The following is a 288,358-nucleotide window of genomic DNA, read 5'->3' on the forward strand; positions in this document are numbered from 1 at the left end:
TGTAAGCCTCCCTCTCTCTGCAAAGTCAGAAAAAAGTAGCCTCTCATTTCATCCTAAAACAAAGAGCTTTTAGGAGCAGAAGTGAAGAGGCAGCTAGAAAAACGTACACAGGAAAGAATCCTGAATGTGGGAGCTAGTGCCACCTTTGCCTTTGAACAGCTGTGTGCCTTTAGGCAAATCACACAACCTCTTCTGGCTTCAGTTTTCTTAACTGTAGAATATGGAGTTGAATCAGTTTCCAAGACAGTGGATCTGCAACCAGTCTGCACGTTAGAATCACCTGTAGGCCTTGAAGGAGATGAGTTCCTTTGTAGTAAAGCATAGTGATGTATCCCCAGAGCCTAGGACCTGGCACTTACTTAAGGTTGCCAGACTTGACAGATAACCCAGGACGTCCAGTTAAATTTGGATTTCAGATAAACAGTGAAAAAATTTTAGTGTAAATAGGTCCGAAATATTCATCTGACAACCCTACACATAATGGTCAAAGTTTGTTTGTGGAATGAATATCATTGGGCCTCTACCCGTGGAAATTTCAGATAAGGAATGCCATGTGGTAGGGGCATGTGTTTCAATAGCATTTTCAGTCACATCACATGGAAATCTAACTCTTTTCCCAAGCTTTACTAGCCTTGATTGAAGGAGTTTTTCACCCTCTGACAAGAATTATTATATCAATTGGGATGTTTTAGGTCCTAAGTAAAGTATACCTTAATTAAAATAGCTCAAACCATAAGGAAATTTATGGGTTTACTTAACAAGAGGTCTGTAGCTAAGATGATGTCATCCAGGACCCAGGTGTTCCCATCATCTTTCTGCTGGGACATCCTCAGTGTGTTGGCTTTCACTTTCAGGTTTGTCCTGTTATGTTTTCAACATAGCTGTTGTATCTCCATATATCATGTCTTCATGTAAATATATTCAGAGAAAAGAAGGAAGGGCAGTTTTGTGTTGTACATATCTTTTCAACATGAGAAAAGAAATCTTTCCTAAGGATTTCTACCCTAGAAGACTTCATCTTAATAATCATTGGCCAGAATTGGCTTACATGCCTATGGCCAAGCCCAAAGGAAGGCTGCAATGCAACTGTCAGATGTTTTCGCTCCTCCTCGTGGGAGGCAGCTTCTGTAACAATGAAGGAGGTGGCTGAAAATTAAATGTCATGAAGGCACTTGGGTGTCATCCCTAACTATTACACCTAGGATAATCTTTTCCTTGCAGATGACACCAACACATGAATGGGTTCTTGGCTGATAGACGAGTCTGAAGGAGTGGGAAATACATCACTCTTTAGGAAGTGGTTTCTTTGAAGGCCTTGATGCATTAAACTCTCACCCGAAACAAAAAGACATCTACATTGGTCCCAATGTGGTTCATTAGCTGTGCTATCATTTAGCCAGAGTGATTAGAGCTTTTAAAATACACAATGACATCTCTTCCTGCACAGAAAAAAATAAATTTAAAGAGTTTTTTTTTTGTTTTTTTTTTTTTAGACTGAGTCTTGCTTTTGTCACTCAGGTTGGAGTGCAATGATGTGATCTCTACTCACTGCAACCTCCACCTCCCAGGTTCAGTTCTCCTGCCTCAGCCTCCCGAGTAGCTGGGATTACGGGCATGTGCCACCATGCCTGGCTAATTTTTATATTTTTAGTAAAGACACGGTTTCACCATATTGGCCAGGCTGGTCTCAAATTCCAGACCTCAGGTGATCTGCCCACCTCAGCCTCTCAAAGTGCTATGATTACAAGCATGAGCCACCACGTCTGGCCTAAATAATGCTTTTTTTTTTGTTCTGTTATTCACCTCAGTTTTTCATATCAAAAATATGGCAGAAAATCTCACTGCATGTACACAAATTTTAGAACTGGCACAATCCTCCTTTCTTAGGGGGCTTCTTCTCAGTTGAAATTCATCCAAGTGTACTTTCATTCTTAAGTACACTATTAGAGGAAGGTAATATAGAAGATAATTTTTTTTGATACCAACGACTGCTCAAGATTCTGAAAGTGCTCTGCATGCTTGTTTTAACCTGCAGTCGCTTTGATCAGGGGAAGCAGAACAAGGTGTTGCAGTGCGAGGAATACTTAACTAGCCTCAAGGCCTGCAAAAGCGCTCTGGCCCAGATTTTCACACAACGTTATGTGCTTTTGTTCATCATGTAAGTGGGGTGGGCCGCGGAGGTGGATTCTTCCACATGCTTGTAAAACACAAATATTCAAGTGTATTTTCCCGAAGCTTATATAAAATTCCAAGTGGTATACAAAATACATTTAAAATGCCACATATGGAGAAAAGAGAAAATAAAACTAGTATTTAATAAAAAGCTTTGGTACGCCAGAAGTGATGCTAAATGTCTGACATCTTTGGATTTATGTAATCTTGAAAACAACGTTTTGAGTTATTTTATAGGCTATTGATTCACCCAAGGTCATATAATCTAATGAACATCAGAGACAGAATGAGAGTCATTGCCAAAGAATACGTCTGCAAAGGAAGATATGTGGCATTTTTACAAATACACACTTGATAAGGAAGGTTTTTCTTTGGCTGTATCTTTGCCTGTCTATTAAAACAATTTCTGCTTAGGGTTGAATTTCAGAGCAGGCTTTACACCCAAAACAGCACTCACGGTCATTGGTGAGATACCCAATCAGATTATTTTCTTGAATGATCTGCACATTTTCTTTTGCCCACTGACAAGGATAGGTACATTCTCTGGAGTTCACTCCATTACACATTCCAAGCATAGCAAATCAATCATTAATTACTCTCAGGAAGAGTGGTCAAAGTTCTCTTCCTTCTTTGAGTGATAGGATAGAACAGTAAAAAACAAAACCTTGGGTACTCAGTAGTTAAGCCATATCTGATCCAATGGCCCAATTTTTTTTCCTCAAAGTTTAGTTTAGATTCAGAGGGTACATGTGCAGATTTGTTTCCAAGATACATTGTGTGATGCTGAGGCTTCACATATGAATCGCCTGGGGTAGTGAGCGTAGTACCCAACAGGTAGTTTTCTGTCCCTTGGTTCCCACCCTCCTGCTCTTGTATTCTCCAGTGTCTATTGTTCTCATCTTTATGTCCACATGCACCCAATGTTTGGCTCCCACTTACAAGTCAGAGCATGTGGTGTTTGCTTTCCTGTTTCTCGTTTGCTTAGGATACTGGCCTCCAGCTGTATCCATCCAGCATCCTAATTGTTACAGATCCTCTGTTTCTACACTGCTCCCTCTTTTTCTGAGGGTAAAGGAGGGGGAAGAACATGGATTTTTGTGCTGAAGGAACAAGTAGTTTTGAACCTTCTTAAGGTAGTAAATTTGAGTTGTAGCACAAAATAGCATAGTTTTATTTATTTATTTTTGAGACAGTCTCACTCTGTTGCCCAGGCTGGAGTGCAGTGTTGTGATATTGGCTCAGTGCAAACTCCACCTCCTGGGTTCAAGGGATTCTCATGCCTCAGCCTTCCAAGTACCTAGGATTACAGGCATGCACCACCACATCCAGATAATTTTTGTATTTGTAGTACAGACAGGATTTCACCATGCTGGCTAGGCTGATCTCAAATTCCTGACCTCAAGTGATCCACCCTCCTCGGCCTCTCAAAGTGCTGGGATTACAGACATGAGCCACCACCGTTCCTGGCCCAAAATAGCACAGTTTCTAAATCTTGAGCTGTGTGTTAGCTCCTCAAAAAGGCTCTGATACATGCATAGGTGTGTGTAGTGGTCATCTGAGGAGTGGGTGGGACTTTGGGGGAAGCCTTGAGAATACTCTAAAGAAAATCATGCAATAGATTCTCATTATTGCTGGAAAAAGATGGAAGGAAGAATCTAAAGGTATATTAGTCCAGTAAAAAGAAAACAATACTGCCCAAAGATTGTCTTACAGAAATTCTTCTGGTTCCTGGTAACGTAGACATAGTAAATGTTTAATTTGCTGCTCAATGTAGAAAATGTATTTATTCAATCCTTTACTGAATACCTTTTATGTATCAGATACTGATATAGGAATGAAATAGAATTGTAAATTGACATATAGGATAGAAAGTGTCACAACAAAAAAGTTAGATACCAAACTTCAAGAAAAAAAGGTGGGAACAAATTATAAAGCATTCATTCTTCAGTGTGACTCATGAATGCCAGGTCAACTTTATACTGTCTCACCCACTTATTTATTATATAAGCTATCAGTGAGGCCCAAGGCCCTCGAAAATTCTGCTCACTTAAAAAAGTGTCTGCAAAAAAGAGTGAGAAAAGTAGTTTTGAATAGAACTAATAATTACAGGGAGTATGAAAAAGTGTGACGTTGGTCTTTTCAAATAGTTTAAGTCGAAGATTGCAGCCTAGAACATAAATTTCAATGGTTACCCGAAAGAGACAGCTTCAGATTTTAGGATTTAAAAAAATTTAGATCACTCTCAGAACTCTAATATTAACTTTCACTTCTGAAATCTAACCTGAGCCAAAGGAAAAGTTCTGTTGATAATTCTCTAGCTCGGAGAACAATTATGTGCCACTCCCGGTGTTTGTCTTGACCCTTTTCTTGTCTATATCTGATTTGCTTCCAAACTCGAGATGGGGGGACGGGGCATTATTTATGCTTATTCCAAAACCCTAGCATTGCTTAGAGTTGCAGACCAGGTAACCCTAGAACAGGCCCTGCCCATACTTGGCATTAGTGGCAGGCTGACTCAGACAAGAGAAATCCTTCATGGGTTTCTTACTATTAATTCTTTTTGGAGGAAATGTTCTCTGAACTGGGAAAGAGTTCATTGAAAGTGTGTGAGAACTAGCTTGTACCCTGGTTCATTAAGGGGTCACACTGGATTACACAGCTGAAAGGAGGGGTTCCCTAATGGTTCATGAAACCAGGAAGAAAGCCAATCCAAAAAATGCTAAACGTATGAATTAAAACTGAACAGTAGATTGTCCCAGTATTCAGAAAATGGCTGAAAAGATTTTCAGTTTTCATTCCAGGATTGGGCTCCTTGAAGACATACTGAGTCTTGAACAGTAAAGGTCTTATATATAATTTTTTAAATGAAATTTTAGCTAAAACAACTGGTAGACAGGTTTCCTTGACATCTTTATAGAATCTGTTGAACCTGTTCAACAAAAATATACTGAAAGACCCCATGTAAAAGGACTTCGAAAGGTCATTTAGCCCAGTGTGCCTCAGCTGCTGCATCACACCCCATGAATCCATTCAAATATCTCATTGTCCTTTCAAAGGTTCCCATTGATCTTTCATTTTTCTACTAGTCTAACCTCATCACTAATTTATTACATGGGTGTAAGAATCATTCTCCTTGCTCCTACAATGTTCTGCAAATCTACAACCCTCACAAAGTGAAAACCACAGTGCTGGGTTTGCTGTTAAAATCAAGACTTTGGCTTATCATAGGTAATTTAGTCTCTCTCTCTCTGGCTGAAAGCAGGACATCTAATACCTTTTGAAGTCTCTAGAAAAGAGGTATTGCCATCTTCACAGATTCTTCATGAACAGTCTTCTTTGGGTTTTAAACCTTGCGTCTGTTTTCTCCATATTTTCTTAACCAAAGTGTATCCCACTTCGTCTGGGCACCGAGTCTCCTGGGTTAAGATTTTGATTTGTGTTTCTCTTTTACTTTCCAGTGCATTTCTCTGATTGGCCCTCATTCATATTCCATAGCATCCAGTGCCCATATAATGCAAAGAGTTCCATGTTTCCTGGTGCATTCATATTTGTGCATATGGTGTGTATCAAAACAGTTTTTAATTTCATGTAGCTGTGCAGTCACTGCTGGTGTCTACTGCTTCTAGAAACCTTGCCAGTACCATCTGTAGACACTTTAATTATGCTTTCTGACCAGAGGGCAACTGGCAGGAATTAAATACATTATGATTGTATTCAATGAAATTTCAGGGTTCCAAGGCTTTAGCTCAGAAACAATACCAGCTGGCCATCAGTAGAAGACAGAGGTTAACAAGACCCCCACTTCAATGGCAGTGATCTGTCTCAGAGTCAGCAAATACTGTTGACACTAAAGAGTAGCAGAACTCAGATCCTACACAAATATAACCCATTGGCTGGTCAAGATAATAGGACTGGGTATGTAAATGACAGTAACAGAAAACTTCTCTGGGTACTGGATGTACCTTTCTGGGATCAGGAGGAATTACTGTGACTGGCTTTGGGATTGCAGCAAATGAGTCAGGCTGACTTACTGCAGCTTTAAGGACTTTCCATGAGAAAAAAATACTCACTAAATTGAAGGAAATGTGCTTGCTTAGCTGACCCTCCATGTAGCAGGTGACCTAGATGTGAGGGTGGGCAGGATATCTATGGAGCCATGTAGACCAATGTCGTTTCAGCTGATCTGCAAATTATCCGCTCCTTCCCTCAATAGTCCACCCTAAAGTGGCATGATTCACATATGACCATAGATTAACAGTTACATTCCTTCTACAATTTATTTAACTTTCTGATCATTTGGTTATATATACCTACTTGCCTCCCTATATAGCCCTCCATATTAAGGGTGGTTTTTGGGGAAAGGATGTACATGCACCATATACACTCATTGTGGTAGGAACACTTGGGTATTTTGCATTTGTTGAAAGGGACCTGCTGCTTTTCTTGTGAGGAGAATGTCAAGTGAGTGGAACGTGGAGTTATGTATAAGAGGAAGGAAAGGAAAATAGACATAGAATGAGTCCTTCATTATATGAGCCTGGTGAGGGCATTTGTGTTATTTAGAAAGAAAATTTGAGTCCAAATTCCAGAGATTAGCTTGCAGAGATAAAGGATTGGGCTCCTTGTCCTTTGTTTTAAAATCAACTTTATTGAGGTATTATTTGTGTACAATAAACTGCATTCATTGAAAATGTACAACTTGGTGTGTATACTTGTTAAACCACTGCCACAATCAAGAGAATATTTCTATCTTCCAAAACTACTTCCTTGACTCCTTTCTTTCTGTCCCTCCCTTTACCCTTGGCCCCAGACAACTCTGATCTGCTTTATTGTCACAGCTTTTTTGCATTGTCTAGGATTGTGTATAAATGGGATCATATTCTTATTTCTGAATTCTTACATTCAACATAATGATTTTGGCATTAATTCATTTCTTTGTGTGTAAATTGGTAGTTTTAGAAATTGTTGAATAATATCCCATTGTAAGGATGCACCCCTTTTTGTTTATCCAGCACCTGTTGGTGGACATATATATTATTTCCAATTTTGCTTCTAGTACAGAAAGTTGCAATAGTTTCCAATTTTTGATTATTTTGCATAAAGCTTCTATAAATATTTGTATACAGGTCTTTGGACATATGTTTTCATTTCTTTTGTGTAAATACTTGGGAGTGGAATGTCTGTGTCATATATTTAACTTTTCAAGAAATTGCAAAACAGCTTTTTCAAAGTGATGGTACCATAATACATGCCCACAGGCGAAGTATGAGAGCTCCAGTTGCTTGACATCGTCACTTACATTTGGTATTGTTCATCTTTTTAATTATAGTCATTCTAATGGATGGATAGGGGCATATCGTAGTTTTATTTCAATTTCCCTGATGAATAATGTGCTTTACATCTCTTTATGCCACTTATATACCTTCATTAGTGAAATGTCTGTTCAAACTGTTCATTCCTTATTGAATTCTTTGCTTTCCTATTATGAAGGTGTAAGGGGTCTTTATATAGTCTTGGAGACAGGTCCTTTGTTGATGACATACTTTGAAACTTTTTCTACTACTCTGTGGGTTGTTTTTTCATATGCTTAACAATGTCTTTTTCAAAGAGCAAAAGTTTTTAATTTTGGTAAGCCTGTTGTACTTTAGAGTTCATTGTTTTTTGTCCTAGCTAAGAAGTCTTTAGAAAACCCAAGGCCATAAAATTTCTCCATTATTTTCTTCTAGGAATTTTACTGCATTAGGCTTTAACTTAGGCCTATGATAATTTTGAGTTAATTTCTGTATGCAGTTTGAGGTAAGAATTGAGATGATTTTTAAGTATGGATATCTAATTGTTTCAGGACCATTGAATCTCCTTGCCACATTTATTAAATGTCAATTGGCCATATAAATGTAGATCTATTTCTGGACTCTATTACGTTTCATTGTTTCAGATAGCAACCTTTATGTCAATACAACACTGCCTTGATTACTGTAGATGGGTACAAGTTCTCCATTTTGTTCTTTTTCGAAATGTTTTGGCTATTCTAGATCCATCTAATTTCTAAATAAATTTTAGAATCAGCTTGTCAAATTTCAGTGTTTCACTGAATGCCTGTTGAAATATTGGCTGGGATTGCTCTGAATCCATAGATCAATTTGGGTAGAACTGACATCTCGACAATTGATTCTTCCAATGAACTATGACTTAGAATCTTCCGATACATTTATACATGTGTTATTTCTCCATTTATGAGATTCTTCCATCATTTCTCTCAGCAGTGTTTTGTAGTTTTCTGTGAGGAGTGCTCACACACCTTAAATATATTCCTAAGTAGTTTTTACTTTTTTACTCTTGCGGATCACATCTTTAAAATTTAGTTTTCCAGTTGTTTACTGCTAATATACAAAAATACAATCTTTTCCGGTATTAACATTCTGCAACCTTGCTAATTTCATATTGATTTTAGTAGTTATTGCACAGATTCCTTGGAATTTCCTATATAAATACTCATCCCATCTGTAAATAGAGTCCAATAGAGTCCAATTTTTTTTCTTCCTTTCTTCATTTGCTTTTTTTTTTCTTTTTTCGAGACAGAGTCTCACTCTGTCACCCAGGCTGGAATGCAGTGGAGCAATTTTGGCTCACTGCAACCTCCACCTGCTGGGTTCAAGCGATTCTCTTGCCTTAGGCTCCGGAGTTGCTGGAACTACAGGCATGTGCCACCAGGCCTGGCTAATTTTTGTATTTTTGGTAAAGATGGGTTTTTGCCATCTTGGCCAGGCTGGTCTCAAACTCTTGACCTCAAGTGATCTGCCTGCATCAGTCTCCCAAAGTGTTGGGATTACAGGCGTGAGCCACTGTGACTGGCCCTTCATTTGCTTTTGATGTGATTTTTGTTTCACTTGTTTTTTTCTTTACTCTTATTCAGTTGCAGGCAGTTTTCACTGTTGCTCACAGGGAATATCCCAGCACTATATTGAAACCTTGTTTTGGAAACGACAGTGAGAAGAGGACACAAACACAGCAGATGCACAGGAGCACATGATTTCCTAAGAAATTTAGCAGAGATCCCAAACTGCTTATCATTGAGGGGCAGGAAAACAACTGATTGAATAAAGAAAATGAAGATGCTGTGAAAGGTATACAGTTAGCTAGAAGCACGGCTAGACTTCAGCCTTGCTCTGCTCTTGCTGTTGCTCATGCGTCTGTCACATTGAAATCCTCTGGAGCTGGTCAGAAGGAAGGAGAAAATGCATTAGAGATGTGAAGGAATTGGATTCACTGTGGCTGGAAAACACTTACAGACTTTCAAACTCTTCGTGATTTCCAAGTTAGTAGGCCAATGTCAGCCATTGGCAAACATGACAGTTGGATCCCTCTTCTCCCTCCCCTGCACGTGCATTGCTGGCCGGAGAAGCAGTCTTAATCTCCGAGTCTCAATTTCTGGGACATTCTCTCTTCTCTAACAGTATTAGTCTCACTTCCCAGAGTCCGTTTCCTTCTTCCCCCCAACAAAAGTTCTCAATTAAATTCTACCCTGTACCTATCCCTTGACCTTAGTTATGTTTTAACAAGACAAGTCTGAAGATATTTTAAGTTCCAAACAAGTGAAAGCATAAATATAAGAACACATATAAAGGAAAGGAAATAGCATTTATTGAGCAGGTACTGCATGACATCCAGAGTTGTTATTTAATCAAAATAAGATACAAAATCAGATTTATATCCTCATCATAAATAAAAGGACTGGGTTAAAGAGGTTAAGCATCTTGTTAAAGACTCTGTAAAAATGAATTTGAGAAAGAACTGGAATCTCAGTCTGAGTTTTAAGTAAAGGCCCTTTTGATTGTGCCCTTCTGATTCTTCAGTATTACTGAGCACCTTCATGATATCTGCTGACTTACCACTGACTCTATGATATGAGATTGCACACTTGTTTGCAGGAGTGTATTTGCCAGTTTATTCCCCACTCCCAGCATAGGGCTTGGCAAATAGCAGGTACTCAATGTTTGCTTGTCTAATTGATTTAAATATTCACAAAACCATGTTTCTATTTGTGCTATTTATTTACTAATTAAACAAATAGTTTTTTTAAATGGCTCAGCACATATGTTTCGAGTAGGAGTCAGATAAATAAGCAATTCACTGTACATAATGATACCAACTATGCTAGAGGAGTGAATAAAGTGTTAAAGAAGCACAAAGAAGAGTTACCTAATCTGGCATTGGAGGGTCAGCAAAGCCTCCCGGAAGAAGGGATATTTTGACATTAAATGTGAAGAATGATGCAGTGTCAAAGACACTCCAAACAGAGGGGCAGTTGTGCAAGACTGGCAGTGAGAGAGGTTGACACATCTAAGGAAATGTAAATAGCTCAGTATGGCTGGACACAGAATGTGAACCATAGAACGATGAGGGATGAGGGCAGAGAATGAAATAGTCATCGACTATGAGAAGACTGTTATGTTCTGTTAAGGCTTTATCCTGAGGGAGCCACCAGAGGTATAAAATCAGCAGATGGCAGGGTCAGATGTTTAATTCAGAAAGAACTTGGTGGTTTTCTTGTGGAAAGTGATTGAAGGGGGGATCATGGCTGATTTGAGGTGAAAAACAAGGGTGGTCTGCTGTAAGGTAAAGAGTATGGGACTGGGGCAAGTGGGTGGATTTAAGAGAAAATAAAAGTAAACTTAATAGATTTTGGACACTGATTTAATTTTGAGAGTAATGGAGAAAGAGTTGATAAGGATGATTCTTAGGTTTTGGGTTTGAGAAAATGGTGGGCAGTAGTGTCATTTAATGAGCTCTCTTGAGCCCAGGTGAAGGATTTATCCATAGAAGAATATCTCCAATGACTGTCTTCCAAGACAATTTACTAAAGCATTAAATTCATATTTATTACACTAAATTATTAGGTCCCCCACCCAACTAACTTGTCATATCTCTTTATAATACCGTCCTTTTCTGTGTCAGTAAGGCTGCAAACCTTATGTTCATTATTGGTTCCTCGTCTTCTCAATGCCTCCCACCCCTCCACTTTCTTTTTTCTTTCTTTTTTTTCTTTTTCTTTCTTTTTTTTTTTTTTGAGATGGAGCCTCGCTCTGTTGCCCAGGCTGGAGTGCAGTGGTGCGATCTTGGCTCACTGTAAGCTCTGCCTCCCAGGTTCGTGCCATGCCATTCTCCTGCCTCAGCCTCCCAAGTAGCTGGGACTACAGGCGCCCACCACCATGCCTAGCTAATTATTTTTTTTGTATTTTTAGTAGAGACAGGGTTTCACTTTGTTAGCCAGGATCTTGATCTCCTGATCTTGTGATCTGCCAACCTGGGCCTCCCAAAGTGCTGGGATTACAGGTGTGAGCCACCGTGCCTGGCTTACCCCTCAACTTTCAATTAGTCATCAAGGCCTGTTAATCATTGCTTATCAGTCAATGTCTCCTGAGTCAGCCTGTCTTCTATCCCCACCAGTCTGAGCCCTTATCCCTTCATGCCCACACTATTGCCCAGCCAGCAGTTTTCTAGCTCGTCTCCTTACCTCCAGTTGTTTCCCAATGTACTCCATCTGGCATCCACAAGGAATGATTTTCTTTAAACAGTGTTTTCATCACCTCTCTCCCTCAGATGTGTTCAGTGCAGTCTTCTCTAGCCAGATGAGTTACTCTCAGCTTCCCAGCATGCTTTATGCATTTGCACCTAGGAAACCTTTGCATGGAATGTGGCTTTCTCCTAACACTCTCCTCTGCCTTCCTAAGCAGTCTTCATTCTTTTGGGCTCAGTCCCAGCCTCCATGAGCCTCCTGTGACCATCCATAACAATCTCTCCAGTCCCTGAAATCCTTTGGCACATAAAAGCAATTTTGTACACTTTCTCGTGTTGTTCTCTATGTGAGTCTTGTCTTCCTATCTGAGCAGAAGGCTCCTGAAAGCTGATATAATAGGCCACTTCCCCAGTCTGTGGTGCACATGCAGAAGGGATCTGATTCTGATCAGTTCACTTGCTGTTATTTCTTGCTGCCAGTTGCCTTTGTAATTGAACACAGGTTATGCCAGTTGGATGGGTAATTGTCCACTGCATCTGGGATATTCTTGCTGGTCCAGGTCCCTGCCCAGTTAATAGCAGTGAGCTATGTTTGGTGCCAAGACCACAACTCTGGCTCACATTCCCACACTCAGCCACTGTTCCTCACGTACACTGCTGGCTCTCAGTGGCTAGATCTGGAGAGTCTTCTATTTTGGCCAGTCATGGTGCAAAATCAGTTTTCCTATTGGAACATCAATCCAGGAGGCCCTTGTCATTAGCCCAGGTGCCTTCTGTCGTTCTGGCTAGCTTCCCTTTAGGAGTCCTCTTTGTAAACTAGTATATTTTTTCTTCTTCAGAAACCACATTTCCATACCAAGGTTTATTTCAAGTTCTATATCTTTCTGGCAACTGCAGTCTTTCTTATTATTTTCCCCTCCCCCAGCAAGGAATATCTATCTACCCTACATGAACATAGTGAATAGGGTGAGCATAGGTATTGGAGGAGGGTCAGTGAGTGATGTAAGTGACCTTAACCAGAACAAAAGTGATTCACCTCAAGGTAATCTATGGTCACACCTTATGCAAAGGAGAGAGGCTTGTTTCATTTTTAGATGCCTGTGCCAAACATCATTTTCTGTCTGCCTCTTCTTCAACCCCAAATCCATTTTCCACTCTACTAAAGAGGCTGCCATATACAAACAGCATCCCCAGGGAACGTTTGTCCAGTACTTTCCATGAGTTTGGGTAAAAGGTGGGGCATCTTCAGGAGACTGCAGGCTGGGAAGTAAAATGAGAGTGGCCAAGTATTTATTCCTCTAGTGCCTGCTTGCCTCATAGCAGTTGTGGAAGTGGCTCAATCATCTATGGCGGCCGGGCATGGTGGCTCCCGCCTGTAATCCCAGCACTTTGGGAGGCTGAGGCGGGGGGATCACCTGAGGTCAACAGTTTGAGACCAGCCTGGCCAATATGGTGAAACCTTGTCTGTACTAAAAATACAAAAATTAGCTGGGTGTGGTGGTGGGTGCCGGTATCGCCAGCTACTCAGTAGGCTGAGGCACAAGAATCGCTTGACCCCAGGAGGGAGAGGTTGCAGTGAGCCAAGATCACACCATTGCACCCCAGCCTGGGCAACAGAGCAAAAACTCTGTCACAACAACAAAATTATCTATGGCAAAAGGACTGGCCAGGTACCCCTCTTCCATCACTTCAATTCTCCTGGCTTCAATAACACCATTGCCTCCCTGTGACCTTCAGGATCAGGAGTAGTAACAGGTTCCCACTGTTGCTAGTCCCTGAGCACTTTAACATCTTGTGACAGGTCGCTTAGCTCTGTTTCTTCACTACATTCCCTTTGGCTAAACTCTTTTCAACATGCTGTCTGTCTGAGTCATGGACCTCATTCCTATAATGCCCTCTCAAAAGCACCTACATTTATCTTTACTGTTACTGAGGGATGGATCTGGGTCTCTCTATTCCATGACACAAAGCATGTGGCTGACTACTATAAAATCATTTAATACCGTAAAGAAAGATTAATAAGCTAGACTCAGTTCTTCTGTGTGAATCCAGGGTTCCTGTTGAAGCCAGCCATGCTTCCAGATGTGAACTCTGTTAGCACTGGTGTTCTGATATTGCACTGTGGGTTTGGCTCTTCGCCCTGCAGGGCCCTCCACTAATAATGAAGGACTGAGACTATATTATCTTATCCTCTGACAGTAGTGGCACATTGACTAGATTCAACAGCCTATCTAAAACCCAACAAAATGTCTCTTCCATCTTCCAACTCAAAAATTATAAGACATTGGGACTGATACTACTAATGAATCTAGCTAATTTGCAACTGTCCAAGAGAATGGCTCTAAAAAAATTATTTCAAGAGGGCTGATGCTTAAACATTGCTACCTTCAAGGTAACTTGCAAATGATCTGTTTGCGGTCCTTCTTTCTGTTTAACACAGGCAATGTCCATTTTCAGAACTAGAAGTATCACTAGTCATCTACAATCAAAGACAAACTCCAAGCAAATGCCTTAGCAGAGATTGCTGCTCTGCTGCTTGTTGGAGGCCTCAGCGATTCTTGTTTCAATTATCTTGTCTCCATACATCATGTTCCTGTAAGAAATTTCCAACATATTTCCAAGTTATTTTAGCTGGGTATTTTCTCTGCCAATCTCTGAATCGGTGTTCCTATATTAAGAAGCAAAGTTTCTATTTTTTGCTACTTAATTATTCTTCCCAATGGAAAAGAGGAGGGAAAGGATCTCAGGATTCTTTCTCGCAGAATGTAGTGTACCTGTCTCTTGGGATGGGTTTTTTCAGCCAAATGTAAAGTTGAAGGATCCAGAAGGGCCAACACATGCAAATTTGAAGCAAGGGTTTCCAAAGCAGAAGTCCAGCACCAGCCCTGTCACACATGCGTAAAACGAATTATCCAATGGGAGCGGCACATAAATCACTCAGTAGAGAGTGCCAAAAAATTTCATTGCATTCTTTCCAGAATCTGAAACCCAAACATGCAAGAGTTCCAAACTCTTACCTAAAAATTCTGAATGGAAAATGAACTGTGAATAGCTATGGAGAAGGCATAAGCAATTCATCCACCTGATGGGACCACCTGCTAATCAGCATTCACACAGTATTTTGTGTCCAGCTATGAATCAAAATTCTTGAGCTAAGTTTAGGGCTTAAAAAGCCAAAGACCCCTGTCATCATCACCACTGCTATTTACCAGTGACTGAGCCAGAACTAGTGTGAGTTGCTATGTTTCTTTAAGGATGTTGATCTACGTGGGTTGTGTCTGATTTGAGGGAGGAGCATGGGCTGGTTCCAGGTGTGAAGGTTAATGGGTAGTACAGTAAATCACAGTCATAGAAACTAACGGCCTTTGGAGGTGAGGGCTTTGGTTTCTTAACCCACTGTATGCCCATGGAAGAGAGAACTCTGTGTGTTAGAGATGTTTAAGGAAAAGTACTTCCACATATTTGTTAGTAAGTGTGCTCTTGCACAAGACACAGTATCTTGTATAAACTTTTCTAAAAACCATTTATGGAATAGACAGGAAATAAACATTTCTTATAGAAAAATGTCTGCTCTCCCAGATGTAGGAAGTAAGTTGGGTCAAATATGAGGAGCTCCAAAAAAAAAAAAAAAAAAAAATAGAAAAAGAGAAACGGATTTCCCTCAGTGTTCAGCTATAAAGTCAGTGCTCTGAAATAGATTAGGGGTGCACAAAGCCTTGTACTGAAGCACAAGATGTGACTAAATGTATTTATGTTTTAGTTTGCCAGGGCTGCTATAACAAAGCACCATAATCTAGGTGGCTTAAAATAGCAGAAATTTATTATCTCATGGTTCTGGAGACCAACAGCATAAAATTAAGATGACCTCAGTGAGAAAGTGACATTAGCATGATGGCAGAGTGAGAGAGACCAGTCTTCATCCCCCCACAAAAACGAACAAATAGGCAGTGATCCGTGAACAAAATTAGCCTTGGGGAGGGCTCAAGAGCCCAATTAAGAATCTACAACAACACAGTGGAGCAAAAATGGAGAATAAGTACACAAAGGATTGTGGGGGAGATCCTGAGGTGTCTAGAGATGGCTAGGATCAAAGAAAAAGAGAGAGGCTATCAGGATCAACTATATGCGAGGTGCCACTGTGGTACCCAATGGCTGCTTTTGCAGAGGACACTGGCATCTTTCTTTACTGAGTTTACTAAAGCAACTCCTGTTGTTGATCCCCTCTCCTGATAAAGGAGATGATATTGCACCTTCCCCCACCCTCGACAAGCACCCAGTTGAGCTGCCCTGGGACTGGGGCCACCACCTTTCCAAACCTGGCATGTACTTCAGACCCTGGACCTAAGTCACTCTTGTGTATGTCAGTAATCCAGACCCCAGCTCCACAGCTGTTCTGTAAGTACCTGCATTCCAGTCCCTGGGTCTGCAACCATACTGCATGTGTCCACACCTCAAACACTGACAATCCTACTGCTGAATATTACCCCTTCCCTGGGTTTTGGAGCCTTGGTTTCTCTGTGTGAACCCACACTAAGGACACCAGCTCCATTGCTGCTCCATGAGTGCCTATACCTTTGATACCTGAGTCACCTTAACAGTGAGCCAGCCCCAGATCTTGGAGGTGATGCAGCATCTCGTGTGTCTGCACTCCAGACCTGGCTCTCTGGCTGCACCATACACACCTGTGCCTCAGAAACTGCAGCTACCACTGTAATGAGCTAGTCCACACCCTGGGCCATGGAGCTATGGTCTCTCTGGGCATACCTGAACTCCAGACACTGGCTCTGCTCCCACAGTGAGTTAGCCCATATGCTGAACTCTGGAGATGCTATAGGTCTATATACACATATGTTTCAGACTCTAGCTCTGTGGCTGCTCCAAAAGCACTCACATCTCTCACACCATTATCAATGAGACACCAGTGCCATTGCTGCCCTGGACCTTAGAGCTGTGGTCCCTCACATGTGCCAATCATCTAGTTTCTGGCTCTGTGACCATTCCATGAGTGTCACACATTAGACATCAGTGCCACTGCAAGCACCCATAAGTTGGACTCAGAACCAAGAGGGGATTTCCTTGGCCACAATTTCCATGGTGGAATAAAAAATCAGGAGGAAATCAGTAGACTTCACCACAACATTCCAACAGCCCTCACTGCTACTGAAGCCTACAGCACTGGCTGCAGAAGACCACTTCACTCTTTGCTAATGCCAACCTCAGCTGACAGACCTGGATGGAGGTTATGCTGCTGCACCCTCACTGGAGCCAGAACCACTGCACCCCACGCAGTCAGTGTCCTAGAATGTAGCCATAGCGTAGGGCCTTTTCCCACCAAAACCAGTCTATAAAGTCTGAAAGAGATGATTACTCCATCAAATGCACAGACCTCAACACAAGGCAATAAGAAAAATGAAAAAACAAACATACCACCAAAGGAATGCTATAGTTTTCCAATAATTAATCTTTCCAAAATAGAGATCTACGAATTGCCTGACAAAGAAAAATCAAAATACTGTTGGTGGGACTGTAAACTAGTTCAACCATTGTGGAAGTCAGTGTGGCGATTCCTCAGGGATCTAGAACTAGAAATACCATTTGACCCAGCCATCCCATTACTGGGTATATACCCAAAGGATTATAAATCATGCTGCTATAAAGACACATGCACATGTATGTTTATAGCGGCACTATTCACAATAGCAAAGACTTGGAACCAACTTAAATGTCCAACAACGATAGACTGGATTAAGAAAATGTGGCACATATATACCATGGAATACTATGCAGCCATAAAAAATGATGAGTTCATGTCCTTTGTAGTGACATGGATGAAACTGGAAACCATCATTCTCAGCAAACTATCACAAGGACAAAGAACCAAACACCACATGTTCTCACTCACAGGTGGGAATTGAACAATGAGAACACATGGACACAGGAAGGGGGAACATCACACACTGGAGACTGTTGTGGGGTGGGGGGAGGGGGGAGGGATAGCATTAGGAGATATACCTAATGCTAAATGACGAGTTAATGGGGGCAGCACACCAACATGGCACATGTATACATACGTAACAAACCTGCACGTTGTGTGCATGTACCATAAAACTTAAAGTATAATAATAAAAAAGAGAAAGTGGAGGCACAGGGAGGAGAATGCCATATGAAGACAGAGACATATAGACACAGGCAAGACAGCACAGGAAGATGAGATTGAGATTGGAGTTGTGCAACCACAAGCCAGGGAAGCCTGGCGCCTTTAGAAGCTCAAAGGCAAGGATCTTCCTCTTGAAGTCTTGGAGGGAGTGTTGCCCTGCCAACATCTTGATTTTGTATTTCCAGCCTCCAGAAGTGTGAGAAAATATATTTCTGTTGTCTTAAAAAAGAAAAATCAAAATAATTATTTTAAGGAAGCTCAGTGAACTACAGGAGAACAGAGATAACTCAATGAAATCAGAAAATCAATACAAATAAAACTAGAAGTTTAACAGAGGGGTAGGAATAATTCAAAAGAACCAAACAACCTGGAGCTAAATAATACAATGAATAAAATGAAAAAGCACAATAGAGACTATTAACAGAACTGATCAAGCAGAAAAACAAATTGGTAAACTCAAACGCTGGATATTTGAAAATATTTGATCAGAGGAGAAAATAAAAAGAAGTGAAAAGCCTACAAGATTTATGGGATATCTTCAAAAGAGCTAACATGTACATTGTAGAATTCAAGGAGAATAGAGACAAAATTTATTTAAAGAATTAATGTCTGAAAACTTCCCCAATCTCAGATATAAACACCCAGGCACAGGAATCTCAGATCTCTAGCTAGATTCAACCAAAAGAAGACATATCATAAGCAAACTGTCAAAAGATAATTTTTTAAAGCAGCAAGATAAAAAAGGATCCTCACATACAGGGGAACTCCTCAAGCCTATCAGTGAATTTCTCAGCAGAAACTTTGCAGGCCAAGAGAGAATGGAATAATATTCATTTAAAGTGCAGAAAGAAAAAAAAATGTAAACCCAGAATACTTTACCTGACAAAGCTGTTCTTCAGAAATTAAGGAGAGTTGAAGACTTTCCCAGAAAAGGAAAATGGAGGGAGTTTACCACCACTAGACCTGCTTTACAAAAAAAATGAAAGAATTCTTCAAACTGAAAGGATGCTAATTAGTAACATGAAAACATATAAATTACAAAACTCACTGGTAAAAGTGAGTACATAATTCAGAATACTCTAAAACTATAATTATAGTATGTAAAATCACTTATTTCTAATAAAAAGTTAAAATTATTAAAATATAATTTTTAAGGGATATACAATATAAAAAGATATACGTTTTGACATCAAAACCAACATGGAGTAAACATGTAGTTTTTGTATGCAATTAAAATTATCAGCTTAAACTGTTACAAAATGTTTCATAATAACCACAAAGCAAAAATCTATAGTAGATGCACAGAAGATAAAGAGAAAGGAATCAAAGCATACCACTACCGAAAATCATGAAATCATAAAGACAATAAGAGGAAGAAAGGAACAAAGAATCTACAAAACAACCAGAAGATAATTTTAAACTTACTTGAGACAGGGTCTTGCCTTGTTACCAAGACTAGAGTTCAGCGATGCGATCACAGCTCACTTGCAGCCTTGACTTCCCAGACTCCAGTGATCCTCCCACCTCAGCCTCCCAAATAGCTGGGACCACAGGCATTGCACCATCATGCCCAGCTAGTTGCTGTATTTTTAGTGGAGATGGGATTTTATCACGTTACCCAGGCTGGTCTTGAACTCCTGAGCTCAAGGAATCCACCCGCCTCAGCATTTCAAAGTGCTGTGATTATAGATGTGAGCCACTGTGCCTGGCCCAACCAGAAGATAATTAATAAAATGGCAGTAGTAGGTATTTACCTATCAATAATTCCTCTGAATGTAGGTGGATTACATTATCTAATGTAAATAAATAGAGGGGTTGAAAAGATTTTTAATAGTCCAATTAAATGCTACCTATAAGAGATTTGCCTCACCTGAAAGGATACAAATAGACTGGAACTAAAGGGATGGAAAAAGATTCATGCAAACAGAAACCAAAAGAGGGCACAGGGTACGAAGCAACTCTTAGTAATGAGATGTTAAATCAAAAACTGTGAAAAGAGGCAAAGCAGGTTGATATATAATGACAAAAAAGTCAATTCATCAAGAGGATATAATAATTGTTGCTGGATGTGGTGGCTCACACCTGTAGTCCCAGCACTGTGGGAGGCCAAGGCGGGTGGATCACCTGAGGTCAGGAGTTCAGGATCAGCCTGGCCAACATGGTGAAACTCCATCTCTACTAAAAATACAAAAATTGGCCAGGTGTGGTGGTGCACACCTATAATCTCAGCTGCTCAGGAGGCTGAGGCAGGAGAAGCACTTGAACCCGGGAGACGAAAGTTGCAGTGAGCTGAGATTGCACCACTGCACTCCACATTGGGTGACAGAACAAGACTCCATCTCAAAAAAAAAAAAATTGTAAATATGTAGGCACCCAACATCATAGCACTTAAATATATAAAGCAAAATTCATAGCTCTAAAAGAAGAGATACATAGCAGTACAATAATAAGAGACTTCAACCCTCCATTCTCAACAATTGTACAGATCATCCAGACAGAAAACCAATAAGGAAAGATTGAATTTGTCTATACTTTAGACCAAATGAACATAACAGACATATTATAGAACAGTCCATCCAACAGCAGCAGAATACACATTCTTGTCAAGTATATAGGGAACATTCTCCAGGATAGGTCATATATTAGTCCATAAAACAAGTCTTAATAAATTCAGGAAGATTGAAATCATATGAAGTATCTTTTTGACTACAATGGTATGCAACTTAGAAATGGATAACACAAACATAATGGGGAAATTTATGAATATGTGGAAATTAAACATCATCCTATACAAATGAATAAAAAACAGAAGGGAAATAATCTTGAGACAAAATGGAAACAAAACATACCAAAACACGTAAGGTGCAGCAAAATCACTTCTAAGAGAAGTTTATAGCAATAAACATCTAGATTTTAAAAAATATTTTAAACAGCCTAATATTACATCTCAAAGAAGTAGAAAACAAACTAAGAAGCAAAGTTAGTAGAAGGAAGAAAATAGGAAAGATCGAAGTAGAAATATGAAAAATAGAGATGAGGTAAAACAATATAAAACATCAATAAAACTAAGAGTTGGTTTTGTGAAAAAGATAAATAAAATTGACAAACCCATAGCTTGGCGATCTAAAAGTCAAATAATAAATGAATGATGAGACATTACAACTGATAGTGCAACTACAAAGGATTAGTAGGGACTACAATGAAAAATTATACGAAAAAGACCTGAATGGCCAGCAGGTATGTGAATGTGAAAAAATGCAGTATCATTAATCATCAAGGAAGTACAATTAAAAGCACAATAAGATAACACCTCAAACCTGTTAGAATGGCTATTATCAAAAAGACAAGATCATAAGTGTTGGCAAGGATGTGGAGATAAGGGAACCCTTGTACATTGGTGGTGAGAATGTAAATTAGTATAGCCATTAGGGAGGACAGTATGAATGTTCCTCAAAGAATTAAAAATAAAACTACCATGTCATTTCAGCAATTCCACTTCTGGGTATATATCCAAAGAAAATGAAATCAGTAGGTTGAAGAGGTATCTGTACTCCCATGTTCATTGCAGCATTATTCACAATAGCCAAGATATTGAATCAAACTAAGTGTCCATCAATGGCTGAATGGATAAAGAGAATGTGGTATACATATACAGTTGAATACTGTTTCAACTTAGAGGGAAATTCTACCACTTGTAACAACATAGATGAACCTGGAGGACATCATGCTAAGTGAAATAAGCCAGGCACAGAAAGATAAATGCCACATTACCTCACTTACATGTGCAATCTAAAAAAATTGATCTCATAGAAAGAATAGAAGGTTCATTACCAGGGCCTGGAATGCAGAGGGGAAGGGAGAGATATCGGCAAAAGGGCAGAAGTTTCAATTAGAGTAAGTTCTGGAGACCTTTTATACAGCATGGTGACTGTAGTTAATAATGTACTCTACACTAGAAAATAGCTGAGAGTAGATCTTAAATATTCTCACCAAAAGAAAAGTATGTGAGTTGACGGATGTGTTAATTAGCTTGATTTAATCATTTAGCAGTATATGCATAGATCAGAACGTCATATTGTATACCATAAATACATAAAAATTACACTTTAATAAAACAGGAAAAAAATGACAGCAGAGCCTTACTCCCTCTGAAGTCTGCAGGGGAATCCTTCCTTGGCTTTTCCTAGCTTCCTAGAGTTCGGTGTTGACTGCAATCTCGGGCATTCCTTGCTTACAGCTGCATCACTCCAATCTCTACCTTCATTGTTACTTGTCATTCTTCTGGTGTGTCTGTCTTCACATGGCCACCTTCTTACAAGGACACCCATCACATTGGATTAGAGGCCCATCCTACTTCCACATGACTTGATGTTTAAAGCTGCAACAACCCTATTTCGAAATAAGGTCATATTCTATGGTAATGGTAGTTAGAATTGCAACATATCATTTTTAGTGAGGGGCATAATTCAACACATACTAATTTACATATTGAAATATGGCAGGGATAAGATTTTAAAATCACAAGCTTTTTTTCTATTTTCTTTTCTTCCTGTCTCTTTTCCCTCTCTTTCTTCCCTCCTCTCTTCTCTTGCTTGGTTAGCCATGAAATATTTGTGAGGCATATAGGACATAATTAGGAGAAGGTGAGAGAAACTAAGTTGATATATATAAGAAATAGCACTGTGATGCCCAGAAATAAAATTTAAAATAAGAAAGGTGGTATGCCTACCTGAAGAAAAACAGACTGAAGATGAAAAGTAAAATATTGAAGAGGGAGAAAGAAATTTTTTAAATTTAATGTGGGAAAGACAGTTAAGATGATTTTCAAAAATTTGCTACATTGCAAAGAGTAGCTACCCTTTACCAGTTGAGATCTTGAGTTCACGTCTGTGTTATACTTCATGGCTTTGTCATATCTGTATTTTGTTCACGTGTGACTGTTTTGAGGTGGATTCTTTGGAGGGAGGAAATATGACCAATTTTGATAAGGCTACATAAAGAATGTATTGATCTGACAGGCATTATTCAGCAACAGAGACATAGTAACAGAAGAAAAGCAAATATTGGCAATGTTCATTCAAGCATAGCCCAAAGGAAAAAGAAACTTGATCTGTGGATTTTAATTGATGGCTTCCCTAGCAAGATGCTCCCTGTAATAGACAACTGTGTCTCATGCTTTCTTAGCTGAGAACTACTCCTTAATGCTACTCAAGCCCATCTATTCTGCTCCTTTGCTCACTAAGCAAACTTCTCACTTTATTCCTTCAGTGGGGTGTGCTAATTGTGTTGACAAAGATACTCTCATCGGGGTTTTTCTGTAAAAGGTAAGGCATAGTTCTAAGTGTTTTAGGCTTTGCAGGCCATGTTGTCTCTGTTGCAACGATTCAACTCTGCCACTCTCGTGGGGAAATCCACCATAGACATTAGGTAAACCAATGGGCAGGGCTGTGCTCCAGTAAAACTTAATTTACACAAACAGGGGTCAGGAAGAGCTGGCTCATAAGCTGTAGTTTGCAGACATTGTCTTAGACCATTTTTTTTTCATTTTTAGTACAAATTTGAATTTCTGTTTCATATAAATCTCTCTTAGCTTGGTTAATGTGCACTGCCTTCAAGAAGCAGTCTCACTTTCAATGTGCTGAAAAATTCAACTCTCTGACTATGTGAGACTGAAGATCAGATCTGAGATCGTGGCTAATTCACAAGTATCTTATTTCTTCACAAAGTATCATGGTGGTAACCAGCTGGTTTATCCACAAACAGGAGTAGCATCTCATAAAATTTCATATCAGGGGTTTTCTGGTTTCGTTTTTCCCATGCTGAGTGGGTCATCAAAGGCCATTGAGACTAATGGTTTTACCTAGGGCTAAGTGAGCCTTAGAAATGTTAACTGACATTTGGGTTGGTTCCAAGTCTTTGCTATTGTGAATAGCGCCGCAGTAAACATACGTGTGCCTGTGTCTTTATAGCAGCATGATTTATAATCCTCTGGGTATATACCCAGTAATGGGATGGTGGGATCAAATGGTATTTCTAGTTCTAGATCCTTGAGGAATGGCCACACTGTCTTCCACAATACCCACAGCCCAAATGTCCATCAATGATACACTGGATTAAGAAAATGTGGCACATATACACCATGGAATACTATGCAGCCTTAAAAAAGATGAGTTCATGTCCTTTGTAGGGACATGGATGAAGCTGGAAACGATCATTCTCAGCAAACTATCAACACCACATGTTCTCACTCATAGGTGGGAATTGAACAATGACAACACTTGGACACAGGAAGGGGAATATCACACACTGTGGCCTGTTGTGGGGTGGGGGGAGGTGGGAGGGATAGCATTAGGAGATATACCTAATGTAAATGATGAGTTAATAGGTGCAGCATGCCAACATGGCATATGTATACATATGTAACAAACCTGCACATTGTGCACATGTACCATAGAACTTAAAGTATAATAAGAAAAAATGTTAACTGACTTGTTAAAACTAGAAGCTAGGATGTGGCCCCAGGTTTCCCAGCCCTAGTCCACCGGCTGTCCTATTGCTTCAAGTGGTCTATAATCCACTTCTGTGGTTTGCTGATTAGGACTTTGCTGCTAAAAATAATCACCAAAGCTTGAGATTTGAGAGTTAAGTCATAATGTGGCAGTTACATAGTGTTGATGACAATGAGCTAGAAGATGGCTTGGCCCAAAGGAGCTGAGAGCACCCAGAGTCTCTTAAGTCCCTTAATATAGTTTGTATAATGTCTTTTAAGAATCTGTAGTGCCATATGCATTTATTACCCATGTATTTGTCTAAACCTGTCTTGAACCTGTTTATGTTTTGGCTTTTACAACTAGGTTGGGCAATAAATTCCATATGCTTATTACCTTCTGGAGAAGAAGCCCTTCTTGTTAATTTAGGGCTTATTTTTATTAAAACTAATGATGACATAACTGGAGATGCCCAAGGCTGATTGCCCCAGAAAGCTCCTGAAGAAAAGTCTTTGGAGACCTTACATAGCACATGACTGTAAAGCAGTACAACTAAACAGTGATTTCCCAACATTTTCAGCCACCAACCTTGTTAAAAGAACTTGCATGAGTTCTTAGATAAAATTACTAACAGATACACTTGTCTACTTGTATTCATTGCAGAATTTAACATATCATTCACTATTTTAAAAATTTGTCTTCCTTCACTAGAATATAAGCAAGATGAAGGCAAGAACTTTGTTTATTCCTATCCACTAACATAGTCCCTGAGGCAAAGTAGGCACCTAATAAATATTGTTGAATAAGTAAAATAATATGTGAAGGTTTGAAGCCAAGCTGGAGTCTGAGGCTTTCTCTTGTCTGCCATCTAGCACTGTTGTTGAGGATACTTGTGGAGCTCTTTCTGGTCTGTGAAGTGAATTTTGATTGGTCTAGAGCTTTGGTATAAAGCTTACACACACATTGTTATTGGGGTCCTCTCAACAAACCTGTGAAGTGTGTAGAGCACGTAATACTTCCAATTCGCAGATGAGAAATCAAAGACTCAGAGAAGATAATGGACTTGCTCACAATTGTGCTGGTAGAAAATGATAGGGTGGCAGAGTGGAGATTCTACTCCAAATGCACTGCACCAGTGGTTTTCAACTATTTTGACTGCACCTTGGAAGAAGTGCATTTTAAATTATGACCCAGAATATACACATGTATGCACACACACACACATAGGCACAGACAAAGCAAACATTTTACAAAAGAACACCCTTACTAATGTAATATATTCTGATGTGTTTATTCAATATTTAAAAAATTGTAACTGCAACCACATGTTGAAAAACACATTCTCTACCATATATATTTTCCTGCATCATTTCCCCTCTCATAATCTTTTCTCTCCGTTTCACAAATAATCATTGCCTTTTTCCCTTCTAGGGCTTCTTAGTCTCCTCTTGCAGTCACCCAGTCTGGGGAGCGGGAGAGTTCCTCCATGCTGGAGTCAGAGAACATGAAACAGCCAGATCACTGTGAGAGGAAATTGAAAGCTTTTATGAGGGCAAAGAGAGGAGAGAAAAATCCAATCTGAAAGCTTGGACCTTTTGGGCAGGAAACAGTTAAGAGCCCACTAGATGCATTGAACTGCCAAGACCACCACAATGTTCGTACAAAGATTAGACAGAGAACAGATGTGGAGTAACCAGAATCCTTCATAGTAAGATAGCAACGACATAAATTAACCTTGTCAAGGGCCTGACAAAGGGACCACGCGCTTTTTGAAGTCTTAAGAGTGAAGCCATTTTTTTATGGACTCTCCAAGGTTATATACCTTTAGCTAACAGAAAAAGTTTAATTAGAGCCAGTTGTTTACAGGGAAGGGAAGTGAGCCCAGTGGGGCTATCAGGGTGACTGCATAGAAAATAAACAAATGAGCCTGCAAAACAGCTGAGGTTTCCTTGAGTTCTCTTCGGCCGATAAGATTCCCGTCACCCCCTGAGATTACTTTTGTCTATTTTCCTGAAACTGGAGAAACAAAGAGGTGAAAACATTCCAGACTCCTGATCCTTTTAGTTTGGCAAGAGTTTGGTTATGATCTCTTTCAAAGCCGCCCTTTCTGGTTGTGAGACCACTAGGGTGACAACATGCCCAGCTGCAGGAGGATGAGCTTCAGTGACCACTAGGCCATGTGGCACTACTGCAGGAACCACCGCCTGGGATGTGGGCTAGCCTCGTTCGTGGATATGTAACCCAAGGCTTTGAGGAGGGCTTGATGCTTTAGTTTCCAAAAGATCAATTGTCTTTTCAGAGGGTCCCAGCTGGGGTGAGATGTGAGCCAGAGAAGGCTTTGTCAGGACTGTGTCCCAGAAGAAAATACAGGACTTAGTGTACCAGTGATAGGGACCTATGAATCCAAGGCCTCCTAGAAAGTCCTAATTGAATTGGAAAATGGGGCAAGGGCTAAACACCTAGTGGCTAGGAGAGACGATGTTAGAATCTGGACCAAATTCCTCTGAACAGCTCTGCAATGCCTGGTCACCTGGGAGAAGGAACAAGGAAATCTAGCAAGGTGCGTGGGGGATGAAGGAGGAATAAGAGGCCTCTCTGAAGTGGCAGGGCTGCCATGAGTCCCTGACTGAATGCAGTGGTTTTTGGTGGCTGGAACTGATCAGGGCAGCCCTTGGTACTGGAAGCACGTTTACCTTGCTTCTGGGCAGCTCTCTCCCATGACCTTTCTCAAACAGGCTTTGGTAGGCCTTCATGGAGAAATAGAGTAGCCCAGAGCAGCCTAGGGCTCACCATAGTACAGATTTGAGAAAGAGAACAGCAGCAGCTGTCTCCTCTCTCAGGTAGGTGAGCAAATTAGAAAGCCCTAAGAAGCCTGGGCAACATAGTGAGACCCTGTCTCTCCAAAAAAAAAAAAAAAATTAAAACATTTAGGCAGGGATGGTGGCACACACCTGTAGTCTCAGCTACCTGAGAGGCTAATGTGGGAGAATCACTTGAACCCGGGAGTACGTGGCTGCAGTAAGCCATGATGGTGCCATCTAGACTCCAACCTGGGCATCCCAGCCAGAGCCTATCTCAAAAAAAAAAAAAAAAAAAAAAAGGCCAGCCTAAGAATGATTGTTTCCCTCCCGGTTCCCAGGGTCAGCTTCCATGTGGGTAGTGGAGCCTGTGTGCTGGTTGTAGACTATATGAATCACTGAAACAAGTCCCGATCCTAAGACATTCCCTTCAAACTACCAGAAATGCCACCTGGAATTTGAGTTAAACAGTGCTATTAAAAGAAAAGATTAGTCCCCAGGGAGATCTGAGAGAATTTGCATCATTCACAGCTTACTAAGGACTATTTCACTTTGCTCATTTTCCTTTAATATCAAGTCGAGGTCCCTGTAGTTGAGAATAGAAGCTTTTTTGGGGAGAAAGGGCACAGTTTTAGAATAAGCAATTTCTGGGAAAGGTAGTCTAGGGTAAAGTGGGCTTGGGGTTGTTGAGTATTAGAGGCCCAAAGGGTTGTAGGTGAAACTTTGTTGGGAGAAGGGGGTGTGACAAGAAGCAGATGGTAAGAAAAATGAGATCTAAGTAAATCCAAAGACAGAGGCATGCTTTGCTGTCTCAGAAATTGTGCCTAAGGCTTACCTTGTGCTGCTGTTCCACGTGTTCCTAAATCCCTGTGCTGGTGGGGTGGAGGGGGGAGGGGGCGCTTGAGTTTCCTTCTGTGTGGGATGCTCATGCCCAAGGTAGGAAAAGAGCCCTTTCTGTTTCCTGACCTCCAGCTCAAGTGTAGATGAGACCTTCACCAGCAGCCATAAGCAGTCTTCACAGCTATCTCTTCTGGGCAGATGCCACATCGGATTGCTATTTGCATCACTCCTACCCAGCTTGGGGACATGGTGCCTCACTCATCAAAGGCATACCATGTTTGCCAGAAGACCAACCCACCCAGTAGATGGAGTATGTACATTTCACGCCTGTGTGTAGTTCAGGAACTTTATTCATGCTGCTCTGTTGTTGTGCAATGTACTCCCTTTCCATACCTTCAGTAGGTGAGCTCCTATTCATCCTTCAAAACTCAGCTCAAATGCCATGTCCTCTTTCTAGGCTTTCCTTACTGTCTTCATGAGATTTCTCCTTGGATAAACACCTAGCAATACATGTGTCAGATGTATTATTGTTGATATTTCTCTTAATCTTACCCACTTGACCTTGATTTTCTGGAAGTCATTTGTATCTTATTTCTATGACATAGTATAACACTTGGCACCTAACATGTTCTATAGTAAACTTTTGGCAAATTGATTGGACTTTATTAAAAATTACTTCCAAGGGACCTTGCTGAAGTTCCTAGGGGTTTTTCAGCCTGTGTGTGGCCAGATGAACCCTCAGCAACACAGGGACAAACAATGCCTGGGTTGGAATATCACTGGGTCTCTCTACTCATTTCAGTTTTCCATGAAGAGCTACCTTCTCATCAAGTCAAATTCCCTTAATTCTCCTTCTAAACATCTTCTGAATTTAGCATCTGAAAAGGTAGGTTCCTAATTTGGCATATGCAAAGCTAACATTCATTTCTGGGCTTGCTTAGTATTGAGAGTCTATACAATGATTGCAAATAGAATCCATAAAGTAGTACCCCACCTGATGTCCGTGACGCAGCTGTGCAGTGGAAAGCAGATGTGCAGGGTTTGCCTTTCTGGTGGCACAGAGATCGACAGAGGATTGAGAGCATGGGGTGTTTTGATTTTATGTCTCATTTTCTGCTTTTGTACTGATCCAGACTCCTGTTTCTGACTCTCTCAAAGGGGTTACTTGTTTCCAAGAGTTGAGGCAGTTGGTGGGACAATCTCCGCAAAAGAGAAAAACTCATAGGCGGGGTCAGAATATTGGTCATGGTTTATTTTGACATAGTACAAGAGCAAAGTATTGAGTGCAAAGTCCTTTGCAATGGCATTTACTATTAGTTTAGGGGGAATTGATCAGTATTTCTCTTTCGTAGGACTTGAAGCCTCTCTTTCTTTCCTTCTTCTTCTATTAACATTTTCAAATACACATAAACTAGTGAGAATACTATAATAAAACCTCCATGTTTCTATCACCCAGATTCAATAATTACCCCTTTTGTTCAGCTCCTTGTGTGGCCATCAGACCACAAACCTGATGATTTCTTAGATCTGTTCCAGTTCTAATACTATAGTTTTTCTTCATGTCCTTTGTTCCTGCATTAATTGTTTCTCCAACCTAAAAAGTATAAAACTGCAGTGGCAAATCTAAATGGTGGACTGTGTGTAAGGGTGCTTTAGTCCCGCCTCCACCTGTTTTTAATCAGTGCCCCATTCTACCCAAATAAATATACAATCTAAAGGTAATAGTAATGTGCTCGCTAAATGTAGCTTCAAGACTAAGTGCAATTCTTGATGTTGCCACCAACAGTAGACAGTGTTAATGTCCAGCTTCTGGAAATCAGATATCACCATCACTACAGCTTTAAGAACTGATCTTTGCCAGGCATGGTGGCTCATGCCTATAATCCCAGTACTTTGGGAGGCCAAGGTGGGTGAACCACTTGAGGTCAAGAGTGTGAGACCAGGCTGGCCAACATAGTGAAACCCCCATCTCTACTAAAATACACAAATAAGCTGGATGTGGTGGTGCACACCTGTAGTCCCAGCTACTTGGGAGTCTGAGGCAGGAGAATCGCTTGAACCTGGGAGGTCGAGGTTGCAGTGAGCTGAGATTGTGCCACTGCACTCCAGCCTGGGCAAGAGTGAGACTCTGTCTCAAAGAAAAAAAGAACTGATCTCTCTCCTTCATCTTTCCTTTTCATGAAATGTCTCTTCAATTGCCTTGGTGCATAATGGGGGCTATTGAATTTTTTGACGTTTTCTCTTTCCTTCTTCCTATTCCCTCTTTTCTTTTAGCAGATATTATTGGACATTTATACAACTTTAAAAATTAGACTACAGAATTAAAGTTCTCTAATACATTAGAGTATGCAAGAAATAACTTTGACTTTAGCTTTTGATCTTCTGATCATCTGTATAGTAAAGATGCTTCTGCCTGAGCAACTCAGCATTTTTATATCCTCTTGGTAGCTCATAGCTTTTGTAAATAATGTCAGTGTTCCTTAGAGAACTGAGCTACAAGGAAGGTGGGTGGGAGATATATGCCATTTAAGAATTTTCCCATTTGTAACTCCTGACTAGTCCCTGGAAAAGCTCTATGTTAAGATATCACTGTGTGTGGCTTTTATGTATATAAAATATGTCACAGTTATTCATTAACTCCTTGATTGAAAATTTGAGTCATAAAAAAAATTGCTTGACTAGCATTTCAACTATCAAATTAAAAATTCAGGTCAGTGAAAAAAGACAGAATACAGGTATCTATGTCTATATGTGTATATGTCCAAATTTGATATTACAGAATGAACTGATGAATATATGAGGTAGAGAAAGTCTCTTCATTAACTGAATAAAATGTTTCTCATCTCAGCGTTACTAGCTTGGGTTTGGGGTTTCACTTTTAATATGTTAATGAGCAAATTAAAGTGTGTTTACATTTCTATAGCATGTTCTTCTTTGTGTCAGCTATATACTTATGGAACTTTGGGAAAGTGATGTAACATCTCTGGAAACTTGTTCTCAAGTGTTTAAAAAAAAAGAACTGAAATATTTCTATCATTCCTTTCACCTTGACATGCTATATTTCAAAACCAGGATATTAGTCTGAGTCATTTTGTCATGTGCTCGGACAGTTGTTAACAAGAACATACCACATTCAAATCAATTAAGTTGCCTAGAAGCTAGAAGTATAAACACAACCATAAATAAGAAATATGTGGCTGGGCACAGTGGGTCATGCCTGGTAATCTCAGCACTTTGGGAGGCCAAGGCTGGTGGATCATGAGGTCAGGATTTACAGACCAGCCTGGCCAACATGGTGAAACCCCATCTCTAATAAAAATAGAAAAATTAGCCGGGCGTGGTGGAAGGCACCTGTAATCCCATCTACTCAAGAGGCTGAGGCAGGAGAATCGCTTGAACCCGGGAGGTGGAGGTTGCAGTGAGCTGGGACCGCATCACTGCACTCCAGCCTGGGCAACAGAGTGAGACTCCATCTCAAAATAAATAAATAAAAACAAAGAAATATGCTTGTTTATCTTTCCTACTGTGGTGTTAGTTTAACCTCCAGGTATTCATGTGTATGCACCACACATAGATTTTTGGATGTATGTACACAATGAGAATTTGGTCTGCTGTACATAATAAAGCAAAAGTATTTGGTATTCATCTATAAAAAAAATTGAAAGACTTTTTTTCTCCTTCTCAAATTAGTGTTACTCCAGGGAGGTGTATGACATGCCAATTAATATGTGCATATACTTTCTCAATAGTTCTGCCTTTTTTCCCCTCAGAGCTGTGAGGCAAAATGTCAAGTCCTCTGTAGCCAGCCACTTTCCATAATTTTCCTGTTTATTCCAATGAGTGTTCTCATGGCAGGTGCATACCAATGTACCATATGGCAGTCTTCCATATCAGTCCTGTCACCAAGACCTCCTGGAAATGAGGAACTGTATTCTCAGGACACAAATAGGACCCTAGTCAGACAGAAACTCTTGCTCATTTCCAAATTTATGACTTCCCAACATTAAAGCATTTCATCAAAAAATTAACAGAGGGAAGAACTGGGGAATATTATTGAGCCCCACCTTAGGAACACAGGATGTCATTCATTATTTCTTTGAGCCCCACCTTAGGAACACAGGATGTCATTCATTATTTCTTTCTTAATATTTATTTTTTTGAGACAAAGTTTCACTCTTGTTGCCCAGGCTGGAGTGCAATGGTGTGATCTCGGCTCACTGCAACCTCTGTCTCCCGGGTTCAAGTGATTCTCCTGCCTCGGCCTCCCGAGTAGCTGGGATTACAGGTGCCCAGAACTAGGCCCAGCTAATTTTTTGTGTTTTTAGTAGAGGCTGGTCTCGAACTCCTGATCTCAGGTGATCCACCCGCCTTGGCCTCCCAAAGTGCTGAGATTACAGGCATGAGCCACTGTGCCTGGCCAATTTCTTTCTTAATATTTATTAAGTATTAACTATGTCTTTACTTTGTACCAGGAACCGTTCTAGGTGAATGGGATATAAAAGTTAAAAAAAAATTACAAAAAAGAAAATAAGGCAAATAAAGTAAAACAAAATTATCAAGATAGTTTTGATAGAGTTGGGTAAAGAACTGAAATTAAGTGATATGAGAAGCTGAATGGCTATTTTAGAGAGTTTGGTTGGGAATGGCCTCTTGGAGGAAGTCATATTGAAGTTAAGGATCGAATGTCAAGAAGGAATTGGACATGCAAAGATCAGGAAGTAGAGAATTGAAGCTCAGCGCACAGAAAGTGCAAAGGTCCTAAGATAAGAAGGTGCCTGATGTGTTGCAGGAACAGAAGCCAGGTCAGTGTGCCTGGAAGGAGTAGAAGGGCATATGCAAGTCAGAAGCCAGATCATGGAGAGCTTCATATATATTTTTTGAGACAAGGTCTCGCTCTGTAGCCCAGACTGGAGTGCAGTGGCATAATTGCAGCTTACTGCAGCCTCAACCTTTCAGGCTCAAGCAATCCTCCCACCTCAGCTTCCCAAGTAGCTGGGACTACAGGCATGCACCACCATGCCCAGCTATTGTTTGCTTTTTGTAGAGATGGGGTCTCACTGTGTTGCCCAGGTTGGTCGTGAACTCCTCGGCTCAAGTGATCCTACCACTTTGGCCTCCCAAAGAGCTGGGGTTACAAGTATGAGCCACTGCACCAGGCCATAGAGGGCTTTATAAAATCAGGGTGAAACATGTGGATTTTGTTCTCACAGTAATAAAACAACAATTGTAAGTTATGATCTGAATTGTTTAAATTAAAAGTCAGCTATAGTATGGGAAATGGATCATGGAGGTGAAGAGTGTATGTACTAGCACACATTAGCTTACAGCAATAAGCGGACCAGGTGAAAGAACAGGGTAAGTTTCAGAAGCAAATTTAATAGGAGTTGCTGATAGGCAAAATGTGGTTGCTAGGGGAAAGAGAGGAATCAAGATAACTTCTAGATTTGGGGCTTGGGCACTTGTTGAACAAAAGTAATTTTAAAAAAGCCATAACCAAGAAAATCACAAGCCAATTTGTTGTGGGGTAGGAATTAAGGGTTTGGTTTTAGGATCATCTTATGATTGAGCTGCTCTTTAGACACCCACGCAGAGATAGGAAGAAAGTTTCTGGATATATAAACCTGAAGTCCAGAGATATTGATCTGGAATCATTGACTTATAGATTCATTTCAAGCCATGGGTCAAATGATGTCACCTGGGGTGAGAGCATACAGAAAGAAAAAGTTTCAGGATGGAATCCTGGGACATTGTCACATTTAGAGATCCACCAGTGGAGAAGGACACAGCAAAGACCCAGAAACTTAGGAAGAAGCTTGGGAGCCTGTGATTTCACCAAAGACAAGAGAAGAAAGAGTATCTTTTAAAGAAAGAGGTCACTGGAACCTCAGAACCTCTTGATGCCACTGGAGATGCCAAATTCCTCCTGAGCCTCATTCTCATGTCATGACTTGTTTTTCCATTAGCCAAGTCTTTCACTTGCACCTCAAATTGGAGGTGGGTTTTTATCCCTCTCTTGCTTGTAATGTAGGCCTGCACCTACTAATTTCTATTTCTCCATTCTGGCAATGACAGTTCATTTTCTCCAGGCTTAGGCAAGGCCTCTCTGATTCTGTGTCTGGCCCCTCCCACCCATCTTACAGGTGTGCCTTCCCTGCAGCAAACACTCCCACCCAGGCAGTTTTTGCTGCAGGGCAGGATCTGACAGTAAAGAGGGAGCTCAAAGGAAGTCCCAAGAGGAGAAAAGAGAAGACAGGCAAAGGAAGGGCAAGCAGACTCAGGGATAACACTCTGCTTTGAGGCTACCTACATCTTTCCCAGAGATCTGTTTGTGTCTTCCTTTTAAACTTTTATTTTAAGTTCAGGGATACAAGTGTAGGTTTGTTATATAGGTAAATTTGTATCATTACAGATCATTTTGTCACCCAGGTATTAAGCCTAGTACTCATTAGTTATTTTTCCAAATCTTCTACCTCCTCCCACCCTCTAAAGGCCCTATATGTGGTGTTCTCGTCTACGTGTTCTCATCATTTAGCTCCCACTTATAAGTGAGAACATGACATATTTGGTTTTCTGCTCCTGCGTTAGCTTGCTAAGGATGATGGCCTTTAGCTCTATCCGTTTCCCTGCAAAGAACATGATCTCATTCTTTTTTATGGCTGCATAGTATTCTACGGTGTATATGTACCACATTTTCTTTATCCAGTCAATCATTGATGGGCATTTGGGTTGATTCTGTCTTTGCTATTATGAATGGTGCTGCAGTGAACATGTGTGTGCATGTATCTTTATAAAAGAATGATTTACATTCCTTTGGGTATATACCCAGTAATGGGATTGCTGGGTCAAATGATATTTCTGCCTTTAGGTCTTTGAGGAGTCACCCTACTGTCTTCCACAACAGTTGAACTAATTTACACTCCCACCAACAGTGTATCAGCATTCCTTTTTCTCTACGACCGCACAAGCATCTGTTATTTTTTGACTTTTTAGTAATAGCCATTCTGACTGGTGTGAGATGCTATCTCATTGTGGTTTTGATTTTCATTTCTCTAATGATCAGTGACGCTGAGCTTTTTTTCATGATTATTGGCTGCATGTATGTCTTCTTTTGAGAAGTGTCTATTCATGTCTTAGGTCCCTTTTTCTTGTAAATTTGTTTCTTATAGGTGCTGGATATTAGACTTTTTTCAGATGCATAGTTGGCAAAAATTTTTTCCCATTCTGTAGGTTGTCTGTTCACTCTGTTGATAGTTTCCTTTGCTGTGCAGAAGCTCTTTAGTTTAATTAGATCCAATTTGTTAAATTTTGCTTCTGTTGCAGTTGCTTTTGGTGTCTACATCATAAAATCTTTACCTGTTCCATAATGGTATTTCCTAGGTTATCTTCCAGGGTTTTTATAGTTTTTGGTTTTACATTTAATTTTTTAATCCATTTTGAGTTGATTTTCGTATATGGTGTAAGAAAGGGGTCCAGTTTCAGTCTTCTGCATATGGCTTGCCCGTTATCCCAGCACAATTGATTGAGTAGGGAATCCTTTCCTCATTGCTTTTATAAGGAATGTTATATATGATCAGAAGTTGTTAAGTGTGCAGCCCTATTTATGGTTTCTCTATTCTCTTCCACTGGTCTATTTGTCTGTTTCTGTACCAGTACCATGCTGTTTTGGCTACTGTAGCCCTGTAATATAGTTTGAAGTCAGGTAGACTGATGCCTCCAGCTTTGTTCTTTTTGCTTGGGATTGCCTTGGCTATCTGGGATCTTTTTTGGTTCCATATGAATTTTAAAATAGTTTTTTCTTTTTCTGCAAAGAATGTCAATGGTAGTTTAATAGGAATAGCATTGAATTGATAAATTGCTTTGGGTAGTATGACCATTTTTAAGGATATTGATTCTTTCTATCCATGAGCATGGAATGTCTTTCCATTTGTTTGTGTTACTGGAGATCTATTTGAAGGTTGGAATCCCCAAATAAAAATCTCCACTACTTCATAAAGACATGCATTGAAATAACTCTAGTAATGCTGAACAGAAACGTAACATTTCTTTGGGAAAAATAAAAGTATTCAAAGAAAACTTATTCTGTAATCTGTAAGTAAGCAAGGGACCAGGAACACATCTTACAATCCATCTCCATTAGTTATCTTTTGCTGCCTAGCAAATTACTGAACTTAGTAGCTTAATACAATAAGCATTTATTACCTCACAGTTTCTGTGGGTCAGAAAGTTAGGAGCAGATTAGCTAGATGATTTTCTATTAGAGTTTGTCATCAGGTTGCCAAACAGGCATCAGCCAAGATTGTAGTCATCTGAAGGCTTAATTGGGGCTGGAGGGTTTGCTTCCAAGATGGTTGACTCTGATAGCTATTGGCAGGAAGCCTACATTCCTTGCCCTGTGGGTTTCTCCACACAGTTATTTGAGAATTCTCATAGCACTGGTTTTCCCCAAAGTGGTTAATCCAAGAAAAAGACCAGAAAGAATGTCACTATGCCTTTTATGATCTAGTCTTGGAAGTCTAACAACATTAATTTTACCACATTGTATTTGTTAGAAGTCACTAAGTTCAGCCACACTCCAAGTGAGGGAAACTAGCCTCTACCTTTTGAAGAAAGCCATATCAAAGCATCTGTGGACATTTTCTAAAACAACCACACTGGCTCTAATTAGAAGTTGAAGAAATGGTGAGTTGTAGTGTCAGTCCAGTGAAAAAGAATTGGAACAGACCAGATATTTGGAATGGAGTGTCAAGGTTGGAAATTAAAAGTTCACACATTTTTGAGCAAATACTGAGAACAAGTGTTCATACCAATCTCTGGAGAGACATGAGACTATGAAATGAGACTGTAAAGGCTAATTTTGCGGTGGGGAAGACCAATCTTTCTCCTTAGGTGTGGCAGCAACAGGAGAGACAAACCTGCAAAAGGCCATTCCTGAAAGGAAAAAGAACACTGTGCTTCCTACCAGATACTGATCCACAAGAAAGAAGTCTCTGCCCTACAGAACAAACATGCAGTGTCAGGCAATATGGGGAAACGGTGGACTGACAAGCCTAAGATGTGGTCAATTGTAATAAAAGTTTGCCAGAAGCAGCTCAGAATTTGAACTCTGTAGCAAATATGCCGTTCTAATCCTTCCCTTCCCCCTTCTTTATGATTTAATACTTGGCAAGAGAAAGGTCACTTGACAATATTTATTAGCTCATTAACTGTAAGTGTCCTTGCTGCCATGGGGGATATTTTTTATAACAATTCTATTCTGTTCTGCAAGCTACACTGCAGGTGTCTCTCCATTGTGTAAATGAAATGGTGAGCACTAGCTTTCTACTGACATCCCAAATCCCTAACTAAGTATTACTTTTTTTTCCAGCTGATGAAAAGGAACATGATCAGACTGAGTCAGGCTTGGCTAACTTACATCAGGCCAACCATGCAAATATTAGTGTTGCCTGAACATGGGCACTATTTCTAAGATGATGAGCTTGGGCTATCTCATTTCCCCTTCTCAGACCCCTATCCCCAAGGAAAGGGAAAAAGAAGAGAATAAACATGGATTTTATGCCAGATACTATATTATCACCCTTATAAATATAATTGAATTAAAGTCTACCAACAGTTCTATTAAACAAGAAATGTTGGCCACTATTAAAACAGATGAGGAAACTGAGTCTCTGAAAAGTTAATATGCTACATCACAAAGCTGATGGGTGGAGAATCTGGGATTCAAACCTAAATCCATGCTTTTTCTTTTTTCTTTTTTTTTTTCTCTTGAGATAGTCTCGCTTTGTCACTCAAGCTGGAGTGCAATAGTGCGATCTGGGCTTACTGCAGTCTCAGCCTCCTGGACTGAAGCAATCCTCCCATCTCAGCCTCCTGAGTAACTGAGACTACAGATGTGTCCCACCACACCCGGCTAATTTTTGTATTTTTTGTAGAGATGGTGTTTTGCCATGTTGCCCAGGTTAGTCTCAAAGTCCTGGGCTTACATGCTTTTTCAAACACAATATTATGTTAAAAAAAATAGTAAAGAGGCCGGGCACGGTGTCTTATGCCTGTAATCCCAGCACCTTGGGAGGTGGAGGCAGGTGGGTCACCTGAAGTCAGGAGTTCGAGACCAGTGTGGCCAACATGGTGAAACCCTGTCTCTACTAAAAATATATAAAAAATAAATTAGCCAGACACAGTGGCACAGGCCTGTAGTCCCAGCTACTCAGGAGACTGAGGCTGGAGTATTGCTTGAACCTGGGAGGCGGAGGTTGCAGTGAGCCGAGTTTGTGCCACTGCACTCCAGCCTGGGCGACAGTGCAGTGATATGGCTTTCTTCAAAAGGTAGAGGCTAGTTTCCCTCACTTGGAGTGTGGCTGAACTTAGTGACTCCGTCTCAAAAAAAAAAAAAGTATTCTCAAACATCACACAATTTTTTGTTTGCTTTCTGAAAAAAATGAGAGCTTGGTTTTACATGATTCAGTAGTAGCCAGAGAATAAAATGTTGCTGGACCTCCGATGAGAAAAAATTTACTTAAGATGAGGGATGTTGATTTTTTAAAAATTAACAAAATATTTTAATTGTTTTCAAATATACATTGGATCATAATTTAGTTCTGATCTGTTTTCTTTTATTGGGAGGGGGGTAGTCTATATGCCTACCAGCTCTAATTGGTAGCGATATAATGCCCATTGACCAAAAAATACTTGATAATATTATTCATTTATTTATCCCCTGCATTCACACTCTACCCCTGGTTTAACTCCTAATCATTTAACTCAAGTGTCAACTTCCCTGAGAAGGTTAGTTTCCCTCTCATAGTATGATGTATATACAGTCTTTTTGTTTTGTACGAATCACCCTACACTTTATAATGAGATAATTATTAGGCACCTATAGTCTGTAACAATATTTCACATCCTGTCTAATGTTGGGGGCCACTGCTTTGGTGATATTTGAATCTAGGACTCATGGCACGATGACAAAAGTAGAACACTAGGGGATGAATTTATCAAAGATCAAGTCAGTCTCTCTCTTCCCCCTCCTTGCATCTCTCCTCCTCCTCCTTCCCCTCTCTCTCTTAAACTTTCTCAGATGGGGGAATCAGTAAAACATCCCATTGCGTTGCTATGGGATGAAGGACTTCTGAAGTTCATTCATGTATGTCTGATTTGGAATGGACATTGACTTTATATGACATCGATCCATAACTAGGGCCCTGGTAAACTTTTGAAGAAAATGCTGTCCGTCGGAAGAGAGATTTGCCAACATTTGGAAACCATCCCATAGGACATGGAACTGAGAGTTCATTTCTTGTAAGTTGAGCAGAAAGTGTTTGGTAGAAGAGTATGATTAACCATGACAGGCCAATTGGTTAAACTTTTCATCATTTTTAAACTTTAAAATTAATGCCTATTTAGAATGGATCTAGCTATTCCAGAAGGTAAGAATATAGCATATTTAAATAGAATCATCACAGAATGTTAAAGTCTTTCCAGGACCTTGAAATAACTTCATTTTATATAATTAACTGATTCCCCTACTTATCCTATTCCTTTTGATTGGAATGTTGTGGAATCACTTTAAAAAAAAAGCATTAAAGATTATTTATCTAACTTTACTGATAGGAGCTCAAAAAGGACGGTTTTGCTTTGCATTACTCCATCTTTATGATCAAAGAGGATGTAATGAGCCCAGCTGAACAGACAGGAAAATAGCTTGTTATTCAGAACCAGCCCTGAGGTTGTGGGGATGGTAGAAAAGCAGAGAGGAAATGGGGTGCTAATGATATTAGGGACAGTGGTTCTTCAGGGGAAAGCATTTATTTTACACGTTTCAGGAGAATTATGGAGATAATTAATATTGGCAGCCGTGTTCATTTTGTGCAGGGAGGACTTTAAACAGCAGCTGACTAGATGCCAGCAGATGTGAGAGTAATAGGCCTTTGGATTTAAAATGCTGCTACAGTCACACAAGGGAGAATGAAGAGTTCTTCTTGTTCAGCGGATGTTCAGTACCAGCAGCTATAGCTTTATAAATTACCAGCTGTTATTTTTTCCTTCAGAGTTCCTCAGATTGCCTTTTAGAATTTTTCTTCGTTTCTGAAGCAACGTGTCCCACAGCCAGAAAGACCATATGTCCTGGAAGTTTGAGAGCAGTTCTGATTTAAAATAATCTATCCTGTCATGTACCCCCCGCAGGTTAGACTGTGTGACCAATTTGGGGTTCAGAAAGCATGGTCACCACAGACTCAGCCATTCCAGATGAACGCTTGCATTCCATCAACTCTCAGACAGTTTGATCATCGAGTGCTTGCTGCAGCACCCCCTCCGGCTTGGACCCCGTGCACGTTGTTACCAAGCAAAAGAAACAAGCAGAAAAAGAAGGGCATTGCTCTCCTACAATATTATAGGAATACTATTCTGTATAATTTTTAAAATGTAGACAAATAGTTTTTTAAACTACACAATGCATATTGTAGAAAAGTTAGAAAATATAACAAAGCAAATAAAATAAAAACACCCTGACCCTACCAGTTACAGATAATTACTATTTAATATTTCAATGTACATATATGATAGTCCTTTTTAAAATAAATGTGATCCTAATGTCTGTATACAGGTTTGTCACCACATTTTGCATTTAGCAATGAACTAGGAACATCTTTCTACATCTTTAAGTATTATTAACATCAGCATTTTAATTGCTGCCTAGTACTCTGTAGTAAGAATATACAGTGAGTTACTTTAAGTCCTTGAATGTTATTTCGACCCCTTATTATTTACAATGCTGGGGGGAGGCACAGTTTTCTTTACCTAAAGTATGTGGGTGGTGATATGTGACTTTGTCCTGCAGAAATCTGCAGATCTTCCTGAAAGGTGCCAGGAATCATGGCGTGCTATAATGGAGGTTAGTCTAGTCCTTATATGTGCACATGCATCAAGGACATGCTAGTACATCTCACTTTAATCTTTCCTATCATTTTCTGTTCGCTTCTCTTGTGTGTTTCAAGGGTTCTCTGATGTCCAGACCAACTTTCTTGATCATCACATTGCCATTATTTTTTGGCTGGCTGTGGCATGCATTGTTCTGAGGTCAGGCTATGGCTGAGACTGTCTGGATTACATTTTCGGGTGGTGCATCACACACCATGTCAGCTCCCTGGCTCCCACTAACAAGACTTTAAAGAGATTTTTAAAAAGGCTCAGAAAGTTTCTTGGATATCAAACAGCCCTTATAAAAATAACATTTTTATGACTTAAAATGTAAATGAATCAGAAACATACGGATTAAATTTCCTTTGAAATGCCCAAGGGTTTAAAAACCGAGAGAAGAGCACTTGCAAAATGAGTTAAACTAAGTTTTGCCAAAAATAAAACACTTGAAAAATTGTTTGGGATGTTTTACAGATCCCTAGGTGCTCATGGGTCCTCTATTCTCTATTTGAAAAGTACTTCAATTTTTAAAATTTAGGTCACTTAATAAAATGCAGTTAGAACTAGTTCAATGGGCATTTGGCTCTGTAGTTAAGGAAATGGTATTAAAAAGTCAAATTTAGATGAAGTGTACTTGAAATATGCCTACTACTTCAGTATCTTGCAATTTCCTCCTCTAGCTGCGATCATACCCTTCCCATGTGAAAGGTGCACCATGAGAGCTTTTACTACGTTGGGAAAAGATTGATAGTATCTGTCAAACAAGTACAAATTAACACCGCTCTCCCACTTTTCCTTCTAAGGCAGTTGCTCCAGTATTTCCCTACTCTTCTATCTTAGGTCAGTATCCATAGAAATGGAGCCTAGGACAGGTATCCTTGCATAAGTGATTTATTAAGGAAGTACTCTCAGGAGAAATCTGGAAGGAGAAGAAACAGATAAGGCAAGAGCAGAAGCTGAGCAAGATGTGGTTTCAGTTGAAGTCCAGCCTCAGCCTGATCCCACAGGGAACTATGAAGCAGGACAGCACCACAGAGTTGTCCCTCCTTGAGGCATATCCCAGGATGTATAAGTCAGTCATTAGCTGTCAGCTGTCCCTGGATAAAAAGACATAATTTCCCTGGCATTTGGAAGACGGATGCAATAGACATATAAAGGGGATCTGGGCAGAGCATGAACAGTGTCCACTACATCCCTGTTTCTCAAAGCCTTGAAGACATCTTTAATTCCTCCCTACCTCCATGCTTCCCCTCTATTCAATGAGACTTCAAATTCTTTTTTTTTTTTTTTTTTTTTTTTTTTTTGCAATTAACCTGCATTGATCTTCTTCGTGTATTTCCCACTGCAGTCATGTTAGCCTGGACTTTCACCTCTGATAGTTGGATTTTCCTACCCAGTTCCCAAAAGAATTCCCAGTTTAGAATATCCCCTACATAGCTTCATTATTGTCTCTAAACATCATTTTCAGATGCCTAAGGATCAATTGTAATTCTTAAATATCTAAGAGAACATTTCTCAATTTTTTTTTTAAGATAAAGCATGCCTTTAAGGCTGGGCGTGGTGGCTCACACCTGTAATCCCAGCACTTTGGGAGGCCAAAGCAGGGGGATCACCTGAGGTCAGGTGTTCAAGACTAGCCTGGCCAACATGGTGAAACCCCATCTCTACAAAAATATAAAAATTAGCTGGGCATGGTGGTGAGCACCTGTAATCCCAGCTACTCTGGAGGCTGAGGGGGGAGAATTGCTTGAACTCTGGAGGCAGAGTTTGCAGTGGGCTAAGGTTGTGCCGTTGCACTTCAGCTTGGGTGACAGCATGAGACTCTGTCTCAAAAAAACAAAAAAAATAAATAAATAAACTAAAAAACCCTTTGAATCATAGTGTTCTCTTTGGAGTTCCATTAAAGATTAACATATTAAATTTGAAAATGATACTGTTTTGCTGTATCTGATATTACACTTAAGTAGATTATAATATGGAAAAATAATGCTTAAGAAAAAAACAATTTGAAAAGCATCAAATTTACCAGTTAATTAAACTAAAATTTTGTTAAAGCACTTAGACTACTACCTGATAGGAGTAAGTGCTTAATAAATACTGGTAATACTATCACTGTTGTTGCAACAGTCTTATAACTGATCTCTATGGTTATACTTTTGTCATCCTTTAATGGTTTCACACACACAAACCAGCGTGATCATGTTTAAACCCAAATATTACTGCTTTGCTTGTATCGCTTCCCAATTCATTTACAATAAAATCCAATCTTTACCTTAACCTATGAGACACCGAACAACCTTGTCCTACTCATGTCTCCAACCTCAGCTCCAGCCACTGCCCAACACAAGCTTCTAGCATATGGACTTTCTTATGTTCCTTGTACATCAATCTCTTCCCTGCCTCAGGGCCTTTGTATCTCTTTCCTCCACTTAGAAAAGTCGTCTCTTTTCACCCCTCCTTGCACGACTGGCTCCATATTTAGGTCTCAGCTTAAATGTTTATTTCTCAGAAAGCCTTTTCTGATGGCCTCATTTATTCATTCAACAAGTATTTACTAAGCACTGACAACAGTCTCCCTTAACTGCTGTTTTGCTTTCCATGATTTCAGTTATCTGCAGTCAACTGTGTTCTAAAAATATCAAATGAAAAATTCCAGAAATAATTGGTAAGTCTTAAATTGCACACCATTCTGAGTGGCGTAATGAAACCTTGCACTGTTCTGTTTCATCCTGCCTGGGACGTGAGTTATCCCTTTGTCTAGCATATCCATGCTATGTATGCTACTTACTGTTAGTCACTTAGTAGCTTTCTTGGTTATCAGATCAACAACAAAACAGTATACAGCTGTTCCTCGACTTATCATGGGGTTACATTCTGATAAACCTATCGTAAGTTGAAAATATCATAAGTCAAAATTATATTTAGTAGACCTGCTAATATCATAACTTAGTCTAGCTTACCTTAAATGGCTCAGAACACTTATGTTAGCCTACAGTTGGGCAAAATCATCTCATAGAAAGCTTATTTTATGCTAAAGTATAGAATACCTCACATAATTTATTGGATCCTGTAACTGCAAGTAAAAAATAATGATCATCTCAATAGATGTAGAAAAAGCTTTCAATAAAATCCAACATCCCTTCATGATAAAAAAAAAAAGACCCTCAATTGACTAGGCATTAAAGGAACATACCTCAAAATAATGAGTCATCTATATCAGACCCACAGCCAATATCATACTGAATGGGCAAAAGCTGGAGGAATTCCCCTTGAGAACTGGAAAAATACAAGGATGCCCACTCTCACCACTCCCGTTTAACATAGTACTGGAAGTCCCAGCCAGAGTAATCAGGCAAGAGAAAGAAATACAAGGCATTCAGGTAGGAAAAGAAGTAGTCAAACTATTTCTCTTCACTGACAATATGATCATATATCTAGAAAACCCTAAAGACTTCTAGAACTATTATAATAAATTAGGTTTCAGGACACAAAATCAATGCATAAAAATCAATAGCATTTCTATACACCAATAACATCCAGGCAGAGAGTCAAATCAAGAACACAATCCCATTTACAATAGCCACAAAGAAAATGAAATACCTAGTAATACAGCTAACCAGAGTTGAAAGATCTCTACAAGGAGAACTACAAAACACTGCCAAAAGGAATCATAGATAACACAAATAACTGGAAAAACATTCTATGCTCATGAGTAGGAAGAATCAATATCTTTAGAATGCCTATATTGCCCAAGGCAATCTACAGATTGAATGCTATTCCTATCAGACTACCAATATCGTTTTTCACAGAATTGGAAAATTTTCTAAGATTCATATGAAACCAAAATGCCTGAATAGCTAAGGCAATCCTAAGCAAAAAGAACAAAACCAGAGGCATCACACTGTTCAACTTCAAACAATACTACAAGTCTACAGTAACCAAATCAGCATGGTACTGGCACAAAAACAGACACATAGACCAATGGAATGGAATAGAAAACTCAGCAATGAAGCTACACACACACAACCATCTGATCTTCAATAAAGGTGACAATAACAAACAATGGGGAAAGAACTCCCAATTCAACAAATGATGCTAGGATAACTGGCTAGCCACATGCAGAATAATAAAACTGAATATTTCCCTTTCACCATATGCAAAAATTAACTCAAGATGGACTAAAGATTTAAATTTAAGACCTCAAACTATAAAAATGCTAGAAAAATACCTAGGAAATACCCTTCTTGACATCAGCCTTGGCAAATAATTTTTGGCTAAGCCCCCAAAAGCAACTGCAACAAAAACAAAAATGGACAAGTGGGATCTAATTAAAGAGCTTTCGCACAGCAAAAGAAACTATGAAGAGTAAACAGATGCTTGCAGAATAGAAGAAAATATTCACAAACAATGCATCTGACAAAGGTCTGATATCTAGAATCTATAAAGAACTTAAGCAAAAACCAAATAACCCCAGGAAAAAATGGTCAAAGAACATGAAAAGACACTCTCAAAAGAAGTGTCAAACAAGAATGAAAAAATGGTACATCATTATCAGAAATGCAAATCAAACCACAATGAGATACCATCTCATACCACTTAGAATAGATATTATTTAATTATTTTTATTTCATAGCTTTTGAGGTACAAGTGGTTTTTGGTTACATGAATGAATTATATAGTGGTGAATTCTGAGATTTTGGTGCACCTGTCACCAGAGTAGTATACATTGTACCCAATATGTAGTTTTTTAATCTCACACCTCCCTTCCCACCCTCCTTCCCACTCTCCCACTTCTGAGTCTCCAAAGTCCATTACAACACTCTGTATGCCTTTTGGTACTCATAGCTTAGCTTATAAATGAGAACATATGGTGTTTTGTTTTCCATTCCTGAGTTACTTCACTTAGCATAATAGCCTGGAGCTCCATCCAAGTTGTTGCAAAATACATTTCATTCTTTTTTTATGGTTGAGTAGTATTCCATGGTGGGTATATTCTACATTTTATGTACTCATTGGTTGATGGGCACTTGGGTTGACTCCATACCTTTGCAACTATGAATCGAGCTGCAATAACATGTGTGCATGTGTCTTTTTCATATAATGACTTATTTTCCTTTGGATAGGTAGCCAGTAATGGGATTGCTGGATCAAATGATAAATATGCTTTGAGTTCTTTAATGAATCTGATAGTACCTATCAGGTACTATGCTCACTACCTGGGTGACAGGATCTGTACCCCAGACCTCAGCATCATGTAACAAACCTGCACATGTACTCCATGTAGCCAAAAGTTGAAATTCAAAAAATGAATGGTTGTATAGGTCCTTAAAGTACAGTTTCTATTGAATGCATACGCTTTTACCATTGTAAAGTTGAAAAATCTTAATTTGAACCATTATAATTGGGGACTGTCTGTATATAGGGTTTGGTATCATGTGTAATTTAGGCATCCATTGTAGGTCTTGGAACATATCCTCTGTGGATAAGGGGGGAGGGAACTACTGTACTGTGTGCCAGGCATTATTTCAGTCCCAGAAAAAATGAGTAGAAACCATTACAATAAAAACACAGCAGTCCCTATTCTCATAGAGCTTACATATGAGAGAGCAAAAATCAAAAGTTAGCTGATCATATGTGTGTGTATGAGAAAAGTGAGAAGGAGAGGAAGAGTGCTGAAATAACGATTGTTAATTTTAATAGAGTGGTCAGAAAAGGCTTCTTAAATTTACCTGAAATAGAGCTAAAAGTCCTATGTAGCTATATATTCTGCATTTTGTTCTTTTGTAATTTTAATTTTATTTTAAGTTCTGGAATACATGTGCAGGATGTGAAGGTTTGTTACATAGGTAAACGTGTGCCATGGTGGTGCTCTGCATCTATCAATCCATCACCTAAGTATTAAGCCCTGCAAGCATTAGCTATTTACCCCATTGTTCTTCCTCCCCACAACCACCCAACAGGCCCCAGTGTGTGTTGTTCCCCTCCCTGTGTCATGTGTTCTCATTGTTCTGCTTCTACTTATAAGTGAGAACATGCAGTGTTTGGTTTTCTGTTCCTGTGTTAGTTTGCTGAGGTTAATGGCTTTCAGCTCCATCCATGTCTCTGCAAAGGACATGACCTCTTTCCTTTTTATAGCTGCATACTATTCCACGGTGTATATGCACCACATTTTCTTTACCCAGTCTATCACTGATGGGCATTTGGGTTGATTTCATGTCTTTGCTATTGTTAACAGTACTGCAGTGAACATATGCATGCATGTATCTTTATAATAGAAAGATTTGTATTCCTTTGGATATATACCCAGTAATGGAATTGCTGGGTCAAATGGTATTTCTCATTCTAGGTCTTTGAAAAATTGTCTTCCACAATGAACTAATCTACATTTCCGCCAATAGTGTAAAAGCATTCCTATTTCTCCACAGCCTCTCCAGCATCTGTTGTTTCTGGACTTTTTAATCACCATTCTGATTGGCATGAGATGGTATCTCATTGTGGTTTTAATTTTCATTTCTCTAATGATCAGTGATGTTGAGCTTTTTTTCATGTTTGTTGGCCACATAAATGTCTTCTTTTGAGAAGTGTCTGTTCATGTTCTTTGCCCAATTTTAATGGGGTTGTTTGTTTTCTTCTTAAGTTCCTTGTAGAGATTCTGGATATTAGACCTGTGTCAGGTGGCTAGATTGCAAAAATCTTCCATTCTGTAGGTTGTCTGTGCACTCTCATAGTTTCTTTTGCTGTGCAGAAGTTCTGTAGTTTAATTAGATTCCATTTGTCAATTTTTGCTTTTGTTGCAATTGCTTTTGGTGTTTTAGTCATGATATCTTTGCCCATGCCTATGTCCTGAATGGTATTGCCTAGGTTTTCTTCTAGGGTTTTCATAGTTTTGGGTTTTACATTTAAGTCTTTCTCTTAATTTTTGTACAAGGTGTAAGGAAGGGGTCCAGTTTCAATTTTCTGCATATGGCTAGCCAGTTCTCCCAGCACCATTTATTAAATAGGAAATCATTTCCCACTGCCTGTTTTTGTCAGGTTTGTCGAAGATCAGATGGTTGTAGGTGTATGGTCTTATTTTTGAGTTCTCTATTCTATTCCATTGATCTATGTGTCTGTTTTTGTACCTGTACCATGCTGTTTTGGTTACTGTAGCCTTGTAGTATAGTTTGAGGCTAGGTAGCTTATGATTGTCTTGGCTAAATGGGCTCCTCTTTGGTTCCATATAAAATTTGAAGTAGTTTTTCTAATTCTGTGAAGAATATCAATGGTAGTTTGATGGGAATAGCATTGAATCTACAAATTACCTTGGGCAGTATGGCCATTTTCACAATATTAATTCTTCCTATCCATGAGGATGGAATGTTTTTCCATTTGTTTGTGTTCTCTCTGATTTCCTTGAGCAGTAGTTTGTAGTTCTCCTTGAAGAGGTCCTCCACATCTTCTGTTAGCTGTATTCCTAGATATTTTATTCTCTTTGCAGCAATTGTGAATGGGAATTCATTCATGATTTGGCTCTCTGCTTGTCTATTGTTGGTGTATAGGAATGCTTGCAATTTTTGCACATTGATTTTGTATCCTGAGACATTGCTGAAGTTGCTTATCAGCTTAAGAAGCTTTCAGGCTGTGACAGTGGGATTGTCTAGATATAGGATTATGTCATCTGCAAACGGAGAGAGTTTGACTTCCTCTCTTCCTATACAAATACACTTTATTTTTCTCTTGCCTGATTGCCCTGACCAGAACTTTCAATACTGTGTTGAATAGAAGTACTGAGAGAGGCCATCCTTATCTTGTACTGGTTTCCAAGGGGAATGCTTCTAGCTTTTGCCCATTCAGTATGACATTGGCTGTTGGTTTGTCATAAATGGCTGTTATTTTGTGGTATGCTCCATCAATACCTAGTTTATTGAGAGTTTTTAACATGAAGGAAAGTTGGAAATTTTATTGAAGGCTTTTTCTACATTTAAAAAGACAGACAATCTGGTGGTTTTTTGTCTTTCTGTTTATGTGATGAATTATGTTTGATTTGCATATGTTGAACCAGCCTTGCATCCCAGGGATGAAGCTGACTTGATTGTAGTGGATAAGCTTTTTGATGTGCTGCTAGATTCAGTTTTCCCGTATTTTATTGAAGATTTTTGCACTGATGGCCTGAAGTTTTCTTTTCTTTCTTGTATCTCTGCCAGGTTTTGGTATTAGGATGATTCTGTCCTCATAAAATGAGTTAGGGAGATATCCCTCCTTTTCAATTGTTTGGAATAGTTTCAGAAGAAATGGTACCAGCTCCTTTGTGTACCTCTGGTAGAATTCAGCTATAAATCCATCTGGTCCTGGGCTTTTTTTTTTTTTTTTTTTTTTTGGTTGTTGTTGTTAGGCTATTTACTACTGCCTCAGTTTCAGAACTTGCTATTGGTCTATTCAGGGATTCAAGTTCTTCCTGATTCAGTCTTGGGAGTATGTATGTGTCCAGGAATTCATCCATTTCTTCTAGATTTTCGAGGTTATTTGCATAGAGGTGCTTACAATATTCTCTGATGGTTGGTTGTATTTCTGTGGAGTCAGTGGTTAGGTGCCCTTTATCATTTTTTATTGTGTCTATTTAATTCTTCTCTCTTTTCTTCTTTATTAGTCTAGCTAGTTGTCTATTTTATTTTTTCAAAAAACCAGCTTCTGGATTCACTGATTTTTTTGAAGGGTTTTTTGTGTTGCTCTCTCTCCTTCAGTTCTGCTCTGATCTTATTTCTTGTCTTCTGCTAGCTTTGGGGTTTGCCTTGCTCTTGGTTCTCTAGTTCTTTTAGTTGTGATGTTAGGGTACTGATTTGAGATCTTTGTAGCTTTCTGATGTGGGTATTTAGTGCTATAAACTTCCCTCTTAACACTGCTTTAGCTGCATGCCAGAGATTCTGGTACATTGTCTTTTTGTTCCCATTGGTTTCAAATAACTTCTTGATTTCTGCCTTAATTTCATTATTTACCCGGAGTCATTCAGGAGCACATTGTTCAATTTCCACATAGTTGTGTGGTTTTGAATTTTGTAATCCTGAGTTCTAATTTGATTGTACTGTGATCTGAGAGACTGTTGACTTCAGTTCTTTTTCATTTGCTGAAGAGTGTTTTATTTCCAATTATGTGATCAATTTTAGAGTAAGTGTCATGTGGCGCTAAGAATAATATATATTCTCTAGTTTTTGGTTGGAGAGTTCTGTAGATATTAGGTCCACTTGATCCAGAGCTGAGTTCAAGTTCTGAATATCCTTGTTAATTTTGTCTTGATGATCTAATATGTTCTTTTGTATTTTCCCCCCTTAAAGCTATTTATTAAAATTAATAATTGTTTGAAATTTTTTCCTGATTTTTTGGGAGTGTGTTTTCCAATAGACACAATTCTCTCTTCATTGAATTTATAGTCTATCTTGTTTACTCACTATTATATTCCCAGCATGTAACATTGTACCTGATGCATAAAAATTACTCAATATGTAAAGTTGTTTATTATTAATGAACCAAAAATTAGAAATTAGAAAGTAACTCTTGAATGCAATCTATTATACTAGAGTAAAATGAAATGTTATATGTGAAAGTACTTTTTGTCATGACAAAAGCTTAAAAGGACAAAGTTAAATTGTAATGAAATGCTGCCTCAAATAATTTTGAGTAAGATATATGGCATAAATAAAAGGCGAACATCTGGGGGACCATCTTAGCAGTATGGTACATTCCATTATATTGCAACAGAGAGCAGAAGTGGAGCTGTATTCTACCTCCAAACTCCGATCTCTATATCCCCTTTGACATTCCTCAAAACATAAAAGGAGTACCCACCAAATCTTTATATCTATCTCTCCTTCCCTATGAATGCCTAAGATGCTGAGAAGATATGCACAATGATTCATTAAGACCATTTGATGTGGATGGATGGGAATAAAACGAATTGAATTCCTTGTTAATTATTGAATAATAGGTCAATTGGTAAATTAGAAGATTTTCCACTTTTGCGGACAATTACCTCTATGTCTGGCATTAAACATCCCGTTGTCCTGGGCCTTATACTTCTGACAGCCTCACTGTACTCTCTAGCTGAGCTCTTCTCCACAGGGCAGAGTGGTGGGGCCAAAGAGATCTTTGTTCACTCAGAGAACTTACCATGCCTTTCATGGTCTGGGCCCTGGATCCTCAGAATTCTTTGCCCAAAACAGCCCTGGCTTCACTTCTGGGCATGTGCAGGCTCTTCACAAAGCTCTACTTCCAAAGAGCAGATCCCAAAGCTGATATGCCTATTCCAAAACCCAAGGAAGGGTGGCCTAAGATTGGCTCCTTGTGAGATGAATACAGAGCTCAATGGCTAGGGTGTCCACATACATGTTTGTGAGGTCCCTTGTAGTACAAGATAGAACACAGGAAGGAAACAGAAGGGACAGCTGCCAGCTGAAGTCTGGGGTGTGGGCAAAAGGGGATCAGCTCTCTCAACGCTGCCATATTCTGGCTGAGGATTTGAGAGAATCTATAGGAATTTCTGCAGGGAATTCTGTTTGAATCTGGCCTTCTAACCTGGAATGGGTGATATAAGCAGAGTTGGGAGGTCTGCGCAAGTTGTAAACAGGAATTGGTTGGCTTGGCTTCAGGGTTTCACTGCTCATAGTGTGTGTCTCCTTCTATACCCTTGAGTAGATCCCATAAATGTCAGGGCCAGGCCTGTCCACTTCCCAGTGTCAGACCAAACACCTAATTCTTTTTCAAATTTTCCATTGAATGAAGAGAAATTGTGAAGACTGACAATAACTCAATCCAGTAGAAACATATCTTAGAAAAAATAAAACTATGAGGCACATTCAAGGCTCGAAAACCCATGAGGTTTCCCTATGAGGTTGCCCTATCTTTGTAATATCAGTCTGTAGCTGGAGAGAACCACCACTCCCAAGGGTCCTGGGAGTGTCACACCCAGTGCTTGTGAGTGGGGTGTGCCCCATGAAGATATCATTTCTCACAAAAATCTGTAACCCCTCTGAGGTTAATGTTGTAGGCCCTTTTCCTAGACTGTTATTATTTCCAGGGAGAGACTTGAGAATTATACTAATAGTAGGATGCTAGTGGGTATTTTCTAAGTAAGGCCAAGAGGGCAATCAGGAAGCTGCAGGTCAAGAAGTCAAGGGATGTACAGTGTCTTGTCGATTATTCTAGTGAATGTATTTAGAGAGAATAGTTACGAATTTACTTAGATTGAGGAAAAATGATTAAGCAAGTTAAATTCCAGGTGAAGTGGGAAATTTCAGTTTGGTCTGTGCTCTGCTAGAGACTTGAGATGTGTGCAATGTCATCATTTTATTTCATGTTTCATTGATAGCTAACAATATTAGACATCTCATAATGTTTATTCACCATATGTACTTCCCCTTTTGCAAACTATCTGTCCATGTGTTTGTCTACTGATACATTGGGGCACTAGGGTATTTCTTAGTGTTTTGTAATTTTTGTTCATCTTTTATAATACACAGGTTTTACATTTTATCAATTTACAATATAGATTTTAGGGGATTGTGATTTATGTTGTACAAAATCTGCATATTACTTAGGACAAAAATAATCCTTAGCCAGATTTTGTCTTTTACTCAAGTGTATGCTATGTAATGTTTAATCCTTTTTAAAAATTAAACCTTTTTATTTTGCAATCATTGCAGACACATAATCAGTAAGAAACAATAGAGAGATCCTGGGCACCATTTATGCAGTTTTCCTCAATAACATTTTGCAAAACTGTGGAACCATAGTCCAACCAGAGTATTGACATTGATAGAACATACAGAATGTTTCAATCACCATAAGGATCCCTCAGGTTGCCTTTTTATATCCCCAACTCCTATCTCTGACCCATAACCCCTCACCCCTAACAACCACTAATCTGTTCATTTCTATACTTTTGTCAGTTCAAGAATGTTATACAAATGGAATTACATAGTACGTAATCTTTTGGGATTGGCTTTTTCTGATGCAGCATAATTCTCCAAAGATTCATTCAGGTTGTTCTGTATATTAGTAGTGTTTTCCTTGAGATTTTCTAGGTAGACAATCAGCTTTTTCAAATAAAATTTAATTTCTTCCTTTTTTTACCTGTCTTTTATTTCCCTTTATTGCCTAATTGCACTTCATAGAACTTTGAGCACTATGTTGAATAAGCGTCATTAGGGATGATACCCTCACCTTATTCTCAAGCTCAGGAAGAAAACATTCAATCATTCAGCATTAAGAATTATGTTAGCTGAAAGTTTCTTGTAGGTGTCCTTTAATTCCTATTTTTCAGAGCATTTTTACATAAATGAGTGTTGAATTTTGTCAAATCCTTTTTCTGCATTAATTTTATGACATTTCTTCATTAGCTATTAATATTTGCACTACATTGATTGATTTTTAAATATTGAGCCAGTCTTCCATTCTTGGATTAAGTCTTACTGGGTCGTGGTATAAAATTCTCATGTATTACTGAATTCTATGTCATATTGTGAAACATTTTTTGTGTCTATGTTCAGGAGATATTGGTCTGTGGTTTTTTGTTATGCTGTTATTCATTACCCAAGTATTTTTATCATTTTTATTTTGAAATTTAATATGCAGCGGTCTATAATTTTATCAATTTGCAGTATACATTTCAGTATCAGGGTATTTACTAGCTCCTTAAAATGAATTAGAAAATACCCCCTTCTATTTTCTCAAAGAGACTGTATAGAATTGCTGTCAAATCTTTATGAATGTGGTGGAATTCTGAAGGAAACAATTTGGCTCTGGAGACTTTCTTTTTAGGAATTTTTAAATAATGAGTTTAATTTTTTTTTTTAGTACTTATAAGGCTATTCCAATAATCTATTTTATATTGGGTAAGCTGTTTTATATTGGGTAAGCTGTAGTAGTTTGTGTTTTCTAGGGAAATGATCTATTTTGTCTAAATTGTCAGATTCATGTCTGTACAGTTCATAGTATCTACTTATTCTTTTGATGTTTGCAGTATTGATAGCGATATCCCATTTCATCTCTGGTATAGGTAAGTCCTTTTTTTTTTTTTGACGGTCTTGCTTGAGGTTTGTCAATTAATTGATCTTTTCTAATAACCAGCTCTTTGTTTTATTCTTTAAAGTGTTTATATGTTTTCAATTTCATTGAGTTCTACTCTTTGTTATTGCATCTTTCTGCTGGCATTGGGTCTATTTTTCCTTCTTTTTTTAGGTTTTTGAGGTGGAAGCTTAGGTTACTGGTTGAAGACTTTTCTTTACTAGAGCATGCATTTAGTGCTATATATTTTCCCATCAGTTCTGCTTTATGTGTCTCACAAATTTTATGTTGTTTTCATTTTCATTCAGTTCAGTGCATTTTTAAAATTTCTTTTGAGATTTCCTCTATGACCATGGGTTATAAAACTATTGTTGTTCAGTTTTCAAGTGTTTGGTGATTTTCCCATTATCATTATTATTTATTTCTAGTTTGGTTCTTTTGTGGTTGGAGAAAGTACTTGTAGTATTTCAGTTCTTTTAAATTTGTTGAGGCTTGTTTTATGGCTCAGGGTCTATCTTTATATGTGTGTTCTGTGAGCACTTGGAGAACATGTATTCTGCTGTTGGAATGTTCTATAATTATCAACTAGATCCTATTGTCTCATGTTGTTGAGTTCTTTCATATTCTTACTGGTTTTCTGTCCAGTTCTATCAATTGTTGAGTGAGGGGTGATAAAGGCCCCAACTATAATGAATGGATTTATCTGTTTCTCCTTTTAGATCTATCAGTTTCACTTCATACATTTTCCAGCTTTGTTGTTTGCTTCATGCACATTTATGATTGCTATGTTCTTTTGGTAAATCGACTATTTCATTATATAATGTCTCTCTCTGATAATTTCCTTAGTTCTGAAGCTGACTTTAATGTTATTAATATGGCCATTCCTGCTCTTTTGGATGGTTTACATAATATACTATTTTATTCCTTTTAATTTCAACCTGACTATGGCATTGTCTTCAAAGTGAGTTTATGATAAACAGCATATAGTGTGTCATGTTTTTAAATTCACTCCGTCAATCTTTATATTTTAACTGGTTTTTCTAGTAACCACATTAGACACATAATTTATCATAGTCTATTGGTATGTCATATTAGTGGTTATCTCATGCTCCTTTACTCCCCTCATTTATAACATCACTGTCTTAAATCTTTCCTCTACATACACATCAGATAATGTTATGATTTTTGCTTCAATCGTAAGTCATAATTTAGAAAATTCAAGAGGAGAAATTAAACTTAGTGTACTGACCTACATTTTGCTTACCATATTCATTGTTTCTAACTGAAATTTCAAGATTCCTTATCAATTTCCTTCGTGTCTGGAGAATGTTAGCCATTCTTTTAGGGAGATAAGCTGACAACAAATTCTTAATTTAAAAAAAGTCTGTGCGTGTCCTGATTTCCCCTTTATTCCTGAAAGATATTTTCACTGAGTAGAGCATTTTGTATTGACAGTTGATTTATTTCAGCACTTGAAAAATATCTGTTACTTCCTCATGGTCCCCACAGTTTCTGATGAGAAATCTTCTGTCGTTCAAATTGCTTTTACCATATAGAAAGTGTGTCATTTTTTTTCTTGCTGCTTTCCAGATTTTTCTTTTTCTTCCTTAATCAGAAGTTTAATTACTATGTTTCTTGGTGTGAGTGTCTTTGGTTTATCCTGTTTAAGGTTTGCCCAGCTTCTCAAATTGTAGGTTTAAATCTTTGCAAAATGTGAGAAGATTTTAAGCCATTATTTAAGTACTTTTTCATTCTTTTCTCTTTCCTGGAATCCAATGACATAAATATTTGCTCTTTAGCACAGGGTCTTGTTCATTTTTTCTAGTCTATTCTAATTTCCTGTAAACTACTTCTTTCCTCAGTCTTTTCCATTCTGTTGTTGAGTCCATCCACGGAGCTTTGCATTTCAGTTATGGTATCTTTTAGTTCTATAATTTCTCTTTGATTATTATTTATATATTTTATTTCTTAGCTTTATAGCATTTTTTCATTTGTCTCAAGCATGTTTATAATCACTTGCAGTAGTACTTTTATTATAGCTGCTTTAAAATCTTTGTCAGATGATTCTAACAACTTTGTTGTCTCAGTGTTAGCATCTATTAATTGTCTTTTTTTCATTTAGTTTGAGATCTTGTCCATTGATAACAAATAACTTTTGACTGTATCTTTGACAGTTTGTAATATGAGACTCTGGTTATTATATAAAGCTTCAGCCTGGAGTGATGACTCATACCTGTAATCCCAGCCCTCCGGGAGGTCAAGGTGGGAGGCTCACTTGAGCCCAGGAGTTCCAGACCAGCCTGGGCAACACAGGAAGACCCCATCTCTAGAAAAAATGTTAATGTTAGCTATGTGTGGTGGTGCACATCTGTGGTCTCAGCTACATAAGAGGCTGAGGTGGGAGGATTGCTTGAGCCCAGGAGGTTGAGGCTGCAGTGAGACCTGATGAGGCCGCTGTACTCCAGCTTGGGTGACAGAATAAGACCCTGTCTCCAAAAATATGTATAAAGAAAGAAAGAAATAAGCTTTTACTTCAGCTGGCTTTTTTTTTTGACATTGCTCAGCAGGGAAAAGTGAGGCCCTACTTTATTACTGCCAGAGAGAGGTAGAAGTTTAGGTTGCCCTTTGGCCTTCCTGTAGAGGGGTCTACTCATTACTTCTGGGCAGGGTACAAGTCCTGGTCCTCACATGGTCTCCACTAACACCGTGGTGGGGGTGGCCTCACTACTGAGGAGTAATGCCAAACATTCTGACTCTGCATGGAGCTTCTTTGACACCAGAGAGTAAAGAAGGGAAGGAATACCTCATTAATGCCAGGTAGGTGTTGAAATCTAGGCTTTCCATGTGGTCTCTCTGAAAATAGCAGGTACGGACTCTTTACTTCTGGAGGGGAATCAACATTACAGCTCCTTATTTAGCCTTCTGTGACACTATCCCAGCAGGGGTATTGGAGTAGCTTGTCGCAACCTCTTGAGGTGAAAGTCTGGACTTTCCACTTAGTTTTTACTGATGTGGATTGGGTGATGGCTCACTTTACTTTTTTTGGTAGTGTTTGGCTGGGGTAGGTTGTCTGAAGGTTTTCTGTCTTGCTGGGCTGCCGTACTGTAGTTCTTTGGCTAGAGAGAGCAGACTTTTATTGGGGCTGGTTTCTGGTCTATGTATATTGACATTTTGGGGTTGTTACCTTCTTCAGCTCTAGAGTGGGAAAGCACAGAAAGCAGAAAAGCACTGCAGTGTGGTCCAGAACCTGTCCCTCCCATTGAAAGCTGCAGCTTCTAATCTTTTGACCATGAAGACTCTTGTTTATTGTCCTTTCTGCTTTGGTATCTGTGCATTTCTGTTGAATTTGTGAGCAGTTCTCTAACACCACTGGCAGTGGAATACTTTTCCATTGTGCTTTCTGATTATGAGATATGAGATATTATGGGATATGAGACAAAAAAAAATCACAAATGTAACTCACCACCATATTATTCCTTACGTTGTGAAGTCTGTAGCTTACTTGCCTTCTCTTCATCTTTCAGAGACTCCTTCTGTTTGTTCTGTATGTAACGTCCAAGCTTGTTGTAATTAGAGGGAGGAATGGGAAGAAGCGCATCTAATTCAGACTCCCTGAAGTGAAAGTCCTTAAAGCTTCTTTTATTGCTCTCATTTGGTTTGTAGGTATTTTATTTTCATTTTATAGGTGCCACATGGTTCATGTTATGTTCATTCTTAAGTTTATAAATACTCATGTATATAGTTACTATTTTTAAGTCTAATGTACGTAGGATCTAAAACACTTAAATTCTCCATCGTTTCTCAATTTCTCTTAACCTGCAGGGAGAGTCCCAAGAAGCATATATATGTATGAAAAACATTCCAGATAGCATCACATTTTATTACTAATTGCAGTTTTTGATTCCACAACCCTGTATAACTTAGCATTCTGGTGAATTGGACCCGAACATCTGTGAATCTTAAAAATAGTGGTTGACTCATTATGACTTCCTTATGCATAGGATTAAGAACAGAGATCCTGGAATCAGACAGCCTGGCTTCCACACTCTAGCTGGGTGACCATGACATTGAAGAAGTTCCTGAATGTTCCAGTGTCAGTTTATTCACCTACAAAATGAAAATAATATGAGTATTAACTGAAGAGAAATCTGCTGTCATACAAATAGTTTTTGTTTTCCCTGTAGGTAAGGGGAATCTAAGATCATTTTATTCCGGTTGCTTTCTGTATTTTTTCTTTGTCTTTAGTTTTCAGAAGTTTAATTACATTGTGTCTTGATTTGGATTTCTTTGGTTAAACCTGTGTAGGGTTCACCTAGCTTCTTAAACTTACAGGGTTAAGTCTACAGTAAGGCTAAGTATATTAATATGTATGTAGCATTTACAACAGTGTCCACCTCATAAGAACCATTATGTGTTAACGATTAGTATTACCACTGCCTTCCCTCAAGGCAGCACAGAAAGAAGAAAAGTGCTGCATTGTGGTACAAAACCTCCTCCCATTGAAAGCTACCTCTTCTAATCTTTTGACCATGAGGACTCCTGTTTATTGTTCTTTCTGCTTTGGTATCTGTGCATTTCTCTTGAATATGTGAGCAGTTCCCTAACACCATAGGCACTGGAATACTTTTCCATTGTGCTTTCTAACTGGTTATTATTATACTAATAAAGATCATACCTTCGTATCTTTGTAATTGTAGTATGTAATTGTAGTAAGGTGCACTGCTTTCTTAGGCATTCTAGGAGCTTTTGTGTGTGTGTGTGTGTGTGTTTGCATTTCCAGGTAGTCAATTATTTTCTAGGTAAATTATAATTCCAGTCACTATATCTTTTACTTCAGTTACACTGCTCAGGACTTGAAAAATGTGATTTTCTTTGCTCTCTTTGTTTTCATTTTTCTTTTTCTGAGACACACATAAGTGTCTTGCTCTGTCACCCAGGCTGGAATGCAGTGGTGTGAACATAGCTCACTACAGCCTTGACATCCTGGGCTCAAATGATCATCCCACCTCAGCCTCTTACCTTGCACAGCTAGTGCTTATTGTTGTTGTAGAGACAGGGTCTCACTATTTTCCCTAAGCTGTTCTTCAACTCCTGGGCTCATGTGATCCTCCCACCTCGGCCTCCCAAAGCACTGGGATTATAGGCATGAGCCACCATGCCCAGCCTGTTTTGATTTCTTATACAGGTAAAACATTCATCCTCTAATTTCCATGTCAACAACTTCTCTGTCACAATGTCTTTTCTCCCTACGCTCTGCATTCAGGCATCTCATTAATTATTTATTTTTTACTGCCTTCAACCTTTTTATTGATAATTTTATTGCTGTGTAAACATCTCAATATTTTTAGACACTGATGCTCCTTTATTATAGAGTTGGGATGAGCAGAGAAGATAAACCAAATATTTTCTTATCTTCTTCTGGTCTATCTGCATAGGTAAAGAAAAGTCTAGGGCATTTCTTTGATTTTTTGGGGGCTACAATCAACACAATTTCTATTTATATTTTTTCTTTTATTGTATTTTTTAATATGTATTTTTATGGTCTTTTAAAGGAAATTTAAAGATGGTGGATCAGGTATAACTGGTGTGCTACCATTTTAACATAGATATCTATCAAGGGACATCACCCTATAACTGTTACTCATGTGTGAACTTGAGTATGTACTTCTTTGAACTCAAGTTTCATCATATTTAAAATAGGAGAGGAAGAGAGTGTTAAAATTATGTTTTCCAGTTGCAAAAATTATGTTTTCCAGTTGCAAACATAATCTTTATGTTTGTACTCATAGGAATGTTTAAATTGTGAGGTAGAGATAATGAAATTTAACAAATGAAGATGATTAAAAAATACATATATTTAGCCCAGATTCAGGCAATTGATTATCAAAAACTCCACTCAAAAATAAATGCCTGTGTAAGGTATAACAATTCTGATACCACTGCACATCTATCTTGGAATTGAACAATTAAGTAAATATGTGGTGAATGGAAACATCTAGGCTTCTCATTACTGGGGTGAGAGTTTACAGGTAAGCAAGGGGAAGAGGCCAGATTAGAACTAAAAGCATTCTAATAGATTAGAATTGAAAACACCTTTATAAACTCACGTTCAGCATAACATACAGTTACATATACAAATATTTATAAAGATGTTTATATACACATAGATTTCCTTGCTCTCTCAACTGAAAGGGTCTGGAAGCAACAACACCCCAGGAATAACAAGCACATCTAGCACCCAGATTTGGGTTTTAATACCTTTCTCGAATAAATGGAGTTAGGGCTCCTTGGAAAATGGGCTGATTCTAAGACTGGGGCAGAATATATCTGTGATGATCCTGGAACATCCTTTAGTACCAAAAAAATAAGGCAGTGCTCAAATAAAATACAACAATTCCACAAGCATGAGGGCATATCAAACAGACATGAGAATCAACTGAAAGAGCCCCCAATGGCCAAAGCCACAGCAATTTGAGCAACAAAATAAGCAAAGTGGTATTAGATTATAACCCAAAGTATAAAATAAATATCCATGAGTCCATACGGATATAAATAGTTGAGTGAATTAGTAAATTGGTGAGAGTAGACAAATCTTCCATGCAGAAGAATCCAAATAATTTATGTAGATGTTCTGTCCTCAAATGAATAGATCATAACCTCCCCACCCCTTAAGTATGAACTGTGGTTGGCGATTTCTTTTGAATAAGTACAATATAGAATGGAGGAAAAAACAGTACCTTTACAGAGAAATCTGGCAAACACTACCTCAGCCAGATGATCAAGTTCAATATTCAGCAATAAGTCATGTTGTTAGTGTGTGCTCTTGATATGACATGATGAGAATTGCACTTCACTTCTGTGATATTCCTCCTGAAAACACACAACCACAGTCTAGTTAGAACATTAGAAAAAAAAAATCAGACAAATCCCAAGGGAGGAAAATTCTACAAAATACCCGTTCAGTACTTCTCAAAACTTTCAAGATAATCAAAAACAAGGGAAGTTTGAGAAACTGTCACAGCCAAGAGGAACCTAAGGAGATATTATGATTAAATGCAACGTCGTATTGTAGTTGGGCTCCTGGAATAGAAAAAGGATATTTTGTTTTAAAAAAAACTAAATAAATAGGCATTAAGTATAAACTTTAGTTAATAATTTATCAGCATTAATTTATTAATTATAACTAATACACCATACTAATGTAAGATGCCAATAATAGAGAAAATTGGCTGTAGGATATGTGGGAACTCTATCAACTGCAATTTTTTCCTGTAAATTTCAAACTGCTCTAAACTAAAAATACCTGTGGAATAAATGAGTGAATGGAAGGAAAAACAGTGTAGGAAAAAAGGATAGAGATTTTTAAAATTTATGTACTGAACAGAGCTTTGCAGAAAATCTATTGGATTAGTTTTTAAATATAGACTAGAATAATTCTTTTCTCTTGCAAAAATAGATGCAAATAGAAGACAAAAAGTTTGAACACTGTGTAACACAGCCAGCACGTAGCCAATAGCATTTAATTTCAGTAAATAGCTTATAATCACAATAATCAGGCCAGGGACACTGAGCCAGCTATTAGAACTATTTTTTTCCAATAAAATAATTGCCTTAATTCAGACTGAGAAAATATTTGTGGGAGGAGGGTTAGAATAGTAAATACATCCACCAAAATTATTAATTAGCTTTACACAGCTATGGCCAAAGACACAGAAATAACTGGCTCTTATTAGAGAAATAAACCAAAAGAGGATAGGAACGGTATTGCACAATTGTGTTGCTTTGAAACTGTGAGAGTTTCTCAGACTTTCTTTGTTTTTGATGATCTTGAAAGTTTTGAGAAGTACTGGAAGCCATATTTTGAAATCCCATTTGATACAGAATCATCTTAAAATGATGCGTTTGTCATGTAATTGTTTTTCATAATGTAGATAAATGATACATCAATGTCTTATTTTATAAATATTTCCCAGTAATCTAATGATCATATGCTATTTTTATGCTTCCTTTAATTTTCAAGGAATTTTTAATGCTTGATGATTTTTAGTCAATTCAGTTTACTTTTCCTCCATTACCATAAAATGTTATCAAATTAAATACACACATGCACAGAAGAAGAAGAAAACTACTTATAATCCCATGTTAACTGTTTAAAACGTATTTCCCGTTAGGTTTAAGTGCTGGGATTACAGACATGAGCCACTGTGCCTGGCTTATTTTTTAATTTTGAACTATAATTAATTGTGACTATATGTATATTTAATTTGTATTCTGCTTTTTATCAGTTTACTACAGTATTTTTTATATATTTTAAATTTTTAATAATGTGTTGTTATATCTTGATTTACTAGTTTGTTGGATATTTAGAGTTTTTCCCAGGGATATTTTATTCACTCATGTATGTCCCAATTCCAGAAGAAAAATCGAAACCCAGTGATTTTGTGTCTGAGTGTGTTGTGGCTATAGCATTCTTACATTTGAAACTCAGGAAGGAAACAACTGGGGTCTAAGCAGCCAAATATGGAGGTCTAAAATATAAAGGTTTTTTTTTTTTTTTTAAACTGCCACATTCATTCCCTTTAGCATCCCAAAGTTTGAGCTCACAGTCTGGTTGGCCATATAATAAAATGGGATCTCAGACGTCAGAGAACGCTGCATCTCAGACATCAGAGAACAAGCACCTATGAAAGTAGGCTTCTGACTTCACCTTCTCTTGCAGGGTATCATTCCCCTCAGGAGAACAGTTGTCAGAGCCACACTAAGTCATGTGCTTCATGAGTTTCCAGAGGTAGATCCATGGCAACCTCTGGTAGAACCAGAACAAACACAGCAAGGCACTTCTGGTAAGCATCATCAGTTAGTTTTCCAGCAAGCCAATGAAAAGGCCTTTCAAAGTTGCCATTGCTTCTGGCAGAAATGTCATAGTACTAGTGATATTTGTTTCACTGGAAGACAATAAATTTTGCCTTGGTTTTCCTGTCTTTACTATCCATTACTGAAGCAGCTACATTGTCTACGACAAATACCCAGGTTTCATCATCTTGTGCCAGGAAAATTTAGGAGCAGAGGTTTAATAGGCAAGAGAAAGGAAAATAGCTCTCTAGTGACAGAGAGGGGAGTTCTGAGGGTAAAAGGCAGCCTGCTGGTGGCGGATGCACCAGATTTTATAGTCTGGCTTGGGGAGGCAGTGTTTGATTTACTTAGGGCTCAGAAATTGGTTTAATCAGGTATGAAATTTACATAGGGCACTGGGGAAGGCTGGCTGCCTCACCCTAATCTTATTATGCAAATGAACTTTCCCCTTGGCCAGCGCCATCTTGTCTGCTCCTTACTGTACAGGTAGCTGGCAGAGAATGCAAGATGGAGCTGCCATTTTGAACACGGTTGGCACAACTGCCAGCATCTATTTTACAGGCTGCTCTTTGTTGGAAAGAAAAATGATTTGGGGCTGCTCTTCATTAAAAGGAAAACCTTACTAAGCACTTCTGTACCCTCACTATCTGCCTGTTATAAATAAAGTTTTTGGTGCCACAAAAGAAATAGCACTCGAATAGAAAATTTTCTTTTTTTTCTTCTCAGCAAGGCAGTTTACTTCTATAGAAGGGTGCACCCTCACAGATGGAGCAGTGGTGAATGCACACCTGGACAAGGGAGTTTCGAAAAGGGGGTCTTATTCCTGATGCACGTGGCCCCTACTGCTGTGTAGTTCCCCTATTGGCTAAGGTTAGACAGCACAGGCTAAACTAATTCCGGCTAACTAATTTGAAGATAGTGACGGGGTGAGTGGTTTGGTGGGGAAAATGGTTATGGCAGAGAAGGAAATTGGAATGAGTCAGGATGGAGCAGGTAATCAGAAAAGGTTGCTTTATGAGGAAGTTAAGTTTAAAAGTAGAAGGCAAAGAATTGAACCTACTGACATATTGATTCTTTGAAGAGAAATTTAGAACTCATATCTAACATGCCTAACTCCGGTGTCACTGCATTGCCACACAATGTGATGGGATGTTTCCATATACTGCCATCTGACCTCAGTGCCAATTAGATACATACTTATAAGTCTTGATGTTATATCAGACATGATAATGGTACACTGGACTTGGATACAACAGCCATTTATCAGGCCACCAAGTGTATGTTTGGTACATTGAATTTAAAAGGTCTAGTGTTGGTAGGAAACACAGGTGATGGACCTCAATAACTAAAGTGACTATATGCTTCTCAAATTCACCATTAACATTTCCCAAATATAGTTTTACCAGTACTGCCATCTCCAGCCACCACATGTTTAAGTAAAACTTAGGAATGTCCTTGGGCAGCCATCATAAAGGCTCTTCCAGAAGTATCTGTTCCTCACCTGACTGAGCCGAAATACATTTGTTTGTTTTTAATCTGAGTTCATGGTGAAAATGGGAACACTTAAAATATCAAATATTGCAGCATGAAAACGCCTTCAGATATTTTCATGATATATCTTAAAAATGATGAACTATTATTTGAATTAAAAACTCTCCAATTCATCAGGATTGTATGCATTAATTCATATAATATTTATTAGGAACCTACTAGGTGCCAGGCACTGTTCTACATGCTATAAGGAAAGCAGATAAAATTCCTGCATTCATGGAGCATATCTTTTTCACAGCCCAGAATTAAGGAGCCACTGCCTCCTGAGGTGGTTGGTAATGCCAGGAAAATGACCAGTCCTGGAAAAAATCTTGACCAGACACTGGAAACTCCTTATATTCTACTCTAGGTTCACCTCTGTTGACATAGAGTGAGCAGACAGAAAGATGCCAGAAGAGGAAATCAAAGTCTTCTAAAATGAGAGAGAGAAACTATGAAGCAAGTACTGATTTTCTGATCAATGAGCAGGTTCCCAATTTTATGTATCTGGGGACTGGGGAAATTTGTTGGTTAAAGGAAAGGAGGGTGGGAGGGAAACCAGCAAGATTGAGTTGGATACACTCTACAAAAAACCCTACCATGTAAGACAGAGAAAAACAATGGTTAATATGCACTAAAATCTGGATGTAAATCAGAGTTCAAAAGCCACACATTGCCCAACTACAAGCAAAACTCTGAATACTGGGTTTTATGACTGGTTTTGAACTAGGAAGCTGCTCAGGCTTTTAAAATTTTGTGGGATAGTTTTTGGTGGTGGGAGGAAGCAGAAGCCAATACTTCAGAAACTACAGAGGACCACAGGGAGTGAGAAAGGTTCGTGGCAAGCTAAGGGCCAATACTGTCGAATTAGATTTTTTTAATCCAACAAGAGCAGTCATTAAATTTAGAGGATCAGTCCTACGTTTCACACTGCATTTAAAGGATGAAAAAGCAGGGCCACAGCTTTGGAATTAGTCTCTAACTTGTCTGGATGGGAAAAGGAAAGTCATTTGGGAGCCTGCCAAACATTGTATGGAAAATACAAAAGTGAGCCCAGGAAGAAAATAGTTTAATTTTCCCCAAGGAAAACAGACAAAAGGAAGAAGAAAAGAACTAGAGTATATGATAGAGACAGATCATACTGATTTGCATCCCTTAAACACGGTCTCTCATCACATCCTTGAAGACATTATTTGGCTAATTTACCACTGTTGTGTCAAAAGAAGGCAAAGTAAAGGACAGGCTGTGAAAAGGGGCTCAGAAGAAGTTAGAAAAACGTGGACCTTTATATATTTTCCTGTCATAAAATACTAGTTTGTTTGGGGTGAAGCAAAATGGAGTTGAACTTGGTTAAAGGAAAGGAAGCGAAATGAAGAGTGCCTTGTTGTTCAGGTGCACGGTGCCTGTGGATTTCAGCCAAGCCACAAATGTTGCATTACCAGCATAATGCTCCTCTACCAGAAACTTGATGCAGCATCGTGGGATTGTGCTCACTGCACATGGTTTGGCCCCTTTTAACACATCAAGTGCTGTTTTTGTCATATGACAAATAATTTTTGTCTCCTTAGATGAGAGTGACTCTATCAATTTCTCTTAAAACTTGAAGTGAAAAACCGTAAGGCATGAATAAATAATTTCTTCTGAATTAATATCGAGTATCATCTTGATCTAAATATGCATCTTCGAAGTGGGAAGGAGAATTTTGGAAAGGTTTATGTCTGTGAAACATTGAGTGAAACAAAAATCTCTGATTTCCCCCATAAATGGCTACTCTTTAATGAGACTCTCAAACTGAGACAGGAATGGTTGCCTGGTTCGTCAGCATCATGAGGTTTCAAATATCAGCTAGGCATGAAGAGTGATACAGTCATTAGACATGAACTGAAAGAAAGGATTTTTTCTGCATCCTTAAGGCTGTACTGTGATGTAAACATACACACACACACACACACACACACACACACACACACACACACTCTCCAATGACATCAGTCGAAACTTCCTGTGAGCAACTGGGAAAGGGACTTGGCTCAGAATTCCAAGAAACCCAACCTGAGATTTTAAACCACACTTCTTTCCAGTGCTTTCCAATTGATTCAATTTCAACGAAATTATCATTGTCCCTGGTTCCAATAGCAAACTGAAGGGAGAAGTAAATTAGGAAGGAAAAGCATTTTGTTGGAAAAAAAGATGTGACTCTGTGGAAACATTTCAGAGGGGCCCCAAACAGATGAAATCCAAAGGTGCTATTCCCATGATCTGTCAGGTTACCTGGAAACAGATGTTCCATGGAACTATGGCAGTGGCTGAAGGTGAGTAGGGATGGAAAGATGAGGACAAAGACCCACAAACACCTCCTCTTTCCCTCAGCCTCATTTGTGTTCCTGATACCAAAGTTAAACTGCTATTTGGCAAACGGAGAAGAAGAGGAGAGAGGAAGTCACAGTATATTTACATTTCTTGTCCAGTTTCCAGTTCCATGTCAGTACAGCTGAACCTTGGATGGCCTAGCAACTCCCTACGGAGGTCTGCTTGGCAGAATGAAGGAGCTTGTGTTAAAGGACAGCCTTCTGTGGCTCTCAGTCCACAAGCTGTCCATCCCCTCTGACCTCCATCAGTATTACAGTGATGATAGCAACAAAAAGACTACTTCACATCAAAAATACAAGAATTTTATGCAGGGAAGATACTAGACAGTGCCTCCTTGGCCAAAGTCCAGTCTGGCTAGAGAAATTTGTCTGCAAAAAGAAAATAAAAGCTGCCCTGTGCCTCAAACAGTGGTTGGTCTAAGTCCACACACACACAGCAGCTTCTCCATGACTGACAAATGGCACAATTAGTGGATTATTGGTGTAGTAATGTGAAAATGTCCATTTGAGATAACATGGCTTAACCAGGCATGGTGACACATGTCTGTAGCCCCAGTAACTCAGGAGGCTAGGGTAGGAGGATCCTTTGAGCCTAGGAGTTTGAGGCGATAGTGTGCTTTGATCATGCCTATGAATAGCCACTGCACTCCAGTCTGAGCAACATAGCACAACCCTGTCTTTAAAAAGAATAGATAACATAGCTTATCAGTTACCACCACTGGCATAACCAGAATACTTGACTATAATAAATTTTGAATTGCATTATAATGTGAAATCAGTTAATTGCCAAAAGTAATGTGCTCTTTGACATGAGGTTCTGAATTGCAGGGTGCTGAAAAAAAATTGCCTGTGGTATAGTCAACTATTTTTGAAAGTAGCCAAGAAAAGAATTCAGGTCTCCTGCTGGCTGTTCCAGGCTCAATGATTTACCTTTGGTAGACACAGTGCTTGTTTTGGATTTCACACAAGTTGGCATGAAATCCAGAAAACTTTGAACAGATGGTCCCCAAGGCCATCTCTGTCCTCAAGTAAGAATTCAATGCAATGTCTTTTGCTAACAAGAGATGTATGTCAGGGGAGAAAATCTCTCAAAATTTTAGAGAAATGTCTTTGGATATACCCAGGCCTGCCACTGCATCACAAACAGCATCATTTGAAGGCTTTGTTTCTTACTAGGGTATCCCTGAAAGTCTTATCTAGGACCATATCTAAGAAAACCTCTCAATTCCTGGAGAGTTCTGAGGCTTTCAAAGAATATCCACAGTAGTGTGGAAGCTCTGCTTTCTAGCGGAACTCCTGTGGAACTTCCTGGAGTTGTGAGCCTTATTTTAATTACTTTTAGTTGACACATAATGTACATATTTATGTGATAGTGATATTTTGATACATGTATAAAATGTGTAATGATCAAATCAAGGTAATTGCATATCCATCACATGAAACATTTATTCTTTCTTTGTGTTGGGAGCATTCAAAATCCTATCTTGTAACTATTTGAAAATACACAAAACTATTGTTAACTATAGTCATCCCACAGTGCTGTAGAACACTAGAACTTATTCCTCCTATCTAGCTGTAATTTTATATCTACTAACCAACCTTTTCTATCTTCCCCTCCCCTTCCAAGCTTCTGACAACCATAATTATATTTCGATAAGCTCAACATTTTTTAGCTTCCACATGTGAGTGAGAATGTGAAATATTTATCTTTCTGTGCTTATTTCACTTAACATAATGTCCTCCAGGCTCATCCATGTGTACATGTACCACATTTTTTTTTGTCCACCCACCTGTTGATGGACATGTAGCTTGATTCAATATAATTTCCATTGTGAATAGTGTTGCAATGAAACAAGGAGGTTGAGACATACCTTAGATATATTGATTTACTTACCTTTGGATAAATAACCAGCAGTGGGATTGCTGGATCATATGGTAGTTCTGTTTTTGGTTCTTTGAGGAACTTCCATACTGTTTCTCATAATGGCTGTACTGATACATTTCCAACAACAACATATAAGAGCTTCCTTTCTCTGAATTCTCATGAGCATTTTTTTTTTGTCTTTTTGATCATAGCCATTCTAACTGGAGTGAGATGATACCTCATTGTGTGGTTTTGATTTGCATTTCCCTTATGATTAGTGATGTTGTGCATTTTTTTTCATTTACTTCTTGACCATTTGTATGTCTTATTTGGGAAATGTCTACTCAGCTCTTTTGCCCATTTTAAAATCATATTATTTGATTTTGTTGCTGTTGAGTTCCTTTTATAATCTGAATATTAGTTCCTGGCTGGATAATGTTTGCAAATATTTTCTCCCATTCTACAGGTTGTCTCTTCACTTTGTTAACTGTTTGCTATGCAGAAACCTTGGTTTGACATCATTCCATTTGTCTATTTTTGCTTTTGTTGCCTGTGTTTCTGAAGTCTTAGCCATAAAATCAATGCCTAGCCTACTGTCTAATTTTCAGTGATACATTTAAGTCTTTAATCATTTTGAGTTTATTTTTGTAAATGGTGAGAGATAGGAGTCTAGTATTCTTCTGCATATGGGTATCCAGTTTTCCCAGCACCATTTATTGAAGATAGTTTCCTTTCTCCAATGTAAGTTCTTGATATCTTTGTCAAAATTCAGTTGGCTCTAAGTATAGGGATTTATTTCTGAGTTCTGTATTCCATTTGTCTATTTGTCCTTTTTTATATCAGTCCCATGCTGTTTTGGTTACTATAGCTTCATAGTATATTTTGAACTCAGATGGTGTGATACTTCCAGCTTTGTTCTTTTTGCTCAGGATTGCTGTGGCTCATCAGGGTCTTTTGTGGTTCCATACAAATTTTAGGATTGTGTTTTCTGTTTCTGTAAATGATGGCATTGATATTTTGATAGGAATGCACTGAATCCATAGATTCCTTTGGGAAATGTGGTTATTTTAACAATATTCTTATAATCCATAAGCGTGGAATGTCTTCCTATTTGTGCATGTGTGACCTCTTTAATTTCTCAGTGTTTTTGAGTTTTCCTTGTAGAGATTTCTTACCTCCTTGTTTTTTTGTCTCTTCAGCTATTATAAACAGGATTGCTCTATTAATTTCTTTTTCAGCTATTATGTTATAGGAATATAGAAACAGTACTGATTTTTTTTTTTTTTGAGATGGAGTCTTGCTCTGTCTCCCAGGCTAGAGTGCAGTGGTGTGGTCTCGGCTCACTGCAACCTCTGCTGCCCGGGTTCAAGCAATTCTTGTGCCTCAGCCTCCCCAGTAGCTGGGACTACAGGCATGCACCACCATGCCTGGCGATTTTTTTTTTTATTTTTAGTAGAGATGGGGTTTTGCCCCATTGGCCAGGCTGTATGTTGATTTTGGATCCTGTAACTTTATTGAATTATCAGTTCTAAGAGTTTTTTTGGGGAGTCTTTAGGTGTTTCGACATACAAGATCATGTCATCTATAAAGAAGGACAATTTGACTTCCTCTTTTCCAATTTGAATGCCCTTTCTTTTTCTTGTCTAATTGCTCTGGCTAAGAATTCCTATAATACAATGAGTAGGAATGGTGAAAGTAGGCATCCTTGTCTTGTTCTGGTTGTTAGAGAAAAAGCCTTCAGCTTTTTCCCATTCAGTATTAGGTTAGCTGTGGGTTTGTCACATATGGCCTTTTTTATGTTGAGGTTTGTTCCATCTATGGCAAATTTGTGGATTGTTTTTCTTATATAGGGATGTTGAATTTTACCAAATGCCTTTTCTGTGTCTATTTAGATGGTTATATAGTTTTCTTCGTTCTATTGATATGATGTATCACTTTTACAGATACAGGTATTTTGAACTACCTTTCCAGCTCTGGGATAAATCCTGCTTGATCACGCTGTATTATCTTTGTGATGCGGTTGGATTTGGCTTGCTAGTATTTTGTTCAGGGTTTTTGCACCTATGTTTATCAGAGATATTAGCCTGTAGTTATTGTTGTTTTTGTTGTCCTCATCTAGTTTTTTTCTTTTCTTTCTTAAGTTCTGGGATACATGTACAGAATGTGCAGGTTTGTTACATAGGTATACACATGACAGGGTGGTTTGCTGCACCCATCAACCCGTCATCTACATTAGGTATTTCTCCTAATGCTATCCCTCCCCAAGACCCCCACCCCCTGACAGGAACCAGTGTGTGATGTTCCCCTCCCTGTGTCCATGTGTTCTCCTTGTTCAACTCCCACTTATGAGTGAGAACATGTGGTATTTGGTTTTCTGTTCCTTTGTTAGTTTGCTGAGAATGATGGTTTCCAGCTTCATCCATGTCCCTGCAAAAGAACATGATCTTTTCCTTTTTTATGTCTGCATAGTATTCCATGGTGTATATGTGCCACATTTTCTTTATCCAGTCTATCATTGATGGGCATTTGGGTTGGTTCCAAGTCTTTGCTATTGTGAATAGTGTTGCAATAAACGTGTGTGCATGTGTCTTTATAGAATGATTTATAATCCTTTGGGCATATACCCAGTAATGGGATTGCTGGGTCAAATGGTATATCTGGTTCTAGATCCTTGAGGAATTGACACACTGTATTTTACAATGGCCAAATGAATTTACACTCCTACCAACAGTGTAAAAGTGTTCCTATTTCTCTACATACTCTCCAGCATCTGTTTCCCAGCTTTTTAATAATCACCATTCTAACTGGCGTGAGATGGTATCTCACTGTGGTTTTGATTTGCATTTCTCCATTGACCAGTGGTGATGACCTTTTTTTCATATTTCTGTTGGCTGCATAAATGTCTTCTTTTGAGAAGTGTCTGTTCATATCCTTTGCCCACTTTTTGATGGGGTTGTTTGTTTTCTTGTAAATTCTTGTAAATTTACAGATCTTGTAAATTCTTGTAATTTCTTGTAAATTTGTTTAAGTTCTTGGTAGATTCTGGATATTAGCCCTTTGTCAGATGGATAGATTGAAAACATCTTCTCACATTCTGTAGGTTGCCTGTTCACTCTGGTGATAGTTTATTTTGCTGTGCAGACGCTCTTTAGTTTAATTAGATCCCATTTGTCTATTTTGGCTTTTGTTGCCATTGTTTTTGGTGTTTTAGTCATGCAGTCTTTGCCCATGCCTATGTCCTGAATGGTATTGCCTAGGTTTTCTTCTAGGGTTTTTATGGTTTTAGGTCTTACATTTAAGTCTTTAATCCATCTTGAGTTAATTTTTGAATAAGGTATAAGGAAGGGGTCCAGTTTCAGTTTTCTGCTATATTTCAGCAGTAAAGCCATCAGGTCATGTAATTTTCTTTGTTGGGAAATTTTTATTACTCATTCAATCTTGTTGCTTCTTGTTGGGCTGCTCTAGTGTTAGGTGTATATATATTTACAACTGCAGTATCCTCTTGCTGAATTTATCTTTTTATCATTATATAATGATGACATTCTTTGTGTGAGTGTGTGTGTGTGTGTGTGTGTGTGTGTTTTTGAGATGGAGTCTCGCTCTGTTGCCCAGGCTGGAGTGCAGTGGCGCGATCTCAGCCCACTGCAAGCTCCGCCTCCTGGGTTCACGCCATTCTTCCACCTCATCCTCCTAAGTAGCTGGGACTACAGATGCCTGCCACCACACCCGGCTAATGTTTTTTATTTTTTGTATTTTTAGTAGAGATGGAGTTTCACCATGTTAACCAGGATGGTCTTGATCTCCTGACCTCATGATCCAGCTGTCTTGGCCTCCCAAAGTGCTGGGATTACAGGCATGAGCCACTGCGCCTGGCCTGTGTTTTTAAACTTAAAGTATATTTTGTCTGATGTAAGTATAGCTACACCTACATGTTTTTGGTTTTCATTTGCATGTAATATTCTATTCCTTCACTTTCAGTCTATAGGTGTCTTTATAGGTGAAATGAGTTTCTTGTAGACAACATATAGATGGCTGTTTCTTATCCATTTATCCAATGTATATCTTTTCATTGAGAAATGTATACCATTTGTAGCCAAAATTGTTATTGACAGGCAAGGACTTACTCCTATCATTTTGTTAATAGTTTTCTGGTTCTTTTAAAAATTTATTCCTTTGTCTTATAGTTTATCCTTGTGGTTTTTCAATAGTGAAAACTTTTGATTCTTTTTTGTAATTTATGTATCTGCTCTACAAGTGAGTTTTATACTTTGGTTTATTTTCATAATGGTAGATATGGTCTCTTCACTTCTACATATAGGACTATTTTAAAATTTTCTTGTAGGGTTGGTCTAGTGGTGATAAATTCCTTCAATTTTGCTTGTCTGGGACAGACATTGTCTTCTTTTTTCCTGAAAGATTGCTTTGCTAAATATGGTATTGTTGCTTGGCAGTTATTTTTCTCTTTGCAATTAAAATGTATTGTCCCATTTGTTTCTGCTGAGAAAACCTTCGTGAGTCTGATGGGGATTCCATTATATGTGACTTGATGCTTTTCTCTTGGTGTTTTTTAGAATTCTGTTTTACGTTTGACTGTAACACATCTCAAAGAGGATCTTTTTGAATTGACCCTACTTATGGATCTTTGAGCTTCCTTTATCTGGATGTCTATATTGCTTCCAAGACTTGGGACATTTTCACCTATAATTTCATTATGTTTTCTATGTCATCTCTCATATCTTCTTCTGGAACTCCTAAAATGCAACTTTTTTTTTTCACTTAATGGTTTCCCATACATCACATAGACTTTCTCCATACCTTTTTATTTGTCTGACTGGGTTATTTCCAGAGATTTTTCTTCAAGTTCAAAAATTCTTTTATCTACTTGATCTAGTCTATTGTTGAAGGTTTCAATTATATTTGTATTAATTGATTCAATTTCTCATTCAGATCATAAAATGTTTTCCTAATTTTATTAAGCTGTCCATCTATGTTCTCTTGCTTCCTGCTGGATTTCCTTAAAATCCTTATTTTGAATCTTCTTCAGGTATTTCCTAACTTTTTTTCATTTGGGTCAACTACTAAAGAATTATTGTGTTTCTTTGAAGGTGTCATGTTTTCTTGCTTTATGCATTTGATAAAACAGTTATGTCTTCCAATTGTATAGAGGAGCTTTTGTAGGAAATTACTTTTTCCTTTTGATGTATCTGTAAGTGTCAGTTGGGTAGGGTGCTTCGGTTTTGTTTCTTGCTGGGCACAGTGATGTAGTCTCTGTATTTCTTGGGCTGTAATGAATGTGAGTGTTGTCTGTGAGTCTCTCAGTGGCCTAGGCTATTGTTGTTTGTGAAGGCTGTGGCATGGCTTTCCTTGGAATAAGAATGCAGAAAAGGCTGGTTTTGTGGCTTCTGGGGGGAATATGTAGGTGTACAGCCCCTCTGCTACAGGATGGGGTAGGGTTGCCAGAAGTGGCAGTGATAGGCCATGGATCAGCGAGTCCATGGGCCCCTGGGAAGTGTGTGCAGGTGCCAGTAGTGGTGGCAGCAGGTCTTGCTTGGTGAGCCTTATAATAGGCCAATGAGAAATGCATAGACATAATTTGTTTTTAAAGGGCTCAGAAATATGGGAAATAAAATGAGGGAAAAAAAGCTATAGAGAAGTTTGAAAATAAAATATTCAAATGGCAGTGCAATAGAAACATGTAGAGTAAAAGTTACATAGCTTAAAGTTTGAATGAGACCTGGGGTAGAGAATGTAAGGCTACATACATACAGAAGAATGGGGATAGCATCACCTAGTGGTTGTGACTACAGTTTCTGAAGTTAGAGAGACCTGGATTTGAATCCCCGTTCTCTTACTCATCAGAGATGTAGCTTTATGAATGTTACTTAAGGCTTGATGGCCTAATTTCTTCATTTATTAAACAGAATAGTAAACTAACCTCATAGAATCTCATGAAGCTTTTCAATGAAATTGTGTATGTATGTAACTTGGTATGAAGACTGGCACGAAGTAAATGTTCAATAAAATGTTGGTGAAAATTAGCTTGAAATAAAGCATTCATTCTGAAGAAGAATAAACAGAAGGGCCCATTTATTTGGTGGACAATAGTAGGAAGCTTAGGTATAAGAAATAGCATAGAAAATGCCAAAGGCTTTGGTGAACCATATTATCTGAAAAAAAAAAATCAGCACACATTGATTTTTTCAGTGGGAAAGATTATCACTGAACAAAAGTAGAAAGTATATTTATAAATAAGAATACTCTTTTGCTGAAAGCTATATAAAATTTAACTTCGATCCTTTGAGTTACAGCCAACTCTATGTTGCTTAAAGTTTTATAAATTGGCTCTTTTTCTTCCTTGTTGCACAGATTTTGGCCATTTAACTACTTATTAAGATTTTCACCAAAAGTACTTACATGAAGATGAGGTTAAAAGTCAAATAATTTTGACTTGCCAGGTGATTAAATGCTACCAGGTAAAGAATAAATAATCACACCCTCTGCTCAATTAAAAAACATACTCTGATAAAGGACAATTTTTATTGTAGTTCCTAATGATCTCGTTAGATACTATGCCTTCAACTTGGTTCTGCCCCAGGTGCATATGCCCAATTTCATGAAATGAAACTTTTGGAGATTATCAAGTATAAACATTGTGTTAGGGTACAAGGGGTTTAAGAACCAGAGTTTCATTATGTTACAGATAGTTAGACATGAGCAGGGGCTCCCCACCAGGAATGTCAGGTGACCATCAAATGATGGTCAGGCAGTTGTTGTACTGTCTCTCTAAAATAATTGGTCCCAGCCAGTGCCCAGAGAAAGGCAGTCTCCCAATAGATAGAAACACCTGAAATGTGACCAGCAGCTTCCTGCTAAGATCTCAGGAGGTGGTGAGGGGGCTCACACATGCACATTAAGAGGCAAAATGGTGGAGTTTAATTGGTATATGACTCCTAGAGACATCTGACTGGTAAGGGAAGGACCAGTGAAGGAAGAACGCCTCAAGTGAGCATGTGTACAACTCCAGTAAACACACTGTGCATGATCCCCTCCCAAATAGTAGTAGGCCACTGCAAATGCGAACACCTCACCCTAAGGGAGAAGGGAAAAGTCCTTCCAGACATTGGCTTAGGCAAAGACTTCATGACCAAGAACTCAAAAGCAAATGCAACAATAATAGATGAGACCTAACTAAAAAGCTACTGCAGTGCAAAAGAAATAACCGACAACCCACACAGCAGGAGAAAATATTCACAAACTAAGCATCTGACAAAGTACTAGAATCTACAAAGAACTCAAATTAGCAAGGAAAAAACAATCTCATCAAAAAGTAGGCAAAGGACATAAATAGACAGTTCTCAAAAGAAGATATGCAAACAGCTAACAAACTTATGAAAAAATGCTCAACATCACTAATTATCAGTGACATGCAAATTAAAACCACAATTTTAATTTGGCACATTACCCCCACAAGAATGGCCATAATTTAAAAAAACAAAAAATGTTTGGTGGGAATGTAAACTGGTACAACCACTATGGAAAATGGTATGAAGATTCCTTAAAGAACTAAAAGTAGCACTACCATTCAATTCAGCAATGCCACTAAGTGGGTATCTACCCAAAGGAAAAAAAAATCATCATATGGAAAAGACCACTTGCTCACTCATGTTTATAGCAGCACAATTTGCAATTGCAAAAATATGACACCAGCCTGAATGCTCATCGACTAAAGAGTGGATAAAGAAAATGTGGTATATACACACCATGGAATACTACTCAGCCATAAAAAGGACAAAATAATATTTGCAGCAACCTGGATAGAGTTGCACTGTTATTCTAAGTAAAGTAACTTGGGAATGTAAAACCAAACATCGTATGTTCTCACTTATAAGTGGGAGCTAAACTATGACGATGCAAAGGCATTAGAATAATATAATGAATTTTGGGGATTCAGATGGATAAAGGACTATACAGTGGGTACAGTGTATATACTGCTCGGTGACAAGTGCATCTAAACCTCAAACTTATCCCTGTAACCAAAAACTATTGAAATTAAATAAAATCTAAAGAAAAGAATCATAATTTAAAATTAAATGAAAGTAGACTGTGGACAAATATCAATACCAAGATGATAGAGATATTAGAATTGCCTGACAAAGATTTTAAAGAAGCCATAATAAAAATGCTTCAATGAGACATTATGAACATGCTTGAAACACATGGAAAAATAGAAAACCTCAGCTAAAAAAAGCTTCAACAAAGATGCAGATAATATAAAGAACTAAAGGGAAATTTTAGAACTAAAAAATATAGCCAATGAAATATAAAGATGTGCGAATGGGCTCAACAGCCTAACAATGGAGGAGACAGAAAAGAATCAGTATACTAAAATACACAACAATAGAAATTATCCAATTGAACAACATCAAGAAAATAAACTAGAAAAAATGAACAGAGACTCAAAGGCCTTTAGGATTATAATGTCTGATATTTGTATCACCAGAGTTCTAGAAGGAGATAAGAAAGAGGGCAAGATTGAAAAAGTACTCAGATTTAATGGCTAAAAGTTTATCACATTTTGGTAAGAGGCAAAAAACTCTGAGATTCAGTCTGACAAGGAAATATCAAAGAGGAAAAAATAAAACACCTAAGAAATCCACTTCAAGAAAAATCAAAATTAATCTTCAAAAAATCAAAATTAATCTTCACAAAGATGGAGAAAACATTTTGACAGAGCCTAAAAATAAATATCTTATCCATAAGGGAAAAACAATGTGAATGTCAGCAGATTTCTCATCAGCATGGAGGCCAAAAGGATAAAGCACACTATTTTTCAAGTGCTGAAATAAAGTAATTGTCAACTCAGAACCATATACTTAGTGGATATATCCCTCCAGAATGCAGGGGAAATGAAGACATTTTTAGATGATGGAAAATAAGAGAATTTGTTGCCAGTAGATCTACTCTAAATGAATGCCTTCAGAAAGCTATCTAATCAGAAAGAAAACTTAAACAAGAAGGAAGGTTATTACAAGCAAAAATATGAGTAAATAGACTCTCTTGAGTTTTCTAAGTTGATTATTGAAGCAGGAACTATAAAACTGTCTGTGGTTCTAAATGTGGAGGAATTAGTTAGAACTGTTACATTACAAATGAAGGAGGGTAAAGGGATACAGAGGGAGGTAATGTTTCTATACTCTCTTGTACTTATAAAATAATAACTGTTAGACCACAATACATTATGTATATGTAAAGGAACTGCTAAAAAAAACTATACAAAGGAATCTACTCAATGCGACTAAATATACAATTCTAAAAAAATTGTGTAACCCCAAAGAAGTCAGGAAAGAGGAGACATACAATACACCAAAAAACAAAATGGCAGACTTATGTCCTGATATATCAATAATTTGACTAAATGGTGTAAAGTGTTCCAGTTAAAAGATGACAATTGCCAAAGTCGATTTTAAAACATCTCCAACTGTGTGTGCTTTATAGGAAACTAATTTCAAAAAACATAGGCGAGATTAAAGTAAAAAGATGGAAAATATATGTCATGCAACCAATCAAAAGAAAGCATGAATTGCCATATTATTATTGATAAAGTAAACTTCAGAGCCACAAGAACTTCCAGAAACAGAGAGGGACATTATATAATAATAAAGAGCCAGTCCACCGTAAAGATGTAGCAATTACAAATAAGTTATAAGCAACAGAGCTATAAAATGTGAAGCAAAAAGTGGTAAAACTGGAATGAGAAATAGAGATATCTACATATATATTTGGAGACTTAAAACACTGCTGTCTCAATACTGGATAGAACTAGACGGAAAATCATCAAGAATATGGAAGAACTCAACGTTATTATTCAACAGAATCTCATCAGCATTTATAGAACACTCTATCCAAAAACAAAATAAATGTACTTTTCAAGTGTCCCTAGAATATGTACTAAAATAGATACCCTGAGCCATAAAAAAGCTCAAAAATTTATAGTTGAAGTTATGTAAAATGTGTTCTTCAATCACAAGGAAATGTAACTACTAGAAATCAATGACAGAAAAAGGAAAATCTCCAAATGCTTAAAAACAAAACAGACATTTATATAATCCATGAATCAAAGACTAAGTCTCCAAAAAAGTTAAAAGCTGTATTAAATTTAATACAAATGAAAATATAACTAAGACTTGTGTAACATACCTGAAGCAGAGAGGGAAATGATAGCACTAAATATACATATTAGAAAATATAAAAACCCAAAGCAAGTATAAGGAATAAAATAATTACTAGCAGAATTCAATGACATTGGAAACAGAAAAAAAATAGTCAATAAAACAAAGCTGTTCCTTGAATAGGTCAATAAGTCTGACAAAATTTTATCAAAGACATAACATACTAGTATCAGTAATAAAATAGGAGCTATCACTAGAGACCCTGGGGGCATCAAGAACATCATAAGGGAATACAATGAACAATTCTATGCACATAAATTTAAGAGTTTAGATGAAATGTACTACTACTTTTAACAACACACACTACCACAACTCACCCAACATATATAATAGATCATTTGAACAGCTATTAAGGAAGTTAAATTCTGTATTTAAAAATGACCCTCTCCTAAGTTAAGAAATCATTAAATCACGATGGTTTCAACGAGAATGCATATAGATGTAAGGCTGGTTTAATATTTAAAAATAAATCAATGTAACTGTTTGAAATGCTTGTTCCCCAGTGCCATAAAGAAATAGCACTTGAACATAAATCTATTTAGTAAGGCCATTTTTACCTCTTGCAGAAAGGGTATATTCTCCAGCAGTTTTGCCTGGAGAGTACACCGAACAAAGGAGACAGGGTCATTTATAACTTGACGCATCCATCCTACTGCTGTGTCCAGTTTCCATTGGATGGAATGGTACCTCACATTCTGTATTTGTCCCGATTGGCTAGCAACTTAGAACTATCTAAAAGAGGTAAAGGTAGAGGAGAACAAAGGACGGAGGAAGTAACTTGTGGAATGCTGAGAGAGATAAAAACACTTTTAAATAAGGAAGAGGAACAGGCTATGACCTAATGCTTGCTTGGACCAGTATAAGCATGCTAGGGCAAATATTTAGGATAAATTGTAGGGAGCTAAGGACATAAAGTACATTGATTTCTTTATTACAGCTAGCAGATATTTAGGAATGTTAGCACAGGTCTTTGAATAAATTTTGCTTTTAAGAGAAGTTATTTATTCCTAATTAGACAGGGAGGAAAGTCTTTGAAGAGGAACCTCTATTTTACTTTTTACAGTAACCTACCATATAACAGGCTAAAAAAAATCATGATAATGTCAGTGAAGTCAGAAAAATATTTGACAAAATTCATCACCCATTCATAATAAAAACTCACAGAAAAGAAATGAGGTAAAATTTCCAACTTAATAAAGAGGATCTACAATAACCCTATAGCTAATACTAAATGTTAAAAGACTGAAAACTTCCCTCTAGAACTGAGAACAAGGCAAAGATGTGCATTCTTACTACTCTTGTTCAACATAGTACTGGTAGGTCTACCCTGTGCAATAAGGCAAGAAAGAAAAATGAAAGGGCACATTTTTCAGGAAGGATAAAACTATTCCTGTTTGCAATGACATAATTGACCATGTAGAAAATTCCAAGGCATCTACCAGAAACAAAACAAAACCCTCCTGGAACTGAGTGAGTTCAACAGAGTCCCAGGGTATAAGATAAACATTCAAAAATCAATTGTATCTATATAGTGGCAGTGGAAAAGTAGACAAAAATTAACGTATTATTTACAGTTATTTAAGAAATTAAAATAATCTCTAAAACATGTACAGGACTTGAATGGGAAAAATTATACAACAGTGATGAAACAAATTCAAGGTCAATATAACAGAGACGTACTCTGTTCATGGATTAGAAGACTCAGCATAGTAAAGATCTCAATTCTTCAATTAGCATGCATCCTTAATTCTTATAAATAACCCAAAAAGATTTATCCTTAATTCTTATAAATAACCCAAAAAGATTTTTTTGCAGTTACAGATAAGAAAGCTGGAATAATAAAATGAATGTGTCTATGTGATTTCAAAGACTTACATAGCTATAGTAATCAACTATATTATCAATATATTCATATAGCCCAATAAAACAGATGACCAATCAATACAATTATACAAATATGCCCAACTGATTTTCATAGGTAAAAAAGCAATTCGATGGAAGAAAGCTAGCCTTTTCAACAAATGGTGCTGGAGGAATTATACATTTATACTCCACACCCACCTTTCAAAACTCTCAAACTAAATCTCACACCTTATAAAAAATTAACACTAAAACTTTTAGGGAAATACAGAAGGAATAATTAAGATCTAGGTCAAAACAGAGTTCTTAGATTTACAACAAAAAGCACAATTTATAACAAAAACATAAATTGGACTTCATCAAAAATCAAGAATTTGCTTTATGAAAGACCCTCTTTTGAAAAATTAAAAGACAAAGTACAGAGTGGGACAGAATATTTGCAAATGATATATCTGACAAATAGCTAGTATCCAGAATATATAAAGAACTCTCAAAACTCAATAGTAAAAAATAATCTTATTTAAAAATGGGCAAAAGACATGACATATTTCACTAAAAATGATATACTGATGGCAAGTAAGCACATAAGATGTTGATATCACCAGCAAATGCAAACTAAAACCACCATGAGATATCACTATATATACCTATCAGAATGGCTAAATTAAAGATATTGACAACAAATGCTGGTGAGGATGCAGAGAACATGTTAACTCATGTGCTGTTGGGAATATAAAATTATATAGCCACTCTGGAAAACTGTTTGGCAGTTTCTTAAATAATTGAACATACAACTACCGTAAGACCCAACAATATGGGGCATTTGTTTATCCGAGATAGATGAACACTTATATTTACACAAAAACCGGCATGAGAATGTATATTAATTTTATTCATAAGAGCCAGAACTAGAAACAACCCAGATGTCGATAGGTGAATTGTTAAAATAACTTAGGTAAATTCATACCATGGCACAGTACTCAGTGTTAAAAAGGAACAATGATTTAATTCTCACTACAACTTGGGTAAGTTTCCAGAGAACTAAACTGAGTGAAAAAAGCTAATCCCCAAAGCTCATATGATGTATGACTCCACTAGTATCACATTTGCAAAATGACATATTTATAAAAATGGGAACAGATTAGTGGTTGCCAAGAAGTAAAAGGGAAGTGAGTGTGCCTACAAAAGGGTAACATGAAGGATCCTTGTGGTAATGGAAATGTTCTGTATCTTCACAGAATTAATGAAAACATCTACAACTATCTGATCTTTGACAAACCTGACAAAAACAAGAAATGGGGGAAGGATTTCCTATTTAATAAATGGTGCTGGGAAAACTGGCTAGCCATATGGAGAAAGCTGAAACTGGATCCTTTCCTTACACCTTATACAAAAATTAATTCAAGATGGATTAAAGACTTACATGTTAGACCTAAAACCACAAAAACCCTAGAAGAAAACCTAGGCGATACCATTCATTACATAGGCGTGGGCAAGGACTTCATGTCTAAAACACCAAAAGCAATGGCAACAAAAGCTAAAATTGACAAATGGGATCTAATTAAAGAGCTTCTGCACAGCAAAAGAAACTACCATCAGAGTGAACAGGCAACCTACAAAATGGGAGAAAATTTTCACAACCTACTCATCTGACAAAGGGCTAATATCCAGAATCTACAATGAACTCAAACAAATTTACAAGAAACAAACAAACAACCCCATCAAAAAGTGGGCAAAAGACATGAACAGACACTTCTCAAAAGAAGACATTTATGCAGCCAAAAAACACATGAAAAAATGCTCACCATCACTGGCCATCAGAGAAATGCAAATCAAAACCACAATGAGATACCATCTCACACCAGTTAGAATGGCAATCATTAAAAAGTCAGGAAACAACAGGTGCTGGAGAGGATGTGGAGAAATAGGAACACTTTTACACTGTTGGTGGGACTGTAAACTAGTTCAACCATTGTGGAAGTCAGTGTGGCGATTCCTCAGGGATCTAGAACTAGAAATACCATTTGACCCAGCCATCCCATTACTGGGTATATACCCAAAGGACTATAAATCAGGCTGCCATAAAGACACATGCACACATATGTTTACTGCGGCACTATTCACAATAGCAAAGACTTGGAACCAACTCAAATGTCCAACAATGATAGACTGGATTAAGAAAATGTGGCACATATATACCATGGAATACTATGCAGCCATAAAAAATGATGAGTTCATGTCCTTTGTAGGGACATGGATGAAATTGGAAATCATCATTCACAGTAAACTATCGCAAGGACAAAAAACCAAACACCACATGTTCTCACTCATAGGTGGGAATTGAACTATGAGAACACATGGACACAGGAAGGGGAACATCACACTCTGGGGACTGTTGTGGGGTGGGGGAAGGGGGGAGGGATAGCATTGGGAGATATACCTAATGCTAAATGACGAGTTAATGGGTGCAGCACACCAGCATGGCACATGTATATATATGTAACTAACCTGCACATTGTGCACATGTACCCTAAAACTTAAAGTATAATAATAATAAAATAAAAATTAAAAACAAAACAAAACAAAAAAAAACCAACAGGGTAACAAGAAGGATCCTTGTGGTAATAGAAATGTTCTGTATCTTCACAGAATTAATGAAAATATCCTACTCGTGATATTGCACTACAGTTTTGCTAGATGCTACCATTGGGGGAAACTGTAAAGGATACACAGAATCTCTTTGTATTGTTTCTTACCACTGCGTGCAAATATACAATTATATCAGAATAAAGGTATAATTTAAAAAAGAGAACAAAACTGGAGGACTCATGGGATACCTTTCCAACATTTTCTATAAAGCAACAGTAATGAATAGCATCGAACATATGTAACTTTTTGTGGTTAAAAAACCCATAATAAAGTTTACCATCTTAACTATTTTTAAATGTACAGCTTAATAATGCTTAGTATCTTTATTGTTTTAAAAGAGATCTCCAAATTTTTTTCATCTTGCAAATCTGAAACTGTATACCCATTAAACAGCAACCTTCCTTTCTCCCTTAGTCTTGTCCCTGTCACCACCATTATACTTTCCACTGCTTTTTTATGGCTGCATAGTATTCCATGGTGTATATGTGCCACGTTTTCTTAATCCAGTCTATCATTGTTGTACATTTGGGTTGGTTCCAAGTCTTTGCTATTGTGAATAGTGCCGCAATAAACATATGTATGCATGTGTCTTTATAGCAGCATGTTTTATAATCCTTTGGGTATATACCCAGTAATGGGATTGCTGGGTCAAATGGTATTTCTAGTTCTAGATCCCTGAGGAATTGCCACACTGACTTCCACAATGGTTGAACTAGTTTACAGTCCCACCAACAATGTAAAAGCATTCCTATTTCTCCACATCCTCTCCAGCACCTATTGCTTCCTGACTTTTTAATGACTGCCATTCTAACTGGTGTGAGATGGTATCTCATTGTGGTTTTGATTTGCATTTCTCTGATGGCCAGTGATGATGAGCATTTTTTCATGTGTCTTTTGGCTGCATAAATGTCTTCTTTTGAGAAGTGTCTGTTCATATCCTTCACCCACTTTTTGATGGGGTTGTTTTTTTCTTGTAAATTTGTTTGAGTTCATTGTAGATTCTGGATATTAGCTCTTTGTCAGATGAGTAGATTGCAAAAATTTTCTCCCATTCTTTAGGCTGCCTGTTCACTCTGATGGTAGTTTCTTTTGCTGTGCAGAAGCTCTTTAGTTTAATTAGATCCCATTTGTCAATTTTAGCTTTTGTTGCCATCGCTTTTGGTGTTTTAGACATGAAGTCCTTGCCCACGCCTATGTAATGAATGGTATCGCCTAGGTTTTCTTCTAGGGTTTTTATGGTTTTAGGTCTAACATGTAAGTCTTTAATCCATCTTGAATTAATTTTTGTATAAGGTGTAAGGAAAGGATCCAGTTTCAGCTTTCTCCATATGGCTAGCCAGTTTTCCCAGCACCATTTATTAAATAGGAAATCCTTTCCCCATTTCTTGTTTTGTCAGGTTTGTCAAAGATCAGATAGTTGTAGATATGCGGCATTATTTCTGTGAACATCTTAATGATAGTTATTTTAAGTTCTTTGTTAGACAGCTCCTAGATCTACATTTCTTAATGTTGATTTCTGGAGATTTACTGTTTTGTTTTGTTTTACGCATTTGGACCATGTTTCCCAGTTTCTTATTATACCTTGTGAGAAGTATGTATGGTTGAAGTTTGGCCATTTGAAAAAACCACCACCTCTCTTAGTCTTTGTGTACTGGCTTTATGCAGGGGAAGGCCTTCACCAATCATCTCAGATCTTTTTTGGTATCTTCCTCCTGGCATCTCCCTGTGAAACTGCAGCTCTAATATGCTGCTTGCCTCTGTTTTCAGTAGCTTCAAAACTGGGGTGCTGTTCTCTTTAGTGCTCTGAAGCAGGGGAGTTAGAAAGCTGGGCAGCCAGTTAATTAGGGTGTTTAGCTGTTAACTAAATTTTCATGGGTTTAACTTCCACCAATCTAGCAAAGGGTTAGCTTAAAGTAGTTCACTTGCGTTCAATTGATGCAGAATAGAGTCTTGCAGTACTTAGGGCTGTTACAGAAATTAAGTGTAATTTACTTACTAAGGGCTTTGAAGGCCCTTGGCCTTATGTAACCTTAATTTCTTAGTTATAGTTAGTATTAATGGAGACATAGGTAGGAGGAGGGTAGAAGAAATAATAAGTAGTGGGAAGAATAGTATGGGTTTTGTTTTTGAATTGTCATTTTCATATTACCAGATGTGGGGAATAGCGTCACCGAGATGGAATAAATTAGGCATATGTAAAAGTACAGGTTGAGTAGGGTTATGATAGCTATAATGGTTGGGGTAATAATGCTATTGTTTTTTGTAAATTCTTGGATGATGATTCATTTAGGCAGGAACCCTGTTAATGGAGGTAAACCTCCTAGGGATAGAATTAGTGGAATTACAGGTGTCAACCATGTTAATTTGTTTCAGTCGTGAGACAGTGACAGGGTTGTGCTTATACTCAGGTTGAGTGCTAGAAATGTGGTTAAGATAAGGTAAATAATCACGTTTAGGGTGATGGGCAGTTGGAGCTTCTCTGGGCAGCTCAGGGGACAAAGAGGGAAATGACTCAGGACAGGATACATTCTACTCTGAGGCACACTTACACACAAACACACACACACACACTCACTCATTCTCACAGTGGGACTGTGTAGACAGCCAGTTCACCAAACGTGCATATCTTTGGGATGTAGGTAGAAACCAGAGTACCTAGAGAAAACCGACATAGAGATCATGCAGACCCTATACATATAATGGCCCTAGCCAGGTTTCTTCCTCATCAACCTTATAAGGAAATGACCTTGAATGAAAGGACGTTATCTAAGGATCTTGATACAGTTTGGCTTTGTGTCATCATGCAGATCTCACCTCGAACTGTAACTGAAAAAAGTTGGTAAATAATTATCTTGTTTTTATTGATCTTTCTTCACTTGATCTTAGCTAAAAGGCTGAGACGTGATTTTTATTGGTTTTTCTTCAATGTACATATAGCTCATATTTATTTCAGTGTTAAATATTAGAAGTGTTTGGTCTTTATTCAGAAGTTTGGTGATGTTTTTGTGACCAGAAATATGCTGTAGGAACTTAACTCTTGCTGATATCAATTAGCCTAGGGTAAAATGGGTTTTCTTTTATTTCATTTTGCTTAAAATCGGTTTCTAAAAAACTATCAACAATGTTAAGGATTTACTATACACAATAATACTGATATTGAAACCAATTATTAAAGCAAGTTAAAAGTTAAAAAAATCAGGTTTAGAATGGTAATGTTTGGGTTATAGATTAGTACTGCTATTATTCAACCTATGTGAGTGATTGAAGAGTAGTCTAAGATTTTATGCAGTTGTTTGGTTAAGCCCTTCTTAACCGCTTACTATAATGGATAGGATTGTGATAGACAGGAGGATGTTCGTGTTTGTTGATGGGAAAATTAGAAACATAATCGAGATGGGGCTAGTTTTTGTCATGTGAGGAGAAGTATGCCAGAAATTAGAGAGGTTCCTTGGGTTAACTGTGGGACTCAGAAGTGAAAGGGGGCTATTCCTAGTTTTATTACTAGGGCCACTATTATTATTAATAGTGTTTATTGTTCATCGTCCAGAGGACAGGTTATTGGAAAGGATACCTATCATGAGAATTATAGATGTGGTGCTTGTGTAAGGAAATATTTGGTGGCTGCTTCTGTAGAGCGGGGATTTTTTTTTTAAATTAAGATTGGGGTAAGGGCTAGCATGTTTATTTCTAGGCCTGTTCAGACGAGAAATCAGTGTGAGCCTAGCATTGCGATAAGAGTTCCTGTGAAAATAGGGAATTAACAAGTTGAGCTAAGGGATTAATTGCCATGGGAAGGGTGTAACCAACATTTTTGGGGTATGGGCCCGACAGCTTATTTAGCTGACCTTACTCTAGTACATAGTGTAATAGGTAGCACAGACAATTTTCATTCTCAGGGGTAGGTTCAACTCTTATAGTTCTAGAAATAAGAGGATTTTAACCTCTATTGTAGTTCTAGAAATAAGAGGATTTTAACCTCTATTGTTTACTCTATCAAAGTAATTATTTTGTCAGACATATTTCCTATGTTTGGGGTGGCATGCTGGAAATTAGGACCGGCATTGAGATATATCATATGCAGAATGCTAGTTTAAGTGGTAGGAAAATTTTTTATAGAAGATACAGGAGCTGGTCATAACGGAATCAAGGGTATGCTGTTCAAATTCATAAAAATAGGGTGGTTAAAAGAAGGGTGTAGGAAATGAAATTTGTGGCATAGAGTTCTCGTGAATATATAGTGTGTAGTGCTCCTAGGAAGATAGTAGTAGTTAGGACATTTATTATGATAACGGTCATGTATTCTGCTATAAAGAAGAGGGCAAATGAGCCTGTGGCATATTCAATGTTGAAACCTGAGACTAACTCTGACTCCTCCTCTGTTAGATCAAAAAGTGCTCGGTTAGTTTCGCTAGTATGGAGATAAATCGTATTATGGTTAGAGGCCATGATAGTAAGACCAGTCAGAGGAATTCTTGCATTGTGATAAGTACATATAAGTTAAAGGAGCCACTTATCAGTAGAACTGATAGGATAATGGCTAGGGTGACCTTGTATGAAATTGTCTGGGCCACAGCTCACAATGTGTCGATTAGTGAATATTTTGAATTAGATGTTCATCCTGATCACAGAGTAGACAGCCAGGCTTGATGTGGCTAGTATAAATAGGAGGCCTATATTGAAATTAATTAGAGGGTCTGGTATAGGGAGGGAAGTTCATAAGAGGAGAGCAATAGAAAGGGCTAGGATTGGAGCAGTAATATAGAGGGTAATAGTAGATATTGAGGGCCTTAAGGGTTCTTTGGTGAAAAGTTTTATTGCGTCAACGACTGGTTGAAGCAGCCCATAGGGACCTACAATGTTAGGGCCTTTGCATAGTTGTATATAGCCTAAGATTTTTTGTCCAATGAATATAAGGAATGCTATAGCAATAAGAGTGGGGATAATGAGTAGGAAAAGGTTAATTATAGGCATATTGTTAAGAAGAGGAGATGAACCTCTGATTATAAAGTTTTATGCAATTTCCGGGCTCTGCCATCTTAAGCCCTGTTCTTGGGTAAGGTGTGTGATGATTTGTTGGATTGAGATAGGATCATCTATGGAGTGAGGGTGCTTTATTAAGTGAGCCCTATTTCTCTTGTTTCATACTAGGAGAAATGTTAAATAGATAGGAACTGACCTGGATTATTCTGGTCTGAATTCAGATCATGTAGGACTTTAATCGTTGAACAAACAAACTCTTAATAGCAGCTCCAGCATTAGGATGTCCTGATTCAACATCGAGGTAGTCAACCCTATTGTCGCTATGGACTCTAGAATAGGATTGCACTGTTATCCCTAGCATAACTTATTCCATTGATCAAATTATTGGGTCAATGTGTATTCACTTAGAGTAGTGCGGTCTTAGTTTAGGTTGTTCAGAGGTTGGATTATGCCCTGAGGTCACCTCAACCAAAATTTTTAATGCAGGGGGAGTAGGCTAGGGCCTGTAGGCTTGAGTTTTACTTGTATTAATGAACTAAAGTTCCATAGGGTCTTCTCATCTTATTTGTTTATATCTGCCTTTTCATGGATACGTCAATTTCACTGATTAAAAGTAAGAGACAGCTGAACCCTCATGTGGCCATTCATATAAGTCCCTATTTAGGGAACAAGTGATTATGCTACCTTTGCACAGTCAGGATACTGCGGCCATTGAACATATGTCACTGGACAGGCAGTGCCTCTAATACTGATAATGCTAGAGGTGATGTTTTTGGTAAATAGGCGGGATAAGATTTGCCAAGTTCCTTTTACTTTTTGTAATTTTTCCTTAGAGCATACCTGTGTTGGTTAACAGTATAAACAATAGGGTGCTTATTATATTGTTTATTAATGTTATGCTGCTAACTCTAAGTGGATTATTCCAGTCTGATGTAAGCTTATACAATGGAGAATATCTTCATATTATTTATGTTAACATTATTGCTTCTATTAAGTAATAGATTAGACCAATGTGATGTTAGGGGTTCAGTAGGGTGATTAGAATTTAAGATAGTTAGATGTTGAGCTTAAACACTTTCTTAATTGGTGGCTGCTTTTGGGCCAACGATGGTGGTAATATTTTTTACTCTCTGTAGGAAGGTTGTTTCCTAATGTCTAAAGAGCTGTCCCTGTTTTTAGACTCAGTTAAACATACAGGAAGATTAAGTAATTCTGTGGGTAAATTTAAAGTTGAACTAAAATTCCATCTTGGACAACCAGCTATCACTACTACTCATCAATCTTCTTACTATTTTGCCACATAGGTGAGTCTGCTCTTTCAGCTGTTCTTGGGTGGGTCATCTGGTTTTGGGACACTTGGCTGTAGTTCTCTGTGTAAAGTTATTTCTAGTTAATACATTATGCAGAAGGTATAAGGGTTTTGCTTTGCTTTTTAATGCTTGATATAGTTCTTTCATCTTTCCCTTACGGTACTATGTCTATCGTGCCAGGGTAAAAATTTCTATTGCCTATACTTTTGTCTAAGGTAAATGGTTTGATTAAGATAGTTTGATAAAATTTTTAGCGAGGTTTGGGGCTAGAGTTGGCTTAAAGTGATCAGGTCATGATGGAATCCTCCAGGTGTAAGCCAGATGCCTTGGGTTAAGCTACATTTTGGTTTGTCCAAGCCTACTTTCCAGTACACTTATCATGTTATGACTTATCTCCTTTATACATGCATAGAAAATTATTAGTAATAGTGATTTCTAGAGAGATATTTGAGGAGGGTGACGGGTGGTGTGTGCATGCTTCATAGCCTTATTCAACCAAGCACTCTGCTCTTGGTTTATTGCTAAATCTTCCAGAGTCCTTAGATTTCATAAAGGTTGTCGTGAGATTTTCTGGACATAGAAAATGTATCCCATTTCTTGCCATCTCATGGGCTACACCTTGACCTAACATTTTTATGTGTGTACTTGTGCTTACTCAATAAACTTTTTAGGGTTTGCTGAAGATGGTGCTATATAGGCTGGGGGCAAGAGGCGGTGAGGTGTATCAGGGTTCATTGATTATAGAACAGGCTCCTCTAGAGGGATATAAAGCACTGCCAAGTCCTTTGAGTTTTAAGCTGTTGCTCAGGCAAATGGTTTTGTTAATGTAACTCTAGTGGGGTATCTAATCCCAGTTTGGGTCTTAGCTATTGTGTCTTCAGGGTATTAAAGCTACTTTTGTAGTACATTTTATTTCAGCTGGAGTTTTTTACAACTTAGATGGGCTTTAACTTTATTGAGGGCAGACCTTAAACACTCTTTACGCTGAGTTCCATTAGCTCGGGTTAATCGTGCGGTGGCTGGCACGAAATTGACCAACCCTAACTATTAGTATAGCTTAGTTAAACTTTCATTTATTATTAATAAAGATTTATCACTGCTGTTCCTGTGGGGGTGTAGTTGGGCAAAGTGTTTTGAGCTGTATTCATGCTTGATACCTGCTCTGAGGGCATTTTCGCTGGGGCAGGGATGCTTGCATGTGTAATCTTACTAAGAGCTAATAAAAAGGCCAGGGCCAAACCTATCTGTTTATGGGGTTGTGCAGACCCATCTAGATATTTTCAGTGTCTTGCTTTGAATAATTAAGCTACATTAGCTACATAAATACTTAAGTATAAAGTTGAAGTATAAGACAGAAAGAAATACATATAAATAGTCGTTTACAGTTTTGAAAATTCAGGGTCTTTAAAGTTGAATTGGCAGAGCTTTGGCTGAGAGGATTACTTAGAGTATAATTTATTTAGGATATGATATATGGGGCAGTGCTTTCAGAGGGATATGCTCAAGGTATTATATTAGTATTAGGGTGGAAATTGAGTTATACAAAATGCAGTATTTAGTGGGAGGGTCTTATGATTTTTAGAAAAATTACATCAATTGAGGGGTAGCTGTTGTATTCATGGTTAAAATGTGATTTCTGGGCTCCGACTGGGTTGCATTTTAGTCTTGTTTTTGAGGTTTGGCAAGGGTACATTTAGTTAGGTTGATGGTAAATTCGGAGATGGGGGTGGGGGTTGCGGATCTAATCGGAAATAGTTCTTGAAAGTGAGCATACGTGCAGGTCTACTGATTGTTATGTCCTTCAAGCATGAATTAATTAACACTGTATGGTTACTGTGTCAGCCCAGAATATTCAGTAAAAGCTCAGCTTCTACAATTGATTTGGCAGGAATCAAATCCGAGTTCGTCTACAGTGGATTCAGCAGGGACTAGGCCTTCCGCGATGGTGAGTGATGGCATCCCCTACAGTTAAAAATACCAAATGCGTGACAGTGCTCCTGTGACTGGTTAATAGGGTGGTAGTCATTAGTCCATCTAGATGTCTTATTTAAGGGGAAAGAGTGGGCGATCTTAATTTTATTGACCTGACGTAAGAACTGGATGCCAGGTATAGTTTCAGTATAGTCACCCCCAAGCGAGATGGAGTCTTGCTCTGTTGCCCAGGCTGGAGTGCAATGGTGCGATCTCAGCTCACTGCAACCTCCAGCGATTCTCCTGTCATGGCCTACTAAGTAGTTGGGATGACAGGTGTGTGCCACTACACTCAGCTGATTTTTGTATTTTTAGTAAAGACAGGGTTTCACCATGTTGGTCAGGCTGGTCTCAAACTCCTGACATCAGATGACCCACCTGCCTCCCAAACTGCTGGGATTACAGAGACAATTCTTTTAAAAAGAAAGAAAATGAAATAAAATTACTTCAGTGGAACAAAAATGAGGCAATTCATTACTGGTAAACAAGCAATAATGAAAATACCAAAGGTAGTTATTCAGGCAGAAATAACAAATGCAGATAAGGATGTTAAGTGAAACTCTCATAAGCTGCAGGCGGCAATGTGAACTAGTGCAGTGTTTAAGACTGTTTGGCATTACTTACAAAACTTATGACCCAGAAATTCCACATCTCTTCACCTACAACTATACCTTAGTAAATGGGATTTTGCAATGGAGTATTCCATGTGTATCTGCAGTCTTTATAGAATAGGAGAAACTTAAGATTAAGCATGATGTAGAATCTCTGTTCAGATGATGAACCTGATAGACATTAACTTGTGATGGAACCTAGCCTCCTGATATAAAGAAAAAACTGCAGACCCAGACGAGTAGTACACCATCAAGGTCATATCTGGATCTGCAGTTTTCTCTTTATACTGTCTTATATTTACCCCCATCTGCACCATCACAGCCCTGGGCTTTCCCAGTAGCCTAATGCCTGCAAATCTAAGGCTGTAGAAACCCTTCAATAGTCTCATTATTTTATTTTGGTTAAAACAAAATCTGTTCACTGATTTTTAAAAATCACCATACAAACAGCTCCTTTCTATGCATAGCTTTTCTACTCAAAACTTTGTCTTTTATTTCAAAAGCATTTAGTCAGCAGCTATTATGTTTCTAACACTTTCCTGGTAGAGGAGCTTGCACAGAGGCTATGACTTCAAGTCAAGAGAGTGACAAAAACATAAAGATGAATGAGAAAACATGGTAATGCTTAGTGAATTAAAAGTACTTCCATCTTACTGGATTTGAGACAGCAAAGGGACAGAGTAAGAGATGAAGCTGGAAAGGTAAGGCAACCCCAGTTGTGATGGATCTTGCAGATATGATTGAATTTTCAATTTTGTGCTAAATAACTTGTCATGACTTTTTACAACTTTACTCACGGGCTTAAAGATTGAAGACTCCAATTACTCTTTCACCTACCTAAATTTTTCTGAAAGGCAAAAGCTCTCCAGAAGTTTAAGGATTGTCTCTCCATAAATATATTCACAGGAGGAATATAAAACTGTATTTTGGAAAACAATGTGTATTTTTTTCTATTTAATCTGTACTTGACATAGTGTAGTGTGAAAGGATCCAGTTTCCTCCCACTGGTCCTGGTTTCCATACCATAAACACTGACCTACTTAATACCAAGACCTCTCTCCACAGACTTCATTATCTACTTCCTTTGCAGGTTTATGTTGGCATGTTTTAAAAACTCTATCTAGGGATGCTTTAGCAAAAGGACGGATCAAATTTATCTGAAAAGTGAAAAAGCACTTCATTTTCTTCCTCTCCCATCTGTCTCCTTCACTCCTTTACCTGTTCTTCAGTGTTACGATCTCTATTACACTGATCTTTTCCCATTCTTCCGATGTGTCTATGACCTTTTTGTTTCCATTTCTTCTGCTATCTAGGTAAGACTCATGGATCTTCACTTCAAACGCTCTCTTGGTGTATCCTTTTGTTTTTTTTACCCGCTTTGATTTCTACCTTGAAAGACCCAAATGAACATCTTCAAGTCCAAGGACAGACAGAAAAGAGATGGAGTATATAGAAAACATTAGATAGGGGCCAGACTGAAGTAAGAAGTCCACTATGCTCCTCTACCCGTAAGCTAGGCAAGGAATGAGGGGAGCCTAAACTATGGTAGTAGAAATACAACATAGGGATTGGATTCTGGGGACATTAAGAGGTGGAATCACATGATTCTGCAGCTAGATAGGGGCCAGCCATTTGCTTAGATAGGTAATAGAGAAAGCGTAGACTTTGGAGGGCTCAAATTCTTAGCTACTATGCTCTTGACCAAATGGAGCTTTTCATGAGCTCAGGGGAGAATTCTGAGATGCACGTGTGACTTGGGAGTCATTCACATGTAAGTAGTAATTGGAGCCATGGGATTTAATTAACTTACAAAGGAAAAATGTGTTGAAAAAAGAAAAAAAAAAGGAGAGAATCAAGGACCAGGGCAGAAGGATCCATGAAGGAAAATGTGTCAAGAAGCCCATGGAAAAGAGAAAATAAGAAACCTGATGAATGAGCAGAATCGAATGCTATCAAGAGTTCAAAAAAGATAAGCCTAGAAAACATCCTTTGGATTTAATAACAAATAGTTAATCATTGGCACAGTAAGAATAATCGTACAGATGGGTGGAAACTAGATTTTCAGTAGTTTGAAAAGTAAATATAATGTGATAAAATGGAGAAAGCTTAGATTGCTGTTTAATCAATTTTATAAAGGAAGAGGCCAAGGCATAGGTGAGACACTATTTTAAAGGTGGCAACAATTTGAGCAGGTTTAAATGTTTTCTTGTGTTTTAATTAGAAACAGGATCTCACTCTATCATACAGGCTGGTGTGCAGTGATGTGATCATAGCTCCCTGCAGTCTTGGACTCCAGAAGTCCTTCCATTTCAGCCTCCCAAGTAGCTTGGACTATAGGCATGTGCCACCATGCCCAGCTAGAGGTGGAGTCTTGCTATGTTGCCCAGGCTGGCCTAGAACATCTGGACTCAAGTGATTCACCTTGGCCTTTTAAAGTGCTGCAATTACAGGTGTGAGCCACTGCACAAAGCAATATTTAAATATTAATGGGAAAGAACTTCAAGGATAGATATAGAAGATGGGTGAGGATGGGAGATTAAAATGAAAAAATATTTTTCTGTTGCTTTATTTGAAAGGTAAAGATTAGGGATGAAACAGATGTAGGCCGGTAGGGTCTGGATGAAAGCAAGGAGAAGCTGGAATTTCTGCCCAATGGCAATTATTTAAAGGAGGTGAAAGTCAAGGTCAACAGCTAAAAGAATAGAACAGAGGAGAAGGAAATGAAAATAAGGACCCGGCTGACACTGGCAACCACAGATGTGTAATTTCAGATTCTCAATCTCTCCTTCACAACAGAATCACTTAGGAACTTTGAAAGAATACACGTTCCCAGTTTCTCCCCTGAAAGATGCTGATTTAATTGTTCTGGGAAGAAATATATCTATCTCTATATATAGATCTATAGATATCTATATATGTCTATATATAGATATACATTTTTTTTTCCCCAAAGCTCCTCAGTTAGTTCTAATGTACAGCCAGAGTTCAGAAAGTACATTCTGGTGACTTTGGCTTTGTGAATTTGCACCAGCAGGGTTCAATAGTCCAGATATGTAAGTCAGAGATGGCAGGTGGTTGAATTGACCCAGAGTTGGAAATGGCTGTGCAGATTTACAGGAAAAACATTGAAGGGATGGTCCCTTGGGTCTAGGCTGAAACAAGAAAATAGATTGGTGCAAAATAGAATAGCCAAGCAGTGGCCAACAGGTGGAGAAGGAATAAGGAAGGATTGATCTGGACATAATGGAGAACTGAGTATCTAAATCCACTCCTTCATACTTTGGGAGGCTGATGTGGGTGATCACTTCAGGTCAGGAGTTTGAGACCAACATGGTGAAAGCCTGTCTCTACGAAAAATAAAATATGAAAAATTAGCTGGGTGTGGCGGCACGTGCCTGTAGTCCCAGTGAATCAGGAGGCTGAGGCCAGAGAGGCAGTGAGCGGAGATTTTGCCACTACACTCCAGCCTAGACGACAGAGTGAGATGCTATTACTGCTATTTTTTGAGACAAATAAATCCACTCCTTCAGTAATATACTCTGAAACAGTTTTTTAAACATTTCAGCACAAACCTAGAAAAGATGGTATAGAGGGTATAGAGAACAAGTGTAATTCAGTGCTTACAGTCTGGGGAAGCGGAAAGCATAGATACTGACTAGGGCCTTTGCATCTGACCATCAAATTATGTCAGGGGAAGATTCTTCATGTATCAGTCTAAGTTTATTAGAGGACAAGTCTAGTGACTAAGAATATTTAGCAACTAAGTGTTTAAAATCTTCAATTTTAGTGGTTATTAGGAAGTCACATGATTTGGTGACTAAGAATATTTAGCAACTAAGTGTTTAAAATCTTCAACTTTAGTGATTATTAGGAAGTCACATGATTTGGGGATAATCCCTGCTCTGGAAGTAGAGATAGGAGTAATAGTTTTCTCTCAAGACATGATGAATGAAATTTAGGGACTCTGGCTATATTAAGTTATTCAAATGATCACAAGTTATCAGCATATAATATAAGGCTTTAAATAGTAGAGGCCCCAGAATGAGACAAATGATAGCAAGAGCAAAATAGGGCTCAAGACCAAACCTATTCTGTATGAATCTGGAAAAAATTGTGAAATACTAACAGATGATGTGTCAATAAGAGAGGGAAGAGATCCTGGGCTGATACAAAATGAAGTCTTGATAATTGCCTGGCAGAAGAGAAGAAAAAATGAGTCCTAAGAATTCTTCCACTATTTCATAAGGAATCTTAGAAGCAAGATAAACATTAGCCATTGGGATTCCTTTTCCATTGTTTTTATTTATTAAAGATAGCCTTGTTTTGTCTTCCTCTGAGACTGTTTGAATTGTAACTCTGATGCCCTCTGAACTTTGTTCTTTGATAAAAGTTGGGTAGAAAGAACACGCCACACACCACTATGAATCTGAGATAACTTCCTGACCTGTGCCTAAAAAGACAACTGTTTAAATTTAAACTTACCAGGAGGCAACATATTTCTATAAAGTTTTTTTTTTTTTTTTTTTTTTTTTTTGGGAAACAACTTTACCATTCCCATTAGGCTGACAAAGCCAGAAGAAAACATTTCCCAAGGTTGGTTTCCATCAAAACACTTTCACCAATATGGTTTCTGGAAAAAGCAATGTTTCTGTATGTTCTTCCTCAAAGGATGGTGCCTTTTAAATACCCTACATTGCACATGTGACACATTAGGAAAAGCATGATATTTTCTACCCTAGACATTCCTCTCTGATTTTTTTCTTCCTCCTTGCAAATGAGTGATTATAAATGGAAGCATTTATGATTTACAGTTTTTCTAAACACTTCTATAGGTGATAGTTTAAAGTGATTGAGATCTGTATTTCTTTCCTTTCTCTTCATAAATTTATGGCACCACTCTCTTCCAACTGGCTGGCTTATGTTGCATTCATGCTATTCAGCTGTCTCTTCCTCATAATTGAAATGCATAAAAGCTAAAATATGGCTCAAGGGATTTCAGTTGGACCTCATATACTTGAGGGGAATTTTTCAGCATAGAATTCAAAGCCTCTCATGTTCTCAGGGATCTGATGCAACAGAAAAACAGAACCAGGAAAAATAATGCCTCTTACTTCTAATGCTACACAACAAGGGGAGCTGACCCCTTGAGTTCCATTTGGGAGGAGGACAGATGTTGGCATCTAGGCAAATGTACCCCACTCTACCTTGACCCAGGAAGTGAAAGAATGATGATGTCATCTGTAATAATTGGAATCCAGGGAGTGTAATCTACATAATTAGCTCTCCATAGGGAAGTGAACAGAACCCTCCCTTCTATACTTTAGTGTTCTCAAACACACTGAGAAAAGGTAGAGTGGAATGTTCAAATATTAACCAAAGAAGCAAACACTAAAGTCAGAAGATGTATGTTAAATTTCTATATAGCCCCCAGAGTGATTTTTCAGTATAATCACCTCTGAACTCAATACAATTAGTGTAGTAATTGGCAAGTTTTTTGACTTTGCCAGAGAAAAATGTATTTAATAAGAAACTTAATTATCCCAGTCAAAATTTGCTACATTAATACCTGTATCATTCTTGGACGTTTAACTTCACAGGATTTAACTAAGTTATTGAATCACATGCAAATCAGGACATGAACCATGCAATTGTTCTTGTATGTATTGTCCATGGAGCTAACCTACCTTTTCTCTTGGAGCAGCTGTTTTTGATGGCAAGAAAACAAATGATATTTTATGGTATTTAAAATTGGGGATGAATATAAATCATTCTACCATGAAGACACATGCACACGAACATTCATTGCAGCACTATTCATAATAGCAAAGAGATGAAATCAACCTAAATGCCCATCAGTGACAAATTGGATCAAGAAAATGTGGTACATATACACCATGGAATAGTATGCAGCCATAAAGAATAAGATCATGTCTTTTGTGGGAATGTGGATAAAGCTGGAGGCTATTGTTCTTAGCAAACTAATGCAAGAACAGAAAACCAAATACTGCATTTTCTCACTTATAAGTGGGAGCTACACGATAGGAACACAAAGAAGAAGAAACACACTGGGGTCCACGTGAGGGGAGAGGAAGAGGAGCAGAAAAGATGGGTACTGGGCTTAATACCTGGGTGATGAAATGCTATGTACAACAAACCCCTGTGACACATGTTGACCTGTGTAACAAACCTTCACATGTATCCCCAAACCTAAAATAAAAAGTAAAAGTGAGGATGACTATGTACCCATTAAAGCAGCTAAAATGAAAAATAGTGATAGTACCGAATGTTGGCAAGGATGCAGAGAAAGAGGATCCCGTATACACCCCTGGTGAGAATGTAGAACTGTGCAACTACTCTAGAAAATATTTGGCAGTTTCTTAAAAAATTAAACATACACCAACCATATGATCCAGCAATCACACGCCTGGGTATTTATCTCAAGGAAATTTATCTCAACTTATCTCTACACCCACACCTATTTACAAATGTTTGCAATAGCCAAAAACTGGGGGCTGGGGGGAACCCAGATGTCCTTCAATGGATGAATGGTTACACAAACTGGTATACCCATACCACGGAATACTATTCAGCAATAAAAAGGAAAAACTACAGCTTGAATAGACCTCAAGGCAATTGTGAGTGAAAAAAAGCACTCTCAAAAGGTTATATGATTCTATTTACATAATATTCTCAAAATGACAAGATTATAGAGATTGAAGTACAGATTAGAGATGGGTAGAGGGAGATACATGTGACTATAAAAGGTAACACGAGAGATATGTCATGATGGACTAGTTCTCTATCTTGTAGTGGTGGCTATGAATCTAGACATGACAAAAGTGCATAAAACTATAGACAGGTGTGCCCACACACACAAGTGAGTACAGGTAAAAACGGTAAGATCTGAACACAGTACGAGAATTGTGTCACTGTCAGTTTTCTGGTTTTGCTATAATCTTGTAACATAACTTAGGTTACCATTGGGGGAAATTGGGTGAAAGGTACATAAGGAAGCCCAGAAGATTTCATTATAACCTGACCACTTTGAGCCAGCTTTAGCTCCAGACTTTGCTAAAGAATGTCTAGTATTTTTGCAATTTCCTGTGAATCTATAATCCTTATTTTAAGACATGAAAATGGGGCTGTCCTTTGAAAATTTTAAAAAAATAGGCCAACTTTATTTTTTGGAAATAACAAAGCCAAATTGACAATATGGAAATGTATATGGCTATAAAAGTGAAAGTTATTCACAAACTTGTACCTTTGTATGAACAGCCTATTTTCATGTTTCTGAAAATTCAATAACCTGACTCAATGTGTTTATTGACATTTTCTTCTACCTGTGAAATGCCTATCTTTCCTACTAAAAAAAAAGTTCCGGAAAACCTAGCAATGACATCTATTGCTGTACAATGTCAAGATGCTATCTTAGTGTTTGCTTCTCACCCTTGCCATATCTCCTTTCTGAAGACATGCAGCAGTTGATAGTAGCCACTGGGGGTTCAGACTTCTACATGGCACATACTAAACCTTGATTTCATACCCAGTCCAACAGTAGAAGCCCAGACTTACAGACTAGTAGAACACTAATCTTCTTTCTTGTAAAAGTTCACCAAAGCAGACAGATGTATGTGTGTTCATGTTCATTATCCAGCTTGGAACACAAACATATCCTAGTTAATGAGAAATTCAGGGCTAACGGATTTTTCTAACCTCTGGAAGAGATACAGTCTTCCTTACTAGATCTATGACCCTGCAATCTGGGCAAGAGAATCCCCTTCCTTTGGAATCCCTACTCTGGTCCCCATCCCCATTCCCATGTTCTTCACCATGGGACAAGGATCTCAAGTTTCTTACAAAAGGCTAAAAAATGTCCTGGGTTTCTTCCCAGTAGTCAGATTATCACAGGGTGCAACTTTTGACCAATGATAAACATAAGATAGCTCTTAAAAAAGGCACAAAAAGAAGATATTATCTTCCTAAGGCTATGGACAATGGAGTGAATTTTAAAAGGAGTATTGTGAGTTACAGACGATAAAGGAGGAGAGAAATAAACCAGGATCCGTATTTCCAAATTCTAGAAGTTGGTTTTAAATCCTTCCGGGACCTTCCGGGACAATATTGCTGAATCTAATCAAACCACCAATAGCTAGGCTTCTGCATTGCAATACGATGATGACAAGGAACAGGACTCCAAACATAACACCATGCACCATGAACCAGAAAAATGCTGATCATCATTGGTTCCAGCTTTTAATGGAACCAATTACTCAAATCCCCTCAGAGAGGAAGAAGAAGAGCTTGGGTCTGCCCAGGGACTACTGAGGAGATTCCCAAGTGCTTAACTTCAGGCATTATTTGGGTTAGGAGCTTCAATATTCACATTTCTTCTTTATTTCTAAACAGTGTTCAGACGGTGAGACATACATATAACTGAGATGACTGGAGAGATGAATGCCCCCTGTTCTCATACTTAGAGAGTCTAATTTAGTTTGTACTAACATTTCCAAGATCCCTAATATCTTTTTTGCCTTCCTTCATATTCTTGCTTTGAAAGGTGAATTTATGATGTCATCATTTAGGACTCAAGAGCGCTATGCTAACAGGCTAGCATAGATTAAAAGAATTGTCCTGAGATCATTGCGTTGGATACATAGCTGCATCAACTGTCAATAAATATGATCATTCTCTAAGAGAAGTAATAACAATTAAACCCATCAACTTTCACTGAGGTTGAGAAAACAAAAGATGTTCCAGTTTACAGTGGCCCCATGCCAGGAGACTGCTGAGACTGGAGAATAATCAGACTGCAGGCCGAAGAATGCTATCTTTCAAGAAGAATGTGCTAATGAAAACTTTCAGGAACAGTGATTTCCTCAAGGTTTCTACCAGCACGTTAATCAGTCAGGACCTCAAAGTTTTACTGATCAGGTAAATATTTTCTGGCAGGTGCAAGGAAGAACAACACACAAAATCTCCTCTGAGAAAATTTACTGGGAATAAGATCTGATGTTATATGCTGCCTATGAACTTTTTCCAATAACCATAAATCAGCCTGCTATTGATGAAAGATTGAAATATCACCTAGACCTGTGAGGATATAAGTATAGCTTATGGAGGAAGCAGGAGCAAAAAGGAAGAAAAATACTGCCTGGAGAATGAACTTGGAGTTTTCTGGCCTGCTCAAGATTAAATAAATGTTCCTTGCCTTTGGCAAAACAGTTAATTTTAAGTCTCATCTTCAGGAATTAGTATCAATCTCCTCTTAACTCACTTCTTTTTGAGGGGTCAGGTAAAAGATTGTGACTCTGAATAACATATTTACCTAGCGAAGACTTCTAAAAGCTCAGCTGCATAACAAAGTATGGTGGAGTCAGATTCACAGGTAGCAATAAAAGTAAAAAGCCACTTTGTCAAAACCTAATATATCTGAAGTGAAACTGAGTTATGAAGTCCAAAATTTCATTTTTATATTTTTCTGTATTCAGAGAGGTAAATACCCCCATTGCTGAGACAAAGTGTTCCATCCTATGTTAATAGTTGTTCAACATCTTTGAGGCAGCCAGAGAACTGCCATAATCCCAGAACAACCTGAGTGTTCTTGCTGCTGTCACCAGACATGAGGCACCTTTCTGACACTCAGTTCCATATTGGTAAGTGAAAATAATCACACCTATCCCATTGGGTTGTTAGGAGAATTAAGACAAACACAAGGTCTTGCAAGTAATAGGTGTTCTATGGTTGGCAGCACTGAAGGAACACACTTGAAAAATGATCAGGGTTGAATATGTATTCTCAGAAATTATTCTGGAATCATCTCAGGCTACAAATTCAATTTGTTGGCTTTTCTCTGAGAAGCATTCCCCCCAACTCACTTTCTTCTTAACAATGGACTGTCTAAGCCAGGAGCACGGGTTTGCTTTTTAGAAGCACTGTTTCTCTCCATGCAGTGGCTACTTCAGAAGCATCAGAAAACATGGTAAGTAGAAGCTAAAATTGAAGTCACTGGAGGTTTTTGGATGCGAAGGCCTGGCAGTATTCACTTATTTTTAAACTGCACACACATGTGTCTATCTACTCTGGTCAGTGTTCTTGTTATCTGCCACTTCCAAGCATGATTCTTTTCTTCTCCTCCTCATTCTTACCACCATGGAAACTAATGTGACCCTGAAACGTTTTTGTGCCCTTTCTCTTCTGGTTCGATGTCACACAGTCTGTGTGGAGAATTGGAGGTTACTTCATCTTTCATTCTGTACGTTTTGCCCTCCAAATCTGATAACTGCTTCCTTCCTTAAAATGATAAAATTCCAGAGCCTCTCCTCCCACTAAACTACATTCTCCTTTCACTTCTTAACAGTGAACTACCTCATAATTATTATTCTCCACATGAAACTTTCCCATTAGACTTCCTGTTCTTTTTTGTTCTTGTGGATAAGAGGATAAAATGTGAGCTAGAAGATAATATTCACTTTTATCTGAGTGAATAAGGTACCATACAAGTTCTAATTAAGTCTTCAGGATCAGGCTGGAGGGAAGATAGAGGGTGGGGGTATTTAGTAGAAGGCTGCAGGGCTTCTGTCTTGTTTAGAGTATTTATATAAACACAGAGGATACATCAAATTTGCTGATGAACCAAAATGTAGAAAGATAAATAAAAATTGAAAGAAGAGTCAAATCATTTCAGCATATTAGAATAATGAACTAAAGCCAAGAGAACAGAACTTAATATGAAATATAGGCTTTTTCCTGTTAAGAAGTAGTTGGTTATAATAATGAGAAAGTAAAAAAATCAAACTATTAGGAAGGGGATATGTCAAAAAGACCTGGAGCTAACTGGAAGAGCTTCCAATGGCCAAAGCTGGACAAATTTGAGCAACAATATAAATGCTGGATTATAACCTAATGTATAAAATATATGAGTTCATACTGCTATAAATAAATGGTTGAATTAATTAATAACTAGAGAGAAGGGAAATCTCCTGTGTTGAAGAATTCCAAATCATTTACGTAGATACTCCACCCTCAAAAAGTGTATCATAACTCCTCAGTCAAGCTATGCACAGTGACTTTCTTCCAAAGAGTATACAGTATAAGAATCTTAGTATGTATCCTGACATGATGAGCTGAGAATGGCACTGTCATAGTCCATTCTCTATTGCTATAACAGGTTACCACAGAGTGAGTAAATTATTAAAAGTAGAAATTTATTTGGCTCAGGGTTCTGGAGACTAGGAAAACCAGGAGTGTGGAACCAGCACCTTGTGAGAGTTATCCCATGGGGAAAGGCAGAAGGTGGAAGAGAGCATGAGAAACAGGCACAAGAGGCCCTACTTGCTATATAATAACCTACTCTCACCATCCACTCCCATGATAATGATATTAATTCATAAGGGCAGAATTCTCATGAACCAATTACCTTTTATTAGGCCCCACCTCCCATCACTGTTGCATTGAGGAGTAAGTTCCCAACATGAACGTTTGTGGGACACATTCAAACCATAGCAGGTACTTTACTTCTGTGTTCTTCTTCCCTAAAATCCATACCCCAATATAATCATGAGAAAAACATCAGACAAATCCCAATAGAGGGATATTCTACAAAATACTTTATCAATACTTCTCCAAACATTCAAGATTATCAAAAACAAAGTCAGAGAAACTGTCATAGCCAGAGGAGTCTGAGACATTACAACTAAATATAACATGGTATCCTGTTTGGGATTCTGGAACACAACAAGGACATCTAAGTAGGGTGTGAACTTTAGTTAATAACATGCACTATTGATTCACTCATTGCAATAAATGTAGTATGCTAACGTAAAAACTCTTTACTACCAGCACAACTTTTGTAATATAAGCCTTTTATTTTAGAATAGCTTATATTTATGTAAAAGGTGAAGAATGAGGTAGATTTTATTTTGAAGCATCTAAAAAATATTGGGGAATGTTAAGGTAAATTTTAATAGCTGACAAAGTAGCAAAGTTGTGTCCAAACTACAAGAAACAAAAGTTGCATCCTATTGTGTTTCCGGTAAAATGAAACCTGAAGTATTACATTTGATTCTGAGAGTTAAAGAATTATACTTTAAAAATGTAATATACCTAGACAACCTCATTAAGGTAGGTAAAGATTGGAAGGTTATTTCACATGAAGAATGTTGTCTTAGCTTAGGTTCTCCCTTGAAAGCAGAGCAGCACTTAAAACAAGGGCTTATGAGTCAGTAGTTTTTGTTTTTGTTTGTTTGTTTGTTTGTTTGAAGTGATTCCATGTAACAGGAGCGGAGGACTTAGGAGAATGAAATAGGAAAGGAGAAAAAGTTGATACGAGATGTTTTCTTGCTGTGGGCACCTAGAGTTCATTTCTATTGACCCTTAAGAAGAGCCATATAGAATGTACCCATCATTTTCTCTTGAAGCACAGAAGTGGGGGTATTTATACCTGCACTTGTATCTCCCATGGGCTAGGTGTTGCCTCATGAACTTAGAAGTCTCTCGTCTTTCCCAAGCTGTGCATATAAACTCATGCCTGGTTTTATGAAAGCACCAAGGCAGGGAAGACTTGCTATGCAGTGGAGATGAGGTGAGTTGTTACCAAATTACTACTGTGTGCAGCTGGTTACAGCAGCAATAGATGGAATAAAAGATAGGCCAAAAGGGTGTGAGGCAAAGAAAAGAAGGGAATCTTTTCACAAGGAGAAGAGATATTGGGTGTCTCCAGTAGGAGAGGGAGAAATATCTTTTGTCACTGTAAGGGAATGGACCAGGACCTTTGATGGAAGTGACAGAGACACAGCTTTTATCTCAGTCAGTCCTGTTCAGATTAGCAGTGGGAGATAGGCAAAGAAGAGGTAAACGAGTAGAAAAATGGGGATACTCACCTACTCATCTGACAAAGGGCTAATATCCAGAATCTACAATGAACTCCAACAAATTTACAAGAAAAAAACAACCCCATCAAAAAGTGGGCGAAGGACACTCAAAAGAAGACATTTATGCAGCCAAAAAACACATGAAAAAATGCTCACCATCACTGGCCATCAGAGAAATGCAAATCAAAACCACAATGAGATACCATCTCACACCAGTTAGAATGGCAATCATTAAAAACTCAGGAAACAACAGGTGCTGGAGAGGATGTGGAGAAATAGGAACACTTTTACACTGTTGGTGGGACTGTAAACTAGTTCAACCATTGTGGAAGTCAGTGTGGCGATTCCTCAGGGATCTAGAACTAGAAATACCATTTGACCCAGCCATCCCATTTGACCCAGCCATCCCATTACTGGGTATATATATACCCAAAGGACTATAAATCAGGCTGCTATAAAGACACATGCACACGTATGTTTATTGCGGCATTATTCACAATAGCAAAGACTTGGAACCAACCCAAATGTCCAACAATGATAGACTGGATTAAGAAAATGTGGCACATATACACCATGGAATACTATGCAGCCATAAAAAATGATGAGTTCATGTCCTTTGTAGGGACATGGATGAAATTGGAAATTATCATTCTCAGTAAACTACAGCAAGAACAAAAAACCAAACACCGCATATTCTCACTCATAGGTGGGAATTGAACAATGAGATCACATGGATACAGGAAGGGGAATATCACACTCTGGGACTGTTGTGGGGTGGGGGGAGGGATAGCATCGGGAGATATAACTAATGCTAGATGACGAGTTAGTGGGTGCAGCGCACCAGCATGGCACATGTATACATATGTAACTAACCTGCATAATGTGCACATGTACCCTAAAACTTAAAGTATAATTTAAAAAAATTAAAAAATAAAAAAATAAAAAAAGAGAAAAAAAAGGATACATAGAATATGCTAGATATGATGCAAAATCCAAATGCAACACTTATTCCAATAAATGTGAATGTTTAAACTTATTAGTTAAAAGACTGGCATTAAAATTTTTAAAATGAAACAAGGTATATGAAGAAAATATAATACAACAAAAGCAATATCAAAAGCTGGACTTTGTAAGAATATGAGACAAAAATGAACTCAAACAAACAGAAAACATTTAATTTTGTTTGCATTAGGTTTACCTGTTTGTAACTGAAAAGCTTTAAATAGCAGTAGCATAAAACTCATAAAAGTATATCTCTCTCATTCCCATAAAATGAGAAAAAAAGTCAGGAAATGGGCTGGGATGGCAACTACAACCTTTATCAACTCAAATCAGGTTGAGACCTGGGAAGCCTCAGGGAAAAAAAAAAAGACATATTCCCCATGGCCATTTCAGATGTAGCCATAGAAATCAAATGATTACAGTAAAACATTCTAGAAGTCAAAGGCAAAAACTAAACAGAAAACTATCAAAGGGCAGAATCAGGATCTAATCTAGAAATTTTCTGTACTCCACAGTAGAGGAGGCTTTCCCCATGTGTGTCCACTGTATTTTAAATCTGCTATTAACCAGTGGATGCTGTGTCTCTTTTATTCTTCCCTTTTCAGAATGGGAGCTTTTACTGAGGCTACCCTGGCAAGGCTTTATTGTTGTATAGTGGGTATGTGCATATGACACATATAGCTACCTGTTCTTAAGCCATGAAAACATAAGGTCATATTCAGACCTGAAGGAAAGGGTTATGCATGAACCAAGGATCTCAGATTTTGAGCTTAAAATAGTCAATGGATGGGGCTTTGGGTTGTCTCCCTTGGCAGGAAGTTCTCTTCTATGTATGAAAAGGACAAAAGAAAAGGGGTGGAGCAAGATGGCAGAATAGAAGGCTACAACAATTGTCCCCTGTTGCAAGGACACCAATGTAACAACAATCCACACCAAAAAAGCACCTTTGTAAGCAGCAAAAATCAGGTGAGCACTTATGGTACCCGGCTTTAACTTCATATCACTGAAAGAAACACTGAAGAGGTAGGAAAAGCAGTCTTGAATCACTGATGCCACCTCTCCTGCAATCCTTAGCCGCAGTGGAGAGTGTTTCTGTGCCCTGGGGAAGAGGAAGGGCAGCAATTGTGAGATACTGAACCCAGTGCTCCCTTGTTATAGTAGAAAGCAAAACCAGACCAAATTCAGCTAATACTCACCCATAGAGGGAGCATTTAAACCAGTCCCACCCAAAGAGGAATTGCTAAGGATAGGGTCAGATCCTGAATTCCCACAAGCCTTGCTATGATAAGCTAAAGTGCTCTGGGGCTCTAAATAAACTTGAAAGGCATTCTAGGCCACAAGGACTGCAACACCTAGATGAGTCCTAGTGTAGACTGGAGGAGCATGTGACATACTGAGACACCAGCAGGGGCAGCTAAGGGAGTGCTAGTATCACCTGTCCCCTTACCCCAGGCTGCACAGAGTACAGCTCCAAAAGAGATCCCTTCCTTCCACTTGAGAAGAAGAGATGGAAGAGTGAGAAGGACTTTGTCTTACATCTTGGATACCAGCTCAGCCACAGCAGGATAGGACACCGGTCAGAGTCATGAGGTCCCCATTCCAGGCCCTAGCTCTCAGAAGACATTTCTAAACACATCCTAGACCAGAAGGGAGCCCGCTGCCTTGAATGGAAGGACCCAATCCTGGCAGCATTCATCACTTGCTAACTAACTAAAGAGCCTTGAGTCCTGAATAACTAGCAGTGATGGCCAGGTTCTACAATGAGGGCCTTGGGTGACACTCTGAGACTTGCTGGCTTCAGATGAGGCTCAGCACATTCCCAGCTGTGGTGGCTATGGGGCAAGTCTCCTGCTTAAGCAAAGCAGAGGTAAAAGTAAAGTGTACTTTGTCTCACACCTTAGGTACCAGCACAGCCACAGGAGGGTAGAGCACCAAGCAGACCCTTGAGGTCCCCAATTCTGAGACTTGGCTCTTGGATGGCATTTCTGGACTTTCCCTGAGCCAGAAGGGAACCCGCTCCCCCTGAAGGCTGTGTCCCAGACCAGGCAGCATTTACCACAAGCTGACTGAACAGCCCTTGGGGCTTAAGGGAACATCAGAAGTAGTCTGGCAGTATTCTGTGTGTGTGTGTGTGTGAGGTGGAGGTGTCAATGGGGGAGGCTCCTCTGCCTTCAGAAAGGGGAGGGAAGAGTAGGAAGGACTGTCTTGTGGTTTAAGTGCCAGCTTCTCTGCAGTACAACAGAACACCAAGTAGACTTCTGAGGTTTTTGCCTCTAGTCCCTGGCTCCTAGACAGCACTTCTGCACCTTTCCAGGGCCTGGGGGAACTTGCTGCCCTGAAATGAAGGACACAAACCTGGCTGGCTTTGCCACCTGCTGATTGTAGAAGCCCAGAGCTTTCAGTGAATGTATGTGGTAGCCAGGAAGTGGTTATATCAGGCCTTGGGCAAGATCCGGTGGTGGTCACAGGGGTGCTTGTGCCACTTTACGCACAGTTCCAGGTGGCTCAGAAAAGAGAGCAAGGGAAGAGAACAAGAATCTCTGCCTGAAAATTCAGAGAAGTCTTCTGGATATTGTCCAAAACCATCAAGATGGTACCTCTATGAGTCTGCAAGAACTACAGTGTTACCAGGCTCAAGGTCCCCCCACTAAAGCAGATGCAGCTTAGATTATAACACCTAAGTGCTTTAGAATATACGGAAAGCCTTCCCAAGAAGTATGGGTACAAACAAGCTCAGACTGAGAAGACTACAATAAATATCTAATTCTTCAATGCTCAGACACGGATGAACATCTACAAGTATCAAGACAATTCAGCAAAACATAAACTAAATAAGGCATTAGGGGCCCAAGCTGGATAAAGAGAGATATGTGACCCTTCAAACAGAGAATTCAGAAAAGCTGTTTTGAGAAAACTCAAAGAAATGCGGGATAAGAGAGAGGGAATTCAGAATTCTATCAGATAAATTTAACAGAGATTGAAATCATCAAAAATCAAGCAGAAATTCTGGAGTTGAAGAAAGCAACTGGCATACTGAAGAGTTTTTTAACAGGAGAATTAAGCAGGAGAAAGAATTAGTGAGCTTGAAGACAGGTTATTTGAAAATAGAAGAGACCAAAGAAAACTGAGTAAACAGTGAAGTACACCTACGAGGGATCTAGGGATCTAGAATACAGCCTCAGAGGGGCAGAGTTATTGGCCTTAAAGAGGAGGTAGAGATGGGGTAGAAAGCACATTCAAAGGGATAATAATAGAGAACTTTCCAAACCTAGAAAATGATACTAATATCCAAGTACAAAAAGGTTATAGGACACCAAACAGATTTAACCCAAAGAAAGTTACCTCAAGTTTTATTATTTTATTTAATAATAAAACTCCCAAAGGCCAAAGATAAAGAAAAGATCCTAAAAGCAGCAAGAGAAAAGATACAAGTAACATACAATGGAGCTCCAATACATCTGGCAGCAGACCTCTCAGTAGAAACCTTACAGGCCAGGAGAGAGTGGTATGACATATTTAAAGTGCTGAAGGAAAAAAAAACCTTTACCCTAGAATAGTATATCCAGCAAAGTTATCCTTCAAACATGAAGCAGATATAAAGACTTTCCCAGACAAACAAAAGCTGAGGGATTTCATCAATACCAGACCTGCCCTACAAGAAATGCTAAAGGGAGTATGTCATTCAGAAAGTAAAGAACATTAATGAGCAATAAGAAATCATCTGAAGGTACAAAACTCACTGGTAATGTTAATTACAGAAAAACCGGAGTATTATAAAACTATAACTGTGGTGTGTAAACTACTCTTTAAGTAGAAATACCAAACAATGAACCAATAAAAAGTAACTACTACAACTTTTGAAAACAAAGAAAGTACAATAAAATATAGTAAAAAAAATTAAGGTGCAGAGTCTTTATTAGTCTTCTTTTTGTTTATGCAAACAATGTTGTTATCAGCTTTAAATAATGGGTTATAAGATAGTATTTGCAAGCCTCACAGTAACCTCAACCCAAGAAACAATGGATACACAAAAAATAAAAAGCAAGAAACTAAATCATATAACCAAAGAAAATCACCTTCACTAAATGCAGGCAGGAAGGAAAGAAGACGACAGAACAACCAGAAAACAAATAGCAAAATGGGAAGAGTAGGTGCTTACTTATCAATAACAACATTGAATCTCTTCAATCAAATTCTTCAATTGAAATTCTTCAATCAAAAGATAGAGTGGCTGACTGGGTGAAAAATCAAGGCCCATTAATCCTTTGCCTACCAGAAACACACTTGACCTATAAAGACAAAAATAGACTGAAAATAAAGAGATGGAAAAAGATATTCCATGCCAATGAAAACCAATAAAGAGCAGGAGTAGCTATACCTATATCAGACAAAATAGATTTCTAAAAAACTACAAGAAGGGGCAAAGAAGGTCACTATATAATCATAAAGGGGTCCCTTCAGCAAGAGAATATAACACTTTTAAAAATATATGCACCCAATACTGGAACACCCAGATATATAAAGATAATATTATTAGAGCTAAAGGGATAGGTCCCAATATAATCATAGTTGAGAGTTCAACACCCCACTTTCAGCACTGGACAGATTTAACAGAGAAAAAACCAATAAAGAAACATCAGACTTAATCTGCACAATAGAATAAATGGATCTAATACATATTTATAGAATATTTCATCCAAGAGCTACAGAATACACATTCTTTTTCTCACCACATGGATCATTCTCAAGGATAGGCCATATGTTAGATCACAAAACAAGTCTTAAAACATTCAAAAACTGAAATAATATCAAGCATCTCTGACCACAATGGAATAAAACTAAAAATAACGAGGAATTTTTGAAACTACAAAGAAATTAAACAATATGCTCTCAAATGACCAGTGGGTCAATGAAAAAATTACGAAAATTGAAAAATTTCTTGAAACAGACGATAATGGAAACACAACATACCAAAACCTATGGGATACAGCAAAAGCAGTACTAAGAGGAAAGTTTAAATCTGTAAGTGGCTATATATCAAAACAGGGAAAAACTTCAAATAAACAATCTAGTGATGTATCTTAAAGGACTAGAAAAGAGCAAACCAAACCCCAAATTAGTAGAAAAACAAATAATAAAATCCCAGCAGAAATAAATGAAACATAAAGTTGGGGTTTTGAAAAGTTAAAGTAGACAAATCTTTAGCCAGACTAAGAAAAAAAAAAAAATCCAAATAAAATCAGAGACAATTGGTACCACAGAAATTCAAAGGATCATCAGTGGCTACTGTAAGCAACTATATGCCAATAAATTGGAAAATCTAGAAGAAATGGACAAATTCCTAGACACATACAACCTACCATGATTGAAACAAGAAGACAAACAAAACCTGAACAGACCAATAACAAGGAATGAGACTGAAGCTGTAATAAAAAGTCTCCCAGTAAAGAAAAGCCTGGGACCCAATTGATTCACTGCTGATTTCTAGCAAATGTTTAAAGAAGAATTAATCCTACTCAAGCTATTCCAAAAAAAAGAGAAGGAGAGAATACTTCCAAACTCATTCTATGAGGCCACTATTACTCTGATACCAAAACCAGACAAAGCCACACCAAAAAAAGATAACTACAGGCCAGTATCTCAGGTGAATATTGATGCAAAAATCCTCAACAAAATATTAGCAAACCCAGCCAGGTGCAGCGGCTCATGCCTGTAATCCCAGCACTTTAGGAGGCTGAGGCAGGTGGACTGCCTGAGCTCAGGAGTTCAAGACCAGCCTGGGCAACATGGTGAAACCCTGTCTCTAATAAAATAAAAAAACTTAGCCAGGTGTAGCAGCATATCCCTGTAGTCCCAGCTACTCGGGAGACCAAGGCAGGAGAATTGTTACAACCTGGGAGGCGGAGGTTCCAGTGAGCCGAGATTGCACCACTGCACTCCAGCCTGGGTGACAGAGCAAGACTCCATCTCAAAAATAAATAAATAAATAAAAAATAGCAAACTGAATTCAACAATACATTGAAAATATCATTCATTGGCCAGGCACAGTGGCTCATGCCTGCAATCCCAGCACTTCAGGAGGCCGAGGTGGGTGGATCACCTGAGGTCAGGAGTTTGAGACCAGCCTAACATGGAGAAACTCCCTCTCTACTAAAAATACAAAGTTAGCTGGGCATGGTGGTGCATGCCCGCAATCCCAGCTACTTGGGAGGCTGAGGCAGTAGAATCACTTGAACCTGGGAGGCAGAGGTTGCGGTGAGCCAAGATCACACCATTGCACTCCAGCCTGGGCAACAAGAGTGAAACTTTGTCTCAAAAAAAAAAAAAAAAAAAAAACCATTTATCATGATCAAGTGGGATTTATCCCTGGGATGCAAGGATGGTTCAATGTATGCAAATCAATGTGATACGTCTTATCAATAGAATTAAGGACAAAACCCATACGATCATTTCAATTCATGCTGAAAAAGCATTTGATCAAATTTAACATCAGATCATGATAACCCTCAAAAAACTGGGTAAAGAACACATATCAACATAATAAAAGCTATATATGACAGACCTACAGCTAGTATTGTACTGAATAAGGATAAACTGAAAGCCTTTCCTCTGAGATGTGGAACACAACAAGGATGCCCACTGTTATTCAACATAGTATAAGAAATCCTACCTAGAGCAATCAGATAAGAGAAAGATATAAGGGGCATCCAGATAGGAAAGGAAGAAGTCAAGTTATCCTTGTTTGCAGATTATATGATCTTATATTTGGAAAAATCTAAAGACTCCATGAAAAACTATTAGAACTATTAGAAACAAATTTAGTAAAGTTGCAGGATACAAAAATCACCATACAAAAATCCATAGCATTTCTATATGCCAACAGTGAGTAATCCGAAAAAGAAATGAAAAGCCACACATAAAATTCAATACCTAGAAATTAACCAAGGAAGTGAGAGATCTTTATAATAAAAACTGTAAAACACTGATAAAAGAAATTGAAGGACACACAAAAAATGGAGATATTCCATATTCATGGATTAAAAGAATATTGTTAAAATGTCCATACTACCCATAGCAATCTATAGATTCAATGTAATCCCTATCAAAATACCAAGGACATTCTTCACAGAAATAGAAAAAAAAAATCCTACAATTTACACAGAACCACAGAAGTCCCAGAATAGCCAAAGCTATCCTAAGCAAAAAGAACAAAACTAGAGGAATCACATAACCTGACTTCAAATTATAGCTGACTACAGAGCTATAGTAACCAAAGCAGCATGGTACTGGCATAAAAACAGATACATAGACCAATGGAACAGAATAGAGAACCCAGAAAAAAATCCACACACGTACAGTGAACTCATTTTTGGCAAAGGAGCCAAGAGCATACACTGAAGAAAGCACAGTCTCTTCAATAAGTGGTACTGGGAAAACTGGATATCTATGTGTGGAAGAATGAAACTAGACCCCTATCTCTCACCATATACAAAAATGAAATCAAAATTTATTAAAGACTCACATCTAACACCTCAACGTACAAAACTACTACAAGTAAACATTGGGGAAAATCTCCAGGACATTGCTCTGAGCAAAGATTTCTTGAGTAATACCCCACAAACACAGGCAAACAGAGCAAAAATGGACAAATGGGATCACATCAAGTTAAAAACCTTCTGCACAGCAAAGGAAGCAATAAAGTTAACAGAAAACCCACAGAATGGGAGAAAATATTTGCAAACTCTGACAAGGGATCAATAACCAGCATATAGGAGGAGCTCAAACAACTCTATAGGAAAAATGTCTAATAATCCTATTTTAAAATGGGCAAAAGATCTGAATACCTTCCTTAAAAGAATATTTACAAATGGCAGTCAGACATATGAAAAGGTGCTCAATACCGTTGATCAGAGAAATGCAAATCAAAACTACAGTGAGATATCATCTGATCCCAGTTAAAATGCCTTACATCCAAAACTTGGGCAATAACAAATGCTGGCAAGGATGTGAAGCAAAGGGAACCCTTGTACACTGTTCGTGGGAATGTAAATCTGTAAAACTACTATAGAGAACAGTTTGGAGGTTGCTCAAAATACTAAAAATAGAGCTACCATATGCTCCAGCAATCTTACTGCTGGACATATACACAAAAGGAAATCAGTATATCAAAGAGATATCTGCACTCCCATGTTTGTTGCAGCTCTGTTCACAATAGCCAAGATTTGGAAGCAATCTAAGTGTCCATGAACAGATAAATGAATAAAGAAAATGTGGTACTTATACACAACGGAGGACTATTCAGCCATTAAAAAGAAGAATGAGGTTCAGTCATTTGCAACAACACGATGGAACTGGAGGTCATTAGGTTGAGTGAAATAAGTCAGGCACAGAAAGACAAATATTGCATGTTCTCACTTATTAGTGGGACCTGAAAATCAAAACAACTGAACCCATGGAGACAGACAGTAGAAGGATGGTTACCAAATGATAGGAAGGGTAGTGGTGGGGTTGGGGAGAGATGGGGATGGTTAATAGGTACAAAAAATAGAATGAATGAATAAGACTTAGTATTTGATAGCACAACAGGGTGACTATAGTCAATTAATTATACATTTTAAACTAACTAGGGCAGCCAGCCGCCCCGTCCGGGAGGGAGGTGGGGGGGTCAGCCCCCCGCCCGGCCAGCCGCCCCGTCCGGGAGGTGAGGGGCACCTCTGCCCGGCCACCACCCCGTCTGGGAGGTGTACCCAACAGCTCATTGAGAATGGGCCATGATGACAATGGCAGTTTTGTGGAATAGAAAAGGGGGAAAGGTGGGGAAAAGATTGAGAAATCAGATGGTTGCTGTGTCTGTGTAGAAAGAAGTAGACGTGGGAGACTTTTCATTTTGTTCTGTACTAAGAAAAATTCTTCTGCCTTGGGATCCTGTTGATCTATGACCTTACCCCCAACCCTGTGCTCTCTGAAACATGTGCTGTGTCCACTCAGGGTTAAATGGATTAAGGGCGGTGCAAGATGTGCTTTGTTAAACAGATGCTGGAAGGCAGCATGCTCGTTAAGAGTCATCACCACTCCCTAATCTCAAGTACCCAGGGACACAAACACTGCGGAAGGCCGCAGGGTCCTCTGCCTAGGAAAACCAGAGACCTTTGTTCACTTGTTTATCTGCTGACCTTCCCTCCACTATTGTCCTATGACCCTGCCAAATCCCCCTCTGCGAGAAACACCCAAGAATGATCAATAAAAAAAAAACAAAAAACAAACAAAAAAAACTAACTAGTAGAACTGTATTGTTTGTAACACAAAGGATAAATGCTTGAGGGGATGAATACCCTATTTTCTATGATGTGATTTTTACACATTGCATGCATGCCTGTATCAAAACATCTGAGGTACTCCATAAATATATATACCTCCTAAGTACCCACAAAAATTACAAATAAAAAATTATTTTAAAAACCAAAAAGAAGAACAAAATAGGTTATTTAAAAACAACAAGGATGGGCTCTATCAGAGTTTATTTTTTCACTAAGCCCATTTCCTCTTCTTCCTGGACCTACAGATAAACTTTCACTTTATTTTATTTATTGATTTATTTTTTGAAGTTCTAGTTAATGAAATGTGAATGGAAGTGATATGCACCAGTTCCTGGCCTGGACCATAAAATCCTGGGATACAATATCCTCCATCCTTTTTCACCTTCGGCAAACTTGATGGACATTATGAGCATTCTAAGTTTAGAGGCCAATGGTTGAAGATGGTGGAGCCATGAGATGGAAGGAGCCGGGATCCCCAAATCACAGCATGGAAATGAGCTAGCTTTTTGTCTAGGGCTATATTTTAGGCTTTATCTGAGCTAGAAATAACCTTTTGTTTGAGCTATAATACATTTTTTTTAAGTTTTATTACAGCATCTAGCAAAAACAGCAGCCAAAAACTATTGCAACAAAAGCAAATTGTAAATTCCATGTGGGAAATTATTTATATTTTCATCTTTTCTCAGCACGGAGAATTCCCTTTTATCATTTATATAAACATCTATATCTAATAAATGATTCCTGATATTTACAATTTAAAGTAGTATTGCTTGCTTTTGTGAAGAATCAAATCCATGCTCATTGTACTTTCATTCCCATATATTTCTCTAAAGTCTTCCCCACCTTTATTATTCTCCCAGAGCTGTAACTGGACTCTTAAGTAGTTACGTTTAATTCATCTCCATGTCAATCCTGATATACGCTAGTTTTTGCCTTATATTTTTCTTTCCCCCAAAACTGCCATACCACTATGTAGGGAAGAGTGTTTATTATTCTTCCTCCAATGTCCATTGTCCACTTGAACCACTGTAACAGAACCCCTTTTAGATAAATATGTGGCCAACCCAAATAAATAAATACCGTACTACCTAGGATGCCTTGTATCTACATACAGAGTTTTGGCTAGGCTTTTACCAAATGGATATAAACAGAAATTTGTGCAACTTCCAGATGTATCCTCTTTCTCAGTTGCTAGAATGTGCATGTGATTGCTGGAGTTCCAGCAGCCATCTTGGACCTTAAAGTGACCTTGAGCAATAGAAGCTCTGCATGGGAGAAATACAAGATAAAAAGAGGCTGAATTATACCAGAAGCAGAAGATCTTATATTCCTTTTACATGTGAGAGAAATCGATTTCTTCCTAATACAGCTCTTCTTGTTTCGTTTTTTTTCTCATAAAACTCAAACGTAATTCTAATTTTATCTCTAAGTATCCTAAATAAATGTAACTTCTAGATTTTAGTTGGATATCTACAGTTCTAAATTATTATTCAAGAACCATACATTTGATGGAAAGTTTTTTTCCCAATTGGAGAGAACCCATTGTGTATTTCTTGCAATCCAATAAGGTTATATGTAGCCACAAAAGATACAGATTTTATCTGAGGATCAATTCAGAAAGACTCATCTTCTCTCCCAGAGCTGTAACTGGGATCTTAAGTAGTTAAGTTTAATTCGTGAGCTGGTTCTTAGATGTTGATGTTAACTCTCAAACTCTAGCTGCATACAAATACACATGCGTGTGCACACACATACACAGAGAGAGAGTAAACAAATTTGTTTCTCCAACTGGATGAAGAACATTCTGAGCATATAAACAAAGAAAACGTGTGCCTCACCCAAGCTCTCTGGTTCTACCATTTAACTCTAAATTCCATCAGTACCCTTCTGCAGACAGTTACTCAAGATACTTCTGTCTGTATCATTTACTATTTTCACATATTTTTTACTCAGTATAGTCCAAGCTTCAAAGATGATAATAAAAAGAGCACTGAAATCAGACTGACCTGAATTTACCAACCGCATGGTGATTGCGTGTTACTTCATCACTTAGTTTCATTCATTTTTCATCACTTAGTTTATTTCATCTACAAAATACATTTTTTACCTCACAGAGTTGTTGAAAGAACTGAATGAGATAATTTAGTGCATGCAAAAACATGCATTAAAGTGTTTTACAGAATATTTGTGCTAAATAATTGTTGACAGATTTCCTTTTTAACTGAACTTCTTTCCCTGTTTTACCCACTGTTTTCCTCTTGAAAGAAACCTTGAAATATTCTAATCCTCTTGAAATATTCTAATAAAATATTCAAAATGGAGAAAAATTAAACAGGATCATCTTAATACTTGAAGGGGCTACAAAGTGAGGTTTATCTACAAGGATGCTCTAAATAAATTTTTTTACACTATTGATTGTTGATCTCAAATGTAAGTATCACTGCTCATGGATAAAATAATCCATAGGAAACATCAGCTCAGGAATAACTGCAGCCTTTGAATGAACTATTCCAATGTCTAAGAAGTCACTTTAGAAAGACTTCTGGCTTCTATTAAATCTCTATCCAGTACTAACATTGGCTTGCATTTAATACAGGAGGTAATGAGAGGTCATTTGAGTTGTTCTTTGAAGCAGCCAACAACTTTTATGACTGTACTCAGAGTAGAGCCAAGGACTTAATTCTCATTTGTAAACTGAAGACATGCGATTAGGTAACTTCCAGTTGTAAAAATTGTATGATTAGCTAATTATTCATTAGAGAGGTTCTAGCTCGTTAAATTTATCTCACATGAATCAATTTATGTCAGTTCAAGCCTGGCAAAACCAAACCATTAAAAAACAAGTTGTTTTGGATTTTATCTTGGCCTTGCACAGAGTGCACTACAAAAAAATACAAACAAAAATTGTTAAGGATATTTTATCCTGAGGATAATTTAAGATTTTATAGAACAATCAAAACTTTTTCTATATGGACTATGGTTAAAAGAAGTGGAGGTGGGTTGCGGGAGGAGGAAGAAAAAGAGAGGGCTCAGAATTTCTCCCAGCATTACTTAACACCATCTTTTTCTGCAGGCAATGATGAATGTAACACTTTTTTCCCTCTCATGATAGCCCTTTCTGTCAGACAAGGACAAACCTCTTATCTTGGGGTTGAATTTTTCTCAGTAATGAGTATTTCCATCTCACATGTTCCATGACGAACAGAAGGGAGGAAAAGCAGATATGGAATCTCTCTTCCACCATTCTAACATCATTTTCAGCATTTCTTTAGGACAAGCTGGATGTGGCTATGCCCTGAATACCTTCCCAATCTTCAGCACCAACTAAAACAATTACTTCCCACTCTGGGCTTCCGAAAGAAATTGTAGGAAAAACAGTGAAAATATTTCTTAGGCAGCCATTACCTTTAAGGAACAAATTAGAGGTATTTCCATTTCTTCTGATTGGTAGTGCTATTTTTTATAGCATTCCAGGCAAATGTTAGCACCTGGGATCACTGCAGCCATGCTACATTTAACAGCCACCAGCATTTAGTCTAATATTTACAAACTCTTAGGAAGTAAGTGGGAAGATGACCCTGGTGGAAAATTTGCATAGTCCTTTCCTGTGGGGAAAGGCCCTCACAGTTTTACCTAAATGCAGGCAGACTATCCCATCACAATCAAGTTATGGGCATAGAAGGTAACACAAAATGTGTGTTTCTCTCACCACGACTGTTCTCTTGTTAACTAATACACTTTGTAATGACACAGAAAACAGCCTTTTGAAAGAAAATAAAACAAGGGAAGTCCAAATATTTCTCAAATATTTTGGTTATGCAATTGAATGCCAAGACCTAACATTAAAATCCTTTTCTTTTTTTTTTTGAGATGGAGTCTCACTCTGTTGCCCAGGCTGGAGAGCAGTGGTGCAATCTTGGCTCACTGCAACCTCCGCCTCCCGGGTTCACACCATTCTCCTGCCTCAGCCTCCCGAGTAGCTGGGACTACAGGCGCCCACCACCACGCCCGGCTAAGTTTTTTGTATTTTTTTAATACAGACGGGGGTTTCACCATGTTAGCCAGGATGGTCTCGATCTCCTGACCTTGTGATCCACCTGCCTCGGCCTCCCAAAGTGCTGGGATCACAGGCGTGAGCCACCGTGCCTGGCCTAAAATCCCTTTTGGTACTTAAAGCTACTACTTTGTGGAAAATTTTATGACAAATTTGTTTCTTGGGATTTGCAGTTAATCAATAGCTTTTATTTCATCTTGAAGCAAAAGAAGACTCTGAACAGAACTCTACTGTGCAATTCAAACAACTTTTTGTTAGGATTAAAATATATGATGATACTGAGGGATGCTTGCATGTATACATCAATTATTTTTCAAGCTTGAGGTATGGTTGAAAGTTTAATATTGTATATATTTAACACATACAACTTGATGATTTGATACCTATATGCATCATGAAATATCCAGTACAATGAAGCCAATTAACATTTCTATCACCTCATAGTTACCTGTGAGGTAAGAACACTTCTGCTCTAACCTCTTAACAAATTTCAAGTATATTATACAATGTTGTTAACTATAGTCACATTGTTTTACATTAGGTCTCTAGAATTTATCTTGCAAAACTGAAATTCTGTAGCTCTTCACAAACATCCCCTCATATCCCCTACTCCCTGAACCCTTAGTAACTACCATTCTAGTCTTTGACATTTTTAGATTTGACATTTTATTTTATTATTATTATTATTATTTTTGAGAGGGAGTTTTTGCTCTGTTGCCCAGCCTGGGGTACACTGGCATGATCTCGGCTCACTGCAACCTCTGCTTCCTGGGTTCAAGCAATTCTCCTGCCTCAGACTCCCGAGTAGCTGGGATTACAGGCACTCACCACCACACCTGGCTAATTTTTGTATTTTTAGTAGAGATGAGGTTTCACCATGTTGGCCAGACAGGTCTCGAACTCTTGACCTCAACCTCCCAAAGTGCTAAAATTACAGGCATGAGCCACTGTGCCCAGCCAGATTTGACATTTTTTGATTCCACCTATAAAGAACATGCACTTCCTTCAGCCAACAAGTATTTATCAAGTAACAATTATGTGCTAAAACTGTTCGTAGCATTGATTACACTGTGGTGAAAACAAAAATCCATCAGATAAAATCTCTGCCTGTGTAGAGTTCACAGTCTAGTGGGAGAGGCAGACATTACATATTTAAAATTTTAAATAAATATATAATTATTAAAACTAGGTTACTCTGAGACAGGATAAATGTAGAGCGCTACTTTGAATTGCTTTAGGGAGGGAGGTCACATAAGTTCTCTCTGAGAAAGAAACATTTAAATTAAAATCTCAAGGTTGAGTAAGATTTAACCAAGAGGAATGTTTCGGGGGAAGAATTCCAGGCAGAGAAAACTTCAGCACCATCCAGTAGTGCTGAAAGATTCAAGTTTCACCAACATCAGGCCTCAGGTGAGATAATTCTTATACTATGTTTCTAAAAATTGGAAATTTCCTGGATGACATCATGGAGTTGGATCTTCATTATGTATGGAAATTCACAGTGATGAAACACTCCAGTGATTCTCTTGACTGGATAAAATTTGGCATTTATAATGGCTAAAAATAAACTTTAGCTTGTAAGACTTGTTCACCTAATTTCACAGAAACGAAAGTAGTAGCTTCTACTTAAGATTATATTTTCAGATATAAAGTCTTGCTAATAGGGTCAGAAACCCCTAAGAAATATGCACAAATATTTATAGATGATTTCAGATACAAAGAAAATCATGCAGATTGTTATGTTTCTTTCCAGGAGGATCACCTTGTCATTCAAAATCTTTTTTTGAAAAATGCTGACAGTCTATAACATCATATAATTATGTCATTTCTTATTCTGAAAAGGCTGGTAGTTCTGCCATGTTCACAAGTTCCACAGTGTTCAGAAATACTACAATACTTACAAGAGAGTGCATATATAGACTAAAGTCTGCTTTTTAGTTAAGTTTTTTTTGTTTTGTTTTGTAGACAGGGTCTTGCTCTGTCATGCAGCAGGAGTGCAGCGGCACAAGCGTTAATCACTGCAGCCTTGAACTGCTGGTTTCAGGAGATCCTCCCACCTCAGTCTCCCGAGTAGCTGGGACTAAAGGTATGTGCCACTGCAACTGGCTAATTTTTAAATGTTTTTGTAGAGACAGGTCTCACTTTGTTGCCCAGGTTGGCCTTGAACTCCTGACCTCAAACAATCCTCCTGCCTTATCTTCTCAAAGTGCTGGGAGTACAGGCATGACCCAACACTCCCAGCTTAAAGTCTATTAAATTACATCTCAAATCTCTGCCAAAGATATTGAGATTTCTAGGCTGTATTGTATACAACAGAGCTGCCTGTCTCTCAATTCATTCAAAAAATTAGGTATATATGATTTTTATTAACTTCCTTATTGCTCTCTTAGCCATTTTCCAAAGGGTATTTCATAAAACATCAGATTTAAGGGCTTACTAGATGTGATGTTAAAAAAAAGATTTTTTAACTTAGTGTGTGGAAATGCCAAATCGAACAAATTAAAAAAGTATTATTGCATAATTATTCAGATCCTTTCATACGCTAAACGCTGATTGATAAAATCAAGAGAGGTACTGCACTTGATTTCCAAGATACCTTTATCTATAGGACCTTATTTTAACGATATCTGGGAATCAGCATTCTGTGAAGTACGCTTTGGAAATGCTGCCTTAATGAAAAATTTTAAGTTGAATGAGTGAAGCAGGTATCTAGGAATCACCTTACCTGAGAACTTTTACAAAGTGTTAGTAAACAAGGTTTTGCAAATTTCATTATTCAAAATGTCACACTTAGTAAAGAAAAAGAATTGCTACCAATAAAAAGTAATAGTGAATATTAGTAACTATTAAGACTTGCTTTAGCTGAGATCATGTAGAGTTAAATGAGGATATGGGGACCTTACAACACATTAATATGATTTGTGCTGCAACTGCTTTGCAATTATAATAAAATTTCAGACTTTGTTAGAAGCTATTACGTTAGGCCAATTTGTTTTCTGCCACTATATTCCATGTCACAGGTCTAAAGAACGCATCAGCAGATAGAGCACAACCATGTTTATCAGTCTTGAATAAACGTGTTTCTTCCAATGTTAGTAGACAAGAACATGCTCAAAGCTTAATATTTATTTTAAACCTACCTGACATTGATTTGTTAACTATGCTTTCCAGAGGCTTCCAAAAAAATCACTGAAGAAAGAAGGTTTTTTTTCCAGTTAGAATGTCAAAGTTTCTCACAGATCATTGTTCTCATAAAAACAACTAGAAAAACTGGACAATTTGGAGGGTTGTGAATGCAAACTAATCAAAATAACTAAATTCCAGAAAGGGAAAAGGCTTTCTTAGGTCAGGTATCAGCAGGTATTGTTCAATGTCCACTGCCTCTCAGAATGCTTGACAGCTTCTGTTTTTATTAGTCAGAGAAAGCTTTATGAGGAGGTGAACTGAGCTTGGATGATAGCATTGGATTAGGTAGGTGGAGAGAAGGCAGGAATTTCAAGTATATGGGGTTCCTGACATGGAGAGTCTCACTCTCTGTTAATGAGACACTGTATGAGTGTGTATATATATATATATATATACACACACACACATATACGTGTGTGTGTATATATATATACACACACATGTATGAGGAGACACTGTGTGTGTGTGTATATATATGCGTACATACACACACACACACACACACATATATATATATATAGAGAGAGAGAGAGAGAGAGAGAGAAGGAAAGTAGACCAGCTGTCTGAATGAAAGCATCATATAAAGGAGCAATGGCATCACAGGAGAGGTGGGTTGACATTATTCTGTGAGAGGTCTTAAATACCAAGCTAAAGTTGTTTACTTTTATTTTCAAGGTCTAATTAAATTATTGAAAATTTTAAGGAGAGAATCCACAGACCCTTTGTAGGAAGCAGATTGCTCCTTCAGGCCCCAGGAGACAGCTGAAAAACTGTGAGTGCCCAAAGTGTGAAAGTATGAAAGAGGGATTGTCTGCCCCAGAACACATACCCTCAATGGGGAACCAACCTGAAGGTTGAGATCACGGGAGAAGGATTTAACCTTACCTGGAGCTGAGACAAATTTAGAGGGCCAAGTGAAATACCCGGGTAGAAGAAGCAGTGGGAAGAGTTCTGTGAGCTCTCCCAGTCCCCAGGGAAGCCATTTCTGACTTTGTCTCACAGAGGTCCTTGGGGAGGGCTGCCAGAGGAACTGGGGAAGGACCACAGGGAGAAGGAAACTTCCAGCTAAACTCTACCAATTTTGACTGAACGTGAAGTTTCCTGGACTCAATTCAGGTGAGGGGGTGAATTAGAAGTACAGACACAGCACGGAATCCCACAGGCTGGGAGGCACAAAACCTGACAGCCCTGCTTGCATTCTTAGCTGGGAGGCTGGTAGCCTGAGGCAAGTTCTCAGCCCTGCTCACCCACTGCCTGGAAATAAACTGGGTGCTGTTGCTGGGTTGGGGGCACAGTGAGAGTGAGACCAGCCTTTTGGGCTGCATGGGAGCTGGGTGAGGCCTGTAACAGCTGGCTTTCCCCCACTTCCCTGGCAACCTGGCAACCTGCATGACTCAGCAGAGGCAGCCATAATCTCCCTGAGAACGTAACTCCATTGGCGTGAGAACCACAACCCAAATCCACAGCAGCCACAGTAAGCCCGGCCCAAGGAGAATCTGAGCTCAGACACACCTAACCCTGTCCCCACCTGATGGTCTTTCTCTACCCTCATGGGTAGCCACAGACAAAGGACATATCCTTTGGGAGCTCTAGGGCCCCACCCACCACCTGATCCTCCCTATACTACCACAGCTGATGCTCTCTTGAGAGTGCCACCTACTGGCAGGAGGCCAACCAACACAAAACTAGTGCAATAAACAAAATTACAACTAAGGACCCTTACAGAGCCCATTTCACTCCCCTGCCACCTCCACCAGAGCAGGTGCTGCTATCCATGGGTGAGAGACCTGAAGATGGTTCACATCACGGGACCCTGGGCAGACAACCCTCAGTACCAACTTGGAGCCTGGTAGCTCTGCTGGGTGGCTAGATCCACAAGAGAAATAACAGTCACTGCAGTTTGGCTCTCAGGAAGCCACACCCCTAGGGGAACAGGGAGAGCCCTACATCAAGGGAGCATCCCATAGGACAAAAGAATCTGAACAGTACTGAGCCACAGATCTTTCCTCTGATATAGTCTACCCAAGTGAGAAGGAACCAGAAAAACAATTCTGGTAATATGACAAAACAAGATTCTTTAACACCACCAGAAGATCACACTAGCTCACCAGCAATGGATCCAAACCAAGAAATTCCTGAATTGCCAGAAAAATAATTCAGGAGATCCATTATTAAGCTAATCAAGAAGACACCACAAAAATGTTGTCTAATTTAATGAAATAAAAAAAAAAAGATACAAGATATGAGAGAAAAATCTTCAGTGACATAGCTTAAATAAGAAACCATGATTTCTGGAAAAGAAGGACACAGAGAAATGCAAAATACATCGAATGATTTAGGGAGGATTTTCTCTTTATCTTGTGGAATAGTGTCAATAGAATTGGTATCAATTCCTCTTTGAATGTTTGATAGAATTCAGCTGTGACTCCATCTGGTCCTGGCCTTTTTTTATTGGCAATTTTTTACCATGTCAATCTTGCTGCTTGTTATTGGTGTGTTCAGAGTTTCTAATTCTTCCTGGTTTAATCTAGGAGGGTTATGTATTTCCAGGAATTTATTCATCTCCTCTAGGTTTTCTAGTTTATGTGCATAAAGATGTTCATAGTGGCCTTGAACGATCTTTTGAATTTCTGTAGTATCGGCTGTAATTTCTCATGCTTTGTTTCTAATTGAGCTTATTTGGATCTCTCTTCTTTTCTTGGTTAATGTTGCTAATGGCCTATCAATTTTATATATCTTTTCAAGGAACCGGCTTTTTGTTTCATTTACCTTTTGTATTTTTTGGTTCCTCAGTTTCATTTAGTTCTGCTCTGACCTTTGTTATTTCTTTTCTTCTGCTAGGTTTGGGTTTGGTTTGTTCTTGTTTCTCTAGTTACTTGAGGTGTGACTTTAGATTGTCTATTTGGGCTCTTTCAGACTTTTTGATGTAGGCATTTAAGGCTATGAACTTTCCTCTTAGCACCACCTTGGCTTTATCCCAGAGGGTTTGGTGGATTGTGTCACTATTATCATTCAGTTCAAAGAATTTTTAAATTTCCATCTTGATTTTACTGTTTACCAAACAATCATTTGGGAGCAGGTTATTTAATTTCCATGTACTTGCATTGTTTTGAGGGTTCCCTTTGGAGTTGATTTCCAATTTAATTCCACTGTGGTCTGAGAGAGTAGTTGATATAATGTCAGTTTTCTTCAATGTACTGAGACTTGTTTTATGGCCTATCATATGGTCTGCCTTGGAGAATGTTCCATGTGCTGATGAGTAGAATGTATATTCTGTAGTTGTTGGGTAGAATCTTCTGTAAATACCTATTAAGTCCATTTTTTCTAGGGTATAGTTTCAATCCATTGTTTCTTTGTTCAGTAAGGTGCGATACCACCTTACTGAATTAATGGCCATAATTAAAAAATAAAAAAAAAATAGATGTTGGCATGGATGCAGTGAAAAGGAAATACTTTTACACTGCTGGTGGGAATGTAAACTAGCACAACCACTATGGAGAATTCCTTAAAGAACTAGAACTACCATTTTATCTAGCAATCCCACTACTGGGTATCTACCCAGAGGAAAAGAGGTCATTATACAAAAAACAAAAACAAAAAAATACTGGTACACGCATGTTTATAGCATCACAATTCACAATTCACAATTGCAAAATCATGGAACCAGCCCAAATGCCCATCAATCAAAGAGTAAAGAAATTGTAGTGTGTATGTGTGTGTGTGTGTGTGTACGTATATATATATGTGTATATATATGTGTGTGTGTATATATATGTATATATGTGTGTATATATGTATATACATATATACATATACATATATATATATACATATATATACACACACCTATACACACACACACACACACACCATGGAGTACTACTCAGCCATAGAAAGGAATGAAATAATGACATTCACAGCAACCCGAATGAAATTGGAGATTGTTAATTCTAAGTGAAGTAACTCAGGAATAGAAAACCAAACACTGTACATTCTCATAAGTGGGAGCTAAGTTATAAGGATGCAGAGGTATAAGAATGATACGATGGACTTTGGGGAATCAGGAGAAAGGGTGGGAAGGAGGTAAATAAAAGACTACACATTGGGAACAGTGTACACTGCTCGGGTGATGGGTATATCAAAATCTCAGAAATCACCACTAAAGAACTTATTCATGTAATCAAACACCACCTGTTCCCCCAAAAACCTATTGAACTTTAAAAAAAAGAAAAAAATATTGAAAGTTTTAAAACAATGAATGAATATGATGAATCTTTACTTGAGGGAGATTAATCTGACAATAAGCAGAATGAATTAGAAAAGACAGAGTGAAGACGAGGAGAAAGCTAAAAATGTTGAAGTATAACGTGTCTTGGTATCAGGATGTAATTCCTGAATTCAAAGTGGGTAAAGGAGGTTGGGGGAGGGAGGGAAGGAGACGGATCAATTGGCCACACAGTACATGTTCCATTTTAAGTCACTAGAACTTTGTATTATAGAGTCTAAATCTCCAGGTGTGGTCTATGCAACTTAAACTTTTCTAAAATCTCAACCAAAAAGCTCTCATGTTCAGCAACAGTAAACTCAATTGCATGCCCATACAGTGAACAGATGTCCAGGCTTTTAACAAATACAATGGAAAATCAAAACCTATGGAAATATTTAAAAATGAAAAATGCCTTGACACATCTAATGTTCCAATCTCTATGTTTTGCATTCCAATTTTATTCCAGAGTGTATTCCATAAGGAACAAATTTAATACCCATATATTTGCAACTCAGATTCTGCTTGATGCAAAGCTTACAGCAATTATTAAATGGTTAAAAATCAGAAATTTCACTGTTATTTTATGGAGACGTTCTAATTTTGATTTTATTTGACTTCTAAGGAAAAAAAGTGTGTTGAACTCTGACACGCATGTTATTTATGGAAAATTTAATTTCATAAAGAAGCAAAATAATCTTGCTCTATGGAAATGGTTCAGTGAATACTTCATTTGACCTCTGATATCCTCCTGGTCACCCCCAAACGCTATTCCAGTTATTTTTATCTCCTAAATGGTGAGACTTGACACTGAAGTTATGAAGCCTGTGATTCAAACAGGAGCCACAGAACACATAACCTCAGTCAGGTAATGACGTTACTGCAATTTTTAATATACTTGCTGGCATTTTCCTTCCATTATATGTTTTTTTCTTCTTCTTTTGCAGCCTCTCCTTTCAATTTTGAGAGAACCTGCATTGTATTGTCTCTCTTTCAAGCTTACCAGCGAGAGCAGGATTTATTTTGAAGTTTCAGGGAAAGTACTTAATGGATGTTACAACGTATTTGCTGACAATACAAGGTACAGTGCTTAAAAGTGATTAACACCTGCTTTTATCAGGCTTCCAGAACTCCCAAGTTCACTTCTTTAATTCCAAGTAGCTAAACAGCAAAATTGCTCTGAAATGGTGAAAAATTGTTCAAATAATTTCCTTAGAATAATCCTTCCACTCGTAATAGAATTTTCTCCAAGATGCATACTTTTAGCCTTCTCAAGACTTATGTAGCTTCAAGACGTTTCTACTACGTGATAATTTCCAAACTATTAGAAGCTCCTTAGACTTTAAATCAATCCTTAATAATTAATAAAAATGTATTGAGAACTCATTATGTGCCTCTCTCTGTGCTGGCTGCCGTTAGAACACAAAAATACAGATGACATCTCTCTTTTATTAAGGGGATGAAGGCACACTTCGGGAGACTGACAAGACTCCTGCCTAAAATCATTAGAGGAAAGTTTCAGATGACTTGTAATGTTGTAAAGAAGAATCATGGTGATAGCTACCATTTATTAAGTGTGTGTTATGTGCCAACCCCCTACTTAAGCACTTTAATGTATTATATATGGTTCCAATTACAGGGGCTGCAGGCATTCAAAGGGGGAGAGATCTGTATGAATAGAAATGGCTTGAAAAGATGAAGGAGTTAAGCTGCAGGTCTAGAAAGGCACAGGAGATGCGGAAAGCAGCCTACATAAGGAGGGCATCACAATCACAGGTGTGGTTTGTGGAACTGTGAGGACAGCCTCCTGAATAGAGACAGGGACTTAAGAGTGATAAGAACTAGTATCAAGAGTGATTGCAAAATGTTTCCAAATTTTCATCCCTCTCTATTTCCATGATCTATGCATCGTGACTTGCATTCATCTCATCAAAAAGTTTAATGTACTTTCTACATCTTGAATACATACTGATCTTTTGACGTGCTTTGGCCAATATAAAATAGCAACAGTGACAGTGTTCCAGTTCCAAGCCTAGGACTCTAGATGCCTGTGCATTTCTTCCCTCCCTTTCTTTTGTTCTCTCTTGGACCCCTGCCTTCTTCTGTGAGAATAAGACTGGGCTAGTCCCCTGAAGCATGAGACATCATGTGGAACAGAGCTGAATCAGCCAAGCCTAAGTCATCCTAGACCAACCAGCCCCCAGCTGACCTTCCAGCTGGCTGTAGTGAGACAGAACAGGGACCCCTCTAAGGGCCCTGCAGAGCCCCCTGAGCCTGAAAATAAAGGAAAATCTTGAGTTCCTTCATGAGAAATTCCAGGCACTCAGCTAGCCCCGAGAACAACTTGATAAGCAAGAAAGTAATAGTAGCTTAAAACAATAGCCAAGAAGGAAGGAAGCTAGAATCATGGGATATTTTGTTCTCTGTAGAAACTAAAGATAACATCTTAACACATGTCCCTGAGTTGTGTTTTAGAAACCCAGCCCCCCACCAAATAGATCTGTGGGCACAGAGGCCTCAGATAAGGGGAAACTGAGGACTGAATTCTGCCTGCCATTCTTTTTGTTCCTGAGGTGCTTGGAGGAGGTCATGTCCATGAGCCAAAGCTAACACTCTTTTCTGCTGATCCCAAATTTTCAGACAAAGCTTTGCCCTCTTAACTAATCACAAATCAGAAAATTTTTGAATCCACCTATAACCTGTAGGCTCCCACTTGGAGATGTCCTGCTTTTTTAGTTCAAACTAATATATAGCTTCCATGTTTTTACTTATGACTTTGCCTATAACCTCAGCCTCCCCACCTTTAAAAACCCTTCTCTATCAGCCATCTGGAAGTTCAGGTCATGAGCGTTAGCTGCCTGATTTTCCTTGCTTGGTGCTCTGCAATAAATGTCTCCCTTTCTTTTGCCATAATCGCAATGTCAGTGTTTGGCTTTGCTGCACTGGGCGAGTGGTTCCTAGTCTGGTTCAACAACAGCAGGCTCATGAGTGAGGTCAGCCACAGAAGCACCAATAGCTGTCTGATACAAATGACAAGCAACAGAGTGGTGAAAATAAGGCCTGTTTACAAAGGGCTTAATAAAAAAAAATTACTCTCTGAGATATGCTTTATACTTGCCTTGCAGAACATCAAATTCATTTATCTTCTTTTGCCTCATTTGTTTGTTCCTTCTTAGTTTCCTTTGCTGGCTCCTCCTGTTAAAGTTAGACTGCCCAGAGCTAGTCCTTAGGCCTTCTCTCCAGCTATATCTGCTAGCTTATTAACCTCATCCAGCCATGTAGGTTTCAATTTCATTTATGTGCTGGTAACCCCTAGTTTTACATCCTCAGCCTAGGTCTCTCTCCCAACGTCCTGTCAACTGTCAACCTGGCATTTCCACTCATAAGTCTAATAAGCATTTGAACTCAGTGCATCCAAACTTGAGTTCCTGATCTTTCAGCTCGGTCCCTGGTCCACATTAGCCTTCCCCACATCAGTTTATCAGGAACTTGTTACTTCTATCCTTGCCTGTCTACAGCCTATTCACTATTCAGTAGACTGATTCTTTTAAGAAACAAGTCAGATTATGTCATTTTTCAGTTCAAAACCCTGCAATGGCTCCCCATTTTACTCAAAGTGAAAACCAGTGTGCTTACTGTGGGCCTTATAATGTCTAGTCCCTGTGACCATCTGTATTACCCTGTTCTCACACTGCTATAAAGATACTACCTGAGACTGGGTAATTTATAAAAGAAAGACGTTTAATTGACTCACAGTTCCACACGACTGGGGAGGCCTCAGGAAACTTACAATCATGCCAGAAAGCAAAGATGAAGCAAGGACCATCTCCACGTGGTGGCAGCAGGGAGAAGTGCAAACAGGGGAAATGCCAGATGATTATGAAACCATCAGATCTTGTGAGAATTCACTCGCTATTATGAGAACAGCAAGGGGGGAACTGCCTCCATGATCCAATCACCTCCCACTGGGTCCCTCCCTCGACATGTGGGGATTATGGACATTACAATTCAAGATGAGATTTGGGTGAGGACACAGCCAAACCATTTCACCATCCTGACCTTCTGCTTCACTGCTCCAGCTGTTTGTCCTCCTTGTTTTTCTCAAGCATGCCCAATATGATCCTACCCTGGAGCCTTTGCTCAAGCTGTCCTTTCCACCTGGAATTTTCTGAAACATGTACGTCTATCTTAGGACTTTGATTAACTCTCCTTCACCTGACCACTTTTCCTTGGGATCAGGATTTCTATGAGACAAATCTTCCCATTTGCATTCAAGTCATGGCTCAGATGAGGCCTGTGTTGGGCCATTTTTGTGTTGCTATCAAGAAATACTTGATGCTGGGTATTTTATTAAGAAAAGAGGTTTAATTGCCTCATGGTGTTATAGGCTGTGCAAGCATGGCTTCAGCATCTGCTTCTGGTGAGGACCTCAGGATGCTTACAATCATGGTGGAAGGGGAAGGGGGAGCAAGCACATCACCTGGTGAGATCAGGAACAAGAGAGAGAGAGCAGAAGTGAGGGAGTGAGAGGAGGGGCCAGCTCTCACATGAACTCACTCATCACCAAAGGGATGGCGCTATGCTATTCATGAGGAATCCGCTTTTATGATCCAATCACTTCCCACCAGGCCCAATCTTCAACATTGGGGATTACGCATCAACGTAAGATTTGGAGGGGACAAACATCCAAACTGTGTCAAAGAGACAGCTAGAATGATGACTCCACAAGAGCAGAGAACAGTCAGTTATGGTCACTGAGGTTTCCCATGCCCTAGAGCAGGACCTGACCACACTGGCCCTCAACAAATATCAGTTTGTTGAAGAAATGAGTGAAGATGCCATAAATCTCTGTTTTGGAAAAGGAAAAAAAAAAAAAACCCATCACGGGCATAATAGGGTCCACATAAATAATGGCAGCATGGCTTAGTGTAGCCTCTGAATTCAGACTGCCTGAGTTCAAATCCTGGCTTATCTACTTGGTGGTGAGATACTTTGGATAATGTGTTTGATATCTCTGTGCTTTGTTTCCTCTTCTGTAAGGATAATACTAGTACCTATTTCATAGGCCATAAAGAGAGCTCAAAGAGTAAATTGATCTAAAGTAATTAAAGTAATGCTCAGAAAATTCTAAATACTAAATACATATTGCATTTTATTATTCTTAGTACCTATCTCATAGATTCCGTATAAAGATTGGTTAAAATAAAATTCTTAACATAATAAATACTCAATTGATATTAGCTGATGATCTAGTTTCTGCATTTCCAGGATGCTTGCTTCTCCACATCAGGAAGTGGTTTTAAAAAAATTCTACTTTCAGTGTACAATATATATATTTTAAATTAAAACAGGGTCTTGTTATGTCGCCCAGGCTTGGTCTCAAACTCTTGAGCTCAAGTGATCCATTTCAGCCTCCTCAGTGCTGAACAATTTTTTTTTAAATAGTCTTTCCTGTATGAAAACCCAAAATATACCCCATCTTCATACTATTTATCTCTTTAAAGTATTTTTCCCCAGGAAACTTCCTGGTTAATGGTTAAGGTCAGTTTTTTTCTTTCCCTAATTATTTTATAAATATCAGTTTTCTCCTAAGAAGCCATCATTTGTTTCTTTAATGAAGGAGTTGTGTGTGTTTAGTTGTAAGAGTTAAGAGGGGGGCAGATCACGAGGTCAGGAGATGGAGACCATCCTGGCTAACACGGTGAAACCCAGTCTCTACTAAAAAATACAAAAAAATTAGCTGGGCGTGGTGGCGGGCACCTGTAGTCCCAGCTACTCGGGTGGCTGAGGCAGGAGAATGGCGTGAACCCTGGAGGCGGAGCTTGCAGTGAGCTGAGATCGCGCCACTGCACTCCAGCCTGGGCGACAGAGCGAGACTCCGTCTCAAAAACAAACAAACAAACAAACAAAAAACAAAACAAAACAACAAAAACAGTTAACACTAACCAAGAGACTGCACTTAGTAAGTTCTTTAAAAGGGATCGTTAATGTTCTTTCCTTATTACTATCATAATTATTACTATTAGTTTTTTGAGTCCCGGCAATCAGCTTGAATTGATAAAGGCTAAGGAATTGTGATTTTCTTAGTGAATTTTGCTTATCCTGGTTAGTAAGCACAGTGCCTGAGAATACAAACTTGCTCTCAGGTTTTCTGCTAAGAGAAGGGATGACCCTATTATGCTGCTAACACTCATTATTTTAGACATGGTGCTGAGAGAGAGCAGAGAAGGTATTTGGGGGGCACTGCTTTCCTATAGGTCATTGGATCATCTGATTATTGTTCTCTGCTTTATGGATCCATATGGACTCTCTTTGCAGGTATGAACAATTGCTAAATTCAATAAAAATAAAATTAAAAACCCCACTAGGAACTAGAAATATAATAATAGAATATCTTATTCTGCTGGTCCTGGGAAGTGTCCTACTAACTTGTCTATTATTTCATCCCCACCTCCCCCGCAACCCTCCCTGGGTAGGCTGTGTGTTCTTTCTTCCCAGAACAACCAAGTCTATCATATTTCAATTCCTGGAAACAATTCATCATGCCAGCATAACAGTTACTACCAATTCATGATATCTAAGACACTCATTTTCTCAATTCTGACATCAAAGTGCACAACCTTCTTAGAAGACTTATATCACCATACACTGAACTGAAACATACACATAATGATCCCAATTTTTAAGTTAAGGTAAAAGAAAGCCATTGTGTGGATGGGAGCATTGATGTTTTGAGTATATCGCAGAAATGGATGAGAATTCAAAGAATTGCATGGCTGAAGGAAATCTGAGAGTTTTCCTTCTGTTATTGCCATCACCTTTATTAATATCTATATTGAAATCACTTTAACCAGATGGTAGTGTGTATATGTACATACACGTATGTGTATTTGGCTCAATATGCCAAGAACAGAAGTCAAGCTTCTTTATATATTTGACAATGAATTTGGAGATTCTTAAGTCCTCCAAAGGTTAGTATATGAATGTAGACTTTAGCCACTTTTCTTTTCCAATGAATGAAAACTCAATTCTATTAAACAAGCACCTCACCTGTTGAGTGGTGAAAAGAGTATTGAGTGAATCAGAAGACATAGACCTTTCCACTTAGCAGGTGTGTGACCCTAGGCAAGTCACAGTATCTCTCTGGCATTCATGTTTGGATAATCTCTAAGAATCCTTCTCAATTTAATATTCCTTGACACTGTGATTTTTCTATAGCACTGACTTTCTAGTTTATGAACTTCCTCCAACAATCACCACGGACAACCTACTTATCCCTGCAAGAAATGATTTTGGGGAAAATTTTGCTAAATAAAATTTTAGTATGTTGATATTAGTTTGTATACTGTAGTTATATGGAGCTGTCAAGTTTAAGTTTGGCCAGAATTATTATAGTGCTGATACCCACACTTTTCCTTGCATTCAGCCTCTAGTAAAAAACTAAAATATGGCAAAATGATTGACATCAATGTGTTTTTCCTAAAAAAGTCATGACCTGGAGTCCCTACACATTAGACTTGACATAATCTACCTCCAATTGCCTTCTCTATCATTCTTTCTGTATGGTGATCATAAATGTTCAGAATGATGACCTCAAGTTACCGCAAGATCTTTGGGCATAAAAAAAAAACTATGCTAAAAATATACTCTACCTAATAAGAAGGAAAGTCATTCAATTTTTTTTTTTTTTTTTTTTTTTTTTTGAGACAAGGTCTCACTCTGTTGCCTAGGCTAGAGTGCAGTGGTCCCACTGTAGCTCACTGTAGCCTTGACGTCCCAGGCTCAAGCAATCCTCCTACTTCAGCCTCCTGAGTAGCAGGGGCTACATGCACATACCATGCCTGACTAATTTTTTATTACTTGCAGTAGAGACAGGGCCTTGCTATGTTGTTTGGCTGGTCTCAAGCTCCCAGCCTCAAGCAGTCCTCCCACCATGGCATCCCAAAGCACTGGTATCACAGGCATAAGCCACCACACTAGCCCTAGGCTCAATAGTTATCTAGAGACCTGTCATTCAGATTTTTTGAAAGCCATTGCTACCGTGTCTGCAACTACTTCCAGGCTATGGTCTGCAACCATAGCCAGAGAATGAGTGACTGGAGGCTACAATGTAGTCATAGAAAAACCCATCTCCACAATCTAGCTTGGCTGCAAAAACAAGAGTAGCAGCACTCAGAAGGTTTCCATCTCACTTCTGTCAGGTCTCATACAATGAGATTCCTCCAACTCTCATACCATGCATCCAACTGGAAGAATCTAATTGGAGGGCAGTGGTGCCATGAACTACGATGGCATCACTGCACTCCAACCTGGGCAACAAAGCAAGATCCTGCCTCAAAAAAATATTTTTATATTGATCCTAGAAATTCCCATTCTCTGTTTGGAACGTGGGAAAGGTATGTTTTCCTTCTGATAGGCCAGTTAGGAGATCTTATTGGCGGTACTCCTAGATACTCAGCCTAAAGCTCATTCTGGTAACCCTTCCAACAATGCTGTGAGCATTCAAATCTCTGTATTAAATCTCTTTCTGCTTAAAATAGCTGGAGTGATTCCTGCTTCCAGCAGCAAATATTTGCTGACTGTAGAGCAGTGTTCAGACTGCAGAAGTTCAGAGAAGAAAATAAAAAATGAGAACAAGAATTATAAAGAAGAATCTTAGGGACTAAGCATGACAGACCTGCCCCTTGGTGACTGGGAAAGCACACATTTGATAATTATTTGAAAGGTTTGGGTAAGATTTGACTACCAATTCATACTTGCACTTTATATATGTCATAATAATTTGGGTTTTTAAACCAGTCTGCAGATGATAAGACCATAGAAAATCCCCAAATCCACTGCTTTTGGAAATTTCATTTCACTAACTTCAGTTTTAAGGGATTCCTAATTTCCTAGGCTCCAATGTGTGAAATGATCCCCAAAAGAGCCGTTTCTGTTGCTTTAGCCCCAGACCTTCAGAGTAAATCACAAATGATAAAAAATGTATTCCAGATATTTTAAGGATAACACATAAGCCAGCCAAAGCCAGAAAATATAGGCTTAAGGATAAAAATCCTCCTGAGTCCACCCTCTTGTGCCAAAGTTTTATAGGGATTGTAGTTTGGTTTTGTGGTTTAAGGTCTCAAATCATGAAAGGTCAAATTAGGAAGTGGTGCTGGGGGATTCTAGGAATGCTGCTCAAATTGACAGAAACCTCAGTCATGTTAGGAAGTACCCGTGTGCTGCTTTCATCTTATTTTCTTGGACTGCTATAGAATTTTCTTGCTCCCTGAGGTTAACCACTCCAAAGAAACCTGGTCTTTTACTGGGCCTAGTTCTCTTCATTATACAAAGCAATTGTTCTTGGCCTCTTCTCTCTAAGGTATAAAGTGATAAGCATTTCTTTTTTCTACTTATTCCTCCAAGTGACTAGTCAGCTCTGGCCTAATCTCTTTAGTATAGGTCTCCTTTTGACATAAGGCCACAGAGGACACGGTCTTGGTTATCTGCATGTGAGAGCAGGGCTTAGGAGGTAATTCTAAGCCTAAACCATTGGCCAGTTACACATCAGCAACCACAGAGCACTCTAAATTAGCTAAGATCAGGACAGGGCTAAATATCTGATCTGTCCATTTGCTTGGGACATGACAACTGGCTGAGGTACAGAAAGTAATTTCCTCCAGGAACCACCAAAGAACCAAAAGGTTTTCCTGCTCTGTTTTTTTCTAGAAAACACAAGTTTCTGTCCTTTGCCCCTAGTTGGCCTTGCGCTTACTCTCAATCTATTCCTCAATTATCAGAACCATTAGGCAATAATAAATGAAGCATGAAGGTAAAGAAGGCAGAAAGTCAGAAAATCACAGTTGTTAACCCCATGAAATTGTTAATATGAAGCCTGGTATTCCAGGCTCATCACTCCAGGGGCTTCCAGCTCCAAGTGCACAGGAATGTAAGAAGCAGATGGTGGTGAGGCCATCCCAATTCTTCAGAAATTAATTTTAAGGTAGATTTTATAGACCATGACAGGATCACATTAAAGGAAGTCAGAGACACTCCATAGCATGGGGACTCACAGTCGAAACTGTGGATCTTTGAGGTCTTCTCTGGAAAGTGTTTTGAATCTTGCTAAACCAACAGGTACTCTCCCTGTCTGCTCAAAGCCTCTTTTTCTCAACTTCTCACTTCTTCCTACCTTGATGAAATCTGTGTGTTATAGTAAGTAAGTGGTCAGATCATGAATCTTGTCTCTGTGGTGAAAAGAGGTCCAGCCTTGGGCTAGCCTCAAGCATAGGTAGCTTTGATGGCAGCAGAGAGCGAAATGAGAAGGCTCAAATCTCTGACAAATCACCCCCACCCATGGCTCCACTCAATATTCTCACAAAAACTTATTCCTTCAACCCTAAACTTTTTTCCCTATTAAATACAAATGACCTTTATCTTAGTTCATTTGCACTGCTATAACAGAATACCACAGACTGGGCAAGTTAAAAACTTTAGAAGTCTATTTCACACAGTTGTAGAAGCTGGGAAGTCCAAGTTCAAGGTGCTGGCCGGTTCAGTGTCTGGTGAGAGCTGCTCTCTGCTTCAAGATGGCCTTGTTGTCGCATCCTCCTGAGAGGACAAACACAGTGTCCTCACTCGGCAGAAGGGCGGAAGATGAAAAAGGGCCCAGCACTGTGTGAAGCCTCTTTTATAAGGGCCTTAATGCCATTCACAAAGGAGGAGCCCTCAAGACCCAATGACCTCCTAAAGGCCCTACCTCTTAATACTATTGTATTGGAGATTAAGCTTCAACATGAATTTTGGAGGGACACAAACTTTCAAACCATAGCAGCGTTCTGCCAGTAAATGCTTTATGTAATATCATTTCTATCCCAGGATGAACCCAAAATATAATTTTAGTTTTTTTATTGAGGCTTAAAAGAGACAGCATGAAGGCACCAGGTGCTTATAGATTGAGAAACCCAAGGGATACTTGGAGGGTAAGTGAGCAGACTAGAGAAACTGGGGCTTATTAAAAAAAAAAATTAACTTTCTAAGTCTGTGGAACCTACATTGGCTCCAGGGCATTATATTTTAGTGCTTGCTTGTTTTGTTTTTCTGATGACCTATAAAAGGATTCTTTCAGTGTTAAAGAATAACCCACTCTAATCCCTCTAGAAATGGGAAAAGCATTCTCTCTGTATTCTCCTTGCTGGAGACCAATCTTCAGCAAATGGAATTTCCCACATTTCCTAAGATGAAGAGAGTCTATAAAGGAAGCAAAGATGCAGCAAAAATATCTTCACAACTACTCACAAGAAAACATTAGAAAATGGAAGAGAGGAAAAACAAAAGGCATCCTAAAGATAACCTACAGAGTGAAGCTCTGTAGGTTTACAAGGAAAAATACTTACGGTAGCAAACTTGCTTCTGGATTAAATAATTTTTTGTAGAGTTTTCCTATGACATTTGTTGTAATAAGATTATTACAAATGACAAATAATATTTGTTTGTTGCTTAGTGATTTACAAGCCTTTTCTCATGACAAAGATAAATCTATTGGAAGAAACAGATTTCTAAATCTATTTGCAGAGAGAAGACTGATCATATTGGAAATACTAAAGGTAATACCGATTTTTATAGAAGACGTGGGAATTCTTTGAGGTGAAATGTAAGTACCAGGAAATCTCAGAGATCACCACTACAGGGAGAAACATTTCATGTTTGTTAAATTAAGAAATGGCATTTGATAGGGAGTTCTCCCTCCTTAACTACAAGCTGCTGACTTAACTCAAATCTGTACTAATTGAGGGTTTTGTTTGGCTCAAAAATAGGCTCTTAAAAAAAAAAAAGAAGGCACAAATGTCCATATCTTACACGCCATTCCTAATTATAAAATATAAATGGCAGTACTGAGTCAGCTCAATTTCCCATTCCAGATATCACATATGGTATTAAGTTCAATAAAGTCAAAATGTAATGAAGGTACTAGAAACATAAAGCTTGTATTGGTCAAATATGCTTTATCATAGGTTTTTATAATATGAAATGAAGTTAATTGCATACTTATCTCACATAACCAGAATGTGAACATTTCTGAACCTAGAGGACTCCTGGGATTTGGGGACATAGAAAATTATGATATTGGCAAAAAACATTATTTTAAGACTGTACAGCTCCTTTTTCATGAGGTTGTTACACTTACTAAACATGACCCTGCTAGAACTATGGACTAGGAACTCAAAGGCAGTCCTTTGCTCTTTGGAGAAAATTATGAAAGGCACTTTCCCTGAAAGAGGATTTGATCACCTACATCCCACACCAGGTATCCTGACCCTATCTACCTGGAATCAGCAATTCTCTGCTCTTGTGTTATAAAATGGACTGTTAAGACATGAGAATGGGATATCAGAATTAACAGGAGGATGACTTGTTCTCAGGACCCCTAATCTGTTATATAGTTTAAAACAAAGATGGGGAAGATTTTCATTAAGCAACAGTTATTCACTTATCTACCTATATCTCATGTCTCTCCAGAAATTATTAGGTTGCTGTCAAGAACACAAAGGAAGAGAGTGATAAGACAGAACTGCCTGGCATGCTACTTTTAATTTTTTTTTTTTTAATTTGGAAAAACCCAAATTAAAAAAGTCAAAGTTTTAGAGTGGTCACCATATTCCTCTTTTTTTTTTTTTTTAGAAGAAATCCATCACTTTGATTAATGTTTACATCTATCAAATACCTTTTGGTTGAGGCCTATCTTCACTAACTAGTAATGCTGAATTTCCATTCATGACATGGCTCTATAGCTCATTTCCCTCCCTCTGTATCACTTGTCAAGGATCTGAGTTTGAGATTCTGAGAGTAGAAAAGAGTGTTTGAAAACATCTGGCTTAGTCTCTTCATTTTACATAATGAGCAACCCTAGGCTTGGGCATTTAAATAACTGGTCCAAGGTTACTCAGCCATCTAGTGGCAAAGACAAAACCAGAGTCCACACGTAGTCCTTCTCCCATGTCTCCTGTTTTTAAAATTCATCATGTATCGTCTCTTTAAATCCTTAACTTTCCCATATATCCAGCATTTTCCTTCTGGAGACTGGTCAACGTGAGTAGACACTAACATAAGTCATGGACCCCACTAGATTCAACCCAGTCTTTGTGGGGGAATCCAGACATAATCTTACCATTGTTGGGAACCTCACTCAATTTTTTTGTCATCTTCGACTAACAGACACCTGTCCTCTGCTTTAATATTATAATGTCAGAGGATGCTTGAATTTCCAAGATAGGTCACTCCTTTACTGAGCAGAGCTTTTTATATGGAGAAGTCTGTTTTGAGCAAAATATGCCCACCTACAACTTCCACCCATCAGGCAAGGTTTCCCAATAAAAAGAAAGTGGCTCACTTCCCTACCCCAGTACAAGAGAAGAGCAAACCATCTCCCTTGGGTCTCAGTACTTGAATCTTTGAAATTTAATAAGACATTTCCAGCCCAGAGGGCATTCTGAGAGAAATCTCAAACCTAAGGCAAGTCTTCTGTTCCTGTGAGATTGACGGTTGCCATGGGGATGGGGGGAGGGATGCTGTCCTCAGGCACTACATGATTTCATCCCAGCAGAGCTCCTGCTGGGACCTAAGTGCCTGCTAAGATTTTATAGAGGTCGATCAGCTGGGCCTAGCACAGGAAGTGCTGGGTCCCTCTGCCCCAGAGCGAGGGAACATGATTTATTTAGTGTGTATGGAATGACTCTAAAATCCTTGCCTTGCTTCCCTCATAGAAAAACATAGAAATTCCAATTTTATTAGAACTCCAGGCTCCTGTTTTCAGTAATAATTCTGGGGTGGATTTCAATGATTTATAATTAAAAAACAGCAACCCAATAAACCCTCCACCAATCAAGTAGCCATTGGTCCACTAGATGCATCTAAATGCAGGTCAGATTCCAAATGTTAAGCTCTTGACTCTTCTGTGGCTGTACCCATGGGAAAGCAGCCCAGACTGGCTTCAGCAGGATCCTCAGCATGACTCTCTAGGGCTGGGAATTTCAGCTGAGAATTCTGTTAGTCCAGTAGGCTATTTCACAAACTAATGAGAAAGTCTGCTCTTGGAAAGAAACACCACCCGGAAGACAACAGAGCCATGTTGTTTAGAAGGGGGAGACTGCCAGCTGAAACAGGCAGCCAGGAGACACCTAATATAAAATCCAGGGCTGGATTTTGTATCCAAGTGGGTCGAGGGAGAGCATTTCTTGATACTAAAAGTCCTATCCCTAGAGACTCTGAAGAACCCTAGGGAAGTCTCAGCCCCATTCATCACCATTATTTTGTCAGGAAGTAGAAAATTGGACCTATGTTAAGTCCTTAAATAGATTTAGCAGTATCTTCACCAGTTCACAGACAGAACATCAGCTGGCATTATCAAAGTCAGTATCTTGCCTAGGTATTCTTGACTATATGGATGTGATCAAGAAGTAGACCATTTCTAAGACACTTCCCCAATATAATCTTAAATTAAAAAGCATCATTATATTCCATGGTGGCAGTTCTTGGTAGCTTTAATTCTTCCCTGGAAATTTCAGTGTCCAGTAGAAAGCCACTTTCTTTAAATAATAAGGAGGTTTGTTGTGCAGGTGAGAAATTTCCTGAAAAACAGTGTGCTACCAGCCAACTTCTCAACATTAGACTATTGTCATGGGTCCATGATGTGCATATAATGGGTTAGGTTTTTAAAAATTATTTAAGATGTACAAAAAGATATAAAGAATATGGTGAACGCCCATGATACACTACATAGCACAGGAAATTTAAAAATGACCTATAAACTTGAAGCCTCTCTATACCATCCCCAATCTCATTCCCCTAGGCTCCCGGAAGTAATCAATCCCTATGCTAAATCACATGCTTTTTATTCTCAAGCATTTCTTTCTAAAATTAATACACAACATTGACTTGAATGATTGCATATTTTGTATAAAAGATATTTTACACATATTTTTCTATAGTTTGATTTTACTCAACATTATATTTGAAAGATTCATCCACATTAATAAATAAAGCTCCAGTCCATTCATTTGCATTGCTAATTAGTTTTTTCTGTATTTTCCTGTTGATAAATATGTAGGTAGCTTTAATTTTGGTTAAAGAATATATTCTTTCAGCTTTGTTTTTGTCAGATTATTCTTGAAAGCAGTTAAACTAATATACACTCAGATGGGCAATTATTAGGGTTCCTATTGTTTTACATTCTTGTTAACACCTGCTATTGTCAACCACTTACAATTTTTCCCAGTCTAAGGCTATCTCATTATGATGTTAATATATATCTGATTTTGAGTGTTTTAAGCATACTATTATGTCTTTTATACTAATTTGTTTCCCATTTTTCTCTTCCATTTCTTACATTAAATATTGGCCCCCTTCTCATACACACATAACCAGTACTTTCCACTGCTATGTGTATTCTGGAAGGCAGGAACACAGAGGCGTTCTCAATTCTTAAAACAGAGTCTGACCCAAATAAGGTGCGTACTACATATTTTCTGAATAAATGAAATTGTATTTTGTTGTCTCTGAATTCACTACAGGTTTTGATGACAGAAATTATCAACTAGCCTCTCTGCCTATAGCAACTTCCTCCTGCATATATCCTTCCAGTACACCATTGCTAGTTACTTTTGTCACTTCCATGTTTAAAAATCTCCCATGGCGGCCGGGCGCGGTGGCTCACGCCTGTAATCCCAGCACTTTGGGAGGCCGAGGCGGGCGGATCACGAGGTCAGGAGATCGAGACCATCCTGGCTAACACAGTGAAACCCCGTCTCTACTAAAAAATACAAAAAATTAGCCGGGCGTGGTGGCGGGCGCCTGTAGTCCCAGCTATGCGGGAGGCTGAGGCAGGAGAATGGCGTGAACCCGGGAGGCGGAGCTTGCAGTGAGCCGAGATCGCGCCACTGCACTCCAGCCTGGGTGACAGAGCGAGACTCCGTCTCAAAAAAAAAAAAAAAAAAAAAAAAAAAATCTCCCATGGCTCCCTATGGCTGAGCAGGACAGGTTAAACTTCTCATGCAGACAGTTAGGCCCTTCCTCGAATGGATCCCTTTTGTTTATTCCACGTGTGTTTCACTGTGGCTCTAATATGAGCCCTCTGCTCTGTGCAAGTTGGTTTTCTTACTCTTCCCCTCATGAGATAGCTTACTGACTATGAAGGCTATTCTTAGAATCTCTGTAATTTTGTACATGTAGAAAATACTGCACATTTTTTTATTAGCCTGTAAGAACATTGATGGGCAGAGTCCTCATCTTTTCAACCTGGAACACAGTAAGAATAATTGTTGGTTTTTGGATGAATGGATTGTGGGTTTTTTTGTTTCCTCAGGTAAATTTTTGCAAACAACATCAGCCAAAAACTCATCTCTAGTACAAAACTGATGAAGTGAGTATAAAAACAAACCTAGGGATTCACAATCACAGTTCTCATAATAAAAACATGCTATAAGTAGGTACCAGGCACTGTGCTGTATAAGAAGGATACAAAATTTTTTCATGAGTTTTCTGAAAGGGCTTAGAATATAAAAGAGAAGATAAACATTTTCATAGCTATATCTCCCTCTCTCTCTTCATCTATATCTATATCATGTTCTCTAGGCACAGTTGTAGAAAAACTTACCCTGTCTGGGGTGTTTAGACACAAACTAATGACCAGAAAATGTGATCTTCAGAATGGTGTTTGCAAGTCATTCCTGTGACTTAAAAAGTTCAGCTACTTTCTTTTCATTTTTTTTTCTTAGACAGGGTCTCACGCTGTTGCAATAACAGCTCACTGCAGCCTCAACCTCCCTGGGCTCAGGTGATCCTCCCACCTCCGCCTACCAAGTAGACTACAGGTGTACACCACCATGCCCAGCTTCTTATTTTTCCTTTTTTTGTAGAGACCAAGTCTTGCCATGATGCCCAGGTGGGTCTCAAACTCTTGGGATCAAGTGATCTGCCCTCTTCTGCCTCCCAAAGTGCTGAGATTACAGATGTGAGCCACCGCACCCAGCTAAGTCAGCTACTTTCTTTCAGCAAATGATAGGCTCAGAGAGATTAAACTCAGAAAGGACTAAATGCAAATAGCTGAGATCTTGCCTTCACTTCCTTCTTACAGTGAATAAATATGCATCCAGAATGAAGTGAGGCAATAAAGGTCCTTTATATAGGATGATTCGTAAAGGACAGAAAGCCAAACAGAGATCTAGAGTCCAACCTGTTTTTCCTTTTCCTATATTTTCTATTGGTACATGCTGAACAGACTTTTTTTTTTTTTTGAGATGTAGTCTCCCTCTATCACCCAGGCTGGAGTGCAGTGGCGCAATCTCGGCTCACTGCAACCTCCGCCTCCTAGGTTCAAGCGATTCTCCTGCCTCAGCCTCCCAAGTAGCTGGGACTACAGGCAAATGCCACCATACCCGGCTAATTTTTTGTATTTTTAGTAGAGATGGGGTTTCACCATGTTAGCCAGGATGGTCTTGATCTGCTGACGTGGTGATCCACCTGCCTCGGCCTCCCAAAGTGCTGGGATTATAGGCATAAGCCATTGCGCCTGGCCACATCTTTCTTATACTAAAAGCAGAAGCTCTGTGCTGAAGAAAAGAACAATGAAGTCTGCAGAAGCCTGATGTTCTAGTTCTGTGCTACCCACTATGCACAAAGGAGTTGCACCATGTGGTCTCCAGCATGTATCTAGTTCTAAAATTCTACGTCCCAATGATTCTAAAGTCAGAAGTGTCCTCACTGCATGTTATAGTTATTGACAAATCCAATATCTATAAGAGTTTCTGTGAATATATTTCAAGTTTTGAAAACACAAGTCTAAGTTTTTTCTCAAAATGTAGATAGTAGTTAAAAATATGAAATCACTTAATAAACACCCTAAATACTTGGTAGAATTTCAAAGTATCTAACAATTTCAAAGGGAAGCACTTGGGTTTTCCTGGAACCTGTACTTTAAAACCAAGATCTTTCAGTAGATAGTTGCTTGCAAGGGGAAATCCAAGGGAAAAGAAATGTTCACCCACTTAAAAAAAAATCTCTCGGCTGGGTGCGGTGGCTTACACCTGAAATCCTCGCACTTTGGGAGGCCGAGGTGGGTGGATCACCTGAGGTCAGGAGTTCACGACCAGCCTGGCCAATGTGGTGAAACCCCGTCTCTACTAAAAATACAAAAATTAGCTGGGTGTGGTGGTGGGCACCTGTAATCCTAGCTACTGGGGAGGCTGAGGCAGGAGGATCGCTTGAAACTGGGAAGTGGAGGTTGCAGTGAGTTGAAATACTGCCATTGCAGTCCAGCCTGGGCGACAAGAGTAAAACTGTCTCAAAAACAAACAAACAAACAAAAAATCTCTCCACACAAATAGCCAAACTCATGCAGAAATGCTTGACATCAATAATCATCAGAAATGCAAATGAAAACCACAATAAGATACTAACTCACACCAGTCAGAATCACTATTATTAACATAAAAAGTCAGAAAACAATAGATGCTGGTGATGTTGCAGAGAAAAGGGAACACTCATACACTGCTGCTGGGAATGTAAATTAGTTCAGCAACTGTGAAAAGCAGTTTGGGGATTTCTCAAAGAACTTAAAACAGAACTACCATTTTACCCAGCAGTCCCATTATTGGATATATATCCAGAAGAAAATAAATTGTTCTACCAAAAAGACACATGCACTTATATGTTCATCACAGCACTATTCACAATAGCAAAGACATGGAATCAACCCAAGTATCCATCAACAGTGGATTGGATAAAGCAAATATGGTATATATACATCATGGAATACCATGTACCCATTAAAAAGAATGAAATCATGTCCCTTGCAGCAACATGTATACACCTGAAGGCCATTATTCTAAACGAACTGATGCAGGAACAGAAAACCAAATACGGCATGTCCTCACCTATAAGTGGGAGCTAAACATTGGGTACATACACATGGACAAAAAGATGGTAACAACAGACACTGGGGACTACTAGAGGGAAAAGGATGGGCGTGGGGCAAGCGTTGAAAAACTAACTGTTGAGTACTATACTGACTACCTGGGTGACAAGATCAGTCATACTCTAGACCTCAGCATCATGTGATATACCCATGTAACAAAGTTGCACATGTACCCCCTGAATCTAAAATAAAAGTTGAAATTATAAAAATAAAATAAAATGTCAGATGTCTTTCCAGTTAGCTTACATTCTGTTGGAAATTCTGAACACTACTAAATGAACTGGTTATAAGGAAAATATGTTCAATGTTCTTGACAAATGTTCTGTGGAAAAGGAAATATTGTCAGTCATTATGAAAAATATTATTAACTTATTTTGAAAGGTCTGAGACTCTGAGGGAAGGAAAAAGAGGTTTGATTCATTTTTATTTATAATGGGTACAAAGAGAAAGACCAGTTGTTTTCCGGAAAGCACAGATAAGGTATAACATATGCGTGGAGATCTTAAGTGGCTTAAACACACAAATAATTACTCTCCTAAATAAGCACAAGTCTTGTATGAAAGCCCCCCAAAAGCCTCATCTGAAATCGAAGCACCTTTTGTCTCTCTGCTCTGTCACTGTAGGCTTCAGCTATGGAATGTACATTCCAGACCTCCAAAAGGAGAGGAGAAAAGGAAAAAAAAAAACCCACCTCTAAACCGAGTTAGCTCTTTTTAAAGAGCCTCCTTAGCTGTTTCACACAATAATTTTGCTTTCATCACATTGGCCAGAATTTAGTAGTATAGTCACACCTAGCTGCAAAGGAGGCTGTGAAATGTAGTGTTTTAGCTAGGCATATGTTCTGGAATAAAATTAGGGTTCTGTTATTAAGGAAAAGGCGGATACTTGATATTGAGTAGACAACTAGCAGCTTCTTCTTGAATAACCATAAGGGGAAATTGAAATTGAACATTAGAAAGGATGAAATGGTGTATGAAGTTGGACAATAACTTTTCTTACATCCCAAGTTTGTGCAGTATACATGCTACTGCTGGTGGGTCATTGAGGCTATAGACTTATGTACAATACCATGTTGAGTAGCAAAATAATAATAAAAAGTCATTATCCCCTCTTGATCTCAATTATTTCTACATAAAAAATGAGGAAATCTATTATATATCAGTAGTTTTTAGACTTTTTCTTAGCAGCAGAATTCTTTCTTCAGACAAAATTTATGCAGATTCTCAGAGAAGACTGAAAAAGGGAGAACTTACTCCCATTGACTGGGAGCTTCATACCATGGTCTTTGTTCTCCAATATGGCCTCTGAGATATCCCAGGGCTCTAAGGAAGAAAATGTGAAATCTACTGGTCTTTATGCTTTTTAGACTTCAACAATTTAGGGTTTCATGACTCAGACCAAAAACAAAGGCTTTTGAAGTCTTTCATTCATAAGGCTTTTTCTTCCAATACCTACTAAACAATGGATTTGGGGAAGAAAACCTCTCTGAGAAGCCTTCTAATATCTGACCTTGTTTGGATAAAATAAAACATAAAATTTGACCCTCTGTAAGGTTTCTCTGGAATTCCTTACAAGCACAGATGTCTACATCTTACCTATCTTGCCATTTATTAAAATTAGATAAGTAGCTCAATTCAATGTGTGCTATTAAGGTTCTCAATGTTTCCCTCCATGAAGTGTTATTTCTGAAGACCACAAAAGCATTGTTTAGATAATCTACATCTGATCAAACCTAAACTTCTATACATTTCTTAGTTAATGCTTGGAGTCTATCCAAAGGTGAATATTGGAGGGAGAAGTTTGACTTTCTTCCACGCAGTCAATTTAATATGGTCAGGCAGAGGGGGAAGATATTGTCCTACAGGAATTTTAACCAAAGTGCTGGAGTTTAAATTTCATGTGTGGCTTTTCCTTTATGAGGATTAGCTGCTGTGCAGGTCTGAAAAAAATGCTGGGGAGAAGTAAAATTATAGATAGAGATGGTGTAAAACCAAGGGTGGCTTTCGAGTCACACTTATATAGGAATATAGAACTCTTTACACTTTCCAAGTTTTCCCCATCCTACTGGGACTCTTAAACTGAAATAATAATCTCTTTCCCCTTTTAAATAATTCTTGTCCTACTTTTAAGACTACTAGGGGAATAAAATAAAACACATGCAAAACTTAACATCAGCATTACTAAAACATATGTAACAGCATGCAGAAACTCCACAGATCTTGTAAAAATCTACTTAAGACCACAGAGAAAATCACCAAAAGCACAGGCCAAAATGTACTTGAATGGAGAGTGTGTGTTTGGAGGGCAGGAAACTCACAATTTACTCTTGGCTTTGTCATTACCCAAATCTGGGCCTTCTGTACAGTCATTTTTAATCTATCTGAATGTTTCTCTCACCCTTCTTATAATTGAGGGATAGTCCTCTCTTGTCTTTCAGAAATATTGGTAATATTTTGGTCATTAACCTAATATTCTTGGGTCAAATGAAAGAAAGTGGCTCAGTAACTCAAGGGGTACTACAGCTGTGACAAACACTAATGAAATACAAGATGATATGGTTCTTGTAGAGTCATGGGACTGGCATTAGATCTAAGGTCATTTACAGAATACGTAAGTTCATGATTATCTACCATTCTCCATGAATCCATAGCTCTTTGGCCAAGTTCTCAATTAGTTACTCTAGATTATTTAATCCTCATGTTCCCCTGACTTCCAGGCTTTATGTCCTTCATTGTTAACCAGAGGTTTAAAAACATCAACTTTTACATACAGTGAATTTTCTTGCATCCTAAATCTAGTGCTCCAAGTGGGGAGAGATGAGGTGCTACAAATCAATGGACTTTCAGGTTTTTCTCTTCACTGCTGAGGTCACTGGGGCCCTTTCCTTCTCAATTCTAATAGTTCCAAACAGCCCAGTGGTCTCTAGTCCCTTGACCTTGAAATTTGGGCTTGGGTCCACAGTATTCAGAACTGGGACGCAGCCCAAGTATAGCTCTTGTCTGGCTGCAGCCCAAACGTTTGGTGAAACTCCTAGAAACAAAATATCTATAAACAAACAGAATTAACTAATGCAGGACTTTTATGCCATTTGAATTTAAATAAAAGCAATTACATTTTAAAAGTCACATAGAAGTATATAAGGAAGTTTTTATTGGCTAAAAGATACGCTTTAGCAACATGATGTGGTGGTTTTTAGGAACAGGGTGGATTAGTTTTTTTGTTGTTGTTGTTAGGTGTTTTTTTGTTTGTTTGTTTGTTTTTTAGTAGTTGGGACTGGCTTATGTTCAGTGGACACCTGGACAGTAGGCAAACTTGAAATGAAAGCTAGATTGCCCACCAATGTCACACTGCAGAGCATTGCTATAGAAGCCACTGGAAAAAGTATTAGAAATATATTTACAGTACACATGCAGCTCAGATCATTGCTGTGATGGAGGCTGCATGTTTCATGACCTATCTAATGGTTTTTGCTTTACAGAGAATCCCAGGACAATTCACAAGTTAAAGACTAGTAGCATGGGAAAGAATTCTCTCTTTGCAATAAAAGAGATCTCTTTCAGTTATAGCTCAAGTAACACAGGCAAATTACATATTTAAACTACAGGTACTAACAATATTTTAGTAAACATTATGAGCCAAAGAATTCTAGTCATATGAGTTTTAGAGCTCTTTAGGTATTTTCCTATTTGTAATGTCCATCTGCTAACTCATTCATTTCTTCATTAATTTATTTAGCAAAGAGTAGTTGAACATTTTTTATGTACTAGCAAAATGCTACATATGATGGTTGCACAAGCATGTATAAGATACAATCAAATCTTATGTGGTAGTTTTAAAATAAGCCCATAAATTATTTTATACTCCTCTCTTCAAAAAGTAGAGCTTAAAGCCCTGCCCCTTCAGTGAGGGCTGGATTTAGTGACTCATGTCTAACAATAGAATATTGCAGAAGTGACAGTATGTGGTTTCTAAGACTAGGCATGGTAGTGTGTGCTTGTAGTGCCAGCTACTCAGGAGGCTGAGGCAGGAGGATTGCTTAAGCTCAAGAGTTTGAGGTTACAATGCGCTATGATTGTGCCACTGCACTCCAGCCTGGGTGACAAAGTGGGACCCTGTCAATCATTCAAATCAATTAATCAATGGAAATAAAAGGCATTGTGCATTGTTCCTCCTTTCTCTTTTCTATTACACACACTGGGGAAGTTACCTGCCATGTTGCAATGGCACTCAGGCAGCCTTATGGAGGTATCTTAATGGTGAGGAACTGAGATTTCCAGTGAACATCCATGTGAGTGACCACCTCGGAACTGGCTCCTCCAGATTCTCAGATAAGGCTTCAGATAATACAGCCCCAGCCAATATCCTGACTGCAGCAACATGGGAAATCCTGAGCTAGAATCTTCAAGCTAAGCTACTCTAGAGTCCTAATCTTCAGAATTGTGTGAGATCATAAATGTTTATTACTTTAAGATACTAGGTTTCGGGGGTAATTTGTCATGCATTATTCAGAGGTTTCGTAAGTATCTCACAAAATGATGCTTATCTCCTCAACATCTATTCTGCCTTCCTTCATTGTTTAGAGAGTCATATATAAAGACAGTATGCCTCAAAGTAATAATTTATTCTTCTTGCTACAAGAATAAAGAGATTATTCACCAAGCGTCAGGACTTGGCTGGTACGATGTTCTGGCAGGAACTAGAAGAACATGTTTTGGACTGGAGCTTGAGGGTAGTAGACCAGAAAGGATGAAATATAAGGCTGGATAGAGGAGAGTTTACTGATATGGGATCCTCTTTCTTGAATCGTGATTTAACATTTTGGCAAGAATGCCTGGAGTCCATCCTCATGTGTTGTGAGAATGGCTCTTTGAAGCCTGGAAACAATGAAGGCCTACAGAAAATGAGGTGGAAACTTGGCAGAGTATTAGAGAAGGAGTCATATAGTTCTGAGAGGTGAATGTAGCAGAATGGATTGTTTAAGATCTCTCTTTATTCAGAAAATCAGCCATGTTATATTTCCAATTCTTTTCATTAAAGTAATAAGAAATTTGCCAGTGAGAGTAGCGTCATCATCACTGAGAAGCACAGGAGCGGCTCTCCTGTGTATCCAGGCTTAATGACAGGAGGTACTGCAGTGGATCTGGAATCCCTAATGGGGGTAGGAATATACGATTCTGGAATTTCAGAGACCATGTGGCAGTACTTAACTACTTAGGCGAGATAGATATTCTTACATGATGGAGAGCAACAGGGGTCTTGGCTCACAGAGGTCTATGGCAAAGGCCATAGATCATAATTTTCTTTGGGGTAAGATAAATGAACAACCAATGAAAGTATTGCTTGATTTATAAAACAGAAAATATCAACAATAAGTGAGAAGCTTGATCTTAGGCACTACAATTGTAAGTCACAATCTTTTCCCCAGTTGCCATATGTGCAGTAGTTCTCAGATGTAGAGCCTATTTACTACATGGAAATCTAGGTCTCTTTGAGGAAAGTCCCTGCAATGCAAGTATATTCCCTAAAAGAATCTACACCCATTTCCCAAAGAAACTCTATGATAAGGAAAGGAGGCTATCTTTTTCGAGAGCTGCTAGATAATAGGTCTGAGTTAAAACTGATTTCAGGGAACACAAAATGCCGTAATGACCCCTCTGATACAGTGTCATGAAAAGATGACAGTGGAGTGGTTTGAAGTCCATCTCACAGTAATAGTGGGTCCACCAACCCACCCTGTGGTTTCTCCTCAGTTCCTTGAGGCATAATCAGGATGGATACAATTACAAACATTTCCTAAACTTTGGAAAAGACCCATTATAAAAGGATAGTAAAGACCAAGTGTAAGATACTAAAATTCCCTCACAACCCCACCAAGATAGCAAATCAGGAACAATACTGCATGCTAGATAAAATGGCAAAGACTAGCATCACCCTCAAAGACTTAAGGAAAGCAGAAGTGGTAGTCTTCATCACGTCCCTACTTAATTCACCAATCTGGTGAAAATTAGATGGTGAAAGTCATGGAAGATGATGTTGGACTACATTAACTTAACCAACTGGTAGCCACAAGCATAGTCAATGTGCTGGAAGTAGAAGATTTACTAGGAAGATCAAAACATCCTCTGGAATTTGGCATACAGCTCTTGATATCGTACATGCCTTCTTTCAATGCCCATCAAGAAGGAGCATCAAAAGCTGTCTTCATTCACTTAGAATGAACTGCAAACCTTATATATCGACTTGTCCTAGGCTTTTGTTAGCTTTCCTTTCTCAGCAAGGTACCTTGAGAATCTTGACATTTTGCAGAACATCATGGTGATCTCCTCATGAAAGTAATGACATCATGTAAGCTAAATGGTAATAATGTCATGATAGTAATGACATCATATAAACTAAATCTAGTAAATAGGAAGTGATAAGTACTCTGGATGGCCTAGTAAGATACATGCATGACAAAGGATCAGAAATATTGTCTGTACAATTCAAGCACCTTCCAAATTATCAGGAGGAAACCAACAGTCTGGGGCATTTTGGGATATTCCCTCCAAGGTAAATGACAAGTTATTGCACCCTGTACCTCTTACTACTAAGAAAGTACTTGGCAAACCTCTTTACATTTTGGAGAGAGCATATGCCATGCTGGGGAATATTGCTTAAGTCATTTAGTGGGTAATATGAAAGAGTGCCAATTTTGAGTGGTGACCAGAACAAGGGAGACCTCTGCAACATGTTCTAGCTCTGAAGCAATCGGTCCTGCCACTAGGGGCATATGACTTGGCATATCTAATGTTGCCAGAAGTTACCACAGTAGATTAAACTTTAGAATTTCTCCCAAGCATTAATAGTTGAGTCGCAATACAGTCTCCTGGGGTTCAGGAACAAGGCCATGCCATCTGAGGCACAGAATTATTCACTGTTTACGTAAACAGCTCCTGGGAGAGTTGTATCAGCAAAGATGGCAGAATAGAAAGCCCCAGACCTCCTTCTGCTGTAGACAGTGACTTAACAGCAATATACAATTCAAAAAGCTTTTATGAGGAATTCAGAAACCAGTTAAGACATCACAGTACCATAGACAAGCACAAAACTATAAACAGTTGCACTGAAACAAGAAAAACAATTGCATTTCACCCACTAAAGTTCTTTCCTCAAGCCAGCACAGCTTGGTGCAATTGAGAGGAAATGCCCAACTCGCAGCTTCTCCCTTGCGAGAGAAAGAGAAGTGTGGAAAATACGTCTAACATTCTAGTTTGGGCACAGACTGACAAAAGATAGATTTATAGCTTGCCTTACTTGAAGCTCTGTTGGGGAACTGGCAGAACTTTGACATCTAGGAGCACTTTGAACAAATAACAACTCAGTGGCTTGTTGTAGCACCAGAGAACCTGCAGTATGACCAAATTCAAGACAGGTCATTTGATATGACTGAGCCAGAGGAACAAAAAGAAAAATGAAGAAAGCCTAAGGAACTTATGGTACATTACCAAGTGGAACAATATTTACATATGAGAATCCAAAAAGGAGAAGAGAGAGAAAAAGTGATACAGAGTTTATTTTGAAGAAATCATTGATTTCTCCCTGATATAGTTTGGATCTGTGTCCCCACCAAATCTCATGTTGAGGAATAATCCCCAGTGTTGGAAGTGGGGCCTGGTGGGATGTGATTGGATCATGATGTTGGATTTCTCATGAATGGTTTAGCACCATCCCCTCCGGTACTGTCCTTGTGACAGTGTGAGTTCTTGTGAGATCTGGTCATTTAAAAGTGTGTGGCACCTTCCTGTTCACTCTCTTGCTCTTGCTCCAGCCATGTGACATGCCTGCTCCTCCTTGGCCTGCTGCCATGATTGTAAGTTTCTTGAGGCCTTTCCAGAGGACAAGCAGATGCCAGCATCATACTTTCTGTATAGCCTGAGGAACCATGAACCAATTAAACCTCATTTCTTCATGAATTACCCAATCTCAGGTATTTCTTTACGGCAATGCAAGAATGGACCAATATACTCCCCAGACCAATTGGACTAAATGGGCATTCAAATGTGAAAAACTCAAAGCACTCTAAGATGAATTTAAAGCAACCCACACAGGAACATATTGTAATCTAATTGTCAAAAGTCAAAGGCAAGGAGAGAATTTTGAAACCACCAAGAAACAAATAACTCATCACATACTAGGGAGCTTAAATAATATTACCAGTGGGTTTCTCAGCAGAAACATTACCAGACAGAAGGGAGTGGGATGATTTATTTGAAGAGCTTAAAAAAAAAAAAAAAAAACCAAACCTGCTAACCAAGGATATTGTCTATCTTTCTATGTCTATCTATGCTATATCCGGCAAAACTTACCTTTAAAAATGAAGAAAAAACCAAGACCTTTCCAGGTAAACAAAACTAAGGGAGTTTCTCACTGGAAAGACCTGTCTTAAAATAAATGCTAAAGGAACGCTTCAGGTTTAAATGAAATAACTCTAGACAGCAACATAAAAATATAAAAGTCTTTGATATGGGTAAATATACAGACAAATAGAATCCTGTAATTCTGTAATGGTGGTATGTAAACAGTTTTAATTCTGGTATAGAATTTAAAATGTAAAAGCATAAATATAATTATAAAATATATTAATAATGCAAAATACAAAAACATGTACTTTGTGACATCAATAAGTTAAAGTGGTGTAGGGGATATAAGGAGCAGAGTTTTTGTATTTAACTGAAGTTGTTATCCATTTAAAATAAATTGTTGCAATTAAGAGTTTTAAAAAATCTCAATGATGAACAAAAAGAAAACACCTATAGAAGATATACAAAAGAAAATGAGAAATAAAGCATGCCACTACAAAACAATAAAACACAAAGGAAGGAAGCAAGGGAGGAAAAGAGACAAAATTAAGACATATAGAGAAAACAATTAACCAAATGGCAGTAAGTCCTTCCCTATCAGTAATTACTTTACATGTAAATGGATTAAACTCAATAAACAGACACAGAGTAGCTACATGGATTAAACAAAGGATCAAAGTAGTTGCCTGTAGGTAAGTCACTTCAAATCTAAAGACACACATAGGCTGAAGATGAAAGGATGGAATAAGATAATCTATGTAAATGGTGACCAAAAAAAGCAGAGGTGGCCATACTTATATCAGATAAAATCAATATAGAAACATGACTTAGACATCACTATAGACGAACTGAACCCAACAGACAGACACACAACTTTCCACTCAAGAACAGCAAAATACACATTCTCCTCAAGCACACATGAAATATTCATCAGGATAGATCACATGTTAGGCCACAAAACAATTCTTAACAGGGGGGAGGAGCCAAGATGGCCGAATAGGAACAGCTCCGGTCTACAGCTCCCAGCGTGAGCAACGCAGAAGACGGGTGATTTCTGCATTTCCATCTGAGGTACCCGGTTCATCTCAATAGGGAGTGCCAGACAGTGGGCGCAGGCCAGTGGGTGCGCGCACCGTGCGCGAGCCGAAGCAGGGCGAGGCATTGCCTCACCTGGGAAGCGCAAGGGGTCAGGGACTTCCCTTTCCGAGTCAAAGAAAGGGGTGACGGACGCACCTGGAAAATCGGGTCACTCCCACCCGAATATTGCGCTTTTCAGACCGGCTTAAAAAACGGCGCACCACGAGACTATATCCCACACCTGACTCGGAGGGTCCTACGCCCACAGAATCTCGCTGATTGCTAGCACAGCAGTCTGAGATCAAACTGCAAGGCGGCAGCGAGGCTGGGGGAGGGGCGCCCACCATTGCCCAGGCTTGCTTAGGTAAACAAAGCAGCCGGGAAGCTCGAACTGGGTGGAGCCCACCACAGCTCAAGGAGGCTTGCCTGCCTCTGTAGGCTCCACCTCTGGGGGCAGGGCACAGACAAACAAAAAGACAGCAGTAACCTCTGCAGACTTAAATGTCCCTGTCTGACAGCTTTGAAGAGAGCAGTGGTTCTCCCAGCACGCAGCTGGAGATCTGAGAACGGGCAGACTGCCTCCTCAAGTGGGTCCCTGACCCCTGACCCCCGAGCAGCCTAACTGGGAGGCACCCCCCAGCAGGGGCACACTGACACCTCACACCGCAGGGTATTCCAACAGACCTGCAGCTGAGGGTCCTGTCTGTTAGAAGGAAAACTAACAAACAGAAAGGACATCCACACCGAAAACCCATCTGTACATCACCATCATCAAAGACCAAAAGTAGATAAAACCACAAAGATGGGGAAAAAACAGAACAGAAAAACTGGAAACTCTAAAACGCAGAGCACTTCTCCTCCTCCAAAGGAATGCAGTTCCTCACCAGCAACGGAACAAAGCTGGATGGAGAATGATTTTGACGAGCTGAGAGAAGAAGGCTTCAGACGATCAAATTACTCTGAGCTACGGGAGGACATTCAAACCAAAGGCAAAGAAGTTGAAAACTTTGAAAAAAATTTAGACGAATGTATAACTAGAATAACCAATACAGAGAAGTGCTTAAAGGAGCTGATGGAGCTGAAAACCAAGGCTCGAGAACTACGTGAAGAATGCAGAAGCCTCAGGAGCCGATGCGATCAACTGGAAGAAAGGGTATCAGCAATGGAAGATGAAATGAATGAAATGAAGCGAGAAGGGAAGTCTAGAGAAAAAAGAATAAAAAGAAATGAGCAAAGCCTCCAAGAAATATGGGACTATGTGAAAAGACCAAATCTACGTCTGATTGGTGTACCTGAAAGTGATGTGGAGAATGGAACCAAGTTGGAAAACACTCTGCAGGATACTATCCAGGAGAACCTCCCCAATCTAGCAAGGCAGGCCAACATTCAGATTCAGGAAATACAGAGAACGCCACAAAGATACTCCTCGAGAAGAGCAACTCCAAGACACATAATTGTCAGATTCACCAAAGTTGAAATGAAGGAAAAAATGTTAAGGGCAGCCAGAGAGAAAGGTCGGGTTACCCTCAAAGGGAAGCCCATCAGACTAACAGCGGATTTCTCGGCAGAAACCCTACAAGCCAGAAGAGAGTGGGGGCCAATATTCAACATTCTTAAAGAAAAGAATTTTCAACCCAGAATTTCATATCCAGCCAAACTAAGCTTCATAAGTGAAGGAGGAATAAAATACTTTACAGACAAGCAAATGCTGAGAGATTTTGTCACCACCAGGCCTGCCCTAAAAGAGCTCCTGAAGGAAGCACTAAACATGGAAAGGAACAACCGGTACCAGCCGCTGCAAAATCATGCCAAAATGTAAAGACCATCAAGACTAGGAAGAAACTGCATCAACTAATGAGCAAAATCACCAGCTAACATCATAATGACAGGATCAAATTCACACATAACAATATTGACTTTAAATGTAAATGGACTAAATTCTCCAATTAAAAGACACAGACTGGCAAGTTGGATAAAGAGTCAAGACCCATCAGTGTGCTGTATTCAGGAAACCCATCTCACGTGCAGAGACAAACATAGGCTCAAAATAAAAGGATGGAGGAAGATCTGCCAAGCAAATGGAAAACAAAAAAAGGCAGGGGTTGCAATCCTAGTCTCTGATAAAACAGACTTTAAACCAACAAAGATCGAAAGAGACAAAGAAGGCCATTACATAATGGTAAAGGGATCAATTCAACAAGAGGAGCTAACTATCCTAAATATATATGCACCCAATACAGGAGCACCCAGATTCATAAAGCAAGTCCTGAGTGACCTACAAAGAGACTTAGACTCCCACACATTAATAATGGGAGACTTTAACACCCTACTGTCAACATTAGACAGATCAACGAGACAGAAAGTCAACAAGGATACCCAGGAATTGAACTCAGCTCTGCACCAAGTGGACCTAATAGACATCTACAGAACTCTCCACCCCAAATCAACAGAATATACATTTTTTTCAGCACCACACCACACCTAGTCCAAAATTGACCACATACTGGGAAGTAAAGCTCTCCTCAGCAAATGTAAAAGAACAGAAATTATAACAAACTATCTCTCAGACCACAGTGCAATCAAACTAGAACTCAGGATTAAAAATCTCACTCAAAGCCGCTCAACTACATGGAAACTGAACAACCTGCTCCTGAATGACTACTGGGTACATAACGAAATGAAGGCAGAAATAAAGATGTTCTTTGAAACCAACGAGAACAAAGACACAACATACCAGAATCTCTGGGATGCATTCAAAGCAGTGTGTAGAGGGAAATTTATAGCACTAAATGCCCACAAGAGAAAGCAGGAAAGATCCAAAATTGACACCCTAACATCACAATTAAAAGAACTAGAAAAGCAAGAGCAAACACATTCAAAAGCTAGCAGAAGGCAAGAAATAACTAAAATCAGAGCAGAACTGAAGGAAATAGAGACACAAAAAACCCTTCAAAAAATCAATGAATCCAGGAGCTGGTTTTTTGAAAGGATCAACAAAATTGATAGACCGCTAGCAAGACTAATAAAGAAAAAAAGAGAGAAGAATCAAATAGACACAATAAAAAATGATAAAGGGGATATCACCACCGATCCCACAGAAATAGAAACTACCATCAGAGAATACTACAAACACCTCTATGCAAATAAACTAGAAAATCTAGAAGAAATGGATACATTCCTCGACACATACACTCTCCCAAGACTAAACCAGGAAGAAGTTGAATCTCTGAATAGACCAATAACAGGAGCTGAAATTGTGGCAATAATCAATAGTTTACCAACCAAAAAGAGTCCAGGACCAGATGGATTCACAGCCGAATTCTACCAGAGGTACAAGGAGGAACTGGTACCATTGCTTCTGAAACTATTCCAATCAATAGAAAAAGAGGGAATCCTCCCTAACTCATTTTATGAGGCCAGCATCATCCTGATACCAAAGCCGGGCAGAGACACAACCAAAAAAGAGAATTTTAGACCAATATCCTTGATGAACATTGATGCAAAAATCCTCAATAAAATACTGGCAAACCGAATCCAGCAGCACATCAAAAAGCTTATCCACCACGATCAAGTGGGCTTCATCCCTGGGATGCAAGGCTGGTTCAATATACGCAAATCAATAAATGTAATCCAGCATATAAACAGAGCCAAAGACAAAAACCACATGATTATCTCAATAGATGCAGAAAAAGCCTTTGACAAAATTCAACAACCCTTCATGCTAAAAACTCTCAATAAATTAGGTATTGATGGGACGTATTTCAAAATAATAAGAGCTATCTATGACAAACCCACAGCCAATATCATACTGAATGGGCAAAAACTGGAAGCATTCCCTTTGAAAACTGGCACAAGACAGGGATGCCCTCTCTCACCGCTCCTATTCAACATAGTGTTGGAAGTTCTGGCCAGGGCAATCAGGCAGGAGAAGGAAATAAAGGGTATTCAATTAGGAAAAGAGGAAGTCAAATTGTCCCTGTTTGCAGATGACATGATTGTTTATCTAGAAAACCCCATTGTCTCAGCCCAAAATCTCCTTAAGCTGATAAGCAACTTCAGCAAAGTCTCAGGATACAAAATCAATGTACAAAAATCACAAGCATTCTTATACACCAACAACAGACAAACAGAGAGCCAAATCATGAGTGAACTCCCATTCACAATTGCTTCAAAGAGAATAAAATACCTACGAATCCAACTTACAAGGGATGTGAAGGACCTCTTCAAGGAGAATTACAAACCACTGCTCGAGGAAATAAAAGAGGATACAAACAAATGGAAGAACATTCCATGCTCATGGGTAGGAAGAATCAATATCGTGAAAATGGCCATACTGCCCAAGGTCATTTACAGATTCAATGCCATCCCCATCAAGCTACCAATGACTCTTCACAGAATTGGAAAAAACTACTTTAAAGTTCATATGGAACCAAAAAAGAGCCCGCATTGCCAAGTCAATCCTAAGCCAAAAGAACAAAGCTGGAGGCATCACACTACCTGACTTCAAACTATACTACAAGGCTACAGTAACAAAAACAGCATGGTACTGGTACCAAAACAGAGATATAGATCAATGGAACAGAACAGAGCCCTCAGAAATAACGCCGCATACCTACAACTATCTGATCTTTGACAAACCTGAGAAAAACAAGCAATGGGGAAAGGATTCCCTATTTAATAAATGGTGCTGGGAAAACTGGCTAGCCATACGTAGAAAGCTGAAACTGGATCCCTTCCTTACACCTTATACAAAAATCAATTCAAGATGGATTAAAGATTTAAACGTTAGACCTAAAACCATAAAAACCCTAGAAGAAAACCTAGGCATTACCATTCAGGACATAGGCATGGGCAAGGACTTCATGTCCAAAACACCAAAAGCAATGGCAACAAAAGACAAAATTGACAAATGGGATCTAATTAAACTGAAGAGCTTCTGCACAGCAAAAGAAACTACCATCAGAGTGAACAGGCAACCTACAACAGGGGAGAAAATTTTCGCAACCTACTCATCTGACAAAGGGCTAATATCCAGAATCTACAATGAACTCAAACAAATTTACAAGAAAAAAACAAACAACCCCATCAAAAAGTGGGCGAAGGATATGAACAGACACTTCTCAAAAGAAGACATTTATGCAGCCAAAAAACACATGAAAAAATGCTCATCATCACTGGCCATCAGAGAAATGCAAATCAAAACCACTGAGATATCATCTCACACCAGTTAGAATGGAGATCATTAAAAAGTCAGGAAACAACAGGTGCTGGAGAGGATGTGGAGAAATAGGAACACTTTTACACTGTTGGTGGGACTGTAAACTAGTTCAACCATTGTGGAAGTCAGTGTGGCAATTCCTCAGGGATCTAGAACTAGAAATACCATTTGACCCAGCCATCCCATTACTGGGTATATACCCAAAGGACTATAAATCATGCTGTTATAAAGACACATGCACACGTATGTTTCTTGCGGCATTATTCACAATAGCAAAGACTTGGAACCAACCCAAATGTCCAACAATGATAGACTGGATTAAGAAAATGTGGCACATATACACCATGGAATACTATGCAGCCATAAAAAATGATGAGTTCATGTCCTTTGTAGGGACATGGATGAAATTGGAAACCATCATTCTCAGTAAACTATCGCAAGAACAAAAAACCAAACACCGCATATTCTCACTCATAGGTGGGAATTGAACAATGAGATCACATGGACACAGGAAGGGGAATATCACACTCTGGGGACTGTTGTGGGGTGGGGGGAGGGGGGAGCGATAGCACTGGGAGATATACCTAATGCTAAATGACGAGTTAGTGGGTGCAGCGCACCAGCATGGCACATGTATACATATGTAACTAACCTGCACAATGTGCACATGTACCCTAAAACTTAAAGTATAATAAAAAAAAAAAAACAATTCTTAACAAATTTAAAATGACTTGAGTCATACCAATATCTTTTCTGAATAAAATGGAATAAAACTGGAAATCAATTAAACAAATCAAACTGGAAAATTCACTTACATGTGGAAATTAAGCAACATACTCTTGAGCAACCGATGGGTAAAAGAAGAAATCACAAAGGAAATTGGAAAATATCTCAAGAAAAGTGAAAACACAACAAACCAAAACTTTATGGGATATAGCAAATGTCCTAGAAACATACAACCTACCAGGACTGAATCATGAGTAAATTTTAAGATGTCAACATACCTACATCTAGCAAGGAGAATAAATCAGTAATCAAAAATCTCCCAACAAAGAAAAGATCAGGACCAGCTGGCTTCGCTGGAAAATTCTATCACAAATTTAAAGAAAAATTAATCCCAATCCTTCTCAAACTTTTCCAAAAATTAAGAGGAAGGAACACTTCCAAATTCACTATATGGTACCAGTATTACCCTGATATTAAAATCAGACAAAGATACTTTGAGACAGGAAACAACAGACCAACATCCCTGATGAATATTGATGCAAAAATCCTCAACAAAATATTGGCAAACTGAATTTGCCAATTCAGTGCATAAAGGTGCATAAAGGGATTATGCACCCTGACTAGATTGGATTTATTCTTAGAATGCAAGGATGGCTCAGTAAATGAAAAAAAATCAATGCAATGCACAACATTAACCAAATACATTAAATAAAAAGCAAAACCACATGATTAACTCAATTGATGTAGAAAAAGTATTTGACAAAATACAATACCCTTTCCTAATAAAAACACCCAACAAAGTGTGAATAAAAATTACCTTAACATAATCAAGGCTATATATACAAAAAGTCCAAAGCTAATATACTCAACATTGAAAAACTGAATGTTTTCATCTAATAAGAGGAATAAAGAAAAGATGCCCCCTCTTGCCACTTGTATTCAACAATACTACAAGTCTCAGCCACAGCAATTAAGCAGAAAGAGAAATAAAAGGCACAAATTTGAAAGGAAAGATAAATTATCTCTATTCTACAGATGACATGATCTTATGTGGACAACCCTAAAAATTCCACCAAAAACAAGCCTGTTGGACTTAATAAACAAATTCCACAAATTTGCAAAAAAAAATCAAGACACAATAATTATTTGCATTTCTATGTGCTAACCATGAATAATCCAAAAAGGAAAGTAAGAAAACAATCCCATTTCCTATAGCACTGAAAAGAATAAAATACTTAGGAATATGCTTAGCCAAGGAGGTAAAAGACTTGTATACTGAAAACTATAAAACATAGCTAAAAGAAATGTTTAAAGATGCAAATAAGTTGAAAGGTATCACACATTCATGGATTGGAAGACAATATTGTTAATATATCCATACCACCCAAAGTAACTTGTAGATTAAATGCAATCCTTATCAAAATATCATTAGTTTTTCTTTCAAAAATAGAAAACATTCTAAAATTTATATGGAATCTCAAAGGACCCCAAGTGGCCAAAACAAAATTGAGAAAAAGCAAAGCTAGAGAACTCACACTTTCTGATTTCAAAACATATTACAAAGCTACAGTAATCAAAAGAGTATGATACTGACACAAAGACATACAAATAGACTAATGGAACAGAATAGACAGCCCAGAAATAGTCTCTAATGTATATGGCTACATGATCTTCAACAAAGTCACCATGGCTACATAGTAAGGAAAGAGTAGTCTCTTCAACAAATGGTATTTGGAAAATTTTACATTCATAGGCAAAGAATAAAATTAGACTCTTACCTTACACCATATATAAAAATTAACTCAAAATGGGTTAAAGATCTAAATAGAAAACTTGAAATTATAGGTTTTTATAGGAGAAAACTCCAGGGAAAATCTTATAATATTAGATTTGGCAGTAATTTCTTGGATATGATCACAAAAGCACAGGCAACAAATGCAATAATAGACAAATGGGACAACATCAAACTTAAACACTTCTGTGCAGCAAAGAAAACACTCAACAGAGTGAAAAAGATAACCTATTTAATTGGAAGAAATTGGAAGAAATAGTTGCAAACCACGTAGGGAGTAATATCCAACATGCATAAAGAATTCCTACAACTCAAAAACATCAACAAATAATCTGATTTAAAAATGGGCAAAGGATTTGAATAGACAGTTCTCTAAAGAAGATATACAAATGACCAAAAAACATGTAAAGATGCTCAATATCACTAGTCATAAAAGAAATGAAAATCTCAGTAACACATCACAGCCATTAGGATGGCCATTGTAAAAAACACACACACCGAGGAAAGAACTAGTGTCACTGAGGACATGGAGAAGCTGGAACACTTAGGCATTATTGGTGGAAATAGTAAAATGGTGTAGCTGCTAGAGAAGACAGCAAAGAAATTTGTCAACACGTTAAAAAAGAGAATTACCATATGATCCAGCAATCCCACTTCTGGGTATATATCCAAGAAAACTGAAAGAAGGATTTTGAAGAGGTAGTTGCACTTCCATGTTCATTGCAGCATTATTCTCAATAGCCTGGAGGTTAAAGCAGCCCAAATGTCCATTAATAGATTAGTAGATGAAAAAAATGTGATGCCAGGGGCTTCAATGGCTGACTAGTCATCTGTTACTTGCCTCCTCCACAAAGAAGAAACAAAACAGCAAGTAGATAATCATACTTTAATAGATCACCTAAGAGAGGATGCTGGAATTCAATAGAGAAGTGACAGAAAATACCCAAAGCAAGGAAGGAGAAAAAAGTGAGGCAGCCTGCTCCATCAGGATTGGCTTGGAGCCAGGAGAGGCTTCCCCATGAGGGAAAAGGGTAGGTGAATAACCCCCAGTGGTACACATTCCCATCATGGACTCCTTTAATCCTAGCCATGGAGGAGAGCCCCTCAACCCTCACAGGACCTTAGACTAACATAAGGATCTGCCTGGAGACTACATAACAGATTGCTCCAGAGAGGGAGCTCACTCTGGGTCCCACATATCCTCCAAGTCCTAAGCAGCTACAGCAGGGCACCATTTTGAGAGCCCATCCCTCACCAAACTGGATTCTGCCCTGGGGCCCAACATTGATATATCTGGAACCCCATTGACATCCCCTGCCCACAGTTGTATACCACTGCTGACTGCTGCTGCCAGGGCCAAAGCCTAACTATTGGCAGTAATCCTTTCACCTCCAGTAGCAGCACCACAATACATTTAAATGTGTCCTAAGGAAAGGGTACCCCATTTATAAGGCCAACACCTGGGGCCAAAGTGTTTGCTTCCCAGACTTCCATTTATGGCTACTGCCACTTAAAATAAGCCCACCTTCCCCAGCAGTGGGGATGCTGCATAGCCATTTCCACTTGCACTTGAGCATTCTGCCAGGGGCCTGGGATCACCCCATCCATGCCTACTACAGCCAGCACCTGCACACATTAGCGAGGCGCCTGAGGACAGTCCCACCTGGACCAACTCCACTCCCACTAGTGCCTGAACAAGTGCTCCCCCTTGTGTCCAACCAAGCATCTCCAACCCCATCTGGGGGCCTGGAGATTACCCTGACTCATCCACCAATACTGGCATCTGAGCATTCCTTCTGGAAGCCTGAGGATAAGCCCATCCAACCTGCTGCTACAACCACAGCTGACACCCACCTGCAGGCCTGGGGACTGGCCCACCAAGCCTGTCACAGTCACTACTGACACCAGTGCAGACTACTTGGAAGCCAGGGGATTGTCCTGACACTGCTAATACCATTGTCCATGCCACACTGCACAGGAGCCCAAAGACCCACTCGCTCACCCAGCCCACTAATGCCACTGCTGGCACCCAAGCCAGCCAGCCAGAGGCCCAAGAATTGGTCTGCCTGAACCCACTGACACTGGTGCTAGTGTATACCACCCTGGGTTACAGGAACAAGCATAGTCAGCCTACCACTGACACCACTGGGGCCCACCTGATATCTCCATTCCAAGCATAACTTACCACAACCTCTACTGACATAGCACCCTAAGCCACTGAGGAAATCACCGATGCTACTGATATTGTTTATAGCTAATGAAATGATATGCACACATCACCACATGCATCCAGAATCAAAGGCAAAGTACCCTCCCAGCCAACACCATGGATACATTTTCAGGAAAAAGTCCTCCCCTACAAAAGCAAATTGAAAAAATTGAAAGAAGTGACTGTCACATCAGAAGCACAGATATCAATGTAAGGACAAAGGAGATATAAAAAAGAAAATATGACACCACCAAAGGAACACAATAATTCTCCACCAATAGAATCCATTAAGAAATTTATGAAATCCTGGGAAAAGAATTCAAAATAATGATATTAAAGAAGGTGACATACAAGAGAAGAAAAATGTAAAGAAATCAGAAAAACAATTCAGGATATGAATGAGAAATTTACCAAAGAGATAGGTATCATTAAAAACAACCAAACAGAAACTCTGGAACTAAAGAATTCATTCAATCAATGACAAATATACTTGAGAGTTTCAACAACAGACTAAGTCAAGCAGAAGAAAGAATTCAAAACCTGAAGACAGGTCTTTCGAAATCATCCAGTCAAATAAAAAATTTTATAAAAGAATAAACAAAGCCTACATGACATATGGAACATATAACATGACCAAATATTCAAATCTTCTGTGTCCCAAAAGGCAAAGAGAAAACAAAAGGGATAGAAAACGTATTTAATGAAATAATAGCTGAAAAATTCCCAAGTCTACCAAGGATTTAGATAGCCAGATATAGGAAGCTCAGAGATTTCCAAACAGACAAATGCAAAAGGTTTTCTCCATGGCACATTATAGTCAAGTTGTCAAAAGTCAAAGACAGAATTCTCAAAACAGCAAGAGAAAAGTTTTCAGTCACTTATAAGAAAACCCCCATAAGATTAACAGTGGATTTCTCAGCAGAAACTTTACAGGCCAGGAGAGAATGGAGTGGTTTATTCAAAGTGCTCAAAGAAAAAAAGTATATACCCACCAAAGTTATCATTCACCAATAAAGGAGAAATAAAGTCTTTTCTAGATAAACAAAAGCTAAGGAAATTAATCATCACTAGACCAGCCCTACAAAAATTGATTAAGGGAAGCAAAAATAACGTTATCTGCCATCATGAAAACACATGAAAGTATAAAACCCACTCATAGAGCTAACATACAAATGAGGAAGAGAAAGAACTCAAATGTTACCCCTACAGAAAACCACCAAAGCACAATGATAAACAGCGAGAAAGAAAGGAACAAAGAAAATACAAGCCAACAAGAAATTAGTAAATAAAATGACATGAATAACCAAGCCTCCAAAATCAATAACAACTTTGAGTGTAAATAGATTAAACTTTTATCTTAAAAGATACAGACTGGCTGAATAGATTTTAAAAAATGACCCAATTAGGTGTGCCAACAAGATACTCATCTCACCTTTAAAGATGTATAGGCTGAAAGTAAAGGTATGGAAAATGATATTCAGATATTCCATGCAATCAGAAACCAAAAACAAGCAGGAATAGCTGTACTTATGTCAATTAAAACAGACTTTAAGTCAAAAACAGTAAAAAGAGGCAAAGAAGGTTGCTATGTAATAAAGGGATCAATTCAGCAAGAGGACATAACAATTCTAAACATATATGCACTCAGTACTGGAGGAACCAGATATATAAAGCAAATTTCACTAGATCTAAAGGGAAATATAATCTCCAATACAATAGTAATTGGGGACTTCAATACTCCACTCTCAGCATTAGAAAGATAATATAGACGGCAAATTAACAAAAAAGCCTAGGATTTAAATTGCATTGTAGACCAAATAAAGCTAACAGATATTTATAGAACATTTTGTATAATAGCTATAGAATACAAATTCTTCTGACCAGCAAATGGGACATTCTCCAGGATAGACCATATGCTGGGACACAAAACAAGTCTCAAAAAATTTTAAAAAAATGCAAAATCAAACCAAATCGAAAGTTAATAGAAGAAAAGAATAAAGATCAGAGCAGAACTACACAAAATAGAGACTAAAAAAAATACAAGGAGTCAATGAAACAAAGAGCTGGCTTTTTGGGAAAAAAGCAAAAATTGATAAAACACTAGCTACACCAACCAAGAAAAAGAAAATCCAAATAAAATCAGAAATAAAAACAAAGACATATAAGTGATACCACAGAAATATAAAAGATGGGAGTATATTATGAACAACTATTCACTAACAAACTCGAAAACCCAGAAGAAATAGACAAATTTATGGATATATACACCTACCAAGATTGAATCGAGAAGAAACAGTAAACCTGAACAGACTAATGATGAAACTGACTCAGTAATAAAGTCTCTGCCAACAAGGAAAAGTCAGGACCAGATGGCTTCACTGCAGAATTCTACCAAATTTACAAAAAACTGATACCAATTCTCTTCAAACTATTTCAAAAAATTGAAGCACAGAAAATTCTCTCTAATTAATTCTATGAGGCCAGCATTACCTTGATATTAAAACAAGACAAGGATGCAACAATAATAAAACTGAAATCGATATGTTTGATGAACATACATGTAAAAATCCTCAACAAAATACTAGCAAAACAAATCCAACAGCACATCAAACAGGTAATACACCATGATTACGTGGGATTTTTGCCAGAGATATAAGGATAGTTCAACATATACATATCAATAAAGGTAAAACATCACATCAACATAATGAAGGACAAGAACCATATCATCTCAATGGATACAGAAAAAGCGTTTGATAAAATTTAACATTCTTTAATGATGAAAACTCTCAACAAATGAGGCATAGAAGGAACATATCTCAATATAATAAAGGCCATATATGATAAACTCACAGCTAACATCATACTAAATGGGGAAAAGCAGAAAAGATTTTCTTCTAAGGACTGGAACAAGACAAGGATGTCCACTTTCACCATTCCTAGTCAATATAGTACTGGTAATCCCAGGCAGAGTAATCAGGCTAAATAAATAAATAAAACACTTAAATAGCATCCACCTTGGAAAAGAAAATGTCAAATTGTCCATCTTTGCAGATGGCATGATCCCATATCTAGAAAACCTAAGGACCTCACCAAAAAACTTAGAATTGATAAAAAAAAAAAAAAGTTTAGTAAAGTTGCAGGACACAAAATCAACATACAAAAATCAGTAGTATTTATAACACCAATAATGAACTATCTGAGAAAGAAATCAAGAAGGTAATTCCATTTACAATAGCTACCAAAATAAAATATCTACGAATAAATTTAACTAAGAAGGTGAAAGACCGCTGCAAGAAAAACTACAAAGCACTGAAGAAAGACATTGAAGAGGACACAAATGGAAATGACCATACTACCTAAAGCAATCTACATATTCAATGCACGCCCTATCAAAATACCCATGTCATTTTTCACAGAAATAGGAAAAACAATCCTAAAATTCACATGGAAACAAAAAAAGCGCCTGAATAGTCAAAGCTATCTTCAGCACAAAGAACAAAGTTGGAGGCATTATACTACCTGACATCAAAATATACTACAAAATTATAGTAACCACAACAGCATGTAATTGGTATAAAAACAGACACACCAACTAATGGAACAGAATAGAGAACTCCAAAATAAATCCACGTATTTACAGTCAACTAATTTTTTTTTTTTTACAAAGACAACAAGAACATACTAGGAAAAGAACTCTGTTTTCAGCAAATGGTGCTGGGAAAACTGGATATCCACATGCAGAACAATGAAATTGGATTTCTATCTCTCACCATATACAAAAATCAACTCAAGATGGATTGAAGACTTAAATGTAAGACCCAAAACTATAAAACCACTAGAAGAAAACATAGGGGAAATGCCTCAGGACATTGGTCTAAGCAAATATTTTACGGATTAGACCTTAAAGGCCCAGAAAACAAAAAAACAGAAATAGATAAATGAGACTATATTAAACTAAAATACTTCTGCACAACATAGGAAACAATCAAAACTAAAGAGCCAGCCTGTTAAATGGCAGAAAATATTTGCAAAGTATGCATTCAGCAGGGGTCTAATATCCAGAATATACAAGGAACTCAAACAACTCAACAACAACAAAAACAAATAATTCCATTTAAAAGTAGGCTAAAGTCATGAATAAACATTTCTCAAAAGAAGACATACAAATGGCCAATAGCTGTATTAAAAAATACTCAATATCACTAAACCTCGGGGAAATACAAATAAAAACCACAATGAGATATCATCTCACCCCAAGTGGAATGGCCATTATTTTTTTTACTTATGATAGATCAACTTATAATTTTTCAACTTTACCATGGTGTGAAAGGAACATACATTCAGTAAAAATCGTACATAGAAATTTGAATTTTGATCTTTTTTTAGAGCTAGCATATGCAGTATGATACTTTCTCTTGATGTTGGGCAGTGGTAGCAGTGAGCCACAGCTCCCAGGCAGCCAGCCACTCACGAGGGTAAACAATACTTGATATCTTCTTGACTAACACTATGCCTGCTAAACCATTAAGTGTCCATGCACCAGTGCCTTCTACCAGCTATTCTTGAGCCTCATCAGAAGAGACAGAAATTAATAACCCTGTTGCTGTAGCCTCCCCATCATCCAGCAATTGATTGTAGTCCAATTCTTCAAATATTCTTCAGGCCCAGTGTGCTTTCAGCTGTGTACATTAATGGTGAGTACCCATACAACCACTCTGTTTTCCACGTTAAGTACAGTATTCAATAAATTACATGAGATATTCAACACTCCATTAGAAAATAGGCTTTGTGTTAGATGATTTTGCCCAACTGTAGACTAATGTATGTGTTCCGAGCATGTTTAAGATAGGCTGGGCTATACTATGATATTCTGTAAGCTATTGAAAGCATTTTCAACTTATGATATATTCAAGTTACGATGGGTTTGAAACAAAGTGGAATGGCTAGCACAACTACCCAAAGTCTCAAAATATCTGATTTACCAATGTAATATTGCCTCAGACTCAAAGGATCCATACTGTGGTGACATAGGAAGTATAGATTGTGGGGTTCACTGATTCTACCATAAACAGCAGCACCCAAAGCTGCTGGTCTGACTGATAGAATGTTGAGACGGCTTTTTATAGCCATCCAACTTGGGTATGACAGCATGCATAGTTAGGGTGTTATCCTTCGAAATAGAGAATACACTTTGAATCGATAAGCGTTATATGGCCTATGTTGATTACAGATAGAAAATGAGATCATGAAACAAAGGGTTAGGTAAGAAGTGGCTATTCTTACCATTGTTTTCAGTGGCCCACTTGGGAAATTTGTGCTTTCTATCTTTACATCAGGCTCTGATGGATTGTAAGTACTATTGCTGGAAAGGAAGTTTTATACCAGGGGGACAGAATATGGGTTTCACTAAACCCAAAGCTACTGGTACTACCTAGTCCCTTGGGACTAGACCAAGGGGCAAAGAAATAACTACACTGACTGAAGTATCTGACTATCATGAGAAGATATTGTTGCTGCTATATAATGAGGGCAAGAGGAAAAAATCAGAGGATTTAATAGGAATGTGTCTTGGTGCTCAATGCCCAGTAATAGCGATGGATGGGTAGTTGCAGTAACTAAGTTTGACAAAGGTTGAAATGAAAAAATGGGGGAGCATTTTCGTAGATGAGAGTACAAGTTACCTCCCTGGCGAAAGCCTACAGCAGCTGAGAGTGAGAGGAATCTAGAAGGCATGACAGAGGAAGATGATCAATATAAATAAAGATCTTGAAACCAGCTGCAGCAGTAGGCTACAGATGATCACTTTAACCATTTTTCTGAGTCTTTCAAAAAATTTTTTGTCTGGACATGACTTTGAAGAATTTCTAATCGGACAAATTTAACTCAACTTCGGACAGGAGTGAATGTGGGTAGTACCAGAGGTGAATTGTAGCTGATGCCTTTGCTGACCACGTATATCCTCTCTGCTTTCACTGTTCCCATATACACCTGCAGGTTCATACATCAAACAAAGCTTCTCATCTACACATCACTCTGACTGAGAGCAATTTCCGGCCACTGGAACATGTTAAGCTCAAATAGGACAGGCAGGGAGGAGCAGGGCACAGAAGCTCTATGAACATCTTCAACAGTGAAAAACAGGAATTAGTAAATACATATCTAAGCTTTCTTACCTTTGGGTAGAGCAGTTATTAGTGGGCCTGGCAACTAATGACTTACAGTGACAGGCTGATTATTAACACCTTCTATTGGCTTCATTCTGCTTGCTCTGAATTGCCTCCCAAATAAACGAAGCACTCAATTCCAATAAGTGGTTTGCTTCAGTATTTTGGGTCTCAGTTAAGATCTCCAAGGTTAAGAGAGATTCTCTTTCCCCATGTAGTAATTACATGCAACTTCCAGGCACTTCGACTGACCTTAAATGATTTGCTACATTCTTCTATATATAAGTCCGCATATTGCTTCTGCTTTAAATATATCTCAATAGTATGTCAAGAATATTCAATCAGCTAAAATTAGAAAATTTTCTAATCAGAAAACCAAAATCTAAAGAACAGAGGAAATGGCTTGAAGCTAAGAATTTTTGATCTTTCATTCTCATCTCCCAACAATTTCCCATAAAGCCCTAAAAAGGCCAGTTAACTTTTTAGTGTCTATGCTTTCTAATGTGTTAAATGAGACTCATAACCCTATGATGTAAGGGCAGTCAAGCAGATGAATTATTTAATGTTAGATGATCCATAATCTGCCACACACTATTATTTTGAAGATACCCATGCATTATTCATTGCCGAATGCACTTATGTTATTAGAGTACACAATCTCTCACAAATTTCAGATATTACACACACTTTTTAATAGGTGGCAAAAACGATACATCCTGTGCGATATTTTTAGCTAAAATGAGTTAATCCTAGGTGGCCTAGAGTGAAATGTTTTAAGACTATATAAAAATAACAAACCTAACCTTCTTGGTGATGATAAGCATTATTACTGTATTTATTTGTAGTTCAGTAGACTCTTGGCATTCAGGGATTTAATAACACAGTTTGTATTCTTTGGAGGCAACCTCAAGGGTTCACGCCACAGAGTGATGAGTAGTTTTGTGGTGGCATGGATTTTAATTGTACAAACGAATGGCCTGATATGTGGAGGCCTGTCCCAATACCACTACTCATGAACAGTGAGCTGGCTTCTTCTCATCCTGTAAGTGGCTCACCTTAGCTCTGTTCTTCTTTCTCTTTCATGAGCAGTAACTGTTCTTAAGTGATAAAAACTTCATATATTTTTGAAAAATGGCTCTTATGGGAGAAATAAACCATTGCTAGTGCTGGTGATGAAAATGAAGAAGTCTAAGAAGCATTTATTCTTAGCCAGAAAGAGATTTTTAATAAAAAGTAGGATGTTGAACTTGGCAGACTTAAATCCATGATATGACAGAGTCCACCAAGTGGGTACATGAACACAAGAAAAATCATTTTATGAAATTTTTAACAAGAGTTCTCACCAAATCAAAAGTTGATTTTTGCATTTTTCTCTTTTAAAATAAGCGCTCATCTGAAGGCCAGAAAGGGAGCTTTAAGGTTTTTATTTTACTTTGTAACCTTTTTTTTTTTTTTTTAGGACAGGTTGTATGCTATAGTAATGTTCTTTTGCATTTTTTAAAATAAATTTTAATAGTGTTTTAGTTAATTCTTTTGTATTTTGTAAGAGAAAAATCACAATCTTCAAATCAAAATGTTATCTTCTTTTTTAAAACATCGAATCATTAAATTCCTTATTTTGTTGTCTTGTACCAGCCCTTCAGAAATAATGATTAAAAATAGAGATACCTGACATGCTTCTACTGTTCTTAACTTTTACTGGAATATGTCTAGGGTTTCCCAAAGTATATTTTATTGAACAGTTGTACTCCTTGAAGAAAAAGATCTATGACAAAACTTTAGAAATCTGCCACACTCTGTTTCCATGTCAGAGAATCAAAGAGCATATTCACCTATTGATTGTACCAAGCAGCCCTGTAATTTAATATTTTATGGTTTAATTTTGTTTAATCCTGGGTTAAACTGCCTTGTCCAGAAATTAAAGAAAGAACAGTCCCCACTGTCTTATGAAGCCAAATAACTTGGATGGTACATTACAGGAGAAAAAAAAAATATGTATCAGTTTTTAATCTCATCCTCAAGCAAGTTGGCAGTTATTCATTTTGCGAACAACGATGTGAAGGAAAACCCCTGCCACAATGTCCCCAGTGGCAACCGCAGAATGGACACCAAGGCCTCCAATGAGTGAAAATAAGTCACACATGAAAGCTTCCCAAAGTGAACAAATATTGTGCTAGAGATGGTGGACTACTAAGTTTTGCTGACTAACCAGACAAACCATCCCTATGCTTTCTTTTATAGGCTTCTGGGTCAGTTTAACCTAAGAATTATAAGGCAAACTGTGAAAAGCTTTGATCCATTGGCAACTACTTTTTCGGTTTGAATTATGATTTTTTTTTTAATTTCTCTGCTATGTGATGGCAATTCTGATCTAGGATCCTTTCCTTCATATTGTCTTAATCATCAAAGTAACCTCACGGTCCATAAAAATTGGCTACATAATAGATCAACTCTATGAAGTTAGAATTATAAAAAGCTTTATAATAATAAAACTTTTTGCTTTTATAACTTGGGTATTCACATAAAAGTTAAACTGTTTAAAACTTCCACGTTGCTGTTGGCTTTGGTCAGTTGCATCAATGTTCTTCAGTGAGATTTGCCTGAAGTTTCCTTTTGTGTGATACTTGGTCAAGTATTAATGGCACACTTCTATTTTTTTCCCAGCATTTTAAGACACTATATATATTCTGTTATCTAACCTCCAAAGACTGAAAGAGGTCATCTGTAAGTCTAAACAGCAGTAACTTTGAATAATATTTTTCAAAATTTTCCCATCCTATCATGTTTATTGATATATTTAAGTTTTGTATGTTCTCTTTAGCCAACATTGATAGTGTTAATTTTCCTTAAAACCTATTTCTTTCCAGATTTACAAAATCCAATAAATATCTTTTCTAAGGGGATGTTTTTTACATAAGTTATTGGGGTACAGGTGGTATTTGGTCATGTAAGTTCTTTAGTGGTTATTTGTGAGATTTTGGTGCACCCATCACCTGAGCAGTATACACTGCACCATATTTGTAGTCTTTTATTCCTCACCCCCCTTCCATCCTTCCCCCCAAGTCCCCAAAGTCCACTGTATCATTTTTATGCCTTTGAGTCCTCATAGCTTAGCTCTCACATAAAAGTGAGAACATATGATGCTTGGTTTTCCATTCCTGAATTACTTCACTTAGAATAGTAGTCTCACCCAATCTCATCCAGGTCACTGCAAATGCTGTTAATTCCTTTTTATGGCTGTGTAGTATTCCAACATATATACACATATATGTATATACGTGTGTGTATATATGTATATGTATGTGTATATATATATGTACACACACACACACACACATATATACACACACACACCCACAGTTTATCTATTCATTGATTGATGGGCATTTGGGTTGGTTCCATGATTTTGCAATTGTGAATTGTGCCGCTATAAACATGCATGTGCAAGTATCTTTTTTGAATAATGACTTCTTTTCCTCTGGGTAGATACCCAGTAGTCGAATTACTGGATCAAGTGGTAGTTCTTTTAGTTCTGTAAGGAATCTCTACCCTGTTTTTCATAGTGGCTGTACTAGTTTACATTCCCACCAGAAGTGTAGAAGTGTTCCCTGTTCATTGCATCCACGGCAACATCTACTGTTTTTTGATTTTTTGATTATGGCCATTCTTGCAGGAGTAAGGTGATATCGCATTGTGGTTTTGATTTGCATTTCCCTGATCATTAGTGATGTTGAGCATTTTTTTCATGTTTGTGGCCATCTGTATATTTTCTTTTGAGAACTGTCTATTCATGTCCTTAGCCCACTTTTTGATGGGCTTACTTATTTTTCTTTACTGATTTGAGTTTGTTGTAAATTCTGGATATTAGTTCTTTGTCAGATATATAGATTGTGAAGATTCTCTCCCACTCTGTGGGTTGTCTGTTTACTCCACTGACTGTTCCTTTTGCTGTGCAAACGCTCTTTAGTTTAATTAGCTCTCAGAAATACCTTATTATTCATGGCTATAGCATAAGCTGTCCTATTCTACATTCTTTCTAACCTTGCCCTCAAATTGGGAAGGAAAAGGTGAAAATGGGAAGGAACTTCAGTGACAGGTGTAAAAAGGGAAGGTAGACTGAAAGAGACCCCGTGTGAGAGAATGGGATATAAAAAGCTGCTTTATTAAACTTTCCATTCTATAGATTTTTTTCCCTAAAAAAGAAGTTATCACATAAGAAAGAAAGGTGAAGGCAGATAAAGAATGGGCTTTCAGATGTTTAGGCAGGCCACTATTAATCAAGTTTTTTCAGCTATAAAAAGGAATGGTTAGTATCAACTGTATCCAGCTTTTGGAGGGAAGATTAGGTAAGATACTCTATAGAGCTCTAGAAAGTAATCCTGCAGAAATATAAACTATTACTGTTACTTTATAGATTTCCAGCATTCCACTATTGACTCTTTGGCATCTAGGACAATGTTCATTATTAAAATTATGGGCCAGGTGCAATGGCTCACAACTGTAAATCCCAGAACTTTAGGAGGCCGAGGTAGGTGTATTGCTTGAGCTCAGGAGTTCAAGATCAGCTTGGGCAGCATGATGAAACACCTAAAATACAAAAATTAGCCAGGCATAGTGACATATACCTGTAGTCTCAGCTACTTGGAAGGCTGAGATGGGAGAATCGCTTGAGCCCAGGAGGTTGAGAATGCAGTGAGCTATGACTGTGCCACTCGCTCCAGCCTGAGCGACAGAGAGAGAGACCCTGTCTCATATTTTAAAAAGCTCTTTATATCGTATTGGGAAAAATGACCAAAAACCATACAAGTTATTTATGGCAAGTTCTGGCTGACCACAGGACTGTCCAGGAAAAAAAAAAAGTGTTATAAGATCAATTGGTATATTCCTTATTAATGACAAGGAGTTGTAATCACCAATATGGTCTTCTGCACTATTTCTTGAAGAAAACTTCAGCAAATCATTATAACTTTGTAACTACTATGGCCCTTCTTAAAAGAATCGGTACTAAGACAGAAAAAAAGAAATCATTAAAAAGATGTGAGACTTTGACAAGAAACTTGTTCAGAAGAAAGATCTTGGCCTGTATCCACTTACCTATACCTTCTGTTCATTTACCTCTGTGTATGCTTCTAATTAATATCCTATCCTTGACCTTGGTAATTCGTGGTTGGTTCTATGGTAATGGTTGCTGGAGAAGTAATCTGATTTTTTGCCTCATCTATTTTTAACATCCTTTTCCTAATGTCTTATCTATATACACTACACCAGTGGCAACTTCCTCCTGGTAAAGAGAATATATACTTCCTGAAAGGCATCATTTTGGGTTCTACAAATGTCTCTAATGTCCCTTCTGCTAATATAATCACTCCTGCAGGTGGCAAATAGTATTTTAGTCATTAAGGGCATGAATGAGAACTGTAAACGAAAAAAAATGTATGTATAATTGAAGCCCAAGGTATTAAATCCATGGAAATATTCTATTGCCTTTTAAAACATCTATAGAAGTGTACTTCTCTAGAGGCAATAACTGAATGAAATGCCCATTCTTGATGCTATTCAGAGACATCAATTTGCATAGTCAGAGGTGTAAGGAGGAGAAGGTACCAAGTAGCCCTGGTAGAACTTTGTAGAAGTTCATGAAAGTAAAATATTTAAATAAGCAGAGACAACAGGCACACAATGGCCGTACTAAAGAGGTGCAGTCTGATTTTCTCATGACCTCCTTCCCCATATGAGAACCCAATTTCTTAAAAAAACATGATTGAGACAGTTCAGCAAAGACCAAGAAAATCAGATGAAAAACTATAAGTGACTTATACCGTGAGCCACACAGTTACATGTCACTTGGGAAACTAACATTTGTAGAATTTACAATCACTTTCAACACTGGATCCTTACACTGTGTTGAAGGTATTATTTTGATTAACTTCCCATTTTGCAAATAGAATTAAGAAAATAAGACTCAGATGTTAAATGACTGGCCCTTTACTTACAGTTAATGATGGAGTTCAGGACATGCCACTCCAATATATGGCACTTTGCCATTTGAGACAACAGCAGAAAAACGAAGGCCACTCTCATCTTTCCTTGGTCCTTCTCTTCCAAAGCAGGTTCTTTCCAGAGGCACCTACTCTATACCTGGATGATAGGCATATGCGTATCTCTGAAGATATAGGGACACAGAGAAGAATCTGGACAAACAGGCCTTGCTAAGTTTCCCCAAGTTTATTACCATTAGATCATGCACCTTTATCTAATCATGCTTCTTTTCCAAGGCCACTTCTTCATCAGACTTAGCATAAAAATACACAGGTTTATCCATTTCTTCACTTCATGACTTCACTTCCTTATGAAGGCTTCTGTGTCACATACAACTTATATTAAATTTGTATGCTTTTCTCTTGTTAATCTGTCTTTCTTTACAGAGGTCTCAGCCATGAACCACACGATGGATAAGAAAAGATTTCTTCTCCCCTACAGTTTCTTCTCCGCTGCGCTACTAAACACAAAGCTAGGACTATCTACAAATACCATGCTTTTCCATTACCTTCAAGCGGTTACCTATGTTGGGGGAAGGATACTCCATGCATGTGAAATGACAGATAATTAAACCAACACATAAAGGGAACACTGGATGAGTCTCCTCACTCTGCTGACAGCACAGCTGGTGCAGGCAGCATAGTTGACTGTTAGTAGCTGGCTCTCATGCAACTCTGAGACTAGCTTGAAGAATTCCTATAGACCTCATCTAGTGGTATACCCATACAAAAACACCATTACGTGTGTAGAACACATATTCATTCAATCTGCAAGCCACGCTTGGATTCCCATTCCACTTGTTTCCAATATCTGCACCCTGGTGCAGATAAAGATTCCTCAGGCTCCTTTGGTCTTGGCTTTTCCTGACTTTGAAAGGTACACAGGACCTTGCAACTCTCTGTCTCTCACAGTCACTGCAGGTATTTTTTAAATCTTTATTACAATGATTGAAAGGTAGAAAATTCACAGGCATCCCTCTGTGTTTGGAGAACCTTACTGAATGCTCTCTGAACTTGGCATCTGGACTTTTAAAGACTCTCACCATTTATCATAACCATCATTGTTCTTCCCTGGATTTTCCTGAGAGGTGTAGCAACTGGCTTTTGAAAGATTAGGATAATCAAAAAGGATGAAGAAGCTTTTCAGGTGACCCTATTCAGCTTGTTCCAAATTACTTTTGGGGAGAAGACATGAGATTCTTCTCTCCCCCATAATAAGTGTCAGCTATTCTATCATTGTTTATAAACCATGATCTAAGCTTTCCCAAGTGCCTCATGCCAGGTTCCTTTGCTTTTCTCCATTAGCATATGGTTACATGGTGTTTATGCTCCAAGAAAAAGCCCTCGGACAACTCTACTGTCAAACGTGTGTTTTTTCCTAAGTGGGAGGTCAATAGCATCTCCATATCCCCACCCGGAAGAGAAATGAGATGTTGCATGTGACACCCACTAATCATCTACTTTTCAAGGTTTGATTTGGTAATTTTCTCTGAGGATGAAGCAGCTGACAAAAATGCTTTCAAGATGGAAAGGGGGCTTGTAAACCTGCCTGACTTATGATTTTCTGCCTGAAAGCAATAAACATCTGTTTGCTTGATAAGGTAACCAGGTTCGCATTTGAGGGAAACAAAGCTATTTAGTTGGCTTCCAATACTGATTTCTCTTGAGAACATTACCCCAAGGGCTCTGGGCAGTGAAATGCTGAATATCACCTCATCGTCTCTAGATTCCCCTATACAATCTGTCAATAGCCTAAATTCCATGCCATGAGACATTTTTTCATACTATAAAATGCTGGCAAATGCTGTTGAGCATAGAAAAAAGGAAATAGTTGTTTACTCTGACTGAGATATTAGACAAGGGCAAAACTTAGAAATTTTTTTCATATGTCAATGGATCCCACTTTTAAATAGCCAGAAGTCCAAAGAAATGACTAGATCTCTTTTGAGGTCTAGAAAGAGGTGAAACTTTTGTTTTTATTGTTTGTGTGTTATGTCTGAGTCTCGTTACCACACTTGGAAAACTTATACTCTCGGCTCTTGATTAAGTGTATTCTATAATCTGTCATCTTAAAACTAAAACAATTGTTCTTCATTTCTTTCAACAAATTGTTTGAGCAAATTTATGTGCTAGACACTCATTTAGGTACTTTAAAAATGTCAGAAAACCAAAACCAAGCATCCTTGTTCTGCTGAAAACTTATACTCCAGGTAATAAGTATCAAGCATAATAAATAAGAAGATTGCATACTGCAAAAAAAAAATTAAAAAATTGAGCAGAGTCATGGAAATCAGGGAAGCCAGAGAGAGGTACTGGATGAAGGACAGTTGCAATTTTAAATAGGGTAATAAGGATAAGACTCACTGAGAAAGTGACATGTGAACAAAAGCTTGAAAGAAATGTAAGAGCTATCCACACAGATACTCAAAGAACAGCATTCTAGGGACAAGGGAAGCCCAGTGCAAAGGCAAGAAGGCAAGAGCGTGCCTGGAAACTCCAAGGAGCATCATGGAAGCCAATATGCCTGGAGAGAGATGATCAAGCAGGAAATTAGCAGGATACAAGGCCAGAGAAGTAAAGTTGGGAAGGGTAAGAAGAGGGGTGGGCTATGTAGACACCTTTAACTGATATAAAAACTTTGGCTTATTCTTTGAGTGAAATGAAAGCTTTTACAGGATATTAAACAATGGAGCCATAAGAACCACCTCACATTTTAAAAGGGTCACTCTATCTGCTTTTTCAAAATAGACTGCATTAGGTAACAAGTATGGAATCAAGAAATTGTTTCAGAGACTACTGCAACAAATCCAAGCAAGGAGCTCAGTGAAGAGCAGTAGTAGTAGTAGTAGTAGTAGTAGTAGTAGTAGTAGTAGTAGTAGTTAGTAGTAGTACTAGTAGTAGAGGTGGTAAGAAGTGTGACATTCTGGATATATTTTGAAAAGTCAATAGGAATGCATGTTAGCTTGGACATGAGGTATGAAAAAAAGAGGTAAGTCAAGGATGACTTCAAGATTTTTGGCCTTAGCAACAGGATGGATGGAGTTTCATCAACTGAGACGGGGAAAACTCCAAGTGAAATAAATTTAGGAAAGAATATCAGAAGTCCAGTCTTGAACATGTTATGTTTCAAATGTCCATTAGATATTCCAGTGGAGATGTTGCATAGGATGCTAGATTTATGAGTTTGGAAAGATCTGAGATGGAGGTATAAGTCTGGCATATGTATGCTATTTAAAGCTATGCTGCTATAGGATGTCATCAAAAAAGTAAATGTACATAGAAAAGAGAACCAAAGATTGAGTCCTGGAGCTTGCCAAAGAGGTTAGAGATAAGAGGAAGAACCGGTGAGGAAGGCAGAGGAGTTGTTAGTGAGCTGGAAGAAAAACAAGAGAATGTGGTGTTCTAAAGACCAAGGTACAGAAGCCGTATCAAGGGGGAGGGAGTTATAAAAGTACCAAATGCTAATGAAAAGGTGAAGACTGGAAACGCCCAATGGATTTAGCAACATGAATCACATTGATGACCTTGATGAGGGCTGATTAAGGTGGAGTGGGTCTAACAATGAGAAAAACACAATTGGAGACCAAGTAAAAAAAAACTTGAGTAATTTGTTTGAAAATAAGTACAAAAACTGGAGTGGAAGTTGGTGATGAGGGGATGGATTCAAACTAAGTTTTTTGTTTTTAAAATTTAAAAAAATGATATTTGCATGTTATGCTAATGGAAACAATTCAGGATGGAGGAAAAAATGATGCAAAACTGGAGCGCATTCATGAAGAAATACTCTTGGGTGAGCAAGAGCAGATGGGATCTGTTGTAATGGATGGAATGGCACTGGATGTGAGTACAAATATTTCATCTATGGCTATGGGCAGGAAGGCAGAGTATGTAGGAAATGTGGGAAAGTGCGTAGATGTAACGGTGTTAGTCTGGCAGAATCTCTTTGGAAACCTCTTTCAATAAGGAAGGACGCAAGATCATCAGGTGAAAATGATGAGGATAGCGGAGGAATTTTTGAAGGTTTGAAAAAAAAAGAGTGGCTAATTGTTTACACCTTTGATACTCAAAGGATGGTCATTGAACCAGCAGCATTGGCGACACCTGGGAGGCTGTCAGAAAAGCAGAATCTCAGGCCTCAGAACTCCTGCATCAAAAGGTCCATTTAAACGGGATCCCCAAGTGTTTCATATGCACCTTAAAGTTCGAGAAGACCTGACCTTTGCAGGATATCACAGTAAAAAAAGCATAAGGAACATGAGCTTTTCAGCCAAATAAATTGAACTCTAACTTATGTGATTTTCAGAAAATTACTTAACCTCTGTGTAAGTTTCCTTATCTGTAAACTGGGGAAAACTATTAATATTAGCACAGTAGAAATAAAAGTGGCAGTAGTAGTTGTTGTAATGGCAACCACAACAGGTAACATTCACTGAGGGCTCTATCAGTCAGGGGCTTGGCAGGAGGCTGGAATTCACTCGGGTGATTTCAGTAAGTGGCTCTTAACTCTGGCTTCATTACTAACAAAGCTCTTAGACAACACCAGCGGCCAGAACCCACCCCAGCCAGTTACAATAATCTCTGGGAATGCCAGCCCAGGCACCGGTAGTTTTCAAAAGCTCCCTTGGTGGTCACGTGCAGCAAAGGTTGAGAACCACTGATGTAAGTTAATAGTCTTTAGTGAAGGGCCTACTTACAGAGATTTGGGCAGCATTAAGGAACCAAAAAATGGCATGTTGAAGCACCCAGGTACCAGCAAGAGAGGCAAGGCATTAACTTACATGGGGTTGGAAGAACAAAGGAAGAAAACAGTGTCTCTGCTGCAGTAGAGGAAGGACCACAGGTAGAGGTCGGTAGAGGTCAGCAATGGAAGCGCTGGGTTGCTGCCAGTGAGGGAGGCAAAACTCGGAGGGGGCAGGAAGGAAGTTCCCTACCCTTTCTTCTCCCGCCTACTGGTTCCCTGACACTTCCTCCCATTGGCTGGCCCCTAACTGAAGCTGGCTCGCAAGGGAATTTGGGTGATGTAGTCCTATGTAGAAGTCCTATTTTCTGGGAAGACCGCAGGCCAGAGAAGATGGGAGAATGACTGGCGGGGGAGGGAGTCTTGCTAAGGGGTCAAGTGGAGAATAAGTACAGGCACTTACTACGTGCCGGGCCCTCTTCCAGTTGCTTTGCATGGATTAACATTTTAGTAGATGGCTTCATTATTTTTCATTAAAACTCAGCACTTTTTTTATTGAATAAGGAATTGTTCCAGGTCAATTCATTATTCGAGACAGTTAAATATTTGTAAGTTTTCAGATGCACCATTCCCAGAAGAGTGCATTAACTTGTTTCTCCGTGGTCAGGCTGAGAGCCCAGGGCTCAGCATTTGCATTCTCTAGGCCAGCAGGGCACACCTACTAGGTTCTTGACAATGAGTTGGTTGCAGGAGAGTAATTTGGGTGATTAAACAACTTGCCTTGGTCCTAACGACCCAGCTTTCCAATTTGTCTTAGGAAATACATGATACAGTGGGCCCGTAAACTGTGGATCCTGCAAGAATTCTGTGACCCATTACGTGCGTGAACTAGATGAAGACGTCTACAGGATCAATGATAGTTATAAAAATTCTTTTGTTATCTGTTGTGAGATATATTTTATATAATGAACATCAATTCTTGGAAAATGCACAGCAAATACATGGTTCAAAGGCAGGAGACTTTGGGAGGCCGAGGTGGGCAGATCACCTGAGGTCAGGAGTTTGAGACCAGCCTGGCCAGCATGGCAAAACCCAGTCTCTACTACAGATACAAAAAAATTGGCTGGGTGTGGTGGCAGACGCCTGTAATCCCAGCTACTCAGGAGGCTGAGGCAGGGAGAATTGCTCGAACCCGGGATACGGAGGTTGCAGTGAGCTGAGATCGTGTCACTACACTCCAGCCTGGACAACAAAGCAAGAATCCATCTCCAAAAAAAAAAAAAAAAAAAAAAAAAAAAAAGACAGGAGAGGATAACTGGCTGGAAGGGGCAGATGAAGAGCCCCCACCCAGTAATGATGGAACACATAAGGTAATCTGGGTCACAGTTTAAAGCTATTTAAAAGTTGGTCGGGTGCAGTGGCTCACGCCTGTAATCCCAGCACTTTGGGAGGCCGAGGTAGGTGGATCGCCTGAGGTCAAGAGTTTGAGACCAGCCTGGCCAACATGGTGAAACCCCGTATTTATTAAAATACAAAAATTTGCTGGGCGTGGTGGCCTGCACCTGTAATCCCAGCTACTCAGGCAGCTGAGGCAGGAGAATTGCTTGAACCCAGGAGGCAGAGGTTGCAGTGAGCCAAGATTGTGCCATTGCATTGCAGCCTGGGCGAAAGAGCGAGACTTCCTCAAAAAAAAAAAAAAAGAAAAGAAAAAAAAAAGAAAAACTATTTAAAAGTTAACCAATGACATTTAAAAAGAATTTCTACTCAGAAGGGGGAGTTATACTCATTCGGACCCAGAGAAGAGCTGAAAGCAAAGCTTTGATGAATTCTCAGTTGACTGCGGGAACACAGCTGCTGAGTAAACACTCAACACTAGAGCAGGCAGTGTGGCAGACAGAGCTCATCTCTGGCCCCAACTGCTTTCCTGTGCAGTGATCCTGTTCTGCTTATGGATCAAAAAGATGTAGTTCAGGAAAGCAAGGTCTGGGACTGAGAACTTGAGATGGAGGCAGAGCTGAGCCATTGATTAGAAGAAGCACAAGTACATTTTATAAAGGGCATTTCTCAAGGTCCTGCTACCCGGCATTTTGCTTCATCTGACTCCATTCATCATAGTCTTGCCAATGGTTATGTCAATCTATTGCCTTTAAAATTCATGTGATTTTGGAGAACATATTTTGAAGAGACCATATTTCCTTAAAACAACTTATCAGTATGATCGTTTGTCTAACACAGGATTCCCAGATACCTAATTAGAGTTTCATTCTAACAAGACCACACTGAGCTAATCCTCTTAACAGTGTTAGCTGGCATATCATTTAGTTAGAAGTTCCTAGAAAAAAAGAAAAGTCTTCTGCTCATAGGCATTCCTTCCCAATAATGGGATTCAAGCACTTGTGGCAAGTCTATGAGAGAGAAAAATTGTTTTTAAATCCCACTATACTCAAAACTGCTTAGTCTCCTTTTATATCCAGATACCCTAGGAAAGAGGTAACGAAGACTGTGTGTCAGCACTGGTGATATTTATTTAACATGTGCTATAATCCCAGCTGACACTTTCTAATGAGTTTATTGCCACCATAGAGTTAAAGCTCCCCCACTCAATAAGCATAAACTCCAGTGTCAAAAATGAAACATAGGCAGTCCTGATGCTTAAATGGCCTGTATCGATTCTCCGGCAGTCTAACTGCTGTAGTCTGGTGCCAGTCCTCTAATTTGTGCCCTGAAATGTATAGCATCACTTGATTTAGATGTCAGATTAAGGCAGCACACCAGTTTGAAAATTCAGCTAAAATATTCTAGAGAATTGGTTTGGATATCTTCACCTCACATTATAAAAATCATTGCTCTCACATAAACACGGGACTATTAATATCATTCTCATTGACTTTTTTTGAGTGTGTTTTATCAAAGGAAATGTCCTCACAGTCAAAGCTTGCTGTGTTTTGTGCTTTATCTGTACAGCAAATTCCATTTAGAGAAATTTAATGCCAAAGCTGAAAGTTCTGCATTCCTAGGGAATGACTATTTAGGGCATTGTCTTTGAATATGAAGTAAACACACACTCAGAATGTTTGTACGAAGCTCCTTCAGTGGTCACAATATGCTCCCTATTCTTTTTTTTTTTTTTCCTTACGAGACAGAGTTTCGCTCTTGTTGCCCAGGCTGGAGTGTAGTGGTGCCATCTTGGCTCATTGCAACCTCCGCCTTCTGGGTTCAAGTGATTCTTCTGCCTCAGCCTCCCCAGTAGCTGGGATTACAGGCACCCACCACCATGCCCAGCTGATTTTTAGTATTTTTTAGTGGAGAAGGGGTTTCACTATGTTGGCCAGGCTGGTCACAAACTCCTGACCTCAGGTGATCCACCTGCCTTGGCCTCCCAAAATGCTGGGATTACAGGCATGAGCCACCGGGTCTAGCCTATGCTCCCTATTGTTAAGCATCAAAAGACTTAGACACTTAAAAGATGCTGCAAAGCACCACTGTGTTCATGGTTATATTCTCTGCTTCAGAGAAATCATCTAGCATTTCCAAAGTCAAAGAGAATGGTTGAAGAACTAGCAGTGTAAAAATTCGCCAAATTTCTACTTAATGCTGGCAAAACACAGGAAAAGCTAATTATCTCTCTCAAACTTAAAGTAAAAAATTGGTATACCTGGAATTATAATATACATTTTGGACACTTTAAAGAGCTAGAAGGCTGAGCATGGTGGCTCATGCTTGTAATCCCAGCACTTTGGGAGGCCAAGGCAGGTGGATCACCTGAGGTCAGGAGTTCAAGACCAACCTGGACAACATGGTGAAACCCTGTCTCTACTAAAAATAAAAAAAAATTAGCTGGGCATGCTGGTGCATACCTGTAGTCCCAGCTACTCGGTAGGCTGAGGCAGGAGAATTGCTTGAACCTGGGAGGTGGAGGTTGCAGTGAGCCAAGACCGTGCCACTACACTCCAGCCTGGGTAACAGAGCAAGACTGTCTCAATAATAATAATAACAATAATAATAACAATAATAATAAAAAATAAAAGAGCTAGAAGGGACTTTGAAGATCAGCCACTCTTTACAACAAAGGAGACAAAAATTCAAAAAAGGTGAAATGACTTATTGAAATTATAGAGCTTGCTAAGAGGTAGAAGGAAAACTAGAATTCAAGCCCCATTCTCCAAAGCCCCATTCCCCAAAACCTTAACTCTGGTAGATCAACATTTCACTAGAATGTCATGAGTTTACTTTAATCTTGTTATTTCTAGAGAAACTGACTTGACCTCCTTTCTGTTGAAGTTTGATATTGTTATAAGACAGTCTGGACATTGTGAAAAATTTGTTAGCAAATAGTTCCGATTTTCTGTCCTTAGAGAGTATATTGTCCCAAGTTTCTCAGTCTATGGATTTCCTTATTTTTGAAGCATGTGGTATTTCAGCTCTAAAATATTTGATCATACACAGTGTTATATAAATGCATAGGGTTAGTTTTACTCCACACTCTAGTGGTGATGAGCAGGTGTGTAATCAGAAAACCTGAGGCTGCTACAACTAACTATCCTGGCGATCAACAGTAGAGGCTTTTCAAAATAGAGAAATGACACCTGTATGTTTATCACAGTATAATTCACAATTGTAAAGGTATGAAAACAACCAAGTGCCCAACAGCCAATGAGTAAAGAAAATGTGGTATATATACATCATGGAATACCACTTAGCCATCAGAAAGAATGAAATAATGTCTTTTGCAGCAATAATGTCTTTTGCAATCCATTAAGCCACTCTGTATGCCTTTGCCTAACCATAGCTTATCTCCCACTTATAAGTGAGAACATATGGTATTGGGTTTTTCATTCCTGAGTTACCTCACCCATTATTGTAAGTGAGTACTTGGGAGACTCAAGAAGGGAGAGGGTAGGAGGGGAATGAGGGATAAAATCTGTGTATTGAGTACAATATGCACTACTCAGGCGACAGGTGCAGTAAAATCTCAGACTTCACCACTATACAATTTATCCATGCAACCAAAAACCACTTGTACCCCAAAAGCTATTGAGAACAAAATTTTACATTAAAAATATAGAACAGTGAGTATTAGAGAGGGACTTTCTTCGGTTAAAGTAATGGCCAATCAATACTAATTATATAATAGGTGCCAAAATGAGTTCTCCACCATGAAATGGGTGGTTTTCAAGATTTGTGGATAAGCTGAAATATTTTAGAGATACTCCATTCTTGCATGAAAAGGAGTCTAGCAGATTTTTCAAATTTACCCTTAATAATGGCACCTGAGGCTCCAGTCCTAAGTGTGTCTGTGTCCAGCTGGTAGTTCAGAGGGCTGTGTCCACAACATGCCAACTATAAGCTTGAAAACATCTTCCTTCAGAATTTTCTCATAGGCCTCATATAAAGCATTCATTCAGAGTGGTCAATTCTTCAGCAGTCTAATGCTGTAATCTGGTGCCAGTCCTCTAATCTGTGCCCTGAAGAGTGGTTAGGGAACAAAGAAAAGATTGTATATAGAATAACGAAAGACCCTGGTTTGCTCAAGACTTGGGTGTTTCTTGGACTTGGGATTTTAGTGCCAAAACTGGGACAGTTCTAGGCAAAGGGAGACAGTCACCCTATTTATTACACAGTTCTATGAATTACGTACTTGCTTACTAATAAATGATAGTCTATTATGTCAGAATTTCATCTGACACTTGTTTTAACTTTACAGATTACCTGATCACAAGTTTGTTATGGAAAAACCTAGAGTGCTCATCTATTTCTAACTCTTGGTACAACCAGTATCTAGTTTTTAAAAACCTGATGGTTTTTGTGGCCAGATTGATTTACATGCATATACAACACATGGAGATGAATGGGAAACACACATCCATGTGTTCCCAATGGATGGGAATTTCTTGTCACAGTGATCTGGATATTTTTATACCTATATCATTGTACGCATATACATCTACACACTCAAACACAAACAAAAAACAAATGCAAAAACACCTTGTCACAAATAAAGAATATAGGTAGATGATACACAAACACTAATCAAGTTTTCTTATGCTTTTGTGGTTACTGCTATGAAAACCTTAACTCTTAATAAAAATTTGCAAAGAGAGGAAAACCTCAAGGATTCCTTCCAAGCAAAGTTTTGAAAGTTGTTCAAAATGTGACTGTAATCACAACTTCATTTCCTTTAACACAGAGGATTGCCCTCTTATATGTAATGAAATAAGAAGATAGCAATTTGCTTTGGCTCTTTTCTTAAACAGTGATTATTTGCTTGCTTCATGTAACTTCCATAGACATTAATGAGAAAGGCAAACAAGCACTAAAAGTGTGTGTTTTCCAAAAAAAGGATGCTTCTTAGCATATTTCATAGGCTGAACCTTGGAGAATTCATCACTTTATGACCTGGACAACTTGTGTCCTAATGCAACAGCATCACTTACTGGCAACCTCACCAAGTGTCCATATTCTAATACAACATGACCTGAGATGATCATTTTGGATCAAGTCAAACTATCTCTAGTTGTCTAGATGGTCCTTTTGATGGCCTGGATCTTTTATTATTTTACTAATACTGTTTTGAGCATAGAATACTTAGGCCCAATGAAGTTGTGGGGATTGTGCTTCAACTCAATGCTGTTAAAATTATTACAGAGAAGATATCCTAAAGGCTTAACATACATTGAAAGGCAAACAGCTGTAGCCACTCGACTTGCAAATTAAAATCCTAACTGTGAATTTCAACAAATTAGATGAATTTAGCTAATTGTCTCTACAGTTTGTTACTGATGAGTCACAAGCTTTGACAAATTTCTGGCATTTCAGACTCAAAGGGACCTTATTCACAGGTACCTGCTGAGGACAGACTATACTTTGAAACTCTTTTGCTAAGCAGGTCATGACAAGTCCTGGATGACCTTCCATCTCCACCACAGAGCTTTTCATCCAGGTGCACTCTGAAAAGCAAAGTGAGCACTTGCATCACGAATCCAATCTTTTTTTAAGGATTGTGCAATGCATCCTGTATCACCATCCCCAGCCTCACCGCAAGAGTGTAATCTGAATTATGCATATGATCATCTTGTTTCTTCAACTCATTTAGGCTTTTGAGAATAAAGGAAGAGAGGATTCTGTGAGAGTTTCAGATTTGGCCTTCTAGAGCATGTTATATTAGACAAAACAGGTGGGATAGGAGATAAAATCAAGAATTATCAGTTAGTGATTGAGTTGGAAAATGTATTTCAAGAGAGGGAAACTTGGGGCTATTAGAGGTTTCTTACCCATAGAACAGGTGTTTAGCTACACTTTGGGGATGGGTTTTCAATGGCAAATCTGGGAAATGACCCTGGCATCTGTAGTACAATTGGTGGAGATGTGAAGTGACATGCACAGCCATAGATGGGAGGCGTGGCTCCACTGCGTACCCTGCATTTCCCCTACCTCTCTGGTCCCCAGCTACAAGATGGAGCTAAGACTATCTGTTGCTGCTTGTTCATGACACAATACCTTTTCTTCCACATACACTGCTCGGAATTTATTTTTTCCTTATCAGCTTCCTGGGATGTTCATTTTAACCAGAATTCACTGGGTTATAAATAGGGGGTGAAAGGGGAGTGGGAAGTATCACTCTTGGGACTTGTTGGAGCTCTTTATCCAAGATATGACCTTGTTTAGACCCTGGATTTAGTAAGAAAAAAAAATCAGCCACCCAGCACACATTTCAAAAGATAACCTTGCCCTTTATATTTGCAATTCACTAACACATAGCAGGCAGGAAAATGAACCCTCAATCAACCAAATAACTACTTTTCATTAACTGGGTCACTCTTTAAACCTGGAGAGCTTAGCTAAATTGAGACCTAAATATAAATCTATCAGGTGGAAATTCTGAGATCTAATTCAATCATACTCAAATATCTTTTTCAATGAGCAGACTGAAGAGTTCAGGAATTACTTTAACTTCAAGAATGCATCCCTTTTGAGCTTTGCAAAGAATGATTTTTCAGTGGTGATATCTAAAATATTAACAACATACCAGTTACAATGGGCTCAACCACACATCAGCAAGGCTACGGGTTTTCAACACCCAGTGCACTGAATAGCATGTTGGCCTTCAAATCAGCCCTGATGCTCTGTGGTGGTTTCACAAGTCCTAGGATGCAGAAAACTTGACTCAGTTTCTATTCCATGATCTGACGTGTTCTAACATGTTTGCCTGTCCCACACAGGAACTAGAGAACACGGAGTCCCATCTTTATCCAAGAGGCCAGGTGGGGCTAACTCCTGCATTTCATGTCCCTTGGGCTGGGCTGTATCTGAAACTGCTGTGAATGGTCTGTCTTCTTTTAGACAGCCTGAGATAGAAGGGATTCACTGCCTTTATTCAAAGGTCACTTGGTCTATTTTACAGACTCCCCAAAGATAGATATTATGAGACACATATTGCTTCTCCAAGGTTTGAAGAGTCATGAAACACATGATGTTAGGCCCCAACCACTTTGGCACCCATTACAAGCTCCAAATATAAAACCTTCTTTCTCAGTGACTGGCTTTCTCAGCTGGTGGTGAGGTACAGAGGACCGGGTACCCACTCCAAAAATAAAAACACATTAACCACATCCACCATGCGACTAATACTTTTCTCAGAAGCAGCCACAGCCCATGGAAAGTAAGTAACGAACCCATCCAACGCTCTGTGCTTTATTCTTAAAAATTCCACTTGTTGGCATAACTTGGTACACTGCTCTGTCTCTGGGTTTTCATTTTCTTTGCATACATTAGAAATGAAAGCAGAAGTGTCCCCCAGACACCCATCACATTAAAAAAATGCAATGCATGAAAATTTGACAGGTTAGGGAATTGTTCATTTAAAAGTGTTTGTTTACTTTTCAAGAAAGTCTCTACATCAAGATTGTTTTATGTATCCAGCTCTAGTGTGTTTTGAAAAGTTCCACTTTAAAAAATCAATTTCTATAAAGTATTTAAGGAAGAGGTCTACTATTTACATTGTGATACAACAGGAATGAAATTTCTCTGAACTTAATGGCTCAACAGAGCAATAGCACAACCAGAATAAAGCAGAAGTAAAGTATTTCATTTCTCGATGCTATGATCTTAAGTTAAATATGACTTGTTAGTCCCAGGGGAGAACATTGATAAACATTGAGGAATTAATGGATTGGCAGGCAATGCAAAAAAAAAAAAAAAAAAAAAAAAAAAAAGGCAATGGCATGGTGACCAAATAGAGAAAAAAAGAGAAAAATCTCTTTTTAGGTGTCTTTGGTAAGTTTGGTCTGGAATCCTGAATACAAGCCTGGGCACATTGATGCCAGAATAATATGGATCAACTCAAAGGAGTTGGAAGAACAGTAACATAAATGATTAGAAAGTAGGAGAGTGATTTATGGGCAAAGACCCACAGAACTAAATACTGTCCACATAGGTTACTTAAGCAGGAGGCCAGGCTTGGAAGTGACAGCTCTGTAATTGAAGAGCACAGGAGGGAGAAGAATCTTTTAGAGGGGTAGAAAAAAAGGTTAAGTAGGGGCAATGGAATGGAATAAAATGCCTTTGTTTATGTACTTAAAAGATCCTCAGAGGCAACCTTCTGAATTCCAAATTAGCTGAGTCATCACGGCGGTTCCTCAAACTTAAAAAAATGGAAATGCCTAGCCATAAACCCTTGAAATGATTGTGTTTGCAGCTCAGAGAGGCAAAAGTAGGGGATAAAAATTCTGGTTAGATGTTGGGAAAATCTTTCCACTTCCAGATGGTGAGAAACATTAGATCATGAAGGAGGTCCCTGAGGGAATTGACAGAAATCACTGTAAAGCTCTTAAAAATCAGGCTCTCCAAAGCAATAGAAAATGCAGCAGGGAGAGAATGCCTCCTTTAACAAAGAGATGACAACAGACAAAATAATATCCATCGTCTCTCACCTTCTCCAAACCACTAGTCCTCACTGTTACTGTTAGTGGCATCCACATTTTCACAGATACCAGGTTCTATGATCTCCTTCTGATGGGTCAGGCATATCATTGCCTGCTCCAGTTCTGGAGCCCCATTTTCTGCCAGTTTCTCCTGCTCATTATTACCTCGTTCAGGTCATTAATTCCCTCACAGACATGGTTTGTAGGAATCCTGAATTATATCTTTATGCCCAGTGTCTCACCTTCCTACTCATTCTTCCTATCAATTCAGATTTATTCTCTTAAAGCACACTTAGATTATTTCATCTTGTTTGTTTTTTTTAAACCATTTTTTAATAGAAGCATTCCAGCTAGTCAATCATAAAGGTATGATAGAATATCACCACTTTGGAATTCCTAATGAAATGATTGGTCTGGTCATTGATGATCAGCCTAAAATCATTAAAGAGCTTAATGGGAGCTTGATAATAAAAGATTCAGGCTGACAACACCCGAACCCATCGATCAATTTTAGCATCACAAAAAAAGAGACAGATAGTACATCCGCTCAACAAAAGTACACGACTCCCCTTATGAAGAATTCTTGCCAATAAATCAAAACTGAATCTAATTAAATATCTGGATATAACAACTAGTTTATGGAAAATACAGGGGACTGAGAACTATATTAAACACAAGTCTGGTGATACAATCAGCAAAATCCACAATATGAGACATTTTAAGGAATCAATGACCCAGTTTCTTCAACAAATAAAAGGTAAGATTTTTAAAAACAAAATACAAGGTGAATTTACAGATTCAATGAGACTTAAGAGATTAATCAACCAAACGCAATAGGTAGAACTTGTTTAAATTCTGATTCAAATAACCCATAAACTATAGTTATAGGCCAATTCATGACATTTGAAGTCTGTCTGGATAATTGTATGAAGGGATTATGGTAAATTATTGGGGCAGATGTGGGATTCAGTCATGGTGTTTTTAAGAGTTCTTTTTGTAGATTCACACTGAGGTATAAAAGGAAAATTGAAGTATTATGTGTGAGACCTGCTTCAAAATAATCCAGAGGGAAGGAGAAGGTGGATGTGGGTTTAGATGAAGGAAAACTGGCATGAATGACAGTTACTAAAGCTCAGTGATGGGCTCATGGATTTTATTATACTGTCCTTTCTAGTTAATATATGTTTGAAATATTCCACAATAAAAAGTTTTTAAAAAGTCAATTGGCTAAGAAATACACCAATTTTGTTTCACCAAGATTATGAAGGGAACTCACTTGAGCCAAATAAAATGCTTGGCTTGAGCAGTGACCTGTTTAAGCCCAATAACTGGTTTGGTTTGGTTTCATTTGGCTCCTTCCAGGTGGTCAAAGAGGTTTAAATTTGCTGTCTTTCTAGGCCTTCCCTTCACTTTCTATTAATTCTGTGATTTTGTTTTTTTCTTGATCACCCACGGTAATAAATTATTCACTATTAGATGGCAGTAATGATTGGGAATTTGGTTTTATGGTTTGGCCATTTGGTGATTTCTGTTGGATCAATGATGTAGATCTCTTCTCTGTTAGATGAGGAACAACATAAGGCCAGGTGTGGTGGCTCATGCCTGTAATCCCAGGACTTTGGAAGGCCAAAGTGGGAGGCTTGCCTGAGCCCAGAAGTTCGAGACCAGCCTGGGCAACAAAGGGAGACCCCCATCGAAAAAGAAAAAAAAAGAAAAGAGAAACTACATAAAAATCCAACCTGTTGGTCCTCTGCCTGTTTGCCTATTTATGAGCTCAAATGAATTAAGAATTGTGTGCCAAGCTCAGTGGCTTCTGCTTGTAATCCCAGCACTTTGAGAGGCCAAGGTAGGAGGATCACTTGAGCCCAGGAGTTTGAGACCAGCCTGGGCAACATAGCAAGACCTTATCTCTACAAAAAGAAAACAAACAACAAAAACAAACACAAAACTTAGCTTGGCATGGTAGTGTCCTACCAGCTACTTAAGAGGCTGAGGTGAGAGGATTGCTTGAACCAGGGAGGTCAAGGCTGCAATGAGTTGTGATTGCACCACTGTATTCCAACCTGGGTGACAGAGCAAGACCCTGTCCCTAAAAAACTAAAAGAATTTTGTGCCCACCATGGAAGAGAGCAACTCTTTGCGATCTGGACAGTGAATTTTTGTTTTTAGGTTTGGTTACAACTGTAAGCTCTATGTAGGTATGTCTATAATTCAGAAAGACATCTAACTCCTATTATTGAGAATTAAATATTTTTCTACTTCTAAAATATTTAATAAGTTAGATTATGATGTACCTTAAATTTAAGGAACTATTCTTATTGATCTGTAGAGACAATGTTTTCCAAACTTCACAGAAAATAAGAAAGCTAAACTTTGAAAATTGTTCAAAGTGGTAGCCTTTTAAGAAAAAAAATTCTTCTCATAAAAACCAACTGAAAAAGATTGTGTATAAGAATACAAGTTTACACAATTAAGGTTAAACAATCCTTGGTTTAATAATTTGGGTTTAAGAAAGCAAACAAATGCAGCTGTGTATCCATTCCCAAATTTTTATCAGCATAGAATACAAGAGTACATTTTATTTTTATGAGATTAGGATTTAATGTCTCATGAAGAAACTAGTCTATCAGACCTTTATAAATATTTAATAGATTATTTATCAAGAAAAAATTACAGTTATTCCTAAATACCTAAGACTATGAAAATGTTAATTTGTTTTCATTTAATTTGAAACATTATTGTGAAAATCTTTTTATATCATCACTAATCATTTTAGTGTATCAGGTTGAATACAATATCTAAGTTCTCTAGATGACTTAAAACCTTGAACTAATATTAAGTAAGTAACAAATAACATTCAGATAATTAAGTATGTCTATTCTTTGAAACATAGATTATTAAGCATACTTTAAAGTATATATACATTTGCCTCTATGTTTACATGCTGTGTCACTATATCTTGTGGGTTATATTGATAAACATGTTTGGTTTTTCTACTGCAAAAAAGCATAGAAGGTGAGTGAGCAGCTGCAGAAAGTTGTATGTATTCATGAGATTTGCTGCTCCACTAAAATGCTTATATATGACAGATAGGTCTCACTTATCTATTAGGTTGGTGCAAAAGTAATTGTGGCTTTTAATGGCAATTACTTTTGCACCAACATAGTACCTCCCACTTTCCTATGTAAAAGAGAAGTTAGTTACTGCTATAATTTGCTTTTTTTTTTTTTTCTCCCGAGACAGGGTCTCACTCTGTTGCCCAGGCTGGAGTGCACTGGCACGATCTCAGCTCACTGCAACCTCCACCTCTCAGGCTCAAGCGATCCTCCCACCTCAGCCTCCCAAGTAGCTGGGATTACAGGAGTGTGCCACCATGCCTGGCAAATTTTTGTATTTTTTTGTAGAGACAGGGTTTCACTATGTTGCTCAGGCTTGTCTTGAACACCTGAGCTCGAGTGATCCACCCATCTCGACCGCCCAAAGTACTGGGATTACAGGTGTGAGCCACCACACCCCACCCTTATAGTTTGCATATTTGACCCTCCAAACCTCATGTTTAAATTTGATCCCCAATGTTGGAGGTGGAGCCTAGTGGGAGGTGTTTGGGTTTTGAGGGGAGATTCCTCATGAATAGATCAACACCCTCAAGGTGAAAGGGATAAGTGAGTTCTTACTATTGGTTCCTGCTAGAGCTGGTTATTGAAAAGAGTATGGTGTCTTCCCCCATCTTTCTTGCCTCCTCTCTCTTCATGTGATCTCTGCACACTCCAGCTCCCCTTCACCTTTTGCTATGAATGGAAGCAGCCTGAGGACCTCACCAGAAGAAGCAAAGCAGATGCTGGCATCATGCTTCTTGTACAGCCTGCAGAACTGTGAGCCAAATAAATAAAACCATTTTCTTTATAAATTTCCCAGCCTCAGGTATTCCTTTATAGCAACACAAATGGACTGACAGTGACTTTGATAAAGTTATCACTAATATGAATTTTGAGGCTATACTGAGAACAATAGTGACAGAGAAATATAAATATGGTGACCAAGTACAAAATGGAATGCATTTTTATTAAAATAAAAAGAGAATCTTGTCTTAAAGATCTGGCTGTTCCAGAATGTGAAACCTAGAGGATAGAAAAATACAAACGATGAACGGCTGCAGAAAGGTGTAGAAGGTTTGCAGAAAGGAGGGATCATTTTATTTCCCTTGCTTTATAATACTTGAGTCTGGAAAGAAAGCAATAATATGTGTTAAAATTTTATCAAAGGTGGCTTGATTTTGATGGGTTTATCCATAAGAAAAACATTTCTGTGTGTTCTTCACTGCTAAATATATTTGCAAAAAACCTAGAATTTGATTTTTTAATCTGTTAAAACTATAAATTATTTTATAACTCTCTAACAAAACATTATTCTTTATTTTCTGTGTAATCTGCCCAGAGAGTATAGATTCCCTATCCTGCCAGATAAAGTCTCCTTTGAATATATTTTGATAAAAATTACTATTAGGTGAACTTCATCTAAGTTTTCTACTTTTGTCTAGCTTTCATATTTGCATATCTTTGAAGTCACCCAGTGTAACCAAACCAAATACTCATTAAATAGAAAATAAAAAATAAAATGAGAAAAATGATGATTTTGGAAATACACAGAAAAAAAAACAGAAGTAAGATAAAGTCACTTTTTCTCTCCCCCATTTAAGTATGTAGCTATGACTAGTAGCTTTGGGAAGGGTGTATTTTGAATAAAAATATTACATATGAGGAGAACCTATTTGCATTTTGAAAGTTTAAAATCAGTAATAGACCACATTACTTACTATTTATCCTTCATTTCTTAGTAAAAATGTGTTTTAAAACATATTTTTAAATGTTTATTCATGCTGTAATACTTTATGGAACGTCAACAGAAGGCCTTTTGCAGTGTTCTGAGGGGCCAAAATATAATTACTCCCAAGTACTATTAACATCATCTACATTATACAGCATAACAACATAGATCATCAAATTCTGCATAAAAGTCTGTTGTTGTACTGAGTTCCCTGATGCATGATAAAGGCAAATGTTTTATTAGAAACAGAAAAATAAATTAAAACAAACCCAGGATTTTCATGGTGATTAATTCAAAATTATACCAAATTCCTAAAACAACTATCTTCAGATTAATTACACAGAATAACATACGCCAATGTCATCGCCACTACTAGAAACATTTGTTTTGATAAATACAAGCTTTTTTTACAATAAATTAATACCACTTACTATGCCAGGTCCCCAAAATGATATGATAAAGAACAAATCAGGTTTCTTTGAGAGCTGGCAAGATCTTGAATATTCCTTTCAACTACTCATTTTGTAGAAAAGAAAAATGAGGCACAGAAAAATTAGGTGACTAAGGCTACATGGCTAGTCTTTTGCTTTTGCTTTTGTTTTGGTTTTTGAGACAGGGTCTTACTCTGTCACCCAGGCTGGAGTGCAGTGGCTCAGTCACAGCTCACTACAGCCTTGACCTCCTGGGCTCAAGCAATCGTCCCACCTTTGACTCCCAAGTAGGTGGTACTACAGGGACATGCCACCATGCCAAGATAATTTTTTTTGGAGGGGGGTAGAGATGGGGTTTCACCATGTTGCCTAGGCTGATCTCAAACTCCTGGGGTCAAGTGATCCACCCGCCTTGGCCTCTCAAAGTGCTGGATTACAGGCATGAGCCACCACGCCAGGCCTACATGGCTAGTTTTTAATAAATTCCAGTGCACTGCTCATTTTATCTAGTCAAATATAAGAGTGGGAGATATGCAAGTTTTTGGAGACTTTTTTCTTTTTTGAGAAATAAAAAATACATGACAAATATTATAGCAATCATCTCTACTATCATAGTAGAGAATTAACATAGTTCAGAATTAACAACTGTTAACATTTTTGTCATATTTGCTCCTAGTCTATTTTTCTTTAATGCATTCAACCTTACTAACATGACTAAAAGTCCCTTTAAATATCACTGCAAGTGCTATTTGGGATATTTGGGATGTAAACTTCTAGTTCAGCACTGTCCACCAGAAATATAATGGGAGGCACATATGTAATTTTAAATGTCTAGTAGCTACATTTAAAATAAGACAGGAACAGAAAATTAAACACCGCATGTTCTCACTCATATGTGGAAGCTAAAAAAAAAGTTGATCTGATAGAAGTAAAAAGTAGAACAGAGGATGCTAGAGGCTAGGAAGAGTAGGGAGAAAGGGAAGGATAGGAAGAGATTTGTTAAAGACAAAATTACAGCTAGATGGGAGGAATAAGTTCTCGTATTCTATACCACTGTATAACTATAGTTAATAATAATATATAGTTTTTGACAGCTGAAAGGGAGATATTGAATATTCCAAGCACAATGAAATGATAATGTTTGAGAGGATGGATATGCTAATTACCTTGATCTGATCACTATACATCATATGTATCAAAATGCTACTAGGTATCCCATCAATATACATATTGATGTATCAATTACATATTGACAATGTTTATGTAAACATTAAAATAGGAATATAAGTAATAACGTAAACAATTGGTTCATGAATTGTGACAAATGCATCATACTAATGTAAGATGTTAATAGCAGGGGAAACTGAATATGGATATATGGGAACTCCCTGTACTGTCTGCAATTTTTCTGTAAACCTAGAACTATTCTAAAATCAAAAGTTTAACCAAAACTGGAATGATACAGAGAAGATTAGCATGGCTCCTATGCAAAGATGACACACAAATTTGTGAAGCATTACATATTTTTTAAAAAAGAAAAACATTATTCTAAGTGAAATGGGCCGGTCACAGACGATTGCCTGTTGTATAATTTATATAAAATGCCAAGCTATAAGTACATCCTTAGGAACAGAAAGTAGAATGGCGATTGCCTGACTGGTAATGGGAACAAGGCTTCTTTTGTGGTGATGTAATGTCCTAAATTTATTGTAGCGATGATTACACAACCCTATGAACATATAAAAACAGCAACATTAAATGGTACAATGTAAATGGGAGAATTGTCTGGCATATTAATTCTTATTTCAATAAAGGTGTTTTAAAACAAATATAACAAGTTAATTGCATTTTTTAAAGTAAAAAGAAACAAATGGAATTAATTTTAGTAATTATTTTATATAACCCAATATATCCAAAATATTATTTCTGCAGACAGTTAACATTTAAAAAGTGTTAATGAGCTATTTTTACCTTTTGTTAGTAACTTACTCTCATAGCACATCTCAATTCAGATTGGCTGTATTCCAACCACTCAATAGCCACATGTGGCTAGTGGTAGGGATTGGACCAGCCCCTCTCATTCATTTTTTAAAATGGTTTCAGTATATATGCATTCACTATACATAGTATCGTTTCTGTATTGTGAGTTTAAAGTTCCATGCATGATGCACTGCTGGAATCATTCTCTACTTTCTTAACATGTTATATTTAAGATCTATTTGTGATAATGTGTGTGCATCAAATTATTTAAACTGCCATAGTAGCCTATTGTATGAATATAAATTATTTTATTTATTCGTTCTCCCATACACATATGTTTAGGTTGTTTTCAGTCTTTTGGTTTTATAAATAAATATGCAATGAACATTCTTGTACCTGTCTACAACCTCCTAATTTTGCTGAGTAGGAGAGGGATGCTGAGAGAAATTAAATAGCTGCTCCAATGTTACAAAGTGATATGATTATATAATTGCTGACCTTAAGGAACTTATTAAATAGATGAGTGATTTTGATTTGGAAGACAGCATAATCAAAATCACTTTAGTAACTTTTCCAAGTTATACAGCTCTGCCTCCTTACCTACTGCAAACTGTAAACCTCTATACCAGTTGAGACCTACTAGAAGGTGATGGGGTGAAAATTTTGAGATTTGTCTGAGCCTCAGAGTTTAACAGTTAAGAAATCTCCCCACCTTCTGTGTTCAGGGAAATGGCTCATCACAAAGGGCCACATTGCCCTCACATATTGCAAGAATGCCTTCTCTTGTGAATCCCATAAGACTTCCAGTCCATCCTTTCTCGTGACTTTGTTTTCAAAACTCCAGGCTTTCTCCCTCTTCTTTGAGATGTTCCCCATTCATGAATGTTCTGCCTGAATAAAATCATACCCTTAACTTTACAGGGCATTTGTCTTTCACAGCTTTGGTGACATGACTTGGTTAGGATCACATCTTGCTTTCAGATCTCTGTTTGTTCCACCCAGGCAAGGAGGCTTGCTGGAGCCCTTTGTGCTCTGTTCCTGATGGGCGCTCTGAGGACCAGGGGTGGTTCTGACTCTTCATGCTGGACTCCCAACTCCTGTGCTCTGGGGACCCATTCCCATTGGCAGCATCGTGGGCCCTTGACTTTGATTGCATGTAAGAACTCACTTGATTTCCAATTGTGGCTTCTTTTCTTTTCTTTTTCTTTTTCTTTTTTTTTTTTTTTTTTGAGATGAAGTTTCACTTTTGTCACCCACGCTAGAGTGCAGTGGCAAGGTCTCAGCTCATTGAAACCTCCGCCACTCGAGTTCAAGTGATTCGCCTGCCTCAGCCTCCCAAGTACCTAGGATTACAGGCATGTGCCACCATGCCCAGCTAATTTTTGTACTTTTAGTAGAGATGAGGTTTCACCATGTTGGTCACGCTGGTCTCGAACTCCTGACCTCAGGCGATCTGCCCACCTCGAGCTCCCAAAGTGCTGGGATTACAGGCATGAGGCACCATGCCCGGCTGGATTGTGGCTTCTTTTGATTTTGTGGTCTGACCATTTGGTGATCCCTGTAAATAGATTAATGATTTTATAGAAGTCTTGTCTCTCTTGGGTGAGAGCTGACGGACAATCTAGTGTGTTAATCTCTTATGTTTGCCTACCTGTCCATATTGAGCTCAAATAAATTGAGGATTCATACCTGCTGTGAAAAGAACAGCTCTTTGATATGAACCAATGAGTTTTGTAATTATGTATTTATACTTGACCCATGGCTAAAATTTCAGAATTGAAACTGTAAGCTCTCTCTATGCCTGCAGGCTTATGTATTTATAATTCAGAGAGGCCTTTACCTCTCATGTGTGAATGTGTAACATTTCTCTACCACAGGATGATATTAGTCATTAGATTATAAAATCTCTTAATGGTGCTCTATTCTTGTTATTTCAGAGATAAGTAAATACTTATATAAATTGAATATTCCTAATATTTCCAGAAATTAAGAAAATTGAATCTAGCTGGGCGCGGTGGCTCACGCCTGTAATCCCAGGTCTTAGGGAGGCCGAGGTGAGAGGATAGCTTGAGCCCAGGAGTTGGAGACCTGCCTGGGCAATATAGTGTGACCCCGTTCTCCACAAAAAGGAAAAAAATTAAAAAATAAAAAATAAGTGAAAACTGAATCTCAAATACTTTCAATGTCTTGATTTAAAAATTATTTTTACAGAAACTAACTTGGATATGATTTAGGAATTCAAGTTCACATAATTTAGATAAAGCTTTGGCAAACAAGACTAGTTTAATATTTTTGGTTTTAATAAAAACAGCTATGTCTTCTCTGATTTATCAGGGTTAAGCGTAATATATACATAGATTTTTATTTCTACTTGGGAATGTTCTGTGTAAATGTATACAAGTTTACTGATTTATTAAGCTTGTATTACTAATGTTTAAGATTAATGTTTAAAATTATGGAAAGTATAAATTTGTGTTTAACCAAATAAATTATTATAATGACAAACTTTATTTCAATAGTAATTATGTTTTATAGTATGTCAGCTTGAAGATAATTTCCAAGATCTTTAGGCAACTTAAAACCTCAGATTTACACTAAAGTTAGTTAATTGATAGATATTTATTGAATACCTAAATCATTTCCTAGTAAGACAGAGTACTGAAACAAAGCAAAGTCTTAAGTTTATCTGTATTTTGCCTCTTATTTTCTGTTACTTGGAGATTATATACTTGGGTCTGTTAATGAACATGCTGATTTTTACCACTTTGTAAAGTTGTACTATAAGGAATGTGTGGCTGCAGAAAGTTGCGAGTTGTATATTCATGAGCTCAGCTTGTCTGCTGAAAAGAATGGTTTTGTCCTAAGGTGAAATGACTGACTGTTGTTGTGCAAGACAAAACCTGAATAGATGTACAAAGTTCTCCAAAAAAACAAAGGGGAAATTTATTTACCATGGTCAAAGTTAGTTAAGGTTTGATGGGTTTATTTACAGGATTTTTAAAAAGAGCTTGTGTTTACCTTGTCTGCTTTAGTAAAAGTTTGTAAAGGGTTTTTTTCTGTTGGCTTTTTTTTTTTTTAACCTTCTAAGTAATCATCAGATTACAGAACAAAGAATAATATTCTTCTTGAACAAAAAGGAGAACTGACGATGTTGAACTTTAATCCTTTACTGGTGTTCTGGGAAACGGCTAACCACCAAGAATCACCCTGCCTGGTATATTCCACAATAACAATGCCCTCCACACTTCTCCAAACCTCTAAGTCTCCCTACCTATCCTTCTTCATGGCCCTCTTGTTTACCTGCCTTTCTAAACCCCAGGTGTTCTTGCTCTTCATTAATGAATGGTTTGACTGAATAAAATAATCTCTTTAATTACCAAGTGCATTTTGTCTTTCACAGGGACACAACCCTTAGATTAAGTAACCTTGACAAGTTAATAAATGTAGCAAGCAATGCCTGTACAAAAAGAAAAAAAAACAAAGATGACAAAGTGGTTTATTTTGTGATGACTTTTAGGGAAACAAGCTTTAAATAAAATATGAAGGAAAAGAGGGAAGTTTCAGCTTACTGGAAGTCCCTAAGAAAACCAAAACTATCTTCCATAAGTACTGTCCCCAGGGGTGACCAGAAACTGCCAGAAAGAAAGAAATTATTACTAAATTTCCAACATCAAATCAGACATTGCTGAAAACAGCAGAAATACGAGCCTTTAAGTGCAAGTCCTGCTACAGTATGAGCTGGAATTTCTTACAGAAAAAAGGTTTTTGGGAGGCCGAGGCGGGCAGATCACGAGGTCAGGAGATCGAGACCAGCCTGGCTAACATGGTGAAACTCCATCTCTACCAAAAATACAAAAAATTAGCTGGGCATGGTGGCAGGCACCTGTAGTCCCAGCTACTCGGGAGGCTGAGGCAGGAGAACGGTGTGAACCCGGGAGGCAGAGCTTGCAGTGAGATGGCGCCACTGCATTCCAGCCTGGGCAACACAGTGAGACTCTGTCTCACAAAAAAAAAAAAAAAAAAAAGTTTTATTAAACTCCAAATCCTGACAACGATGGAGGGCTCATAGTAGAATGTTTATGGCATGACTTGTAGAGGGGGGATATCTTGAGTAATGATCCCAGAGCAGCTTCCCACCCCCAAGAGACAAAGGTGCATCCAGAGAGTAGGAAGGAAGAATCAGGGGCCAGGAGTAACTGCTTGGTACCTTAGAATGAATCTGTTGTTCAGGATGGATTATGTAAACACTGTCAGAAACCTCAGGTCTTAGAATAGAAGACCTGGCCTATCAGAGGATAGTCTAGGAGACTGCAGGCCTCTTAGAAGTGCTCCAAGTCCAACCAAAGCTGAAATGGATACTTGAAAGGCAGAGCATCAATGTGAGCACCTCAGTGTAGCCTGGAAAAGGCCAGCAAGAATTCGTCAGCCCTCAAGGAAGAGCACAGAAGAGGCTAACTGGCTTTGCTTGTTGGGCTAACATGATGTCAAGTGTTGTCTGGGGTCTGAGCTTGGGTCTCAGATAACCACAGCAGATGTAGCAGGGCCAGAAATGGATGTGCACGATCAAGTTTTACAAGCCACATCTTAGCAACGGTCAAAGAGGACATGATGTAACAGGAAGGCCAGATAGCCCTCACCTTATCCCAGGACAATAAGTCACAATATTTCAGCCACCTGGAAACTTATTTAATTTCCATGGAGAAGGATAGCAAAGTAGAGAAACTCCTAGATTGATCTGGTGGCACACAAAGATACAAAGTTCTTAATTGGAAGTGAGTGAATATCTTTGAATTGGTATAAGTTTTTGGCTATCTTGTGGAAACAGATACTATAAGGTTGTAAAGCTACATTAAGTTTAGTTTTGCAAAAACACATTTCTGCACATGTACATTTGTGAATGTGAAATGTTATACCCACTGTAAATTATAGGTAGAGTGAAATTAACAAGGAATTAAGAAGAAGAGATCAGATGATTGAAATGATTCTTAAGGTTTTCTGGATCGTGACCTTAAATAAAGATCAAGGAAAGAGGAATTGGATTTTAAGAAACTAGCATGGTGCAAAATTCATAGAATTCTTCTCTAGGAGATAATGCAAAAAAGGAAAAGATGATGGGTCTGTTGAACCATATTCTCATAGAGAAAGTTTATCTCTGACTCCAGAACCAATAGGCGAAACTTTGAAAACGGTATGTCTTTCTGAATAGATAACCTACCTAAAAGGGTTGGCCTAAGAGTAGGATTGGCATTTTTCAGATAGTCTAGATCAACAATCTGGACATATAGTTCTACAGATATGAGTGTATTGGGGTGAATATGTGACAGAAGGCTTGAAATGTAGTGTGGTTCTTGAAAATTTGGATGTCTGATTTCTGGGTCCATGCAGATAACAGATCACAGTTCTCTAGCCAAATATTCCTCCCTCTAAACTTAACTAGAAGTGCAACACGAATTATAGACTGCCTCCTGGATCCTTAGTTAACATAAATCAATTTACTGAAATGAAACATCTTTGGATTTTTGTGTAAGATGATAACCATGTTTGTGTATTTCAGATCTCTGATAACACACACATACACACACACACACACGAAATATCCTGTATGTAGTGACAGCTTCTTCTTTTACTTCAAGTACCTTCATATTCTGTGAATATTGACCTATTTTATTTGCCTTCAGAAAAGTCCTTCACACTGAAGTGTAAGTTTGAAATGCTTATCTCTTAGGAGGGAGCACCCTTCACAAGATCAAAATCTGAAGCAAATGAAAGAAATGCTAATAATGAAATAGCAGGCTACATCCAAGTGAATGAGAGAAATATATGGGGATTACCACCTTTCCTAGACCCCCTGAAATCATACTATCTTACTGGTGATCTCATAAATGCATATGTTGATGGGACCAGCAAACATTTTTTAGTTAGGGATCAAAGTTAAGCTAGTTGAGAATACAGAGCAATATATTTGTTGGAAGCTTGGAAATACATACCATTGGGGTTTATATTTCAGCATCATCTGGATTCATGAGAGTTTCCTAAACAGAAACAGGACTTTAAGAAAACAGTTCTTTATGCAAAAAGCAAGACAAATTTGAAGAAACAGTAGTTGCTGGCAGAGTGGGTCCACGGGGATAGTGTGGATATTAGGAAGGGAAGATAATGTAATTATGACACATTCTTTATGGTGCATCCATAAAAATCTGCTGACCTCAAGCAATCCGCCCACTTCAGCCTCCCAAAGTGCTGGGATTACAAGCATGAGCCACTGTGCCCAGCCTGCTGATAAACTTTCTATGTAACATATCTCTGTTGGCCTGAGTCAAGTTCCTTAAAGCAGGCATGGCAATCTCTTCCTAACATAAAACTCCATCTCTATGTTTCTGGCCTAATGATGGCCTAGTTCAGCTGCAAGTATGTAAAATTCTTTGAGAATCTTGATGTGAAGAACTTAGATTTTCCTGAGAAGGAAAAAGGTTCCACCACTTCAGCAAACACCCCAGTGTCATAAGGCAGTACAACAACAGCCGAGCTTCTCTCCTACAGGACAAAAACAAGCCAACAAAGCCCATTCCACAGTCTCTTGGTGGGAGTTCTCGTGGCTTAGAGAGACAAGTCCCATCCTATCATCAGAACGTAATGCTAGTGCCTGTATCACTTGTGCTCTGAACTTTCTGCCGTTCTATCTCTCCTTTCCTTTTTTGAATTATTTCAGGGCCTAATTTCATGAAAATACATTCAACCTGAGCAGCGTCTGACAAAGATATATAGGCTCTTCATGCAGGCTAATAATTTAACACCCCAAGCAGACTAATACAGTGCTACCCTTTCCAGCATGCATACTTGGGTCATTTGTTCACATTGATTTGGAGAAGAAATTGAGAGCTGCCTGGGGGAAGGACAGAGAAGGGTCTGGCAGCAGGCAGCTGGGCTTACTCTCTTCCTTGCCCTGAACAATCAGTTCTGGCCACAGAATGTACATACCCTCAGCCAAGCAAAAACCCCAGCTGCCCTCTGGGCTTATCCTCCTTAGTGAGGAGCTAAATGAAATGAACATGTTACAATTCTCAAATATAACCTGGTGGGGCAGTGTTTTCGGGCATTTCTTAAAGAGATTTTTGAAGTATTTTCCATAGTAACTTTAGTGTTCATCATATGAGATATGGCACTTCCTAGCCATGCTACTTTTTAACCTCTCTCTGCCTCAGTTTCCTCATCTGTAAAATGAGAATAATAATCATATCTACATCATTAAGTTGTGAGATTTAAAGTAGTTAATAAAGTTTATTCACTTCTAACAATGCTGCTACAGACTGGACTACATATAAGCATTGGCTTTTATTAGTAGAGTAAGAAGAGGAATTTGAGCAGTTACAATTTTCTCAGTCTCCTTTCCTTTTCAGAAAGGTTTGGTCACACTTGTAACGTTTGGCGCTCCACAAAGATTAGCATCCTAGACATCTTCTGGGCTGATCCATTCCTTAGTCAGGGTCTGAGTGTATAACAGATACCAAAACTGGAGTGTAATGTAAGAAGCAAATATTTAAGTTGGACAGGAGGTGTAGTGTGTTCTCAGAGGCATGGAACTCTAAAATGGGTATACAAAGTCAGAAACCCTTTGTATGGGTACAGGAAGAATTGAGACCAAATCATTGATGGTGGTAGGGCAAGTGAGATGGGAGTGGGGTTGAGGGGCTATGTTATTTATTTATTTATTTATTTTATTTTTTATTTTTTATTTTTTTTCAGATGGAGTCCTGCTCTATCACCCAGGCTGGAGTGCAGTGGTGTGATCTTGGCTCACTGCAACCTCTGCCTCCTGGGTTCAAGTGATTCTCCTGCCCAGCCTCCCAAGTAGCTGGGATTACAGGTGCGTGCCCCCACACATGGCTAATTTTTGTATTTTTAGTAGTGATGGGGTTTCACCATGTCGGCCCGGCTGGTCTTGAACTCCTGATCTCAAGTGATCCTCCCACCTCGACCTCCCAAAGTGCTGAGATTAAAGGTGTGAGCCACTGTGCCTGGCCAAGGGGCTATTAAGAGAAAATATACCCAAACCTGTATATTCAAATACTGACTTATCATACACATCTCTTGAGAGGCTGTATACACTTTTTCCAGTAATGCTGCTGTATTTGAAAACATTTCAGGCAATGTGAAAATTTACAGAACAGCCACATTAGAAGGTATACCTGAATAGAAATCAGTGTTTTATTTTTGATCGCCAATCTCTGTCAGGCAGTGGGGCCACACACTGTATTCACCAGACTTGGTTCTGGATGTCGTCTGACCATTTCTAAAATGCCAAAGGACAAATCATGCACTTTTACCACTAAGGCTACCCAAAGCTAAATTCTGGCAATGTCAGCAACGTTTAAATAAGGACATTTCATTTATATTCTAGATTGTGATATTGAATTTCTAGAATGTCTGTTAAGAAAATAAACCACGTTACTTTGCAGTTGTTTTCTCCGTCTTGTGTATTATTAAATCAGTGTATGCTCTAGGTAAATTAAACTCAATGGCTCATGATCCTGCCTAGAAAAATGAACAAAATACAATTAACCATGTACTTACTTTGCAACAGCAGTGTAAGGTGTAATGAGACTATTTGTAAAGTAATTCTGAGCCTTATTACGTGAATGCAAATCATCAGTATTAAAATCAACAAATAACACAGCTGTCTGTGATGGAGACAGTCATGGTAAGGGTTTTAAGCAACCTCTTAAAGACAGTGTTTGAGGAGCTATTTCTATTCCCTCCCTTGTAGGAGCTAATTTATCCTTTGTAGTGACAGGAATGAAAATGCTTTACTTTAGGAATGCTGACTGCATTATGGCTAAGCCATTTGTGACTACTAAACAACTTGTATCCCAGTAGGACTGATAGAACTCAGAATTGCATTCATCACTGTGTTTCCACCACAGAGACTCTGCTCAATGGAGTCACGCATTTATCATTACAGTTTCCACCTCGAATGAGGTACTTAGCTGGGATTTGCCTTCAAATTCCAACTGATATGAGCCTGTGGATACCAACAAGCAAGACACATATTGAGATGGCAGGCCCTGGAAAAATTACCAGGAAAGTTCATAGCTTCTCATTCCTGATGTGTAGCCTAACTTTGGAAAGTGTCAAGAGCACACAAGACAGCTGTGCAAGCATCTGGTCGACCTCTGGAATGGCTAAACACCAGCCAGGAAGTGGGAGAGACTGCATGAAGCTGAAGCTTGGCAAATTTTAGACACTGGACATGAGAAATGCCATCAGACAATTTCACCAGAAATATCATCTCAGCTCTTTTATTTTATTTAGCAAAGCAAAAGTTTTCAGTACCCATATCCTTAAACATGAAGTCTCATATTTTGTAAGATTAATAGTCTCAAGAAGACCACCCCTTACTCCTCCTTTACCAGAAAGTTAGGAGGACCCTAATATAGAAAGGAGAATGTTTGCTTTACTCACTCCACAACTTTTACTGGTCACTCACTGTGTGCGAGACACCGTGATAGCACTAAAGAGACAGAAGTGAAAAAGACATGGATACAGCCCTTGAAGGGCTTACTGTTTCAAAAGAAATGACAACTTACACCCTCACATGTAAGGAGGGCTATCAGATCAAGAAGAGCATCCTTCAGGTTTGGAAATGGTAACCAACAACCTGCAAGAGTTAGAGATGTCTTCGCAAAAACATTTACTTTGGGGACAGCCTTAAATGTTGACTAGAAATTCACTCTAAAGTAGTAGGGAAAGAACAGCCTAAAAGAGCATCCTCTGGGGCTGAAAACACAGAACTGTTTGGTGTACCAGGAGGTGTTATAGTTTGAATTGTGTTTGCCTGAAAGTCATATGTTGAGGCTCTAGCCCCAGTGCCATGGAATGTGACCTTAGTTAGAAATAGGGTCACTGGGGCTGGGCGCAGTGGCTCACGCCTGTAATCCCAGCACTTTGGGAGGCCGAGGGGGGAGGATCACTTGAGATCAGGAGTTCAAGACCAGCCTGGCCAACATAATCAAACCCCATTTCTATTGAAAATACAAAAATTATCCAGGGGTGGTGGCAGGTGCCTGTAATCCCAACTACTCAGAGGCTGAAGCAGGAGAATCACTTGAACCCAGGAGGCAGAGGTTGCAGTGAGCCAAGATCACCCCACTGCACTCCAGCCTGGGCAACAGAGAGAGACTCTGTCTCAAAAAAAAAAAAGAAAAAAAAAAGAAATAGGGTCATTGACGGTGTAATTAAGATGACGGGATGAAGTCATACTGGAATAAGGTGAGCCCCTAATCCAGTATGACTGGTGTCCTTATAAAACAGGGAAATTTCGACAAAGACAAGCATGGAAGGAGAATACCATGTGAAGATGAGTGCAGAGATTGGGGGTAGGGTGCAGCAGGAACCAAGGAACACCAAAGATTGCCAGCAAAGCACTAGAAGTTGAAGGAGAGACCTGGAACAGATTCCTCCCTGATGGCCCTCAGGAGGAACCAGCCCTGCTGTCATGTTGATCTCAGGCTTCCTCCTCCAGAACTGTGAGGCAATACATTTCTGCTGTTTAAGCCGCCCAGTCTGTGGGCCTTTGTTACCGCAGCCCTCAGAAGCTGGTACAGGGAGAATAGCAAGAAGCTCTGTTTGACTGAATTGGAAGTCATGTAGTTCTGAAGTGGAGACAAAGCCCATAAGGGAATGGAGCTAGAAAGGAGATGAGGCCTTATCCAGGGTCCCTTCATGTCAAAATCAAAAAGGACATCTCAAATTTGTCAACAGAAGTGAACAATGGTGGTTTTTTTTTTTAAATAGATATGGCTGAACATTTTTATTTAGACTCAAAATGGGAAAAGCGAACCAATAAAACTTTTGAATTTTCGCATATAAGTAGACACTAAGACATAAGAAGAGCATCTGTCCAGATAAAACTCAAGACAGCACCAATCTACTTTATGTTAATGTGGTTTCTGGAAATACTGACATACTGATGAAGGGGTTCTGGGAAGTTAACATAAAGACAATTCCATGCAGGTTTTAAAAACTGTTGACTCGGATTTCCCATGTTTGTAGAGTTCTAGAATGTAACACATTATACAGTGCCATGTTATTCTGGCTGTGACTTGTATTTTTAATCACAGTGTATTTGGTTTGGTGTCCAGACATCTTTGTGCATACATGGTTCTTGACTAAGTGTTGCAACTTCCATAGTTGGACTTCCCTTCAGAAACAGGCTGCTGAGTGCCCAAGCAGAAGGCTCAAAAATAAGAGGGATGAGTAGGCTGTCCAATCTCCTCCTACACTGCAGTCTTCACCCACAGACCACCAGGGAAAGCATGCTCAGTTTTACACTATAAAAAAAAAAATTATACTACAGGAATAGCTCCTCATCAGCAGAAAGATAGCTTAAATAACCTAATAATTCCTATCTCTAATGCTGTGATTCTTTAGAACTGTTCAAGGGAAGAAATTCCCATTGGGCTGAAAAGATGGAAGGCATGGAGAAAAAAACTAATAAAACATCTTTTCAAATAAAACAAAAACAAAACAAAACAAAAAAAATGGTGGTTTTTAATGAAGGGATTAAACTCTGGAGAAGCCGAGAAGCTGGGGCATGCATGAGTGGCAGCAACTAGTAAAAAGTTCTTGGCCCAGAGTCCTTGGGCCCAGGCACAAGATTGGAAGGCTGTGAGACTCTTGGAATTTTAGGTAAAATTTTGTTTGATCATGAATCATTATAGGGTACTAGTGAGTACAAAAATTTTGAAGTCAATGGTATCAGTTCCAAAGCCCCATTCTAACATCTATTAGCACAAGGCCATGGATAATAATTTCTCTTCCCGTAACCTCTGTTTTCTCACTGAAAATGGGATGGCCTTACTCTATATGCTGGTTATGAGAATATATTGGTATGTTGTGCATAAAGTATTTAGGATAATGCCATAAAATATGTGTTCTTTTTAAAATACCTACTATTATTTCATTATTCATGTTTTCCATGTACAGGTAATAGCTCAAAATTGAATTCAACACAACTTCACTGAGAATTTTCACATTTAGTTTTTAATCCCTGCAAAGCCCAATGATCAGTGTGACAAAGTTAAGCCTTCAGGTTCTACATCCAAATTAACATTTGCTTGAATAGAGTAAAATCAATGATTTTTAAAATTAGGAACACATTGCCAATCTCAATGAATGGACCCTTATAAAATTCAGGATTAATAATCATTCTGTCTTCAGCAGGGATAAGTGACCAAGACAATTAAGTTCTGGCTAATAGGGCCAAGTTCTTTGATTCTTGGAACTAAAGTGACTGACATAAACTAACAATCATATACATGTTAAATAAATACCCTAGTATGTGTGTATATGTGTGTGGATATTGCATATACAATATGGCTCTGAGTTGTCCAGCATTATCAATACACCTGATTAACCATTCAGATACAAGTCACTTGATAAATCTATTTCAAAAGACTGGCCTATTGAGCCTAAAATTCAGATTTGTGCTAACACATTGCAATGGATTTTTGTTCTAATACATTGTCTACAAATTTTCCACAATCATAAAGTAATAAAGCTTTTAACATCAAATTGAAGAGGGGTGTTTGAATTGATGGATGGGATCATGGTATGCAATATTTTAATTCCATATTACAATTCAGATTACATCATACACATCTGGACATCTGTTAGAGTAAAATCTCTCTCTCTTTAATACAAAGTCCTTTGATAATCTTAGTTCTGGAAGAGGGGAAAGCTACTATTTCTTTTATTGAATACTGGCCCCAGGATCATGGTCTGAAGCCAGGACTGAAGTTAAATGTAAGTTTGTTTGATATAGAACATTTTCTGTCTACAACATCACATTATCTTTTCAACTATGTATCAATAACACAAATATATAAACAATGAGAAAGGAAATTCCTATTTCCTGAGTACCTACTATGTGCTTGACACTTTGGCATAGATTACCTCATTTGGTAATCATTTATTACCTTCATTTTATAAAGTAGGATTTGGGGATTCAAAGAGGTCCATTTCCCAAGTGCACTGATCTAATATGTGATAGAATTAAGATTCCAATAGAAGTTTTCTGACTCCAAATTCACTGTTTTTTTATACTACAACAATAGGAGATTGCTCCTTTAACACCATCCCCCAAAATATCCAGATTAGCTTTCTCTCTCCAGATACAATTTTATAAATGTGCATTACTGTCATAGATTGGAATATCAAACCAAGGACTTGAGTGCATGTAGTCTGAGAGGCAATTCCAGGCAGGATCTTTAGGGGAGTGGGGAAGCAAAACAAAGAAGAAAAAGAAACCAATACAGGGGCTCAGAGAAACTGTCTTTCTCAGTTACTCAGGGATAATGAATATGCTAACAGTGGACTCTGCTAGATAATGTCACTTACCCCAAATGAGTGTGTTTTACATGTGGAATGGATGAATACATTAACTTCAATAGGGTGTTTGTCTATTAACACATTTTACTCCTCCCAATGAGGAGCTAAGTTCTTTTTGCTGCTTCATACTGACTTCCTTTCAGTTATCAGCTGTCAGCTCACCTGCTCTCCCCAACTTGTGAAATGGCCAACATGGTCTTCAAAGTGCATTCTTCCCACCTTCTTATGGTATCACTCTCTGTTCCCTCATTTTAACTTAATCTTAAGGTCTGTAAAGACCCCATCTCCAGATAAGGTCATATACTGAGATAGTGAGGGTTTGGATGTCAACATATGAATTTGAGGGTTGAGGCTGGACATACAAGACAGCCCACAACAGCACATATACAAAAAACTAAATCAGAGCCATCGAACTGATCATTTATGTTAGGTTTAGGAGTAATCTGGGTTTCCGGCATTTCAAATGATTGTCACATTTAAAAGAATTTGGCATTTTAAAATTCTAAAAGATTAGCTTTATGAGGAAACATAAAACATGTAGTTGAGTCATTCAGTTTAGACTTGGAATTTTAAGTTGAAATGTATGAGATTTTGACTAAGTTTATAAATAATGTTAGGCTATTTTAAAGAACTTGAGATTATATTATATTTCTAAAGTATAATTTAATACATTAACTTGCAATGTCAAAGGATCTGGGAAAGTTTTTCTTGTTGAACAGATATTTAAAATATATAGTAATAGAATCTATTATATTAAATTTATAAATGAAGTTTAAATTATTTTAAGGCAGTTTAGCTATGTTTGTAAATGGGACAGAATATTCAGAAGAGTGTCAAAATATTAATTAGTTCTCTTGGAAATGACTGTTAAGTATCAGTAGACTTATAACTGTGATAATGTTATTTTTAGGTTAAACTTAAAAGCTTAAGGGAAAACTAGGGTTTTAATTTGTTGCTTTAATGAATTGAACATTAGTTTTAAAAAGCAGCAACTAAAAGCATTCCCTGTGCATCAGCCATCCTTCAAAAACACAAAAATATCATCTAAATATTAAGAGCATCATGTCAGAAAGGGTTGCCTTTTTAACTTAAACTAATATTTTTATCTTACTGCAAAAGCAGTACAAATATTATAGAAGCATTTGAAAATATTTTTAAATGTTTGAAAACATTAATAAGAAAAAGATAGTAAATGGCTGGACACGGTGGCTCATGCTTGTAATCCCAGCACTTTGGGAGGTTGAGGTGGGTAGATTACTTGTGCCCAGGAGTTCCACACCAGCCTGAGCTATATGGCAAAACCCCATCTCTACCAAAAATACAAACATTAGCTGGGTGTGGTAGCAGGTGCCTGTAATCCCAGCTACTCGAGAGGTTGAGGCAGGAGTATCACTTGAACCCAGGAGGCGGAGGTTGCAGTGAGCCTAGATTGTGCCACTGGACTCTAGCTTGGGCGATAGAGTGAGACCCTGTCTCAAAAAAAGAAAAGAAGAGAAGAGAAGAGAAGAAAAATTATGTAATCCAATACATAATTATGACAGTAAATATTCTTATAGCAAATGTTTGCATATGTCAGGGTTTATCAAAGTGAGATTCCCAGATCAGTTGAGCAGCAGCACCTGAAAACTGGTTAGAAATGCAAATTCTCCGGCCCTTGCTCCCTGCAGATATATTGGATAACAATTCTGGGAGCGGAGCCCAGAAATCTGATTATAGCAGTCCCTGCAGGTGATTCTGTTGTATGCTAAAGTTTGAGAACTGATATCATACATCATAAGAGTTTCCACAGGATAATTACCTAGGAGTAATACTGCTTGATCAAATTGTTTTTTTCTAAACTATAGACTTTGTTAAGATTTCACCAGTTTTTCCATACATTGACCTTCCATCTTCCAGGATCCAATCCAGGATCCTATATTCCATTAGTCCTTATGTCTCCTTTGTCGCCTAAAGTCTGTGACAACTTAGGCTTTCCTTGTGTTACAAGACCTTGATGTTTTTGAAAAGAACTTATCAGGTATTTAGCCGAACATCCCTCATTTGGGGTTTATCTGATGTTTTGTCATTATTAGGCTAGGATTATTAGTATTTGAGGGAAGAGAGTTGTGGTAATCTTCTCATTGCATCATATAAGAGAGCACCTGATGTCATCATGACTTATTACTGGTAATCTTCATCTTTACCTCTTGGTTAAAGTGGTGTCTGCCAGATTTTTCCACAGCTACAATTTTTCTATTTCCATACTTTATTCTTTGGAACCAAGTCACTAAGTCCACCGCATACATTGCTTGGAATTCTCATGTAAGAGATTTCCTCTTCTCCATTAAATGATTGGTTACTTGCTTGACTGGTCATTAGTATGGATCCATAACATTTATTGATTCTTTGACTTACAATCCAATACAGTCTTTATTTATTTGTTTCTCATGTTTTCTGCCTTTGGCCAACTCTTTCTGTTTGGGGTCCTACATTCTTTGTTTCTCTTTTCTAACTTTCTGGCACTGTGGGGTGCTTCAGGCTTCTTACTTTGTGTTTTTCCTGCTCAGCCCCAAAATCAACTATTTCTTCAAGGAGCCTTGGTTTCTTTCATTGGTGAATGGTATTGACTAACCAAGATCTGGGCACTAGTTGTGCTCATTGCCACTAGACTTGTATTAATTCTAGGCCTTCTCAGCGGGCAGAGCTAGGAATCATGTATACTTTTAAGAATTTCAGTATATATTTCCAAATTGCTCTCTCTTTTTTTCAGTTTACATTGTTATACCACTATTGTATGAGAGAACAATTTTCCTATGTTTGTCTAAAAGGGTCATTATGATTTATTTAAATTTACCAAATTGATACTTTTTAAAATGGTGTACATCCCTGAAGTTTTTATTACTGTGCCAATTAGATATTTTTCAGTTACATACTAGGCATTTTACTTTCTCCTTTTATAAATTTTCTATTTGCAACATTTGCTCATTCATTTTTCTACTACTGGTCATTTTGTAGCTACAGTAAACTACTTAATTTTATGCTATTTAGATATTAAGATGACAGAAAACTAATACTAATGGCCGTGTCCAGTAAGCCTCTTGACTTAATTATATTTAGGGAATAGAAGAACAGGCATTCAGTTATCTTTTTTTACCTTAAGCTCACCTGAAAAGACAATTGTTAAGACAAACTCCAGAGTGGAATGAAATATTTGGAAAATCTCATATTGACCTCCCATTGCACTGACAGCAATCACTAACATCCTATGAGTCTGTATGAGGTATGGAGTGATTTTAAGTTTTTCTCCCTTCTTGTAGGAAAAGTCATGATTTAGTTGTGCCTATATCCTGATTTATAGGAAATAGTAAGTTGTATGAACTCCTTTCTCTGAATCTATATGAGCACATAATTTTGCTATACTTGCAAAGGAAAGTTAAAATTTAGTATGTAGCTTAAAAGTGTGCCCATAATATTATAACAAGGAGAGTTCATTTATACTATCATTTATTTTATTATTTAGTATAAGATACTCAGATGCAGTCATATGATTCAGCATGGGCTTGAAAAAGAGCACAATGGGGCCTGCAGCGGTGGCTCATGCCTATAATCCCAGATCTTTGGAAGGCTGAGGCGGGTGGATCACTGAGGTCAGGAGTTCAAGACCAGCCTGGCCAACATGGTGAAACCCCATCTCTACTAAAAATACAAATATTAGCTGGGTATGGTGGTACATGCCTGTAATCCCAGCTACTCAGGAGGCTGAGACAGGAGAATCATTTGAACCTGGGAGGCAGAGGTTGCAGTGAGTTGAGATCATGCCACTGCACTCCAGCCTGGGTGACAAAGTGAAACTCCATCTCAAAAAAATAAAAATAAAAAATAAAAAATGCCCTTTGGGCATATAAACTACAAGCCTAGTTTCAGTGGCTAGAATTGTATTATAAAGTTGTCAAGCCCTGTAAAATCTGGCAACATCTTTCTGCTCTCATTTACTTCATCCACCATCCTTTGTTTAAATCGCACTGAGCTGACTGCCATCCTTGACCATGCCAGGCGTGCTTTTGCCTCAGGGACTTTGCACACACTGTTCCCTCTGCCTAGACCATTCTTTCTCCACATGTTTACATGGCTTCTCCCTCTGCTCTTACAAGTTTGCTCCAATGTTACCTTCTCAGTGAGAACTTCCTGACCATATGTTAAAAGTTGTAATCCCTCACTCCCAGATTGCTTTCTTAGTTAAGGTAATGCTAGCAGCTGTAAAGTTAAAACCTTAACTCTCAATGGCATACCACAATAAAAGCTTTATTCCTCATTCAAGTAAAATCCAAATGGTAGGTGGATGTGAAAGAACTGGAGATTCTACTCCACACAGTCCTTCAGAAACTTAGCCTGATGGAGGCTCTGCTATCATCACAAGGAAATCAATAGATAAGGAAAGAAAGAAAGTGGGAGTCAAGGCAGGATATTTTTACATGCCAGGAGAGAACTCATTCAGAATTACTCTGCCCACATTTCACTGGCTGGAAGTCAGTCACAAGATTACATGTAGCTATAGGAGAGACTAGGAAATGTGGTCTGACTGTATGTCCAGGAGGAAAAGGAAAAAGGTTTGATTAACAACTAGTCAATCTCTTCCATACACATAGTAGGCATCATTAAAGACTTATTGAAAGACTGAATAAATAATGTATCAAGACTGTGATCCATTCAAATCAAGTTAAGAGGTGTTTTGAGGAATTCAATGAGTGATAAGCATGATTTTGGATGGTGTCAAGGGATTTGTATTTAGGTGGGGAGGTGACATTTGCTTTCTTGAAAAATTAGCATACAAATAAATATAGAAGGAATATTATCTGTGGCTTATACTACATGTCATTGAGATTCAGCTGCGACCTCCATTTTGCCTGCCCATTTCTGCATCAGGGGCCCAGGTTGATAGATCGGTCACTATTGGGAGCATTTTTGGTAACTGTGACTAAAACACAGAACTCTGGAGGGTCTTATCAAAGAACTGCGCTGCTTGAAAATGACATATGTCAACTTCCACTTAAACTCATCCACTAAAACTAGCCACATGGCCCAGCCCCAAATGGGAAAAATTTGAATATTTGGCAAGCAACACCTAAGACAGTCATAAAGGACAGTGGAGAATTAAGTTAGACAGGAGGTACTAGTCTTACCTTTACTCTGCACAAACATGGCACTTGGGCAGAAATTAATTCAAACTGCAAAATCTTCAAAGCCTCTAAAACTTATCTGTTCACTCAGATCACTTTAAAGTTCTCCATTGTTTATCCAACTCTACAAATTTTCACTTGGATATTTGAGTTGATCTAATTTATCAATTTCTTATTAAACAAAGTTTTGAAGACCCATCAAGCTAGATGCTAGGGATACAGTGGTGGACAAAGCAGTGATATTCCCTGGCCTCACAAAGTAGTAAGCTAGGTTAAGGGTCAGCAAACTTTTTTTTCTACAAAGGGACAAGTAGCAAATATTTTAACCTTTGCAGGTATACAGGCTGTCATCATTACATTGTAATTACATTGTAATTATGTTGTAGCATGAAAGCAGCCATCGTCAATACAAAACTCTATGAGTGTGACCGTGATCTAACAAACTATCAAAAACAGCAGGCCAGATGTGGTCCAGAGGCTGTAGTTTACTGGCCCTGATCTATTAGAAGAATCAAATATATATATTTTCTTAGAAAGAATAATTTTTACTCCGTAATTTCTTGCTTTCATGCTCCATCAGAAAGTTTGGAGAGAAGTCGGAGGCTTTAGTTCAAATCAGCAATGTCAACAACTCTGTGTCCTCGAAGTGTCCCATCCCTGAGCCTCAGTTTCTTTATCTGTATATAACATAAAGTTAGGAGCAGGGGAAGCTCTAAGATCTTTTCCCTCTCTAACGTTCTATTTTCCTATTTGTGCACTTGAATGACTGGATATGCAGGAGACTGGGGCAGGGTGGATTCACAGTAAAGAAAAGAAGAATCATCAGAGAGGTGTGACCTTCATTGCCTACCTGCGTGTGATAGCCATATGTCTTCTTTCAGGCGGGGAAGCATCTTACTTCCTTTTTTTTTTTTTTATTTTGAGATGAAGTTTTGCTCTGCCATCCAGGCTGGAGTCTAATGACACCATCTTGGCTCACTGCAATATCCGCCTCCCAGGTTCAAGCAATGCTCCTGCCTCAGCCTCCTGCATAGCTGGGATTACAGGTGCATGCCAAGATGCCCAGCTTATTTTTGTATTTTTAGTAGAGATGGGGTTTCAACCATGTTGGCCAGGCTGGTCTTGAACTGCTGACCTCAGGTGATCCACCCACCTCAGCCTCCCGAAGTGCTGGGATTACAGGCGTGAGCCACCGTGCCTGGCCACATCTTACTTTCTATTTTATTTTTATTTTTTATTTTATTATTATTATACTTTAAGTTTTAGGGTACATGTGCACAACGTGCAGGTTAGTTACATCTGTATACATGTGCCATGTTGGTGTGCTGCACCCATTAACTCGTCATTTAGCATTAGGTATATCTCCTAATACTATCCCTCCCCCCTCCCCCCATCCCACAACAGTCCCCAGTGTATGATGTTCCCCTTCCTGTGTCCATATGTTCTCATTGTTCAATTCCCACCTATGAGTGAGAACGTGCGGTGTTTGGTTTTTTGTCCTTGCGATAGTTTGCTGACACCTGCTAAAGCTCTGAGCAGGATGCTGGGCACACTGTAGATGCTATTCTGCCAACTGTTCCCTCTTGATCCTCATTTCTTCTCCTTTGTCTTCCTTTATCTTCCTTCATTCTCTCTACTTGCAGTGAAGACACCATTGCAAATTAAATTCTCTTGTAAAAGGTACTAACTGTTTTCATAAAAAGTAAAAAGCTGGCAAAGAATATGGTTTCAGTCTTTTCATTTCTGATGCAAGCAGAGGTGGAAAATTTATTTAGAAAAGAAAGTGCCAAAGATAAATTTCATGGATAATAAAAGTTCTTAACAGAGGCAGGTGGATTGCCAGACATAGCTCTCCCCCTGACCTGCCCTCATTTCACCACTCAGTGCAGAGTGAGGCATTTATCCAGTGTGTGAAAAGTGTCTTTTAAAAAAATATGTGAGTTGAGTTTAGAAAACAAGCTTGTATGGAGAGAAAAGGAACTTGAGCCTTATTCCCTTATTTTTTTTTTAAAGCTGGAACTAGTTCTTTTTAAAATATAGTGAGACTATTAGACATGGCACATAATGAACAATCAATATGATTTGTTTCTCTAAATTTATTTGTGTTTTTTGTTTCTTTTTTCCTCATAAGGTGTATTCTAACTTCTTCCCTAATACAAACTACACACACACACACACACACACACACACACACACACACACACACACTACATTTTCAAATGGCTTTTTGGAATATTTGAAAAGGACCAAATATGTGATTATGGAAGACATGATACAGCCCCTTCCACCTCCCAATAATTGTTAAGTACTATATTACAGTGAAGTCTTTTGAAGTCTAATCTTATAAAATTTACATTTTGAATCTGAGATCAAGAGGTTTGGAAAATTACAAACTGAACTCTGCAGTTTTCCAAGGTTCAAATTCATTTCTAAGTAATGCTATGAGTCAGCAATTTAAGGCTGTCGTGTTAGATTGCTAGAATGTATATATATATGAAAATCCCATAACAAGATCATCTGGAATACCTTCCCTCTTAGGCAGAGATTTTTCTTTTCTCTTGTTCTACCTACTTATCTCAGCTTTTTTCCACCTTATTTTCATTAAGGTGTCCTGAGCACTGAGTACTGGAGGTTAGATTTATCAAAGAGCTGGCATTTTTGGAAGGAGGTACAATGGAAGATGAGCTGGACAAGAGCAGGAACATAATGGAATATCACAAAATCTAGCTGAATACGGAGACAGGAGAAGAACAGAAGGAACTCAGTGACTGAAAATGATAGGGAGAGGGCATTAGGCAGCATTGGATGAGGTCCAAGTCCTGTGGAGGTGAGGACAGTTTAGAAAGTTAAGAGGAAGGGCGGATGTTGTGTTAGGAAGTGAGCATCAATTAACAAATTAAAAGATGATACAGTTTCTAGTGATAATCAGTGCGGTTATGAGTGCGGATGGCAAGGCATGAGTGAAAGAGAAGGTCACCGGAGATGAAGAGATTGAAAAACTATGAGAACAGGATGTTTTGTTTTCAGATTCTCAGCTGATGCTATGGAGAGCAAAACTGTGAGCCTGTGGAGCAGGTATGGAATTCTGCAATGGACAGGGAAGGTGTGTTTGCACAGTGCGAGCAATGAGGTTGGGGCATGACTCCTGTGCCAGGAGCCAATGTTTCTGAACATTGCCTTGGGTACACCTTCACTTGATGAAAATAAGAATAGATAGCGCTTACTGACAAATTGCCGTATGCCAGACACTCTTGCTTAGAACTTTTAAAAAATTTTCTCATTTACATTTCCCAACAACATAATAAAGTAGGTGCTATTATTTTCCCCAGTTTTACAGATTGAGAAAGAAGGGTGAAAAAAGAAAAATTAATTTGGTCAAGTAGACACAATTAAAGTTGTGGTGGCCATTTTGAACCCAGGCAATCCATTCTAGAGTCTATTTTCTTAACTGCTACACTGTATTGTCACTCAATTTGGAATCCCACAAAGGTGAGGCTGATGACCCGAGTGGGAAGAACTTTGCCTGAAATATGGTAAGAAACTGCAACACCCTAACAATTTAAAACGAGTTTTTCAGATGTCAGAGGAAGGCCCTTAAACATGAGACACAGAGACCAAAATTGCCTTATGTCAAATGACTAGAAAGAAGGGAAGACTTAATTTTCATAACTCCAGGGGGGCACCTCTATCAGTCCTCTGAGAACATATGGGAGAAAGCACCATTCTGACCAAGGAGACTGCTTAAGTGGCAGTGTGTTTGCAGACTTGGCAATTCTGAGAATACTCACCATGCGGTATCCGCAGACCATAAAGAGAGGGATAGATAAGGTGAGCAGGATTCCCCAAGCTGCAATGTGCTGTAGCCTAAACTCGTTCATCCTATTAAAGCAGATCATATTTGCTGCCCTGGGTTATTTCTAAATGACTAGAAAATCTACTGAGAATCCTAACTCTAAAGTATAAAACTTTGGAAAGACCAAATAAGAACTCTGAAGCTATAGTACTTTATCCCGTATCGATAGACTCACTTGGGAAAATCACTGTTTTGCTTTCAAGTCAAAAAATAAAAGTAAATTTCAGTTAGTAGCCATGATTCCTCATGGGTTTTTTTTTTAATTCAGATGAAGCAAAGTACATATCTGAGAAACAGCTTGATATAAGGCTAAAGAAAGGAGACCCAGACACTCTCACACTGTTTTCTTTACCAAATCAAGTGTCAGCTCCCAACTGAGAGGCAGTGAGATGAGTTATGACCAGATGAATGAAGCCATGAGAGGACAGTGGGTACAGGGGGCACTGCCATAGCCAAAAGATGCCCAAACGTCAGAAAAAAAATGCAGTATCTATAAAGAGACTGGTATCAGAAGGTCTACAAAAGGGTCAGACTAGCAGGAGCCAGGTCAAAATTTGGAGGTGAGTACAGATATAGGGTGCAGGTTCTGGAAACGGGGATCTGTTATCTGGGAGCAGAGAGTTTGGCACAGAAATCTTCAGTGCAAGATGCTCTTGCTTGGAGAGCTCAGAGCATATTCCCAGAATCAGTGGCTTCTAACTACCATGCTTTTTATATTTCTACCCCATATAACATTTGACCCTCCTATATTTCCCCCAGAATGTCTGCATCCACTATAGACATACTAAAAATTATAGTTGAGAAAAAGCAAGAAAAAACAACAATAATGAAGCTTCTCAGAAATATTATTAACCTTTGATATGTTCCTCCAGATTTTGTCATATGTGTATTTATATTTTCAAGAATGGATCATATTATACATAATGGTCGATAAATTGCTTTTCTCCCTTGGCATTATATTGTACCAAACTATCCAGGAGAATATAATTCTTATGTTACATCAACTATTCCAAAGCATAGAAATTGATGGACATCATCCCAACTATAGGCCAGTCTTGCTAGCAAACACTATGATACAAAATACCAAAGTATTCACAAGTTAAATCTAATAATATACTGTGACCAATTAGGATTTACTGAGGAATATAAGAAGGTTTCAACATTGGGAAATCCATCCATGTAATTCAATAGACCAAAAACTAAGGGAGAAAAAACATGATTATCTTAATGATAGATATCACCCATTTCTGATTCTTTTTAAAATTAAAATCCTTTGTCACTTGGAACGGAAAGAAAATCCCATAGCCTGGATGGATAACTAACAGAAACATGATACCTAATTGTAAACTATTAGCCATTTATAGTAAAGGGTTTTTTTTAAGCTTAAAAAAGTGGTATAGTTATCCTATATCACAGCTACACTTCAACACTTTCTTATTTTCCCTAAGGTTCTAACTAATGTAAAACACACAATGAGAAATAAGTGGAACAGATATTCAAAAGAAAGAGATAAGATAGTCACTATTGTCTATCTAGGGCATACAAGAGAAGAATCACTCACAATGTCTAAGAAAAAGATTGGAAAAGATGAAATATTTCGGCCAGGAGTGGTGGCTCCCACCTGTAATCCCAATAGTTTGGGAGGCTGAGGCTGGTGGAACACTGGAGCCCAGGAGTTCTAGACCAGCCTGGGCAACATGGTGAAATCTCTTCTCTATAAAAAATGCAAAAAATTAGCTGGATGTGGTGGTGTGCACCTGTAGTCCCAGCTACTTGGGAGGCTGAGGTGGGAGGATCACCCGAGCCCAGAAGGTCATGGCTGCAGTGAGCCATGATCCCTCCACTGTATTCCAACCTGGGCAACAGAAAGAGACTCTGTTTGTTTTGTCTCAAAACCAAACAAACAAAAATAATAAATAAAAGATTTCAATAAGGCAGCTATGTGCAAGATGAACTTAAAAAATAAGTTACTTTCCAAAACACTGTCAATAATTTGAAAATAAAATGGAGAAGGAAAAGATCACACTTACAACAGCAACCACCACTCTGTGCTACCTAGGAATAAATGTGATAATAAATGTATGTTTGTGAAGAAAATTATAACATATTTTTGGATATATAAGAAGACCTAACTAATTTAAAAGATACAGCATGTTCTTGTATAGAAAAGCTCATTATAAAGATCCTTCTCCCTTTCAAATTAAACAGTAAAGTTAATGATTAATGGGGTTAATTTTTTTTATTATACTTTAAGTTCTAGGGTACATGCGCACAATGTGCAGGTTTGTTACATATGTATACATGCACCATGTTGGTGTGCTAAAATATGAATAAATATACTTTTATCTTTTCCCATATCTTTGTAACCTATTCATCTGGGGACAAATTAAGATTTTAAAGCAGAAGCTCAAAGAGAAAGAGCCAATATTCAGATTTCTACTTCAAAAATAGAATTTTTGATTCCACAGCAAAGAAATTGTCTTGGAAGCCAAGGTTTGGTGAGTGGGGAAGAGAGTTTCTAAGTTTCATAATCTCTCTTTTGTATTTCAAGTGCTAAATCTGACTAACCTAGATGATAAGGTTTTACCATTATCAGTAGTGTGGATAGAATGTAAATTGCCACACAGGGAAGTTCCCATAAGACGAAAGTAAAGGCATAGAGACCCCTTCCTTTAGAAGGAAAGGTATTTGGAAAAGAAGTGAACAAGGTAGAGTCACTGCCTAGATCCCACATGAAGATCATTATAGTACATTAAAAAATGGAAACAATGTATATATGTATCAATAATAGGTCAATAATACATGGTCATGTAATAGAGTTTAAAAACAATAATTCAGGTACAATACAACCCTTAGCTATGAAATTACACCATGAGAATATTTACATTTCAATAAACATATATCTACAACATCACTTCTAATGGCTGCATATTTAAGGTTGTATGAATATGCCATACTTTTCTATTTCTAGATCCCTAGTTTGTTTCATATTATAATTTTTAAGTCATAATAAACTATTTTAGACATACACGTTCATACATTTGTCGGCTATTTGTTGGTCAATGATTTCCTTAGGATAAATTAATAGAAGTAGAATTCCCAGGACAGAATGCAGGCAAAATTTTAAGGCTTTTGGTACATATTAATGGGTGGTTCTCCAAAACAGTTCTACCAGCTGTGTGGTCAGTGCTGGATAATATTTTAAACAGGGAGGAAAGAAATGGGTACACTTAGCTCAAATAATAACTGGAAAAATTGTGCCAGAGAAGGTATACAGACATTCCCAAACAGTTCTGTTGGTGGCTTTTCTATATAAAGTTCTTATGTCTTTAAATGTGTGCAATCATTGTTGTTGTAGTAGTATCAGTAAGCCTTATTTCATTTGCCAGATCAAAAGAAGCCTTCCCAGAGAATCAGCATAGCAGAGTGAAAGGTAAGGAGGCATAGAAAAAAGAAATCACCAAAACTGAGGTAGAGCTATGGCTTCATATATAAACCCTATTTTATAGTATCTGTATTGATTTGGGAAAGTCACCTTAATCTCTCTTAATATTCATTTCCTCGTTGTGAAATAAGAATATTATCTATGGCTGTCGGAGTAGTAAAATGGTACATGTGGAAGGACCCAGTATAGTGCCTAGCACAAAAGACATTACATTTTTATTTTGGTTTCCTTTCTAGAAAGCAAAAAACTAAGCAAGTTTTACTCAAATAAAATCGATTACTTTATGCATGGAATGCTACTACACATGAGAGAAAATGTGTTGGATGAATCCCAAGACTGGAGCTTGAGTTCTGTAGGCACTTTTCAGACACTACCTCCCTGTCACTAACTTCCTATGTGATCTTGAGCAGATTGCCAGCTCTTCCCGAAATGTGTTTTTCATGCCTTTAATGATGAAATGTGCTCTGAATCAAAAGATCTCAACCTAAGACTAATTTTGTTTTTATGTGCATTTTCCTAAAGGCAGGGTTCATAGCTGTCAACAGATGTTCCAAGAGATCTGTTTTTCAGTAATGATTAGCAATGTTCTGAAATCTAGATGGTCTCTAAAATTTCATCCATATCTTACACTCTGATTCTGATTAAGCTCATAATTGGCTCTTACTTTTGGTTCAGTGTTATTTATTAACATGTTTTGAGGCTATGTAACATTTTAGTGGTGACTCACCAGCCAAAATTTTAGGTTCCTTCTTGGCCTTCAGACTTCCCTGCAGTTTTCTCACAGCCCCTAGGAAAAAGGTATGGCCGGGGTATTTCTACGTGAAAGTTTCTGATTACCCAAGTGGTTTCCTAGACTTATTATCCTCCTCATCCTTCTTAGTTATTTTCTTTCTTTTTTTTTTTAATGTTCTCTCTCTTGGCCAATTCACCAGAGTACAGATTTAATTAATAGGTGGCAACATATTGCAACTCTCACTGCCAAGATTCATGATTAAGAAAAGAGCCTGTGGGTTTCAGATCTTTGGTTTCTCTTCCTTCTTTTTTTCAAATCAGGCCCCTTATAAAACACGAAATTGTACTGAGGACAATGTCAGAGTTCAATCTTACCATAATAAACGTGAATATATGTGAATATTAAAAAGTAAACGGAAGGAAAAAATACTAAATGTATATGATTATTCTGGTAACCAACATATTTACTTGCAATGAAAGTGATAGTGTTAGAAGACTGCATCACAGAACTCAGAGAAGTATTCATCCTCTTAATATTTATCAAGAACCAACAAGGTACCATGCAAGGGGATGTAAAGGACAGAATAATGAACCTGAATCCTGCCTTCAGGGAAATAATCCATTATCAAGACATGTAAGAATATATGTGTATGCAAATAACAATAATACAAGGTAATAAGTGATAAGTTGCAATTCAATACAAACAGATAAATTGCTAAAGTTGTCCCATAGTCAGAAGAAAAGCTTTAAAATGGGGGAAATGGGGAAGATATATACGGGTTAGTAACTGAGCTGAATTTTGGGTAACAGTAGAGTTTGGACCCATAAAATACTGGTATAAACACATCAAACAGAGGCAATGGCATGGACAAAGTAAGGAGGAATTTGAAAGATTCGAGGCCTCTTTAGGATACATATTTATTTCAGCTCTAATTAACATTTCTTGATATCTTAGAGGTAATATACATAAATGAGAATAGTAAGAAATAAGATGAGAGCAAGTCTGTGGCTAAATTGTGGTAGACCTTGAAAGACTAGGAAGTTTTTAGTTCATTCTATAAACCATGAGGAAACACAGAAGGTTTGTAACCAGGGAAGTAATATGACCCCAGTTTGCATTAGGAAGATTAATATTTGGCAATATTTATTGTGGAAACTAGCTGGGGAAGCAGAGACTGAGCAAAGATAGACATCGGTAATACAAAGAGTAGGAAGAGATAGGAAAGAAACTATGAAGGTCAAGGTCAAGTCAGTAATTTTTTTTTTTTTTTTTTTTGAGATGGAGTCTACCTCTGTCACCCAAGCTGGAGTACAGTGGTGTGATTTCGGCTCACTGCAACCTCTTCCTGTTGGGTTCAAGTAATTCTCCAGCCTCAGCCTCCCGAGTAGCTGGGATTACAGGCACCCACAACCATGCCCAGCTAATTTTTGTATTTTTAGTAGAAACAGGGTTTCACCATGTTGGTCTGGCTGGTCTCGAACTCCTGACCTCAAGTGATCTGCCCGCCTCAGCCTACCAAAGTTCTGGGATTACAGGCGTGAACCACAGCATCCAGCCTCAAGTCAGTAATCTCAATTTACTGGATAGGAAGGATCAAAAGGAAGGAGAAAAAAAATTTGACTGCAGGTTTAAGTCTAAGGATCTGGAAGGCTAATGGGGATGCAAAAACAGGACATCCAGATTTAGTAAAGAGTATAGGACAGGATTTGGATGAAAACAGCCAAACTAGTCATGATTAATGATCATCATCAATGCCATTTTGGGAACAATATGCTAACAACTGTGCATTAGTAAGCATCTTCCAACAATTTCTTTTCACCATATTTATCTTACAGGTAAACAAGTAGCTAGATAGCTTCCTCTTCAATATTGCCATCTCAAAATACTTAAAAATTGTTATTCAATTTAAAATGTGTTTCATTGCTATCTTTGTGCCACCATAATATCTTGCATATTCCTGTAACGCTTGATGGTATATGTTTTGGAATATTGTATAAAATGCTATCATTTTAAAGTTTTGCTTTTTTACCTGCATTGCAAAGATTGTCATCATTTGATCAAAAATACTGACTAGTATTACTTTATAGAATAAATTTGTGGTTGTAGTTATAGAATAAAAGCAGCAGGCAAAATGAGTGACATTATCTTGGTGGAAATGAGAAAACTTGGGCATGCATATTCAACCAAAAAGTGGACACTTGCAAATCAACTTCAGTCAATAAATTTCATGAAAGGTAGAACTGTTTAGATCTTTCTATTTTTCAAAAAGATATATATATATATATATATGGATTTTTATGTAAATCTTGGATTTTAATACATTATGCAGATAAGATTTCCACTTCTGGCCATATCAGAGTAACTTCTACTGAACTTGCCTTTGCAACATAAATAAAATATTAAAAAACAATATGAAATAGCTGTTTTTAGATCTTTGATAAAATGAAGTTCAGGACTGTGATCCATGAGAAAAGGTAAATGCAGCGAGCCCTGCATTGGCTCTGGATTTCTACCTAGAAGCATGTCCAGATCATGGGACAAGGAAAGAAATTCAAGTAAAGCAGGAAGGTCTCCCTTAACTTAAAATACAGATGCTGAAATTAGAGGAGGCAAAGGAGGTTGGAATTCAGATGACAGAGTACCCAAAGAGAGAAATGTATACAGAAGTAGAACTTCAGAAATCTGCATCTAAGTCCACTTGACCTGATGCTGTAGTACACTGGACATGTGTGGGTGAAACTGTCATACATAGTATGCCAAAACTACTGGTGAGTTTTAATCTGACAAATTCCTAGAGCTTACACAGGGTTGGGAGACATTAAAGTTCTTAGAGACAATGCATTAAAAACTCAGATATTCAGGAGAGACTCCAGAAGAATCATATCTTAGTACTAGAGCTGAACCAACTCTAGGGTAAAGGCTACTCTAGATCTGCCCTAACAAAATTTTAAAAGTAGACTTGAAAGGATCAAGTTGATTTGCAAATTACTTAATTATCTGCCAAAACAAAATTGTTCAACATTCTTTAAGGAGAAGACAACAAAATCTAGACCTGATAATTTAATATTCAACATCCAAACAAAAATGTTGAGGTATGTAAAGAAAAATGTTCAGTATAACCTGGAGAAATATTCATGGCAGAAATAGATCCAGAAATAACAGACATGATCAATTTAGTAGACTTTACAATTGCTTTCATAAATATGTTGATAGATTTAGAGGAATAACCATGAAACTAATGAGAAAAATAGAAGATTGAAAAAGAATAAAATAGAACTTTTACAGCTAAAAATTATGAAAATAAAAAAAATTCCATGGATAGAATTATCAGCATGCTATACAGAATTATCAGCTGATTAGATACTGTAAAAGAGAAAATTAGTAAATTTAAAGATAGAGCAATAGAAGTTATACAAACTGAGGAATAGATATTTAAAAAGACTGAAGAAAAATAAAGAAATACAGAGCCAGTGACCCATAGGACAATAATAATTAGTCTAACATATATATTACTGAAGTCCAAAACAAGGTAGAAGGAGAAAAAAAGTTGAAGAACCAATGGACAAATTGTTTGACACTTTTTGAAAACTGTAACCTAACAGATCTAAGAATCTTGGCAAACTCCCCAGAATAGTAACCACATAAATATACATCATAATAAAATTGCTAGAAAGAGAAGATAAAATAAAATCTTACAAACAGCCAGAGGAAAGAAGAAACTTTACAATAATAAATAATACTATGAAACAAATCAGGGAAACTGCAGACCTTATCAGAAACAATGCAAACCAGAAAAGAAAAATAGAACAGCTTTAGAGTGTTGAAAGAGAAAGGCTATCACTCTAAAATCCTATAGCCTCCAAAAATGAAGGTCAAATAGCGACACTGTGCATCTTAAATCTTCAGGTTTGCAGGCCAGGTGTGGCCACTAACCCCCTACCGGGAGGGGTACATGAATGGGATGGTGGAGAGTCCTGGAAGCAAAACAAAACAAAACAAAACAAACAAAAACTTGGCTAAAGGAAGGAACCATAGGGACTAAGGTTAGCCCAGGTGGGACTCCCAATCAGAGAGCTTGGTTCCCAGAATAAGAATAATGTCACAATGATAATGAAGGTCAATTACTTAAGAAAGGGAATTCTCATGTGTTTAGGGTACAATGAAGAATGCTCAGGAGTATTAACAGATGTTTTTCCTCAAGAGTATCTATTAGATGATCAATAGCATTAGATAATAGGGGGATACAATGACTTTTCCTTTTTAAAAAAGATCATAATACAATGGATTTGTAAACACTTAGAAAATTATTTTTAAATTTATGAAGTTTGCTGTGGGTTTGGCCAGGGTCTGACTCTACCTAAGGCTGATCATAGGGAGTTGTATCTACTTTCTATTTTACTTCCTTCTGTTGACAATTGCATTTTTCTTAATGCTTCATGCTTGTTTTTGAAAACTTGAACAGCACTTGAATTCCTAGGTTACCAGTGGAGAATATAAATTTCAGCAGCACAGGCTCTGATTTTTAATGCCAGTAGTGAAATTTCCAATAGACTCTAATTAACAGATTAAAAAAAAATTTTAATTGACACATAAAATTGCATATATATATGGAGTACATAGTGATGTTTTGATATGTATAATGTATAGTTATCAAATCAGGGTAATTAGCATATCAATCAACTCAAACATTTATAATTTCTTTGTGTTTCTAACCAGAGTTCAGGTAGCTTTGTGAACAGTTATCCCATGAAGGCACCCTTATATTCCTCCTGTTTTACAAAGTGGGGAAAGGAGGTGGCCTCAGCCACCAAGACTTTTCATTTGTTCTCCTGGTGGTCTGTGAGAACTCCACTAGACCTCTGAAGAAATAGCCTACTGCAGAGATGACTTTAGAACCATCTGAAAGTTTACCTTTAGAGCAACCATCCTGCTCTCAAATCATCCATCTTTCTCTTTATATCTGAAATCCCCCCCATCAAATAGAATCCCTCCCTTTTCCTCACCTACCTCAAATCCTGCCAATTCTTTCCCTCGAATCTGTCACTATTTTCTGTATCCATGACCATGGCTGGTCTGGTCTTCCTAATCCTGGTTTCTATCTTTAAAAATCATCTTCCTTCCTGCCATCACATTATTTTATTCTAAAACCTAGCACTCTTACCTAAATGTATGTGTTCTCTCTAGATAAAATTCCAGACCCTTTTATATGGTATTCAAGAATCTTCACAATCTGGTTAATGAAGTCTCCTAGTCTCATCTTTAGCAATCCTGACCTGACCTTGCCCCCAGACATCAACACCAAAATATACAAATAATTCACAAAGTTTAGTTGACAGCTTGATAAAATGTGCGTCATTGCAGCCATAAAATATCTTTCCTGCTTACTGGAATAAGTGATGTTTGTCCCAGGGAAGAAGAGAAAGGATGATAGCTTGAAACTATCTGTATTACTGGTAAATGAAAAAAAGTTTTTGATTAAAACAATATGTATCTCTTAAATTCATTTCTTCTGAGTCAAGGAAAAGAGACGCACACATTTCAGACTCTAAAGCAAGAGTCTATGCTAGGGACAGGCTTCAGCAGAGATGTTCCTACAAAGGGACTGGGAGGTCAAGAGACTACCCAAGAGATGGGTTTTTCAAAGATGACTGTGTATATCCTATAGTTCTCTCAGTGATTAGAGAAGAACTCAGAGAAAGACAGACGCAGCTTTTCTTACATGTTGATGGTTATTTGGATCCCTTAGAAGAACATTCAGAATTCAAAGAAGTAGAAATAGCTCCGTTTTCAAATGGCAATGAACAAAAAAAGTCAAAAGTGAAGAGAAGCTCAAATGAAGAGAAGCTTCAGGAGATAGAAAACAATTTGATCCAGAGTCAGGGTGTTAAAAGAATCATCTCTTGGCAAAGATGAATGAAAGGGAGAGAAAACAGGAAAGTCCAAGGTGAGGTTAAGAAGGCAGGCAGGGCAGTTGCCCAGGGGAGGGTGGCAGGCTGACACCCCAGCACGGCTCCTCCAGGATGTCCTCAAAGCCATCTCCAGGGAAAACAGTGCAATCAGTGAGAAGTGAGGCTGAAGGAACAGCAATTCAAACCTGAAGGCAAAATGATGTAGCCCTAGACCCAGAAAGGAGAAGAGCCCTCATCTCTAAGGGATTTAGGAATGCTTACTTGACCAAAGCCTGGATGGAAATACAGGAAAAGGGTGGTCTTCAGAAGGGGGCTAAAGACAGCTCCTGGGTCTGAAAGAGGAGGAGCAGGGAGTCCTCTCTGTTCACCTCACACTGAGGTTCACATTGTGAGGGAATCACCTTGGTGGTGATGTGAATAAACTCTACAGGGTGAACCACAGTGAAGGAGGGCACCCAGAGGGGAGATGGTAGGGCTGGGAATGTCCCTGGAGACCACATTCTTCCTTTGAATTCCTGAAAGGAAGGAGCAAAAAGCTAAAGAGATCAGTGACGGTGGGAACTTAACTCTGGGAAACTCTAGCTTCTTTGAAAGTGGAAGGATCTAGTGATCCTGGGCTTTCATTTCTCACCCTGGGCAGTTTTCTTTATTCACTTTACTAAATTGGCCTCCACAGGCCTTTGGATTTATCATCCTATTACAACTACAGCAAAGCAGAGGAACATGATATCAATATGGGCTGGATTCAGGGGGCAAAACTTCATGGGATGAGTAGAGCTTGAGCTAGAATCTGGTGGAGGGAGGGAGAGGAGAATCTGCGTGTCTGAAGACTTGAAGGTAGAATGAAAGCTTTCAACTGCATGGAATTCATTGTCTTCGACTGGGAAAACGTATGAGCCACCAAAAGGATCCCAGAGCAGGCTCAGTGTCACGGAACTCTTCACCCAAGAGAACTCCCAAGGGTTATGCTCCTATGATGGAGGAGGCCACTGCTATTTCAGCAATGGGAATGGGTTTATGCTGAAATTAATGGGAAAAGAGCAGTGGGCCAGAAGTCTCAATTTCTATTCTTGGTTATTTGTTTGATTTGTTATGTGCTGGAGCAATCTGCTGAAACTCTGGACTTCAGCCTCTTTATCAGTAAAATTAAGGGATTGGACTGTAGAACCTCCTAGTTTCTTTAGGCTCAAAAGATCCATGATTCTAAGAAAGATCATTGTGTCTGGAATCTAGGTATTCTGTTGGAGGTTAAGGTGAGTAGTGTTTTGTTTGTGGAACTGCAAGGAAATCACATGCTTACTCAACCAATATTTATTAAGCACCTACTATGTGCCAGGCACTAACTATTCTGGGTGAGAGATATAGGAGTGAACAAAACAGATGGAACTCCCCTGCCCTAACTGAGCTTACATTGTAGTGTATCGGGGGAAATTCAGCCCCTGATATTTCAACATGGGTCCTTTTCTATTTTCCCTAAGTGTCGGCTGGCCTGAGAAATAAAGGGCAAGAGCACAAAAGAGAGAAATTTTAAAGCTGGGTGTCCAGGGGAGATGTCACATGTTGGCAGGTTCCGTGATGCCCCCCAAGCCTCAAAACCAGCAAGTTTTTATTAGTGATTTTCAAAAGGGGAGGGAGTGTACGAATAGGGTGTGGGTCACAGAGATCACATGCTTCATAAGGTAATAAAATATCACAAGGCAAATGGAGGCAGTGCAAGATCACAGGACTGGGGGGAAATTAAAATTGCTAATGAAGTTTCGGGCACGCATTGTCATTGATATCTTATCAGGAGACAGGGTTTGAGAGCAGACAACTGGTTTGACCAAAATTTATTAGGCGGGAATGTCCTCGTCCTAATAAGCCTGGGAGTGCTACAGGAGACCAGGGCTTATTTAATCCCTTATCTACAACAGTAAAAGACAGACATTCCCAAAGCTGCCATTTTAGAGACCTACCCCTAGCCACACATTCTATTTCTCAGGGCTGTTCCTTGCTGAGAAAAAGAATTCAGTGATATTTCTCCTATTTGTTTTTGAAAGAAGAGAAATATGGCTCTGTTCTGCCCAGCTCTCAGGCAGCCAGACCTAATGGTTATTTCTCTTTTTCCCTGAACATCGCTGTTATCCTGTTCTTTTTTCAAGGTGCCCAGATTTCATATTGTTTAAACAATTTGTGCAGTTAACGCAATCATCTCAGGGTCCTGAGGTGACATACATCCTCCTCAGCTTACGAAGATGACGGGATTAAGAGATTAAAGTAAAGACAGGCATAGGAAATCACAAGAGTATTGATTGGGGAAGTGATAAATGTCCATGAAATCTTCACAATTTATGTTCAGAGATTGCAGTAAAGACAGGCATAAGAAATTATAAAAGTATTAATTTGGGGAACTAATAAATGTCCATGAAATGTTCATGATTTATGTTCTTCTGCCACAGCTTCAGCCAGTCCCTCCGTTTGGGGTCCCTGACTTCCCGCAACAGTAGTGGGGGATAAGGAACAGAAAATAAAATAAGTAAGACACAATACATAGTATATTTAAAAGTGTTAAGTGCCCATATGCAATGGTGTCTAGAATTGAAGAAGGTTGTGTGTGATCAGTAGAAAGCAAAGGATTAACCAAAATTAAGCACCTTGGAACAGAATAAAAGCACTTTTTTTTTGTCTGTCCACCTGCCATTTAGCATTTGGCTGTTCTAACTTCTGCATTCCTAATAATGTACACACTTTCATCATACATCCTTCATATCAGCTGCTGTGACCAGGGACTGTGGCAAAAGTTACAGTTATCAGACAGCTGTCTGTTGATTGCCTGACACTGTGACATCTAGAACACACTGTCCAAGGCCATTGAAGTTCCTGCTTGACACTGGCAGTCACTGTGGACTGCAAGCTGCTTTTATTTTCCCTTAGCTAGCATTTTCTTTTTTTTCTTTTTATATTTGAAAATTCTAAATGTAATGATTTTTACTAAATTGCTCTCTGTTACCACTTGAATTTTTTTTTTAGAGAAAGGCTCTTGCTATGTTGCTCAAGCTGGCCTCCAATACTGGCCTCAAGTGATCATCACTTCTCAGCCCCCTGAGTAGCTGGGATTACAGCTATGCACCACTGTACCTGGCTTGAATTTGTTTTAGTTAAAAATTTCTCAGAATTTTTTTCAACTGGTGTATGTCAAAGTTTAAAACAAACTCCCCATTTTGCACGTCCATTTTCTAGGTTAATCTCATTAGTAGGTCTAGATAAGGCATATTTGTGTCAAAGAAAGGAAGTCATCATGCTCCAGTATCTTAAGAAAATTACATTTTCTGAAAGCAAGTTGGCTTCATCTAATCGCTCTCAGACATTTTTTTTCCTAGACAACCAAACACAAATTGGCCAATCCCTTGAAAAAAAAAAATAATTCAAGCATTAGAGAAGGAGGTTAGAGTTTAAGTAAAATAAAACAATCTGAAAAACATTTAATCACCCAAGTTACCAGTCATCTGAATAGACGGGAAATATGTGAACATGTCCTTTAGACCCAAGTAGTAGAACTAAAGGCCAATATTTAGAAATACATAATTTCTTGGTAAAAGTCAAAGCTCAGATTCCAGCCTAAATTACAGTGCATATGTAGTGATTGGTTACAGAGTTGATGGGATGGGGAGAAAGCCACAGAAGTGTTAATAGAGACCCACAACTGCATTGGAAGGAACGTTGTACCACAAAGAGTGAGAAGAAAAGACAAGAGATAAAGTTGTGATGCTTGGCTGTGGATTTCCCTGTGTTGAGTTTTGAGATGCCTGCTGGCTGAGTCAGAGTAAAGAGAGACAGCTAGCAATGTGGTGCGGGGCGAGGCGGCCATACAAGCAGAGGCAAACAAGGAGAAAAAACGATAAGTTCTAGAGCAGATGTCAGCTGCTGGAACAGCCCTTGCGATCCAACCGGGTCATGATAACCTCATCATTAACCTGTAGTTCAGTGTGGAGGGAAAAGGAGTGCTTTGGTCTTTGTTAAAGTTGCCTTCTTACTTTCTCTCTTCTTTCCTTCCTGTGCTCATATGAGCTTTCTAAGAGGGCTTGTGTCACTGCATCTTAGCACTTCTACTAATACTGATAAATTATAGTAGTGATAGTAGCAGTAATAACATTAAAAGAAGATACCTATATCGTGCCTTCTATTTTCCAGTCACTGGTCTAATTAAATGTACTAACTCACCTCATCCTCGCAGCAACACCATGAAGCTGGTACAAATCGTATCCCCCTTTTTCAGAGGATACCCAATCCTCTGAACCACAGAGGATTGGGTGACTCATTCAAGGTGGCACAACAAGATTCACAATTAGATTGGAGAACTTCAGATCATAGGAATAGCTAACCTCTACTTTCCTGGCTATTCACGATCCACTCATGAGAAGGACCTGGAGACAAACTACAGAACTGGGATGACCTCCAGAGGGTTGTCTTGTCATACTCCAACCTTACTCGCTGTAACACTACTTCAGGTCTCTAGAGTCAGACGGTGACATCAGGGTGGGAACCACCAATCCCTGGAGAGGTATTTCATTAGGGAATATTGAAAAGCAGAGTTGATGGGGGCTACCAAGGACAAAAAGAAAACCAGGACTACTGGGACAGCAAAGCAATGCCACTAAAGAAACTGTTGAATGTCCTAGAGAAATACTGAGATTTAATATTCATGGAAAGATTGTATAATTGTAAGTGCCAAATCAGGACACGTGGTTTGACACAACTTCCGAAAATTAAGCAGAACATTTAGAATTTGGACTATCCCAAAAATTAAACGAGGAAAGGTTGCTAAAATAATGTATCTGAGACAGGTATGGCGGGTGGCTCACACTTGTAATCTTAGCACTTTTGGAGGCTGTAGTGGGAAGATTTATTGAGTCCCAAAGTTCAAGACCAGCCTGGGCAACATAGAAATACCCCGTCTCTACAAAATAAAAGTAAAATATTAGCCAGGCATGGTGGTGCTTGCCTGTAGTCCCAGCCACTCAGGAGGCTGAGGTGGGAGGATCACACGAGCCCAGGAGTTTGAGGCTGCAGTGGGCTATGATCATACCATTGCACTATAGCCTGGGTAAGAGAGGGAGATCTCATCTTCAGAAAAAAGAAAGAATGTATCTGCAGTGTGTCAGTGTGTGTGTATGTGTGTGTTGTGTTGGGGATGGGTGGTGGCATGGAATCCATTTAATTCACTGACCTAGATACTGAGACTGTTTTCAATTAGCTTGTTGTTAGATGGCATTTAGCTGAAGAACAAGGACTCCCCGTAAAGGGACATGTATGTACATATGTGCATATAGAATCTTAGATTCCAAAGATATATTCAACTACCAGAACAAACTAATGAACAACACTTGTTTAGACTTAAACAAGTCTAAACAAGTCTATCCAGATAAATAGACTAGCCCTGGTGATTACCCAGAGCTCTTTCCTTTGATATCATTCACTAGTGACATCACACCACCCGTCATCCATCCCTGCTGCATCTATGCAAATGCGTGGAGAAAACAAAACTCAAAAACCAAAAAACTGGCTTCATATTCATGGCACACATCTCCCTGGCTTTTGAAATCTTCTGAGCGTTCTTTAAATTATTAGGACAACAATCCCAAGTGCCCTCCTTTCCCTACAACTGCCTGAAGCTTCAGCTAGTTGCTTTCTGGATAGCTCTGTCTTCCCATAATATGAGACACTTCAAAGGAGATGTCCCCTTCTGACAGGGAGAAGAGCCAGGGGGAAATCCCCTTCAGAACATCTCCCATAAATGCTTCCGTTTCCTGTAACACAAGCAGGAGGCCGCAAAAATGAACTCTCTATGAGACACTGTGGTGGCATTTGTCACAATTATAATCATTTTCTGTTTTGCCTGCATGGGAGTCTGCATTAGTCAGCACTTTACAGAGTGTAAGACACACAATAGGCATTCTCTAAAATTTTGTTGAAAGGGATGAATGAATTTACTGCTTCTGAGAAGAAAAAGAAACTTTAAGCTCAAATGAAACACACACACACTCACAAACACACTGAAAAACCAAAATATGTTTCTTTACTTTATTGATTACAAAGAAAGTCAAATTACTAAACACAGTAACTTTCACCATTATGACAATATTTCTTTCTGCAGTCTCTTCCCCCTTCAGTCCCCTTAAAAAAAAATCTGAATGACAGCTCTTTTATTATTTTTTTATTGTCAATAAAATACTTCTTCCAGGAAATCTACAGTATGACTCTTATTCACTAGGAATAAGAAACATTCAATGGGCACTTACCAATGATAGACCAATCCCCACAAAAAGGGCATCGTTGTCTAGCTCAACAGATGAGAAACTGGGTCTAAAAGAGCAATAACAACTTGCTCCCTCTCACCCAGATATTAAGTGGCAAAGTTGTGATTTATACCTCAAGGTCTTGTTTTCACCACTAAAAGTTACTTCCTCACTAGTTTCATAACCTTGCCTTTTTTAATGTCAGAACAAAACTGAGCAAGTATACTTAGGGAACTGGGAAGGGGAGGAGTGAGGGAGTCTAGGAGTTATCAGGAGCAAGAACAGCATTCTGGGAGGAAGTCAGCCTTGCTAAGAAATGAAGAGTGCAGTGAGACCTCACGAGCTAGAGACAATGGACCATTTATAGGAGTGCCAATGAGTCATTTTAGAAAGAGTGAATTTTAAAGCCTTGCCATAAGGATAATGATATTGAGATCATCTGCTCCAGCAGAGCAAGAAAAAGATGACAACGTCACAAAGCAGCAGAGAGCCCCAAATTTAGTGGATGGTAATGTGGACATGATTGGAAGGGTATTGAGGCTGATTGTTGGCTATAGGACCTAGAAGCACAAGAATTAATGTCTGGAACCTGAAAAGCTCCTTCAGAAAGGGTAAGGCATTTCAGAAAACTTCATAAGGCAGAAGAAGTTACTAACACAATTGCAAAGGTGCTGGATATACAAACTTCAGTGCTTCTTAGAAACCACAGCTTGTGGGGTGGTGGGGTCTCCTGAGGGCAGGAATGTCTGACTCGGTGAATTTGGCCCAACTGCCACTGACATGGACAAGGCTGGACTTAGGCCTACTAAAATTTTAGGGATGCCAAATATCTGTCTCCAAAATCTATTCCTCAGAGCCTGGCACAGTATCAGGAAGTCTCACTATTCAAATTGCTGTGGGTTTAGATACAGTATGCAGAAAACATCTGTTGCTTTGCAAATTCCCAAGAGTAGAAACACTAAATTGTTTCTGGAGCAAGATGTCAGTTCCTAAGCAGAAAGTAACTTGCTGTAGTGATTGGGCAAGACGATTTTTGAAAGAAGACAGAAAATGTCCAACGTCCAGAACACACAACTGTGCCCAAGATGATAGGAAACAGAAGAGAGACTGTGGGGTGAGAGATGGCATAATGGAAATAATTTATTCAATCAACAAACAATACTGAATGTCTCTATACTAAGCACTCCTCGAGGCACTGGACAAATATGAACAAAACAGGCAAATATGCTGGCCCTCATTAGCATGTAACCAATGATAAATATAGATAGACCTTTCTTACTTGGCCCTTTCTCTTTGGCTGAACCAACAATTGTGGGCTTGATGTCTTTAACAGAGAGGGCCAATGAAAATAGCAAAGTCATAATTAAACTTGATCCTACTTATGCCAACATGTTCTTTGTCTCACCAATGAAGAAACCAAGGTTAAAGGCCTAGTGAAGATTACACAGCTAGTGAGGGCTGAGCTGAAATTGCATTTCAGGACTTGGGGACTGGAGAGGCAAGCCCCAGGTAGAGCATGGACACTGTGGTCAGTAGAACTAGATCTAGGCCAGGTGCGGTGGCTCACGCCTGTAATCCCAGCACTTTGGGAGGCTGAGGCAGGTGGATTACGAGGTCAGGAGATCGAGACTGTCCTGGCTAACATGGTGAAACCCCATCTCTACTAAAAATACAAAAAATTAGCTGGGTGTGGTTACAGGCGCCTGTAGTCCCAGCTACTCAGGAGGCTGAGGCAGGAGAATGGCCTGAACCCGGGAGGCGAAGCTTGCAATGAGCCGAGATCATGCCACTGCACTCCAGCCTGGGCGACAGAGCGAGACTCCGTCTAAAAAAAAAAAAAAAATTAGATCTGAATTCTGGCTCTACTAGTCAGGTGACCTTGAGCAAACTTAGGACTGTCTATCTCACTCAGTGCTGGGATGATAAAACCTGCCTCAAATGGTTGATAAAAAGCAACATGAAACACAAAAGTGAAATATTTAGAACAATTCCTGGCATAGAGTAGGTGCTCAATAAATGATAGCTATCAATAACAACAAGTTACTTAAGCCCAGGAGTTCAAGGTTATAGTAAGCTATGATCACACCACTGCACTCCAGCCTGGGTGACAGAGCAAGACCCTGTCTTTAAAGAAAAAGAAAAAGAAGAGGAAATAACAAGTAATCCATGTGATCTTCCTTTTCCATTGCCTCATACTTCTTGCCTGGATTGAATGCCCACGTAAGTTAGGACATTCCCCACCTGAGCCATGCTCCTGTAAAATATAGACCTAGGAATAGACACAAAGAAGACCCAGCCGTGAGGTCTTCTCACTCCCATTCCACAGGCACAGAGAGGTACACAGCATCAGCTGGTCTGGTGTGCTATTTTGTAGGCCAGTTTTGAAAGCTTGTCCCTTTGAACACACAGAAGTCAGGAAATGCAAAATTGACATTCCCAGAGTAGCCATAACTCACTTGCAATGCACACTGAGGCATAAATTTCACTGGAACTACAATAACATAAAGCACTGAGCATACGAGAGTGGGAGAAGTTAAGACTGTTGCTGAAATCATAAATTTAAATTTCTTGACTTGGGTGCATTTTCATCGTCACCCATGATACTGCACTAACATAGCATTCACACTAGAAATTGCAACATAATTCAGAGGCCCTTGTGCATGTGACTGAGGTAGTTTTCTCTATAGGGACCCCTTTTCAAACATTCACAAGGATTTCAAGAAAATAACCCTCAGAAGAAATATTAGTCTCCTGGGGAATGCAGCTAAATCCACCCAGCATGAAAGGATATACCTACATTTATTTTCCAGCAAGCTCTGGAAGCAAGCAACCTCTTTCAAGTGCGACATCTCTGAGAGAAGGTGGTTTACCCACTCTGCCATTACTGAGTCTTCCACATGGACTCCGAGGAAACTGTAGTGATATACAGTAGTCCTGTCTTTTCAACTGGGATGGAAAATGTCAGATATATGGAGGTCAAATAAGTCAGTGCATGCAAGTTGATTTCTACTGAGAATGCACAGTAGAAATCGTTCCAACATTCCTGCAAAATGTAGAAGTCAGGGTGTAAAATATGCCACTGGTACTCCAGGTTTACAAACTCTGGCGGAGACTTGCAGGGTGGAGAAAACTGGTAGGAGGTATCACAGAGCAGGAAGCAAGTTGCCATCTCGGTTCCAAGCTCTCCTACCTGGGCCTGGGTGCCTTGTTTTAAAAGGATGGCATAATGACAGTAGTACATTATCTTCATAGAGGAAGGAGACCACAGGATCTCTTATGATTCTATCCACTGTGAACAAATATGCTTTGCTCGTAAGGTCTAACCTCAACCTCATTTTTGCACAGATTATATTCTGAAACTAGCCTTTCTCCTAAAGGCTCATGATTCCTTTTCTTGAGACATTATTTCTCTGAGAGAGGACAGATGCATCCTGTACAGGTAGGCTGTTTATTTCTCTATAGGAAAAAGAGTCTTTCCAAGGACCACTAGTAACCAAGACAGTAAACAAGGTACATTAAGTGCCTGATCCCTAGTAGAGGCTCAACAAATGTCAATTTCATTTCAGATACCTGTGCCAGGTAATTAGTGCCCTTTCTTCTGAGTGAAGTGTCCCTTTTTCCCCCACTTCTTTATTCTCCTGTTCCCATTTAGAGATGGACAGAGAGCTGAGTGTGGTGGTTCATGCCTGTAATCCCAGCACTTTGGGAGGCCAAGGCAGGACAACAGCTTGAGCCCAGGAGTTCAAGACCAGCCTGGGCAACATGGTAAAACCCTGTCTCTACAAAATAAAAATAAAAATAAAATAAAAAAATAAAATAAATAAAAATAAATAAATAGTGTGTTCTTGTAGTCTCAGCTACTCAGGAGGCTGAAGTAGGAGGATTGCTTGAGCCTGGGGTGAGCTGTGATCACACCATACTCTAGCCTGGGTGGCAGAGTGAGACCTTGTCTCAAAAAACAAACAAACAAACAAACAAACAAACAAACAACAATGACAAACAACAGATAGGCAGAGGATTGACATACAGTTTCTTGGGCTTCCTAAGCTAATCCTTAGAGGATTTTCTGAACCAAACTCTGTAAGAGACACCTCAGATCCTTTTGGACACTTTCACTTTCATTTCAGAAACCAGAAAACAAAATCCAGTCAAAAGATTCTTTTAATATTCCTTGCTCTGTAGTTTTCATATTCCCTTCCATGGTTGTCTTTTACAGGCCTGTACTGCTTGTGTAATAAGAAGATGTGGCAACTGAATGCTGGTCTTTAATCCAAGTTGCACCCGTCTGAGCACTGGGGCTGCTAAAACCATCACAAAGTGAAGGAGAGTTCAATCTCTGCTATCTCAGCCATCACGCATCCTGTTCATGACCAAGCTCTGCAATCCTTCCTTGCCAGTGTTTCTCAGGTCTGCCCCTTCCTCTGGATTTCCACTGCTGTGGCCAGAGACCAAGCATAAGAGACTTACATTTTGCTTTTCCCAGTCTTTTCTGCATGAAATATTGTGATGCAAAATGCTATTCTTGAAACTTTTCAGGGGGTCATGATACAACTCACACAGAATCTAGAAGAGGCTCTTCATATCCTCTCAAGTCAAATCCTGACTTCTAATCAAGTTCTGTGGGGCTCTTCATTGGAAAGAATTCTTGAAATTAGAGGCAAGAAGGTCGAGAGAGACGTAATAGTCATCCTCAAACATGTAGGTACTTCTGTGAAGGATGTGTTTTTACTCAGGAGACAGGATAAGATGAAAGAAGTTTAACTATAAAAATACCATTCATTGGAATAAAATAAAAAGTGTAATGACTTGCAAATCTAGCTTATGTTCGACCATCTGTACAAGGGTTTCCTTCAACCTTCAGCTCTCTCCACTAAAACTTTCCTTCTTCTGACCTCACAGCTTTTTCTGCACCATTTATTTTAAATTGGTCTGCCACTTGGCTTCCTGACAGCTCTTGTGTTGTTGCTTTGCATATCATTTACCTTGTTTGAGATGTATGTCTCACCTCTTCGAGGCATGTTCTGAGTTTTGTCATATGAAACCTTTCCAAAGCATTCAAACTGCTGTTCACTCTCACCATTAAATTTCCTTTCATTGAATTCTGTCACTGTATTTTTACACAGTTGTCCTTATGGTTCTCTCGTTGTTTCTTCTCATTCCTCTACCTGCACTTTAAAAGTTAGTGCACCTCAAGTGCCCTTTTGTTGGTCAATTTTTTTTTGTCTGACTACATGTAAGGGAAAGTTTAAATTTTATGGTTATGGGATCTTTAGGACACTGGGGACTATTAATTAGAGATCATCTCCCTGGAGAATTGCACATACAAATAAAATTTGGCTTCCCTGTGGCTGATTAAAGATACCCTAGGATGAAATATATCCTGGGAAGTGAACATCTGATCTACACAGACTCTCTAGTTGTATCATTTAAACTATAGGCCGATTCCCAAATGTATATATTTCTTCCACATCTTTCCCTTATGTTTCAAACACTCAAATCAATTGATCTACTGAAATATGATGCCTCTGTCTCTAGCTTGTAAAATATTTTCCTTAGATTAACTTAAGAGTATTTATTGCATCTTCCATGTTTTGGGACTATTTCTACACCTTAGGCCACAGACAATTATTCTAATCTATGACATGATAGCCCTTCCCATGTATGAAGACAACTATGATAAACCCAGCTGCTTCAATCTCTCTTTTTAAAAAAGTGTATCCAAAACCCTCACCTTTCTCTCTGTCTCTCTTTCTTAAATTTAGAACGAGAGTCCACCCTGGCTGGAGTGCAGTAGTGTGATCATAGCTCACGGCAGCCTTGAACTCCTGAGCTCAAGCAATCCTCCTGCCTCAGCCTCCCAAGTAACTGTGACTACAGGCACATGCCACCATGCCTGGCTAATTTTTTATTTATTTTGTAGATGCAGTGTCTCACTTTGTTGCCCAGGCTGGTCTTGAAAATCTGGACTCAAGCAATCCTCCTACCTCAGCCTTCCAAAGTGCTAAGATTACAGGCATAAGCCACCATTCCTGGCTCCACCTTTCTTTAGGTGAGTAATGATTTGTCAATGTCCTTCTTAAAATTGGGACCTGTAGTTGATCACGATATTCCAAGGTAGGTTTTCACAGTGCAAACTACAGTGTGACTTTATCCTCTCTTGTGATAGATGCATAATGGCTAAACTTACTCAGTTTTTCCCCACTTATGATTCATATTGAAATATCAACTAGAACTCCAAAATTTTCACAATTATTGCTATTAAAGCGCATTTCTCAGACCCTGTAGTTCTATAGTATGGTTCTTTTAAAAGAATCAAAATTCATCGTGGTGGTTTCAACCTAGTCTTCCAAAAATCAAAGTCATTTTCCATTTTTGTTCAGTCATCACTAGTTTGTGCAAAGCCCTGTGACACGCTGTTAGACAGACTTTCCATTTTGATCCTGATTCATTAGTATCTTGCTATGAACTCATCTAACTAAACTACAGTTAAAACCAATTTGTCAATAGATGTATAATAAAAGAGGTTTTTAAATATGCTAGACAAAACAGATGTAATGTAGACAAAGAGTAATTTGGTTTATCAGTCAAGAAATTTTCTCGAAAAAAAGTAAATGGTCCAACTTGTTCACAGTGAGATTATTCTGGTTCCTAGTATGGCTGCATCATAAAAAATCCAAAAATTGATCAACCGTTTCTAGAATTTAACAGACATCTCTAACATTACCACAAAAGAATAGATTTCAGAAACTACCTTCTGAACACTTTTGAAAATTCTGAAAATATTTGTTCATCATTTGATTTGTTGGTACCATTCCTGCTGTTCTCTACAAATTCTCAAAAACGAACGTCAGTGGTTTTAAAAATTGTATCTCCAAACACTGGGAGAGGCTGGGTGAAATTTGCACAGAGCCTCCTGTATATTTCTTTGTACTTTCCTGTTACTAAAATTATTTTTAATTTTTTAACTTTCGTTTTAGGTTGAGGGGATACGTGTGCAGGTTTGTTACGTGGGTAAACTGTGAGTCACTGTGGAGTGGTGTACAAACTATTTCATTATCCAGGTAATGAGCATAGCACATGATAGCTGGTTTTTTGACTCACCCTCTTCCTACCCTCCACCCTCAAGTAGGCACTGGTGTCTATTTTCCTTTTAGTGTTCATATATTAAATGTTTAGCTCTCACAAGTGAGAAGATGTGGTATTTGGTTTTCTGTTCCTGTGTTAATTTGCTTAGGATAATGGCCTCCAGCTTCATCTGTGTTGCTGCAAAGGACATGATTTTGTTCTTTTTTGTGGCTACATAGTATTCCATGGTGTATATGTACCACATTTTCTTCATCCAGTCCACCATTGACGGGCATCTAGGTTGATTCCATTACCATTGTGAATAGTGCTACAATGAACATATGTGTGGATGTGTCTTTTGGTAGAACAATTTCTATTCATTTGGTATATACCCAGTGATGAGATTGCTGGATCTATTTTAAGTTCTTTGAGAAATCTCCAAACTGTTTCCCACAGTGGCTGAACTAATTTACATTCCCCAAAGCCGTGTATAAGCACTCCTTTTTCTCTGCAACCTTGCCAACATCTGTTATTTTTTGACTTTTTAATAATAACCATTCTGACTGGTGTGAGATGGTGTCTTATTGTAGTTTTGATTCACATTTCTCTGATGATTAGTGATGTGGAGCATTTTTTCATATGTTTGTTTGGCCACTTGTATGCCTTCTTTTGAGACGTGTCTGCCCATTTTGTATTAGGTTTATTTTTTGTTGATTTGTGTAAGGTCCTTAAAGATTCTGGATACTAGACGTTTGTCAGATGCATGGTTTGTAAATAATTTTCTCCCATTTTGTGGGTTTTCTGTTTCCTCTCTGGTATACTTTCTTTTGCTCTGCAGAAGCTGTTTTTTTTTTTTTTTTTTTTTTTTTTAGACGGAGTCTCACCCTTTCGCCCAGGCCAGACTGCAGTGGCACTATCTTGGCTCACTGCAAACTCCACCTCCCGGGTTCATGCCATTCTCCTGCCTCAGCCTCCCAAGTAGCTGGGACAACAGGCGCCCTCCACCGTGCCCGGCTAATTTTTTGTATTTTTAGTAGAGACGGGGTTTCACCGTGTTAGCCAGGATGGTCTTGATCTCCCGACCTTGTGATCCACCCGCCTCGGCCTCCCAAAGTGCTGGGATTACAGGCGTGAGCCACTGCGCCTGGCCCAGAGGCTCTTTTTTAGGTTCCACTTGTCTATTTTCGTTTTTGTTGCAATTGCTTTTGGAGACTTCATCATGAAATCTTTACCAAGGCCTACGTCTAAAAGGGTATGTCCTAGGTTTTCTACTGTTTTTCAAGTTTTAAAGTTAAGTCTTTCATTCATCTTGAGTTGATTTTTGTGTATGCTGAAAGGAAGGGGTTCAATTTTAATCTTCTGCGTATGGCTAGCCAGATATCCCACCTCTATTTATTGAATAGCGAATCCTTTTTCCATTGTTTGTTATTGTGGACTTTGTTGAAGATCAGATGGTTATAGGCATGCAGCTTTATTTCTGGGTTCTCTAACCTGTTCCATTGGCCTATGTGTCGGTTTTTGTACCAGTACCATGCTGTTTTGCTTATTGTACCTTTGCAGTATAATTTGAAATTGGATCATGCGATGCCTCCAACCTTATTCTTTTTGCTTAGGATTGCTTTGGCTATTTAGGCTTCTCTTTTGGTTCCATATGAGTTTTAGAATATTTTTTTTCTAATTCTGTGAAAAGTGACATTGGTAGCTCGACAGAAGTAGCACTGAATCTGTAAATTGCTTTAGGGAGTATGGCCATTTTACCAATATTAATTCTTCCAATCCATGAGCATGGAATGTTTTTCTATTTGTTTCTGTCATCTGTGATTTATTCTGGCAGTGTTTTAAAATTCTTTTTGTAGAGAACTTTTACCTCCTTGGTTATATGTATTTCCAGGTATTTTACTGTTTTTGTGGCTATTGTGAATGGGATTGAATTCTTGATTTGGCATTCAGCTTGGACATTATTGGTGTATAGAAATGCTGACGTTTGTACATTGATTTTGTATCCTGAAATTTTACTGAAGTTGTTTATCAGTTCTAGGAGCCTTTGGGAAGAGTCGTTAAGGTTTTCTAGGGATAGAATCATAGTGTCTGTGAAGAGAGATAGTTTGACTTCCTCTTATTTGGATGCTTTTTCTCTCTTTCTCTTGACTAATTGCTTTGGCTAGGACTTCCAGTATTTTGTTGAATAAGAGTGGTTAGCATGGGCATCCTTGTCTTGCTCCAGTTCTCGGAGGGAATGCTTCCAGCTTTCGCCCATTCAGTATGATGTTGGCTGTGGGTTTTTCATACATGCCTCTTACTTTGAGGTATGTTCCTTCAGTGCCTAGTTTGTTGAGAGTTTTAGATATGAAGGGATATTGAATTTTACTGTAAGTCTTTTCTGAATCTATTGAAATGATTATGTTGTTTTTGCTTTTAGTTCTGTTTATGTGATGAATCCCATTTATTGATTTGTGTATGTTGAACAAATCTTTTATCCCAGGGATAAAGCCTGCTTGATTGTGGTGCATTAGCTTTTTGATGTGCTGCTGGATTTGATTTGTTAGTGTTTTGTTGAGGAGCATTAAATGTATGTTTATCAGGAATATTGGCCTAAAGTTTTCTTTTATTGTGTCTCTGCCAGGTTTTGGTATTAGAATGATGCTGGCCTCATAGAATGAGCTAGGGAGGAATCCTTCCTCCTTGATGTTTTCAAATAATTTCAGCAAAATTGGTACTAGCTCTTCTTTATATGTCTGGTAGAATGCAGCTGTGAATGTGTCTGGTCTAGGGCTTTTCCTGGTTGATAGGTTTGTTACTGATTAAATTTTAAAACTCATTATGGATCTGTTCAGTATTTCAGTTTCTTCCTGGTTCAATAGTGGGAGGTTGTATGTTGGCAGGAATTTATCTATTTCTTCTAGGTTTTCTAATTTGTGTGCATAGAGGTGTTCATAATAGTGTCTGAGGGTTTTTTGTATTCTTGTGGGATCAGTGGTGATGTCATCTTTGTTATTTCTGATTGTGTTTATTTGGATTTCTTTTTCTTTATTAATCAGCTAGTGGTCTACTAATTTTATTTATACTTTTAGATGATCATTTTGGTTTCATTGACTTTTTGTGTCACAAATTTGTTCAGTTCTACAGTGATGTTAGGTTAATTTGAGATCTTTCTAACTTCTTGATATAGGTGTTCAGTGCTAACTGTCCTCTTAACACTACTTTAGCTGTGTCCCAGAGGTTGTGATACAGTATATCTTCATTTTCATTAGTTTCAAAGAATTTTTGGATTTCTGCCTTAATTTCATTCTTTACCCAAAAGTCATTCAGGAGCAGGTTGTTTAATTTCCATGTAATCGTATGGTTTGGGAGATTTTCTTCTCATTAATTTCTATTTTTATTGGGTTGTGGTGCAAGAGTGTGGTTGGTATGATTTTGGTTTTTGGAATTTGTTGAGAATTGTTTTATGGCTGAGCATGTGGTCAGTCTTAGAGTATGTGCCATGTGCAAATGAGAAGAATGTATATTCTGTTTTTGTTGGGTGAAGTATTCTGTAGATGTCTGTTAAGTTTATTTGGTTAAGTGTCATGTTTAAGTCCCAAATATATTTGTTAGTTTTCTGTCTCAGTGATCTAACACTGTCAGTGGGGTGTTTAAGTCTCCCATCATTATTTTGTGGTTATTTAAGTCTCTTTGTAGGTCTTTAAAACCTTGTTTTATAAATCTGGGTGCTCCAGTGTTAGGTATATATACCTTTAGAATAGTTAAGCTTTATTGTTGAATTGAATTGAACTCCTTATCATTGTGTAATGCTCTTATTTATCTTTTTTGATCATTTTTGCTTGATGTATCTTTCTCTACCTTTTACTTTGAGCCTATGGTTGTCATTGCACTTGAGATGGGTCTCATGCAGACAGCATCATCAGGCTAACAATTGAGTCTTTCTTCTTTTTTTTTTTTTTTTTTGACAGAGTCTCCCTCTGTCATCCAGGCTGGAGTGCAGTGGCATGATCTTGGCTCACTGTAACCTCCACCTCCCAGATTCAAGTGATTCTCATGCCTCAGCCTCCCGAGAAGCTGGGATTACAGACATGTGCCACTAACTTTTGTATTTTTATTAGAGATGGGGTTTTGCCATAGTGGCCAGGCTGGTCTTGAACTCCTGGACTCTAGTGATCCACCCACCTTGGCATCCCAAAGTGCTGGGATTATAGGCATGAGCCACTGCGCTCAGCCGGGTCTTTCTTCTTTATCCAATTTGCCACTTTCTGTCTTTTTAGTGGGGTGTTTAGCCCATTTACATTCAAGGTTAATATTGATATGTGAGAATTTGATCCTGGCATCATGTTGTTAGCTGGTTGTTATGTAGACTTGCATTGTATTGTTTCTTTATAGCGTCAGTGGTCTATTTACTTGTGTGTTTTTGTGGTGGCAGGTTATCAGTCTTTCATTTTCACGTTTAGCACTCCCTTCAGGGCCTCTTGTAAGGCAGGCCTGGTGGTAATAAATTCCCTTAGTATCTGCTTGTCTGAAAGGATTTTGTTCTCCTTATAAACTTATAAAGCTTAGTTTGGTTGGATATGAAATTCTTGTTTGGAATTTCTTTTTTTAAAGATGAGTCCCCTAGTCTATTTTGGCCTATAAGGCTTCTGCTGAAAGATCCTCTGTTAGCCTAATAGGGTTCCCTTTGCAGAAAACCTGCACCATCTCTCTAGCTCCCTTAAAATTTTTAAATTTTGTGTTGACTTTGGAGAATCTGATGACTGTGTGTCTTGATGACTCTATGTCATCTTGTGTAGCATCTGGCAGGGGTTCTCTGGGTTTCCTGAATTTGCATGTTGACCTCTCTAGTGAGACTGGGGAAATTTTCATGGACAGTATCCTCAAATGTGTTTTCCAAGTTGCTTGCTCTCTCTCCATCTTTGTCAGGAATGTGCCAGTAAATGATAGGTTTGGTTTCGTTACATAATCCCGTATTTCTCAGAGGTTTCACTCATTTTTAAAATCATATTTTAAAATGTTTGTCTGCCTCCATTAATTTGAAGGAATTGCCTTCAAGCTGAGATTTTCCTCAGCTTAATCTATTCTGTTATTAATGCTTCCAATTAAATTCTGAAATTCCTATAATGCAGTTTTCATTTCCAAAAGTTCAATGTGGTTCTTTCTTAAAATGGCTATGTCATCTTTCAACTCAAACTGATTTCCTGAGATTGGGTTTCAACCTTCCTCTATATGTCCATGGGCTTTCTTGCCATAGAGATTCCGAATTCTATGTCTGTCATTTCAACCATTTCATCCTGGTTAAGAACCATTGCTGGAGAACTAGTACAGTTGTTTGGCGGTAAGACAACACTCTGGCTTTTAGAGTTGCAGGAATTTTTGTGCTGGTTCTTTCTCATCTGTGTGGGCTGATGTTCTTTGAATCTTTGAAGTTGCTGCCTTTCAAATGAAGCCTTTTGCTTTTATATTCTTTGCACCCTTGAGGGTTTGATCATGATATAAGTTAGGTTTAGTTGATGGGCTTCATTTCTGAATGCTTTCAGGGGGCCAAAGCTCAGCTCAGTATTCCTGGACTACACGCTCTAATCTTGCAGGGCTGGCACCAGGCCAGCAACTTTGTTCTCTGGTCCCTCCAAGTCAAGCACCTGCTGTGCTAGAGGCATCAAGGTGTTCACAGTCTGCTGGCAACAACACTCTGACAGGAGATGCTGGCAAAAGCACTCTGGTGGGATGGTAGGGGTCCCCATGTATATGCATGCTGGCAGGGAGGTGGGGTTTGATGCACGTGTGCGCACTAGTGGAGCAGCCAAGGGAGGCTGCAAGCAAGTGTGCTCTGGCAGGGGGAGGCTGCTGGTAGGTGTGGGTGGGGTCTATCTGCCAAAGTGCTCTGTTAGGCATGGTCTGCTGGCAAGAGAGATATGGCAGTGGTCACTGGCAAGCTGAGGCTGCACTGCAAGCAGATGTGGCCACGCAGGGACCCTGGAAGAGGCTGGAAGACAGGGGGTGCTCAGGTCAGACTGGCCCTATCCCAGGGACAAGACAGCCCTGTTCTACCCAGGTCAGACAGTCAACAAAGGCTAGAACCACCTAGAAGAATATGGCAAGCCTGGGGAATGGGTGCCCATGGCCGTACTCTCTACTCCAGCCACTCCCATGCCAAACCTTTGGGGCTATGTGCAGGCTGGAGTTCTGTCTCTGCCAACTCTTTGGGCAGTTCCTCCTGCCAGCTCAGATGTTCATGGGGGTCATGGGGTCTCCTGTGGCTAGGATACCAGAGGTCCATTACGAGAGTGGGCCACTCCACACCTGTTTCACTCACCTTTTCCGTAGGAGTCGCTCAGGGCCAGGAAAAAGTCCTAGCGCTCAGGAATCTTGTGCGAGGTTCCCAGCTTCCCCTTCCCACCCTTCAGCCCATGGTCCATGTCCTCCCACTGTCCACTCTCAATGCCATCCCTCTAAAGATCTGTTCAGAGTGTGCCAGTCTACTGGGCAGTCTTGTCTCTTTTTGAGGGAGAAGCTCTTCCTGGCTGCATCTAGTCAACCATCTTGGCTCCCCCTCTAATTATTTTTAAGTAATTAAAAAAATAAATTCAATCTGCAAAGTTTTCTTTGTAGTTTAGGGCGAATGTATCTAGACCTAAACATCTGCATATATTTTAGGAGCTAGATGCCTTTTGAAATGATTCACCTATCTTGGGCTTCAGTTTCTCCTTTACAGTGTTTGTTTTATCCTTCCGAATTTGGACACAATTTTCTTTATCAGGGAAGATCAAATCCGCAGGGAATAGAGTAGCTTATCTCCTGCCATCCATTCTCAATGCCCCACGTCTCCCTTTTCTTGTTTGGTATTCTCTCTTCATCACTAATTCCTGCCCGTCACATATTCCAGTGAATTTTCTCTCCCTCTGGGTGACTCTCTTGATTCTGTACTTACCCATGTCATTCCTTTACATTTGTTCTTGACCACGAGCTATTCCCTTTGCCCTTGATCTGCATTACTTTAGAAATCTCACTTCATCTGATATTCCTTTGGTGCTAAGTACATGGTAGTGTGCTTTTTAGGTGCTGTGAACTGCAACTCCAGGGTTATTTTTATGGAGACAAAAATTGCTTCTCTTTTACTATCATTTTAGTTACTCTTGTGGAATGTGGTCTTTTCCCTCATCTTTTGAGTTTAAATTATGCTAAAAACTTGCTCTGACTTAAATAGAGGGAAGAGAATACTTTTACATTGTTTCAGTGGGTTAAGATTGAAGACCTTATGGAATGGTATTTGCTCCTCTGAAACTCCAAACTGCTTTGTCTAGGCCCTCTTAGAGTCCTCTTTGAATTAAACTTTTACATGTGGATATACTGGCTTCATTGTGCTCTCTCATTAGGGGTCTGTGACATCCAGCTGGGACTCTTTCAAATGACTTCTCACTTGGAGTTGGGTGTAACCTGTTAGAAATCCATCAACCTATCCCTTAGTCTCATGTGGAATATTCCAGAGATTTCTTGCTTAGCCAGATTTCTCCAGCTATAATTTCTAGGCAGGAGTTGCCTGCTTTAGGGTGATTTTCTCCCAACACTCCACTGAAATTATTTAGTTCCATCCGTGTCATATACGGGATGCTAAATTCCTTGTAATGTATACTAAAGAGAGGGTTAAAGGAGGGTTCTCTAAAGGCTTTATCCAAACTCCTTAAGGGCTTGATACCAGAAGAGCACAGATTAACACATAGCAAGAAAATACATTCCGTCAAACATAATCCCATCTGTACCTGCCAAAACGTTCCCCCTGCTTTACTAACATCCTTGTAACAACATTGCGCAAGGGTTCTGACACTTCTTAGATAAGCACTTCATTCAGCTCCCTGTCTCCTTTACAGAAGGAAACAGGCAAATTCCAAATACAGTCAACTCCGTTATCAGGCTCTTCTTATCCAGTATGTGGGGTATCCAGCCCTTTGTTTCTCTTCTGTCTCCTTCCGACTGCCTGCATTTGGGATGTGTTAATTCCACTCTGTACCACCACTTCAGGGCATTTTTGAGGGAAAAAAAGACATAGACTGCCAAAACTGTTTTTATTTTACTTTTTATTAGCATGCCTAATAAAGACCTGGGTAAGTGAGGTCACTGGAACCAAAGAGAAAAATGAAGCTTCATGGCTCCAAGTACATTTGACTTTGAAACCCTTAGCTTCCAAGATGTCCTGATATAGCAATAACAGTTACCCTGAAAGGGCCTTTTTTTTCCCATAGAAATTGCTAGGTATTTCCCTTTCCTTTCTCTGCTGAGCCACTTTCCTTGCTATTTTCTCTGTCATAAAAGATAAATTATGCATAATTAGTTAATAAAGAATCTGTGCCATTGGCGTCTAAAATCCTTGAAAGTGTTGGAAATCTCCATCAGGACATCCACCAAATTTCCATCTATCACTTACCCTCTTCTAATTAAGGGATAAATGGAGGGGGGAGGGAATAAATAAAAAAAAAACATTTATTAAATCTGATCTCCTCTCCCTTGGTTTGTGTGATTAAGTGACTATTCTCTAGTTTTTATGTAGCAGAGGGGATTTGACCTGCATATGGTTTAAATAGACTTTGGAGGGTTATGAAAGCCAGAGAGCCTAACTGTGTCTACCTCTGTTTCTGTAAAGAAAATATGTTTAGGTTTCCAAAGAAATGATTCACAGACAAACTTTGGAACACAATTTGTTTATAATGCAGAACCTACCTAGGTCCCTGGGCTTTTCTTACTGAGGCAGCCCCTTCTAACAGAGAATCTAGGGCTGTAGCAATCCCAGTAGAACTCACTCTGAAATGTTTTAAAGAGAAGTTAGAAATTTATTTAGGCAGCTAGTTTGAGCATGCAGGCTAGGACATTGCTAGATGTTGTATTACTTCCTATGACACCTGGGACTTAGTTACTTTAAGTGCATAAATCAGCCTTCTGAGAAATATTATTCAGTTTCCTGAGCTTAGTTTAAGCTGAATTACAAGTGACCCTGTAGAATTATTTTATTCCCCTTTTGCCTGAATTCCTGTGGAAAGGATTAAAAAACCACGTTGTCTGCTTTTATTGGCCTAGTTCCTCTCACCCCACCCCATTTTAATAACTTCGGCTCCTTAAATCTATATTCTCTACACAGTCTTTTATAGAAATCTGTCAAACATGTAAATGCACGAAGTTAACTAGGCCTTCACTATTTCTACAACAACTGGTGCATAGACAGAAGATGTGATGGCCCTTTGGGTACCAATAATTTTCTGGGGACATAAAAATGAGGATTGCTGCTTTTGCCAGATCTCCCAGTGCTTTATGACATCACCAGGCATTTTGTGACAACATCACTTTAACACACAGGCTTTGGCCCTATGTTACAAGCAAAAGAACATGTTTATTGATCAAGACAGAGCAGAAAAGACTGGAAGTTGGAAAGAAAACTTCCAACATTGCCTGGAGAAAGTATTCTGAAGAAAAACTGGATTCAGACATTTCTGAAGGGGAACGGAAGAGAGGAGGGCAAGGAGGGTTGAGGGTTAGACAGCACTGAGTTGGAATCACACAATTTATATACACAAAGAGCTCAACATCACTGATCATTAGAGAAATACAGATCAAAACCACAATGAGATACCAGCTCACGCCAATCAAAATGGCCATTATTAAAAAGTCAATAAATAACAGATGCTGGCAAGGTTGCAGAGAAAAAGAAATGCTTTTACACTGTTGGTGGGAGTATAAATTAGTTCATCCACGGTGGAAGACAAAATAGTGATTCCTCAAAGACCTAAAGGCAGAAATAACATTTGACCCAGCAATCTTATTACTGGGTATGTACCCAAAGGAATGTAAATAATTCTGTTATAAAGGCACATGCATGCATATGTTCATTGCAGCACTATTCACAGTAGCAAATACATGGAATTGATCCAAATGCTCATCAATAATTGACTGGATAGAGAAAATATGATACATATACACCAAAGAATAATATGCAGCCATAAAAAGGGAGGAGATCACATTCTTTGCAGGGACACGGATAGTTGGAAGATGCTATCCTCAGCAAACTAACGCAGGAACAGAAAACTGAGCACCGTACGTTCTCACTTATAAGTGGGAACTGAATGATGAGAACATGTGGACACATGGTGGGGAACAACACATACGGGGTCCTTTCAGTGGGGGTGGGGGCAGGCAGAGCATCAGGAAGAACAGTTAATGGATGCTTGGCTTAGTACCTAGGTGATCTGTGGAGCAAACCACCATGGCACCTGTTTACTTATGTAACAAACCTGCACATCCTGCACATGTACCCTGGAACTTAAAATGAAAGTTGAAGAAAAAATAAATAAAATAAAAATAGAAATAAAAACCATTTTTAAAGCAAAAAAAAATTCTAATCCAACACCTGTGCTTTGTGATGGTGTGTGTTTCATTCCATTTTAAATTGTGTGATAAACATGAAAGCTCCTGATGCTTTGCTAATCCAGATTCTAAACGAAGCAATAAAGGAGAGGTTCTAGTAGTAAAATGTAAATAGGCAAAACTGAGTGGAAAATAGTTCTTCATTCTGCACTCTCCCCTACAACACTAGTCCTAGATTCACTGGCCCTGGAGTTAGAAACAGCAATGATTTCAGTATGGAATATCTGGTCACTAGGGGTACATTGTAGCCCTCATCAAGACAAATGAGATTTTCCCTTTTTTTCAAATTAAAGTTGGAAGTCTCTAGAAGAATGTTTGCTAGGGAAAAAAAAAAGAATTTAAAATCTACTGTGGACATAGAGAAATTATATATATAGTAGGTTTCCAACATGCATGTATGTTAATATGTAACCATGGAAGAGCGCCTGGGCTATGGGCCCTTTTCCACAATCCAGACAGGGCTGAAACGATTGTTAGACCAGGTTTCCACCGCCCCCTCCTTTTTTTTTTTTTTCCCAAAAGGCCAGTTACATTTAGTGTTGTATACTGATTCCATGAAAATATATATTTCTCTCTCTGCATTTTTGCCATGGTTCTAGATTTTGCTACTAGATTACCCTTGGAGCTGCTGCCACAGAGAGAAAACTGGGCAGTGCAGACGATGCACTTAACTACTAGGGTATTTCTTAGATTTTACATATAAAAAAGAAGGAAACCCCAAATTGTCTGAGTGAGACTCAGATTTCTTCCATATCTGAGTCTATGACTGTAAGTAGATAACACAAAGATATGTATAAAAAAGAGCAAAAACACAATTAACAACACCTGCATGCCCAACCAACACTCATTCACACATGCTTCTTAGACCCACTTTACTGAGAGGACCCAACAATTTCTTCAGTTCTTGGGACTCAGAGAAGTCTGTTCATATTCTCTGCATCCAAATGGCAAATATAGAGGTCCTATTTCCTCTTGGCTGTGCACGAATCCTCCTCTTCCTGAGTCATCACAAAGACGGCCAGGGTTCTTGTTGGAAAATAAGTGGACAGCAAGAAAAAAATACAGATCCTTTTCAGCTAGTTCTATGAGAATTTGCTGTCCCATTGGTTTTTCTCTCCTGAAATGAAAATGTACCAGAAAGAGAAAAACAGATAAATAAAGTAAAATGATGATAACGTCTCTCATCTTGGTAGACTATCTTCAGGGAATAATGAAATTCACACTAGAGAATTTTGTGATTCACAATTTCCATTTGGTATATCTTTGCACTCCTTGGAGCAACTAGTTTAGGGTTTGTTTGGAGTCTGATTTTTTTTTTCTTTTTAGGGGGAGGTGGGCAGCCTGGTCTAACAGCAACATTATAAAACCCTGGAAAATACATAAAGTCTGAGAACTGTAACAATCAGAGATGGAGGAGACCCATTATGTCATCTGTCAGACCCAGGGGAAGCAGTGGAGGATTCTTTCCTAGAATAGATTTTCTACTTCCTTATCCCGTTGACTTTCAAATGGCTCTAGGGATGGGGTTTCCACCACTTCCTTTACTACATATTTCCCCAATCTCATAATTCTTGCTGTCAAAATTTTTCAGGGTGTTTAGTCCAAATGTTCCTTTTTTTCTGAAAATGGCAACTGCTTTTCCTTACTCAAAGTTGTGTCCTACCTGTCAGAATGAACATTCTATCTTTGTGAAGCTGTATAACCACTTTCCATTTTGTCACCAGAACTCTTCTCTGATTCTCTCCCTCTAGAAGTCATTGTAGCAGCAAGTAGGCAGGGAACATATAAGGAAATCTTGGCAATTAGGCAAATATATTTTTAGATGGTTGGGCTGTGATATCTCAGCATTCCAACAATAGAATTCCCCCCAACTTCATGGCTCAGTGGGTTCACCTGACATCTCATCTCGGTGCCACAAATTGAATGTGCACTTGACACTGAAGCCCCTAGAATTGTGCGGTGCACAAACTCAACCAACCTAGATAGTCCTATAAAAATTATTTTAAAAACCCTTCCCTTTTATTAAAGCTTCATTCATGTCTATCTTGCATGTAAATGTACACTGATATATATATGTGACTGTCACGTTGAAATTATAATTATACAATTCTTAGGGGTATTTTCCTTCTAAGGGTCTTAATAGAGTACAGAAGCCAGAGTGGCCAAAAAGGGCTGTGTTCTTCAAATACTGTAGATGCGTGTTCTGATCACTAATTGCTGCTTCTGATCACAGAAGCACAGACAGAGTCTGTGGCCATTCTTGTCATACCTCCCCCATTGTTGCAAGCCCCTCACCTTCTGACTAAAGTGACTTCCAGAAGGTTTGAAGGGATGTTGCCTTCTCCTCACTTTTACTTTTCTCTTTTTTTCCCCTTTTGGGAGCCAGTCATGGAGGACCAGGGCATTCAAAAGCAACCACATATATAGGAAAATTAGAAAGTCAGTGTGCATGCACAGAGGAAAACATAGGCTCAGAAAATATCTGAGAAGATCTTAATTTTATGCCTTAGACCAGTATTTGGCACAGAAACAGCCTGCAACAATAATAATTTAGAAAAAACAGCAAACATTAAGAAAAAGAATGTCCAAATTTTAGAGTTAGCACATTATTAGATTCAAATGGCCACCTCGACAGAAAAGAAATAACAAGGCATATGAAGAAATAAGAAAATATATTTCATTCAAAAGAAAAAAATAAATAGAAATTTCCCAAAAGAAGACCTGAAGACAGATCTACTAGACAAAACTTCAAAACAACTATCTTAAAGATTCTCAAAAAACTAAAGGAAGACATGTATAAAGTCAATAAAATAACATATGAACAAAATAGAAATACCAATAAAGAGATGGAAACCTAAAAAGAATCCAAAAATAAATTCTGGATCTGAAAAGCATAAAAACTGAAATAAAAAATTTACTAGAGGAATTCAAAGCTAGATTTGAGCACAAAGAAGAATCAGCAAACTTGAAGATAGGACAATTAAAATTATCAAGTATGAGGAACAGAAAAAAAAAGATTGAAGAAAAGTCGACAGAGCCTAAGACACCTATGAAACACCATCAAGTGGACCAACATATGCATTGTGGTGAGTCCCAGAAGGATAGCAGAGTGAAAAAGGGAAAAAGAGATTATTTGAAGAAATAATGACTAAAAGTTTCCCAAATTTGATGAGAGACATAAACATCTGAGGAGCTCAACAAACTCAATTTAAGCACATTATTATCAAACTGCAAACCCCAGACAGAGAATCTTAAAAGCAGCAAGAGAGAAGCAATTCATTATATACAAGGGCTCTACAACAGGATTATCTGCAGATTTCTCATAGGAAACTTTGGAGGGCAGAAAGCAGTGGTTGATAAAGTGCAAAAGAAAAGGAAATTTCAACCAAGAATCTTATATCTGGCAAAACTGTTCTTAAAAAGTGAGGGAGAAATTAAGACACTCTCAGATAAACAAAAGCTGAGGGAGTTTGTTACCACTAGGCTTTCCCTGTAGGAAGTGCTGATGGGAGTTCTGCAGGTCAAAACAAAAGGACGTTAGACATTAACTCAGAGCCATAGGAAGTAATAAAGAGCACAGTTAAGATAAATAAATACATGGGCAATTATAAAAGCTAGTATTATTATAACTATGGCTTGTGATTCCACATTTTGTTTTTTATATAATTTAAGAGACTAATGGCTTAAAATATTATTAGTTTATTGTTTTGGAAATACAATGTACAAAAATGTAATTTTGTGACATCAGCTGAAAGGGATGGGAACAGAGCTGTAAAGGAGTAGTTTTTTATATTATTAAAGTTAAAATGGTATAAATTCAAATTAGAGTGTTATAACTTCAGGATTTTATATTTAATTCCCATGTTAACTACGAAGAAAATACCTATAAAACATACAGAAAAGGAAATGAGAAGGGACTTAAAACATTTCACTACCAAAAATCAACTATAAATACAAAGAATACTATAATGCAATAAATCAGGGACCAAAAAAGGTACAAAACAAATAACAAATAACAAAATGACAGAAGTCCCTCCTTACCAGTAATTACTTTAAATGTATATGACTAAACTCCATAATCAAATGATAGAGATTGGCAAAATACATTTTTAGAAAAACATGATCTAACCATGTGCTAGCTACAAGAGACTCGCTAGCACCAAAGACACAAATAGATTGAAGTGGAAGGATGAAAAAATACCTCATGTAAACAGTAATCTAAAAAGAGCAGGGGTGGCTATACCAATGTCAGACAAAATAGACTTTAAATCAAAAGAGGTTACAAGAGACAAAAAGGATTATACATTCATAAAAGATCTACTATAGCAAGAAGATATAATAATTATAAACATTTACACACCTAATAACAGACCATCAAAATATGTGAAGTAAAAACTGACAAAATTAAAGGAAGAAACAGATAGTTCCAATAATTGGAGACATTAATTCGCCACTCTCAATAACAAGCAGAATAACTAGACAGAAGATGCATTAGAAATTAGAGGAATTAACACAATAAACCAACTATATCTAACAGACATATTCAGAATACTGTACTCAACAACATACATATTTTTCTCAAGTGCACATAGGACATTTTCAAGGATAGACCATATGTCTATATCCCAATAGATTTTAAAATAGATACCATACAAAGTATCTTCTCTGACCACAACAGGATAAAGTTAGAAATCAGTAACAGTAGGAAAACTGAAAAATTCACTAATTTTTGGAAATTAAACAATACACTCTTAAACAAGCAATATATCAAAGAAGAAACCACAAGGAAAATTAGAAACTACTTAGAGATCAATGAAAACAAAACAGAACATACTTATGGGACACACCAATACTTATAAGACACAGCAAAAGCAGTGCTAAAGACACAATTTATAGCTGTAAATATATTAAAAATCAAGAAGGATCTCAAAACAACAAAGTAACTTTACAACTTAAGGAACTAGGAAAAAAAACTAAACTCAAAGGTAGCAGAAGGAAATAATACAGTTTAGAATGGAAGTAAGTGAAATGGAGAATGGAAAAGTAATAGACAAAATCAATGAAACCAAAGCTCGATTATTTGAATGATCAACAGAATTCACATTGAAAAGAAAACTACAGATCATGAATATTAATGCAATGCTTATTGCAATAGTGTGAACACTGATGCAAAACTCCTCAGCAAAATACTAGCAAATCAAATTCTGCAGTATATTAAGAGGATTGTACACAATGACCAGCTGGGACTTATTCCCAGAATCTAAGAATGTGTTCAACATAGGAAAGTTGATCAACATAATACACCACATTAACAAAATGAAGAAAAAACGTGCATGATTATTTCAATTGACACAGAAAAGTCACTTTTCAAAATCAACACTCCACAAACTATAAATAGTTTCATGATTAAAAAAAGACACTAAACAAACTAGGAATAGAAGGAAATAACCTCAACAAAATAAGAGCCATATATGAAAACCCCACAGCAAATCTCATACTCAATGGTGAAAGACTGAAAACTCTTCCTTTAATGTCAGGAAGACAAGGATGGCCACTTTGACCACTTCTAGTGCATATAATACAATAAATTCTAGCCAGATCAATTGACAAGAAGTAAATGGCATCTAATTTGGAAAAGAAGAAGTAAAATTATCTCTGTTCACAGATGATTTATCTTATACATAGAAAACCTTAAAAATTCCAAAAAAATAGAAATAAATGAATTCAGTGAAGTAGTAGGATACAAAGTCAACACACAAAAATCAGTTGCATTTCTTTATACTAACAATGAACAATTGAAAAATAAGAAAACAATGTTATTTACAATAGCATCAAAAAGAATAAAATACTTAGGCATTAATTTATCCAAGGGGCTGAAAGACTTGTAAATAAAAACCACAAAACATTGGTGAAAGAAATTAAAGAAGACAAACGAAGAGATATTCGCTGTTTATGGGTTGGAAGACAATATTGATAGATGTCAATAATACCCAAAGTGATCTACAGATTCAATGCAATCTATCAAAATCATAATTTTTTTCATAAATAGAAAAATCCATCCAAAAATTAACATAAAACCTCAAGAACCCCAAATAGCTAAAACAACTTTTAAAAAGGCCAAAGTTGAAGGAGTCATACTTCCAGATCTCAAAATTTACTATAAAGCTACAGTAATCAAAAAAAGTATGGCACTTGCAGAAGTACAGACATATAGACCAAGGAGTTGAACAGAAACTCCCCAAATAAACTTGCACAAATATGGTTAAATTATTTTCAACAAAGAGGCTAACATCATTCAACAGGGAAAGGATAGTCTTTTAAACTAATGGCTCTGGGAAAACTGTACATCCACATGCAAAAGAATGAAATTGGACTCTTACCAAATATTATATGCAAAAATTAAATGAATCAAAGACCTAAATGTAACACCTAAAAGTATAAAACTCACAAGAAAACATGGCAAAGTCTTCATGGCATTGGATTTGACAATGATTTCTTAGAGATGACACGAAAGGCACAGGCAACAAAAGAAAAAATAGACAAATTGCCTTCATGTCAATTTAAAATTTTTGTGCATCAAAAGATACTATCAACAGAGTAAAAAGCCAACCCACAGAATGGAAAAAAAAATACATACAATTAAGTATCTGATGAGGGGTAGTATCTAGAACATATAAAGAATTCTGTTTTTGTTCTAAATCTGAAGAACAAAAACCAAACAATGCAATTGAAAAACAGTCAAAGGACTTGAACAGTCATTTTTCCAAATATATGCAAATGGTCTGCAAGCATATGAAAAGATGCCCAACATTGCTAATCATCAGGAAAATCAAATTAAAACTACAGTGAGATATCATCTCACACCCATTAGAATGGCCACTATCAAAAAACTGCAAGCATTAGCAAGGATATGGAGAAATTGGAATCCTTGTGCACTCTTCATGTTAATGTAAAATGGTGCAGCTTCTATGGAAAACAATATGGAGGTTTATTTAAAAATTAAAAGCAAAATTACTACATGATCCAACAATCCCACCTCTGGGTACATATCCAAAATAATTGAAAACAGCATCTCAAAAATATATTTGCACACCCTGTTCATTGCAACATTATTCACAAGAGGTAGAAGCAACCTAATACCCACTGATGGATGAATGGATAAAGAAAATGTGGTATATACATACAATGGAATATTATCAGTCTTAAAAAGGAAGGAAATTCTGACATATGCTACAATACAGATAAATCTTGAGGACTTCATGGTAAGTGAGATAAGCCAATCACAAAAAAAATATGATTCCACTTATTTGGGGTACATAAGAGCGCTCAAATTCATAGAGACAGATAGTAGAGCGGTGGTTGTCAGGGGTTGCAGGGAGAGGGAATAAAGACTTACTGTTTTATACATACAGAGTTTCATTTTTGCAAGATAAAAAAGGTTCTGGAGATGGAGGGTGGTGATGTTTGCACAATGTATTTCTCGACATCACTGGATTATAAACTTAAGAACAGTTAAGATGGAAAATTTTATGTTGTCTATACAATAAAAAGTAATTGAAAAGAAAGTTCAAAGTTATGAACCTAGAAGTAAATCACTCCGACAACAAAATCAGAAAAGAACCCAGATATTCTTTCCTAGGCCACTGCTTCTAATCAGTTCTTCTGATGATCCATTTACTATGCATTTGAGAATGTTTTTTCCCTTTCCCTGGATCTATTTTCTAGCTCTAAAACAAAGAAGTTAGCCAGATAAGTGGCACCAAGCTAATATCCAAAGAATGGTATTTCTGTCCATGTGTTTTAAGTCAGTGGATTTTTAAAAATATTAACAACATGGATTTTTAAATTCTAATGACTACCACTTGATTTTCTTTACACATCGATTTCTATTCCCTCCTCCTAACCCAGTAGTTCCTCTTCCTACTCTGGAGATATGCAGCTCTAGGGTAACTGGCTCCACCAGCTCCCCCTTTTTGTGTTGCTCTTTCATTACTTGCTGCTGAAAGCACCCTTAATCACTGGCATCATCTGATAGACAAGAAGATCTGTCAGCTCTTGGCCAAAATACCTACATGGCAACATTGGCTGGAACCCATAGGCCCTGCACCCTTTATGCTTAGCCCACTTCACTCATGTGATTGCCTGTCTGCTACCTGCAGGAATTTTGGTTTGTGACTCTAGGGTAAATGATATGGTTTGGCTGTGTTCCCACCCAAATCTCATCTTGAATTGTAGTTCCCATAATCCCCATGTGCCATAGGAAGGACCTGGTGGCAGGTAAATGAATCATGGGGGCATTTCTTCCATGCTATTCTCATGATGGTGAGTAAGTTCTCACAAGATCTGGTGGTTTTATAAGGGCTTCCCCCTTTCCTCAGTTCTCCTTCTTCTTCTTCCTGCCGCCATGTAAAGGACATGTTTGCATCCTCTTCTGCCATGATTGTAAGTTTCCTGAGGCCTCTCCAGCCCTGTGGAACTGTGAGTCAATTAAACCTCTTTCCATTATCATTTACCCAGTCTCAGGCAGTTCTTCACAGCAGCATGAGAACAGGCTAATACAGTAAATGATTATGTGTTACATTATTTTATATATTTTATGGATGCATCACATGTGGATGGCAGCCCTGGGTGGGCACATTTTGTTTCAATTGTCTATTCAATGAAGTCAAATAGCAAGTTTTTACTGACATCACCAGGCTGTACTTTAAAATGACCAGACAAGTGGTTTTGGCATTGTATGAACGCTGCCTCGGTAAAGATCTGCTGAACTTCACGTAGAAATATGTGCCAAATCATATGCAAATTTGTATTTTTCATGGGAGCTGAGATCTTTGGCACTTGATTCTGATGTTTTTTATAACTAAGTGTGTAGCACTGGCCAAGTTCTGCATGTTTAATCCTTTTAATCATTCAATATAAATCATGCTCTCAGCCCCTTAATCATTCTTGTTATTATTCTTTGAAACTCCTCCAGTTTCCTTACATCCTTCATTGCTTAAAGAAGAGTTTTTAGCAGGCCTGTTTCACTTCCAAGAATCTATTTTGTGATCGAAGCAGTGGGGGCGGGTTTAGAAGATTCAGTTTCATGAGAGACTCCAAAGGAAATGTACGACTTAGACCTTGAACATTTACAGACATTTCATAGGGACTCGATGAACACCTGATCTAAAAAGATAATTTTACATTCTTTTTCTCCTGAGTAATACAGAGAAATATTTGTATTATTATGGCCATTGGTAATACAGTCTATTTTTTTCATTGTGTATTTATTTAGTATTTATCATGTGAATGAGAGGGTTCTTACTCTTCCATGTTGAATCTAGAGAAGGAGAGAAACAGCTAGTAGGAGAAATCCACTCATCACATTTTTCAGGACCAGACACTTAATTTATTGTCTATCAACTGTTTTCCCTTTAATCTGACTGTACTAGTGTTGGAGGATGGAGTAGCAGAGACTCACGGAAAAAAGAACCCTAGATGAAGTGGTAAAAAGATAAGTTGATGGAGTGTCTTAAAAGATATCTACCTTGACTTGTATCTACTTTTTCTTTTGTCTACAGGCCTATCCCTGTCTCCAACTAGAATGCCTGCTCAAGAGAGTAAACATTGTCTTGCTCAATATCCTGCCCCAAAACCTAGAAACGTGCCTGCTTTTCTAGGCATAATAAAGGTTCAATGAACATTTGTAGAATGAATGAGCAATGACCTTCGGCCTATCACTTTGTGCTTTGATAAGGATAACTGTTACTTCTTCATTTTACATGAAGCATTGTATAACATATAACTGTAAGGCAATTATTAAAGTCTCCCTTAAATGCCAGTAGTCCTTTCATACTAGTTGGTGCCCAAAGATGCTCCCACAGAGAAATTTACAGCCATCACTGCTCAAGGCCAACTCTTATCTGAAGCATGAATCCCCTCTGTTGGCCATCTTGCCAGTTATCATTTAGCCTTTGCTTAAATATCTCTAAAACCAAGAGCTCATTTTCTCCCAGAGCAGGCCTCCTTGTGCAGCTATGGTAATTAGAATGTTCTTTTTTGTTAGCTAACATCTCTTTTTTTCCTATAACCTCCATTCATTGGCTTGGTTGTCAGAAGCAGATTAATCTTTCTTTCCACTGGGCAGTCCTTCAGGTATTTAGAGAAATTAACATAGCCTCCCTAAACTTTCTCTTTTGTATATTAAATGTCCCTGGTTCCTTTTCACACCCAGAAACATACAGCAGAAATCTCAGCAAGGGAGTCTTCCAGATATTCACATTGAGGATTGAAACATGAACAGCAGGAACGGACCTGAAGGGTATTCATTGTATACCATTGTGTATTTCCTGTATGAAGGGCTAAAGGGCTAAGCCAATGATTGACTAGCTAACTAACTGCATTAGTCCATTCTTGCCCTGAAATACCTAAGGTAATTTATAGAAAAAAGAGGTTTCATTGGCTCATGTTTCCATAGGCTGTATAGGAAGCATGGCAGCATCTTCTTGGCTTCTGGGGAGGCCTCAGGAAACCTAAAATCATTGGTGGAAGGCAAAGGGGAAGCAGGCATGTCTTACATGGTCAGGGCAGGAGGGAGAGAGAGTAGGGGGAGGTGCTACACACTTTTAAACAACCAGATCTCATAAGAACTCTATCATGAGAATAGCACCAAAGGGATGGTGCTAAACCAAACATGAGGGATCCACCTCCATGATCCAATCACCTCACACCAGGCCCCACTCCCAACATTGGGGATTACAACTGAACATGGGATCCAAACCATATCACCAACCACAAGTCATTCTTCAGGGCCATAGGTCCGCATAAGAAGGGAAGAATGATTGGAGGTATGGACTCAACTACTTATGTGGATCCAGTTTTCTTCCCACAAGGAACTTGTGCCAAAGCTTGGAGTGATAGAATAGTGAGAACCAAAGACCAAGGTTACAGAAATCTTTGGTCAACAGTGAAAATATAAGACTACACTCTTCTGAAACTTGAGTGATGCTGTATACCACATAAGATGAGACAATGGCAGAATATCATGTCATATTGGATAAGACAAAATTAGCTCCACAGCAAGGCAGGTGCAAGGATGGGGAAGTGGTGAAGGAAACACCATCGGAGTGACAGGTGATATTTAAGAAACAACTAGAGGCAGGAGAATAGAGAACTCAGGTCACAGCTGAGAGGAGAGGGTTCTGTGTCTGGCACATATGACACCTCCTGGGTAAGATTTGAGGAAGACTGGAGTTCTTATCAATCTGCCAAGAGAGATGTTATTTTGTAACTGTTGTTCCCCCAGCATCAGGAAATATTAAGTATGCAAAAATGAGAACAATAGCTTACATCCACTGGAGTCTGTTTTTTGGGCCAGGCATTGTGTTACCACTGGAGTAGCTCATTTAATCCTCATGATAATTTTGTGAGGTATGTACAATTCTCATCTCCATTTCACAGATGAGGAAATTAAGACAGAGAAAATGTCTCATCCAAAATTGCCCAGCTAGTAATAGCACAGCTGTGAGCCTGACTTCTGAAATGATATAAAATTCTGCATTTTAGTAAAATTTAGTTTGGGCTCTGTGTCCCAGCCCAAACTCCAATGGTAAAGCATTTAAATTTTGGTTGAATATCGCAATTGATTAACTGGTGCTTTAATCAATTTTTTTTAAATTGCTGAATCTAAGTATATACACCACATCAAACAAAAAACAGGCAGGAAGGCTGGGTGCGGTGGCTCACATCTGTAATACCATCACATTGGGGAGCCGAGGAGAGTGGATCACCTGCGGTCAAGAGTTCAAGACCAGCCTGGCCAACATGGTGAAGCCCCGTCTCTACTAAAAATACAAAAATTAGTCAGGCATGATGGCATGTACCTGTAATCCCAGCTACTGGGGAGGCTGAGGCAGGAGAATCACTTGAACCTGGGAAGTGGAGGTTGCAGTGAGCCAAGATCGCACCACTGAACATCAGCCTGGGCAACAAAGCGAGACTCCATCTCAAAAACAAAACAAAACAAAAACAGGCAGAGAAATGAAGTTAGTTAATTACTGTAAGAAATGTACTTACCAACAGTGACTATATGATCATCCATACCTTGTCACTGAACTGTGGGTGAATGACTACTAGTCTTCATGTAAGTGCAGCCCTTTCAGGTGCAGAACTAACACTTCACAAGGGAGCATCTGTCTGACACAGCCTCCTCTACTCAGTACTAAAAGAATGCAACAGGTGACAACCACCACCCCATCTCTCATGTATCTATCACCATCTTCTATATCCCTCAACAACCTCCTCAGAGAACTTGCCACTCTGGTGCAGTGAAAACTAAATCCTCCCCTGAGAAATTCCAGGTCATCTTGTTTTATAAAAACCTTTTATGGAACCATAAAATGCCTTGCCGCCTTAGAGAAGTTGGCCTGGTAAATGAGAGCAAACTGTGTTGCAATGAGCTACACAAGTTGAGCAAACTGCTGTTTCTTCTGGCTAGAGCACATCCTTTTTCCTTATTGGACTAAATGCATTTAGCAAAAGAAAACAACGTTTTAATTGCATGCTCCTGTTTACAGCATGCAAATCATTTAAGACTGGCGTTGTTGTAAGCCAGGAGAAGGCAGACCAGAGCATTCTAGATAATGCTTATACTTTATGTGCCCAAGAATGCAGCCATTTACAACCCAGTGGTACTTTACTGCTAATGATCTTTGAAGTTAACAAGGTTTGCGAAAGCTTCTCAACATTATTATTACTACTTATATTAATAGCATTAGTGATCTCTTTTATTCTTCCAAGACTTAGCACTACTAATTGGCATCAGTATAAACAAAGGTATTAATGCTATCATGCAATGCAAGCAGAGCCAACGCTGGCAGCTTTGTGGGTTTAATATGGAAATGTTTGCTATCTAATGAGGACACAAAATGTTAATCTGCAGAACAAATTGTATTTATAGAGAAACTAATTATCATATGCAAATGTGACACACATCACTTGCAAAATTCCTGTTGCTGCTGGGTGGGCCCTCTTTGACCTTTGTGAAAAGCAGCACTTTGAAGTAGTAGCTAATGGTTTCATGCACTGAAGCTGATTAGTTTCATTTTCATACAGAAATGAGCTAAGTGGAAATGATGGTAGCTCCAAATAAAAGCACCAAAGCCACTGCTTCTGTAGCCATAATATGCACACTATTGTGGTATCCCTTCCTTTAAAATTCAGGATTCTTTTGCAATTTTTGCCATATCTTAAAAGCTACAGAACAGCTGTGCAGAGTAAAGAATGTTTTAACTCCGTTAATAGAAGATTAAGAATTGTTATCATAAATACAATCCTATGGGGTGAAGGCTATTTTGATGTTTTTATAATTATTTTTGTGTTTTGTTGTTCTTTTGTCTCCATTGAATAAGGAACTCCCTCAAGTATATGAGACAGATCATTAGATCTAGTGAACATGGGTTCACTCCTATTCTTGTTTTTTTCTCGCTTTTCTCTTTCAAATATATGATCTCCAATAGCAAAGTCATGGAATCAATCTAAATGCCCATCAGTGGTAGATTAGATTAGAAACAAACAAACAAACAAAAACACTGTGGTACATAAACACCATGGAATACTATGCAGCCATAAAAAAGAGTGGGTGAGATCATGTCCTTTGCAGCAACATGGTTGGAGCTATAGGCCATTATCCTCAGTGAACTAATGCAGGAACAGAAAACCAAATACCGCATGCTCTCACTTAAAAGTGGGAGCTAAACATTGAGTACCCATGGACACAAAGAAGGGGACAGATACCAGGGCCTACTTGAGGGTGGGAGGAGGGAGAGGATTGAAAAACTACCGATCAGGTACTGTGCTTATTACCTAGGTGATGAGAAAATCTGCACCCCAAACCCCCATGACTCGCAATTTACCTATATAATGAAACTGCACATGTACCCTGGAACCTAAAAGTTAAAAAAAAATAAAAACACAAATATATGTGTTTTCTAGTTTGAAGCCTTATAGAACTATAAAACACTGGAACTTAAAACACTGGCCTTAGAGAGCATTTCAATTAGTTCCAATATTTCATTTATAGATAAAGAGAGTGTGGTGCAGAGAGATCAAACGGCATGCCCAAGATTTAGTGATTTAGTGGAAGATAATAGAAGTCAGATGATTTTTCTATGTGCTGAGGACTAAACTCTGATTTTTTTTTCTTGCCCAAATTCCTAAGGGATGTGGGGAGTCATGCCCTACAAATCGTAAATTCTCCTTAGATGGGTTTTATTTAACTCTATATACTGTGACTTACTTTCCAAACTGACTCTGGCATAACATTATGAGACAAGGAAGAAAATAAAAATATTTTACCCCCAAACATATTTCTTTGCCATATTTTGAAATGGCCCTGTAAAGTGGTTCTTTGTGGCGGAAAATTTGCATCTGTAAAGAATCTCTATAAACATAGCTAGATCTTTTTCTTCCAGACCCTCCTAATCCTAAAGAGACTGACTAAGATCTGAATGGAAATATTTGTCATCTATTGTCTCTAAGGGCAGCCACCATAAGACTTCAAAAGAATTTTGGTCTCCACAATCTTTATCTTAACCTGAACATTCCCTTTCTGTGAATTCCAGGTCTTTAGACAAACTCAACCAACTGTCAACCAGAAAATGTTTAAATTCACCTATGTCCTGGAAGCTCCCCACTGCTCCCTCACCTGCTTTGAGTTGTCCTGCCTTTCTGGACCAAACCAATGTATTTCTTAAATGTATTTGATTGATGTCTCATGCCTCTCTAAAATGTATAAAACCAAGATGAGCCCCAACCACCTTGGGCACATGTTCTCAGGACCTCCCGATGGCTGTGTCACAGGTCATGGTCACACATATTTGGTTCAAAATAAATCTCTTCAAATAATTTACAGAGTTCAACTCTTTTCATCAACAGTGCTTAAGTTTTTTTTTGTTGTTGTTGTTGTTGTTTTTAATCACCTCTACTGTAGCATGGTTAAGTTTAGAGTTACATGAATACTTAATTGCTTTTATAACTTCCTATGGCAGATGTAGCTGGCAGAAGGCCTCAGGCAGCTTCTGGACATATAGTTCTGCTAATTCTCATCCTGACATAAGGGATCTGATTTGGCATTCTCCAAATGCCTATTAGGCTCTGAGGACAGAAAAGCAAAAGAAACATGGTCCCTACCCTCATGGAACTCACAGTTTGCTGAGAGACCAACATACATAAAGACAATTTCAATAATGCAAGGGAAGTGCATTATCTAAATATGACAAAGTGTATAAGAACACAAGAAAGAAATAAGTGCCCAATACTTTGCATCCTTCAATCCAATCAAGTTGACAATCAACCATCACAGGATTCAACTTAAAATTTTGCCTGGCATAACCGGAAAACAGACAGGTATGGTTAGAACAGACTTCAGAGGATGTGAACAGAATCACAAAAGACACATAGAGCTCAACATCTGAAGTAATAAGTTAATTTTACAATTTTCTTGAAATTACTTTTCTTCCAGAGGCCTTTGTTTACAAGGTGTAATTGTATTTATTTAAGTCAAATTTGGATTGAACATGAAGAAAAAAAGAGGAATAAAATGGACAACTCACCAAAAGTAAAAAACAAAAAGGAAAAGCTTTGTGACAACGAATGAATGAAAAGTGAAGCAAATTAAGAGACCTAGATGGAACATTAGAAGACACAGAGCTTAATCTTTCTGGGTCTCAGGATGCTTGTTTGAAAATATGGGGCTTATTTGCAACATGTGAAAGGCAAAAAGTAATATTCCTAACATATAAAACCTTCTTATAAAGTTAAGAAAAGAAAAAGAATACTTGAATATAAAAGTGGGCTAAACACAGCAAGCTACAGTTGAGAAAAAGAGAAACAAATGGTTAGCAAACTTATTCAAGTGCTCAAATTCATTTGTAATTAAAGAATAGTAATTCACAATTAAAATATCTCTTACCTACATTCTACTTCCTCTCTATATGTTATCATATATAACATGCAACCCTTCATGTTACTAAAGTCTCCATTTTATAGACACAGAGATGTTAAGTTACTTGCCAAAGGTCACAACATAGCAAAGAGCAGAGCCCCAGTTCCAGCCTGCCTCTAGGGGCTATGTTTTAACCATCATGTTAAATTGCCTTGAAGACACACTGAGAACTCAACAATGGTTTGGCAATACTTGTTAAAAATAGTACGTAATATTGATGAATGTTTAGGGAAATAGACACTCTCCTATACTAATGGGTAAAATGACAACCAATAAACCTTTCTGTAGAGATTTTAATAGTATGTACCTAAAATCTTTTTAAAAGTGCATTGTCTTTAATGTAGCATTTCTTTCATTTTCTTTTATCCCATTGAAGATAGTATGTATTTAACTCTAGGAATATCTGTCAAGTTATTCATAATAAAAAATGAAAACAATTTTTAAAAATGAAAACTCGTTTTGCTCTATTGAGCAAAGATAATGCCAATTATTTTGCTTTCATTCAGTGGAATACTATGCAGCCATTATGATGATATTTTAATTTTAATTTTTAGTTCTTAGGTACATGTGCAGGGTGTGCAGGTTTGTTACATAGGTAAGCATTTGCCAAGGTGGTTTGCTGCACCTATCAACCCATAATCTAGGTATTAATCCCAGCATGCATTAGCTATTTTTACTGCTGCTCTCCCTCCCCCCAACCCCAACCCTCAAGAGGCCCCAGTGTGTGTTGTTCCCCTCCCTGTATGACTATATTTTATATTTTAGAATATTAACAGAAAAAAACTGCACTGTTTATTGGGAGTCAAAAGCAGGTTACATATTATCACTTTTTTTTTGTTTAGAAAAATACTTGCATATATTAGTACCAAAACAGGGCGTGGCATGGAAATATATTTACCAAACTATTAAGTGTGATATATTTGAAATGTGGTAGAATTACCAATGAGATTCATGGTTTTTTTTTTTTAATTTTACTTTTAATATTTTTCAGTAAGCATCATCTATTAAGAAAAGAATTGGGGCTTTAATTAAATGCTTCCTAAAAGCCCTTTTATGGTACAGTCTATAAGTCATGTTTTGTGAATTGTTCTGTATAAAGAGTCATGTGGAGGTATCAACACTGACCTCATATAAATGTCCTGTGGCGGTTTAACTCAGAATCAGGTGATCTGTCTCCTGCCCTTGGCTTGGTTACAACCTAGCTCCAGATAGTTAGAACTAGAAGAGATCTTAGAAACCAAACTGTCCCAAACTCATTTAACAGATGAGAATGCAAAGGTTGGGCTGCAGAGAACAGATGACTTCCCTAAGATTGATGGTCAGTGCGTGGTGACCTGGGACTAGAAGACACATCACCCTACCCACAGGTTGGTACCAGTTTTCTTTCACTACACTGTTTTTCTGGGCTTGCATGAAATTAGAGCCCTAAGTTAGCAATTTCTCATGTCAGAGTGTGATGGCTACAACCGTAGGTTTCGGGGTCAAATAGCCCATGTTCAATGCCAGCTTTTCTGTTTCTAATTTTAAGACCTTAAACAAGAGGATCAGCTTTTTTGGGGCCTCATTTTTCTCAATTGCAAAATGGTGATTTTAATAATACTCACCCTCTCAGGCTATAGTTAGGATTTTAAAATGGAATAAGGTATTTAAAATGCTTAATGCAATACCTGGCTTCAAGTCTCAGCAAACATATGCTATTATCTTTCTGTTTTGCATCTTTGGGCATGGAACCATATACTGACTCCTGCATTATGTCCTGCTGGCAGAGAGGAACTGGAATGATGATTGGATGCTGCTACCATCGTCCAATTTCACCATATTTGCAGATAGCTAAAAGCCTCATATATCTTCCCTAACAAAGGCAGAGTTACTTTCTGTCTACTGCCTGCTCTCTGGGGAAATCACTTTTTCACTGCCATCACACTGGCAAGCCATCCAGATTTACAAGAAAGGCTCAAAATTTATTAGTTAAGGGATGGCAGCTCTTTATGTAAATAAGTAATAAGGATGGATAAGAAAAGGATCACTGCAGTTGGCTGCTCTGAAGGATGCTGTTGAGGCTGAGGTCCTTCCTTGCAGGACCTATGCAAGTAAATGCATGAGTGCGGATCCCACTCATACACAGGCCTTCACCCACAAGTCACTCCTGACTTGTGCAAAATCGCAGATGAAACTGATGGTCAGAATTAGGATCAGAGTGGAGATAGGGAAAGCAAACAACAAAACAAAACCAACATGACAATGGACTTGTGGGTAAAAGCTGTGCACCAGAATCTGCAACCACTTTGCTTTGTTGTATGTCTTTGGGTAAATCTTACAGCTTAAGATGTAGGAGTTGGGCCAGTTTGTGAGTAAGGTACCATCTAACTCTGACATCTAATGAAGATAAGATTTAGGGTCCAGGGCCCCCTTCCTAGTAGACTCAGACCACACTCGAATTATAGGGTGTAACCTTAGTTTGTATGGAAATGATGGGGCAGAATTGTGGAGAAATGCTCACTCAAACAACTGACCAACCTTTCTTGACCTGTGATCCACGTCTGTGATTCCATCATAAATAAGCTAGTAGAGTTGATCAGAGATCTTGAACTTCCAAATCCCATTAGCATCCTGCTAAGGATTTGGCCTTATTCACCCATTGCTTAGCTTCCAATATGTAAATGCAATTAAATTACATTTGGTTGAATATTTGGGAGTTATTTAAAAATAGGTGAGAACAAGAACTCATCACATTTGGTTCAGCCAAGTTGCAAGCATTCCAATCATTCATTTGGACCTCTTATTGGTGCTCAGAGAAGCCATAGACTCACATCACCTCTGTAATGCATTCCCTGACAGAAGAGGAAGAAAAACACTGCCATCCCTGAATGTGTGGAGCAGTTATTGCTTGATGAGTTTCAGAAGATTCAGTCTTTCAAAGTAATGCCATGTGTAATTTTCATGTGCAACCAAAAAATGCTGTTTTCCATTGACATTTCAAATTTATGATAAATTGACAGTGGAATACTTTCTTTTTTTGTCTTTTAGGTGACAGGGAGAAGTATTTATCAAGAACACCCATTCTCTTAGCCCTCAGAAAATATCTACAAATGCACCACCACTGAAAGGTGACAGCTTTTATAGATTCATAGTGACTTACAACCTTCTACTTGGCTGCAGGAAGGCAAAAATAATCAATTTTCATATATCATGGAGCAGAGGAGAAGGGAAAATGAGAAGCAACCTGAGAAATGCCTCTGCTAAAAGATGTGAAGACCCCAGCTAATACCCCATCAATTCCATGGTCAAAAAGTACAAAGGTTCTAGAGAAATAGGCTTGAACAAAGCAACCCAATCAAGGTGAGAGGACACAGAGAACCAAGGTCTTCAGGCTAGCTTAGCTATTGAAATGATCTAATTAAATAAAACAATTAGAGATTGGTTTCTGTCCTACAAGTGGTAACCCCCTCCCCATGAAATCACAAGGAATGACAAGAATCCAAGATTGCTTAAGTGATTTCTTATTTAACTCAGTCCTTTAAGTGGCTTAGCAAGTGTTAAATTTAAATGTGTGTAAAGATTATTACCCCCCCACACCCAAAAAAAAATCAGGTGAAAATTGTGACTATGCATACACAGGGCCACACATATAGGTCAAGAGAAAAAATAGCTTCAGGGATATTCAGAGATTTAGCTTTTAGCAAAAGTCATTTTTCTCCCTTCAGTAAGCCTGTGATCTTTTAATAGCCACTTTCCTTGATTGCCTTCTAGATCATCGTCTGCTGCCAAGTGCCCAATCTGAACACCCAGACTCTAGGTCTTGGTAGGGGAGGGGGTTGTGGGATGATCCTCAGACCAGAATTCTGTAAACTTTCCCAGACTCAGCCAGTGGCATCACTCTCCTGCATTATATAATAAAACAAAGCCTCAAGTTCAGATTTCAAGAATCATTCTTTTTACTTTTGAATATTTTTATATATTCTGAGAAGTAAGAAATTTGGAAAAATGCCCTCCTTCTTTTTCAGAGTTCCTTATATGTTTTTGAAGATATCACATAACAGTTAAAATATTTTAGAAATATCATGAGATTAGAGAGAGAGTGAATTAGTAAAATAATTTATTATCCTGAAAGCTAATGAGATTAACTTGCTTTTTACTTTCTGATTTTTGGGGGGGAATAGAAATATTACACTTTTACAATTGTTTTATTCTTAATAGGTAAGTATGTGGTTGGACCAGATCCTATGGGCTGGTCCAGATTTTAGGGTGCAGAGAACCTGGGATAGTCTTTGTTTTAATACTAAAACCAACCAACAAGGAGGGAAAGGATATATACAAGGGAAAAGACTCAGATGCAGGAACTCAGATCCCCAAAACCTCCTCCCCAGGGTACACCTGACCTACCTTTTATTTACCATGTGAGAAGCCTAGATCTATGGGTTTGCTGCTATTATGCCATTTGGCCTGCCCAGGAGCTTCATAACTATTCCAGTCAGCACTCGGGTACACTCTGTATCACATAAAGCATTTCTCGATGTGCCACTATTACATGCTTAGCTTGCTTTATTTTTTAAACAAGACGTTGGCTCTAAAGGAGACCTGTGTACAGCGGATTGGACTACACCTATGGCAGTGTTGAACTGCTAATAATAATCTTTGATTACACTCCTCTTTCTTTTGAAAAACTTGTGCATATTATTTTTCCATAACCATAGGCATAATAGACAATTCACAGTTCTGAAAAGAAAGTCAATATCACAGTCTGTATCCTAGCCGTCACATCTACTGAATACCCAGCACTTGAGCAAGTGTTGAGATTCCTTCCAAAGTGTACTGAAGACATGAGCCTTAGCCTGAGTAGAGTTTAAAAGAGGAGAATCACCAAAACCTCAACAAGAACCAGGACTACCAACAAATGCTCCCACTTTTATTGACCACATAATACATGCCAGGCACTGAGCTACACAATTTACGTATATTATTTCAAGTTTTCCCAGCAATCCTTCACAGTATGTTAAAGGGTCACTTTATAAATGAAACACATCATGTTTTTCTTTTTTAAAATTTTAGATTCAGAGGATATATGTGCAGGTTTGTTACATGGACATATTGCATGATGCCGAGGTTTGGGCTTCTAATGATCCTGTTGTCCAAGTAGCAAACATAGTACCAGATAGGTCATTTTTTTGACCTGTGTCCCCCTGCCCACTTTGGACTCTCCATTGTCTAGACAAATTGTGTTCTAAGACATTGTGACTTCTCAAATATCACAGAGAAATCATCGCTGTTCGGATCAGAATTAGAAATATTTAATCCAAAACTGATATTTATTTCACCACACCATATTGCCTCCTAGCATCTAAACAGGTCCACAATTCTGTTTCTTACTTGTCCTTCTCAAGGAGTCAAATAATACACTTATGTTTTAAAATTTCATAAAAATAGCCGAGTATAGCGGCTCACACCTGTAATCCCAGCACTTTGGAAGGCTGAGGAGGGAGGACTGCTTGAGGCCAGGAGTTTGAAATCAGCCTGGGCAACATAGCTAGACTCTGTTTCTACAAAAAATAAAAAGCCAGGTGGGGTGGTGTGCACTGTAGTCCCATCTACTTGGGAGGCTGAGGAAGGAAGATCACTTGAGCTCAGAAGTTTGAGGCTGCAGTGAGCTATGATCATGCCACTGCACTCCAGCCTGGATGACAGAGTAAGAAACTGTCTCCAAATAAATAAATAAATGAAATTAAACTGCTCTCTTGTTCATTTGAGACTATGGGATTAGATCACCTCTCCAGGTGAACCCCACACTAACTTGGCAAAAAGTAAAATAAGGGCTATGACAAGTTAGGCCAGGAGAATAACTAAGTTGCCCTCCTCAGAACCTTGCTTGGCTCTCACATAGCCTGGGAATCATCTGGAAAACCCCATTCACCCTGTAAAGGGATACAGAATGTAGCTGATGATACTAGTTGTTTTAAGAGTGAGAGGGCATCTCTGAAGACAAGACAAAGGACATACAATGTAGCTTACAAAGTACACCAAACAGCAAATCTAAGTAGACTTCAAAGTTAAATATAACACTTTTTTTTTTTGGAGGCAGAGTCTTGCTCTGTTGCCCAGGCTGGAGGGTAGTGGCATGATCTCGGCTCACTGCAACCTCTGCCTCCAGGGTTCAAGCGATTCTCCTGCCTCACCCTCCTGAGTAGCTAGGCCTACAGGCACATGCCACCATGCTCAGCTAATTTTTGTATTTTTAGTAGAGACAGCGTTTCACCATGCTGGCCAGGCTGGTCTCGCACTCCTGACTTCGTGATCCGCCTGCCTCGGCCTGCCAACACATAAGACTTCTAAGAGTAGATAGCAGGTATGGGACTCCAACCAACTGAGAGATAACAGATGAGGAATTTACCAGATGCAAATGATAAGAGACGGCAGCAGGGTTAGCTGAGATGTTCAAACGGCGGACGTCATCCTCCAGAAACTGACTATCTTTGGCTGAGAGACTCCGCTAATCATCACTCAGAGACTGAGAAAGACTCTACAGCACCACAGTAGATGAAGATGAGAGGGCCCTTCCCCATCTTCCTCAGGACACAATGTCCTCCCTCACACCCAGACTCCATGTTGGGAAGGAGAAAGATGAAAAGCTCCACTCTGAAAACTTGAACATTAACCTGTAGGTGACCAGCAGGAACTGAAAGGAAATGGTTTAAAGAAGACACGGAGAGATTGTCAATTGACCAAATTAAGTTCCTCCACTACCCAGCTGGGAAGAGGCACTTGTAAGGAAAAAGGAATAATAAATAAATAAGCAAGCAGATAAAGAAATGAATGAATGAATGAATGAATGCAGTACAAATTTGTTTTGTTTGATTTTTGCACATCTAAGTAAGGAGGAAAATATTTGCCCATTTGCTTGAAATAATTCATTAGAAGATTCAGAAATTATAGAAAATTATAATTCTGCTTCCCAGTAAAAAACATTGTAAACATTTCGATAATTATAATATACATGAAATTAAGATCTATACACAACTATACATCTTGACTTTTGCATATGACTTTATGATTGTGGAACTATGTCAAATGTTAATGGTTTTGTAACAATCAACCGTCTAGAGACACCATGATTTATCCATTTTACTATTGCTGTTTATTTACTCAAACTATTATAAACAATGCTGTAATGAACTTTATACATCAATCTTTATTTGACTATATACTTATTTTCAATTCTTCAAACCAAAATCACCAAATCAAATGATATAAACCTATTTTAATGTCTTCACAGGTTTCGTTATGTATTTTCTGAAGGTCCATACCAATTTTTCTGACAGCAGCAGTATATGAGTGCCTTTTAAAGGCATCATAGAATATACGGCATTGCCAATTCTCTATAAATTGGTAAGGAAAATATAATATATAATTTCTGTTCATAATTTGTATTTTATGGTATATAATTTGTATTTTTTGCTTTATATTCAAGTTGAATATTTTTATTATTTTTATTAGCAACTTGAGATATGTGAAACCTCCTTTCTACATTTTTGAGGTGTTCTTTTAGCTGAACAACCTCATTGTATGTTAACTGTCATATTTGTCACATATATTTTTTACATTTTATTTTTCACTTGACATGTTTTTTTTACTTTCATGTGTTTGAATTTCATCCATTGCCCTATGCTCAGAAAATTCCTGCTCTAAAATAACTTAAGTAATTTGCTTTGCTTTTATGGATTCTACATTTTTATTTTTACTTTAACATTTTAACCTAACTGAAAATTTTTCTTAACATAATGAAGTTTTTAATTTCTTCTTTTTGGTTAATCAATTGTCCCAGTGGCATTTTTTTTAACACTCAGTAATTTGAAGTGACTTCTTTACCCAGATAATAAATGTGTATATATAGATACTGTTTCGGTACCTTTTATTCTATTCCATTGACCTGTATGATGATTTTGGTTCTAGTATGATGTCATTTTAATTATTTTAGTTTTATAATGTGGTTCACATCTTGCCTTACTTCTCTTTTTTGGAACTTCCTTGGTTGGGCATGGTGGCTCACATCTGTAGTCCCAGCTTCTCAGGAGGATGAAGTGGAGGATGGCTTGATACTAGGAGGTCAAGGCTGAAGTGAGCCATGATCTGCACTCCAGTGAGACCTTGTCTCAAAAATGTCCTTGGGTATTTATGCCATTTTATTATGTGACCAAAATAAAAATAATATATAATATTTTGTCAAATTTCAGAGAAACAAACAAACTTTGGGATGTCCATCTAAAAATTAGCCTGGGGAAAATTTTCAATTATTTAAACTTACCAGTTAAGAACATGTTTGCCTCTCTATTTACTCAATTCTTTTATTTTCATCAATAACATTTTAAAAATGTTTTGATTTTTGTCTGTTGGGTCCTGAATATATCCTTTTAAGGTTAATTCTATATATTAGGTATTTATGGCAACTATTACAAGAATGGAAATTTAAAAATAATTTTTTCTGTATATATCTGGTATCTTAGTTCAGGCTGCTATGACAAATTACCATAGACTGAGTGGTTTAAGGAGCAGAAGTTTATTTCTCTTAGTTCTGGAAAGCTTCTCTTAGATCTGGAAGTCCAAGATCAAAGCAGGTGCAGTATCTATGAGGGCCTACTTCCTGGTTTGCAGTTGGGCATCTTCTTCTGTGTCTTCACATAGCAGATTGCAGAAATGGAGGAAGCAAGAGATCTATTGTCTCTTCTCATAAGGGCACTAATCTCATTCAAGGAGGCTCCAACCACATTACCTGCTCACTTCCCAAAGGTTCCACTTCCTAGTACCATCCTATTAGGGGTCAGGGTTTCAACATAAGAATTGGAGGAAAACAAACACGAACTCCATAACGTCCAGTATATAGAAATAATTCTTATTTATTTGGGGTTTGTTTTTGTTTTTGTTTTTGAGACAGAGTCTCACTCTGTCACCCAGGCTGGAGTGCAGTGGCGTGATCCTGGCTCACTGCAACCTCCACCTCGGGGGTTCAAGCAATTCTCCTGCCTCAGCCTCCTAACTGGGATTACAGGCATGTGCCACCATGCCCAGCTAATTAGAAATACTTTATAAATGCATTTAGTTTCTTGTACCTGACTTTCAGAACTCTCTTAAATTTTAATTTTATTTAATTTTGATCTTAGCTCAGTACCACCTCAAGACTTTCAGAATTCTTATCAGTGCTAAGAATTTTACACAAATTTTTGAGATTCTGCTTTGTATTTTTTAAATGTTACTGCTACAATCACCATTTAGTTTTCTTGTTCTATAATTCATGACTTCATCATAACAAGATTATTAAAGCTAAAGTATGTGTTAAGTATTGAAATTTTACCTTCGTATGACACATACATAATAAAAAGAAAACATTTTCTTGTAGCAAATAATTGAAAGAGCCTTACAGTTTCAAAGTCAATAGTTCTGTGATAGTCATCACTTAAATTACAAGTAGACTCTCGCAGGAAAGCTTCTTGCAAACAAACTAGTCATGCTTCAGTATTCTGATGACAATAATTTATTATATATTTTCAAATAGCTAGAAGAAAAGATATTAAATATTCACAACACAAGGAAATGATAAATATTTGAGGTGTTGGATATGCAAATTACCCCAATTTGCTCACTGTATACTTTACGGATTGAAACGTAATGATGTACTCCATAAACAAGCACAATTCTTTTTTTTTTTTAGACTGAGTCTCCCTCTGTCCCCCAGGCTGGGGTGCAGTGGTACGATCTCCACTCACTGCAGCCTCCGCCTCCCAGGTTCAAGCGATTCTCCTGCCTCAGCTTCCCGAGTAGCTGGGATTATAGGCACGTGCCACCATGCCTGGCTAATTTTTGTATTTTTTGTTGAGATGGGGTTTCACCATGTTGGCCAGGCTGGTCTCTAACTCCTGACCTCAAGTGATCTGCCTGCCTTGGCCTCCCAAAGTGCTGGAATTACAGGTGTCATGAACAATTCTTATGTATCAACTTTAAAAATTAGAAAACATGTATTTCTAAAAAGATATAGAATAAATAAAAATAGGCCAGAAAGGAACTTTACCCCAAACTTCAGGGTAGCTGTGTCTGAATCATTTCCAGCTCTTTTTCTCTTTTATTTATTTATTTATTTATTTATTTAGAGACAGGGTCTTGCTTTGTTGCTCAGGCTATAATGCAGTGATGCAATCACAACTCACTGCAGACTCAACCTCCTGAACTCAAGTGATCCTTTTGCCTCAGCCTCCCAACAGCTGGGACTATAGGCACACACCACCATACCTGGTTATTTTTCTGTAGAGACAGGGTTTTTCTGTAGTGGGCAGCTGGTCTCGAACTTCTGGCCACAAGCAGTCCCCTGCCTTAGTCTTCCAAAGTGCTGGGATTATAGGTGTGAGCCACCATGCCTCGCCACTGTTTTTTCTTACCCATATTACAAAATGTAATAGCCAATTCAATTCTTTGTATTCCTAAATATTGGGGTTGGCAGGTCAGAGTGCATAAATCTCTCAAAGATTTGGCTGTTAAAAATTGTGTGATTTCTAATTTTTACTTTAATTCTAGTCAAGGCTGAATTAAAGAATTTGAAATGTATAATTTTTTACAAAATAACATTATTGGCAAATAGTCATAATTTTTTTTCTGCTTCATATAGGTTAATGTTTCCTGTAGAAATGCAAATAATGCTAACAGCAGTGAGCATCCCTGCCTTATCACTAATTTTAAATAGGAGAGTTTCATGTTTCATTATGAGGATGCTGACTTCACTGTGATTTATAAATGATTTGTTATATGGAGAAAATCCCTGGATCCTGATATATCTTTGTCAGTAGGCTTTGAAATTTATCAAATATCATTTTGGCATGTCTTGAGATTATTCTTTCAGCTTAAACCCACCTATGCCTAGCGTTCCATTATTAGAACAGTAAGCATGTGGGAGTTATTTATACCCTACTGCTCAAGGTCATCACCAAGGTCTGATTTTTCAAATTCAAAAAATTGCAACCTCAGGCATAAATGGGTTAAATTAGCTTCTTACAATGAGAACACATGGACACAGGAAGGGGAACATCACACTCTGGGGACTGTTGTGGGATGGGGGGAGGGGGGAGGGATAGCATTAGGAGATATACCTAATGCTAAATGACGAGTTAATGGGTACAGCACACCAGCATGGCACATGTATACAGATGTAACTAACCTGCACATTGTGCACATGTACCCTAAAACTTAAAGTGTAATAATTTTTTAAAAATTAGCTTCTTAAAATGCATTTTTCTGGCCAGGCAGGGTGGCTCATGCCTGTGATCTCAGTACTTTGGGAGGCTATGGTGGGAGGACCGCCTGAACCTAGGATTTCGAGGCTTCAGTGAGGTATGATTGTGCCATTGCACTCATCCTGGAGGACATAATGAGACCTTGTCTCTTAAAAAAATATATATATATATTTTCTTTACAAAAAATTAGCTGGGCAGGGTGGCACATGCCTGTAGTCCCAGCAGCTTGAGAGGCTGAGGTGGGAGGATAACCTGAGCACAGGAGGTGGAGGTTGCAGTGAGCCAAGATCATGCCACTGCATTCCAGCCTGGGTAATAGAATGAAACTCTGTCTCAAAAGTATTTTCTAAAAATAAAGTATCTTAGCATTCGTATGATAAACTCTTGAGTGTTGCGGACAATTTACTAATTTTTCTGTTATGCAGTGGAGTGTGGACTGACAGTGCTGGGGAGGAATGGACACTTAGAAGCAGAGAAGCAGCAAAACACCCTGACTACTCCTGCTGAGAGGTGCACGTGGGCAGGAGACATCATAGGAAAGGCTCCAAGAGAGGGTCTCAACTGACTGCTGCTTTACATATTTATAAACGAGTTCAAGAGGGACTGGGAATACCCAATGGGCTATGCCACAAACGGACACAGAAGGGGAAGGAAAGGATTTCATCAGGAAATGGGAGCCTTTGGAGCTCAGCCTTGTGTTGGCCAGGGGTCCTGTGTTCTCCAACTCACACTTGCTGAGCTGGAGTCTCCTAAACTACTGCCAGAGTGAGGAAGGACATTCCAGAGCACCAAGGATACATCCGTCTTGGTCACGCTTTAAATTGCTAATGTATTTTAGAGTTTTAGCCTGTACGTATATATGTATACAAAGGTAACTTTCATGTTACTAAGCTAAATGAGAATATCAAGTTGAAAAACTTTCTAGTAATATCTGACAAACACAGTAAACACACACACACACACACACACACAAAAGAATACAGATAAACGTTTACAGAATATATATATGTATGTTCTTAAACACTGGATTGTTTGTTGTTTTTTTGCAGTTATTGTCAGGATTTATATTATTGGGGATTTTTTCAAGTTTTTGATATTAATTCTCGGTTACATAACACAAAAGTTATCTGTTTCCTGATAGTTTGCAAAACTACACTGTGCTACATAGTGAGACCCTATCTCTAAAAAAATAAAAGCAAGAACTTTACAGACTGGGAGTCTGAGAATCAAACATACGTATTTCTGTTTATTTTGTAACAATTTTGATTATATGTTTTCAGAAATGTTTAAATAGAGTATTATTCTATCCCCATTATCATTCTTAATTTGGTTTTTCTCATTTTACTTACCCTTCAAAAAGTTGTGCATATCTTCGTAATTTTAAATAATCAATTTATATTATTCATCATCTTGTATTCTTGTTTTCTAATTTATTAATTCTCTTTTTTCTTTCTGTATTTTCTTGGTCTTTAAGTTTCTTTCATTTCTCTCTTAGAAGAAATAGCTCAATGCTGTGATTATTTTTTGTGTTTTTTTTTTCTTATTAAATAAGGAAATTCTTAACGTGTTGATATGGTTTGGCTGTGTCCCCACCCAAATCTCAACTTGAATTGTATCTCCCAGAATTCCCATATGTTGTGGGAAAGACTCAGGGGGAGGTAACTGAGTCATGGGGGCTGGTCTTTCCCATACTATTCTCATGATAGTCACTAAGTCTCATGAAATCTGATGGGTTTATCAGGGGTTTCCGCTTTTGCTGCTTCCTCATTTTCTCTTGCCATGTAAGAAGTGCCTTTTGCCTCCCGCCATGATTCTGAGGCCTCCCCAGCCATGTGGAACTGTAAGTCCAATTAAACCTCTTTTTCTTCCCAGTCTCAGGTATGTCTTTATCAGCAGTGTGAAAACAGACTAATACATGTGAATTTTACTGAAAGTACTTATTTCACTGCACATCAATGTTGAATGTATTGCTTTGTCATTGAATTATATATAATCATAATTCTACTTAAGATTTTACCTCTTATTTAGGGTTTGTGTGTCATATTTTTTATAATAGATTGAGTTTAGGAAGACTTGCTGACTTCTTTATATAATTGAACACCTTTTAATTTTTAAAATTCTATTATAAGTAAATATGGCTTGTTAAATATTTGTTTCTTAATATTTAATTTTGGGCTCAGTATTGAACCCATTCTGTAAATGCCTCATGGATTCTTGAAAAGGTGAGGGTTTTTTTTCTTTGTATGCAGAAAATAACTGTATTAAAAAATTGTAATAACAGTCCTCTGTCATAGTATTTATTTTTATTTATCTAAAACATTAAAGTTTTGGGTTAGGCTAAATTCTCCTTTTAAAATACCCCTGCTACATTTTGTCAAGGTTAATCATGTGGATGAAGAGTCAGGCCGCCTGTTTTAAAACTTGGTTTTGTACTTAACCAGCTGTGTCATCTTGGTCAAGTTAATGCATGTCTCTAAACTTTAGTGTCTCATTTATGAAACAAAGATAATGACTCCCAACTTAGCCTAAGAGGTAATAGAGCTATAGCAATTCGCATCGTGCCTGGCACATAATATGATCTATAGCTTTAGTTTTATTAGTAGTAGTATTGTTATCATTATGCTCCATTCATTTCTAATGTTTTTATTTACATATTTTGATTACAAGCTAGCTACTTATCATATAATTATAGACTGTGCATAACAGCCTTACCAAATGGCCCACTCTCTCCATTTTACTCTTCTGTGTTTTTGATTCTATTATTGCTAACTCCAATGTATTTCTGTTTAACTTTTGTTTATGTATCATTTTTGTTTACATTTTTTGTATCACTGTTTAGGTTTTGTTTTCATAAATCACTTAAGGATCTTAGTACAGTTTTGTTTTGTTTTTTGAGACAAGGTCTCGCTCTGTCACTCAGGCTGGAGTGCAGTGGTGCAATCAGAGCTCACTATAGCCTTGAACTCCTGGACTCTACTTCAGTCTCCTGAGTAGCTTGGACTACTGGCAGACACCAACATGCCTGGCTTTTTTTTGTTTGTTTTTTTTGGAGAAATGGAGTTTTGCTTGTTGCCCTGGCTGTTTGGGAACTCCTGGCCTCAAGCAATCCTCCCACCTCTGCCTCCAAAAGTGTTGGGATTATAGGCATGAGCATCCAGCATTAGATTTTTTAAACTGTTTATTGCTTGTTACTTTATGTGATACATTTTGACTTATTTATATGCCATCATCTTTTTCTTATGCTTCCTTAAGGTTTGTTTTCTTTTCTGTCTCCTACAGGTTACATATTATTTGCTTTAATTTTTTTCTAATATTTTGCTGTTAATTTTACAATTAAGTTTAAAAGTACCATACATCTTTGGGGGCCTACTTTTGTTGTGCCACTTTTGCCCACCTGAATATCTCCTCAAAAGTACAGCTTTAGATTCAGAAGTACTTTGACACGGAATATAAATTTCATTTAATATTTTATGGTGAGATGAAAAAAAGTATTATATTGCAACGGTAACAACCAACATTTTAACAAATTCTGCTTGAACAACTCTCTTTCCACAGGACTTCTCTCTTTGAAATCCCTTTAGTCACGGGGATCAGCTATTTTCCCTAATTTCTTTCCTGAACTCTTCAGGTTGCACATATTCACCATTCACTTCCTCTTTCACAACCTGCCCATGGTAAGCTTAAGTCCGCAGGTTTCTGCAAGCATAAAAGAAACAATTTTCACAGATCGTTAGCTTTTATTTCTTGCTTATTGAGTATGGGTTTTGTGTCTGGAGGTAAATCGGGGTGGGTGGATTCAGTGCACCCTCCCATCATACATACTTGAGCCTATGTTGTGATTGCAAAATTTAAGAGAAAAATCAAATAATATTTAATTTCTTCCTAGTATGAAATAAGTAACTACACTTGCCTCTTTTTCTTTCTGCCTAGAATCCTTTTCAATATTTTTCCTGTTTGATGAGAGATTAAACCTAGGTTGCTGTTATTATTGAAACTTGTATATTCTGCATACTGTCCCCAAAACAGTCATACATTTTCATTTAAATATTTATATTTATTGAATTTATAATAATTATTTAGACCTCATGCATTCTTTCGATTTGGCTTCTTTTAAACTTTTCTAGGCATTGATCATATACTTGAATAACAGTAGCAAAGACAATGTGAAATTTAAAGCAAACACTGCATGTATAATTTGTAAAGAATGGTATGAATAAAACACATAATTAGATAGATTGTATGTATTAAGATGATTAGAGTGAAGGATTAAGGTTAAGCCTAGAGATAAATATCCCAGAAAAGAAGTTGGTGGTCATTGTTTCACAAAATAGCCTGGTGCTTATCATGAAGGCATTACATTTACAAGGCCATCAGTTATTATTAGTTCTCTAAGTCCACTTTCAGAAATATGCTGGAAGTGCCAATTACCTCTACCTGGTAAGTGAGGTTGGCCAACCCTGTATAGAAAATTTGCATAGACAGAAATTTAACAAGTAGACATATTCCATTGCATAGGGATGGATAGAAGAAAAAAATATACCAGTGGACCTCAATCAGAATTCTAACAAGCTAGCCAGGGGTGGTGGCTTATGCCTGTAATCCCAGCACTTTGGGAAGCTGAGACAGGAGAATTGTTTGAAGTCAGGAGTTCAAGACCAGCCTGGGCAAATAAGGAGACACCATCTCTAAAAAAAATGTAAAAATTTAGCTAGATATGGTGGCTCACACCTGTGGTCCCAGCTACTCAGGAGGCTGAGATGGGAGAATCTCTTGAGCCCAGGAACTTGAGGCTGCAATGAGCTATGATTGCACCACTGCCCTACCGTCTGGATGACAGAGCAAGACCCCATCTCATTTTTTTTAATGTAAAAAGAAAAAAAAAAAAAGAAATCTGATGAGCAGCCCCCAAGGGATAAAGAAAAGCACCACTGGAGAAAAAACAGATAGATAAAGATACAGACAAATCAGAAGAAAAATAAAGTTTTAAAAGCAGAAGTCCAATGCCTACAAAATTTGTACATAAAAAGTTCTAACTGCAATTAAAAATCTGTTTATCCAAATATTGTAGCTCTTGAGCAAATGAATGCAACAATGGAAACAAATTTTTAAAAACATACTGACTGCCCTGAAAATGAGACCCATGAGCTGAGGACTTGAAATGGTGCCATCACCGTGTACTCAAGCTGTAGAAGAAATGCAGCCAGTCTGTCAATAACCTTCAGTGAAGTTAGATGCAATTCCTTTTTGTTTTTATTTTTAATGTTACATTTTGCATGCTGAATAGCAGAATATTTTTAGAACAAGCATCTTGGTTCCTAACTGACTTGATAATTTCCAGAATAATCCGTCCTTGAGTTTGATATTTTCTACACATAGTTGTCTGGACAGAAACATGATTAGCTCAAATGCCAATGATCTGTGAATATTAGCCACTCCCCTGCCCCACCATTAAAAGAATATCCAAGACAGCTTTTGCTGTGATAGGGCTGCATGGAAAAAGATCTCCTAAATTTCAGTTGATTTAAACAACAAACAGTTCTTACTCACAGCTCTGCAGGTTGGCTATGACTGTTCTGCTGGCTTAGGTCTGCTTCAAATGCCTTCTCATCCTATGGCCAAAGTCAGAGAAGTGGCTCCTGTCCAGGGTGTGTTACTATTATGAGGAGGGCTGGAGTGCAAGAAGGGTGGCAGAAACTTTCAATGCCTCT

At 38.3% G+C, this 288,358-nt stretch overlaps 1 long non-coding RNA gene and 1 other non-coding gene across 2 annotated transcripts; one reads left to right on the forward strand and one right to left on the reverse strand.

Annotated features, from left to right (window-relative positions):
• Positions 1 to 46,657: 46,657 nt before the first annotated feature.
• On the reverse strand, positions 46,658 to 182,305 carry LOC109027947 (uncharacterized). Its single transcript, XR_002006987.4, has 3 exons — positions 182,133 to 182,305; positions 60,659 to 60,791; positions 46,658 to 58,028 (listed from the first exon to the last, which is right to left on the reverse strand). It is a non-coding gene; the product is annotated as an uncharacterized lncRNA (long non-coding RNA).
• A 16,324-nt stretch (positions 182,306 to 198,629) lies between these two features.
• Positions 198,630 to 198,735, forward strand: LOC115935639 (U6 spliceosomal RNA). Its single transcript, XR_004071265.1, has one exon. It is a non-coding gene; the product is annotated as a U6 spliceosomal RNA (small nuclear RNA).
• Positions 198,736 to 288,358: the final 89,623 nt, after the last annotated feature.

This window comes from Gorilla gorilla, chromosome 7 (assembly GCF_029281585.2).
Source record: "Gorilla gorilla gorilla isolate KB3781 chromosome 7, NHGRI_mGorGor1-v2.1_pri, whole genome shotgun sequence".
NCBI classification, from domain to species: Eukaryota; Metazoa; Chordata; class Mammalia; order Primates; family Hominidae; genus Gorilla; species Gorilla gorilla.